The sequence below is a fragment of the Anomalospiza imberbis genome, chromosome 2, assembly GCF_031753505.1.
Source record: "Anomalospiza imberbis isolate Cuckoo-Finch-1a 21T00152 chromosome 2, ASM3175350v1, whole genome shotgun sequence".
NCBI classification, from domain to species: domain Eukaryota; kingdom Metazoa; phylum Chordata; class Aves; order Passeriformes; family Viduidae; genus Anomalospiza; species Anomalospiza imberbis.
Window position 1 is genome coordinate 603,303 of NC_089682.1, and position 279,140 is coordinate 882,442.

General features: G+C 53.4%; 8 protein-coding genes and 2 long non-coding RNA genes across 18 annotated transcripts in view; 8 read left to right on the plus strand and 2 right to left on the minus strand.

Moving 5' to 3' along the window:
- Positions 1-934, plus strand: part of RRM1 (ribonucleotide reductase catalytic subunit M1) — a 19,397-nt gene extending 18,463 nt beyond the window's left edge. The window contains 1 exon segment of the mRNA XM_068179292.1: positions 1-934. This exon segment is cut by the window's left edge and continues 206 nt beyond it. The gene's annotated coding sequence lies outside the window, so the exon portion shown is untranslated.
- Positions 935-62,071: 61,137 nt separating this feature from the next.
- Positions 62,072-168,984, plus strand: LOC137468105 (uncharacterized). The gene is made up of 2 exons (XR_010995760.1): positions 62,072-62,170; positions 168,727-168,984. It is a non-coding gene; the product is annotated as an uncharacterized lncRNA (long non-coding RNA).
- Positions 72,276-73,495, plus strand: LOC137465596 (oligodendrocyte transcription factor 2). Its single transcript, XM_068177662.1, has one exon. It carries the CDS (start codon positions 72,351-72,353, stop codon positions 73,236-73,238), a length of 888 nt encoding a protein of 295 aa, XP_068033763.1. The 5' UTR covers positions 72,276-72,350; the 3' UTR covers positions 73,239-73,495.
- IFNAR2 (interferon alpha and beta receptor subunit 2) lies at positions 156,365-168,604 on the plus strand. The gene is made up of 10 exons (XM_068179465.1): positions 156,365-156,494; positions 158,377-158,675; positions 159,866-159,962; positions 162,627-162,668; positions 162,968-163,097; positions 163,449-163,618; positions 164,859-165,031; positions 165,306-165,468; positions 166,135-166,253; positions 167,598-168,604. Exons 3-10 carry the CDS (start codon positions 159,920-159,922, stop codon positions 168,267-168,269), a joined length of 1,512 nt encoding a protein of 503 aa, XP_068035566.1. The 5' UTR covers positions 156,365-156,494; positions 158,377-158,675; positions 159,866-159,919; the 3' UTR covers positions 168,270-168,604.
- Positions 168,985-169,231: 247 nt separating the features above from the next.
- On the plus strand, positions 169,232-180,149 carry IL10RB (interleukin 10 receptor subunit beta). 5 transcript variants are annotated; one of them, XM_068179436.1, is made up of 7 exons: positions 169,238-169,349; positions 171,415-171,538; positions 172,822-172,991; positions 174,609-174,796; positions 176,733-176,883; positions 177,102-177,259; positions 179,198-180,149. In XM_068179436.1, exons 1-7 carry the CDS (start codon positions 169,301-169,303, stop codon positions 179,408-179,410), a joined length of 1,053 nt encoding a protein of 350 aa, XP_068035537.1. In that variant the 5' UTR covers positions 169,238-169,300; the 3' UTR covers positions 179,411-180,149. The 5 variants fall into 5 exon arrangements, with proteins under 5 accessions (XP_068035544.1, XP_068035537.1, XP_068035525.1 ...); XM_068179424.1 differs by lacking the exon at positions 179,198-180,149 and adding an exon at positions 177,567-178,262; XM_068179431.1 differs by lacking the exons at positions 169,238-169,349; positions 179,198-180,149 and adding exons at positions 169,897-170,038; positions 177,567-178,268.
- A 7,071-nt stretch (positions 180,150-187,220) lies between these two features.
- Positions 187,221-209,659, plus strand: IFNAR1 (interferon alpha and beta receptor subunit 1). Of its 2 annotated transcripts, XM_068179114.1 has the most exons (11): positions 187,223-187,486; positions 196,328-196,448; positions 200,554-200,738; positions 202,017-202,174; positions 203,220-203,367; positions 204,541-204,655; positions 205,901-206,100; positions 206,363-206,517; positions 207,321-207,474; positions 207,736-207,890; positions 208,964-209,659. In XM_068179114.1, the coding sequence occupies exons 1-11, from the start codon at positions 187,294-187,296 to the stop codon at positions 209,189-209,191; spliced, it is 1,812 nt and encodes a 603-aa protein (XP_068035215.1). In that variant the 5' UTR covers positions 187,223-187,293; the 3' UTR covers positions 209,192-209,659. The 2 variants fall into 2 exon arrangements, with proteins under 2 accessions (XP_068035210.1, XP_068035215.1); XM_068179109.1 differs by lacking the exon at positions 208,964-209,659 and having other exon boundaries at positions 187,221-187,486; positions 207,736-208,427.
- Positions 209,660-221,882: 12,223 nt separating this feature from the next.
- IFNGR2 (interferon gamma receptor 2) lies at positions 221,883-243,891 on the plus strand. Its single transcript, XM_068179457.1, is given in 8 exon segments — positions 221,883-222,074; positions 227,488-227,614; positions 230,571-230,746; positions 232,779-232,894; positions 232,896-232,928; positions 233,926-234,079; positions 234,766-234,920; positions 238,248-243,891. Coding segments are annotated over 8 exon segments (1,002 nt in total). The 5' UTR covers positions 221,883-221,986; the 3' UTR covers positions 238,401-243,891.
- LOC137468107 (uncharacterized) lies at positions 226,329-227,462 on the plus strand. Its single transcript, XR_010995761.1, has 3 exons — positions 226,329-226,743; positions 226,778-227,201; positions 227,296-227,462. It is a non-coding gene; the product is annotated as an uncharacterized lncRNA (long non-coding RNA).
- TMEM50B (transmembrane protein 50B) lies at positions 243,445-249,275 on the minus strand. Its single transcript, XM_068179463.1, has 6 exons — positions 249,062-249,275; positions 248,235-248,347; positions 247,600-247,667; positions 246,825-246,917; positions 245,310-245,367; positions 243,445-243,887 (listed from the first exon to the last, which is right to left on the minus strand). The coding sequence occupies exons 1-6, from the start codon at positions 249,158-249,160 to the stop codon at positions 243,842-243,844; spliced, it is 477 nt and encodes a 158-aa protein (XP_068035564.1). The 5' UTR covers positions 249,161-249,275; the 3' UTR covers positions 243,445-243,841.
- Positions 249,276-256,297: 7,022 nt separating this feature from the next.
- On the minus strand, positions 256,298-259,505 carry DNAJC28 (DnaJ heat shock protein family (Hsp40) member C28). 4 transcript variants are annotated; one of them, XM_068179119.1, is made up of 3 exons: positions 259,368-259,505; positions 258,350-258,500; positions 256,298-257,641 (listed from the first exon to the last, which is right to left on the minus strand). In XM_068179119.1, the coding sequence occupies exon 3, from the start codon at positions 257,589-257,591 to the stop codon at positions 256,494-256,496; it is 1,098 nt and encodes a 365-aa protein (XP_068035220.1). In that variant the 5' UTR covers positions 257,592-257,641; positions 258,350-258,500; positions 259,368-259,505; the 3' UTR covers positions 256,298-256,493. The 4 variants fall into 4 exon arrangements, with proteins under 4 accessions (XP_068035220.1, XP_068035225.1, XP_068035231.1 ...); XM_068179124.1 differs by having other exon boundaries at positions 258,294-258,500; XM_068179130.1 differs by having other exon boundaries at positions 258,290-258,500.
- Between the last annotated feature and the right edge of the window lie 19,635 nt (positions 259,506-279,140).

The window sequence follows — 279,140 nt, forward strand, 5'->3', positions numbered from 1 at the left end:
CTGGAGCTGCAGGGACAGGAGCATCTGGAAGAACGTGAGGATGCTGGGGCTGGGGCTGGGAGGGGTTGGTGTAGCTTCCCCATCCACAGGGATGGGGCACATGGATGGGGTGAGCGTTGCTTTAGTAGCTGGGCTTTCCAGGGATTTCAGCGCTCTGGCGTGGCCTTCCACGGAACCCTGCAGGTGGGACTGGGGACAGGGAGGTGCCGGTGCCACTCACAGGTCTGTCCTGGGCACTCCAGGCTGTGCCTTGCAGTCACCAAAGACTGCTCCTCGTGTGCCAGAGGGAGCAGCACAGGCTGCTCCCTTTTCCTTGGCTGGGAGCCCCCCGGGGTAGGTGTGTTCAGTGTCTGCCAGGGCACGGGGCAGCTGTGTCCTGCTGACACACCTGCAGTGTCCCCACCCTGCCAGAGCCTCCTCATCCCACCGCTGCTCCCTCTCCTTGTCCTCTCCTCTGGCCTCTCCAGAACGCCTTTGGAAGGAGCAGATGGGTGGAAGGGGTGTTGCTTCCTGTGCTCTTCTCCCTCAGCTGGCCAGGACAGCCTGGCACTGGCTGAGTGTCCTCCAGTGGGGCCAGGAAAGGCAGAGCTGCTGCCCTGCATTTTATTCTGCATTAAATTCACTGATTTGATCTAATTGCTCATGCAGTTTCCTGGCAGGGGGGCCGGTGCTGCCCTTGGCCACAGGTCAGGTGCCATTTTGTGAGGGCCACATGCCACTGGTGAAGGTCAGCTGCCATCTCTTTTCAGGGAGATCCATTTCTCCACCCCAGGTAGTTCTTAGATTTTTTAAACCTCTTACCAATTTACTGCTCCTGTACTCACTCCCTGCTCGAACTCAATGGGGTTTCAGGCAGTTCTGCAGTATTTATTGAACTCGTGAACCACACCCCACCCCGAGTCCAAACTCAATAAAACGTGGAATGTCGACGGAACGGGTGGTGCTGTTGGAACACTCCTTTTGGTGATGGAAGTGAGCGTCTGTGCTGACAGGTGCGTGCTGCTTCCCACAGGGACACGGAGACACTGTCCCTCTGCACAGCTCCCTGGCAGGAGGGACAGCCGGGGAATTGTCCCTGCTCCCAGGGACAGGGACGGGAGGAGAGGGAACGGCCTCAGGCTGGGCCTGGTTCTGTCCTGAGCTCACAAACCCTGCTCCGGTTCTGTCCCAGCGCTCGAACCCTGGTCCCGGTTCTGTCCCAGCGCTCGAACCCCGGTGCCGGTCCCGGTTCTTGTTCTGTCCCAGCACTCGAACCCCGGTCCCGGTGCCGGTTCTGTCCCAGTGCTCGAACCCCGGTGCCGGTTCTGTCCCAGCACTCGAACCCCGGTGCCAGTCCCGGTTCTGTCCCAGCGCTCAAACCCTGGTCCCAGTGCCGGTTCTGTCCCAGCGCTCGAACCCCGGTGCCGGTCCCGGTTCTGTGCCAGCGCTCGAACCCCGGTGCCGGTTCTGTCCCAGCACTCGAACCCCGGTGCCAGTCCCGGTTCTGTCCCAGCGCTCAAACCCTGGTCCCAGTGCCGGTTCTATCCCAGCGCTCGAACCCCGGTCCCGGTCCCGGTTCGGTCCCAGCACTCGATCCCCGGTGCCGGTCCCGGTTCGGTCCCAGCGCTCGAACCCCGGTGCCAGTCCCTGTTCTGTCCCAGCACTCGAACCCCGGTCCCGGTTCTATCCCAGCACTCGAACCCCGGTGCCGGTCCCGGTTCTGTCCCAGCACTCGAACCCCAGTGCCGGTCCCGGTTCTGTCCCAGCACTCGAACCCTGGTGCCGGTCCCGGTTTGGTCCCAGCACTCGAACCCCGGTGCCGGTTCTATCCCAGCGCTCGAACCCTGGTGCCGGTCCCGGTTCTGTCCCAGCACTCGAACCCCGGTGCCGGTTCTGTCCCAGCGCTCGAACCCCGGTGCCAGTCCTGGTTCTGTCCCAGCGCTCGAACCCCGGTGCCGGTTCTGTTCCAGCACTCGAACCCCGGTCCCGGTCCCGGTTCTGTCCCAGCGCTCGAACCCCGGTGCCGGTCCCGGTTCTATCCCAGCGCTCGAACCCCGGTGCCGGTCCCGGTTCTGTGCCAGCGCTCGAACCCCGGTCCCGGTCCCGGTTCTGTCCCAGCGCTCGATCCCCGGTGCCGGTCCCGGTTCGGTCCCAGCGCTCGAACCCCGGTGCCGGTCCCGGTTCGGTCCCAGCGCTCGAACCCCGGTGCCGGTCCCGGTTCAGTCCCAGCGCTCGAACCCCGGTGCCGGTCCCGGTTCTGTCCCAGCGCTCGAACCCCGGTCCCGGTTCTGTCCCAGCGCTCGAACCCCGGTCCCGGTGCCGGTTCGGTCCCAGCGCTCGAACCCCGGTGCCGGTCCCGGTTCTGTCCCAGCGCTCGAACCCCGGTGCCGGTGCCGGGGGTGGCGCGGGTCCTGCAGTTCCGGGCGGCGCCGCCGGGGGGCGGTGGCGGCGCGGGCGCAGCGGGAGCGGGGCCCTCGGGACCGCGCCCCCCCCGGGTGTCCCCAACGTCCCCGAACCTCCCCGAACGTCCCCAAACCTCCCCGAACGTCCCCAAACCTCCCCTGACCTCCCCGGACGTCCCCAAACCTCCCCAAACCTCCCCTGACCTCCCCGGACGTCCCCTGACTTCCCCGAACCTCCCCTGACATCCCCGGACGTCCCCAAACCTCCCCTGACCTCCCCGGACCTCCCCAAACCTCCCCTGACCTCCCCGAACGTCCCCAAACCTCCCCTGATCTTCCCAACGTCCCCTTACCTCCCCAAACCTCCCCTGACCTCCCCGGACGTCCCCTGACCTCCCCGAACCTCCCCAAACCTCCCCTGACCTCCCCGGACGTCCCCTGACCTCCCCGAACGTCCCCAAACCTCCCAAAACCTCCCCGGACGTCCCCAAACCTCTCCTGACTTCCCCGGACGTCTCCAAACTTCACCGAATTTCTCTTCAGCCCCCGCTGCCGGCCCCAGGCAGCTCCGGTTGCCCCCGGGGCACGGCTCTGTCGCCGCAAACTGGCGGGGACGGGCCCGGGGCAGCTGCTGGGCTACCGTGGCTGATCCTCGTCGGAGCTGCTTGACATGGGGAAATGGGGGAATGGGACAGCTCAGGACAGGGGGAATGCGACAGGGGCACTGGGGAAATAGCGCAGGACTGTGGGGACAGGACAGGGAGGAATGGGACGGGGCACTGAGGAAACAGGGCAGGGGGGACGGGATGGATCAGGGCAGTTTGGAACAGGACAGGGCACTGCGGGGACAAGACAAGGGTCCTGGGGTTCAGGACAGGGCACTGGGTCCTTGCTGGTGCGTTCCTGGGAGCTTTGTGCCCAGGCTCTGGAGCTGCTGGGGCTGTCCCAGCCCGGGCAGGGGTTCCTGGCATGGGATTCACTGTGCCTGGCTTGGGCTGCATGCTGAGGAGTTCCTGAGCCAGGAGCTCCTTGCAGGTTCCCCGGGTGCCCCCCAGGGACCCCTCTCCAGGTTGCCAGTGGCCATTCCAGCAGTGACTCCAGCTCTCAGCCTCCCAGGATGGGCATCGTGCTGGCCCCTAGGCTGCACTGCTGCTCACCAATCCACTCCTTCCCTCCGCTCTTTTTTTTTTTTTTTTTTTTTTTTTTCCTGATAAGGGGGTTTGGGAGGCTGGGAAGAGTTCACACCCAGGGCAAAGGGAATTTTTAACAGGGAGGCACGAAGGAGCAGAATGCTGCTGCCTGTCTCTCTGGCTGAGCCTTTGGAGTTACTGGCTCGGGAAGATGCTGGCTTGGGTTTGTATGCTTGGAAGGAACAGGGAATGAAAATAAAATTAAAATGAAAGCAGGATTTCATGGAGACATTTCTTCAATGTCTTCAGGAGAAACACTGAGGGGCTGGAGCGTGTCCAGGCAGGGAAGGGAGCTGGGAAGGGGCTGGAGAATTCCTGAGGGAGCTGGGAAGGGGCTGAGCCTGGAGCAAAGGAGACTCAGGGGGGACCTTGTGGCTCTGCACAGCTCCTGCCAGGAGGGGACAGCCGGGGGGGTCGGGCTGTGCTGCCAGGGAACAGGGACAGGAGGAGAGGGAACGGCCTCAGGCTGGGCCAGGGCAGGCTCAGCTTGGCCAGCAGCAGGAATTTCCCCATGGAAAGGCTGCTCAGGCCTGGGCAGGGGCTGCCCAGGGAGCTTTGGAGTGCCCATCCCTGCAGGTGTCCCCTGGAGGTGGCACTCAGAGCTCTGGGCTGGGGACAAGGTGGGACTGCATGGGCTGGGAGGGCTTTTCCAGCTCATGGGGATTTGGGGATCTGAGTCTGCTCCTGTGACATATCCAGCAGCAAACACTGGAATGAAAGGCTTGGAATAACTAGTTTAAGTGTAATTTTTTTTCTGGATGTGACCATTTTTAGGCATTTAGAAGAGCAGACTCTGGTTTATTGCACTTTATTGGATCTCAAATGTGCTTCCAGCAGCAATTCCCAACCAAAGAACAAACCCACCCACCAGGCTCCTGGTACAAATCCACCTGCCACAAAGAGTGAGGAGCTGAAATAGAGACTGAGAATGGGAAAATCTCCAAGTTTCAGGGAACAGGTGGATCTTCAGAGAGCAGGAATGTTCCCAGCTGGAATGGGCTCACCTCTGTGTGTCATTCTTGCAAGTCAGAGGGAACAGTTCTGGAGAAAATTCCTTCTGCAGAATGAATAAACCACTGTAAATGCATACAAACATGGGGGGGTTATTCACAGAGTCTGTCAGGAGGAAAATCACTCAAAAGCCCTGGGGAAAACCTCAGGACTGAACATGATCCTGACTTTCCTTCAGCTCCTGCACTGGTGTGGAAAAGACTCACATGGAGCCTGGTGCTGCTGCAATGCCTTCTCAGCTCCTTGGACCCCATCCAGCCTTTATCAGCTCAGCTGCTCATTTGGGCACAACTTCTCCATTTCATTCCTGCAGATTCGCTTGATGTTTTTTTGAAGACTTTTTCCTTTCTAAAATGAAATCTCATCTATTCCCTATTTGCTTGTCAGGGGTGGATCCCAATCCAGTAGTAGGGATTGGCTCAAAACCAGTGAATTGTGAGGATTTGGGAAGAAATGGGTGAGATTTGAGTCAGGATGATTTTCACATTTGTTACTCTTTCAAATTATTCCCTAGGATTAATACCCAGCCCATGGAGTGCCAGCTGTGCCCCATGCCCACCTTGTCCCCAGCCCAGAGCTCTGAGTGCCACCTCCAGGGGACACCTGCAGGGATGGGCACTCCAAAGCTCCCTGGGCAGCCCCTGCCCAGGCCTGAGCAGCCTTTCCATGGGGAAATTCCTGCTGCTGGCCAAGCTGAGCCTGCCCTGGCCCAGCCTGAGGCCGTTCCCTCTCCTCCTGTCCCTGTTCCCTGGCAGCAGAGCCCGACCCCCTGGCTGTCCCCTCCTGGCAGGAGCTGTGCAGAGCCACAAGGTCCCCCCTGAGCCTCCTTTGCTCCAGGCTCAGCCCCTTCCCAGCTCCCTCAGGAATTCTCCAGCCCCTTCCCAGCTCCCTTCCCTGCCTGGACACTCCCAGCACCCAGGAACTGTCCTGGTGCTTCCAGCCACTCCCATAACTGATAGTTACCATGAAGCCCCGCAATTATCCCGAATGCTGCCCTGAAAAATGAACATTTGGAGAGGTGCCAGGCTCTGAACTCTGATGTTTATGATCACACCACGCAGACGATGCTTCCTTTCACCAAGGGGGGACAATGAGAAGCAAATGACAAAAGCATTTGATTTTATGTGTGTGGTCTTCATCAAATTAGGAAAAAAAAAAAAAAAAAAAAAAAAAGAAGCTGGGTGGGCAGGGGGGAGTTTGCAGGAGCATTAAAGAAATGGATTTTTAAAGGACCTTGAAAGAGGCTCCGTGAATGGGGGAGCGCCTGACGGGGTTTGCAGCCAGGCCAGGGGAGTGAGGAGCAGCTGTTTTGGCTTTGGTAAGCAGCCCTAAACCTCTGGGAATCCCTGCAAAGGCTCCTGGCTGTGCAAACAGGATCTGTTTGGGAGTCCCAGAGGGGGAAGTGTCCCCACACGCTGCTGTTTACATGTGGAAATCTCTGACAGCATCCGGCCGCTGCCCTCTGAGGGGTTTGGGGTTTTTGCCTTTCTTTTACATGAAAAGTAGCTGGGATTGGCACGTGCAATAATTCCAACTTCTCCTCTTCCCCTGGGGTGGGAGTGATCTGGCACTGAGGCTGCTCAGTGCTGTGTTCATGGTACTCTTTAAAGTTTTCTGCTCAAGTGAAGAAGGTAAATACTGATGGATAATTTAGAAAAAAATGATGCTACAGGTGCTCTCTGTACAAGGTCCTGCACAGCATTTTCCTCTTAATGAACTCCACACATGCTAGGGCTTCTCTTTGTCAAAATTAAACCCAATTAGTTCCCTTATTCCTCATGCAGAAAATGTCTAATGAACGTGGGAGTGGCTCAGGTGCTGTAAACACAAACGAAAGGTCAGGGTAGAAGAGCTTCTGGTTGTGAAATCCTCGTTTAAAAGGAGTGATGTTCCCACTGATCTTTTCCTTGTCCTTCTGGAGATCAAATTCCCAAGCCAGGAGCAGCCAGTCAGACCTCCCAGTGGAGCAGGTGAAGTGTCAACCCCACCACTCGCTAAATAAAAATAAAATTAAACCAGATGATTTCTTCCACGGGCTCCAGCTAAAACATCTTGAGCAGCTCTCCAGAAAAAAAAAGATGGCAGAGGAGAGGAGGATTTTTCCAGATTCAAAGTACATGGAATATTTCACTGTTATCCCCTTTTGTCATCTCATTAGGAGAACCAAAGGCTTCCCCCTTTTCCAGTCTCCATTTGCATTTATAATAACGCGTTGCCATGGCAAAATCTGATAATCCCGGACTTCTTGGGTGGAATCACATCCTTACAGGAGTACCAGGAGGGGAAAAAGCCCAACCAAACCGGGTGCTCCGGGGGTGGCCCAGCTCCCTGCTGGGGCTCCGGGCTGCTGCAGCTCCAGGACATTCCAGGAGCACGTCCAGTGTGGAGCTGGAGCCTCCTCCCGGCAGGACAAGGGCAGGCTGGATGTGTCACAGGGAGTCAGGGCACAGGAAGCTGGAGGAGCTGCCCTTTGTCCCCAGCTCGTGCTATGAAATGTGGGATTAAGGAAAGAACAGCCCCCCCCGCGCTCGCTGGGGCCATTCAAGAGCAGTTTGCTCCCAAATTTTGAGACAAGGGGGCTTCAGCTGAGGGCCCCACTGGCAGCACCGGCCACACAAAGGGCTCCAGGGGTTAATTAAAACCAGGTGATGGGGAGGATCCAGTAGTGACACTTCCCCAAATGGCACCGTGGCAGGAAGAGCAGCGTCCCCACGGTCACCGAGTCCCTCAGCACCGGGGGATTTGTCAGGTGGCACCGACACCAGCAGCTGGTTCCCTTCCTTCTGCTGGGGAAGGTGAGCAGGATCCCTCCCCAGGCAGCCTGGCAGGGATCAGCCCCACAAAACCCCCGAGGGTCCCCCCAGATCGCTCTGTTCCTCCTCATTCATGCCCAGGGTGTCAAATCCAGCACTCAGGGATTGTCCCCTCCTCACTCCAGGCCAGAAGGAAAGCTTGTCCCTGGGTCCCTGGCAGTGCCCAAGGCCAGGCTGGACACTGGGGCTGGGAGCAGCCTGGCACAGTGGGAGGTGTCCCTGCCTGGCAGGGCTGGCACTGGGTGGGCTTTAGGGTCCCTCCACCCCAAACCTTTCCCTGTTTCTGTGATTTCACTGACAACAACAAACCATCCCCCAAAGAAGGCAGTGTTAGTATGGATAATTTGAAGGCTGGTGATAAAGCTGGGCAGGAGCCTCATCTCTTCATTTGTCATCCACCCCCCCTTGGCTCTGCTGGGTGTCAGGTCCTGCCCCAGCACCTGCAGAAGAGAGCTGGGATCCCCCTGTGACTCCAGCTGCCTCTGAGGGGTGGCCCCAAGTCCCAAACATTCCTGTGGGGGAGCTCTGGGCTCTCCTGGGCCACTGCAACTCTCTCTTGACACTCAGCTTGGCCAGCAGCAGGAATTTCCCCATGGAAAGGCTGCTCAGGCCTGGGCAGGGGCTGCCCAGGGAGCTTTGGAGTGCCCATCCCTGCAGGTGTCCCCTGGAGGTGGCACTCAGAGCTCTGGGCTGGGGACAAGGTGGGACTGCATGGGCTGGGAGGGCTTTTCCAGCCCCGGGGATTTGGGATCTGGGGTGACTGCAGGACACTGTGACTGTCCCACCGCAGCAATCCCTACCCCTCCTCCAGGAAGCTTTTCCCATCCACCCTCTCCCGTAGCCACGAGCCCACTGCAGGTGGCCACCCCACACATCCCCTCCCGCCACCCCTCCCATCTCCAAAATCCCCCAAGCCAAAATCCCACCTTTTCCCTGGACAAGTGTGCAAAGTCTGGCTCCTGCTTGGATGGGGAAATTGGGAATTGCAGCACGGGGAAAGGAAAGGGAAAGGCAAGGCCTTACCTTCGGTCCAGGGGAAAAATCATCTCCCCTGGTCTCTTTTTCCAGCGGGTTGGGAAGGGGAAAAGGGTCTTCTGGAAGCTCTTTTTCATCGGGGAGTGAGTCGGCAATTAAAGCTGACTCTGCTTATTCATTAGATCACATTAAAAACCGCAGCAAAAGTGGAGGGGGAACTCTCTAAACAAATTTGGGCCACTCTCCCCTCATTCATCGCCAGTTAGGAGCCGTCAATGTGCTCCATTTGTGCTCTAACTGCTTCTGAAGCACAACCATATGGTTGCGTTAAAACATCTTTTTCGTGCTTAATTTGAGGCACTGATGGCCCCTAATCAGCCGTGTGCGGATGAGCCCCCTAATTGATGACTAATGAGTCACGTGCATCCCGAATTAATCCCGTTAATCACCGGCGTTGGTTGTCGCTTCCAACGGCCGCGTCCCGGCGCTGCAGGTGGAGGGGCTGGGGCTGCTCCCGCTCCCGCTCCTGCTCCTGCTCCTGCTCCTGCTCCTGTTCCTCTCCTGCTCCTGTTCCCGCTCCCGCCCCTGCTCCTGCTCCTGTTCCTCTCCTGCTCCTGTTCCTCTCCTGCTCCTGTTCCCGCTCCCGCTCCCGCCCCTGCTCCTGCTCCTGTTCCTCTCCTGCTCCAGCTCCCGCTCCCGTTCCTGTTCCCGTTCCTGCCCCTGCTCCCGTTCCCGCTCCCGCTCCTCTCCCGTTCCTCTCGCGCTTTTCCTGGGCACGGACTTTGGAATGGGGCTGTAGCCGTGGTGGTACAAAGGATTCGTGTTCCCCCGGTGTCAGCTCGGCACTGTGATCCCTATCCCTGCTTATCGGGGAATGGTTTGGGTTGAAGGGACCCCAAATCCACCCAGTGCCACCCTGCCATGGCAGGGACACCTTCCACTGTCCCAGGCTGCTCCAGCCCCAGTGTCCAGCCTGGCCTTGGGCACTGCCAGGGATCCAGGGGCAGCCCCAGCTGCTCTGGGAATTCCATCCCAGCCCCTGCCCACCCTGCCAGGGAACAATTCCCAATTCCCAATCTCCCATCCAGCCCTGCCCTCTGGCAGTGGGAGCCATTCCCTGGCTCCTGTCCCTCCAGGCCTTGTCCCCAGTCCCTCTCCAGCTCTCCTGGAGCCCCTTCAGGCCCTGGCAGGGGCTCTGAGCTCTCCCTGGAGCTTCTCCTCTCCAGGTGAACACTCCAGCTGAAATGCTGGCACGAGGCTTTTCCTGATTCCACAGGGAAAGCAAAGCAGGGAAGAGATGTCCCTGATGGCATCCTGCACCTCAGGGCTCCTCGTTTCTCTCCCTGGATGTGGGGTTGCTGATCCCTGCTCTGGATTTGTTCTCCCCCTGGTGCCACGGCCAATTCCAGTGCCAAAGGCTGAAGGAATTTTGATGCACCCAGGTCTGGATGTTGCCCAGCAGGAGGAGAGCTGGGCTGCTGCCCTTCCCCTCCACAACAAACCAGGCTGGGATGCTTTCCTGGCGGTTCTCCTGGCAGTTCCCTGAGCAGACACTGCAGCTGCCACGGGGAGAATTTGCTGCATTCCCAAATTAATGTCCTCGCTTAGATCAGGACAGAAACTGAACTTCAGGCAAAATTCTAAAGTTCCATTTAATCAAAGCAGATACTTGTGCTCTGGCACTTAAAATAAGTAAAAACCAGTCAATAATGACTTGTCTGGTGTTCATTAGGGCACAGAAACATTGGCACTGTGTTATTTTTCCATTGCTACCTCCGAGCCTTTCATATGGAGGCTGGATTGATTATCCCTATCTGTCAGAAGCATCCAGCTCTGGCATTATTGACCTTATACCGTTAATTGCACAATTATCTTTCAACTCTGCAATGAAGTGCTGCTCATTCTTATGTTTTGAATTTTAAAAATCCTACTGTTGAAATCCTGTGCACAGACCTTTAGCTGCAGTGAACAAAAATCCCTATTTCCCTTCTTCCTCACACTAATAAACACCCCTGGCTGTGCTGCCTTTCTTTTTTTAATGGGAACAGGGTACCAGAGTGGTTTAGCAGCACAGAAACATTCCAGGTTCAGGTGCTGCTGCCTGGGGGTCTTGGAGAGCTACAAACAAGAAGGTAAATTTACATCAAGAGGGTTTGAATGCTTTAAATTAAAAGGTGAAAAGCGCAACAGCACTGGCATGGAAAATGGTTCCAAAATGTTGTGGTGACCAAGGCTGGACTTGTCCCCCTGTGCTGAGACCCCTCGAGGGCTGTGTCCAGTTCTGGTCCTGCAGGAGACCTGGAGGGTCTGGAGCGTGGCCAGGGCAGGGAAGGGAGCTGGGAAGGGGCTGGAGAATTCCTGAGGGAGCTGGGAAGGGGCTGAGCCTGGAGCAAAGGAGGCTCAGGGGGGACCTTGTGGCTCTGCACAGCTCCTGCCAGGAGGGGACAGCCGGGGGGTCGGGCTCTGCTGCCAGGGAACAGGGACAGGAGGAGAGGGAACGGCCTCAGGCTGGGCCAGGGCAGGCTCAGCTTGGCCAGCAGCAGGAATTTCCCCATGGAAAGGCTGCTCAGGCCTGGGCAGGGGCTGCCCAGGGAGCTTTGGAGTGCCCATCCCTGCAGGTGTCCCCTGGAGGTGGCACTCAGAGCTCTGGGCTGGGGACAAGGTGGGACTGCATGGGCTGAGAGGGCTGTTCCAGCCCCGGGGATTTGGGGATTCTGTGCAGTGTGGTCCCGTCACACTGCTGGGATTGCAGGGGAACAGGGACAGCTTTTCCAGCAGCCCTGGGAAATTGCTGTGAGATCCTGGAGGGGTTGGGACCAAACATCTCCACATCCCCCACAGCCGGGGGCTCTGCCCCACTCCCACCCAGCCTGCCCTGGTTGGGGTGTCAGGGCCACGTGCAGGACCTGCACCTCTCCAAGGGCTTTATTTGTGCTGGCTGTGAATTCCCTCCTCAGAAACTGAGGCCGTTCCCTCTCCTCCTGTCCCTGTTCCCTGGCAGCACAGCCCGACCCCCCGGCTGTCCCCTCCTGGCAGGAGCTGTGCAGAGCCACAAGGTCCCCCCTGAGCCTCCTTTGCTCCAGGCTCAGCCCCTTCCCAGCTCCCTCAGGAATTCTCCAGCCCCTTCCCAGCTCCCTTTGGGCTCTGATCAGGAGCAGCCAAGGCACTGCTCTCTCCACACCTCGAGCTCTCCCAGCTTTGAGGGAATGAGGAGCCGTGGTGGGAATTTGGATGGAATGTGAAGCCCTGGTGGGAATTTCCACGGAATGAGGAGCCGTGGTGGAGAAGCTGAGCACAAGGCCCACCCTTGTCTCTGCCCTTGTGTGGGGAAGGGGCTTTTCACCCCCTGTCCTTGGGACTCCAACCCGGCTCAGGTGGGGCTGGAGCTCACAAGTTATTTCAGACACGTCCCGGGATTATCCTTGTTTGTTACTTCCAAACCATATTCAGCTGCTATTTTGGGGCTTTGTGGAATGATGGTCATTATGTGATATTGCAGCCAGCCATTATTCCTGCTCTGGCTTTAATAAATGCCTGGCAGATTTAATAAAACTGATCCAGATTTAAAGTGTCCCTCTGGTGATAAATCACCTGGTAAAAATTTCCCAGCCCACTCCTGCTCTGGGATTTCTGCTCAGTTCAATTCATGAAGTGAAGTAAGTCACTCTGCCTTACGAAAATCAAGCTGTTTCCATCGAGTTTGTGCTTAGCTGCTGAACAAAGGAGTTCCTAAACCGAAATAATTACAGCTAATGATTAATGCAATTAAAAACGTAACAAAATATTGCAAACAGTTTTAATCAGCAGGTATTAAAAATCACGGAAATGAATGCTGCAAATCCCCAAGCTTTGGGAATTAACCCAATCAGGGTGTTTTAGGGGGGAGAGAGGGGAGAAGCGGCTCCGGGGTTCTGCCAAACCTCTGGGCAGCCTTTGCCAGTGGAGGTGCCTCCCCCTCCACCTTTTCCTTCGGGAGGAAACAGCCCTAAACCCAACTCGTTTTTGGTGCCTTTCCCCCTTCAGCAAACGGCTCGAAGCCGCTTTGTCCTCACAAATGCGGCCCATTAAGGGAGCCCCTAAATAGAAAACCCCTAAATCCCGCGGCACGCAGCAGTAACTGTTTGTGTGCCAGGCTGTCCCCGAGGCTGGCCCTTTGTCCCCGTCCCCTGGCCGGGCCTGGGCGCCGCTGTATAATGACCAGACTGTTTCATTAGGAGCACAATTCCCTCGCCAAACCCAGCCCAAACAACTTGTGGGAGCGTTTGTGAGCAGAATGCCACCGGGGGGGCTGAGTGGCACACAATGGGCACCGCCACAAGTGCCCCGGCCCGGCCGGCCGCGCATGCAGAGCGGGGATTAGGGGGTCCCACTCGGGGTCAAGTGTCTCGAGGGGAGCTGATAAACACCCCAAACCTGACAACAGCTTTTCCTTTCTCCCTGCCCCACTCGTTAAGTGCCAGAGCAAATCTCCTGAATGGCTCGGCGGTTTGCTCGGGGCCCTTTTCTCGCAGAAGACACTCTCTCCATTTTCTGAGCGCCGCTTCAGGCGCTCTCCGGAATAAATTTGCTCCGCATCCCGCACAAAAGCACCCCTGCCCTCCCCCTCTGCCTCTTTCCTGCAGCCTTTGTCTCAAGGTGTGTGAACAAGGGGGGAAAATCTGGGCTGAGAAAAGCAAGATCGAGTCCCCCCACGGATTAAGTCGAGCACTTTGAAGGTTGGCTGAATGACTGACTTTTCATCTTAAAAAAGAGGTGGTTTTGAGGAAAAAAAAAAAAAGTTGTTAGGTTTTTTTCCCCCTTGGTTCTACTTTCAAATAAATGTAACAAATATATTCTTTTCTGGTATTTTCACCAGCAGGGCCAGTTGCTGGGCTGGGAATCTGGTGGAGGATTCTCTGAGGGAGGGATTTGCTGACAGAAAGTACCTGAAGTGCCTTCAGCTGCCGTGTTCTGCTGATGATCCCAGCTCCCACTGAGGACAAAAGGAAGGGCATGAAATGGACCCAAAATATCAGCAAGCGAAGCCAGCGTGTGCCATAGGAAGGGCCCTGCAGCCCAGGGTTTGGGGGTGCTGGGGCAGCAGGAATTCTGCAGCCTCCCTGCTCTGGTGGGCACAGGAGAGCCGGGAATGTTGCTGGAATGAGATGATCTTCCTGCCCCTTCCAACCCCGGCCATCCCACGGCTCCAGGGTCACTCAGCTGGGGTGGGAGGGCTGGGGACAGCAGAGGGGACAGCAGAGGGGACAGCAGAGGGGACAGCAGGGGACAGCAGGGGACAGCAGGGGACAGCAGGGGACAGCAGCCTCCTTCTGCACTGCTGCTCCTTCAGCCTCTTTGCCCTCCCGGAGGCGCAGGCACGGCAGGATCCCAGGCTCTGGGATAACAGGGGTTACTCCCAGGCTCAGGTGACAGCCCTGTCACCTGTGGGGAACACTCCGGCTGGGAAGCACAGATCCCAGATCCCACAGATCCCAGATCCCACGCAGATCCCAGATCCCTGCTCTGCTTCCAGGGGCTCTGGCCTCAAGTCCTGAGGGGCTTTTTATCTTCAGCCCCCTCGTTCCCATGGACGGCAGCTTTGCCAGGCCTTTCTCCTCCTGGGCAGGGCCTGGCTCCTTCCTGCAGGTGCTGCTGCCTGCAGAGGCCCCCGAGGTGGCAATGGAGCTGGGAGCCCGTGGGAAGCTCCAGGGAAGCCCAAACCTCCCTGCACTGCTCAGCCAAGACTCCCTCGGGAGTGACTTTGGTTTGTCTCTGGTTGCAGATGACAAAATCGACACAGGCATCTCCCAAATGGGGGCAGAGACCGGCACAGCAAACTGTCCCTGCGTGAGGGGACGTGGCACTCAGAGCTCTGGGCTGGGGACAAGGTGGGCATGGGGCACAGCTGGCACTCCATGGGCTGGGAGGGCTTTTCCAGCCCCGGGGATTTGGGGATTCTGTGGATGTGCTGTGGTGTTGCTGCCACACATGCACTGGGGACACTGCTGTGCCACAGCTGGGGGTGCTGGGGGTGCTGTGAGGGGACAGTGGGTGCTGTGGGTGCTGTGGGTGCTGGGGGTGCTGTGAGGGGACAGTGGGTGCTGTGGGTGCTGTGCCAGAGCTGTGGACTCAGGGTCCGGGTGTCGGGATGACCCCGAGAGTGTAAAAGTCCTCGATTCCCAGCCCGTGCAGCCAAAGAAGGAGTCTGGATGCGCAGGATCAGCTTCTCCAGGTTGTTTATTTTCCCTTATCCAGAACATTCTCTCTCTGCCCTGCTGAGCTCTGTCCAGCAGGTCGGCCATGGCATTCTGTCTGTCCTCAGGGCGGTGTTCACATTTTATACCAAAAACTCCGTGTGCCACGTTTACAATAACGTGCCAATGTCTGTCATTTATGTTGGACAGTGTGTCTGTGCCTTAACCCAACAGAAAAGTGTCACCATCACAGCGAGAAAGGGAGGGCAAGGAGAAGGAGAAGAAGGCCAGGACACGCACAGATCCCTCCATCTTGTACCCCTGAACAACATTCTAAAAACCCAAAAATTCTGCTTTTCCACCCGGTGTCAATTCACCTACCACACTACTCAAACCCCTGTGGCTTGTAATTCCTCACATTGAGTTGGCAGCCTTTTCCACCGGCCAAAATGGAAGCCACAGGTGGTTTTGACTTGGTGCCAAGGTCTCCGATCCCCCTGCCAGGGTCTGGAGGCAGCCAGGGCAGCCAGAGGGATGTGCTGGGCCCCGACACTGTGGGTGCTGTGAGGGGACAGTGGGTGCTGTGCCAGAGCTGTGGGTGCTGTGGGTGCTGTGATCTGCTCCCCTGGAGCTGCCCCAGCCCTTCCCCCCGTGCCTCCTGCGGAGCTCCTTTGCCCCAGGAGCTCAGTCTTGGTCCCTGGAATGTGTTCCCAGCCCCAGCTCCCTGGGTGTGGTTCTCCTGCTCAGCAGCTTCCTTTTAGGATTGCGAGATTCCAGAACGGTTTGGGTTGGAGGGACCCCAGAGCCCACCCAGTGCCACCCCTGCCATGGCAGGGACACCTCCCACTGTGCCAGGCTGCTCCAGCCCCAGTGTCCAGCCTGGCCTGGGGCACTGCCAGGGATCCAGGGGCAGCCCCAGGGTGCCCAGAGCCGCTCTGTGCTGTGTCGTCCTTCCAACACAAACCTTCCACGACTGCACTCCATCCTCTGGATTTCAGCCCTGCCTCTGTCAGGCTCAGGGCGGCTTTGGGGCTGCAGGGTCAGGGGTGGCAGATGGGACCGGGGTGCCAGGGAAGTCTGGCACTGCCGCTGTGAGCATCCAGTCACGCCCAGGATCCGGGATAAGGCTGGGCCTTGCTCTTTTCAGTGTTCCCAGGGACAAAGGGAAGTGGGACCCCCAGTGTGCAGTGCCTGCCCAGGGCCTGGTGCGTAACCCACAGCTGTAGCAGAAGTTTCCAGAGTGAGATGCAGCTCCCTCTCCTCGTTATTGAATTAATTGTTTTCCCAAGGAGGGGATTATGAGCAGGTTGGTCTCACCCTGACTCCTCAAATTGTAAATCCTGTGAGGAGCAGCTGAGGGAGCTGGGAAGGGGCTGAGCCTGGAGCAAAGGAGGCTCAGGGGGGACCTTGTGGCTCTGCACAGCTCCTGCCAGGAGGGGACAGCCGGGGGGTCGGGCTCTGCTCCCAGGGAACAGGGACAGGAGGAGAGGGAACGGCCTCAGGCTGGGCCAGGGCAGGCTCAGCTTGGCCAGCAGCAGGAATTTCCCCATGGAAAGGCTGCTCAGGCCTGGGCAGGGGCTGCCCAGGGAGCTTTGGAGTGCCCATCCCTGCAGGTGTCCCCTGGAGGTGGCACTCAGAGCTCTGGGCTGGGGACAGGGTGGGCATGGGCACAGCTGGCACTCCATGGGCTGGGAGGGCTGTTCCAGCCCCGGGGATCCTGGGGCTCCTGTTTTGGTGCAAGACAAGCAGGGATGTTCTCCAGATCCACCAAACATCCCTGGGGGGGCACGGCGGGGCCCTGGCCCCTCGGCAGGAGCTGTCCTTCCCCGCTGCCCTGGCTCCTGTGAGCTGCTCCCGCAGGGCTGGGCAGGATTCCTGTGCCACAGCAGGTTTGTGCTCTGAGTGGCCTCACCTTTCCCACTGCAGCCAAGCAGAAGCGTTAGAAGAGCTCAGCCTTTGATGGGGAGTGTGAGCTGCACACAGGTCAGAGCTCATAATGAGATAAACTTTCACTTGAAACTAATTCTTGAGCTTATTATGCTGTAATAGCTTTGGGGAAATCACTTTCCACGGACATATTGCAGTCTCTGAGGTACAGCTAAGCCAAAGAGGTGATTTTCCTCTTTATTTCCAAATGCAGCAGCTTTAAAGGACGCTTTCATGGATTAGGAAAACATGTTTTGGGTAAATCGTGCTACCCACGTCGAGGCTGCAGGCAATTAAATCCTGCCATTGAGATTACCAATTATTAGATTATATATGGATTTTTTAAAGCAGCAAGCTCGTGTGACAAGGGGCTGCAGGAAGAAAACAGCGGAATGTGCAAAGAATTGTTAAATAACTGATAAATAGGCTTAAGTTCTTTAAACTGGCAGCACGAGTAGCTTAAGCAGTATGGTTTGGATCATCTAAATTTCCAAATACCTGGAGTATATTTGTAAACATGGCAATCTAACATTTTGCCGAGCAGCACATTCACATTCCAATTAGCATAAATGAGGATTTAACAGCTGATTGCACAGTGTGAATGATAGGGACTAATTGTCAGAGCGGGAGGGGTGGGAGATGATGGTCCCGAAGGGCTGGGACGGGGGACTTGGGATTGCTGCGTGCCTCGGGGAGGGGGTGCGGGAGCAGCCCGTGTGCCTGCATCCCCCCTGCATCCCCCTGCATCCCCCTGCATCCCTCTGCATCCCCCTGCATCCCCCTGCATCCCCCTGCATCCCTCTGCATCCCTCTGCATCCCCCTGCATCCTCCCCTGCATCCCCCCTGCATCTCCCTGCATCCCCCTGCATCCCCCTGCATCCCCCTGCATCCTCCCCTGCATCCTCCCTGCATCCTCCCTGCATCTCCCCTGTATCCTCCCTGCATCCCCCCTGTATCCTGCCTGCATCCCCCTGCATCCCCACCCAGGGCTGGCAGGGATTCCTTGGGGATGGGCTGGAGAGGCCGATCCTGCTGGGAAAATGCTGGAGCCCTGGCTGCTGGGAATTCCAGACTTTCTGTGCTGCCAGGCCCTGACCCCCAGGAGAACACCGCACTGACCTGAGGCCCTGGAGAAGCTTCCAAAATGGAATGACAGAACTGGGATTGTGGGGTGGAGTTTGAACAGAAGTGTGTGATATCACAGGGTGGGAAACTCAGAGTTTAAGGGTTTAGGATGCAGCAATAGATATAAAGCAAGAGGGAGGTTTTAGGGTGGAGGCTGCTCCTTCTCCTCCACCTCCTTCTCCATGGGTTTGGGTGGTTTTGTGGAATTGGATAAAAAAGTCCCCATTGCGGGCATGGGTGGTTGGGTATTGGGATAAAAGTGAAAATAATTGAGGTGTCATTTCTTAATTGGACAGCTGATCCTTAAAAGGCCTTGGAGAGAGAGAGATGGGCTCCATTTTTAGTTTGTTGGAGTGAAGTGCTGCAGAGCTCAGGGTTTGTGAGACTGTGACAGAGACAAGAACTGATAAACATCTGAGTCCCAACCAGAAATACTGTCCACACATTTAATCCTGACCCTGGCAAAAAGCAGCAAAAGAATCTGCAGGAAAAGCTCTCTGGGAGCTCGTGGCCACTCGTGCTGCCCCTCTCCAGGGCTGCTCCCCGCGTTTCCCACCCTCGTTCCCCAGGGATTCCCGTGGTGGGAGGCAGGAGGGGCTGTGGGGCAGCCCCACCTGGTTCTGCACGGGCACACCTGGCAGGAGCAGCTGGGTTACCTGCACAGGTGCCCTCAGAGGGAGGGGTCATTGTCCCCCGGGCAGCCCTGAAGCATTCCCTGAAGGATCCCCCCTCTCTCCACGAGCTGGGCATGGAGCTGAGTTCAGAGCACAGAATCCCCAAATCCCTGGGGCTGGAAAAGCCCTCCCAGCTCAGTTTCTTAAGGCATTTAAAATGTATTTCTACTTCCTTAAAACTGTAACTTACACTTCAACTTACTTAACACTTAAACCTACACTTCTACTTCATATCTATGTGTCTTAATAATCTTAATTTCTCTAAATGCTTTAATCCAACCCTGCATTTATTTCTCTCTCTGAAGGATTCAGAGAGGCTTCTGACTCACACACTCCCACCTCTCCCCCTGCTTGGGACTCGCCCAGGGAGTCCCAGCTGTGCCCCATGCCCACCTTGTCCCCAGCCCAGAGCTCTGAGTGCCAGCTCCAGGGGACACCTGCAGGGATGGGCACTCCAAACCCCCCGGGCAGCCCCTGCCAGCGGTGAAGCCCCACATGCTGCTGGATTTAATGTCCCTTTGGGTCCCAGTGCAGAGGGGTCACCCTTCAGCCTGAGGTGTTTGAGGATCCAGCACCATCCCTGAGTCCGCAACGGCCCCAGCCTCAGCCTCAGCCCCTCCCAGGAGGGAGGGGATCCCTGAGTGCTGCCTCAGGTTTGGCTTTTCTATTTTCCACATTCTGTGCTGCTTTCGTGTGCAGCTCTGAGCTTCACATCAGGGGATGCTGAGCTCTCTTCACAGAGCAGGGAGACAAAACAATTCCTGCTCCAGCTGGGCACCAAGGACAAATGATCCAAATCTCAGCCCAGGAGCACAAACAACGTGGGCTGGAGAGAGGAAAACAAGCAGGATGGGACTGCATGGGCTAAAGCTGGAATGGGACAATGAACTGCAATGTGCCAATGGAGCAGAGCTGATCACAGTGAGAGCCCCCGGGAGCGCTCGTGCATTTTGGGACCATTTGGGTTCATCTTGGGTGCAGCCCTGGCTGGGCTCTGGTGCTGCCCAAGGTGGATCCATGGAGGAGATCCTTTGAACAGATCCCTGCTTTATTCTGTGACTCAGCCCCTGCTCTAGGGCAGCCTTCCCAAGGCGTCGCTGCCCCTCCCTGCCTTGTCCCCAGTCCCTCTCCAGCTCTCCTGGAGCCCCCTCAGGCCCTGGCAGGGGCTCTGGCCAAAGGGTGGCTGCAGGGAGTGGACAAGAGGGTCCCAAACCCGAGCTGTGGGGACAATAAATGTCCCAGCTGTGGCACTGAAGAGCAGCCACAGAGGAACTTGGATTCACGTCATCCCCCCCGGGCTCATGGTGGGATTTCAGCCTCTGGAAACCTCTCTGTGCTCCCTCCCTCTGGAACAGCTCCAGATAATGAGGATCCCTGCAAGGGATCTCTCTCCTGGAGAGCTGGACGTGCCCGTGCTCCCCTCAGCAGCCCTGGTTTGGTGCTTTTATGGTTTTGGTGCCTTTATCCTCTGGTGGAACCCGCAATTCCAGCACCAGAGCCCCTTCCTAGGCCGGCTCAGCGAGGGAGGGAATTCTGGACACACTGCAGGTTTTCCTTTTTAATCAAGACCTCCCTGACAACCCTGTGATAATCAGCATTATTCAGTGCCATGGTGACTTTTACTGAGAATGATCCCTTTGGGACTTCTGGAGACCAAAACAAAATAAATTCCAGGGCCAAAAACCTTAAGGAGATCTCTGGTTTCTAATAAAGACATTTTACTGCACCCAAATTCAACCAAATGGGCAAAATCCTTCCCACAAAATGAAATGCTTCAATCAAAGGAACAGCAAAATTAGGTCAAAAATGACAAGAAAAGGAATTTTGAAGCAGGCCTGACTTCTTGTGTCACCAAACACTGGCAGTGCCAGCCTGGTGTGTTTCACCTGAAAACAAAGCACGTTTGGCTTCTTTTGGACCCCGAATCTTTCAATTCCACATCTGCCCTTGGGGTGTGGCCACGGGCACATCCAGGGTGAGCGGCCAGGGCAGCTCTGCTGGAGAGGGACTCCAAAACCTCAGCTCAGCTCTGCCACCAGGTTTAGGCTTCTCTTGGCAGAGCCCCAGCACAGCAGGACAGGGTTAATTGTTCTTGCAAGGAGCAGGGGCTGAGGCAGTGGTTCCAGCACAAAATTCCCTTCCGAGGGGGGGATCTTCAGGAATAACCAGTGTGTCCCACACAGGGGGGAGAGCTCTGAGCCCAAGCCTCTCCAAAGAGCTCAGAGTCCCGCTGGGGGCTGCAGCTGGACAGAACGGGAACAGCCAGGAGCCGGGGCTGTCCCAGATAGAGCTGCCCCCAGAGCTGGGCTGTGCAGGGACAGGGGCTGGGGGCTCCTGGGGACACCTGGGGACACAGCCTGGCCTCAAATCCCCATGGACGGGGATGCAGCACCCTGACCCAGGGAGGGGCAGCACTGCCCATGGCAGGGGTTGGGGGGGGTGAGCCTTAAGGGCCTTTCCAGCCCAAACCATTCCGGGTTTTGTAGGACACACCAACCCCATGGAACTGCCCAGGCTGGGCAGAGGGGCTGGGAGGCTGGAAACAGCCCTGGGGGAGCTGGTCACAGTGGCTGGATGTGCCCAGGTGTACCCAGGTGGGCAACAGGCTGATGGCACCTGGGCACTGTGTGACACCTCGAGGGCTGTGTCCAGTTCTGGTCCTGCAGGAGAGACCTGGAGGGGCTGGAGTGTGGCCAGGGCAGGGAAGGGAGCTGGGAAGGGGCTGGAGAATTCCTGAGGGAGCTGGGAAGGGGCTGAGCCTGGAGCAAAGGAGGCTCAGGGGGGACCTTGTGGCTCTGCACAGCTCCTGCCAGGAGGGGACAGCCGGGGGGTCGGGATCTGCTGCCAGGGAACAGGGACAGGAGGAGAGGGAACGGCCTCAGGCTGGGCTAGGGCAGGCTCAGCTTGGCCAGCAGCAGGAATTTCCCCATGGAAAGGCTGCTCAGGCCTGGGCAGGGGCTGCCCAGGGAGCTTTGGAGTGCCCATCCCTGCAGGTGTCCCCTGGAGGTGGCACTCAGAGCTCTGGGCTGGGGACAAGGTGGGCAGTGGGAGTCACAGATTGCTGCCCTTGCTTTCTTCCAAGTTGCATCCAAACACAGTGGAGCCTGTCTGTTCCTGCTCCCTGGGCACAGCAACTGGAAAAACAATCCCAGGCTGATAATTTCCTGAGAGGACTTTTGAGCAGGAGCTCGTGATGTGGAGCTGGGAGCAGGACAGGGCTCAAGGCCATCTGCCCTGGCTGCTCCAGCCATCTGCTGTCCCCGCTGGCCCCCGGAGCAGGACAGGCGCCGTTCATCGCTGCGGGGGCGCTTCCAGCCCTGCCCCCCTGCCCGGGGTCACCGCGGCTCCTTCCCAGCCAAACCCAAGTGCGTGACCCAGGCAAAGTTCAGAGCCCAGACCAGCCCTGGCCTGACCTCGGGAAGGGCCCAGCCTGCTCTGCAGGGCGGGAGGGCGTAGAGTTACCTTTTGGGATTCTCGGGATGACCCCGAGAGTGTAAAAGTCCTCGATTCCCAGCCCGTGCAGACAAAGAAGGAGTCTGGATGCGCAGGATCAGCTTCTCAAGGTTGTTTATTTTCCTTTATCCAGAACATTCTCTCTCTGCCCTGCTGAGCTCTGTCCAGCAGGTCGGCCATGGCATTCTGTCTGCCCTCAGGGCGGTGTTCACATTTTATACCAAAAACTCCATGTGCCATGTTTACAATAACGTGCCAATGTCTGTCATTTATGTGGGACAATGTGTCTGTGCCTTAACCCAACAGCAAAGTGTCACCATCACAGCGAGACATGGAGGGCAAGGAGAGGGAGAAGAAGGCCAGGACACGCCCAAATCCCTCCAACTTGTCCCCCTGAACCCCATTCTAAAAACCCCAAAATTCTGCTTTTCCACCCTCTGTCAATTCACCTACCACACTGCACAAATCCTTTTGGCTTGTAATTCCTCACACAGAGTTGGCAGCCTCTTCCACGGGCCAAAATGGAAGCCACAGGTGTTTTTGACTTCATGCCAAGGTCTCCGAGCCCCCGCCAGGGTCTGGAGCCAGCCAGGGCAGCCAGAGGGATGTGCTGAGTTCCCACAGGGATAAGGTCTGCCTGCCCAGGCGGGCTGTCCCTGTGGGGTGGCTCCTGTGGGAGAGCAGATTCCCGTGGAACTGTTGGGAATGAGGGATCTTCTCACCTGCAGGCAGCCCCAGGGCTCAGGGAGGCACAGTGGGATCGGGGGAAGGACTTCTGGGATGTGACCACCCCTGAGGGGGACAAGGCCCCAAATCGCGCCTGGGTTTTGGGAGTGGGGGCGAGGGAAGGGCTGGGCACAGGGGGACCCCCCTGCCTGGCCACCAGAACAGGGCACTGGGGCACACACAGCACCTGCCCGGCGGGGAGCGGCACTTCCAGGTGCTCACTGGGGCTGGTGAAATAAACAAACAGGGAGGGGAAGCCTGGGCTCCGTGTGAAATACCTTGGATTTTGTGTTAGAGCGAACATGGCGATCCAAATGTGGTTTAAAAGAGGTGGAACAGGACGGAGCAGATGGATTGGAAGGGCAGCACTTCGGGACACGTTTTTTCCAGTTTTGGCAATCCTCCCCAGGGGTGACTGAGGGGATGGTAGCCTGAAAGATCCCTTCCAGCTCAGGGCGTTCTGTGATTCCACAGCTGCACAAAGGGAGGAAGAGCTGGGAAGTGCCCAAGGGCTGCGGGAGGCCCCTGTGGAAGGAGAGAGAAGTTCCCTGTGGGAATGTGCTGGGCAAACGTCAGGTCACAGAAACAATGAATGGAACGGCAAGAGCAGAGCCTGGCTGTGTGTCCAGCCCTGGGGACAAAAGGGACAGCAGAGCCCCCAGACACACTGTCCCCCAAGGGAAGGAAGGGATTATTCTGAAATCAAGCAGGAAAGCCCTGGCATCGAAGAAAAGCTGCTCTTTGGTCTGGGAGAAGGATTTTCCCTTCAGCTCTGACTGCAGCAAGAATCAAACCCTGTCTGGAAGCACCATTTCCTATACCCCCATATCCTATATCCCCCAAATCCCATATCCCCCATATCAATGCCATATCTCATATCCCCCATATTCTATAACCCATATCCCCCATATCCCATGTCTCATATCCCATATCCCAAATCTCATATCCCATATCCCCCATATCCCACATCCCCCAAATGCTATATGCCATATGCCATATTCCATATCCCACATCCCCCATATCCCATATCCCATATCCCATATCTCCCACATCCCACATCCCCCAAATCCCCAATCCCATATCCGAAATCCCATCTCCCATATCCCAAATCCCATATCCCAAATCCCATATCCCATATCCCATATCCCATATCCCATATCCCATATCCCATATCCCATATCTCAAATCCCATATCCCATATCCCATATCCCATATCCCATATCCCATATCCCAAATCCCATATCCCAAATCCCATATCCCATATCCCATATCCCATATCCCATATCCCAAATCCCAAACCCCAAACTCCAAATCCCATATCCCAAATCCCAAACCCCAAATCCCATATCCCACATCCCATATCCCCTCTCTCCCACCCTGAGGAACAGCTGCTCCCGCGGGGAAGGGAGGCACCAGTTCCAGGCAGCGCTTCCCAGGGATTCCCTCGCTCCCGTCCCTCCTTCAGCCCCTTGGCCCAGCCCGGGCTCTGTCCCGCCAACGTTTCATTCTTTTGGAACGAACAAAATAAAATAAAAACCAATCTCACGCCTCACTGGCACCACCAGCACCTTGCAGCTGTGGCTTGTGTGAGGCTCTCGGTCACCCTTCACCACCCCAAAACTGTGTCCGGTTTTCGGGGGAGGGTGGCCCTGGGTGACCCCAGAGCTCTCTCCCAGCCTTGCTGGCTCTGGCACTGAGGGGCCGGGTGATGCATCCAGCAAATGGCAAATCCCAGCCTGCCTCCAGGAGCCAGTCAAGCGGATTTTTGCTGCGGTTTTGCTTCAGGAGGGAAAGTCGCAGCAGCGTTGGGTATTTGGGGCTTTTTGGAAAGGAACATTCCTGGGTTTTATTGGGTTCTCAGCAAGGCTCCGTGTGAAATACCTTGGATTCTGTGCTGTAGTGAACCTGCAATAAAAATGTGGGTAAAAGGAGGTGAAACAGGATGGAGCAGCTTGATCGGAATGCTCATTTTTATTTTATTTCCTCTATTAATTATTTTGTTTGTTTCTTTTAAGCGGCTTCAAAATCAAGGCTTCTTTGGATCCTTTATTTTAATGGAAGTGCCACTGTCTGTACAAAATCTCTAGGATGGAATGGAATGGAATGGAATGGAATGGAATGGAATGGAATGGAATGGAATGGAATGGAATGGAAGCTCTGTTTCTCCTGCTCCCAGCACGGTGATCTCCCTGATTTATTCAATTTTATTAAATTTACCATCTCCTGCTGTATCTGCAACCAACCCATGCCCTTCTCCTTTTCCTCCCCACAGGCAGGAACGAGGTGCCACATCCCCATTTCCTACGAGTCCTTCAGGACTGGGTTTTTCAAAGCAACAGAAATTATTCTTTTGCTGACGGCAAGCCTGACGATTTTAGTTCCAGTTTAAAACATTCCTGCCTGTGCAGGGCTGATCCCTCCCAGCCAGGCTCTGGGGGTGGGCAGGATCCACGTCACACTTTTTTGGGCACCAGTGCCAGGGAGGAGAAGGCAGATCCTGGTGGGAAACAGCGCGTGGGGCAAGGCAGGCTTGAGCTCAGGGTCCCGAGCTGCTGAAGGAGCTCTCGGCTGCTCCTGGCAGGAACAGTTCGGCTCAGGAGGGAGGTTTGGAAGAAGTCCCCATCCCTCTGTCTCCAGCAGCTCCACCACCCGCCCAGCTGCTGGAGCCAGGCAGGTTGGGAGCGTAGCTGCCTTTTTTGGGATAAGCTAGGCCTGGAACTCGGTTTTTCCCCTAAGTTCATTCATTCCCTTCATTCCTCTTCCACTGTCCTGATGCCTCAGGTTTGGCTTTTCTATTTTCCACGTTCTGTGCTGCTTTCGTGTGCAGTTCTGAGCTTCACATTAGGGGATGGTGAGCTCTCTTCAGAGAGCAGGGAGACAAAACAATTCCTTCTCCAGCTGGGCACCAAGGACAAATGATCCAAATCTCAGCCCAGGAGCACAAACAACGTGGGCTGGAGAGAGAAAAACAAGCAGGATGGGACTGCATGGGCTAAAGCTGGAATGGGACAATGAACTCCAATGTGCCCATGGAGCAGAGCTGATCCCAGTGAGAGCCCCCGGGAGCGCTCGTGCATTTTGGGACCATTTGGGTTCATCTTGGGTGCAGCCCTGGCTGGGCTCTGGTGCTGCCCAAGGTGGATCCAGAGGAGATCCTTTGGATAAATCCCTGCTTTATTCTGTGACTCTGCCCAGCCCCTGCTCTATGCAGCCTCACAAGGCATCATTCCTTGATCACCTTTCCACCCCTGCTCTCTCAGGAGTGCAGACTGCACACCTGCACCCAGGGGTGTCCTCGGGCTGTGCTTGGGCTCTCCAGCCAACCCAGCAGAACGTGGCTGTGCTCCGGGGGACAAAGGCTTGGGGTCCTTCTGATTCCAGCCAGAAATCAAGCAGATGCTGGAGAACCCATCAACACCTTTTGTTCTTTTTCCACAAATTGTCTGTTTGCAATGCCAGCAGAGCCAAATGGAGTTTTGTTTAGTTCAGCTGAAGAAGGGGAAATTTAGAGGAGATGTAGGGAAGGAATTGTTCCCTGGCAGGGTGGGCCGGGACTGGGATGGAATTCCCAGAGCAGCTGGGGCTGCCCCTGGATCCCTGGCAGTGCCCAAGGCCAGGTTGGACACTGGGGCTGGAGCAGCCTGGGACAGTGGGAGGTGTCCCTGCCCTGGCAGGGGTGGCACTGGGTGGGATTTAGGGCCCCTTGAACCCAAACCATTCAGTGATTCCCTGATTGTGAATTTGAGTGTCCATCACAAAACAAAGCTTTTTTTATCAACACCAACCCCAAACCCTTCACCCAAGCCATGGCAGGGCAGAGCCTTTGCCAGCGCATCCCTGAGCCCTCCACCCATGGCAGATCCTCTGCCTGGAGCTCCACAATGAAGAATTCCCAGCTCAGCAGTGCAGAATTCCCAGTGGCCCTGGGGGAGCAGGGAAGAACCTTCCTGTGCATTTGAAATGTCCATGGCACTCTGGGGAAGGATGGGAAGCCCTTTAGAATGAGGAAGTGCCATGAAGAAATGGGATTTTTCTTTAACTTCTTATTCCCAGGCTTTTCTTGTTCTCAACTCCACCCAGGTTCATCTGGAAATACCCCAAAGAGTCAGGAAATCCAGGCTTGTGCCCATCCCATCCTCGTGTGGGAATGTGTTCAGGGTGTTTGTGCTCTGTGGTGCCTCCTGGTTCTCTCTGACCCAGGGGATACAGAGGCTCAGCTGCAGCAAAATCCTTGGTTTTTTTCAGTGGAAAAGAGGCTGTGGAGCCGGGGCCACCATTTCCCAAAAGAAAGCACCCAGTGAAAAAGAGAAATGAGCTCCAGTAGGGGCTGACTTCCCTGAGGGGATGGTGACTCCTCAGATTCCCTTTGGGATCCAAAGGAAACAAACATTTCCTTTCCATGAGGGATTCTGAGAACTGTGAAATTTGAGTGTTTCATCCTAGAAACATCCCATCACCATGGCACCAGTGGGCCCTGGGTGCCCCTTTCTGAGGCTCAGTGGTGCTGCCAGTGCCTGCAGACTCCCTGCCCCAGGACACGGCACAGGGATCCCACAGGGTCCTCTGGGTTTGGGGCTCCTGTGAACACCTGTGCCAGGGCCTGCCTGCCCTGCCAGGGAACAATTCCCAATTCCCACTCTCCCATCCAGCCCTGCCCTCTGGCAGTGGGAGCCATTCCCTGGCTCCTGTTCCTCCAGGCCTTGTCCCCAGTCCCTCTCCAGCTCTCCTGGAGCCCCTTCAGGCCCTGGCAGGGGCTCTGAGCTCTCCCTGGAGCTTCTCCCCTCCAGCTGAGCACCCCCAGCTCTCCCAGCCTGGCTCCAGAGGGCTCCAGCCCTGGAGCAGCCCTGTGGCTCCTCTGGGCTCTCTCCAGCAGCTCCAGGTCCTGGCTGTGCCGGGACCCCAGACCTGGCCGCAGGAGTGGCCTCACCAGGGCACAGCAGAGGGGCAGGACCCCCCCTCCCCGGCTGCCCACACCAGTTAAACAGGTGTTTCACCGATAAATAACAGATATTTAAACAGGTGTTTCACCGATAAATAACTGATATTTAAACAAACAGGTGTTTGTGGTCGCACTCAGGTGCTGCTGGGGCTCAGGTGCTCCCCGAGCCCTTCTCCGTGGCGGTGGGACCCCTCTTTCCCCACAGGACCCTGCTCTCCCTGCCCCACATCCCAGCCCCTGGCAGGAAGCCACGGGGCGGTGCTGGGCAGGGCTGGCACCAGCCCTGCTGTGTTCCCTCCGTGCTGGGTGCTGCTGCCAGCTCAGGCTCCTGGGCAAGGTCCTGGTGCCCCCCTGTGACGTTCACATTCTCCGGACAGACAGACAGAATCCTGTCTCTCAGGATTTCTTGGAGAGGCACAGAGAGGAGAAGAGAAAACAGTCTTTATCTCTGCCCCTTTGCTCTCCCCATGTGGAATGTGGCGTGGAGATTGTTCACCTGCAGCGGTGGCTGGGTTGGATCCTGGTGAAGGTTGTTTGGGGTCAGTGACCAGTGGGATCCAGCTGTGGCTCGGGCTCTCAGCAGAGCCAGAGTCTGAGTGAGTTAGAGAGGTGAGTAAGAAGTAAGAATGTGGAGTAGGATAGTCTCTCTTTAAATGGTATATTACTGTAATATAGTATAGTTTTAATAAATAATAAATAGTTTTAATTAATAGCTTTACTAAAGCTATCCTTCAGCCTCCTGATCTGGAGCAGACATCATCATCTCTTCCCTGAGCCGGGTTGACTGATTTTTTACTACACCCAGCAGCAAGCTGCTCCTCGGGCTCCCTTTGCTCCGCTCCCCGGGGTCCTGGGAGCACCAGCTGTGCCCCACCAGCTCAAACCTTCCCTCCAGAACAACCCCCAGCACCCAAACCCAGGGCCCCAGAGCTGGCTTTGCTGCTGGGCTGCGCTTAGGGCCGCCCCATCTGGATGTGGGATCTCCGCAAAGCCGAGCTCAGCGCTGGCAGAAGGTGAGGCTGAAAACCCACCCCACAGCAACCAGCAGAAACAAGCAAAAACAAGTGTTTTTATTAAACTTGCATGCACTTAAGGCACTCCTTTGAACCTTTAGAGCCCAGCCCAGTGTTCAGTGGTGATGAATGTCCTCATCTGGCTTTAAAAGGTGGGGACAATGTCGTGCACTTAAATCCCTTCACTGGAAATTTCGTGCCTTTCATTTGTTTAGCCACAGTGGAGAAAAGCCCAGTCACAAAACTTTCCTGTGGGCTTAAGGAGATTTCTCCTTTGAAGCAGCCCCAACAATAATACTGTAATAGAAGTAAAGCCCGCTCCTCTTACCCCGAGCAGATTTTCCCCTCCACAAACGTGCTGCCAGCGATGACAAAGTGGCTCTGCCTGAGCAGGGCTGCTCCCCCCCACCCCGGCTACTTTGTGTTGAACTTTTCCGAGCCAGCCGTAAATACAGAGATACCAAAGAGTTAATTTGCGTTTTTAAACCTCCTTCCCAATATCCTCTCTCATTCCTGCATAAAATCCCCATGTCCAGACATCAAATCAGTAAACCCTGTTGCCTGTCAGCGAGGACAATGTCAGGCCATTAGTATGTTAATAAGTCCGGAGGGTGACAGGTGGCCTAGTAGACAGCTCAATTAAGCTGCTCATTAAACACACGCTAACGAACAGCCAAGGCAGGGCCTGAACAGCACCATTCTGTAATGACATGATGTCAGAGCGAACAAATGAGGAAAAATAACAAAAACATTACAGCAGTGACAGACGCCACTAATAGGGACCCCTTGCACTACATCAGCCCTCAAATCAATGAGCAACAGGGATCAAAAAACTCGACCCAACATTCTCAGGGGACTGAATGCAGCGAGATTTTTTTGGTTGGTTTTTTTCCTCTCTCTCTCTCTCTCTTTTTTTTTTTTTTTCCCTCTCCCCCTCGACTAAAATTATCACAAAATATCAGGAATTAATAACGGGCGGGAGGGAGGGCGATGAAGGGGCAGAGTTTGCTTCCTGTGGTTTTAACCATAAAAATGTGAACACTGCGGAAGGTGAGGCCTGGATGAAAATCATTCTTTAATGGGCTCATCATTTCAATTTGATTGGCATTTTTTTTGCCTTTATCCTGCCTTTCCCCCACCCCTTTTCCTGGAGGCTGCAGGTTCCATGATCTGCCGTACCTGCTCGGCCTCCTCGTTCACCACAGGTCACCCCACCAGTTAAGAACTTTGAAAGTGCAGATTTGTGGCTATTATTTTGAAAAAGGGGACTTCCAGCAGCTGGTGGAGAAGAAATCCTATCGTTTTCAAGTCAGGAGCTTCCCGGGTAATAAATTCAAGCATCCGACGGGTGCTGAAATGACATTTGAGCCCGGCTTTGCTGAACTAATAGGCTGGTTGGCCATTATAAGGTCACGACCCGAGCTCTCAGCGCCGCTGCAGAGCTGTGTTAAGTTAACAACTGACACCTCGCTGCCTTTCCTTAAAGGTCCAACTGGAGATTCCCGCTAATAACTGGGATAATCGAGTCCCTCCACGCAGCCACGTCCGGGGAGAGGGGAAAGGAAACAGAAGGAAAAGAAAACACAGCTAAAAGAAACAAAACTAGGAGAAACACAACTAAAAGGTGCCTTGGAGGCTGCTCCCGGCCAGGCGTGGGAGTGGCTGTCGGCAGGTTGTACAAGCAAAGCTGCCATAGTATTTTGGGAGCCACTAAAGCGCTCCCCCAGTTTAACTCCCTGGTTTGACTGGTCGATCTCAGCCCCCCATGTGCCAGCGGGCAGCAGCACCATCCCCACGCTGCTCCCGCTCGTGCCTGCCCGTGCAGAGTGGGTGCCAAGGGCTGCTGCAGCAGTAATTGATTTTCTCCAGCCCTTTTGGCCTCCCACAAACACGGCCCCGAGCGCTGGGAAATGAGAATTAAAGGGTGCAAGTGCGGTGGGTGTTGCTGGGCTGGATCCAGCTGTGCCAGGGACAATGATGCGAGGCAGACATCAGATGTCAGATTAGTGTGGAGTGACAAAACAGCCCGGCTTGCCCCAATATGGTGACAAAAAATGAGCACAGCTGAGGGCCAGCTCAAAGGGCCCAACGGCGCTGGCGCCGCGCGCCAGACTTCCACGGCTCTGCTTGACCTGCTCCAGCTCCAGCTCCAGCCTGCAGGGCTGCAATCAGGGTGGCAACCTGTGCCCAGGGCAGCTGGCACAGGCCGGGGGCTGAATGCAACGGGCACAGCTCAGAGCGGTGCCGGGGCAGCGGGGACAGGAGGCATGAGCAACCCCTCAACCCCTCCTGCCACGCTGGACACAGCAAGGGTGAGGGAGCTGCCCTGCCCCAGGGAACGTCACTTCAGCGCTCCTTACCTTTTCCAGGGAAAACCCCCCATGTCCCAGTGTCCCCACGCTGGCTGTGCACACGCAGAGCATTGGCTGCGTTGCTGCAGGTGGTCTCGGTCCTGCCCTGACGTGCAGAGGGACCTTTGTTTGTCACCCACCCCTGCCACTGACTCTGGAGAGCTGCTTTGGGTCTCCCAGCTCTTTGCTGCAGCTTGGTTTGAATTTAGGGCTGGGAAAAAATAAAAAGCATTTGTGCCCTGGAGTTTCTGTGGCGCTTCAATGCTGTGTCAGTTTTGGGTGCCAGGGTGTGAAAGACCTAAAACTCTCAGAGGGTGTCCAGAGGAGGGACACGGGGATGGGGAAGGGGCTGGAGGGGCTGGAGGGTGGGCAGGCCCTGGCACAGGGTGCCCAGAGCAGCTGGGGCTGCCCCTGGATCCCTAGCAGTGCCCAAGGCCAGGCTGGACACTGGGGCTGGAGCAGCCTGGGGCAGTGGGAGGTGTCCCTGCCATGGCAGGGCTGGCACTGGGTGGGCTCTGAGGTTTCTCCAACCCAAGCAAGTGAGAAAACCATACAAGGCTTGCAGTGAGCCCTGGAATTGCTCCCAAGCTGGCTCTGAGCTGAGCTTTGCCCATCCCAGCTGTTGAGTTTTATCTCCTTTTTGCCAGGGTCAGGATTAAATGTGTGGGCAGTATTTCTGGTTGGGACTCAGATGTTTATCAGTTCTTGTCTCTGTCACAGTCTCACAAACCCTGAGCTCTGCAGCACTTCACTCCAACAAACTAAAAATGGAGCCCATCTCTCTCTCTCCAAGGCCTTTTAAGGATCAACTGTCCAATTAAGAAATGACACCTCAATTATTTTCACTTTTAACCCAATACCCAACCACCCGTGCCCGCAATGGGGACTTTTTTATCCAATTCCACAAAACCACCCAAACCCATGGAGAAGGAGGTGGAGGAGAAGGAGCAGCCTCCACCCTAAAACCTCCCTCTTGCTTTATATCTATTGCTGCATCCTAAACCCTTAAACTCTGAGTTTCCCACCCTGTGATATCACACACTTCTGTTCAAACTCCACCCCACAATCCCAGTTCTGTCATTCCATTTTGGAAGCTTCTCCAGGGCCTCAGGTCAGTGCAGTGTTCTCCTGGGGGTCAGGGCCTGGCAGCACAGAAATCTGGAATTCCCAGCAGCCAGGGCTCCCATCCCCAGCCTGGGCCAGTCTGGAGCTGGAGCCATGGGCCCAGGAGTGGAGCAGCCCCCGGCTGGGGTGATCTGTGTCAGCTCAGGAGATGCCACCGCTCCAGTTCCACAGCCCTGCTGGGGACTGTCTGCCTGCTGAAATTAAATCAGCAGCCGAGGCTTTCCAGCTTGCTGCTCCGTAGTGGGTAAAATATTCCCTGTGATAGGAGCCTGGCAAATCAATATGACCTTTGCAGCATTATTAAAAGTGCTGGTCAAGGCAGTGCTGGGGGAGCTCCCTGGGCTCCAGGGACACCGTGTCACTTCTCCTACGTGGGAGGGACCCTGGGACAGCAGCTGCAGTGGCCTGGGGACCCTGAGAGGTCACTGCTGCCACTGCAGTCCCATCTGCAGGGGGGTGACTCCAAAGTGCTCTCTAGGGTTATGGGGACCCTTGCCCCTCTCCCCTCTGCTCTCTGTGCTGCCTCTGCCCAGGAATTGCTGGGACTGCAAGGGGCCCGTGGCCCCTGGGCTGTGCCAGCCCCAGGGTGGGCACAGCCCAGGGCAGGGAGTGTCCCCTGTGCTGGGCACTGTGTGACAGCTCGAGGGCTGTGTCCAGTTCTGGTCCTGCAGGAGAGACCTGGAGGGGCTGGAGCGTGTCCAGGGCAGGGGATGGAGCTGGGAAGGGGCTGGAGAATTCCTGAGGGAGCTGGGAAGGGGCTGAGCCTGGAGCAAAGGAGGCTCGGGGGGACCTTCCCAGGAAACAAGTGACAGGACAAGAGGAAACGGCCATAAGCTGTGCTTGGGGAGGTTCAGGTTGGACATCAGGAGGAATTTCCTCATGGAAAGGGCTGCCACGTCCTGGAAGGGGCTGACAGGGAGCTTTGGAGCGCCCATCCCTGCAGGTGTCCCCTGGAGGTGGCACTCAGAGCTCTGGGCTGGGGACAAGGTGGGACTGCATGGGCTGGGAGGGCTTTTCCAGCCCCAGGGATTTGGGATTCTGGGATTTCAGCTGGACCTGGAGAGCACTGTTGTTTCCTGGAAAAGCAGATGAGAGTTTTGCCAGGCACCTCGAACACAGGAAGTCCCTCAGCTGTACCAGGCAGATCCTGGGCTCTGGAATTCTTTCCTAAGGTTCAGGAGCTGAGCTTTGGAGAGTTTTACAGCAATTCACTTTTACAGGTTTGTGCAGCTCTGGGGACCCAGCAGGCTCCTGGTGGGAACAGAAGGGGAGATGTGAAGGCTCCAAGAACAATCCTTTTCCAGCCCCAGAACCGAGGATTCCAAGGCACTTCTCACTCTTCTGGGCTGTCTCCAGCAGAATTTACAATAAAGGTGCAAAGGTTTAACAGACTGCATTCTCCTGCGCCACAGGTGCCTTGGTTAAATTCGTCTTGTCCCTAAAAGAAAATAATCTCACAACTTAAAAAAGCATATTTAAATATCAAAGATATACTTGTTAAAGTACATGTGCACATATAGAGTCTATATTATATATATATTACCAAAACGTGCTTAAGAAAACTTAAAGATGACATTTATGACACTGAATAAAAAGTAATAAAAATGGAATAAAACATGAAATCTTAAAATGAGTAAGAATTAGACCTGACCCTGAATAAACTTAAGAGCAATCATCCTTAACAGAGATCAATCCTAACAGAAAAATGCTCTTAAATAACTCAATGGAACAATAAAACATAACATTACAATGAAAATAACAACATGATAAATTTACTGAACAAACTAAAAAGGGTATAAAAAGCTTATTATGGTTTTAGGAGATCTGGTTTTGCTTGGGGCTGCAGCTTCAGCCCCCAAAATGCAAACAACAGGGAACTGAGGAGAGCAATCTGGGAGGATGGGACTGCATCACCTGGAGCTAGAATTATAATTAACCCCAAGAGGGAAATGGACCAAAACCTATAAAAGTGTGAGAACTCGTGACTCTGAGTCCATCTTGGGTGGAGCCGCGGCCAGGCTCTTGTACTGCCCAAGGTGTATCCTTTAAAGCCCTTTTAATAAATCCCTGCTTTATTGCTTTAACTCTGCCCAGCCTCTGCTCCAGGTCTGCCTCTCAAGGCACCAAATGTGTCAGGCACAGCTTTCCTGGAGAAAGTAAAATAAACTAAAAACGCTCCCATTAAGACACTGTGATGGAGCAGCTCCTCCAAAACACCTCATGGCTGGCACGAGGCTCTTGGCTTCCTGCAGGCACGCACGGATTCTGGTTCCTCAGCTTCCACAGGTGGCCCTGCCTGGGGCACTGAGGGTGGCACCGCTCCCAGTCCCGTGCTGGAACCCTGGGGTGACTGGGAGGGTCTTTGTTGGCACTGGGGGCACAGAACAGCTCCGTGGCTGATGCCGGGGCTGGAGCCAAGTCCCCATGGTGGCCCTGGGAGGGTCTGTGTCACCTGCAGGGAGCGGGGGCAGTGATGCCCTGGGAAGGCTGCATAGAGCAGGGGCTGGGCAGAGTCACAGAATAAAGCAGGGATCTGTTCAAAGGATCTCCTCTGGATCCACCTTGGGCAGCACCAGAGCCCAGCCAGGCCTGCACCCAAGATGAACCCAAATGGTCCCAAAATGCACGAGCGCTCCCGGGGGCTCTCACTGGGATCAGCTCTGCTCCATTGGCACATTGGAGTTCATTGTCCCATTCCAGCTTTAGCCCATGCAGTCCCATCCTGCTTGTTTTCCTCTCTCCAGCCCACGTTGTTTGTGCTCCTGGGCTGAGATTTGGATCATTTGTCCTTGGTGCCCAGCTGGAGAAGGAATTGTTTTGTCTCCCTGCTCTGTGCAGAGAGCTCACCATCCCATAATGTGAAGCTCAGAACTGCACACTAAAGCAGCACAGAACGTGGAAAATAGAAAAGCCAAACCTGAGGCATCAGAAGGATAACACCCAGGAGTACACCATAAAAGTAAAATCCTGTTAAAGAAAATCCTTATAATGTCCTGGCTACTAATTCAACCAAGTACAGCTAACAGCTAATCTGTTTGTTCCCGTGAAAAAAATCATAAAAATAAAAATCAATTAACAATTTGTTCTTGTGAGAAAAATAAGTTTAAACCTACAAAAACAAGAAATTGATCCCATAAGAGTCAATAAAGAGGATATGTAAACAGTCCAAGAATAAAGAGTTTTAATAAACTTGTAAAATGCCACTTACTAGCCAATAAATTGAGTAACAAGGAAACTACTGGCCAATTAAACACGAAGTATGTAAAACCTTATGTGAAACAATGTATGAAAAGGAATTGTGTAAATAAAGAATAAACTTTTCTACATAAAAACGAATCTGCTTATTAATGCTAAAAATGAATCTACTTATTAATACAGCACAGGAGGAGCAGGCTGAGGACAAGCCCAGGGCCCTGTGGGTGGCACCTGCAGCCTCCAGTTTGGCTTTAGTGAAGAATTGTGACTTAACGAGCTGCCACTCGATTCTACGGGGGAAAAAAAAAATTCCCCTAAAAAATTCCAGGTGCACGTGTAGGGGAAACACAAATAAAACTGCAAAAATTGGAAAAGTACCTCCAGGACCAAACGCCCATAAATTCAGTGTTGCAGTGGCCTGAAATTGGGAAAAAAGCCTGAGCCCTCCCCTCCTCGGGAGGGATTATTGCACCTCCAGGAGTTTGGGTTGGGTTTGGCACAGGGGGAACGGCGCTGCTGGAATTTCTGCTCCGGTTCTACATTTTAAACCTGGATCCATGGGGAAAGAGGCAGAAATGAGCCTGACTGAAAGCTGGTTTAAACCAGCTGCAGGGCACGATGTGAGCTGGGCTGGCCCAGCTGGAATTTCTGCTCTTAATTTTAATTTTAATTTTCTGGTTCTAGATTTTAAATCCAAACCCACGTGAAAAGAGATAAAAAAGGAGCCATGTTTGGTGAGGTTGAAAGCAGTTGCAGCTCCTGGTGTGACTCCTCATGGAGGATGGGAAAAGGGGGTGAAATTAACTGGCAAAATTAGCTGGTGAAATTAACTGGTGAAACAAACTGGTGAAACAAACTGGTGAAACAAACTGGTAAAATTAACTGGTGAAACAAACTGGTGAAATTAACTGGTGAAATAAACTGGTGAAACAAACTGGTGAAATTAACTGGTGAAATGAACTGGTGAAACAAACTGGTGAAATAAACTGGTGAAATTAACTGGTGAAACAAACTGGTGAAACAAACTGGTGAAATAAACTGGTAAAATTAACTGGTGAAACAAACTGGTGAAACAAACTGGTGAAATTAACTGGTTTGCCTTACTCCGGCCGGTGATTTTGGTCAGTTTTTGGAAATTTTGTCAGAATGGTGAAATTTAGGTGTAAACATCAAATGTAGCGACTCCAGCCCAAGTACTGCAGCCACCACCCAAAGAGGACCCCCCTGGGTTTGGGGGTGAAATTTCTCAAGACCAAATTGGCACATTTTGACCTTCTGGCACTGAAGAATTGCAAGTAAAATTAAATTTTTATTTTGTTTTAAAAAGAGATAATTTCTTCACAGGACCGTATATTTAATGACATTGTTTAAGATATATTTAATTTTCTATTCAGTGACTAGAAAGGTTTCATTCAGCTTCTTAGAGGGATTAATCCTTAAAATCCTTTTGTGGAGAGGCAGGGACATATTTTTAAAAATATTAGTGGGATTTTTAAACCATTTTATTTTCTTTTCCATCAAAATGTACTGAACTCACACGGGAGGAGAATTTTTTCCTTATTTTTTAGGCTGCCAGTGTTTAACAGGGACAACTGAGAGCCGCCCATGTGCACAGGATGTGTCAGGATATCTTTGACGCCTGGCAGGAAGAATTGTTATTTATCCAGAGGTTTCCCTGCTCAGATTAATTCATTTTTATTTTTCGAATGGAGAACATTTATTCACTAAAATCTTAAAGGATTAAATTAAAAAAAAATTAAAAAAAAAAACAAACCAAAAAAAACCAAAAAAACACCATTAACAGAGGGAAAATTCAACTGGTGCCTTCCAGGCGTGAAGGGGTGGCTTTGGATCTGTGGGACACAGAAGGCGCTGAAGGATCCGTGGGACGCGGAAGTCACTAAAGGGAACTTTTAGCCCTGGGCAGCTCCGGGAATTCCCGGCTGCGCTCGGAGCCCAGACCCGCCTTGCCCGGCGGCAGAGGATGCGCTGCACACCGAGGAGAGGAGCGCAGCTGACCCGGGAGCCTCTGAAGTTGCAGCCCTTTGTGTTTATACTTTTGAAATATCTCCATTGTGATGCAAATGCTGATTTTCAATCCGAAAAAAAAAAAAAAAAAAAAAAAAAAGAGAGAGAGAAAAATATCTCTTTCTCCCCGCGCAAACTGTTGTAGGAAGTGAGCTTAAGTCCAAATGTTCCCAATGAGGGTCGGGGTTTCTCTCCCTCCTTGTTTTCTGCCGAACACTGGAAACGGCCGCTATCAAATGAGCTGCTTTTCTATTTATCCACGCCTTGACACTTGCAGCCTGAAGTGTCACAAACGCCTGAATTTTAAAAACATCTTTAACTCACCGTCGGGCCCGTTTGAGGGGAGCATTTGTGGGCAGAGGGGGAAAGGGAACTTCAGTCCTTTTATTCTCCTTTTAGAACTGAAATCCCTCTCCGAGTTGCATCAAAGGCTTCCTCATTAGTGGATATTCATGGAAATCGTATCTCGAGAGGAGGAATAACTGAATGAAATGCATAAATTCAGGGCTGATATTCCAGGCTCTCACCAAGCTGGGGGGTTTTATCTTTATTGTCCAAATTCTGCGGGGTCCTCCCCGAGAGCGCCCCAGGTTTGAGCAGCGTTTGGGGCGGCGCGGGCGTTGTGCTGCCTGACAATTTGATGCCTTTCATGTGGATCGGGTTAAAAGTGTTTTTACTGTATCCCTCTGGATGCAGTTTCTGAAGAAACATTTCTCCTGCCAAAATACACACACAGGCTGGGATTAAAAGGGCTGAAACCTACCACCAAGTTCTTACCGCCCTCCCACCATCATTAGACTAAATCCGCCGTCATTCCAGATTCATTTTTCCCTTATTCATCTGTCCAACTAATTCCTGCTGCATTCACCGGGCTTACATCTTAATCTTTTCTGTTACATAGAGAATACATAATGAAAAGCTGCATTTTCTGGGTACATGCACACATTTGGAGCGGATGAACCATATGTGAAGTGACATACAATGCTGAATGGGGGCTGAATGGTGTCCAGTGCTAAAAACAGTGCAAGTCCAGGAACAAAAAGCAGGAGAACAAGAGCCCTGTGCTGGGCTTGCCTCGCTCGAACACCAGGGGATTCGCCGCTAAAACATGGGTATAATTTCACTGTTTTCACTCACACAAGCTGTGGGAAAGGAGTCACCATCTGATGTTTGATTGTGCTGGATATGTTTTTGGCAGTAGCCTTGTAGCCCGCATTGAAGGAAGAAAAAGGGGGGGAAAAGAATGGAGCTGCATTTGCCGGCTTGGATTTGGCGTCTGGCGGGAGGCAGGGCTGGAGCAGCCACCTGAGAGCGCTGCCCTTTCCCCCTTTTTCCCCTTTCCCATTTCCCTTTCCCCCTTTCCCTCTTTCCCCCTTTCCCCTTTCCTTTGCCCCTGTCCCCCTTTCCCCTTTCCTTTCCTCCTTTCCTTTCCCCCTTTCCCCTTCCCCTTTCCCCTTTCCTCCTTTCTCCATTTCCTTTCCCCTTTTCCTTTCCCCCTTTCCCCCTTTCCTTTCCTCCTTTCCTTTCCCCCTTTCCCCTTCCCCCTTTCCCCTTTCCCCCTTTCTCCATTTCCTTTCCTCCTTTCCTTTCCCCTTTCCCCATTTCCTTTCCCCATTTCCTTTCCTCTTTTCCTCTCCACCTTTCCCCTTTCCTTTCCCCCTTTTCTTTCCCCCTTTCCCCTTTTCCCCCTTTCCCCCTTTCCCCCTTCCTTTCCCGTGGCTCTGCCACTCCTCGGGGGGATTTTCCCCCTCCTGGCAGTCCCTGGGGGGGGACACGAGCCAGAGGTGCCCTCGGCTCTTGTCCCTTGCCACCAACCCCTGGGCGGGCAGACAGGGGGCATTTCTGGGCACGGCTGGCACGGCGCTTGGCAATGATCCCATGGGGCTGGAGCTGGCCCCGGGGCCAGGGGAGTCTGTCCTGGGGGCTGCAGACCCTGGGATAGGGAAGGGAAGGGAAGGGAAGGGAAGGGAAGGGAAGGGAAGGGAAGGGAAGGGAAGGGAAGGAAGGGAAGGGAAGGGAAGGGAAGGAAGGGAAGGGAAGGGAAGGAAGGGAAGGGAAGGGAAGGAGGAAGGGAAGGGAAGGGAAGGGAAGGGAAGGGAAGGGAAGGGAAGGGAAGGGAAGGGAAAGGAGCGGCTCCCAAAGCTGCCCCTGCCCCTGGCAGCTCCACAGCCCTTCAGAGGGCTTAAGCCCTGGCTTAAGAGAGGGGCATCTGCTTAAATCCTCTCAACTTCAGACGGGCTTAGCTGAGTGCTCCCGAGCTGGGGATGCACTTAAAGGCTCTGCCTAAGGAGAAGAGGCTCCAGCAGCTGCTGGGCTGGGATCTGCGGTGATCTCCGCTGGCCGAGCGGACAGCAGCCCCAGCCCCGGCCTTCCATCCTGGCTGCGGGCTCAGGGAGAGCCAGGCCGCGCTGCGGTGCCCGGGGCGGCATTCCCGGAGCATCCCGGCGTTCTGGGCCGGGCTCAGCTCCAGCTGTGCTTTGGGACAGCGGCATTCCCCCTCCTGCAGCCTCAGGGCACCCCTCAGGGGAAGCACCAGCCCTCCTGGGGGGGTTCGGACAGAGGTGCTGGCTCCCAGATTTTCTCCTCTTAGAAATGGCATCGTTTGAGAATCCCAGAATCCCAGAATCCCGGAATCCCAGAATCCCAGAATCCCAGAATGACTTGGGCGGGAAGGGACCTTAAAGATCATCCAGCTCCAATCCTCCCTTGCCACTATCCCAGGTTTATCAGAGCAAGACAGTTGGGATGGTTCCCAAGAAGCTGCCAGAGCAGGAACATCGGCAGGTTCTCCAGTGACCTGGGGAGGGCTTGGGCCTCTCCTGCCCGGAGCAGCGCATCCCAGAGAGCCAAGGACCGATCTGGGAAGGGGGAGAGCTGCAGGTGGGACGGGTGGGACGGGTGGGAAGCGCCGCGTCCTGCCCGGCCGGAGCAGCTCTGCCGAGGAGCAGCAGGAGGAGGAGGAGGAGGAGGAGGAGGAGGAGGAGGAGGAGGAGGAGGAGGAGGAGGAGAAGCGGCTGTGGCCGCGGAGGAGCCGGGGTTTTCCCGGAGCTCCTTCCTGCGTGCAGGGATTTCTCCAGCAGGTGGAGATCTCAAAGCAGGGTTGTGCGCCCGAGGAAGCGCTTCCAAAACAAAGCCCAGACGGACAAATCCTGGCAATAAAAAGTTTAAAGAAAGTGGCTGGGAGGAAAACGCCCGGGGAAGGTGTCGCTTTTCCAGCTGCTGCCTGAGCTTCCATTCCAGGCGAGAAATCCATACCTTTGCTAGAGGAGAGATACATCGTGTGGAGGAATTAATCTTCTTTTTTCCCGTTTTTTTTCCTCCTTCCATAGGGTGTAGTGGGCTAATGGAAGCATATAATTACCGTGTTAGTATTAGGGAGCAATATAGGCGCAATAAATTAAGGCTGCTTTGCAATTAGAACGATGAACACAGCTGTGGAGACAAATGGCATATGTGCTAATTAAATAATTTGTCACTTGACTGTTAAGCAAACAATACGGGCTCTTTCCATCACAAACTCGGTCCCTGGCTGCGGGATGGGCCATTAACGGCCCGGAGGGAACAGATTGCGCTGCCTCCGCGGGCTGAGGGGGACAGAAACCAAGCCTGCGATGGGAATGATCCCGGGTTTTCACCTCGGAGAGAGCAGAGACCCCAGGATCCCTCAATCGGCACAGGCAGGGCTGGGAGGGTCTGGAGACCACCCAGGCCATCCCCTGCCCAGGCAGGGCCACCAGCAGCAGTGACACAGGAACGTGCCAGGGGGTTTGGGATGTCTCCAGAGAGGAAGACTCCAGCCCCTGCCTGGGCAGCTCTTCCAGGGCTCTGCCCCTCCAGGGAAGGAAGTTCTTCCTCAGGCTGGGCTGGAACTGTTGTGTTTTGGTTCCTGGCCATTGCTCCTTGTCCTGCCACCGGCACCACGGAGCAGAGTCTGGCACCATCCTGGCACCCTTGGAGAGATGTGTATGCATGGAGGGGGCATTTGTGTGGATTGATGGATCCTCACTCAGCCTTCCCTTCTCCAGACTGACCAGGCCCAGCTCCAGCAGCCTCTCCTCACCAGAGATGCTCCAGACCCCAAATCATCTCTGTGGCCTTCCCTGGACCTTCTCCAGTGGCTCCTGTCTTCCTTGAACTGTGAAGCCCAGAACTGAACAGGACACTCCAGATGAGCCTCCCTGGAGCTGAGCAGAGGGGCAGGATCCCCTCCCTGACCTGCTGGGAATGCCCTTCCCAATGCTCCCCTGGATCCCAGGGGCTCTCCTGGCCATCCCAGGACACTCTGCTGGCCCAGTTTATCCACCAAGAATCCCAGACCCTGCAAATAATCCTGTTAGTGCACACACGTAGGATACAATCATGTAAAAAATTAATTTAATAAATCAACATTAAAATACAGATTAAAACAATTAAATCAATAAATACTTGATGGCCAAAGTGACCAAAAAAAACCACACAAAAGCTCCCAGGAGTTCAGTATTGGCACCTTCCTCCTTTCAAGGAGAAATTCTTCTGCTGTGGAGATTTTGAGCTCTGCAATTTGGTCTTGTTTTAATGATTCACTGTAAATGCACCAGGTTGGGTCCAGGCCCACTGGGAAAAGGGACCCAAAATCAAGACTGAGAGAAGAAACAAGGAGGACACCAAGGTACCAGGAGAGCCAAATGCCCAAAGACAGACAATCAATCATGTTTAAAGACCTCTACAGGGGAAGAGTGATACCGAATTATTAGAGGATTCCAATAATTACATGGAGAACTGTTCCACAATAATCCACTGGTACCTTCTGGCACCTGAAAGGATTTTGTTCTGTCAGAAGGTCCAACCTTCAGAGTTTCAGGCATAAGAGCTCCCAAGTTCATCAAGTTTTTCCAGTTTGTCTGCTCCTCAGCTGGTGGCAGGAGCTGGGAGAGCCCTTGGGAACCAGATAATAAAAGTTTTGGGATTGTTGGGGTGTCTGTGCAGGGCTGGGGGTGGGCTGGATGATCCGTGGGGTGCTGCCAGCAGGGCACATTCCCTGGTTCCCTGATCCATGATGCCTGGGCTGGGGAATGCTCTGAGCTGGGCTCCTGCTGCCTCCTCTGGGGAGGGAAAAGGGAGAAAAGCAGAACAGAGGAGGATCCCCACCTGCAGGGGGTTTTAATACCATCCTGAGGCACAACATCACAGCTGTGCCACGGGGGAAATCATGCCTCAGGTTTGGCTTTTCTATTTTCAGGTTCTGTGCTGCTTCAGTGTGCAGTTCCGAGCTTCACATTATGGGATGGTGAGCTCTCTGCACAGAGCAGGGAGACAAAACAATTCCTGCTCCAGCTGGGCACCAAGGACAAATGATCCAAATCTCAGGCCCAAGAGCACAAACAACGTGGGCTGGAGAGAGGAAAACAAGCAGGATGGGACTGCATGGGCTAAAGCTGGAATGGGACAATGAACTCCAGTGTGCCAATGGAGCAGAGCTGATCCCAGTGAGAGCCCCCGGGAGCGCTCGTGCATTTTGGGACCATTTGGGTTCATCTTGGGTGCAGCCCTGGCTGGGCTCTGGTGCTGCCCAAGGTGGATCCAGAGGAGATCCTTTGGATAAATCCCTGCTTTATTCTGTGACTCTGCCCAGCCCCTGCTCTATGCAGCCTCACAAGGCATCACCACCACAGGGAAAACAAGGAAAAGAGGGAATCAGGAGCATTTCCAGATCCACTCCAGTGGATAATTGGCCCCTCTGCTGATCCCAGAGAATGACCAGGATTTGATCCTCCCAGAGCCCCCTGGGCAGCCCTGGATCCCTGGCACCAGGCAGGGACAGGGGAGCCGCCGCAGGGTGAAGCCGCTGGGGACAGTTTGGGAGAGCAGAGCTGTGACAGCAGCAGGAGCAGCAGCACAGGCTGGGCTGAGGTGCCAGGTTTAGTGATGGGCAGCTCTGGGGCTCTGCAGGACACTCAAACAGGGGCAAAGATCTCCCTGGGCCGGTGTTGACACTTTATGCATCAGTGCCCACAGCTGGTCACCTTTTAGCGGCATTAATTATCAATTAATTCTTGTCTGTAATCACCAAACCGTGTCTGTGCAGCCCCAGCCCCTCTGCCCCCTGCAGCCACCTCAGGCAGGTGAGGAAATCACCTGGAACTGTTCAATGAAGGCCTGGAGGTGGCACTCAGAGCTCTGGGCTGGGGACAAGGTGGGCATGGGGCCCAGCTGGGACTGCAATGGGCTGGGAGGGCTTTCTAGCCCCAGGGATTTGGGATTCGGGGGGGGTGGAGGGGGGGGCTGTGGAAATCCTGGCTACATCCCATGGGCTGAAGTCCCTCAGGGGGGACACTGGAGTGAAAGTGGTAGAATTCCAGAGAATCCCCAAATCCCCGGGGCTGGAGCAGCCCTCCCAGCCCATGCAGTCCCACCTTGTCCCCCAGCCCAGAGCTCTGAGTGCCACCTCCAGGGGACACCTGCAGGATGGGCACTCCAAAGCTCCCTGGGCAGCCCCCTGCCCAGGCCTGAGCAGCCTTTCCATGGGGAAATTCCTGCTGCTGGCCAAGCTGAGCCTGCCCCTGGCCCAGCCTGAGGCCGCTCCCCTCTCCTCCTGTCCCTGTTCCCTGGCAGCACAGCCCGACCCCCCGGCTGTCCCCTCCTGGCAGGAGCTGTGCAGAGCCACAAGGTCCCCCCTGAGCCTCCTTTGCTCCAGGCTCAGCCCCTTCCCAGCTCCCTCAGCCTCTTCTTTGCTCAAGAGGGGCTGATTCCAGCAGAAATGGAGCAATTAAATAGGGATGTGGAGAGAACACCACCCAGTTATGGCCCGAGCCCGCTCCTCCCCAGCTTCTCCAGGCCAGGCAGGGAGGGAAATCCTGGCTGTGGGGGCATCTGGGGCAAAATTCCTGCTGCCCTGCACAAAGCCATTTCCCCCCGCTGTTCCCGCTGGGAATCCCTGGGCCCATTCAGAGCGTGCCACAAGAGGAGCCCCGCGACCATCTGGGGACAGCGCGGGGCTGCCCCCCGAGCGGGGGCTGTGCCCAGCCGCGCCGGCAGAAGGAGCGAGGGGCCGGGCCGCGCAGGGGGAACGCAGCCCTTAGAAAGACATTTTCTGATGATTATTTTGGGAAACCTTCTGGTAATCCCCAGTCAATCTGCATGCTAATAGAGGTCATTTACCAAAGCGGAGTACCGGGGGAAGCTTTGCATAATAACGACGCGAGTTTGATTTGATACTAAAACTTTTCAACTGTTCCATCAAAGGCAGAGCTGAATTTCTGCGGGGAAAAAAATGGCATTGAATGCAGGAGTGAATCTGGACACAGTTAAAGGGAGCTCTTTTTGATCAATTAGACCTCTCTGTGATGTCATCTTTATTACTTATTCTAATGAGATGGGGGTTGTAAAAAGGATTGGGGAGTGAAATCCATTGATAATCTCCTTAGCACCGGGGATAATATCCGGGGTTTCTCCCCCACATCGAGAGCTCTAAGCTGCTCTAATATACTTTAAGACTTCTCGGTATCTCCCTATTCTTAAGGAAGATGATTTTCCCTCTCTCTCGGATGGGTGCAGGGCTGTTCCCGCTCTGAATCGCTCGCGGAGAGATTTCCAGCTGCACTTGTTTTTATTCAGCGCTGGTTTTTGTGCACAAAAGGCCGGGTTGAGCCCCAGCTCGGCGCTGTCTGCTGCGGGCGCTGCCGAGGCTGCTGCAGCAGGAGCCGCTGCAGCTGCGAGCCTCCCGCTGAAGCTCGGGGCTGCGCCGAAGTCATTCAAGCACCTCGGCAAGCACGGGATGTGCTCAGAGCCAGAACGAGCCCTGGTGGAGCATTTGCACAGCACTCGGCTCCAAACGGTGTCCAGGGACACAACCGGGCCGCTGGACACCCCTCGCCTCCAGCCTCGCTAAAAAGTGCACAGTGAAGTGATAAAATCCCTAAAAGGAGGAAATTCACGGCACTTGAGTTGGCATCTTTGTGCTCATATCTTCCTGAGTGTCAGCAGCAGAGAGAAAGCCGGCGGGTCCCAAACCCTCTGGAAAACGGCAAGCAGAAGGATCCGGGCTTGCATGGAATAAAGGGAAATGCAAAGTGCTGGGGTTCTTACAGGCACTGCTCGGCTGTGTCTGGCAGAGAGAGGCAAAGAGGTTAAAATAGAAAAAAAGGGAAAGAGAAAGAAAGGAAGGAAAGCGCAGAGATTAAAGACTCAAAAAAAACAGAGAAGGAAAGACTGAAAGAAAGAAGGAATGAAAGAAGGAGAGAAGGAAAGAGAGACAGGAAAAAGAAAGTGAGGAAGCAAGAGAAAAAATAAAGAGAAAAATGCAGAAAGAGGGGAAGGGAAGGGAAGGGAAGGGAAGGGAAGGGAAGGGAAGGGAAGGGAAGGGAAGGGAAGGGAAGGGAAGGGAAGGGAAGGGAAGGGAAGGGAAGGGAAGGGAAGGGAAGGGAAGGGAAGGGAAGGGAAGGGAAGGGAAGGGAAGGGAAGGGAAGGGAAGGGAAGGGAAGGGAAGGGAAGGGAAGGGAAGGGAAGGGAAGGGAAGGGAAGGGAAGGGAAGGGAAGGGAAGGGAAGGGAAGGGAAGGGAAGGGAAGGGGCCTTCGTGGACCAACGATGAGCAGAGGACAGTTTGGGATAAAGCACAGGGATCTGGGAGGAGCTGCAGAGGGAATTCCAATGGTTGGTCTGGAGGACAAGGACAAACATCCATCCGGATAAAGCCAGACCTGCCAGAGGGTCCCGGCAAGGAGGAGCCAAAAGCTGCACCTTGTTTGCGGTGAGAAGTCTTTAAGAATTCTCATTCCCAAGGCGGTGTCCTGAGGCTGCTCCTGCCCACAGCCTCCCCAGCCCAGCTGGGGACACTCGCTGCTGTCCCCTGGCCGCTGCTGCTGTCACGGCTCGGCCGGGAGGTGACTCTGCCCGGCCCCTCGCGGGGGGAGCTCTGGTGTGTCCCCCTGGAGAGGAGCCTGTCCCAGCTGACAGCTCCCACGTCTCCTGCAGACCTCGCCCCGGGAGCTCCTGCTCCTCCGTCCCCTGCCGTCCCCTGCCGTCCCCTGCGGTCCCTGGGCAGCCGGGCCAGGTGGGCTCTGCCGGGGGCTCCGTCCCGGCTCATTTGCATCGGCTGCTGGCAGCGAAGCCGCGGATGACGCGGTGTCCTGACCCTGTCTTACACAAATGTCAAGCTGTCCCCGTTTGTCCCCCCTGCGGCTTGACGGGACTCGCGCGTCCCCTCCGGAGGGGCGCACGGCAGCTCCGCAGCCTGCGGGGATCCGATCGGGGCAGCTCCCGGGCCAGCCGGGCTGCCCCAGCCTGGCTCTGCCTCCCTGCCTGTCCCTGCCGTCCCTCTGCACGTGCGGGGACAGCCCCAAGCGAGGCCGTGGGGACACCAGCCCTGGGTGACACAGCAGGGCCAGCACGGGGGCGGCACCTCCTGCAGCTGCCCGGGGGATCCCCAGGGTGGGCTCCTGGCAATGGATCCCCACAGGATCCCCAGGGTGGGGTCCTGGCAATGGATCCCCACAGGATCCCCGGGGTGGGGTCCTGGCAATGGATCCCCAGGGTGGGGTCCTGGCAATGGATCCCCAGGGTGGGGTCCTGGCAATGGATCCCCACAGGATCCCCAGGGTGGGGTCCTGGCAATGGATCCCCACAGGATCCCCCAGTGTAGGGTGACAGCCTCAGTTCCCCAGGGGATCCCCCGGTATGGAGTCAAGGCCCCAGATCCCCACAGGATCCCCCGGTGTGGGATCACAGCCCCTGATCCTCCCAGGATCCCCCGGTGTGGGGTCACGGCCCCAGCCCCCAGCCCCTAGGGGTTCCCCAGTGTGGCCCCAGCTCCCCAGGGATCCCATCTGGAGGCTCTGTAGTCCTCGCAGGGGGATGCTCGGGGCCATCCCAGCATTCCGCTCCTCGAGGCTCCTCAGGAGCAGCTCGAGCACTTGGCATCCCTGGCACTCGTCCTCCGGAGAGCCCGGGATAGCCCGGTGCCAGCGCTGGTGGCTGGGCAGTGCCAGGGCAGGGCCCAGCTGTCCCAGCAGCCCCTGTCCCTGTGCCTGCGGGCACGGCTCTGCCCCATCTGCCCGGCCCAGACAATGCTGCCACAGTCCCCCTCCAGCTCGTGCAAGGACAACAAAAGTGCCAATTAATGAGGAGTTGTCAGATGCTGCCAGGGCTCACGGGCCCAGGCGGGGACCCAACTGTCACCGTGGTGGGCAGGAGGACAAGGCAAGAGCTCTCAATCGGTTTAGGGGCTTAAAAGCAGTGACTCACCAACAGACAGCCATTGATTTTGTGGCTGGGCAATAATTATTGCATTGTTCGGGGGTGTCAATGCCACTCTGTTCCGTGACAGTGGCCTTGTCCCCTCACAAATGATTTCTATCGAATGAAGAAGACAAATCCGAGAGGGAGCGTTCCTGGTGATGGGTTTGCAGCGGGCGTGGGGCAGCTCCAGGGGAAAACCTGATTTCCAGAAAAGGAGCCAAATCCTGGGCCTTGCCCTCACTGAGTCCCCGTGGGTTTAACCCAAGACCCAAAGGGGCTGCAGTGGAGAGCATAAAAAACTCTGATATTCCCAGTGTTCCCTGGGCTGACACAGCCAGGATGGAATTTTGGCCGTGGGAATGGGCTCCCAAACCTGTAAAGCAGGGGGAGGAGTGATCCCCACACACCAGGAAGGAGCTCCAACCCCATCTCCATGGGAGCTCCAAGCCCCGCAGCCACAAGGAGCTTTACCTCTGTGGGGCTGAGCTCCCTGCGGCTGCTCCAGGGCTGCTTTGGAGGAGCAGGGCCCGGTGCTGCCCTTTGGGAAGCTGGCCGACAGCCCTGCCAGAGGTCCCATTGCACCCAGGATGAAGAATTCTGGGCAGGAAGCCTGGGGAGTCAGGTCCATTCCGGCGATTCCATGCCAGACAAGTGGGCACAGAGCAGTTTATTTCTCCAGTGAATCAGAGGTGGTGTCAGACCCGGTGGGGCGCGGTGGCTCCCTGAGATGTCCCCAGCAGGGAAGGACGGCTTGGGCACATCCCAACCCCTGAAACACCACAGAGAGGAGCAGCCCTCCCTCCTGGGGAGGCTGGGACAGCACCGGGGCTTTGTGTGCCCTTCCCAGAGCTGCCCTGTCGCCCTGGGCCATGGAAATCCCTGGCTGTGCCCAGCAGCTGCCCAGAGCCGCCCTGCCCGGGCAGCGCCGCCGCCTTCGGGCACCTCCAGAGCTGAAGGCCCTGCTCTGTGGCAGTCTCGGCTCTCCTGCATCTGCCAAAGCCAACACGTTCCCCCACCTCTGCCCGGCTCCCCTCCCGCTGCTGAGGACCCTGGTGGCTTTTTTCAATGGTTGTTTTCTTTCTGCTTAAGACAGCCCCGCTTCTCTGCGGGGAGAAAGGCCCCGTTTGTGGGGCGCAGCTGCATCTCAAAGGTACATTGTTGGCCAGTTATGAATTTGCATGCCTTTACTAATGTGTGGAAACAGGAGAATTCTTTTGCTTTTTTAATCGAAATTGATGTTATTCCTCTGCCAGTGGTACCCGAGGAACTGTTTTGTTCCATTTCCTCTCCTTTCATGCAGCCCTATTTATGTTTCGATCTGGTTTGCTGCCACCAAGAATCATTGTCATTGCCACCAGTGGCTCGGGCTGGCCAAGTCCAGCAGCTGTGTGTTTAATGCCTCCCCTCACTAAGGTTTATTTCCTTGACAACATGAGCTTGTTTGAAGCAACTTTCCTCCCTTTAAGAAGAAAGAAAGAAAGTAAGAAAGAAAGAAAGAAAGAAAAAGTCCCTTTCCAGTGTTGCTTTTTATTTTTTCCTATTTTCCTCCTTCTTTTTTCCTGGTTTTTTTTTTTTTTTCTTTCCTTTTTAGCTGGCAGACAGGACTGGGACTTTGGGCCGTGAATTCCGGGGCTACCCCCGGTTATTGCTCGCTGGTCCCCACTTCCCCCCGCCCCAGAAGCCGGGCCCGCTCCTCAGTCCCCTCCACAGCCCCAATGGAATACCTAGGTGGCCAAACGGGACCCGCTGACCTCTATATCCTGTTCCTTTCTCCGCGCTTTGCTGCCAGTTTCCCCGATAAAAGGCGAGAGTGAGAGATAATTAACAAAAAACATGGCCCTCGGACAATGAAACAACTGGCCTTGGCCAGCCAGAAATTTATCCTGGTTTTCTAGGTGAACTTTCTCCCATCAATCTTTCCTTTAACCTCCGTGTTAGTGGAAGCAATAGGAACACCCCCTCCCCTCCCCCGAGCAAATGCTTTCTTTTGAGGGGGAACAAAACCCGGGATCGGCGAGGGCCGAGGTAAAATCTGGGTGGTATCGCGCGGCCGCACAAAGCCCCCACTGTTCGCCGGGCCGGGGCTGGTGTTTTACAACAGGGGAGGGGAGAGCCTCAATGGGCCGATGATGTGAAACAATCCCCGCGATTCAGGCCGACAAACCCATCCTCTGTTCCGCCGGGCCGGACAAAAAGAACGGGACAGCGGGCAGGGAGGGATTGAGCCCAAAGCGCAGCGCCTCGGGAAAATCCTTCCAGCGCTGCTGGGGGATGCCTGGGATTTTACCCCGCCTTTCAAAGCGCTTCTGGGGGACGCCTGGGATTTTATCCCCCGGCTTTGGGGTGTCCCTGCGGCTCCGGGGCCGGAGGAAGGGCCGGGAATGCTTTGTCCGAGGCGAGAAGCACAATGGCCCGCGAGTGCCGGCATCCCTGCCTCCCGAACCCGTCAGTGGCACACAAAAATGATGGGCGGTGGGCTTGGGAGCAGGCGGACAATGCGGCCCCACTTCAGGTCCCCTCGAGAGGGTATTATGGGCAGGGAAAATATTTGTGCTCTGAAGATGACACTCTCCATTTGTTAATGGCTCTCACCCGGCGCTGATAATCACACCCCGCGCTCTCCTGTCAGTTGTCTGCTGCTTCCCAATTAATGGGCTTGCTCGGGAAAAGCATCCCTCTTTCTGCGGCCGAGACAATTCCATTGTGTGCACCTACTTGAGAAGAGGGAAAGGTGAATATGAGGGCATGGGGCATTGTAAATTCCCACTAAAACACGAGCTGAAAGAGCACCCCTCCAATAAATTAAGGAGGCTTTCCTCCCGTTGGGAGAGGCACGGTCAGGCTTGAGGGGGAGAATTTGGGGCAGAAATTTAGCACCACTTTTTTGTCCAGCCCTATTACCACTTTAAAAAAACCCCAAAAAAACCAAAAAAAAACCAACGAACCCCCCCCCCAAAAAAAAAACCACAACACCAAAAAAACTATAATTTCCTTTAAAAAGCCGGGTCGGTTGTAAGTTCTGTGCACTGGCACGAGAGCCCAGCCAGAAGCATTAACGGGCTGAAACAACAGCAAAAACCAACAACTCCGTGGTGTGTTAAATACTAAAAGCTTCCAGAAGTGGCTTTATAAAAAAACTCGTGTTTTGCTATGCAGGGACTGGTAAAAAGATGAGTAATTCCCTGACAAGACACAGCCAGGCCACTTTCATTCTTCAAGGACAAAAAAAAACCCCCAAAAAACACCCCAAAAAAACTAAAAAAAAAAAAAAACCTAAAAAAAACCCACACAAAAAACCAACCAACCAATCAACCCCCCGCAAAAAAAGCAAAAAAAAACCCCAAACCACAAAAAAACCACAAAAAACCCCAAACCAACCAACCAACCAAAACCAAAACAAACAAACAAACAAACAAACAACCCCAAAAAACCAAACAACCCAAAACCAAACAAACAAAAGTGCAAAAATTCTCTTTGTACCCAGATTTAAAGCTGAGCATCCTTGGTACAAATCCCTCTTGGTGAATGCACAATATTCCCAATGCACACAATATTCCCAGTACACACAATATTCCCAGTACACACAATATTCCCAATGCACACAATATTCCCAGTATACACACAATATTCCCAGTACACACAATATTCCCAATACACACAATATTCCCAGTATACACAAAGTATTCCCAGTATACACAACAATCCCAGTACACACAATATTCCCAATGCACACAATATTCCCAATATACACAATATTGCCAGTACATACAATATTCCCAGTGCACACAATATTCCCAGTACCCACAATATTCCCAGTATACACAACAATCCCAGTACACACAATATTCCCAGTATACACAAAGTATTCCCAGTATACACAACAATCCCAGTACACACAATATTCCCAATGCACACAATATTCCCAGTACACACAATATTCCCAATGCACACAATATTCCCATTGCACACAGTATTCCCAGTACACACAATATTCCCAGTACACACAATATTGCCAGTACATACAATATTCCCAGGGCACACAATATTCCCAGTACCCACAATATTCCCAGCATACACAACAATCCCAGTACACACAATATTCCCAGTATACACAAAGTATTCCCAGTATACACAACAATCCCAGTACACACAATATTCCCAGTACACACAATATTCCCAATGCACACAATATTCCCAGTACACACAATATTCCCAGTACACACAATATTCCCAGTGCACACAATATTCCCAATTCACACAATATTCCCAATGCACACAATATTCCCAACATACACAATATTCCCAGTACACGCAATATTCCTAGTACACACAGTATTCCCAGTGCACACATCATTCCCAGTACACACAATATTCCCAATGCACACAATATTCCCAGCATACACAATATTCCCAATGCACACAATATTCCCAGCATACACAATATTCCCAGTGCACACAATATTCCCAACATACACAATATTCCCAGTACACGCAATATTCCCAGTACACACAATATTCCCAGTGCACACAATATTCCCAACATACACAATATTCCCAGTACACACAGTGTTCCCAGTGCACACATCATTCCCAGTATTCCCGATATAAATACAAGGCCAAGACAGGGACATCCCCTCCCAGCAGCCCACCACTTTATTCTCCATTATTGCTCAGATCTACTTTCCATTCACTTTCTATTTGTTTTCCACTTACTTGGACAGGCTCCAACACTTTAACAAAACTTCTGGGAGTTTTTGCCTGGTCTTTACTTGGGTCACCCGAGCCAGAGAAACTTTTTGGGAAGACCATCTCTCCTTTGGCTCTGCAGCCTCGAAAATCCCCCTTTGGGGTGAACTCTCTGCCAAACTGGTGCCTGAGGGTGTGAGCTCCTCAGGAATAAACACGTGCCCAGAAGGTGCCAGGTTTCCTCCCTGAGGTGGGAACAAAGCTGAGGTTCCCCAGGGAAGTGCCACCACTGCAGGGCACTTCAGGAAGAGATTTTTTCTGGAAAACCTGTCCTGTAAGGTTGGCAAGATGGGAAAGGGGCGGCAGAGGAATTGCGGATGGCAGTGCCAGCAACGCTCCCAGAAGCCAGCCAGTGCACCCAGTGCCACCCCGTGCCATGGCAGGGACACCTCCCACAGTGCCAGGCTGCTCCAGCCCCAGTGTCCAACCTGGCCTGGGGCACTGCCAGGGCTGGGAAGAGCTGCCAAGACTGTGACAGAGAGCTGAGCCTTGTGTTCCTGAGGGAGCTGAGATGATGGCTCCAGCCGCTCGGGGTGTCCCTGCGGCCACTTGGGGTTTGTGGCCTGTCCCCAGTGTCCCCAGGGTGGAGTGGGCACCGTGCCATGGGGCAGATGGGCCTGGGCCATTCCAGCTGTGTGCCCATCACAGCTGCTTCTGCAGGGAAGGAGATCCAGGGAAGAAGGTCCATTAAAACTGAGATTCAGGATTGTGCCGGCCTGGTGACACCTTGGGAAGGCTGTCCTAGAACAGAGACTAGATGGAGCTAAAGAATACAGCAGGGATTTATTCAGAGGCTGCAGTGGATCCACCTTGGGCAGCACAACCCAAAATGGTCCCAAAATGCACGAGCGCTCCCGGGGGCTCTCACTGTGATCAGCTCTGCTCCATTGGCACACTGGAGTTCACTGTCCCATTCCAGCTTTAGCCCATGCAGTCCCATCCTGCTTGTTTTTCTCTCTCCAGCCCACGTTGTTTGTGCTCCTGGGCCTGAGATTTGGGTCATTTGTCCTTGGTGCCCAGCTGGAGCAGGAATTGTTTTGTCTCCCTGCTCTGTGCAGAGAGCTCACCATCCCCTGATGTGAAGCTCAGACCCACACACTAAAGCAGCACAGAATGTAGAAAATAGAAAAGCCAAACCTGAGGCAGCACTGGGAGCTCGGGAGCTGTGCTGGGTGCCCAGGGGGACAGCACTGCCAGCTTTGGGTGTCCTCTCCCTGGGGAAGCCACAGCTATGAGTCCTTCCATCCTTTTCTTGCTCCAGCAGTGAACTCCAGCACTGCAGAGGTGGAGCCCTGATCCCTGTGCCTCGAGGGACATCCCTGGGATGGATGAGAACCTGCAAACAGGGAGTCCTTCAGCCCTCTTTGCACCCCGTCACATCTTGTCCCATCTGTCCCCAGATGTCCCCAAGCACCACGGGCTGGAGGGGAGCACAGGGAGCCTTCAGCCAAGGGAGAAGGATGGGACAATCCTGAGGCGCTGCCCTCCAGCGAGATGTGGGGGACACCCTTGTGACACCCCTTGTGTCCCAGCTCCACACGTGTCACGCTGGTGTGGGCACCAGCAGGGCATTGTCCCACAGCTGTCCCCTGCCGTGCCCTGGCAGCACCTGGAGCTGCTGGGCTCGGATGTGCCAGGTGAGCCCCACCTGAGCCTCCCGGCCGGCTCCCCAAGATGCTGTAAGTGAATGTTATCATTGCCTTGAGTTTTTCTCTTTTAATGTCCAGCTTGCAGCAAATGCACGCATTTTAGGAGGCACTGCAGAAGGCAGGGGAGCTCCCAGGAGTGACAAACTCAGGTGGCAAAGCTGCCCCAGCTCACCAGAGTGTACAAAATGCACACGGGACATGAGCCAGGCTGAAGTGTCTGTCACTATTTGTGGGAGAGGTTTTACAGCGACTCCTGTGAGCAGAGAGAAGTCTGATCAGAGGATCCATGCTCACCCCTGAAAGAATTTTCTACCAAGGTCATTGACACAGAAACCAAGAAAGAAAGAAGGAGAAATAAGAGAAACCTGCAACTGCCTGTTCTAATAAACACGTGGTTTGTCTTTCCTGACCAGTGAGTAAAGTGTAAACCTCTGAGTTTTGTATGAATGTATAAAAAGCATGCATGATAGAATAAAAAAGTTTTGAAGGCTTCTGAGTGAGTTGCTTTGTATTGCCTCCATCTCAACTATGACAACTCTTTCACCTGAGCTGCAGAAAATGACACCAGGAGATTGTCCCAAGTATCAGAAATCACAGAATCCCATCATGGCTGGGGTTGGGAGGGACCTCTGAGACCACCCAGGCCATCCCCTGCCCAGGCAGGGCCACCGGCAGCAGTGACACAGGAATGTGCCAGGGGGTTTGGGATGTCTCCAGAGAGGAAGACTCCAGCCCCTGCCTGGGCAGCTCTTCCAGGGCTCTGCCCCTCCAGGGAAGGAAGTTCTTCCTCAGGCTGGGCTGGAACTGTTGTGTTTTGGTTCCTGGCCATTGCTCCTTGTCCTGCCACTGGCACCACGGAGCAGAGTCCTCTCATTTGGTGTCAGTGCAGATGAAAAAACTGAAATTCACCAAGCCTTTCCCTATTTCCCACTCTATTTTCCTACAGAGCTGCTGAAGGGATCTGGTTTATCCCTTCAGCAGTGCCAAGGCCCTCAGAAAAAGTCTTGTTTGATTCCAAACCAGATCCCAGCAGATCCTGAACCTTCCCTCTGCCTGCTTTCGCCTCCCTACCCAGGGACGCCCCTGCCTTGCCCTGGGATGGTTCTGTGGAGCTCAGGATTCTCTTTTATTTCCCTTTCCTTGGAAGCCACTCCTGCCCGGCTCTGCACATGTGCAAACACATCAAGCCCGAGCTCTCCTCTCGCTTCTCCCCCCTGCAGCATCTTCTGCCCAGATGGGACAGATAATCCCTTTTCAGAGCCGCTCATCTTCTGCTTTCAGCACCATTTCCTTGACATCCCAAATTACAACCAAATGGGGGAAAGCAGGAACGAGCCTGAAATCAATTTCGGACCACTCCAGAGAAACAGATTTATAGCAAAAATAAATCAGCCAAACCTTTGCGGCTGGATCCGCGAATTCTTGCCGCAGCCCCGGACGTGTTTGGGACCTGCGGGTGGAGGCTGAGCCAGCCCCAGCCACCCGGGGGGCTGGCTCCAAGGACAGAGGACACTTGGCCTCCACGCCCAGCACGAGCTTTGTGCCCCCCGAGAGGGGCTGGGAGCCGGGGGGTCCCTGCAGCCCCCAGGCCGCGCTGCATTTCAGTGCTTGAACTCCGGAGCCCCGGTGCCCTGCGGGGTTTTCAGCCCGGGCAGGGCTGCGAGAGCCGCAGCTGCCCTGCACCTCGGTGTAAGGCACGAGGAGGGCTTACTCCGCGGCTCTCTGGAGGTGGCACGGCTCTCCCCGGAGGGTGAGAAAGGGCAGAGGGGAGAGATAAACGGCTTTAATCTGCGCGATGGAGCGAGCCAGCAGCCCCCGGGGCAGGGCAGCAGTGACCTGGGGAGGGCAGGGCTTTGGAGCTCATAAAGTCAGGAGAGAAACTGGCCCCGGCTCAGGCTCAGCCCCGCGGGCATAGCCCTGACAGCCAGCCCCTGATCCCGGCCTAAATTTGGGCTCGAGTTTAAATGGGACAAGTTGGCTGTCAGAGCAGAGGGGGCCTGATCCCCTCACTGGGGGCTGAGGGCAAATCCCGGCTCAGGTGGGCTCCAACTGCTAAAAAGGGGAACACAGACTATAACTTTTTATATAAAATAAAATAAAATAAAATAAAATAAAATAAAATAAAATAAAATAAAATAAAATAAAATATTTAAAACACGGTTTCTCTCTTTCCAGAAACATGAAAGCCTTGCCCCTCATTAAAACTGAGGTTCAGATATTTTGTGAAAATGATACCTAAGGAAAAATAATAATCTCGCATTATCACATACTTACATCAAAGGTCCTGACTTTAACTCATTTACTGGGGAAAAATTAACAAATTACAGCACTGAGTGCCCAAGCAGATTGCTGGGTTTGTTCCTCTCCCTTTCAGGAGATTTTGTTTGGCTTTGAAATCCACAGGAATACTTCGGGAAGGAGGTGCTTTTCAGCTTGGGAAGGGTAATAAATCCTGCACTTTTGGTTTTCATTTATCTGCCTGTCTCATTTGTGTCCCTGTTGCAGTGAGCACCGAGGGCCCTCTAAGAGAGTCCCGGGGTGGAGAGGAGCAGGAGCCAGCGGGGAGCTCTCCTTTCCTGCTGGGAAGGGGCAGGGATCCCACTGCAATCAGGAGCACTGTGCTTGGGGTAGGGAACACGGACCAGTGCGGGATTCAAAAGGAAAATATTTCCTCATCTTGGAGAGCAGAGCCCCTGTTTGTGAGCCCTGGGCAGCGTTCAGGTCCTTGCCTTTTGGGGGATCATACCCAGGACCTGGCTGCCAGCAGAGACGTGAGGGTTGGAACCACAGAACCCCAGAATGGGCCGGGCTGGGAGGGACCTAAAGCTCATTTCATGGGCAGGGACCCCTCCACTGTGCCAGGCTGCTCCCAGGGTCCACCCTGGCCTTGGGCACTGCCAGGGATCCAGGGACAGCCCCAGCTGCTCTGGGCACCCTGTGCCAGGGCCTGCCCACCCTGCCAGGGGGAAATTCCTAATTCCCAGTGTCCAGCCTGGCCTCCCCTCTTTCAGTGGGAGCCATTCCCTGGGTCCTGGCACTCCTGTTCCTGCTGCACAGCCCGACCCCCCGGCTGTCCCCTCCTGGCAGGAGCTGTGCAGAGCCACAAGGTCCCCCCTGAGCCTCCTTTGCTCCAGGCTCAGCCCCTTCCCAGCTCCCTCAGGAATTCTCCAGCCCCTTCCCAGCTCCGTTCCCTGCCCTGGACACTCTCCAGCCCCTCCAGGTCTCTCCTGCAGGACCAGAACCGGACACAGCCCTCGGGTGTGGTCAGCGGCTCCTGCCTTGAGCTGCTTCCCTCTGGAGCAGGGACCCTCGGGCACGGCCAGGCGGCTCCAGGAGCTCCAGGAGCTCCCCAGCTCCTCAGGTGCCACCAGGGCACCCAAAGCCCAGGGATGGAATGGGTGTCCCCCTCCTCGGGCCGTTCCCAGATGGGGAAGCAGCCGTGGCGGCACTGCCGAGGTGGGAAGGAGATTTCCCTTGGGGTGCAGCCTGCGGGGGCCCGGCACGGCTGGGAACGGCCCCGTTTGCCACGGGACAGCGAGCAGGGCACGGCCTCGGGGCTGCTGCTGGCACCGGGGGCTCGGAGCCGATCCCCCGTCCCTGGTGCAGGCACGAGGTGCAGATCCAGCGCTCCTCGTGCCCTTCCCAGCTCCGGAGGGCTCCAGGCTCACCCCTGGCTGCGGTCTCTGACACCAGGGCTGCCTCTGGTCTCTGTCCCGAGGCTCCCGGGGGCTGTCCCAGGGCCGGGGCTACCAGGGAACCCCGGGGACAGCGGGAAGTGCCTGCTGGCACGGGGACACCGCTGTCCCCACAATGCCTCAGGTTTAACTTGTCTATTTTTCACGTTCTGTGCGGCTTTCGTGTGCAGTTCTGAGCTTCACATCAGGGGATGCTGAGCTCTCTGCACAGAGCAGGGAGACAAAACAATTCCTGCTCCAGCTGGGCACCAAGGACAAATGACCCAAACCTCAGGCCCATATGGAGGGGTTCGATAGTTGGTTTGCAAGCAAAGCTGAGTTAATAGAAGAAATAACAATTGATGATTTTCGAGTGTATCCATAGCAAGAGAGAAGACAAGGCCATCAGCATGGGAACACGTTAGAAAAAAGACATGAACATTTTTCTGAGTTAGACTAGGTGCATAAGTAAATGTGTTTATGTACCTTATTGCATTTCTGTACAACTTTTGGCAATTACATTGACGTTGATTGCTTTGCACCAATGAATATAATAAGTTGTTGTGATGGAGCTGATGACTTAAGATCACGCTTTGTTAAGAGCATACAAGCTAGAGAACAGACAGAATAAAAACTTTTTCTTCTTAGATCCTGATCACGTGTGGGTGTGGGTGTGTGTGTGTATCCCGTCCCACCGAAGGGTAACAGGCCCAGGAGCACAAACAACGTGGGCTGGAGAGAGAAAAATAAGCAGGATGGGACTGCATGGGCTAAAGCTGGAATGGGACAATGAACTCCAATGTGCCAATGGAGCAGAGCTGATCCCAGTGAGAGCCCCCGGGAGCGCTCGTGCATTTTGGGACCATTTGGGTTCATCCTGGGTGCAGCCCTGGCTGGGCTCTGGTGCTGCCCAAGGTGGATCCAGAGGAGATCCTTTGAACAGATCCCTGCTTTATTCCGTGACTCTGCCCAGCCCCTGCTCTATGCAGCCTCACAAGGCATCCCCGCGGTGCCCCGGGGCGAGCCCAGCCGCTCCCACCTCGGCAGTGACCGATCCCATCGGGGCTCCTTTCCCCTGCCGAGCCCTGGAGTGTCCCAGAGCCCTGGAAGGGTCCCAGCAGCCGCGTGCGGACACGAGCCGGAGCCAGCGCGGCTGAAGAGCCCACGGAGGAGCTGTCAGCTCATCCCTCCTCCCAGGGCTGCGGGAGCCGCCGCCTCCCCGGCCCGGGGCGGCCAAATCCCCGCAGGTCCCGGCGGCGGCGAGGGAGCGGCAGGAAACCATTCCCACCTCCGAGCGGAATCTGAAAATTGAAAGTAGCATCTATTGAGCTCCTCCGAGCAGTTTCAAAGGACTTGTAAGGCTGCGGTGGCCATTGTGCTGCGGGTAATTCTGTGTCACAACTAATTAGCGCCTAATAGCCGTGCTGGGGACAAAGTCCCCGCTTGACAAGAGAAGTCTCTTTGGGCTCGCATTCAGGCCTAATCTGACCCTGAATAGCGGAGATTACATGAGGTAATACAGCAGTTATTTCTACCTGCTGCAGTTCATAAGCTCCATCTCCAGCTGAGGCAGAGCCCCCCTCCCCCTTTACAAAGATTATTTGTCATTAAAATGCTCAGGAGCTTTTTTTTTTTTTTTTTTGCCTTTTTTTTTTCTTTTTTTTCCCTCTTTTTTTTTTCTTTTTTAAATCTGGATGTTGCCTCCACTTTCAGAAAGGTTTTTGAAGGAAGATTAGCAGGATTAGGAAAGGTTCACATATGTTCAGCTTCACTATTGGTATTCAAGACATCACAACTTCAGCACCACCCAGGAAGGCCAAGAAAACCGGGAAGAGAGAGGGAGAGGCAGAAAAAAAGAGGGAAAGGCGAGAGCTCTCCAGCAGGGAGAAGAGCCGAGTCAGTCCCGGGGACTGCCAGGCTGCAGGAATCCTTCATTCCAGCAAAAACCTGGTTCTGGTGAGGCTGCCCAAGAGCAGGGGCTGGACAGAGCTAAAGAATAAAGGAGGGATTTATGAAAAGGATCTCCTCCATGGATCCACCTTGGGCAGCACCAGAGCCCAGCCAGGGCTGCACCCAAGATGAACCCAAATGGTCCCAAAATGCACGAGCGCTCCCGGGGGCTCTCACTGGGATCAGCTCTGCTCCATGGGCACACTGGAGTTCATTGTCCCATTCCAGCTTTAGCCCATGCAGTCCCATCCTGCTTGTTTTTCTCTCTCCAGCCCACGTTGTTTGTGCTCCTGGGCTGAGATTTGGATCATTTGTCCTTGGTGCCCAGCTGGAGCAGGAATTGTTTTGTCTCCCTGCTCTGTGCAGAGAGCTCACCATCCCATAATGTGAAGCTAGACCCGCACACTAAAGCAGCACAGAACGTGGAAAATAGAAAATCCAAACTTGAGGCATCACCTGGGCCCTCTCACCTGCACCGGGCGCGCCCTGGGAACGGGGCTGGGACAGGGAACTGCAGCAGGAAGGGAGAACCCAGCCCCGGAATGGTGACAGTGCCCAGTGGCACCAGAGCGGGAGGGCAGCGCCGGCCCGGGCCAGGCACGGCTCCGGAGGGACACAGCCGGTGTCCCCGTGCCACTGGGCAGGCTCTGAAAGGAGAGCGGGGCCAAACTGGGCTAAACAGAGCCAAAATGGGCCAGACGCAGCCAAACTGCGCCAAACCAGGCCAAACTGAGCCAAACCAGACCAAACTGCACCAAACCAGGCCAAACACAGCCAAACTGCGCCAAACTGAGCCAAACTGCGCCAAACCAAGCCAAACACAGCCAAACTGCGCCAAACCAGGCCAAACCAAGGCAAACCAGGCCAAACACAGCCAAACACAGCCAAACTAAGTCAAACTGAGCCAAACTGAGCCAAACCAAGCCAAACACAGCCAAACTGAGCCAAACCAGGCCAAACCAAGGCAAACACAGCCAAACCAAGGCAAACCAGGCCAAACAAATCCAAACTGAGCCAAACCGAGCCAAACACAGCCAAACTGAGCCAAACCAGGCCAAACCAAGGCAAACCAGGCCAAACACAGCCAAAGTGAGCCAAACCAAGCCAAACACAGCCAAACCAAGGCAAACTGCACCAAACACAGACAAACTGAGCCAAACTGAGCCAAACCAGGCCAAACCAAGGCAAACCAGGCCAAACAAATCCAAACTGAGCCAAACCGAGCCAAACACAGCCAAACTGAGCCAAACCAGGCCAAACCAAGGCAAACCAGGCCAAACTGAGCCAAACTGCACCAAACCAAGCCAAACACAGCCAAACTGAGCTAAACTGAGCCAAACCAAGCCAAACACAGCCAAACTGTGCCAAACCAGGCCAAACTGTGCCAAACCAAGCCAAACACAGCCAAACTGCACCAAACCAAGCCAAGCTGCGCCAAACCAGGCCAAACACAGCCAAACTGAGCCAAACTGAGCAAAACCAGGCCAAACTGCGCCAAACTGCGCCAAACCAGGCCAAACCAAGGCAAACTGCGCCAAACACAGACAAACACAGCCAAACCAGGCCAAACTGAGCCAAACTGAGCCAAACACAGCCAAACTGAGCCAAACCAGGCCAAACCAAGGCAAACCAGGCCAAACACAGCCGAACTGCGCCAAACCAAGCCAAACACAGCCAAACTGAGCCAAACCAGGCCAAACAGAGCCAAACAGAGCCAAATAGAGACAAACAAATCCAAACTGAGCCAAACAGAGACAAACCAAGGAAAACCAAGCCAAATCAGGCCAAACAGAGACCAAACAACACAAAGCATGCCAAACCAGGCCAAACAAAGCCAAACAGAACCAAAACAAGCCCAAGGAAGACAAACCAGGCCAAACCAAGCCAAACCAGGCCAAACAGAGACCAACCAAGACAAACCGGGCCAAACCAAGCCAAACCAGGCCAAACAAAACCAAACAGAGCCAAACCGAGCCCAAGCAAGACAAACCAGGCCAAACCAAGGCAAACCAGGCCAAATCAAGCCAAACACAGCCAAACAGAGCCAAACCTAGCCAAACTGAGCCAAAGCAGGCCAAAGCAGGCCAAAGTGAGCCAGCTGCCCCTCGGACAGAGATCCCATCACCAGGACACGTCCCGTGCCTGGCACAACCTCAGCCAGAGCTGGATTTGCTCCGAGCTGTGGTGGGAGGAAGGACAGCTGGAAACCCCTGGGACAACCAGCACAACCCAGCCCTGGCTGGAGCAGCTCAAGGTGACAATGCCATGCTTTGTGTCTTTTGAGGAAACGGGATTTTTCTGGGGACCTCAAAGGGCCATTGCCACAGGTTTTTTGCATTTTTTGAGGAAATTAGATTTTTCTGGGTTCAAATCTACTGGTCCAGGTCAACACCTGTAGGTTCAGGCCAAAATTCACAGAGGTCTTGCTTCAGGTTGGTTTTTGTTTGGGTTGCAAAGAGCTGAGTGAGATTTAGATCCGTGCTCTGAGTAGAGGGATTTTTCCAAGTCCTGGAGAACAGCTTACCTGGGGTTTGGGAATTTTGTCCCTTTTTAGGCAACAGCTTTCCTCCTCCTTTGGGATTTCCCAAAACCCCCCAAGCAATTCTTAACAGTTTTTCTCCTGCATGGCCCTTCTTTCCCCTGACACCCCTGTGTCTCCTCCTCGCCCTGTGCTGGATCCTGGTGCTGCACCCACTGCTCCTTCCCCTTCCCTGTCCCAGGAATTGCATTTCCTCACCCTGCACAGGGTGCCCAGAGCAGCTGGGGCTGTCCCTGGATCCCTGGCAGTGCCCAAGGCCAGGTTGGACACTGGGGCTGGAGCAGCCTGGCACAGTGGAAGGTGTCCCTGCCATGGCAGGGGTGGCACTGGATGGGCTCTGACGTCCTTCCCAGCCCAAACCTGTCTGGGATTCTCTGATGATTCTGACTCCTTCCCACACTTTCCCCTCACAAGTCCCTCAGCCTGAGCCTCTCCTGTGACTCCTCCCCAAACCCTCCCGGTTTCGCTGCTCCAGCTCCCAGCTCCGTGCCAGGCACCTGACACAGAGGTGGCCACGAAGGGCAGAGCCTCGGCCGTGCCGAGGCTTTGGCAAGGGAACCCCTGCAGCTCCTCCGAGGCGGCTCTGGAGGTTGCTCAGCTCAGGGGCAGCACCAGGACCTCGCTCAGAGCCAGTGCCATGGAGGCTCCGTGTGGGATTTAAAAGAAGCCTTGCTATTCCAGGCATTTCCATTTTCACTTTCTTCCAGCGGTTCCAAAGCCAGATGTGCCGTAAGCCCGGCCCTCGGGGGCCAGGCACAAATCCCTGGGAAGGGCTCAGGGATGCTCCGGCCGGGAGAGCAGCTCCCAGCCGAGCCTCGCAGGGGAAACAGCACAAAGAACCCAGAGTAATAAATCCAGCATGTCCTAAACAGATCAAACTCTGCCAGAGCCCTGCCGAAAGGGAGGAATCTCTCCCCGTTTTATTCCATACAGCAAGCACATAAAGGCCCCTGCCAGGAGAAGAACGCCCTTCTGGAACTCCTCAGCTTGGGGGATCCTTTGGGGAATCTGGTGGGAAGGGGGGGCACTCCAGCACAGAACCCCCCCGGCACTGAGCTGTGGCACAAACAGATCCTCATCACATCGAGGGCCGAGAGGGACAGCCTGGAAAAAATCCTAAAAAACCCCTGAGCCTGCAGGAATATTGCCCCTCAGAGGAAGGGGGATGTGTGGAATGAAGTGGAGTGAGAGCAGCTCCTGGGAACATCAATCCCTTCGGGATGTTTGGGGAGGAGAGGGAGGCAGAACGCACAGAGCTGCAGATCCCAGCGCTCCGAACTTGTGCTGTGAGCCAGCCCTTGTCTGTCTGCTGGCTCTGGATCCAGCCTGGGAATCCAGCCTGGGAACCAGATCCAGCCTGGGAATCCAGCCTGGGAACCAGATCCAGCCTGGGAATCCTGCCTGGGAATCCTGCTGGATCCAGCCTGGGAATCCTGCTGGGTCAGGATCCAGCCTGGGAATCAGATCCAGCCTGGGAATCCTGCTGGGTCAGGATCCAGCCTGGGAATCCTGCTGGGTTGGGATCCAGCCTGGGAATCCTGCTGGGTTGGGATCCAGCCTGGGAATCCTGCTGGGTTGGGATCCAGCCTGGGAATCCTGCTGGGTTGGGATCCAGCCTGGGAATCCTGCTGGGTTGGGATCCAGCCTGGGAATCCTGCTGGGTTGGGATCCAGCCTGGGAATCCTGCTGGGTTGGGATCCAGCCTGGATCCTGCTGGGTGCAGCACTTCCACTGCAGCTCATCCTGGGGAATGCCTCTGGTTTTGCTGTTTCCTTGTGCCACACGGATTTTTCTCCCTCACACACACGATGGGCAGTTCCTGCTTGCACAGGAGCTGGTTTGGGATTCTATTTGATAAAACACGATCTGGTGCCTCCTCTAAAACAGATCTTCTCTCTGGAAAGGGAAATCGAACTTCCCTTCCAGGATAGGTTTGATTAAACCTCCCTTGGGGCAACGAAATTTCCTATAGGGCGGTTTTACCTCTTCCTGCAAAACTTCCTCCCACTGTGTGGCTGAAGGCAGGAAAAGAGGAAAATTCACCTGTTCCCTGTCCCACACCTGGGAGGGCCCCGAGACCACCCCAGCCAAACGTGGGAAATGGGAAACCCCGGCAAAGCCTGGCTGGTTTTTATATTCCATTTTCCTTCTGGTTCTTATAAAAAAAATACCAAAGGAGAAGGAGGGGGGACCCAAACCTCTGTGGAAACTCCGCTGCTCCAGCGTCTCCCGTGGGTGCCGGGGCGGGGGCCAGCCCTGAGCCCCCTCCCCACGCCCCGGGAAGGGGCAGGAGGGTGGGGGGGCTCGGGGAATATTCATGAGCATTCATGAGTGGGCTGGGCCCGGCCTGCACGGGTTGGGCCGGCTTTGCTGAGCCGCAGGGACAAGAGCGGCTCCGGTGCCTGCGCTCCGCCGCTCGCAGCGCCCAGCCCGGGGAGCTCAGTTCAGCTCAGCTCAGCCCAGCCCAGCCCGGGGAGCTCAGTTCAGCTCAGCTCAGCTCAGCTCAGCTCAGCCCAGCCCAGCCCAGCCCTGGGAGCTCAGCCCAGCCCAGCCCAGCCCTGGGAGCTCAGCCCAGCCCAGCCCAGCTCTGGGAGCTCAGCCCAGCCCAGCCCAGCCCAGCCCAGCCCAGCTCAGCCCAGCCCAGCCCGGGGAGCTCAGTTCAGCTCAGTTCAGCTCAGCCCAGCTCAGCCCAGCCCAGCCCGGGGAGCTCAGTTCAGCTCAGCTCAGCTCAGCCCAGCCCGGGGAGCTCAGCCCAGCCCGGGGAGCTCAGCCCAGCCCGGGGAGCCCAGCCCAGCGAGCTCAGTTCAGCTCAGCCCAGCCCAGCCCAGCCCTGGGAGCTCAGCCCAGCCCAGCCCAGCCCAGCTCAGCCCAGCCCAGCCCAGCCCAGCCCAGCTCAGCCCAGCCCAGCCCAGCCCAGCCCAGCTCAGCCCAGCCCAGCTCAGCCCAGCCCAGCCCAGCCCAGCTCAGCCCAGCCCAGCCCAGCCCGGGGAGCTCAGCCCAGCCCAGCCCAGCCCAGCCCAGCCCAGCCCAGCCCAGCCCAGCCCAGCTCAGCCCAGCCCAGCCCAGCCCAGCTCAGCCCAGCCCAGCCCAGCCCGGGGAGCTCAGCCCAGCCCAGCCCAGCCCAGCCCAGCCCAGCCCAGCCCAGCCCAGCCCGGCCCGGCCCCGCCCGGCCCTGCCCGTGCCCCTCCCAGCCGGAGCATGCCGCGTTTCCGCAGCGCTGCCAGGGATGCCCCGCGGGGTGAGGGCCTGAAAAGGTGGTGGCAAAGCCAAGCCCCATCCCGCTCCTCCTCCTCCTCAGGCCCGGCACGGCGCGGGAGCAGCGCTGGGGGCAGATCCCGCACGGCTGCGGGATCCCCTCCCTGCCGAGGGGCTGGCAGGAGCAGCGGCGACAATTCTGGCTCGGCTGGAGAAGCCGGGACCCCCAGGGCCAGTGGGCACCACCCTGCAAAGATCCGGGGGAGCCACATGAAAGCCAGAGTGGCACCTTCATGGAATCCCATCAGGGTTTGTGTTGGGAGGGACCTCACAGCCCACCCAGTGCCACCCCTGCCATGGCAGGGACACCTCCCACTGTCCCAGGCTGCTCCAGCCCCAGTGTCCAGCCTGGCCTTGGGCACTGCCAGGGATCCAGGGGCAGCCCCAGCTGCTCTGGGCATCTTCCCATGCCACATCCAGCCATCCCTGAGCAACCCCCCCATCCCCCAAAATCAGCTCCCGGGTGGAGCTGATGAACAGGGTGGCCGATGGCTTAAAACCAGCCCGGGCAGCCCAGGAAAGTTGGGAAGAGTCGAGGAGGGACATATGGTTCCAGCACTCCCTAAAAATCTAATTGCTGCCTTCAGGTGGCCGCACACCCTCTCCTTCTAATGAGAGAGATATTGAAAGACCTGAACTGTTTATGTGACATTTCAATAAATAATGCGGAGATTTGACAACATTTCCATATTCCTCCTTTAATGTCTGAATGTCTCTGACTTAATCCCAGTTCCTTGGCATTTATTACTGTTTGTTACACTAACAAGTGAGATTATGAGAATTCTAATGAAGGCTTCCCGTGAAAACCTCTGTGATTAAAATGCCATAATAACAGTTGCATGCATTTATGTGCCTGATTATCATAATCTATTTAGCACAAGTAAACACACAAACAGAAGGAGAAAAGCGAGCCCACTGCCACTTCAGCGAAAGGAGAATTGGAAATGAGGGAGAAACAATGTAAATATGTAAATGTCTTTGTGTATTCTTTTTATCTTTTTTTTCTCATCCTTGCTCCCCTCCCCAACCCCCCCGCCCCGTGTGCTAATGAGACATCCATGGTTCCTCACATGTGGTCCCTCTTTGCCGGCCGGGGTGCGGGTTTTGGGCCATCTGCTGGGGCCACCGTGCTGAACAAAGGCACCCCGAGGGCGGGGGGGACACTGCCGCAACCTTTGACATCACGGCCGACGGGGACTGGTGTCCTCCCGGCACGGGCTTTGATTTGTTCGCTCCCAACGCCTCCTTCAGCTGCTCCCCCGGGAACGCCGGGCCCGCCGAGGCTCCGGCCCCCCAAAACGCTCAGCACAGCGAGGAGAAATCTCACAACATTTCTAATAGAGACTTTGCTTTCCAGCCTTCTGGGGAGGATCCTTTTTCATATTAATAAACAAATCTAGTGACAGCCTCGCAGGAGGGATGGTCCCGCTCTGCTCTGGGCTGGGGCAGCCTCGCCTCCAGTGCTGGGGACAGTTCTGGCTGTCTCAGTAAAGCATCAGAAGCTGTTGGAAGGTGTCCAAAGGAGGGACACGAGGATGGAGAAGGTCTGGAGGGGCCCCCCGAGGTCCCGGGGTCAGCTCAGCCTGGAGCAGCCTGAGGTCAGAGCTCCCCGGGGCTGCAGCTCCTCCCGAGGGCAGCGCAGGGACAGCTCCGATCTCTGCTCTGGGACAGGGACAGCACCCAGGGAGCGCCGGGGGCTGGGCCAGGGCACCTCAGGCTGGAGAGCAGGGAAAGGTTCTTCCCCAGAGGGGGCTGGCACTGCCCAGGCTCCCCAGGGAATGGGCACGGCCCCGAGGCTGCCAGAGCTCCAGGAGCCTTTGGACAGCGCTGCCAGGGATGCCCAGGCTGGGGTTGTGGGGGTCTGGGCAGGGCTGGGTGGCACTGGGGGATCCCTGGGGGTCCCTTTCCACTCAGGATATTCTGCAATTCCAACTTCTCCAGTCCAAGGACCTCCCATAACACTGGCAGTGAAAAGCCCTCAGCCAGGGAGTGTTTCCACATGAGCCCAGCCCTTGTTACCTCCACATCAAACCCCCTCTGAAGGCACCAACACCTCTGGCTGAGGGATCACTGCCACAGCAACAAAATCCTCGGGGCTCGGTCAAACAGGTGCATTCACCTGTAGCATCAGGAATTTTGAGGAGTTTTCCTTATGATCACAGGGACTCGGGACAAAGGGATAACCTGAGGGAAAACTGATTTCCAGTGTGTTTGCAAGGGAAGCACAACACATCCATGGTTTGGGGCTCTCTTGGCACTAAAACTTTGCCAGGGCTGGCTCATTTTTGAGGAGCTTCCAGCCAAACTCAAGCCATGGAAGCGAAAAAGAAGGGGAGTACAAGAGTGACACAAGTGGCAAAGTGTGACAAAGGCTTCTGAGAACGCTGGTCAGGAAACTTAAATGAGAAGTGGACTCTTGTGCAGCATTTCACGGGAAGAAAGGCATGGGATGGGTTCAGGGGATGCTGTGATGTCCCAAGAGCTGGGGCCCCTCTGCTCTGGAGCCAGGCTGGGAGAGTTGGGGGGGCTCACCTGGAGAGGAGAAGGCTCCAGGGAGAGCTCAGAGCCCCTGCCAGGGCCTGAGGGGGCTCCAGGAGAGCTGGAGAGGGACTGGGGACAAGGCCTGGAGGGACAGGACCCAGGGCCTGCCCACCCTGCCAGGGAACAATTCCCAGTTCCCAGTCTCCCACCCAGCCCTGCCCTCTGGCAGTGGGAGCCATTCCCTGGCTCCTGTCCCTCCATGCCCTGGCAATTTTCTCTCTCCAGGTTTCCTGGGGCTCCTTCAGGCCCTGCAGGGCCACACTGAGATCACCCCAAAGCTTCTCCGCAGGTGGACAATCCCAAATCGTTCATCCCAGGGTGTGAGGCCGGTTCCAAGGATCCGCCGTGCCTGGGAGGGACCTGAGCCTGACAGACACAAGACCCGGAATCCGGCCTGCCTTTTAAATAGCAATTTAATTATTGTGTTCTCGCTGACAGCGGGCTCTTGAGTGTCAAAAGTTTATAAATAAAAAGGTTTTTTTCCTGCTGAATGAGAACAGGAGATGGCCAATTTCCTGCATGTTTTTAATCCTGCAGATATCACAAACATCAGCTCTGGTATTTCTGAGACTTCCCTCTGGGTGACTCCTGTGAAGATGAGAAGCTTTTCCAGTCTCCGATTGAATGGGAAGGCATGCTGAGATTTTGGCAAAGCGCGTGTGTCTCCAGCACTTCCACGGAACAAGTGTTAACACAAACAAACCCAGCGCTGGAAAAGAGGAGAGCCCCGAGGGAGTAACAGCCACTGCCCCGCTCAATGAGCTCGAGTTTCCTTCCCGGAGACCGCAGGTACCAGATGTGATAATTGGGCAGGTGGAGCCACGGAAACCACGGGCAGGGCTCCGCCTGGAAGTCCAAACAGCAAAATCCATCTGTACCTGATTGAGACGCAGCCAGAAGGAAATTCATGCAAAGAAAAAAGAAAGAAAACGAGGAAAAGGGGCCAAACCTGAGCGCTGGAGTTTTTCTCTCCGTGACTGTCCCCTCACACCCTCGATCAGCGGGCAGAGCTCCCTGAGCTCCTGTCCTCGCTGGCAGGTGCCGAGCTTTGTGCTCCTGAGGGCTTCGGGGTGGGGCAGTGGTGACCCCAGGGGATCCCTGGAGATCCCGGAATGAACGGGGAACTTTGAGAGGCTCTGGAGCCGCGCAGCCCAGCCTGGAGCCCAGATGGGAGGCAGACAGCTCTGACTTCCCGAGGCAGCGCCCAAACTGCTTTCAGCTGCGGGAGCTGCAGCCACACCCCGGCTCTCGGTCCCTCGGATGCCTCGGATTCCTCCCGGCCGGAGCGGGCAGCTCCAGCGGGGCCGAGGGTGTCCCTCGGGCTCGGGGGGAATACGGGCAATAAACCCCTCCAGCAATAACCTAATGACATTCCAAGTGATTTCCAGCATGAAAGCAATAGTCTGTTTTTTATTAAGTTATCACTTCATCATGTGCCGTGATTGCCTTCATTCATGCCTTAGTTGTCTACAGACGCTATTAAAAAAAAATAATACATATTCATAGCCCAGCAAATGGGCTCTGCTCCACATTTTAGTGTCAAAATCAAGTTCGGGTGAAGGGCTCCTCTGGGACCCCTCCGGGGCCGCTTCCCGGGATGCGCCAGCGAGGGGCGGTTGCGGTGCGGAGCCTGCCCGAGTCCAGGGAGGGGGAGGTGCGACATTTCATTTGTCATCTCACGGCAGAGATCGTCCCCTTCTTCCTCGCACCGCCCTGACAGGACGGCAGAGCAGCACCGGGCGGTCCCGGTCCCGATCCCGATCCCGATCCCGGTCCCGGTCCCGATCCCGATCCCGGCCCCGCGCGCTGCGGGCCGGGCAGAACTCGTGTCCAGACGGATGGACAGTGGTCACCAAGGACATTGCTCCCTTAGGGACTCAGATCCCGAGATGTCTGCTGCGGACTCGGAGAGGGGTTTCCTCTCCGGAGCGGGGAGAGGAAAAAAAAAATAAAAAAATAAAAAAAAAAAAAAGAGAAAAAAACAAGAAAAAAGAAGAAAAGGGAAAAGGGAAGACGAAAAAAAAGGGGAGGGAAAGGAAAAGGAGATAAGGGAAAGGAAAAGGAGAAAAGGAAGGGGAAGGAAAAGAGGAAAGGAAAAGGAAAAGAGGAAAGGAAAAGGAAAAGGAAAAGGAAAAGGAAAAGGAAAAGGAAAAGGAAAAGGAGCCAGTCCACTGCCCATTTCTCCCTCCCGAGCCCCCAGGGTGATGCCAGAACGGCCTCAGGACACAGCAGCCCCGATCTCTGGCTGCGCCCCGGCATTCCCACCCGCTGTCCATCCCCGCCCTCTGTCCATCCCTCTGTCCATCCCTCTGTCCATCCTTCTGTCCATCCCCGCTGTCCATCCCACTGTCCATCCCACTGTCCATCCTTCTGTCCATCCTTCTGTCCATCCCCTCTGTCCATCCTTCTGTCCATCCTTCTGTCCATCCCCGCTGTCCATCCCACTGTCCATCCCACTGTCCATCCTTCTGTCCATCCCCACTGTCCATCCCGCTATCCATCCCGCTGTCCATCCCTCTGTCCAGGCCATGGCCGGAGGCTGTTCCCCCTTTTCCCGCTGTCCATCCCCACTGTCCATCCCGCTATCCATCCCGCTGTCCATCCCGCTGTCCAGGCCATGGCCGGAGGCGGTTCCCGCTTTCCCCGCTGTCGCTCCCGGCAGGTGAAGCCCGGCTCTGCCCCAGCGCCCCTCTCCATCCCGCGGGGGTCCCGGGAGGTTCCTGCCCCGGCCCTGGCAGGGCTGCAGGGCCCGGCCCGCGCTGCTGCAGCCCAGCCGCTCCCCGGGGCTGAGCCGCGCCTGCCGCGGGCCCCACGGGGAGCTCGGGCCCCCCATCCGTTTGACGGCTTCTTCCTTGGAGGAGAGGTCCCAGCCTTTAGGAAGGAGAATTGCCGAGCCCTGGCAGACAGGAGGCTGCGGCGTTTTCTTCGTTCTCACGCCAGCGCCGCTGCCCTGGGGGCCATCCCCTCGCCCCGCCGCCCCTCCCGGCCTGGCCGGGGCCCGTTCCCCTGGAGCCGGGAGAGGCGCCGCGGTTGAATTCGTTGCGCTCGTTGTTGTCCTGTTTTCTCCAACGCCGCGGCGCTCGGAGCCGCCAGGCGAAGGCAGCGCCCGGCTCCGGCTGCCGCTTCCCGCAAAATCAAACAAACTTTGCACAGACAGGAGCTCCCCTCCCCGTCCCGTTCCGCACCTCCGGGGCTCAGCCCCAGCCCCGCCATGCTCGGAGTGTCCCTCCTGCCCGGCCGGAGCCCGGGCGCGTCCCCGGTGGCCGGGCCGGCGGCAGCGGGACACACGCCGGGCGGCGGGCCCGGCTGTCGCGGGGACAGATTTTCCTAATTGACCTGTTACGGATCATCCCCGCAACCGTTGGGAAACACATTTCCACGCTTCACTTCTTAACGTTTTAAATACATATTTAACGGATGGTTGAGGCTTGCCGGGCCAGCTGGGAAACACACGGGTGTAAAAATAATACAACAAAGGCAAAGGGGCCGGGGGGGCCGGCGGGGAGGGGGCGGCCGGGGGATTTACCCCAGTGCGAGGAAGCTCCGACCCTGTTGCGCGGAGCTGCCGGGGACTCGCCGGGAGCCGGGCGAGCAGCGCAGGAAGGCGGGAGGCATTTCCGAAGGTCATATTTTGTTCGTTTGTTAACGTCTTTTACTCTTTCTTTCTTTCTTTCTCTTCCCCTGTCCTGCTCCCTTCTCGCTGAAGTCTTTTTTGGGGGCAGATTTAAGCAGCCGCTTCAATAACTTCTCCAGGTCTCTGCGGGGCCGGAGCACGGGGGATGCTCGGGGCAATTCGCTCGTGGGGAACGGAGAGGCGGAAATCCCGCTTTTCTCCGCCTCTCTTTGCACCACTTGACGGGGGAATAACGCCCGGGCTCGGGGCAGGAGGGGGCACCGGGCGGGGGAAGCGCCGCCCGGTGAGTGCGGCGGGGCCGCGGCCGAGCGCTCCCGGGCGGCGGGGCGGCCGGGCCGGGCACCGGGGAACACCGACGTGCCGGGGGCTGTTTGGTCCCGTCCCCGTCCCCGTCCCCGTCCCCGTCCCGCCCCCCCAACAGCTGTTCCCGGCGCTGTCATTGTTGAGTTTTATTATGGATTTGACAAAAGTCCCTCCCCCCCGCCGCGCCCCCCCCGCCGGGCTCCCCGCGCCGCTCCGGCCGGCGCCCCCCCGCCCGCCCGCCCCATCGAGCCGGAGCGGCCCCGGTGACATCAGCCGTCCCCCCGCCGCCGCCGCGGATTGGCGCAGCCCCCCTCCCGCCCGGTGACATCGTTCCTCCCCGGCGCGGCTATAAAGCGGCGGCCGCTCCGCCGCAAGGTGCGCGCTGCTGCCGTGCTCGCCCGTCCCGGCGCGCCGCTTGCCACGGCCGCCCCGCGCACGGTGAGTGCCCCCCGCGCCCGCGTCCCCCGCGCGGACCCCGAGCCCCGGCCCGGCGGACAGGAGCGAGGGGAGGGACGGGACGGGACGGGACGGGACGGGAGCCGCCCCCGGAGAGGGGAGGGCGGGCAGCGGGGCCGGTCCCGCCGGGGCCATCGCTCCCCGGCCCGGCGGAGCGGGCTCGCCGACGGGGCGGGCGGGCGGGCGCGGTGCCCCGGCGAGCCGCGGCGGGCGCTGACGCGGGGCCGCCCGCGGGCTCTCTCCCCTCCCCGCAGGCTGCCCGGTGCGCGCCGCCGCCCCGCCCGCCGGGCCATGGACTCGGACGCCAGCCTGGTTTCCAGCCGCCCGTCCTCCCCGGAGCCCGATGACCTCTTCCTCACGGCCAGGAATAAAGGCAGCGGCGGGGGCTTCACGGGCGGCACCGTGTCCAGCTCCACGCAGAGCGACTCCCCGCCGGAGCTGAGCGCCGAGCTGCGCAGCGCCATGAGCGCTGCGGGGGTGGTGGTGGTGGACAAGCTGGGCTTCAAGTCCTCGTCGTCGTCCTCCTCGTCGTCCTCCTCTTCCTCCTCCAAGAAGGACAAGAAGCAGATGACGGAGCCGGAGCTGCAGCAGCTGCGGCTGAAGATCAACAGCCGGGAGCGCAAGCGGATGCACGACCTGAACATCGCCATGGACGGGCTGCGGGAGGTGATGCCCTACGCGCACGGCCCGTCGGTGCGCAAGCTCTCCAAGATCGCCACGCTCCTCCTGGCGCGCAACTACATCCTCATGCTCACCAACTCCCTGGAGGAGATGAAGCGCCTGGTCAGCGAGATCTACGGCGGCCACCACGCCGGCTTCCACCCCGCCGCCTGCCCCGGCGGAATGGGCGCGCACTCGGCGCCGCTGCCCGGCCACCCGGGCCACCCGGCCTCGCACCCCGTGCACCACCCCATCCTGCCCCCCGCCGCCGTCTCCAGCGCCTCCCTGCCCGGCTCCGGCCTCTCGGCCGTCAGCTCCATCCGGCCCCCGCACGGGCTCCTCAAGTCGCCCTCGGCCGCCGCCGCCGCCGCCGCCGCCGCCCCGCTGGGCAGCAGCTTCCAGCACTGGGGGGGGATGCCGTGCCCCTGCAGCATGTGCCAGGTGTCGGCCCCGCCGCACCACCACGTCTCCGGCATGGGCACCGCCAGCCTGCCCAGATTAGCCACCGACACCAAATGAGTTCCTCGGCGGGGCGGCCCCGCCGCGCCCCCGGCACCTCCAGGACCTACAAACGCTCCCCCCCGGCGGCAGCGGGACCGCCCCGCTCCGCTCCCGGGGCCGCCGGAGGGGCGGCGGGAGGGGATGGAGCCCGGCCCGGGGTCTGCCCTGCACCCCGAACGCCGGGGGAGCCCCCTCGGCACGAATAAAGCCCCGCGCACCTCCTGTAGGTTTAATTTTCCGACGTTGCCGAGGACTCCGGAGGAGGGGAGGGCGGCGGTGCCTGGGCTCGCCGCTAACGGAGGAACCAGAACTGCAGAGGGGCTTTGGCTCGTTCATTCGTTCGCTCGTTCGTTCGTTCCCTCCCCTCTCCCGGACTCGTTTCTACACGCAGAGCCTACCGAGCCGCTCCCGGCTCGCATGCCCCCGGACAGCCCGTCCCGGGGGGCTCCGGGGCCGCCAGGAGCGGCGGCGCTCCGCGGGGAGGTGCAGCCGGGAATGCCGGGCTCTTCCCCGCTCTCCCCGCTCCCGGCCCGCCGGGGCTTGTGTCGGTTTTCTCTCCGGTGCGGGATTTGTAAATAGACCGAAAACGACGCGAGTCCGCTCTGCCTGAGCTTTCCGTCCGTGCACTTGTTCTGTGTCAGCCTCATGAGTGAAAAAGGGGTCGGTTTGCCTTGATTTCCTTCCTTTGGGTTCTTGGGGTTTGTTGGGTTCTTTTACTTTTAAGCGTATAACACGTTTGTTTCGGTTTTGTTTTTTTTTTTTTTTTTTTTTTTTACGTTCCTGCCGCCTTTAACAAAGTTTGAATTCTTTAACGCTCTTTCTTGCGTAGGAACTTTCACCCTGTCCGTGTTGCAATACTGAGAACTTGGGCTTATTTCTGAAATAACAACTTTTCTTATCGCTGCCCCTTGCAGAGATTTTATCATCTGTTTATTTTTGTAAAAAAAAAAAACCAAAAAAAACCAAAAAAGAAAAAGAAAAAAAAGTTGCTAAATAATATTTATTACTTGTTTGGTTGCAAAAAAAAAAAAAAAAAAAAAAAAAAAAAAAAAAAAAGTGATCCACTGTTGAGATTTTAAAGAAATAAAAAAATTTAAAAAAAAAAGAAGCATTTTAAATAAATGCCCTTTTCCTCTTCCTCGCTGTTCTGGGGAGGCGGAGACATATGGGGAAGGGATGGGAATATTTTAGGCGCATCCTTGACTTTCGCGAAGTTTTTTGTCAGTTCGCTTCGCCGGCGAATCGGAACCGTTTGAGGCTTGGGTTTGGGGCTTTTTTTTTGTTGTTGTTTTTTTTTTTTTTTTTTCCCTTCCTCATTTCTTCCACTTAGAACCAGGGCGGCGAGAAAAACCGACCGGTACCTCGTCGGTAACGTGAAAATTTCTGTCTGTCGAACCCAGCGCTTGGCAAAAGCGAAATATTAATTAAATATTAATTCGGGGAGAGGAACCACTCAGCTTGGCGCTGGGGACTTCGCTCCCTGCGACGGCATCTGCGCATTTGACCTTCAACTAAAAACCCACCAAACGAAAATCCAGGCAAAAGAAAATTATCTGGGGACAAGCCCTAATTTTTTTCCCTCCCGAAGCCGCTCGTGTCCGTGGCCCGGGGAGATCTTGGCAGTTCTGGGCGCAAGTATCGGGGCAGGAAATATCCCGCACACCCCGAGGAAAGGGCTCCGGTGTGTCTGAGGAAAAGGAGGTCGGGGGGCTCCGGGACGGGCTGAGGTTCCCACGGTGAGGCTCCCGTCTCTCTCCAGCCCGAGGAACGGCAGCGCATTGATTTCAGACAACCATGGGGCTGCACCCGCAGAAAAACACAATTATTCATCATTCCCACGGCTCGGGGGGAGCCTGGGGCGCGCAGACACCGGCGGGGAATGAGAGCGGGGCCGGGCCCAGGGGAGCCTTGCTTGCTCGGGTTTTTCCCGGTAAACCGAGGCGGTCCCGGGTGGCCGGGCCGCGCTGGCCCCGCGGGCTGCGGGCGGCTCCCGGCGCCGCCGCCCCTCGGCGCTCCTGCGGGGCTGGGCCGGCTCCTTCCCGGCCGGCCCCTCCAGGAGAGGGAAGGGGGCTGCGAGGGAGCGTCCCCCACCCCGACACCCTCGCAGCGATGCTGGCGATGCCCCAGCCCCGCGGAGATTCCCCCGTCCGGCAGCCTGCGGCCAGCAGGGCCCGTGCGGGCTGGGGCAGACACAGCCCAGGGGACGCACGGCGAGCACGGCGCTGGTGGCCCAGGAGCCTTCCCCTGGCCCGGGGGGCTCCGGGGCTGCCGCCGGCTTTCGGGGCCGCCTCAGGTGCGGGTCCGGTGCCGCCCTGCGGCTCTTGAGGCGCAAGCCCCCCGCCTCTGCCTCCCCCCGCCGCGGGAGAAAGCCCAAAACAAGGAGCGGGCAGGTGTCCGCCAGCGCCTGGGGACGGTCCCCGGGACGGGGACCTTCTGCCAGGCTGCGCTGCCCGCCCAGGGCCGGGGGGCGCAGCGGCCAGCGCAGTCCCCGGCCCGGGGCTGCCGAGCCGAGCGCTCCGCGAGCAGGATGGGGAGCTGCCGTCAGGGACGATCCCCAGGGCCGGTTTGGCTCCTGGAGCCCCGGTAGCGGTGCCCGACACCCCCTGCACACCCCCATCCGCGGGGAGGCCGCAATAAGCAGAGCAGCTTTCCCAATTAGCGGAGCTCCGGCGAGGCAGCGCTGCTGCGGAGGAAGGGCAGGAGCAGGTGAGAATTAGAGGGAGCATCATTAGGAGCTGTTCTTTGTCTCTATTAAAGGCAATAATTAGCACCCTGACAGATGCAAAAGTCGGCAGTGGCCAGAAGCTGGTAAATCCTGCTCGTCTGCCTGCCCGGCTCGCCCCCGGAGGGGCCTGGCCCTGTCGCTAACAGGTGGCCCCGGGGAGCCCCGACGGGCGGGGGGGGACATCGGGAACGCGGCTCTTCTGCGGGGTTGTTTCGGCCACACCGGTGCCAAAAGCAGCTAGGGCAGCATCCCCCCAACCCCAAATGGCCCCTGCCCGCCAGGCCGAGGCCGCGCATCCTCCCCGGGAGCGGGGGAGAGCCGGTGCTGGTACCGGGGCTGGTACCGGGGCTGGGACCGGGCTGGTACCGGGGCCGGCACCGGGGCTGGTACCAAGCCGTGCCGGGCACCGCCTGTGCTCCCCGAACCCCCCCTCACGGACTACCTGCGGATGAGCTCGGCCGTCCTGCGGCCCCCCAGCACTCCCCATATGTTCCCCCGGTCCAGGGAGAGCCCCGCGGGCCCCGGCCCCGCCCGCAGCCGGGTAAGGTTACGGCGGGGGGTGGCCCATCTGCTCCGCGGGGCTCCTGCCACCGGGCACCTGCCGGGAGCCCCAGGGACCCGCACTGCTCCCGCACGGACCCCTCCCTCCACCCTCCTCCGCGGTTTTTAGGCGCTCTCGGGTTTATCGCGACATGTCGCGACAGGAGGAGGAAGGCCCTGCCCGCACATCCCGGCGTCTGAGCCGGCTCCCTCCTCACCCCCTCACTCCTTTCCTTCCTCTTGCCCCAACCTCCTCCCCACCTTCCCCTTTCGCTTTCATTTTTCTCCTTCTGTTCCCCACCGAGCCCCAGGCCCAGAAGGGGAGAGAGGGGCAGGCAGAGCTCACCAGGGACTGTGGTGACAGGACAGGGAGCAAGGGGGAAAAACCCAGACAGGGGAAATTCAGGTTCAATATTGGGCAGGAATTGTTCCCTGGCAGGGTGGGCAGGGGCTGGGATGGAATTCCCAGAGCAGCTGGGGCTGCCCCTGGATCCCTGGCAGTGCCCAAGGCCAGGCTGGACACTGGGGCTGGAGCAGCCTGGGACAGTGGGAGGTGTCCCTGCCATGGCAGGGTGGCACTGGGTGGGCTTTGGGGTCCCTCCCAACCCAAACCATTCCACGATTCGATCAGAACATTTCAGGCAGAGCCCAAAAGGCATCCAGGAAACCCAAGAGGAAGGGAAGGTTGTCCATATCTCACTTCAACAGGGGATTTCTTCAGCCTCTGCTTGGTACATTTGAAGCCAAGATGACCAAAATCTGCTGCAAATCCCTGAGTGAGGCATTTCTCTTCTGCAGGGCACCAGCTCTGCTTCCAGCCAGTGCAGTCCTGTGGGATGGGATGGGATGGGATGGGATGGGATGGGATGGGATGGGATGGGATGGGATGGGATGGGATGGGATGGGAGCTGCCAGAGCCCTTGCACGGGACTGCAGGATCCCTTTCATGGCAATGAGAGTTCAGAGTGAGCACCCACCGCCCCCTCAAGACCTTCCTAAAACCAATCCTCCACAGAAAAACGTGGCTCTGCTTTAGCTCTGAGCTCTGCCCAGGAGCACAGAGCAGCAGCCCCTGGCAGGGTGAGGTTCGCAGGTCCCACGCACCTCCTGACAGCCTCACCACGCTGATATTCCGGGGCCAAACTGCCCCTGGACATGCCTGCAGTGTCCCCAGGGCAGGGGCAGGGTGCTGGGTGGGACAGGGGCCGGTGTCACTCCAAAGACCAGGCGCATGGCACAGCCCTGGCAGGGACAATCCCGGGCTCCCGTTTCACTGCTCTTGTTTTTGCCCTTCCAGAGGGGAAGGGCTGATGTCCCGTGTGCTGTCTGATGGCCCAGGGGACACTGCTGTGACAGGCACCAAGCAGCCCCAGGTGATGCCAGCAGCTCCTGGTGTGGCAGGGCAGGGTGTGGAGCAGAGCTCTGCTGTCCCTGGCAGTGGCTTTTCCATCCTGTGTGGGACAGGGATCTCCAGGCCTGGGACTCGGCGTTACCCAGATCGTCCCAAATGCTCAGGTGCAGCTGAGGGCCGGATTTTCCACAGCTGCCAGGGGATCCCAGAAGTCTGGGGTTGGGAGGGACCTCTGAGACCACCCAGGCCATCCCCTGCCCAGGCAGGGCCACCGGCAGCAGTGACACAGGAACGTGCCAGGGGGTTTGGGATGTCTCCAGAGAGGGAGACTCCAGCCCCTGCCTGGGCAGCTCTTCCAGGGCTCTGCCCCTCCAGGGAAGGAAGTTCTTCCTCAGGCTGGGCTGGAACTGTTGTGTTTTGGTTCCTGGCCATTGCTCCTTGTCCTGCCACTGGCACCATCCTCTGGCACCAACATCCCCACGAGCTCCCAGCTCCCTCCAAACCCTGCAAACCTGGATTTCCATGGAAGGTTTAGGTGGGAAGGGAGGTTTTCCCAAAGCCTCAATCCTGAGAACCCTTTCCTACCTTACAGCCAGGCAGGTGCAGGGTGGGAGAGATCCCTGGGCCCTGCCAGCTCTCTGGGCATCACGGGTCACCCAAACTGAACTTTCCACTGCAGGCATTTAATATTCTAATATTTCTACCAAAATTTGTTAAGGGGAGACAGTGACTGCTGGTGGCAGTGGGGCCACGAGGCTCTGCCAGCCCCATCTCTGCAAAAGGGCACAAAGTGCTCGAGCCCTTCTGGGTCGGTATCAGAAGTCCCAAAGTTCATTCATTAGGAAGAACCCAGCTTTAAACGGTGGAGGAACAAGGATCTGCAGCATGACATGGATCAGTTGTTACAATGGACACATCTCAACACCTCTCTCACGTGAATGAGGTCCAAATACTCTGGGAAACACCTGTGGTAATTTGCCCGCTTTTTGAACTTGTAGAGATGTGGAGTTTACATCACTGAGCAACACAAAGTGTGAACACCCCGGCCCACACCAGGAAAAAAAAGACAAATTCTCTTCAGTGCTCAGAATTGAGGAGAATCTTCCATGGAATTTCATGAAGTGGCCATCAAATCAAGTTATTTTTTATCTTAAGTTATGATAAGGAAAAGCTCACTAAGAAAAATTAAATAAAAACATCTTGGCACTTTTGTCTGGAAAAGCATTCTCCTGGAAAATGCGCTGGAATCAGAAGACTCCACAGCAGATCCTTCTCTCAAGGGCTGTTTCCCGACACGAAAATGAGCACACGAATGCTGGTCCTGGTCAGCACAGCAGAGATCAGCTGAGTACAAACATGGATCATTAATTGATGCCAGGAATATTTTATTCATTCTGAAAATTGGGAACCCAGCTGGGCTTTAATCAGCATAAGGAAAATGCTCTCTTTTTAAAAAACCTCTCCAGAATTCCAGACTTGGCAGGGTCCAGGGGATGTCCTGTGCAGGGCTGGCCGTTGGAGTCTGGTGATCCTTGTGGGTTGGGGTGTTCCATAATTCCATGATTCTTCTGGCCTGCTTCAGCCTTTGGAAATCCAGCCAGGTGTGGAAACCCAGGGCACCGGGAATATTTCTCTGTCTGCTCTGGGCTGTCCTGACCCCAGCGGAGCACTGACTTTGACCCTCACTCATGGAGAAAACTTCCAAAGCCTCAAGGGAAACCAGAAACCACAAAAGTGAAATAGATTGTAGAGAGTGGTGTAGTGTGTGACTTGGGTGAGAAATTTGGGATTTAGGATTTTTAGTAGGTTCTAGATGGGTTCAAGATGGAGGGTACAGGGTGTTGTCTCGTTCCCTTCTTCTTCCTCTTTCTTCTTGGGTTTGGGTGGTATCTTGTAATTGGGTGGAAAAATCCGCATTGCGGGTCTGTAGGGGTCAGTTATTGGGGTAGAAAGGGAAATAATTTACGAGTCACTTTTTAATTGGGTAGCTCAGTTTTTGATTAGACTTAAAAGGCCTTAACGAGGTCATCAGTCATTTTTGTGCTGTTTTCCTGCACGCAGAGTCTGGTGCAGACGGCGTGCTGAAGTTTTGATAAGATAACAATAAACAGAAGCTGCAGACAGAAAAAGTCCAGTGTGTCTCTGGTTCCTGACACAGAACTGCTCCAGGAGAGTCTCCCCTGCCAGGGGAGCCCCAGGGAGTTGCCCAGATCGGGGCCCACAAACTCGCAGCCAGGCTCCCACCCCGCTGCTCTCCCTGCTTCCAGAGGGGTCTGTGCTGCTTCCGAGGGCAGCACAGCTGTCCCAGAAGCTTTGTGCAGACTCCCAGTCCATCCCGGGGGTGCTGCAGCCCTCGGGAGCTCCAGGCAGGGCAGGGCTGGGATCCTCGGGAAGCTCAGCCCCGTCCCGCGGCTTTCCCCCGGAAAGATGGATGTAAATGCAAAAGAGTGCTTCCCTTCGCCATTCAGGCCCATTCTTGGGATTGGCTTTAGAAGTTTTGTTCTGCCATTTATCTTCACTTGTTGGAGATGTCTTGACAAACTCCTGAGAATTAATTTCCCATCAGCTTTTCGCCTGCTCTCCTTGAACTGCCAGGTCAGCTCTCACCATATGCATTAGCAGGGGTTATCTGGACGGGCCACCCTGCTCCATTGTCCCCCGGCAGGGCTGTCCCCGTCCCTGTCCCGGCAGGGGAGCCGTGTCACACACATGGGGACGGCGCTGAGGGGATCGGGCTCCTCCCGCATTCCCCGCCTGTCATCAATCATCGTCCCGCTGCCAAACCCAACACAATTGGATCAGGCCCAGTACCGGGGGTGCTCCCTGCCAGCCAGGAGTGTGCCTTTTACTTTAATATATTCCCAATGTTGATCCTATTCGCAGGGAAAATCAATCAATCACTGTCAGCAAGCATCACCGGGCTGCAGATTGATCACAGTGCCAGGATTGTTGGAGGATCCTGCAGATGCAGCAGGCATTTGTTAAATGCTATTTGCAGAAAGACATATACATATATGCATAAGACACATTTATACACCTCTTTGTCTGCTTGGAAAAGGGGAAAAAAGCCCAGAAAAACACACACAGTTCTTTGGGGTTTTGGGGTGGGTTTTTTTTTGGTGTGGATCTTGTTGGGGTTTTTTTTCCCCCAAAAGCAGCCACAGAATTAATCACTCTCATGAAGAAAATCCTTTTTGAGTGAAAACTGAGCAGAGTTTTGGGTGGGGGGATCTTGTTTATTCCTCCCGAGGGAGTGGAGCAAGGTTTGGCCTGCTGTGCCTAAGGAGAGGAGGCTTGAGATGGCCACCAGGGACAGGGAGACCCCGAAGTCCTTCCAAAGACTGGAGCTGGGGCTTTTTCTTTGAGAGAGAAATCCCTCGAAGGTGGGAATTCAGCCCCCCTGCTGTGCTCAGCCCTCGTTTGGGGCCGTGCTGAACAGCCCATGAAGCTTCCCTCTCTCCTTTCCCCAGCAGAAATAATTCCATAGTAATTTCATGCTGCTTCAGTGACAGAGGAGGATTTCCCCTGATGGGAGTTGAGCACACCAGGACAGCAGGAACTGCTCCCCATCCCAAACCCATCCCAGAGCCCCAAAAGGGAGGGAGAGAATCCTTTTCCAAGTCAGAACTTCAAGCACAGAGGGCAAAAAAACATAGAAGGTGGATGGGGAAAGGAGCTGTGCTCAGAAAAATGGGGGATGGCTCTCGAGATGTCCCCGTCACCTGCCCAGAGCAGCTGGGGCTGCCCCTGGATCCCTGGCAGTGCCCAAGGCCAGGTTGGACACTGGGGCTGGAGCAGCCTGGGGCAGTGGGAGGTGTCCCTGCCATGGCAGGGTGACACTGGGTGGGCTCTGAGGTCCCTCCAACCCAGTCTGTGACAGATTTTATTTCAGATGCCAGAGCAGAGGCCGTGGAACTGCAGCCCCTTCCCCATGCTCACTGGGATCTGCTTTGGGGACAGCTTTCCCTGCAGGGTTTGTGGCTCTGCCAGGCACCAGCAGAGGAGCTGCTAGAAGGGATTTGCCCTTCCAGGACCCTCCCTGTCTGCTCCTCTCTTGCCAGGACGGGCAGTTCCAGCCACCGAGGCTGAGCTTGCAGGAGCTTTGTGCCAGCATTCCCTGGAATCCAGCCCCTGCTTGAGTGCCCTGTAAAACACCCTGGGAATCCTACAGGATCCCCGTGAAGCTGTTCCTGGAGAGCAGGGCAGGGAGCTGAACAGGGATCCCTGTGGATCCCTGCAGCTCGGGCTATCCTGAGAGTCCAGGATCCTGTGAGGGGCTCCTTGCCCCAACCAAGGCCTGGTGGAGGTCCCTGGGCAGCACCTCAAAGCCCACAGCTCTCCCCACCTGCAGACTTTGCTCTCGCAGCTGTTGCAAAAGTTGATTAGAAATTAAATTGGAGAAATGTAGGAAAAGTGAAAAAAAAAAAAGCCTTGGAGGGAAGGGAAGGGAAGGGAAGGGAAGGGAAGGGAAGGGAAGGGAAGGGAAGGGAAGGGAAGGGAAGGGAAGGGAAGGGAAGGGAAGGGAAGGGAAGGGAAGGGAAGGGAAGGGAAGGGAAGGGAAGGGAAGGGAAGGGAAGGGAAGGGAAGGGAAGGGAAGGGAAGGGAAGGGAAGGGAAGGGAAGGGGCTGCACTATCCCAGGAGCTTTCACAGGGCTTGAGGTGTTTGGAAGTGATGGGGAAGGGAGGAGGGAAGCATCAGCTCCGGGAGAAGCTGCACAGATCAGGATGCAGCCCTGGGCACACTCTGGCATTTGGCACCGACATTCCCGGTGCAGGAGCAGGACAGAGCCCCCGCAGCCCCCAGCCCCAGGTTCTGGCTCTTGACCACAGAAATGCCAAAAGCTGCTGAAGGAGAGGGGAGGTTGGAGAAAGGAGCCACAAACCCGCGGCTGACGGGTCCTGCAGAAGGGAGGAGTCGCTCCTGAGGTGGGGAACTGAAGAGTGGGATTCGGCTGAGACAACACAATAAACGCACAATTCGGATTTTGTTCCTTTTCCATGTCTATGGGGGAAAATCCTCTGCAGCTTCATTAACAAACCTGTCCTTAATCCTACCCAAACCTTCTGAAGAAAAGATGATATTAACCGAAATCCAGCCGGCCTTCCAGAGCCTGGGAGTAAATGAACTTTTAATGCATGGAGAACATATTCATTATAATGTATAAAGAGGCAATTTTCATTTTGTTTGTGTTCTTAAGAGTGTGACAGCGTCTTGTTTGCCACTGCCCCTGGGTATAAGCCAGCATTGTGTGCCTTAATTAGATATTCCCGTGCTAGTGTGAGGGACATATGTCTATTCACGGGAACAAACATCAAGAGTCTGCCACGGCCTTTCATGTCCTGCTACGTCGGAATAAAGGCAGAGCAAGTGCAAGCTCTCCCAAGGACCTGTGGCCCCAAACAGCTTGAACACAACGCGCCGGCATTCAGCGATTGGTTACAGTTTATTAACAGCCCATAAACTCCTCATCTGCTCCTGCTCTCGTTAGAGTTGTCACCTGCGGCTGCCGCCGGCGCGGTCGGATCGCTCTGGGAACGGGGCTCGGCGCTGCCCCGCTGGCCCTGCCGCCGCTCCCTGCTTCGGGCTCTGGCCTTGGCCCAGGTGGCCCCAAATGAAACAGAAATCCCGTCCTTGCAGCTCAGGAGGGGCAGTGACAGCCCAGGAGCTCGGCTTCCCAAATCCCAGCCCGGCGACCATCCCTGAGCTGGCATCACGTGTGCTCACCCCCCTCTTGCCTGCTGTGCTTCATCAGGAGGGGCAAAGCCTGAATCGGGCAGAATCCGGGATTTCAGGAGATCTGACAGTGAGAGAGGTGAGCCAGGTCAGATTTCTGACTGAGGCAGGGCCAGAGTCAGGCTTTGAGCAGAGAGCCGGGTGAGAGCGGTCCAGAGCAGCTGGGGCTGCCCCTGGATCCCTGGCAGTGCCCAAGACCAGGTTGGACACTGGGGCTGGAGCAGCCTGGCACAGTGGGAGGTGTCCCTGCCACGGCAGGGGTGGCACTGGATGGGCTGGGAGGGACTCCGTGCTTGTGTGACAATGACATTTCCTCACAGATGTCCGAGCAGCTGGACACCCACGATGCCATTAAATCCTTCAGGGAGAAAGGTCTTTGCCATCACCGTGGGGTCACCATGAGCAACACACCCAGAAGCCCCACGCGGCCCATCCGTGGCTGTGGGTGTAAAATCCCAGCCCTTCCAGCACCTCAGCAGCTTCACTTCCCCCTCAGCAGCCTCAGCCAGAAGCAGAACCGGCCAAAGCTTCCCGGCCGTGCTGCCCCCGCAGCAGCCCGGGCCGGGACCCGCTCACCGGAGAGGTGGCAGGGAGGGAGATCAGCCCTGCATCCACCAGGAGCCCGGCTGCGGTAATTGGCTGGGCTAATGAGCGCCATTAATGAGCTGCTGTCCTGCAGCAGAGCCTCAGGGTCCGGATGCAGCAGCTCAGAGCAGGCAGGAGCACACCCAGGCGTGCCCACCCCAGGGACACCTGTGTCCACTCCACTGCCACCTCTGTCCACCCCACAGACACCTCTGCCCGCTCCACGGGCACAGCAAGAGCTGCCACGGGCCACCAAAGGGACACTTGCCAGCCTGACTGTTGGCAGTAATTTGGATTTTTGCCATGCCAGCAGTGTTGGGCATGGAGAGAGGGAGAAAACCCTGCTGGAGTGACAATCCTGGAATACCAAACTGGATAAAAGCTTTCCAAGGTGGATGTTCAGCTGAATTTGTGGCAGGACTTTTAGTTTTATTGTTAAAATAATTCTTCTGTTTTCTTTTAAAGGGAATAAAATGTTCAGGCTTTGAAAGCCTTTCGAGCAGCACAGATTTACAACAGGGAGTGCAGCAATCCCAGAGTCCCGAGGAGCTTTGTCCGACCCCAGCGTGGATTCCAGTTTCACAAAACCATGGACAAACACCCACTGGGATGAGCCCCACACCTGGAGGGCAGGACAGGTGGGTTTTGTCACCAGAACTTCTCTTCTGGTGTCCCCTCTATGGCAGTGGCATTGGTTGGAGGGACTTTACAGCCCACCCAGTGCCACCCCTGCCATGGCAGGGACACCTCCCACTGTCCCAGGCTGCTCCAGCCCCAGTGTCCAGCCTGGCCTTGGGCACTGCCAGGGATCCAGGGGCAGCCCCAGCTGCTCTGGGAATTCCATCCCAGCCCCTGCCCACCCTGCCAGGGAACAATTCCCAATTCCCAATCTCCCATCCAGCCCTGCCCTCTGGCAGGGGGAGCCATTCCCTGGCTCCTGTCCCTGCAGGCCTTGTCCCCAGTCCCTCTCCCTCTTTCCTGTCAGCTCCTCCAGGTCCTGGAAGGCCACAGCTGGGTCACCCCAGAGCCTCCTCAGGTCCAGGAGCTCTGGGAAGTGGAGCGCTCCCGAGGCCAGTGAAGGATTTGCCACTGATGATTTCAGTGCCATTTCAGCACTGGGAGCCCAGGAGGAGCAGAGCAGAGCAGAAGCAGCACAAACAGGTCTCTGCTCCTGGGCTCTGCCTGTGTCAGCCTGGAGGGGTTTCGTTGTGGGTTTTATTCCCTGCTCACACCCCCAGAATCCCTAAAAAGGCCAAAAACGCTTCTTCCAGGTTTGCTCTTGGAGGAACAAAACTCTCCTGTTAATCCTGACAAAGGATAAACCAGACCGAGACTTAATCCGGGCCCATCCGGCCCGCCCTTGGCCGAGCATCCTTGGAGCGCCGGGAGGGAGAGACGGATCCTGCTGGGAACGGGCGGAGCGTGCGGGAAGCGGAGGGGGAGCGGAGCGGGAACGGGAACGGGAGCGGGAGCGGGAGCGGGAGCGGAGCAGGAACGGGAGTGGAGCGGGAACGGGAGTGGAGCGGGAACGGAGAGGGAACGGGAGTGGAGCGGGAACGGGAGCGAGGCTGGAGCGGGAACGGGAGTGGGAGTGGAGCGGGAACAGGAGCGGAGTGGGAGTGGGAGTGGAGCAGGAACGGGAGTGGAGCGGGAACGGGAGCGGGAGCGGGGCTGGAGCGGGAACTGGAGTGGGAGCGGGAGCGGAGCGGGAATGGGAACGGGAGCAGGAACGGGAGTGGAGCGGGAACGGAGAGGGAACGGGAGTGGAGTGGAGTGGAGTGGAGTGGGAGCGGGAACGGGAGTGGAGTGGAGCGGGAACGGGAGCGGGAGTGGAGTGGGAGCGGGAACGGGAGCGGGAGCGGGAGCGGGAGTGGAGTGGGAGCGGGAACGGGAGCGGGAGTGGAGCGGGAGCGGGGCTGGAGCGGGAACGGGAGAGAAGTGGGAGCGGGAGCGGGAACGGGAGCGGGAACGGGAGCGGGAGCGGGAACGGGAGCGGGAGCGGGAACGGGAGCGGGGCTGCAGCGCGCCGGGAGCGGAGCGGGGCGGGCGGGGCCCTGCTCTGTATGCAGGGGGAGCGGCCGTAGCGCTGCCGGCCTGGCCATTGTTCGCCGGCCGCGGCGACCATCTGGAAAAGGCAGGCGGGGAGAGCCCCCCCTGCTCCGGCCGCAGCCCGGCGCTTCCTGCGGGGACAAGGACAAGGACGGGCACGGCACGGCTCGTTCCCAAGTGCCACCGAGGGGCACACGCGGGGACAGGCTGGGTTTGGGAGCAGCGCTGCCCTGCGGCGCCTCCTCTGCCACAGCCCCGCCCAGGACCGGAGGGAATTTAACCATCCACAGCGGTTTTGGCTCGGTTTGGGGTGACAGTGGCAGGTAGGGGTGAGGGAAGTGTGTTTAGCACCCCGTCACCTGAACAGCTCCTGCTGGTGCCTCTGTTTGGGTTCTCCAAAGGCTGCTCTGGCAGGAGGGGCTTGGTGGGGACAGCTTTGGCCACACCACGATGGATGAGGAACTTTTCCAGCATCTCCCTGTCCAAACACTCCCTGTCCTAGCTGCTCACCCCCCCACCGTGAGCACGAACAGGTTGGGGATGGGAACAGGAGGAGGGGAATGGTTAACAGGGAACTCCAGCAGTGTCACTGGCTGGTCATTCCCAGTGCCCGATGTGTTTGCTTTCCCTGCTCTGCCCAATCTTCCCCACCAAACAGGACCCCACAGGCACAGGCATCGTTTCCATGACTGTTTTCCAGGGCAAAGGCTGTGCTGCCTGCACTGCTCCCCCACTTTATTCATCCCATGGATGGGGCTTCACTTCCTCACACCCCAGAAGGTCAGGTATGGGGGGGGGGGGGGGGGGTGTTATTCCACTCAGCAGCAAAACCTAAAAAACTCAGGGAACTAAATCCCATTGAACAAAGTGCCTGAGCTCTTCAGGTTCCTCATTGCTGCCTTGTCTCTCCTGGGCAGCCTCCCACAAAACCCGTCAGAGCTGCAGCCTGCAGTGATGGCACCAATCTGCAGGGAGAATTCCATACCCAGCACCAACTTCCCATAGCAGACATCCTTCAGATCCCACACGGGCAATCCCAGAATCCCTGGGGCTGGCAAAAGCCCTCCCAGCCCATGCGGTCCCAGCTGTGCCCCATGCCCACCTTGTCCCCAGCCCAGAGCTCTGAGTGCCACCTCCAGGGGACACCTGCAGGGATGGGCACTCCAAAGCTCCCTGGGCAGCCCCCTGCCCAGGCCTGAGCAGCCTTTCCATGGGGAAATTCCTGCTGCTGCCCACCCCTGAGCCTGCCCTGGCCCAGCCTGAGGCCGTTCCCTCTCCTCCTGTCCCTGTTCCCTGGCAGCACAGCCCGACCCCCCGGCTGTCCCCTCCTGGCAGGAGCTGTGCAGAGCCACAAGGGCCCCCCTGAGCCTCCTTTGCTCCGGGCTCAGCCCCTTCCAGCTCCCTCAGGAATTCTCCAACCCCTTCCCAGCTCCCTTCCCTGCCCTGGACCTGCTCCAGCCCCTCCAGGTCTCTCGTGCAGGACCAGAACTGGACACCAAACTCCTTTCCTTGCTCTCCACTGGGGCCACCTGAGCCACTGACCACCTCTAAGCCCTGGGAAAGCGGCACCTGTGCAGGGCATTTTCCAAACTTGCAGACAAAACCAGAGGGAGGAAGATGTTTCCATCCCAGTTTGGGAGTCACCAGGCACCACTCGCTCCGTGCCTACAACTGCCATTCCAGTTCAGTTCTCTGCACTCTGCTGGATCCAAGGGGCAGGCTGGGGTTTTCCAGGGTTCCCCGAGGGAGCCCGGCTGTGTTTCACTGCAGCGGGGGTCCGTGTCTGATTCTCCCCGGTTCCCCTGGCAATCCCAGCTCCTGCACCTCTGTGCAGCAGCCCCGAGCCCCTGCCAGGCTCCGTGGGGCGGCAGGATTTGGCACCTCAGCTCTGCATCCTCGATCCCAGGGCCGGATCCCAGAACCCCGTCACCTTCTGGCATGTGGGACGGCTCGCACTGCTTTCTGAGCGCACAGAGAGCGGGGCTCCGCTTCCTGCGAGCAGCCGTGCCAGCGGCCCGGCCCAGGTGAAGGCGAACAGAGGCGCTCTGTGCCCCCGGAAGCCGCGCCGCAGCCCTGGCCTCGCAGGTGCTCGAGGAACTTGGCCGCGGGACGCCGCCCCCCCGCACATCCAATACCTTTTTGGACGCCTCTAATGAATCATTCATCCCTTTCTGGGCAGGGGAGAATGGGAGCTTCGCCCGGCGCGGCCCCGGCCCCGGCTGCCTCCCCCCGGTTTGTTCCCTTTCAGCCGCGCTCTTCCTGCCGCTTTCTGCCCCCTCAATGGGCGAGGAGCGAAACCGGATGGCTGGATGGAGCGCTGGGAAATGACTTCAGAGCCACCTTTGTTCGTCGCCCGGTCTCCCTGCCCGCTCTTGGCCGTGTGTCGCGATGAAAGGAGGCGTTGGAAGGCGCTGGGCCGCCCCGGCAGCGCCGGGCCCCGGCCGGGAGCGCTCCCGTCTCTTTTGGAGCGGCAGAGGCCGGGCCGAGCTGGCAGCTCCGGGCAGCAGCGCTGCCCACGGCATCGCGCTTTTGTGCTCCAAATTAGGCACAGGCTTCCGAGCAAATTGTGCCTTTGAACGGCAGCGGTGTGAGCCCCACAGAGCGGCTGGCTCTGGCCGCTGACTCCAAGACGGGCTCCGAGGTATTCCCGGCTCTCGTGAGGAAAGCCAAGGCTCTCTGAGGGGCTTTGTGCGCCGGGCTTTGCGATTTCACAGCTCGCTGGCTCGGCTTGGCTGCTGAGAAGGCTAGAAATGATTTTGCACCGATTTTCTATCGTGTGTCATTGTTCAAGTGAGCGTTTGCCTGCTCATATCGAGGTGTTTGACAAACACTCTAACTTCTATGTCTTTGTCAATTTTCAGTGAGTTTAAACCTGTGGCCAACTGCCTTTTGCATTGAGCTGTGGTGGGGTAACAGAGTCCAGCCAGCTGCTACAAGGGGAGATATTTGCACTCAGTTTATTCTGGTGAGTTTTCTACTGAGGCTCCTGGTGTCAGCAGCAAAATATAGATCTTCACTCCACAGAATTATTTGCAAGTGCAAGTTTCAGGTTTGCTTTTTGAGTGGCTGCACTGAACAGAAACAATAACCGAGTTTGAGTTAGGAATGACTCAATCCAGCCTTTGCACAGCTCCGGGCCTGCAGTGGAAAATGGATTATTGATATGAAAACTGGGAAAAACGAGAATCCACCACAGCCACCACACACATCTAAAAACCCTCTAAAAACCTACAGAGCGGCAGCTCAGGGCTGTGCTCGTCCTGCTGAATTCCCACCTGTTCCCACACGGCACAAAGGATTTGGGCTCAGCTGGATGGGGGAGTTTGGGTGGCTCTGGTGAGGCACGAGGTGCAGCTGGGGGGACCCCGAGTCCCTTCAGCAGAGCTGGCAGTGAGCCCAGAGCAGCGGGGATGTCCCTCGGGGGGGCAGGAGGCCCGGGCTGGAACAGGAGCAGAGCTTTAGGAGCCCCCCAGAAAGCCCCAGGCAGAGCCGGGTCCTGGGCAGGAGCCGCCGGTGCCGCTCTCCCCTCTCCCCACGCCCCCATTTCCCTGCTTTTCCCCTATTTTCTCCCTCCTGCCTCTGTCTGCCGGGGTGGCCCGATGCGGTCACCCACCACGGACGCCTCTCCCCGCTGCCATCAGGAAGGTGACCGGGACACAAAGGCCCGGCCCGCGGTGCCAAGTCTGTGCCGGCAGCGGCGCGGCTCGGTGCCACGGGCGCGCCGTGCCAGGGCTCTGCCTGTCGGGAGGAGACCTGCTCCTTTCCAAGGGTTCTGCTGCCTTTCTTTTATTCATTGTGTCTTTTCCTCTCGGAGAGCTGGGAAATAAAAAGAAAGGGAAGGGATGGTGGCCACCAGGATTGAGCTCTTGCAACAATAACTAAACCTTTTAGGGTTTAATGCATTTTTTTTTTCTCCTCCAGGGATGAAAAATATCCTCCCAGGAGGAAAAAAAAAAAAAACAACAACAAAACAATCAATCCCCTGCAGTGCAGCAGGAGTTGGACTTCCAATGATCTTGTGGGTCCCTTCCAGCTCAGGATTTTCCGTGACTCTGTGAAGTCTAAGCAGTCATTTACAGCTTTGAGCCTGGTGCATTTTACTGAGCAGGAGAATCACAGAATCCCTCAAAGTTGGAAGAGATCTTTAAGATCTACAAGACCGACTGTCAGCCCAGCATTTCCGCTGTGAAATGCCGTGTATTTTACTCCTGCAATTCCCTTGGAGAAGGAAAAATGGTGTGTGAGTGCCCAGAGCTCCTCTGCCACAGCAGGAGACCCCAGTCCTGCCTGGGGCCCTCGGGGTGCTGTTGCTGGAGAAGAGGTTGTGAGCGTCTTTGTGAAACAGAGAATCAGGAAAAGAGGACCAGGAAAAAACTCGAATCTTCATCTTCTTCCTGGCTTCACTTTGGACAAGAAGGAAAAAGTCCCATCTCACCACGGGTCCTAGCACCCCTTCAGGAGCTCCCAAAGGGAAGTCTAGGCTCCCTACAGAATCCTCTCGTGTAGTTTAAAACTTTAAGCTTTAAGTTAAAACTTTAAGTTTTCTACTATGTGATATTACACGCCTTTACTAAAACTATATACTTACAACTTTAGTTTTATTATTTAATTTTGGAAGGTTTTTTTTATGGTTCAGGTCAAATGCAGTGGATTTTTGGGGGTTGGTGCCTGTCAGCACAGAAAGTCTAAAATTCTCTGTAACCAGGGTTCCAACACTCCCTCATCCCAATCCCTTCTTTTCCTGTCCAAGGGAGGTTTGTCCGTGTGATGGACGCTGCTTCCATGGGCACTTTGTTCCTGGGACAGTGGGAGGTGCCCTGCCCATGGCAGGGGTGGCACTGGATGGCTTTAAGGTCCCTCCCAACCCAACCCAAACTCATTCCACGATTCAAGGAAAAAGGCCATCCTTGGGAACTTCATTCGCAGCAGCTTCCCCAGGAGTGCCCCCTCATGTTTTGCCTCACCTGCACTCGGTTTTTCCTCTGTGCTGAGTTTCTGCAGAGGTTTTGTGAGGAGCCCCAGGAGAACGGGGAGTGTGTCCCAGTTTGCAAACCAAGCTCTGGACTCTGGAAGCACAAACCCCTGGAGTGGGAGGTTTGCTCTGCCTCTGCCTCCTCACAGTGTGAGGAGGATTCTCTTTTTTTCTTCAAGGGATCTGGGCATTTCAAACAACAGGAAAACGGCAGAAAGTGCTTCCAATTCAGCGCTCATATAGCACGGGGGATTTTGGCACAGGGAAGGGCTGCTGAAGGGTCCCCTGACATTCACTCACCCGTGGGGTTTTGGGAGTCATGCACAGCTCTGCCCTCAGCTGCACGGGCAGCACGTCTGCTCCCCAGCAGGATTCTGTGTCCTGAGCCCAGACACGGCTGGCCACGGACGGAAATCCCTCTGAGCTCCACGGGAGTCCTGCAGCTCCCACTCCTGCATTTCCCTCTGGAAACCCCTGCCACAAGGCGTGGGAATGGTCTGGGCTCCGTGAGAGTGGAGTGCTGAAACAGGGAGAGCCCTGAGTGCACCCCCTGACTCCCAGAGGAGAGGAATCCCTGGAGCCAGGAGGGACAGCCCTGTGCTGGGGACACCGGGGCCACCATCACTGCCCAGGGGAAGGGATGGTCTCGCTCTGCTCTGGGCTGGGGCAGCCTCGCCTCCAGTGCTGGGGGACAGTTCTGGCTGTCTCAGTAAAGGATCAGAAGCTGTTGGAAGGTGTCAAAGGAGGGACACGAGGATGGAGAAGGTCTGGAGGGGCCCCCCCGAGGTCCGGGGTCAGCTCAGCCTGGAGCAGCCTGGAGGTCAGAGCTCCCCGGGGCTGCAGCTCCTCCCGAGGGCAGCGCAGGGACAGCTCCGATCTCTGCTCTGGGACAGGGACAGCAACCCAGGGAGCGCCGGGGGCTGGGCCAGGGCACCTCAGGCTGGAGAGCAGGGAAAGGTTCTTCCCCAGAGGGGGCTGGCACTGCCCAGGCTCCCCAGGGAATGGGCACGGCCCCGAGGCTGCCAGAGCTCCAGGAGCCTTTGGACAGCGCTGCCAGGGATGCCCAGGTGGGGTTGTGGGGGTCTGGGCAGGGCTGGGTGGCACTGGGGGATCCCTGGGGGTCCCTCCCAGCTCAGGACGTTCCGTGATCCCGAGGAGAGGGGGGTGGGGTGAGTTTAATACCGGTGGGACGATTTTTCCTGCCGTCACTCTCCGCTTCCCCTGGGAGGTTCTCACGGGGTCCCCCCGAAAAGCAGCAGAGCCCCCGCGGCGCCCGGGAGCGGCCGAGGGGAGGCGGGAGCGCTGCGGGACCGAGCGGTGCGGGGCGGCCTGGGGGCTCCTCCCGCCGCTCTCTTCCCCGGCCCCCCCGGGTTTGGCTTTCCCGGTGTCTGTGGGGAGGGCAGCGCCGAGCTGTCGGCGCTCCCGGCATCCCGTCTGACAGGACGGGGACCTTTTCCTGGAAAAAGAGTTCCACCAAAATACTCGCCAAAAGCGGCAGCCAGGGTGAGAGACATCAGTGCATGGGTGACCTCTGCGTCATTGGATCCAAAATGTCCTGAGCTGGGAGGGACCCCCAGGGATCCCCCAGTGCCAGCCCTGCCCAGACCCCCACAACCCCAGCCTGGGCATCCCTGGCAGCGCTGTCCAAAGGCTCCTGGAGCTCTGGCAGCCTCGGGGCCGTGCCCATTCCCTGGGGAGCCTGGGCAGTGCCAGCCCCCTCTGGGAAGAACCTTTCCCTGCTCTCCAGCCTGAGGTGCCCTGGCCCAGCCCCCGGCGCTCCCTGGGTGCTGTCCCTGTCCCAGAGCAGAGATCGGAGCTGTCCCTGCGCTGCCCTCGGGAGGAGCTGCAGCCCCGGGGAGCTCTGACCTCAGGCTGCTCCAGCTGGACATTCCAGGTGTCCTAATCCACTCTTTCTCCTCCTCTTCCTCCTCCTTTTGTCAGCGCCTTGGCAGCCTGAAAGTTCTAATATTTAATAAATAGCTAATAAATATTAACTTCAGCTGCCGAAGGTGCCCTGCCCTGGCATTGCCAGCTGGGAGGGGACATCCCGTCACCGCCTTTGGCGCTTGGCGGGGAGAGCGTTGGGATAACCCAGCCAAAGCCTGCCAGGGCACAGCAGCAGGACGAGCGGGGTGCTGCTCTGCATTTGAATCCGTGAGGACAAACGGAGATGGTCGGGGAGCCCTGGAGAGAAAGGCCCATCCTCCAGGAACAGCCGGAGACCAAAGAATTCCGCCCGCCGGCCCCGCTGCTGGCGAGGCAGCGCCGATGGAAAAGAACCAGTGACTTTGTCCCGGGCGCTGAATGGAGCTGCGAGGCCGGTCCAGATGGTTATTGTACGACTTGGGTGGTGGCAGGATGCGAGATGCAGGTTGGGCAGCTTGAGCAGCTCCCGGGAAAGCCTTGCCAAGCATTCAGCGCCGGGCTGGCACCGTCGGTGCGGGCAGGACGTGGGCAGGCTCCGGGCGCTGCCGGGGCCGCGCACACATTTCAGAGCTTGCGGGAATAAAGGGCTTGCGAGAGGAGCTGGAGCCTTGTGCTGCACCGCGACACGGGCTCGGAATTCCAAATGCGAGGCAGCTCCTGCTAGGAAATGGATTTGTAGACAACTCTACAAGCGCTTGTAATGTACTGTAATTTGGAAACAGTTGGATTCTGATTGTGATGGCATTAATTGTAACATCTGTATTGTCCCACCCATCCCATGAGACTGAAAATGGAATAAAAGTTTTTGAAACGCCTCTCAGTTGCCCCATCTCTGGGTCAGAAAATCCAACAATCCTCAGAGCCCAGTCGGGGGAAGCCCCTCTCTGCTCCTTGCTCAGGTGATCCCCCCAGCTGCTGCGGTCACAGGTCCCCACAGGAAATCACAGGGGGCTTTTTAGGAAAACACTGCAAACTTCGGGTAATAACAGTGGCAGCAGGATGAAATTGCTGCATGCTTTGCCTGCAGGGATTTCCAGGTCCCTTTAAAGCTGGCACGGATTTGTTCCTGGTTTTTCACAGGACTTCAAGGAGACACCCAGAATTTCTGGGGTCTTGGTTTGGGAATGTCCCCCGCCCCCTGTTATAGCCAAGAACAAATCCAAAGCAGCTGCTGGGCAGCCTGGGAGAAGTTCAAAACTTAGACTGGTCTTTAACTACAGGGAGGGATAAATATGATTAATTTTAAATTTATTTGTGACTCTGCTACTTCCAGTTTTCTGCTGGGGCCACACTTCATTGGTCAGCAGCTTTGGAACCACTTTTTCTGGTGGTTTTCAAAGCAAATCTCTGCTTTCTGTGTGTGTTTCCCCAACCAGCAGCACCCACCCTGCTGACATCTAACCTGAGTTCTAATGAAAGATGAAAAACCAGCTCCAGAGCTCAGCCAGACTTCCCAAGGCTTGCCCCCAACGCTTTGTCTGACCCAAAGCAATGGAAATAAGTTTAAGGCTGTGGCAGAGTCCAGAGAAAATCCCCATAAAGTCAGATCATTATCTGGATGGGTGGATAACTTAATCAGATTATTGATTTATTAAACACCATTCAGCTTCTGGGGGGTTTGGGGAGCTCTGAAGGTTTTGTTGCAACACAAATCACCGCTCAGACAAACCCAGCAGATTTCTTTCCTGCTCCTTAATTAAAGCATTAATCTCATTCCCTACCAGTTTTCCTTAGAGTGGCCCTTGGAAACCACCACAGGACAAAATCCTTTTGCTCTCACGGAGTCTCCAGCCCCAAGATCAGAGAGTGCAGCAGGACAGGGGCAGCTTCTAAAGTAAAGTGACTTTTGTCCAGGCCAGTGTGAGGCCAGGTAACAGCGTTAATTAATTAATTAAAATGCCTCACAGGAGCCACAGATCTCCTCACAAAAAGGCTGAACCAGGCGAAAAAGAAGAAGAAAAGTGCAGTGTTTTAGGGACACTGCTTTGGAGGTGAATGTTGGGAATCACAGCTTTGGGAGCAGCACCTACATTTAAACAAAAAATAAAAAGAACCTCTTCTGTCTGTTCTTGGTGCTGGCAGAAACGGATGCTCACAGTGGCTTTGTCCTTTCCAGGAGGGCCTGATAAATCCCAAAGGTTCTGCTCGGATCCAGCCACACCCGGAGCCTCCAGAACAGACAACAAAATGGGAGGGAAAAAGTACCCAGAGCAAAGAAAGTGTTTGGTTGTGAACGGAAGGGCTGTGAGGGAGGAGAAAGGAAGGAAATCCAAAGATGAGGCTCAGATCACCTTCTACTCCTCAGGATTGTTGGACTTAAACCCCCCTTATATCGAGCTGGCATTTACTGGAATTCTTAAATAGCACTTCCATAAAGAACTGGTTATAAAAGGATTTCAAATCAGATTTTTCACATTAGAATGCTCAAAGATTGATGGAATTGATCAATAGCAGCTGAGATCTGGTTCTCTGGGCTCAGAGGGTGCTTTTCAAGTGACTCAAGTGTTAAAATCCTTCTCTTTTCTTCCAGCACACCTCAAACCAATTCCAGAATGTTGTCCCTGCTCAGCCCTTGGGGCAAACTCCTCCAGGTGGGACATTCCCCACATGGACCTGTCCCTTGTGCTGGCCCGGGTGACCCAGCCAGGAACACTGCCAGGATCCTGGGCTGAGCACAGCAAATCAGAGAAGTTCTTCCATGGAACTGGAGAATGCCAGACTGCTTTGGGATGGAGGGACCTCAGAGCCCACCCAGTGCCACCCTGCCACGGCAGGGACACCTCCCACTGTGCCAGGCTGCTCCAGCCCCAGTGTCCAGCCTGGCCTTGGGCACTGCCAGGGATCCAGGGGCAGCCCCAGCTGCTCTGGGCACTCTGTGCCAGGGCCTGCCCATTCCTTGGCAGCATTTTCCCTTAATCCATTCCAGGCCAGGCTGGGTGGGGCTCGGAACAACCTGGGATTGTGGAAGGTGTCCCTGCCCATGGAGCAAAGTGATCTTTAAGGTCCCTCCCCACCCAACACATTCTGGGATTCAATGATTTTGAGTCCACGTTGGTTAGGAGTTAACATCCGTGGGGATGCATTATGGATTTTAGGCTTCAAATCCCTGCGGAATTTAAAAAAATAAAAAAGAACAAAGGGCTGCCCAGGGAGCTTTGGAGTGCCCATCCCTGCAGGTGTCCCCTGGAGGTGGCACTCAGAGCTCTGGGCTGGGGACAAGGTGGGACTGCATGGGCTGGGAGGGCTTTTCCAGCCCCGGGGATTTGGGGATTCTGTGAACTGACACTCGTGCAGTCACATGGAATTGTAGTCCCTGCTCTGCAGCTGTGCAAGCTGTTGCAGCAAGGGTGACAAGCCCCCGTTTATTTGTGCTTTTTGAGACATCAGTTTTTTTTTTTTTTTTTTTTTTTTTTTTTTTTCTTTTTTTTTTTTTTTTCTGTGATTAGAAACCTCTGGGTCGTTTAAATGCAGGTTTTTGGTAAAGGAAAGGGACCCAAACGGTTGGTGTTTGTCCCTGCAGAGTCCGAGTGTCCCTTCCAATCCTCTCCCTGCAGGAATCTGCCATGAGTTGGGTTTTTGTATTGTATCTTTGAAAATGTAAAAATGACAGCCTGAGGCCCCATGGGCATAATTCAGTAAGTGGGAATTAGGCCTGTCTTCTGGGAGGGCAAAGGAAATAGGAAAAAAAGGAACCCCCAAAACCCAGCTCTCTCAATTGATTACACTTGGGAAAAAAATCTGCATGGTCTCCCAGACTGAAGCAAACTAAAGACATCTCCCAGCTCCTTGGTCTTTTTCCAGAGAAATTCCCTGCCTGACATATGTAGGATCAATGAAACAATACGATGGCAATAATTATGAGGACAGTAATGAAACTGGAAGGAGAAAGACAGCAGGCAGAAGACCTTGAAACAAAATATTCAATTTTATTTAGCCTGGTTTGGGTTTGGTTTTTTTTTTTTTGTTTTGTTTTTTTTAATGTCAGGGCTTTTTTTTTTTTTTTTTGAGTGGCAAAGTAGCCCCACTTGTCAATCAGCTACCTCACAGCTCTAATGGATTCTGGTGTTTAGGGGGTCAGCCCCGAATTTAATTTAACATCTTACAATACGCCCACATGGCCAGAAAATGTGGCCAGCTTGATAGGGTTCACTGAGCCAAAGGAGTGGGACCAAAACAGGGCATTAATGTATAGGGGAAGAATGGCTGCAATCAGTTCCCTTGTGAATTGGACAGAGAACTTGGAGCTGAGGCAATTATCAGCCATCGGGGATTAATAGGGAAGTGTGAATGCCAAGCTGTATATGTTAGGGGCAGAATATGTTGCCTATAGAAAACAACAAAGAGCGTTTCTTACTATTAAGTGAGATTAAACGTAATGGCCTGATTTAATCACAAAGGCAGAATTAAATTCAGATGGCAACTTCAAAGTGGACACATGCACAGAGCCCACTGCATACATTTACATATAGCTGGCATAGCTTGGCTCGCAGCACAATGGGAGAAACTTTCTTTGGCCACTTAAACAATTTTCTATTCTTGGCTTTTTGTGAGCACTCACTGTATTTAGCCCGAAATTGCTGTTGGTTAATAAGATGGAGCTAAGAGTTATATTTATTCATGGAAGCTGTACTTTTTAATTCTTTCACGGAAAAAAAAAATTCCACAAAAAACCCAACCAAACAAAAAAAAAAAAAAAAAAAAAAAAAAAAACCACCAAACCAAAAACCAAAAAAAACCCCCAACACACCAAACCCACGGCAAAGGGTCAGGGAGAACAGCCAGGCTGGGAACCCAGAGAGATGCTGGGCTGGGCTGGGCTGCCCTGCCCTGCCCAGGGAGGTGGCACAGCTCCCGTGCCCTGAGCTTCCCTGTCCCCTCTCCCAGGGCCCAGGGTCCCTCTGTCCGGCCACATCTGGGTGGGGCCACCAGTCCCCATTCCCCCATCCCCTCCTTCCCCAGGAATGGATGCCTGGAAGAGGAGCAGGGCCAGTGCCTGACCTGCTTTGCTCCTTTTGGTCCAGTTCTGCTGGGCCTGCCCCACCTGTGGGAGCCACCACGGAGCCTTCCAGGAACAGCAGGTCCTGCTGGACACGCTGGCCCTGGTGTGACAGTCCCAGTTTGGCTTGTGGCAGCCTTGTATGCTTGGAAGGAACAGGGAATGAAAATAAAATTAAAATGAAAGCAGGATTTCATGGAGACATTTCTTCAATGTCTTCAGGAGAAACACTGAGGGGCTGGAGCGTGTCCAGGCAGGGAAGGGAGCTGGGAAGGGGCTGGAGAATTCCTGAGGGAGCTGGGAAGGGGCTGAGCCTGGAGCAAAGGAGGCTCAGGGGGGACCTTGTGGCTCTGCACAGCTCCTGCCAGGAGGGGACAGCCGGGGGGTCGGGCTGTGCTGCCAGGGAACAGGGACAGGAGGAGAGGGAACGGCCTCAGGCTGGGCCAGGGCAGGCTCAGCTTGGCCAGCAGCAGGAATTTCCCCATGGAAAGGCTGCTCAGGCCTGGGCAGGGGCTGCCCAGGGAGCTTTGGAGTGCCCATCCCTGCAGGTGTCCCCTGGAGGTGGCACTCAGAGCTCTGGGCTGGGGACAAGGTGGAACTGCATGGGCTGGGAGGGCTTTTCCAGCCCCAGGGATCCTGGGATTGTGTGACCAGAGAAAGCAGAGGAGAAGCTCTGTTCCATCAGTTCCCAGCAGAACCTCGATGGGCAAGGACCATGGCCATGACCAGCCCCAGGGTGGCTCCCCTGGAGTCTCCTCCTCCCCAGCCCCTGAGGACCTGCCTGAGCCCCGCTCTGTGTCCTTGGCTGCTTCCCTTGTCCCAGACCACCCCACTCCCTTCTCCTGAGTGCTCCCACCCCCAGAGCCCCTGGATAAAACCCACCTGAGCTCCCGAGCCTGAGCTGACCAAACTTCCCCCCTGATCCCTCAAGTGCTGCAGTTCAGGAGATTTTACAGGGTCTGTTTGATATTCCTCCTGGAACAGCAGGAAAGGCACCAGAGCCTTAACATAAACCCTCTGTGAGGGGGGACCTGAAATGCCCGCTCCGGCTCCCATCAGCCTTCCAGCTCAAATCTGCCGAGGGACAGCTCAGGAGGGAGGAACAGAGCCTACAGCTCTGGCTGGCAGGGGAACACCGACTTTCCCCTTTTCTCTGTCAGTCACTGAAGTATCGAGGTGGTGACACTCGGGGGGGAGGTTTGGAAAATGCCCACGAATTTCTGGGCGTGGCAGAGCCCCTCACCCGCAGCCCTTGGGATGGGAACCTCGCCCTTCCGAGGAGGGGAAACATGCCAGCCCCGCCGGCGCTGCCGGGAATCAGCTTTGCCTCCTCGCTCCCTTCAGCCTGGCGGGCTGGGGGCTGCCGGCTCTGAGGACACGGCCCAAATCCTCTCAGCGCCACGAGAGGAAGGCCAATTCGGGACAAAAGGCTGGAGTGCCGCTGTGACAGGTCACTCCACACGAGCGTTTCCCGCTGAAGAGGGATCCCGTTAAGTAGGGACAGAGTACGGGACAAGGTCTTAACCCGGCGCGGCCCCGCAGCGGCACATGAAACATCCCGAGTGCCGGCGGGGCCGCGTCTCTGGCACGGCGGGGGAAGGGAACGTCCCCGCTATGGCAACAGCGCTCGGGAGGAAAGGCCAGGCTGTTCGTTCTTCACCGGCGATCCCCGAGGAGCCCCGGCCGTGACCGCGGTGCTGGTACCGGTACCGGTACCTGCCCGGTGCGGCGCGGCTCGGCCCGGCTGTGCTGAGCCCTCCTGAGCCCCCGCGGCTGCTCCGGCCCCGCAGCGCTGCCCGGGGCTCCCTGGGCACCCGCAGCGTCCTGCACAGCATCTCCATCCTCCCTGCATCTCCTTCCTCCCTGCACTGCATCCCCATCCTGCACTGCACCTCCTTCCTGCATCTCCTTCCTCCCTGGATCTGCTTCCTGCATCTCCATCCTCCCTGCATCTCCTTCCTCCCTGCACTGCATCTCCTTCCTTTCTGCATCTCCTTCCTCCCTGCACTGCATCTCCATCCTCCCTGCATCTCCTTCCTCCCTGCACTGCATCTCCATCCTCCCTGCATCTCCTTCCTTTCTGCACCTCCTTCCTCCCTGGATCTGCTTCCTGCATCTCCATCCTCCCTGCATCTCCTTCCTCCCTGCACTGCATCTCCATCCTCCCTGCATCTCCTTCCTCCCTGCACAGCATCTCCATCCTCCCTGCATCTCCTTCCTCCCCGCATCTTCCCCCACACCATACTGAAGGTTCTGTGCCCCCACACCTGAGGGTTCTGTGCCCCCACACCTGATTTAACCAGACCAGAATGAACTGCCTGGCTCAAACCGGCTGTGCTGAGCCACGTGGCACCTACAGGAGGTGCAAATGCAGCCACCCTCCCCTGCACCTGTCCCAGAGTGACCGAGGGGACACCGGAGCCCTGAGGGAGGTGAGGTAAATCCTGCACTGTGCTCCCCTCCTGGCTTAAGGTGTGCCTTCCCTCCAGCTCCCGACGCAGAAAACTTTCACTTTCCTTCGGCCCATCCAGGCTGGGATGTGAGGATGGGCAGGGTCCAACAAAAAAGTATCTCAGAGTCGAGTCCCTGACATGATTGCAAGCCCCCTTCTGCTGGTGCAGCTGGTTGCTGGGGTAGCTGGGGGAAAGCAGACCCCTGAAGCCTTCCCCATCCCAAAGCGGGGCCTCCCTCCTCCCCGGATAAACCCTGAGTGCAAACACCCACCCCTGGCAGCCAGGCAGGGCTCAGTGCCCCTCCTGTGCCAAGGCTGGCATGGATTCCCTCCTAAAGCTCCCCAGTTCCAGACAGACCAACCTGTGGGGCAGAGCCGGAGCTGGGGCAGCCGCGGTGCCCTCCCCGCTGTCCTGGGCTGCTCCTGCTGCAGCTTTCCCTCTCCTTTGCTTCTCCCCCTGAATTCCAGCTCCAGCGCTGCTCTGCCACGTCACAGAGCTCCTGGGAGCGCCAGGGTCACACCTGGGACAGGGAGGGCTGCTGGTCAATGTTTCCATCTTTGAGGAGCAGCAGCAACTCCGGGAGGAGCACAGGGATCTCTGGAGGCTCTTCCAGCCACAGTGTCCCGAGCTGGAATGGCTTCACTCCGCTGAAAAGGCACTCAAAAAACATTATATTTATATCCCACAAGCAAATAAACTTCCCACCTTTCCCAGGTGAGTCAGAGCACAGCCCTGATCCTCCATCCCTCCTCTCCTCGAGCGGCACCGAGGGCACAGCTGGGACAAATCCCAGCATTTGTCAGCAAGGTGGAGCAAGGGCTGGCCCTGTCCCAGGGTCTGGAACTGCCAGGAAGATCCAGCAGGGAGTTTTCTTCCTTTTTAACCAGGAATAAATGTTCTGCCAGCTCCTTAAATACTGCCAGGGGTTCAAGCAGCTCTGGATCAGGTTCATAATCATGCAGAGAGGGACGGTGCTGGAACTGGGGGAGTTCATTTTCCCCAGAGGTTCTGCTCTATGATGGATGAGTTTTATTTATCACTGTCAAACAGGCCTTGAAATTATCCCAGGGACATGAATATGCAGCAGAGAGAAGGGCACGGGAATATGGGATGCATAGAGGTGATCAAGGAAAACAACATCACTTAGAAGTTTAAAAGGGATATTTTAGCTTTCATTAAGAAATCGCTTTCAAATTATTTGAAAACCACTATGAATACTCATGAGACTCCAAAGATTTAGAGCACAGTGTTCAAAGGACCCTGTACAAGCTATTTGTGTAAATGATTCCTTTTAGCAGCTCTCATCTTGTCTGTTTGGAAACTGGGGATCAGGGATTCACTTGTTTTCAGGGAGGAATTATTTAAAAAGCAGTAAAACACTAAATACCAACTCCCTGTTACATTGGACCCCGAAGGACAGGGACAGTCTCAGGAATGCCCAGCTCTCAGCTGCACTTTTAATGTCCTCAGCCTGAATTGTCACACACGGGGCTCTGAGGGAGCAGGAGGGAGAGATCAGTGCCCTCCCTTGGCAGGAGGGAGGAGGCAGAGCTGGGGCTCTTCAGGGTGGGGGTGTCTCAGCAGTGCTTCCTCCTTCTCCTCCTCCTCCCTTCCCATTCCATTCCTGAACAAGAACTCCTTGGGCTCAGACTTCCCCCTTTCCTGGGGTTGATCCACCCCAGGCCTCTGCTCTGAGGTGTAAAACCAAAGAGCAGAACCCACAGGGGTGGAAGAGACCTCCAAGGTCACCGAGTCCAACCTTTGCCCAGGGCCTTTCTAGAACCAGATGGTCCAAAGGCTCCTGGCTGTCCCCTCCACTGCAGGGTGTCCTGGCTGCTGGCAGCAAACCAAATCCTGGCCCAGGCTCCCTCCAGAAGCTCGGCCAGCTCAGCAGAGCTCCTGCCCTGTCCTTCCCTCCCCGAGCACCCAACACCTCCCACATCCTCCCGCCCAAAAACCAGCGAGTGCTCAGCTACCACAGTGGCCAGGACTTGATTTTGTTTATCCCTAAGGTGTCCCTCTGGCTCTTCCAGCTGCTGGTTTTTGTGATTATCTCACGGTGGTGCAGTGCCCATCCCTGCAGGTGTCCCCTGGAGGTGGCACTCAGTGCTCTGGGCTGGGGACAAGGTGTGCATGGGGCACAGCTGGGACTCCACAGACTGGGAGGGCTTTTCCAGCCCCGAGGATCCTGGGATTTACACTGAGAAATTCATCCTGTCCATGGTAACTGGAACTGTCATCACAGGTGGAGATTTCCCTGCCCAAGCAGCAGAAAGAGCAGCACAGAAGGGTCCAGGCAGCAGCTCCCTGTTCCCAAAAACCAAACAGCCTCACCTCCCCCTGCTCCTCCCAGCACAGCTTTGTCCCCCCCACTGCTCCCCTCACCTGTGTGAGGCAAAGACAGTGGCAAGGAAAAAGGAAAAATCCCACACAAAAAAAAAAAAAAAAAAAACAAAACAAAAAAAAAAAAAAAACAAAAAAACAGCAAAACCCAATTGCAGCAGGTGCAGAGCCTGGGTTTAACGCCAGCATGGCTCAGCAGCCCATCCCACCCCATCCCATCCCGTTGATCCATCCATCCATCCATCCTTCCATCATCCGTCCATCCATCCATCCATCCATCCATCCATCATCCATCCATCCATCCATCCATCCATCATCCATCCATCCATCCATCCATCCATCCATCCATCATCCCTCCATCCATCCATCCATCCATCATCCATCCATCCATCCATCCATCCATCCATCCATCCCATCCCACCCCATTCCATCCCATTGATCCATCCATCCATCCATCCATCCATCCATCCATCCATCCATCCATCCATCCAACCATCCATCCATCCATCCATCCCATCCCACCCCATCCCATCCCATTGATCCATCCATCCATCCATCCATCCATCCATCCATCCATCCATCCATCATCTGTCCATCCATCCCATCCCATCCCATCCCATCCCACCCCATCCCATCCCATCCCATCCCATCCCATCCCATCCCATCCCATCCCATCCCATTGATCCATCCATCCATCCATCCATCCATCCATCCATCCATCCATCCCATCCCATCCCATCCCATCCCATCCCATCCGGCTTTGTTTCCGTAAGTAGGTGGGAAATGGATTTGCAGGGAATTCTCCAAGCCTGACGGAAGGCTCACACAGTGCATCTGTATCCAAACCCTGAGATCAGAAATGCTGACTTAGGAATGCCTTGGAATAGGACAGACATTGCTGAGAGGGAAACTATGGAACCAGGAACGAGTTTCAGAAGGTGGCCTTCCAAAAAAGACCAAACACTTTAGAGAAACAGAACCATGAAAGATGCCCTGCAGCGGGACCCACGAGGGCAGTTTTAGATGATCGGCTTTAAGGCATTTACAGCATGGTGTGGCTAAAGCTGACAGGCCAAGAAGCACTGATAACGTACTGTAATTAGGAAACAGTTGCCTTCTGATTGCGATGGCATAAATTACAACGTCTGTATCGTCTCACCCTTCCCATGAGACGGAAAATGGAATAAAAGTTTGTAAAACACCTCTCAGTTCCCCCCATCTCTAAATCAAAGAAAAACTTAATCCAGCAATCCCATCCCATCCCAGGCTCTCCGTGCATCCCATATGGCTTTGTTTCCAGAAGTACAGTCGGAGGGGAGCGGGAGGGGGAGCGAGGGGGGTCAGATCTGCCTGATTTCATATCGCAGAGGTTATTGCTGGGGCCGTGCCAGAGCCGTCAAGCCGAACCATCTGGGTTTGGGAAGGTTCCGCACTTCCCAGGGCCGGCTCCATATGGGCGGCGCGGCGGGCGGCCCTGCCCTCTCCCGGCCCGCCGTGAATCGCGCTGATTGTTATTCAGGTGGGATGGCCCGGTCATGAACTGCACTAATCAAAAAACAAACTGCACCAAAACACTGCGGCTCACACGCTGGCGCGGGCCTCCCCCTGACCTCTGTTCACCAGCCGCTTCCAAAGGATGTAATGCAGGTTGTTCTTCTGGATTTTTGCACCTTCCACAGTTACCAGACATCTGTGTAAATCCCCACCCCCTCGTGTTGGGCAGCAGGGTCAGTAATGTTCAACAATTCGACGTGGGAAGTCTCACTGAGGAAGTACCAGGCCATAAATTTCCTCCAACAAGAGCCACCTATCAAGCTAAGCCTTGTTAAGAAGCTTCCCAGATATTAATCACAAGAAAGGGCCGCTCCCGCACCCCTGTGCCGGGAGAATGGAGCAGGAGGAGGCTGCACCAGGAGGCTGCTCCCTGCGTTACCCTTTAACGCTGGAGCTCTGTCATTTCCCGGCGGTGCTGGGGTGCGGAGCAGCTGAGAACGCCCCGAAAGCCAGCCCAGCTCGCCCCGGGGCTGCTCTGCCTCCCGCGGGGAACAGCCCCGGCTCTCCGCTGGGAACAGTCCCCTCCTGGCTCTGCAGTGGGGTAAAATTACCCGGGGACCGCAGCCCAAAGGTGGTGGTGGCTGCTGCGACCCCGGCATCGGCCCCTCCCCGGCTCTTTGGGGTGTTTGAGTCCCAGAATCCCCAAATCCCTGGGGCTGGAAAAGCCCTCCCAGCCCATGGAGTCCCACCTTGTCCCCAGCCCAGAGCTCTGAGTGTCACCTCCAGGGGACACCTGCAGGGATGGGCACTCCAAAGCTCCCTGGGCAGCCCCTGCCCAGGCCTGAGCAGCCTTTCCATGGGGAAATTCCTCCTCCCAGGCGTTCTCCGTGTCTGTGTGTGTGATCACGCACGTGTGGAGCAGTTTGGGGAGTCTGAGGATGCCCACGGTGGCATTTGAGGCTGGTGCTGGTGCAGCCCCACATCCAGAGAGGGGCTTTGCCCCTTCAGACCCCCCCTCCTGCAATGTGCTGTGCTTGTTCCCACCTTGGAATTCCCAAGGGAACATCCTACCCCCATCCCAAGAGATCTCAGTCTTTGGGGATGTAACTTCTGCTGCCTGGCTTCCCTTACTCTTGAATAAAAGCGTTTATCAGCACTTGAAGGGCCCAAGAAAATACAGCCAAGCATTTTAGGGCCGGTTTGGCTCTGTTAATTTTCATTATTTCAAAATGTAACGGTCTGGTTTGGGGCTTGCAGGATTTCTAAGTGCCAGGGATAACCACAGGAAAGCACTGGCTGGGGTGGGAGAGGATAATGGCAAACCACTATTTTTTCTGTTTTTTTAGCTGAAAAGAACCCCCCAAGCCCCGCCGCCTCACAGCCCCCCATGTGTGCAGGGTGAACAGCCGGGCCATTGATCCGGGGCTGTGCAGGGCCTGACCCCTGCAGAACTGGAGCCCAAAATGAATTTATGCCCCTTTAATGGAGATAAAGCCAGAAGGGGAGAACATAACTCAGCCAGACAGTTCTGCTCCAGCCTCCCCTGCCTGGTTAAGAGCAACTTCTCCCCCTCGAGAAATAAAAAAGCCCTGAGAGCCCAGGCCCTTGAGGCACTCGTGGTGAGAGGCTCATCCCTTTCCTTGGACAGGGAGCAGCTGGAGCTGCCGGGCAGCCTGGGAAGGGCTGAGGGGCGTTTGTGTCTTTGTGTCCCAGAATCCCCAAATCCCCGGGGCTGGAAAAGCCCTCCCAGCCCATGGAGTGCCAGCTGTGCCCCATGCCCACCTTGTCCCCAGCCCAGAGCTCTGAGTGCCACCTCCAGGGGACACCTGCAGGGATGGGCACTCCAAAGCTCCCTGGGCAGCTCCCGGAGCAGGGCCGCGCTCCGAGGGAAGGAGAGGAGCCCTGTTCCCTCGGGGCAGCTCGGGAGTTGGGATGGAGGGAGGCTCTGGAATCAGCACAGCTCCCCGTGAGCACACATCCCGCGGATTCCCAGCAGCTCCGGAGGGCATGCAGGGCAATCTGGGAGCCTCCGGGCGGGGAGGATGAGCGGCTCCGTCCCCTAGAGGGAAAAAGCTGCTCCTCCTTTCATGAGGTTTGGGAAACTGCTTGAACCCACCTGGCTCGGCCAGGAATGGGCACTGGAGTGCCACCAACCCCTCCTGGCACCTGGGGACAAGCTCAACCGGGCTGGGGACAGGGTCCCTGGCGAGCCCTCCGAGGAATGCGGGGCTGGTGCCGCGTCCCCTCCTTACCCCCACAGCTCTGTTTTTGTGAGCCCGGCAGAAAGTGACACTTTTTCTTTTGCTTAATTAAGTTGTTCAGAAGAGGGCTGGGCAAACAGTTGCGTCTACGTGGGGAGTCCTGAAGGGCAGAGAAAGCGCTGGGCGTTGCCAACATAAAAAGGGGGATTCTGTTATTGTTTGGGTGTAGACGGGTCATTTTTTCAAAGTTACTGCTGCCTGAGTGACCACAACCCTGCCGCAGCGGCAAAGAAAGGACATAAAGCTTCTAAATGCAGCTACCTTGGGCTCCAAAGTGGGAAGAAAAAAAAAACCAAACAAAAAAGCCCGGACGGAGCAGCGCTGATTTTCCCCCTCCGGAGAAAGCGGGGGCTGATTTCCATACGGAGCAGGGGGAACTGGAGCAGCTCCCTCTGGGTGTGCTGCTCCAGGGGGGTGGGTGACAAAACTGCTGCCAGGGGAGCTCTGGAGATACCCTGCTGGCTGTGCGTCCCATCCCTGCCCAACAGCCCGGTTCTTACCCGTCCCCAGGCAGGGGAACAGCCCCAGGAGCAGCTTCCAGCCCCTCTGCATCCACCTGGCTCCCAGCAGCCGGCGCCGCATTTCCCAGACCTCTGCTACCCCAAGCCCGAGGGATGTTTCCCGTATTTTGTCAGGTCTCTGGCCCTCGGAGCTCGGCCTTCACCTGGCTGTGGTGTCCATGTGCTGCCTCACGCTCTGAAATCTTTCTGGGTGCTCTACCAGCTGCTTTTCAGCTTGGGTTTCAAGTCCAGCACGATCTGGCTTTTCCTACTGGGAGAGATGGAGGAAAGTGAGGATCCTGTCCCCACGGGCACAGCTGGAGAGCGGGGAAAGGTTCTTCCCCAGAGGGGGCTGGCACTGCCCAGGCTCCCCAGGGCATGGGCACTGCCCCGAGGCTGCCAGAGCTCCAGGAGCCTTTGGACAGCGCTGCCAGGGATGCCCAGGTGGGGTTGTGGGGGTCTGGGCAGGGCAGGGCTGGGTGGCACTGGGGGATCCCTGGGGGTCCCTTCCCACCCCGGACATTCCGTGATCCTGTGATTCTCTGCTTCCAGCTGAGGCCGTGGCTCAGGGGAGGGCACCCCTGCCCTGCCAGCCCCCAGGGAGGGCACTGCCAGGTGCCCCAGGCTGGGATCCAGCCCCCGGGGGCTCTCTGGAAGCCGAGTGCCACGTCCTGTGTGTGACCTCGGGGCAGTCACAGGGTCACCCCTGGCTGGGATGTTCAGCTGTGTGAAACTGAAGCTGCCACCGGGGATTTTGGCTGGAGGTTGGTGTGGGGTGCGTGTCTGACACATTCTCAAAACCCAGCTGCTCTTCCCATGCCAGGTCTGAACCCAAGGTGCCAAAGGCCCCTGAACTCTTCCCATGCCAGGTCTGAATTCAGGTGCCTGAGCTCGCAGCCCTTCTCTCCTTAAGGAGCTCTCAGTCGCCCCCCTGGCTCTCCTGGGGGCAGGAAATCCCCACTTCCCTGTGCCCTCCGGCCTTCCAGGGGCTGCTCCGGGGGGCACGGCAGTTTCTCTTTGGCTCCCTCGGGGTGCCTGTCCTTCCTCGGGCCCCGCTCCCGGCCTGGAGCCGCCGCAGCTCCGTGCGCATCCCGCTCCAGCTGCTGCCTTTTCGTCTGGCAGCGCCGCCGCCGCCGGCAGACAGAAGGCGTTCCTTGACACGGGAACCCCAAAAGGCTCGGGATGCTGCGGGGAAGGTCCGAGCGGGCGGAAAGGAGGATTCACAAGGGCTGGATGGGAGCCACGGCCGCGCTCCTGGCGCGGGGGCTGCGCCTCCGGCAGCACAAAGAGCGCGGCTCTGCCCGGGCCGGTTGTGCTGACGGCCGCAGAATCCTCTGGCACGGGGAGATGGAGCAGCATTCCAAAACCCCACGTGTGGAGCAGGCAGAGAGGGGCGGGAGAGGGGATGGACACTTTCCGCAGGTGCTCGGCCAGTGTCCCCTCATTTGCATACATTTGCATGCTGTCAAACAGTGCCTGACAGACTCTCTGAGAAGGTCTGGACTCGGCCCAAACCTGTCAGGGACTTTCTCCTTGCCAGTCAAGGTTGGCTTGGGTTGCAATTAGAGGGAGGAAAGGAACACTTCTGACATTGCCGTGGAGGCAAACTCTGGGTGGGGGGAGTTTAAAAGGAAAACGTGCGTTTTCTTTAGGGGGAAAAAGCCCTCTGAGCTGCCGTGTCAGCCCTGGGGGGAAAGAACGGGGCGGAAAAATGGAATTTGTTTCTTTGGCGTGGAGGAAAATCTCTTTTTCCCTACTCACTCACCATCGCTCCATGTGCTGCCAGCCCACGGGAGAGCCCCGGCCGAGGGGGAGCTCTGGGGGCTGTAAAACAATAAATCACGAGACACGGACTTGGCAAAGCCGGACCTGGGCAGGCACACACCTGCAGCAGGAGCCGCTGGGATGGGCTGGGACCTCAGAGCAGGGGGGGGCCCGGGCGAGAGCTGAAACACCCCCAGACAATGGCAGGGCATGGAAATACCTCATCTCTACCGAGGGGCAAAACAGAAGGGACAGTGAGGAAATGTTTTGGAAGCCCACACCCCTTTTGCTTGTTGTTTTACATATTCTTCCCTCAGCCGTGAAAATTTCATACTTCATCTTCGCCCGGCCGTGGCCACAAGAGTTTCACGAGCGGGGGACAATAGGTTCTGTTTATTCAGCCACAATAAAGAGCCTGTTTCACTCTGGACTGCAAGTGGCTGAGCCATCTGGCCCATATCTCCACAGTAAAACATTGTCCGTGGCACAAAAAATGATTGCATCCCCAGGACAAACTGATGTGACCTCGGAATAAAGGCTTCCTCTGAAGCTATGATATCATACTGCAGAGGGGACACCGGCACAATGGAATCTGCTCCCCCAGAGCACAAGTGAGATAGGACTATTTAAATCCAATTTTACAGGAGACTTTTTGTCCTCCGTGGCAAAGCACCCAGATCCGACGACAGCATTGAAACATCTTTTTTTATGCACTCTTAAGGCAACAGAGCGGTTCTGTCTGCCCTTGGCAGGCTCCGGGGCTCGCTGCGGGCCCAGGAAGCGTTGTCCAGCACCTGCAAGCTTTTCTTCCAACAACATTTCACTGATGGGGCAGCACCTGCAGCGGGCCCCGCTGCCGGCCCCCGCAGCCGCGCAAACAAGCGCCTCTTTCTGCTCCGTGCCAGTCGGAAAAGCCGAGTGTGCCACGGGCTGAGCTGGGACAGGGCGCCCTCAGCACGGCCCTACCTGAATGGGAATCCGTGGGAATCCGTGGGAATTCGCGGGGCACCGCCGGGAGCCGGGAAAGCCCCGGAGCGCATCCCAAAGGAGGCGATCGATCCGCGGGAGAAGCGCTCGTGGGAGGCCTGAGGGATGCCCTGGAAGGGGCTGGTGCTGGCCGGGACAGTCTGCCCGTGTGTGGAGACCCCCGGGCCGGGGAAATGCCCTGCTCGCCCCGGGGCTCGCGGCTGGAAGCGGCTCCCGGAGCTCCGGGTGCGCCCGCACCCCCGGCCCGGGGCAGGATCGCATCCCCGGGGTCACAGGCGCTGAGAGCGAGAGCTGAGCAGAGAGGGTGAACACGGAGATGATTTCGGTCTGCCGGTGAATTCATTCGTTGCACTAACTTGGGGAAATCTGGGATTCCCGGGATGGAAAGCACACCTTGTGCTGGGCAAAAAAAGGTTCCCTTTTTCCACCCCCCGGTGCAGCACCTGCTCCTCCCTCACAGCAGAGCATCAGAACCGTCCTGACTGTGGAATGAAAACAAAATCAGGAGCAAACCATCCTGCCCAGCTTTGCCTTGGCTCTTTGGAGCTGAATTCAGACCCATTCAAAACTCTCTTTTCCCTTTAGCAGAAATTCTCTTCGCCCACTTCTCCCCTCAGACACAAAGTGCCTTTTATGAGCAAACACCTGAACCCCAAACTCCGTCTTTCCTGATGAAAATACACTTTGCAAGCCCAAAAGATAAAACAAAGGTAAATAAATCCGTCCCCAACACGGAGTTTTCAGCGGCAGAGGCTCCTAATCCCCCGTGGAATTACAAATCTCCCACCCAAAGGATTAAACTTCCCCTACTCAGGTCATGGAATGGGGCTGTGCTTTTGGCCTGGCCCTCGTGTTACCCTCCCAGGTCTGCAGTGCCAGGCCTGAGCCACACACACCTGGCATTAAAAACCCCCAGACGCCCCCGAATCCCTGGAAAACACTGCAGGAGCTTGTCCTGGGCGTGGTGACAGCACCACTGCCCGGGGAGCAGCAGGGAGCTCCCACTGTTGCTTTTTTGGGGTTGGCTCATTGGTCTCTACAGGCAAGGACACAGATCCCACTAAAAGGGATCCCAAACTCAAGTACTTTCTAGATATGAATATGAACACCACCATCATGCTGGAAGAAGAAGACTTTGCAAGGCCAAGTGCTGGCTTCTCAGCAGAAGAATCCTTTAAATGTAAAACCCCATTTGCTGGAGAAATAACTATCAATAAAATAGACCAAGTTTTTTTTTTTGGTTTTTTTTTTTTTTTTTTTTTTTTCCCTCAAAGTAAGAGGTAGATTGTGTTTAGACAGAAGAAAAGGCACCTTTTCCTTTTGCTCTTTACTTTCTTGTTCCTTTTCCTGTCTTGAAGCAGGGATTTAAATACCTTGTGCCAGCATCTCAAAGATTATCTCCTTGGAAAACTCCCTGGAGGAAGGACAGAGCTCCCCAAAGACAACCTTTTTTTTTTTTTTTTTAGTTTGTTTGTTTCTTCAAACTTCTTTCATTTCAGCTCTTCCCTTTCTGTTTTTGTCTCATTTTAATCCCCCTGAGCTGCAGCAGGAGCTGAGTGGAGCCCTGGGCGTTCCCCAGACCCGCAGAATTCCCTCAGCACAACATCTGCTCACAGCCAGAGCTGGGCAGGGGGGATTTGCCGATCCTGGGAAGCAAAGGGCACCTGGGATGGGGTTGATTCCCTCCTGGACTGCAGCTCCAGCAGTTCCATGACCCAGGGTTCAGCACCTCTGGCTCCAGGTGCATCCCAGCACATCACAACTGGGACAGCAGGGACAGAACCAGGGAATGGTTTGGGTGGGAAGGAACCTTCAGTCCCACCCCATCCCATCCCATCCCATCCCATCCCATCCCGGCCTCGGGCGCTGCCAGGGAGGGCAGAGGCCGCTCACCCCACACCAGGCTCCCCAGAGAGGAGGGGGGTGTGGGAGCCCTAATTACTGAGAATTCCAGACTTTCTGTGCTGCCAGGCCCTGACCCCCAGGAGAACACTGCACTGACCTGAGGCCCTGGAGAAGCTTCCAAAATGGAATGACAGAACTGGGATTGTGGGGTGGAGTTTGAACAGAAGTGTGTGATATCACAGGGTGGGAAACTCAGAGTTTAAGGGTTTAGGATGCAGCAATAGATATAAAGCAGGATGGAGGTTTTAGGGTGGAGGCTGCTCCTTCTCCTTCACCTCCTTCTCCATGGGTTTGGGTGGTTTTGTGCAATTGGATAAAAAAGTCCCCATTGCGGGCACGGGTGGTTGGGTATTGGGATAAAAGTGAAAATAATTGAGGTGTCATTTCTTAATTGGACAGTTGATCCTTAAAAGGCCTTGGAGAGAGAGAGATGGGCTCCATTTTTAGTTTGTTGGAGTGAAGTGCTGCAGAGCTCAGGGTTTGTGAGACTGTGACAGAGACAAGAGCTGATAAACATCTGAGTCCCAACCAGAAATACTGCCCACACATTTAATCCTGACCCTGGCTGAAAAAAGAAGCCAAGAATCCACAGGGGGAAGCTGGGGGAGAGGAATTCCTTGGGAGGAATCCTTGCTGTCCATGAGTGTCACAGCTTCCCTCTGGGCAGGGACCCATGGGGAGGTTGGTGGAGCCACTGCAGAGGGCAGGGACGGGATTCAGCTCTGGCAAACCTGCCTGGGGCGTGCCCCCTCCTTCAAAGGCATTTAGGAGACTGGGTTTGTGTTCGGTGTTGTAAATCTGTCCTTTAATCTGTGGGGTTTTCTGGTCAGGATTAGAATGGAGGAATGGAATTTCAGTTTGCTCCTGTGGCACAGTGTAAAATACTGAATTGAATTTTAAAAGCTAAAGAGAGCTTTTTAATGAGGTCTCATTTTGTGACTTTTGGGCAAGGCTTGCAACAAGCAAAGCTACTTTAAAAACTTCCTTTGGATTTTCCCTTAGGGGATCTGGAGCAGGTAGGGCTTGACACAGTTTTGGAATCCCAGAACTCCAGACTGGGACCTCAGAGCCCACCCAGTGCCAGCCCTGCCATGGCAGGGACACCTTCCACTGCCCCAGGTGCTCCAGCCCCGGTGTCCAGCCTGGCCCCATCCCATGCCAGAGAGCAGAAATAAGGGAAAGCTGCTGGAGGTTTCCCTGCCTTTCCCACCCCCCAAACACGAGCTGGATCAGGCGGGAAAAGCACAAGGAAGACAGACTAAGGAAAAGGAGAGGGGGAAAGGTCACCTTGGAAGAAAACTGGTGAGATGTTGGCTGAAGCTTCCCACCCCCAGGTATTCCTCACTCACCTTTGGCACCCCTTTAAGTGTCTTTAATTTCACAGAATCCCAGAATCCCTGGGGCTGGAAAAGCCCTCCCAGCCCATGGAGTGCCAGCTGTGCCCCATGCCCACCTTGTCCCCAGCCCAGAGCTCTGAGTGCCACCTCCAGGGGACACCTGCAGGGATGGGCACTCCAAAGCTCCCTGGGCAGCCCCTGGCAGGGTCAGAGCAGCCTTTCCATGGGGAAACTGCTCCCATGAAATGGTCTTGGAGTATCTGACAGGAGGGGCAGTGAGGGGGATCAGGCTCTGCTGCCCCGTCCCGGGGGAAAGGAGGAGAGGAAATGGCCTCAAATTGCACCAGGGGAGGGGCAGAGCAGGAATTAGAAACAATTTCTGTTCCTCACAGCGTGGCCAGGCACTGGGATGAGCTGCCCAGCGAGGTTTGGAGTCGCTGTCTGGGAGTGTCCCAGAGGAGTCTGGATGTGGCCCCTGGGCACAGGGTTTGGGGTGCTGCTGGGGTGGGACTTCGAGGAATATTCCCCTTTACACCACCCCATTTATGTTCAGTTCACCCAAATCCTCCTTGTCCTTTATCCCAAACCAGAGCTGACAAATATTAAAGCTCCGTTTTCCTTTATTTACTGAGCTTTCTCTTCCCTTTAACGCCTCACCCTGACCCCATAAAACCCCTTCCCAGCTGATCTCCCCTCAGTAATTCCTGGTGGTTTCTGCTTCTTCCGCCCCAAAAAATCTGATTTCCCCTCAGTAATTCCTGGTGGTTTCTGCTTCTTCCACCTGAAAAATCCTCTGGCTTTCACTGCTCTGAATCTAAAACAGCATCCCTTGCCTCTGGATATGTCCATTTAATATATCCCATGCAAGCAGCCAACTGCTGTTCTCAAAGCCTATCTGACAGATCCTATTCACTTTCAAAGCAGCTCTCCATGGTTTGAATAATTATCTTTCATTTCCCCCTTTCTGACACTTTTCAATGATTTGTTGACATCTGAAGAGATATGTGCAATCTCACAAGAGGCAGCTGGACTTTCTCCCCAAAAGATACAAATACAAAAAGGATTCCCATACAGAATTGGAAATAACGATGTTCTTTGCAAATGGAAGCCTAAATCTGCATTTTAATGGGACATGTTTTTAAAAAGCGGAATTCATGAATAACCCTATGAGTTTTAACTTTTTCACTGCCAGGGATAAAGCAGAGCCACCCCTGGGAAGGAATCCTACCTTCCCTTTGTCCGGTTTGCTTTCCCAGCCCCTGCTGCTGCAGGGTTGGAGCTTTCCTGCAGCACCTTCCTGGCACAAAGCTGAGGATGCAGCTCCCCCCCTGGGATTCGGGACCCCCAGAGTGCCCCAGGCTGGAAAACAAGGAGCCAAAGTCACAGCAAGCCCCAGCTCAACACCACATCCATGAGCTCTCCACCCCCCACGCCCGGGGGTGTCCCAAGCCCAGCAGGGTTTATCCTCCCAGGCGCTCTGGGAATCCCCGTCAGCGTTTTGCAGATGGAAAAGAGAAGGTCAAAGACAGCAGGATCCAGTCCTCACCCAGGAGCACAGCCCAGGCAGGGTTTGGGGTCTGTCTGGGGACATCCATCTGGTGCTGGGCATTTCACCCCTTCCTGGAGCCCTCACCCACTGCCGGCCATGCTGTTCCTGCACAGCTCTTTTGTCACTTCCACTCCAGGTGTTAAGTGTCCCTGGGAGCCTTTAAAGGGCTTGATCCCCTCTTTATCCCCCCTGAGCAGTGCGTGGAAAAGAGAGAACTCAGCAACAAGTTCTGGGTTTGGTCCTCGAGTCAGAAAGGCTCGTGTCACTCTCTTTGGCTCATAAAATCATGGAATCACACAGGGTTTGGGTTGGAGGGACCCCAAAGCCCACCCAGTGTCACCCTGCCAGGGCAGGGACACCTCCCACTGTCCCAGGCTGCTCCAGCCCCAGTGTCCAGCCTGGCCTTGGGCACTGCCAGGGATCCAGGGGCAGCCCCAGCTGCTCTGGGAATTCCATCCCAGCCCCTGCCCACCCTGCCAGGGAACAATTCCCAATTCCCAATCTCCCATCCAGCCCTGCCCTCTGGCAGGGGGAGCCATTCCCTGGCTCCTGTCCCTCCAGGCCTTGTCCCAAGTCCCTCTCCAGCTCTCCTGGAGCCCCTTCAGGCCCTGGCAGGGGCTCTGAGCTCTCCCTGGAGCTTCTCCTCTCCAGGTGAGCCCCCCCAGCTCTCCCAGCTGTCCGGGCTCTGTCCCGGGATGCTGGACGGGCTCTCTCTGTGCCCCTTAGGAAGGTTTCTCTGTGTGCCGGGGGGTTTCACTGTGTCCCCTCTGTCCCTGTGTCCCTGTGTCCTTGTGTCCCTGGCCCCTGTGTCCCCTGTCCCCCTGTCCCCTCTGTCCCCCTGTCCCCCTGTCCCCCTGTCCCCCTGTCCCTCTGTCCCTCTGTCCCTCTGTCCCCCTGTCCCTCTGTCCCCCTGTCCCCCTGTCCCCCCTGTCCCTCTGTCCCTCTGTCCCTCTGTCCCTCTGTCCCCCTGTCCCTCTGTCCTTCTGTCCCTCTGTCCCTCTGTCCCTCTGTCCCCCTGTCCCTCTGTCCCTCTGTCCCCCTGTCCCCCTGTCCCCCCTGTCCCCTCTGTCCCCCTGTCCCTCTGTCCCCCTGTCCCTCTGTCCCTCTGTCCCTCTGTCCCCCTGTCCCTCTGTCCTTCTGTCCCTCTGTCCCTCTGTCCCTCTGTCCCCCTGTCCCTCTGTCCCTCTGTCCCCCTGTCCCCCTGTCCCTCTGTCCCTCTGTCCCCCTGTCCCCCTGTCCCCCCTGTCCCCTCTGTCCCCCTGTCCCTCTGTCCCTCTGTCCCTCTGTCCCTCTGTCCCTCTGTCCCCTCTGTCCCTCTGTCCCCCTGTCCCTCTGTCCCCTCTGTCCCTCTGTCCCCCTGTCCCTCTGTCCCTCTGTCCCCCTGTCCCTCTGTCCCTCTGTCCCTCTGTCCCCCTGTCCCCCTGTCCCCCCTGTCCCCTCTGTCCCCCTGTCCCTCTGTCCCCCTGTCCCTCTGTCCCTCTGTCCCTCTGTCCCCCTGTCCCTCTGTCCTTCTGTCCCTCTGTCCCTCTGTCCCTCTGTCCCCCTGTCCCTCTGTCCCTCTGTCCCTCTGTCCCTCTGTCCCTCTCTCTGTCCCTCTGTCCCTCTGTCCCTCTGTCCCCCTGTCCCTCTGTCCCCCTGTCCCTCTGTCCCTCTCTCTGTCCCTCTGTCCCTCTGTCCCTCTGTCCCCCTGTCCCTCTGTCCCCCTGTCCCTCTGTCCCTCTGTCCCTCTCTCCCGGCCCGGGGGTAGCGGAGGCGCGGCCGCTCCTCAGCGCCCCCTGCGGGCCCCTTAGCGCCACTGCAGGGCCGGGACCGGCCGGGACGAACCCGTTCGCAACCTCCCCCATCCCCCGGCTCCTTCCCCTTCCCTTCCCTCCTCCCCCATCCCCCGGCTCCTTCCCCTTCCCTTCCCTCCTCCCCCATCCCCCGGCTCCTTCCCCTTCCCTTCCCTTCCCTTCCCTCCTCCCCCATCCCCCGGCTCCTTCCCCTTCCCTTCCCTTCCCTTCCCTTCCCTTCCCTTCCCTTCCCTTCCCTTCCCTCCTCCCCCATCCCCCGGCTCCTTCCCCTTCCCTTCCCTTCCCTCCTCCCCCATCCCCCGGCTCCTTCCCCTTCCCTTCCCTTCCCTTCCCTTCCCTTCCCTTCCCTTCCCTTCCCTTCCCTTCCCTTCCCTTCCCTTCCCTTCCCTTCCCTTCCCTTCCCTTCCCTTCCCTTCCCTTCCCTTCCCTTCCCTTCCCTTCCCTTCCCTTCCCTTCCCTTCCCTTCCCTTCCCTTCCCTTCCCTTCCCTTCCCTTCCCTTCCCTTCCCTTCCCTTCCCTTCCCTCCTTCCCCTTCCCTCCGCTCCTTCCCTCCGCTCCTTCCCCTTCCCTCCGCTCCTTCCCCTTCCCTCCTTCCCCTTCCCACCGCTCCTTCCCCTTCCCTCCTTCCCCTTCCCTCCGCTCCTCTCCCTTCCCTCCTTCCTCTTCCCTCCGCTCCTCTCCCTTCCCTCCTTCCTCTTCCCTCGGCTCCTTCCCCTTCTCTCCGCTCCTTCTCCTTCTCTCCGCTCCTTCCCACCGCTCCTTTCCCTTCCACCGCTCCTTCACCTTCCCTCCGCTCCTTCGCCATCCCTCGGCTCCTTCACCTTCCCTCGGCTCCTTCCCCATCCCTCGGCTCCTTCCCCTTCCCTCCTGTCCCCTCCATTCCTTTCCCTTCCCTCTGTTCCTTCCCCTTCACTCCTTCCCGCCTCCCTCCGCTCCTTTTCGCTCCTTTCCCCTTCCCTCTGCTCCCCTCTGCTTCCTTCTCCTCTTTCTCTCTAGGCTGAACCTCTTTCCCCTTTTTCTCTTTCCCCTTTTTCTCTTTCCAGCTCCCTCAGGAAATCTCCAGCCCCTTCCCAGCTCGGTTCCCTGCCCTGGACACAGAAGATGCTTTTTGCTCCAGCAGACATTTGGCTTCTCCCTCTCTGCACTTGTGGCCTCGGGTCCATCAGGGATGGTCCAGGGCCAGCCCCAGGGCACCCTGGCACGGGGCACTTTAGCCCAAACTCCTGGGCCACAGGGATGTCACCGCCAGGATTCCTCGCTCCAATTGACCTTTGGAGCCATTGACCCATCCCAGCTCTAACGCGACTCTGGCCCTCCCTGCCACTTCCAGGCTTTTGCAAATTTTTGGGAACATGAGAAGCAGCAGCAGCAGCAGCAGCAGCAGTTCTGCCGGTGTTTTCTGCTGAGGGACAGGGGCAAAATCAGCCCCTGCCCGTGCCAGGGGGTGCCAGCTGGGCAGCACCTCCCACAGGAAGGACCCTGGGATGTGTCCAGAGGGGGCAGCGAGGCTGGAGAGGGGCTGAGAGCACAAACCCTGTGAGGAACCACTGAGGGAGCTGGGGGTGCTCAGTCTGGAGAAAAGGAGACTCAGGGGTGACCTCAGCGCTCTCCAGAGCTCCTGAAAGGTGGCTGTGGCCAGCTGGGGCTGGGCTCTTTCTCCAGGCAGCACTGACAGAGCCAGAGCACACAGCCTCGAGCTGCACCAAGGGAAATACAGGCTGGAGATCAGGAAAAGGTTTTCACAGAAAGGGTGATAAAGTTCTGGAGTGGCTGCCCGGGGAGGTGGTGCAGTCACCATCCCTGGGTGTGTTTAACAAAGCCTGGATGTGGCACTGGGTGCCAGGGTGGAGTTGAGGTGCTGGGGCTGGGTTGGACTCGATGGTCTTGGAGGTCTCTTCCAACCTGGTCATTCTGTGATTCTGTGAAATCCTGCCCTGCCCTTGCCCGAGGGCAAGAAGGGTCTGAGATGGGCTGGCTTGGGAAGTGTCCCTGTGCTGGAAGCGTCTGGATGTGGCCTTGGGGACAGGGTTTGGGTGTAGGGGTGCTGCTGGTGATGCTGGGGTGGCACTGGATGATCCTGAAGGCTCTTCCAGCCATGCTGATTCTGCGTTTCTGTAATTACCAAGGCCCACACTCCTTTTCCTTCCTGGGAATTAGAAAGAAACAAATCCCATTAAACCCCCCCGCAGTAAGTTTGGATCAGGTGAGCTTCACGTGCTGCTGTTCCAAACCCCCTGTCAAATTTTGCACCAACACCTCCAGAAGCTGGTGCTTGGCAGGGCCCGGCTTGGCCAAGGCTGGACTCGGGGATCTCAGAGGTTTTCCCAAGCCCAGCCATTCTGGGATCCCGTTCCTCGGGGGTCACTGCTCCCTGCTCCTGTAGCGCAAAGCACAATTCTGGCCGTGCCAACAGGAGCCTGAGCAGGGGAAACGCTTTTATTTCCCCCCCTGCTCCCTCTGGCTGTGCCTCATTACCGCCTGTACCTTGTTTCCAGAAAAACAAGCGGACCCGCGGTGTCTGCGCCGGGAGAATCCCACAGGGAGTCCCGGATCTCCCGTGGAGAGAGAGGTGGGTTCTTGTTAGGCTCTGGAAAGAGGCTGGAATGTAAATGTGTGCTCTCGCTGCAACGCGCCTAATTGCCCATAAATGTCATTAAGTCGAGAAATGTTTTCCACCAAATTAACTTTGGCTCGCGGTGTCTAATTAGCCGGAGATGCTGAAAGATAACAACTTATCAGTCACTGTTGAACAAACCATCCTTAATGGGGCCTGTTTGCGGAGCAGCCGCGGCCAGCCAGGTACCGCAGCTGTCGCAGCCCGGCCTTCCCGGGGCAATTAAGGACAAAGCCCGGTGCCGCTTCCCGCCGGGATAATTTGACAGCTCGTTCTCAGGCCAGGAGCGCGGCTGAGCCCGAACTTTGCGGGGATTGGTTTGAGACTGGGCAGAAGCAACGATGAATTTCACTTTTTTTAATTTTTTTATTCCTTTCCCGGTGTGTGCAAACGTCCCTCACTCCTTTCCCACTCACTCCAAAGCAAAACTTTTCCATCGAGGTTTTCCAATCCCCAAAGGAGAGGAATTAGCAGGGAAGGGATGGTTAAATCCTTGTGGTTTACTGTTTAAACGCGGGGATATTCAGCTCTCCACAGCAGAGGAAGCTGGGGAAGGGGTGATTACATCCCTCTGAAACCCTCGTGATTTGCTGTTTCAGTCTGGAGCTGAGAGCGTTTTCCCCTTTCCCAGAAGGAAGCTTTCCCTCGAGGAAGGGCAGCGCCTGCAGGGTGTGCGAGGGGATGGCACCGAGGGAGCTCCTGCTGCATCGCCCGGATTGTTTTTCACAAGGTTCTGCTGCAAGACGGAAGCTCACGAGCAGAAAAGTCACACCGAGCTCCCGGAATGGCTTTGTCTCGGATGCAGGATCTCGTCAGAGCTCTTGGACTCCCCTCTGCTGAGTTTATTTCATGCTGTCCTTGCACACAGGTGTTTATTCCAACTCTTGACACGATGCAAACCCCCTCCCATTCCTGTTTTTTCTGTCAAATAACTCCCCACCTTTCTGGCTCCTTGCTCAGCCCTGGTGTAAATCGGTGCAGCCAGTAAATCTGGAATTGCTTGTGCCCAACAAGCACCTGATTCCCAAAATGCAGCCATATTCTTCAGCATCCCCCTGATTCTCATCCCTATAATCTTCCACACTTTTATCCATTAGGAGATTTAACGTTCATTTCCCACTTTTTAGCCCCTCGTGCTGGTGGTACACATTTGTCTCCCTCCCCTTCCTCTCCTTTCCCAGAGTGTTGGAATCCATCCAGGTGGTAACAGCTCTGCAGTAAAAACTGTCCAATCTTCCCTCCAAAAAGGGATTTTAACCAAACACACCCTTTTCCCCCCTTAAATTGGAAGAGTGGCCTTGCTCAGTTTGATAACAGATCCACCAGGATGGAATAAGAACAGAAATCAACTCCGTGCAAGCAGAGAGGGGAATGCCTCGATAATCCCCACAGCCGGGCTGTAAATTAGGATAATAATCCTTGTGGCCTGGGAGGTCGTTTTAATCTGGACACTGAAAATTCCTCAGGGCCACTGCACCTGTGCCACCCACCAGGGCCATGGGATCGGTGTCCCAAAGCTGGAACCTCAGGAAAGCTCCCACAAGTCAAGTTTAGGAGCAGATGCCACCCCACGGAGCTGGGCTGGGACTTCCCACTGCTCCTGATTTCTGCCCGTGGGTTGCCTGCAGGAGATCGAAGGCCTGGGAGCTGCAGAGCAGTTCCTGGGAGGCAGCACCAGCCTGGCTGCGTCACAGGAGGGGATTGGTGACCCAGATTGGGATCTGGGATGCAGGGAGCAGGAGCACGGACGCTGCAGGGTGCAGCTCTGGCTCTGAGGCTGGGATTTACGGCAACTTCCCCTTCCTGTTCCTGCCTCTGCCCAGACTCCCTTGCAGTTGTGGTGTTGAAGATTTTTTCTGCCCACATCCATGATTTGTGCTGGCACAGGAGGCCACCCAGTGCCTCACCCCCCTCCGGCCTTTTTTCCTGTGAGGAGTGGAGCTGGATTAGCTGGCACTGCCTGCCCGGAGCCCTCTGCACTGCAGGACGTTCCTGCAGGAAGGAGAGGGATGTTCCTGCAGGAAGGAGAGGGATGTTCCTGCAGGAAGGACAGGGATGTTCCTGCAGGAAGGAGAGGGATGTTCCTGCAGGAAGGAGAGGGATGTTCCTGCAGGCAGGACAGGGATGTTCCTGCAGGCAGGACAGGGATGTTCCTGCAGGAAGGAGAGGGATTTGTTCCTGCAGGAAGGAGAGGGATTTGTACCTGCAGGAAGGAGAGGGATGTTCCTGCAGGAAGGAGAGGGATGTTCCTGCAGGAAGGAGAGGGATGTTCCTGCAGGAAGGAGAGGGATGTTCCTGCAGGAAGGACAGGGATGTTCCTGCAGGAAGGAGAGGGATGTTCCTGCAGGAAGGAGAGGGATTTGTTCCTGCAGGAAGGAGAGGGATTTGTTCCTGCAGGAAGGACAGGGATGTTCCTGCAGGCAGGGGAGGGATGTTCCTGCAGGAAGGACAGGGATGTTCCTGCAGGAAGGACAGGGATGTTCCTGCAGGAAGGAGAGGGATGTTCCTGCAGGAAGGACAGGGATGTTCCTGCAGGAAGGACAGGGATGTTCCTGCAGGAAGGAGAGGGATTTGTTCCTGCAGGAGAGGGATTTGTACCTGCAGGAAGGAGAGGGATGTTCCTGCAGGAAGGAGAGGGATTTGTTCCTGCAGGAAGGAGAGGGATGTTCCTGCAGGAAGGAGAGGGATGTTCCTGCAGGCAGGAGAGGGATCTGTTCCTCCAGGCAGGAGAGGGATTTGCTTCTCCAGGCAGGGGCAGGATGTTCCTGCAGGCAGGAGAGGGATCTGTTCCTCCAGGCAGGAGAGGGATTTGCTTCTCCAGGCAGGAGCAGGATGTTCCTGCAGGCAGGAGCAGGGAGTGGAGCAGCCATGGCCCCGGGCTCTGCCTCATCCCAGCACCACTTCCCAACGGCATCTCGGAGGTTTTCCCCATTTCTTTCTCCTCCTGGATCCCTACTCACCCCACTCACCCCAAAACCTCAGTTTAACGATTTGAGCCGCTTTTCCCTCCCGAGGCAGCCGCAGGGAGCAGCCCCTTCCCCCGCAGCCGGGGGCTCCCATCGCTGGCCGGGCCCCCAGGCCCTTCCCGGGAGCTTGGGATAAAGTTTCCACGGGGGAATTTTCCTTTCCGAGCCTCTCCCTCCACTCCCCCGGCCATTCCCTGCTCTCCCCACTGGCCGTTCTCCAGTGTTTTCCCTCAGCTGCTCCATTATTTTAATCCCACTGTGCCCCCAAACGCTCCCTTTGGTCCTGGCTGAGAGGCTGGGCAGGACACGTCAGTCCAGGAGCACCATTCCCTCCCAAAGCTGGGCCCGAAGTTTTTACTTTATCCTGGGATTATCGGAACCCCGGGGAGTCTTGAACCGGGGCTTTGATTTCAACTCTATCCCATATAATTCCATTTTATCCTATATAATTCCATTTTCCAAAGTCTCTGATGGTCTTTTTGCAACAGGTGGGTTGGGAAAATCTCCGTGTCACCTTTTTTTTTTTTTTTTGGGACAATCCTCTAAAACCCTCAGGCAAACAAAAGAGCTCAAGGGATTTTGAGCCAAAAATGCTCCCGAGTGGAGAATCCCCTGAAGATCTGAGGAAATATTCGGGTTTACACTGAGATAACTTAAAGGCATTCCAGGTAAAGAGTAACAGCCATTAACAAAGCGACATTCAAGCTTTGACTGTTATCTCCCAGGAAAAAATGTCCATGGTATTCAAAATAATAAAATACCTTTTATTTAAAAAAAAAAAAAAAAAAAAAAAAATTATTCTAGGGAAAACTAAAGATTGGCAGAAAATTCTCTACTGCAGAATTTTAAATACTCAACACATACAGAAATACCCTCAGCTGTAAATCAGCTGCAAAGCATCTTAAGATGAATGGTGAAATGAAAATTAAAAACAAAATTAAATTAAATAAAGGAAATTTAAAGAATATTAAAAGAGGTAAAATTTGGAAAATTGGATTGGAAGCGGCAGCTTCCACTGTAAGGTTCGTTCAAAGGAAAATGCTGATTTGTATTCTGCTAAAACTAAAAATCCTTTCTGGGGTTATCTTGGTCTCTTCTCTACCTGCAAACTTCTGAGTGACACAGAAAGAAAAAAAAATTACTTTCTAAAATGACGAGGGGTTTATGTAACACGTGTTTTGCATTCATTTAAAATGACCTAATTTGAAAAATTAGAATTATCTGTATTGTTTTTTTGAGCTTCACTGCTATCGGTGAATACTGCACAATCAGTATTTTGGAGAGCAGATATTTAGGTTTCTGTTGGGCTGATTGTCACCGCAGCTCTCCCTGCTCGGCAGGGAGGACACAGGGAAGGGAAAAGGTGTCAGGTTGTTTAGAGGAGAAGGAAATGAAATTCTTCATGGAATCATTTAGGCTGGAAGGACTTTTAAGATCACCGAGACCAACTGTAAGGCTGGATATGAGGGGTTTTAGAAGCCTCCACCTGAAAACTCCTGAAGTTGTTTTCACGGAGTTACTCATGAAGTCATGGGGTGGCTTGGGTTGGGAGGGACCGTAAAGATCCCCAAATCCCAGCCCCGGCCACCTCGCACTGTGCCAGGCTGCTCCAGCCCCAGTGTCAGCCTGGCCTTGGCCACTCCAGGGACGCAGGGCAGCCCCAGCTGCTCTGGGCACCCTGTGCCAGGGCCGGGGAGGGAACAAAATCTCCCGTGTTTCGCACCTAAACCCCTCTGTTCTTTGCGGGGAAAGATGGATTTGTCCCTGGGAAAAACCAACACACCTTCCATCTGCGCCGCGTCCGTCCCGGCCCTCCCCTCAGCCGCGCCCCTGAACCCGAGCTGGCGGGGCCGGACCGGCTGGGCCCGGACCTGTTGCTGCTGCTCCCGGTGCCGCTGCCGCTGCCGGTGCCGTGTCCGGCCCCTCCCGTGTCGCTGTCGCTGTCGCCGCCGCTCGCCCCCCGCGCGGCCGGGCTGGCCCAGCCTCATTAACGCGTGCTGTTAATTGAGCCCCGGCCCCGCCAGCTGCCCCTCGCCAGCCTCATCTGCGCGCTAAGGGCTCCGCATCGTCCCCGCCCGGACCGGGCAGCGCCGGCCCGGGGCTCCGGGCCCGAGGGATGGCAATTTCCAGCGCCGGCCCGGGGCTCCGGTCCCGAGGGATGGCAATTTCCAGCGCCGGCCCGGGGCTCCGGTCCCGAGGGATGGCAATTTCCAGCACCGGCCCGGGGCTCCGGTCCCTCGGTACCGGGCATTTCCAGCGCCGGCCCGGGGCTCCGGTCCCTCGGTACCGGGCATTTCCAGCGCCGGCCCGGGGCTCCGGTCCCTCGGTACCGGGCATTTCCAGCGCCGGCCCGGGGCTCCGGTCCCTCGGTACCGGGCATTTCCAGCGCCATCCCGGGGCTCCGGTCCCTCGGTACCGGGCATTTCCAGCGCCATCCCGGGGCTCCGGTCCCCCGGTACCGGGCATTTCCAGCGCCGGCCCGGGGCTCCGGTCCCTCGGTACCGGGCATTTCCAGCGCCATCCCGGAGCTCCGGTCCCTCGGTACCGGGCATTTCCAGCGCCGGCCCGGGGCTCCGGTCCCTCGGTACCGGGCATTTCCAGCGCCATCCCGGGGCTCCGGTCCCTCGGTACCGGGAGTTTCCAGCGCCATCCCGGGGCTCCGGTCCCCCGGTACCGGGCGTTTCCAGCGGGCAGCGCCGCGTTCCCGCAGGTGCCGGCGCGGTGACACTCGGCCCGTGTCGCGCCCGAGCAGCGGCCCCGGCGGGGACACTGATTCCAGCAGCTGGGAAGTTTCGCAGCTCGTTAATCCGCGGCGCAAATCCCCGAGCAGAGCCCCGTCCCCGGCAGGGCAGGGCTGGGCAGGACGCAGCCGGGGATGTCCCGCGGGGATGCTCGGACTGAGCCGGGCTGCCTTTGGCATCGCCGGGGTTTGGGAATCGCCCCGCTGCTGCCGGGGTTTGCTCCCAGCAAATCCGAAACGGATGCGCTCCTTAACCTGGGACCCGAAGGGGAAGTTCCCAGATTTCCGCATCTCTTAAATACGCAGCTTCTTCACGCACTGCAAAGCAGCTCCCTGTCCTGAGGACTGGAGGAATTAAAAGGGGATTCAGTTTTAGCTATTAAATTAAAGTGGGCCTCAAAAAAAACCAGATAAACACACAGATTAAAAAATAGCCAATAATGTCAGAGAAGAGCAGATCAGCTGTAACAATAAATGATAAAGAAATAAAGAAAAACAGGGCGAAATTTGGGCGTTTTTCTGTGCCCAGCACATCCGTGTCGTGATTGTAACAGAGCTTTCCTGGATCCCTTGATAAGAAATTCCCTGATACTCTGTGAATGTGTGCCGGGGGCTATTTTTAAAAATAATACACAGATATTGTAAAAAATGGGCAATTTCTGAGCTAAATCTCCCTCATCACGATCCCACGACGTCCCTCCACCCATCGGGATCAATTTCCTTCCACCAGCATCCCCCCATCGTGCCTGAGCTCAGGGTTTCCCTGCTCCAGAATTCTCCACGGAGACCCTGAGAATTGGAAAATGGGAATTCTCCCCCAAAACATCTGTTACAGCACTGCTGAGACAACGGTTCCTCAGGAATTCTCTTCCCCTGGGCTGCCATGCAGTTTTACCCCTCAGGCTCCTTTTCCCAAACCTGCTCCCTGCAGCTCCAGGTGCTGCCCACGGGCTCCAGGACACTCCACACCCCCATCACTCCCCCGCTCCTGCCCTTGGTCGCCTTTCCCTGGGTCAAACCATGCCCCAGTGAGCTCGTGCTGGATCCATCCTGGGTTTTCCAGCCCTTCCTGAGCAAAGCTTGGTCTGACCCCAGAGCTGGCCCTGCTGGAACCCTTCCAACCTGAATTCCGCCCCCTGGGCATTCCCAGGCTGGATTCCCTGTGTGGGAATTTAGTGCAGGATTCAGGGAAAAGGCTCCTGTGAGCTCTGATCCCCAGGGTCACCTGTCCCCTGGAGATGGGGACGTCCCACCTTTCTGCAGCCCCTGGAAGGTTCAGCATCTCCACTGACCAAGGTGGTCCCAAGAAATCAGGGGAAGACCTGGAGCATGAACCAGCCACACATCTCAGGCTCTGCCCCGGGCAGGAAAATCCCTCTCTGGCCGAGTGGATTTTTCCCAAGATTTCACCAGGCCATCCATGCACCCCAGCAGGGCAAAGCTGGAAGGGATTCAGGGATGTGCTTGGAGGCTCTCACAGGTTTTGCTTTTCTTTTCTTCTGCAATGGGAAAGTCATGGAATTATGGAATGGACTGGTTTGGGAAGGGACCTCAGAGCCCACCCAGTGTCACCCTGCCACGGCAGGGACACCTCCCACTGTCCCAGGCTGCTCCAGCCCCAGTGTCCAGCCTGGCCTTGGGCACTGCCAGGGATCCAGGGGCAGCCCCAGCTGCTCTGGGAATTCCATCCCAGCCCCTGCCCACCCTGCCAGGGAACAATTCCCAATTCCCAATCTCCCATCCAGCCCTGCCCTCTGGCAGTGGGAGCCATTCCCTGTGTCCTGTCCCTGCATCCCCTGGAAATTGTCTCTCTCCAGGTTTCCTGGGGCTCCTCCAGGCCCTGCAAGGCCACACTGAGCTCAGCCCAAAGCTTCTCCTGTGCAGGTGAACAATGCCAGCTGTGCCAGCCTTTCCTGCCAGCAGAGCTGCTCCATCCCTCTGCTCATCCTGGAGCCTCCTCTGGGCTCTCTGCAGCAGCTCCAGCTCCTCCCTGGGCTGGGACAGGGCTGGATGCAGACAAATTCTAAAAATCAGTTCTGGATCATTTTGCCAACAAGCCCCTGGCATTCCTGGGATGGTGTTCAGGAGGAAAGTGACAGGAATCAGGGATGTGATCTGCAGGGGCGGGTGGTGCTCCTCGGCCCCAGCTCCAGGGGATGAGCTGGTTTAAAGCACAGCAGTTAAATAAGAGTGAGCTGTGCTGGTGACTTCAACCACGGACCTCCAGGGGTGCTGAGGGGAAATGGAGGGTGGCTTTAAAAACCTGGAACACTCCGTTTTGTTCAGGGATGGAAACATTAGGAATTCCCGGGCTTCCCTTGGTGCACGCAGGGCTGGGAGGCGATCCCAGCACAGCTTCCCCAGCCCAGGCTTTCAGGAGGGGTCCGACAGGAGCACCTCGAGCGGGCAGGTCCTTGGAGTCCACTCCACACTGGCCTTTTTCCCTTCTCCCATCTGCTCCTACAGACCCCCCCGGCAGCAGCGAAGCAGTGCTTCAATCCCTGCTGATCCCCAGATCCCCGCTGATCCCTCGGTAAATAAAACCAGAGCCCCTTCAGTGCTGAGGATCTAAAGAAGTTGCCTTTTAATGCAGACCTAAAGCTGCCCCATCACAAAGCTCTTTCTTGTTGCCTCGCCAGGATTTATGTTTATTTCCCTTTTGTCGTTTTATTTACTCGGTTAAAGATTATCCTGACAAAGGAAAAGAAGGATATTTCATTTTAAAAACATTTTAATATTTTAGGATGGAATGGTGAAGAGTTTTGTGCCTGAGGATGTGCTCACCACCCTCTGGGCAGTGCCAAAAAGACTTCACTGGGAGGCTTTAAAGCCTCCTGATTAACTTCTGCGGGAGAAAATGGCCAAATGGTGAAGTCAAAAACTGGGTTTATCATTCCAAGCCTTTCCTAAATGCTTCACTCCGGTGCTTTGGTGCAGCAATGAGCAGCTAAAAGATCAGTGTGGGTAATTTCTACATACTGAAATAATAAATACTATATAAATATCACATAAATATTTACATATTATGTAAATAGTGCATGAATATTATATAAATTTTGTATAATAATATTGTATTGTGTAATATTGTAAAAATATTGTATTATATTGTAAAATATTATATTAATATAACATAAATATTATATAAATATTATGGCGTAAACCCCTGATTTTTGCCACATTACAGTGACGAGTTTCAGCTGCGTTTGGTGATGAGAGAAAGGAATTTAACACCACGGAGTGTCTCAGAGCTGGGCAGGGATCATCAGCATCACTGCCTGAGATTCTGGCAGGTTTTCCACAACACTAAAAGCTTTCTCTAAAATATTTTGATCGCCGTACAGAGTATAATTTTTTAAAAGCAAATGATAAAGCGATGCGCTGTTAGATTTAGAGACTCGGCTCTCCACGGATCCTCTGCTGCTGCATCACTCGCAGCAGCCGCACGAAGCCACGCTCTGCACGCACCAACTGCAGCGGAATTATCTTTCTTTTTTTTTTTTTTTTTTTTTTCAAAAAGAGCTTTAGAGTGAAGCCTTAAACTCCAAAAGTCGAACTGCCCGGAGCTGCCCAGCTCGGTGCAACCGCGGCATCCTTGACGTCCGTGACGGCCGCGTCCCCTGGCCCGCGGGCCGGGCTGGGGCCGGGCAAGTGGCAGCCAGCGGGACGAGAGTGGCAGTTTGACACGGCCCTGGCAGGCGGGCCCGGCTGCGGCGCTGACCCGGGCCCGGGGCCGCTGCTCTGCAGCCGGGAACAGCTGAAGCCGCAGCTGCCGCGGGCCGGGCGCGCCGCTCCATGCTGAGCCGCCAGCTGCCAGCCCGGCCCGCCTGCGCTCCGCGGCAGCGCCGGGGGGACGCCGGGCTAAGAGCCCTCTGAAATCACCTGGAAACGGCGTTTTTATTAAAAATGAATCATCGCTAGCGGTGCGGAGTGGTGAGATTCGTGCCGCACCGCGCACCGCGCGCGCAGTGCTCCGCGGATCCCGCACACCGCCGGAGCGGCTCCGCGGCAGCGCCGAGGGGAACACCGGCCTAAAAGCTCTTTAAACCGCCTGAAATTCGTTTTTTAATTAAAAATAAATCATCCGTAGCAGTGTGGAGTGATCAGATCCGCGCCGCACCGCGCCTTGCGTGCACAGTGCGCGGCTCTGCGGGGCCGCACACCGCCGGAGCGGCCCCGCGTCAGCGCCGGGGGGAACACCGGCCTTAAAGCCCTTTAAACCGCCTGAAAATAGTTTTTTTTAAATTAAAAATAAATCATCTGTAGCAGCGCGGTGTGATCGGATCCGCGGTGTGATCGGATCCGCGCCGCTCAGCGCATTGCGCAGGCGGCGCTCGGCGCCGCTCCGCGGCTCCCGCACACAGCCGGGGCGGCCCCGCGGCAGGGCACGGCAGAGACCAGGCTGAAAAGCCCCTCAGCCGCTTGGAAAAACGCTTTTTAATAAAAATAAATCGTCCCTAGCAGCGCGCGGCGATGGGATCCGCGGCGTTCAGCGCATCCCATGCGCGGCGATCGATGGCTGGGGTGTGCCCAGGGAACACGGAAACCCCTGGAGAGCAGGGCTAACACCTCCTGCCCGGCTCTCTGGAGAGAAAGGGGGAGAGCCCGATCCTGCAAACCGAGGAGAATTTGTGGGACCAGGCTGAGGTCACCCCCATCAGCTGAGGTCACCCCACAGCTCGTCGCTGTGACCCCGCACTCCCTGCCCACCGTCAAGGAGGGCCCGGGGACAGGCAGGAACCCTGGGACAGAAAAGAACGTTCCCTTCAACAGTGGGGGTCTCAAAGCTGCTCTAAAATGGGCACTGCAACAGGAGAGTGTGAGAGCCAAAGGCACAGGGTGAGCTTCCCGGGGCAGATCCCCAAATTTCCCAGCCTCCAGACCATCATCGATGTGTAACTGGTGCAGACCTGCCGGGAGAAATCCAGGGATGCTGGGGCTGCTCCCGAGCCTCTGCCTTTGAAGAAGGTGTAATTAGTCGTGATGAGTGCTTCTACCTAAATGGAAGCAAGAAAATCCCACAAAACACATCTGAGCTTCCTTCAAGCCTGCCCTGGCCACAGGTAATCCCCTGAGTAAAACAGTGTGAAGAATTTAAAGACTCTTTCTCTGAGAGTAATTTGAAAACACTTTTCCAAAATATAAATAATTTTTTTTACTATATAAAATGACTGCAGCCATTTTCTCAGCTTCTCCTGCTCCTCATTTCTCAGTCTCAGGGTTATTCTGGTGCTGAAGAATCCCAGCTGACAGGGGGCAGGATCAGGTGAGCTCTTGGACTTTGCTTCTGTCTCCTGCCAGATCACTGAGGACAGAGGTGTAAGAAACATCAAGGGGCACTGAGCTAAATTACTGTTCTCCCTATCCAGGCAAAGTGTACAAAGAAAAGACATCATGGGATCCCTGAGGCTGGAAAAGGGAGCTGAAAATGCTCCCTCCCAGCCCATGCAGTCCCACCTTGTCCCCAGCCCAGAGCTCTGAGTGCCACCTCCAGGGGACACCTGCAGGGATGGGCACTCCAAAGCTCCCTGGGCAGCCCCTGCCCAGGCCTGAGCAGCCTTTCCATGGGGAAATTCCTGCTGCTGTCCAAGCTGAGCCTGCCCTGGCCCAGCCTGAGGGTGTTTGCTCTTGTCCTGTCTAAAAGACCAGGCTTTGGCACATGTGCCACCAGAACATGGCAGTGGCTTGGGATGGCACTCAGTGGCCACAAGAGATGTGTCCTCATCCCTTTCCCTTGCAAAGGGAGTGGGGCAGAAGCTTCCACCTTAAACCTTGTGCTGGTGAACTACCAAGGATCAAGGTGCCTTTTCAGGAAGAATTTCTCTTACTCAGGTAAAATTTCCTTCATGGAAAGGGAGTTGGGCCTTGGCAGGGGCTGCCCAGGGAGCTTTGGAGTGCCCATCCCTGCAGGTGTCCCCTGGAGGTGGCACTCAGAGCTCTGGGCTGGGACAAGGTGGGACTGCATGGGCTGGGAGGGCTTTTCCAGCCCCAGGGATTTGGGGATTCTGTTTATATTTCTTTGACCAAACCTTACCTGAGCTCTTAGCACTGATTTGATCTCCAAAGGCAGCACCCTCTTTGCAATCAGATTAAAATCCTGGTTTGATTCCCGTTCCCAGAGCTCTGACATGTGGAAAGCTTCCCACAGTCCTGTCCTTCTCCCACACATTTGTGGATACAGAAGGAAGCATTATTTTAAACTCTTTCTTCCTAAAGGTTTCTAAAAAAGCTCCAGGTCTAAGAGGATTTAAAATGCTACAGTTCTAGGTAGTTTTATATTTTATTTTCTTATCTGGCACCTTGTGTGGAAAAATTAAACACCCCCCATAATATTGGACATTCTGCACCACAGAGACTTTTGTGCCAGGATCCTTCCACACCTTTTAAAATCATCATTTCCTCAAACATTTATGCTCCTGCCAGTTATTTCTTCTGACAAGGGAGGAAATATCAATACAGCCAGAAAAACCTTCTGTATTGATCCAGTCCCTCCACAAAATGCTGACCCCACTGAATCCAGCAGCAGAATTACCTGTGCCACACCCCGGGACAGGAGAGGCTCCACACGGCATTTCCTGCTCAGATTCTGAGGGATTCTACTGTAATTAAACCGAGACTTTAGGAATGACCTCTAAACTTCCCGAAAAATCAAGCCAGGCTGTCCTCCAGGCCAGCAATGACTTTCATCTGATGCTTCTCATCTCGTGTAATAAATTCACAGATGGACCATCCTTGTCCTTCCAACGCCTAAGAATAACTCCTAAGTACTGTTCCCAGGGGATTTGATCTGGTTTACACACATCTGCTGAGATACGTGTCTTTGAGCCCAGATTAAGTCTTTGTTTGACGATATTCGAGCGTTTGTGAAACTACTTGGCAAGAATGTCCTGATTTTATTCATTCAGAACATGTGCTGATTGTTGCCAGTGGGATCCCAACACCTCCCACAGAATCGTTTCATTCCCAACCTATTCACAGGGAAAGGGAAATGATGGCAGAGAATGGGCAACTGGAATACCCTGAAAAATCAATTGTTCTGTTTTTAGGCAAATAAATTTTGGACTCAAACCTTTTCCTAAGAGACTGGTCCTGTTTTGCTGCAGGAGCGCCGTGGTGCAAAACCTGCTCTGACACATCCAGGAGAGGCTTGCATTTCCCTTCTGCGGCAGAGGCAGGACAGGGAAAAGGCACAACCTGAACTTGTGATTTTATACTGAGCCCGGAGCAAAGGAGGCTCAGAGGGGACCTTGTGGCTCTGCACAGCTCCTGCCAGGAGGGGACAGCCGGGGGGTCGGGCTGTGCTGCCAGGGAACAGGGACAGGAGGAGAGGGAACGGCCTCAGGCTGGGCCAGGGCAGGCTCAGCTTGGCCAGCAGCAGGAATTTCCCCATGGAAAGGCTGCTCAGGCCTGGGCAGGGGCTGCCCAGGGAGCTTTGGAGTGCCCATCCCTGCAGGTGTCCCCTGGAGGTGGCACTCAGAGCTCTGGGCTGGGGACAAGGTGGGACTGCATGGGCTGGGAGGGCTTTGCCAGCCCCGGGGGTTTGGGGATTCTGTGAGGCCATGGCTCTTCCAAAAGCAAAACGTGTTTTACAAAGAACACGGGACCCCTCCAGCAGCATGCGACTTCCATGTGGCTTCTTCCAGCCCCTCCTGTGAGCCTGAAGCCCCGAGGGCTCCACACAAGAGCCACGGGGCTGGGAGCTCTGAGCCCGTGGGGACTCAGGCACCTCGGGGACAGGCTGGCAGAGCTTTGTGTGACACAAGGGCAGGAACTGCTCCACATGCTCCCAAGAAGTGTCACTGTCCCCACCCCCGAGAGCTCCCAGCTCCTGGCGCTCCATGGCTCGTGTTTATTCCAGCAGCAGCCCAGGAGCAGCAGCACCTCCACCTTTCACGGGTTGTGAGGCACCCGAGGAGTTGTGGCCTCCTTTGGGTGACCTCTCAGGTCACTGCAGGCCAGCCCAGTGACCCTGCTCATCCAAGGCCAGGATGGACACTGGGGCTGGAGCAGCCTGGCACAGTGGGAGGTGTCCCTGCCATGGCAGGGGTGGCACTGGGTGGGCTCTGAGGCCCAACTCAAACCATTCCCTAATTCCAATATGCATAACACATTATGTGTTCAAAATATGGATCTGTGGGAGAGGTTTTACAGCGACTCCTGTGAGCAGAGAGAAGTCTGATCACAGGATCCATGCTCACCCCTGAAAGAATTTTCTACCAAGGTCGTTGACACAGAAACCAAGGAAGAAAGAAGGAGAAATAAGAGAAACCTGCAACTGCCTGTTCCAATAAACACGTGGTTTGTCTTTCCTGACCAGTGAGTAAAGTGTAAACCTCTGACTTTTGTATGAATGCATAAAAAGCATGCATGCATTAATAAAAACAGTTTGAAGCCTTCTGAAAATGGAGTGTGGTGCTTTGTATTGCCTCCATCTCAGCCATGTCAGTAGGGTTTGTGTAGAAATTGGGTGTGTGTAGAAAAAGGGTTTATACAGAAATAGGGTTTATACAGAAATAGGGTTTATAGAGAAATAGGGTTTATACAGAAATAGGGTTTATAGAAAAATAGGGTTTATACAGAAATAGGGTTTACACAGAAATAGGGTTTATGTGGAAATAGGGTTTATGTGGAAATCAGGTTTGTGTGGAAGTAGGGTTTATTACAAATAGGGTTTATTTAGAAATAGGTGGTTTATGGCTGATGGTTTCTCAGTCATGCTGACGCCACAGGAAGCCCAGACAAGCCAAGTCAGACACTTTGGCCCCCGTGGGACTTGCCACACGTGGCCACAAGAGCAAGCCCAGGCAGGCTGGCGGCTCTCTCCCCACGGAAGGAAATGCAGCTCTGTGCTCGCTGCGTGGCTGTGCCCAAGGACCGTTCCTGGGACCCCTCCCTGCAGCTGATGGCTCCAGTGCAGCTGCCGCAGGTCCTGCCCTGCTCAGAGCCGTCCCAGGAGCTTTGGGAGGCATTGCCCACACAGATCAGGCCCTTTTCTGCCCCAGGGATGGGGCAGCTGAGAGGTGTTTTCAAAACTTTTATTCCATCTTCAGTCTCACGTGAAGGGCGAGACAGTACAGATGTTATATCCACGCCATCACAATCAGAAGCCAACTATTTTTTAATTACAATATATTATAAGTGTTTGGTGATTTATTCGTTTTTGACATACCATACTGCAAATGCTTTAAAGTTAATTATTTAAAGTTACTTTTTGTAATTTTACATTATAAAAAATAATGTATTTTTTACAGTTTTATTTTTCCAAAGTATTTTGGTTTTTTGTAAGGCTGTCTTTTGAAACTTGTTTCTATTTTCATTTCTCTCTTAACACTGCTTGTCTTATTCTATGGTATTTTTAAGGCAGCATTTCTTATCTCAAGGTTTGCATACAGATGTGTATTATGTGAGCCTTCTGCCAGGCTTTGAGAACTTTTTACAAATTTATTTCTCACACCTCCTCAGTACTACTTCAGATTTCAGAATGGAGACGTTTGCTTTGTTTGCTTCATACAAGTGCAGAACTCCATGTTTTAAGTTCCATGCAACATTTGTGCTGCATTTTCTTATGTTTGCAGCACTGCCTGCTGAGGAGTGTCAGTGGAGTCAGTCAGGAGTGGGACTTGGATGATCCTTGTGGGTCCCTTCCCCCTCAGATTTGAACTTCTTCCAGATTTGTTCCTTTGAGGTACCTGGTTTCAATCCTGACAAATAACAAGTGATCCCAGAATACCCTGAGCTGGGAGGGACCCCCAGGGATCCCCCAGTGCCAGACCCCCACAACCCCACCCTGGGCATCCCTGGCAGCGCTGTCCAAAGGCTCCTGGAGCTCCGGCAGCCTCGGGGCCGTGCCCATGCCCTGGGGAGCCTGGGCAGTGCCAGCCCCCTCTGGGGAAGAACCTTTCCCTAAAACCCAACCTAAACCTGCCCTGGCCCAGCCCCAGGTGTCCCCTGGGTGCTGTCCCTGTCCCAGAGCAGAGATCGGAGCTGTCCCTCAGGTGGGCACCCAACTCCTCCAGACCCTTCCCCACCTCACAGCTCTACCAAGCCCAAACAGCTGGGTGTGGATCACAGAGTCACATTTCAAACAAGGATTTGTTGCACTGAGGGGATTGTTCAGCATCCCAGAAGTACCAACCCCTCCTGTTCACTGGTGAGTGCTGCTCCCAGCAGGGACAGCAGGAAGGGCTCCAAGGGGGAGCAGGGAGATGCTGTGGGCTGGACAAGGATCTCCTAAAGTGCAGCTCACAAGGGCCTGGTTGTCCACGCAGGTTGTGATCTCCTCCCACGTCCTCAGCAAACCTTGGGGAGGTGGGTTTGGCCCTCAGGGACAGGGTGAAGGGGTGGTGATGGTGGTGCTGGGGTGACACTGGGACTGGAGGATCCTGAAGGGCTCTTCCAACCTCAGGGATTCTGGGATTCTGTGAGCAGAGCAACAGCAAAGGTGGAATTCAGGCATCCTGTAGGCTTTGGGAGGCTGCCTGCCAGGAGGGGACAGCCGGGGGGTCGGGCTGTGCTGCCAGGGAACAGGGACAGGAGGAGAGGGAACGGCCTCAGGCTGGGCCAGGGCAGGCTCAGCTTGGCCAGCAGCAGGAATTTCCCCATGGAAAGGCTGCTCAGGCCTGGGCAGGGGCTGCCCAGGGAGCTTTGGAGTGCCCATCCCTGCAGGTGTCCCCTGGAGGTGGCACTCAGAGCTCTGGGCTGGGGACAAGGTGGGACTGCATGGGCTGGGAGGGCTTTTCCAGCCCCAGGGATTTGGGATCTGTGGAGCTGCAGCAGAGGAGCCCCCAGGGAGAGCTCAGGGCAGGAGGTGCTGGGAGCAGGGCAGGAGAAGCAGCTGCTTGCAGGCTCCCTGTGCAGGGTGTTATTCCCCTGTGCAGGGCATTATCCCCCTGTGCAGGGTGTTATTCCCCTGTGCAGGGCGTTATTCCCCCTGAGCAGGGCATTATCCTTCTGTGCAGGGCGTTATCCCCCTAAGCAGGGCATTATCCCCCTGAGCAGGGCTTTATCCCCCTGTGCAGTGCGTTATTCCCCCTGTGCAGGGCATTATCCCCTGAGCAGGGAGTTATCCCCCTGAACAGGGCATTATCTCCCCATGCTGGGCAATATCTCCTGAGCAGGGCATTATCCCCCTGAGAAGGCATTGTCCACCTGAACAGGGCGTTACCCCCCTGAGCAGGGCATTATCCCCCTGAGCAGGGCATTATTGTCCCCCTGAGCAGGGCATTATCCCCCCATGCTGGGCATTATCCCCCCAAGCAGGGCATTATCCCCCCAAGCAGGGCATTGTCCCCCTGAACAGGGCATTATTCATCCTGAGCAGGGCATTATCCCCCCCGAGCAGGGCGTTATTCCCCCTGAGCAGGGCATTATCCCCCTGAGCAGGGCATTATCCCCCTGAACAGGGCATTATCCTTCTGTGCAGGGCGTTATCCCCCTTAGCAGGGCGTTATCCCCCTGAGCAGGGCGTTATCCCCCTTTTAGGGCATTATCCCCCCAAGCAGGGCATTATTCCCCCGAGCAGGGCGTTATCCCCCCGAGCAGGGCATTATCCCCCTGAACAGGGCATTATCCCCCTGTGCAGGGCATTATCCCCCTGAGCAGGGCATTATCCCCCTGTGCAGTGCATTATTCCCTCTGTGCAGGGCGTTATCCCCCTGTGCAGGGCATTATCCCCCTGAACAGGGCATTATCCCCCCTGTTAGGGCATTATCCCCCCGAGCAGGGCGTTATTCCCCCTGTGCAGGGCATTATCCCCTGAGCAGGGAGTTATCCCCCTGAACAGGGCATTATCCCCCCATGCTGGGCATTATCCCCTGAGCAGGGCATTATCCCCCTGAGCAGGGCATTATCCCCCTGAACAGGGCATTATCCCCCTGTGCAGGGCATTATCCCCCTGAACAGGGCATTATCCCCCTGAGCAGGGCATTGCCCCCCTGAGCAGGGCATTGCCCCCCTGAACAGGGCATTATCCCCCTGTGCAGGGCATTATTATCCCCCTGAACAGGGCATTATCCCTCTGTGCAGGGCATTATCCCCCTGAGCAGGGCGTTACCCCCCTGAACAGGGCATTGTCCCCCTGAACAGGGCATTATCCCTCTGTGCAGGGCATTATCCCCCTGAGCAGGGCATTATCCCCCTGTGCAGGGCATTATTATCCCCCTGAACAGGGCATTATCCCCCTGAGCAGGGCGTTACCCCCCTGAACAGGGCATTATTGTCCCCCTGAGCAGGGCATTATCCCCCTGTGCAGGGCATTATCCCCCTGAGCAGGGCATTATCCCCCTGTGCAGGGCATTATCCCCCCAAGCAGGGCATTATCCCCCCAAGCAGGGCATTATCCCCCTGAACAGGGCATTATCCCCCTGAGCAGGGCATTATCCCCCCAAGCAGGGCATTATCCCCCCTGTTAGGGCATTATCCCCCCGAGCAGGGCGTTATTCCCCCTGTGCCGGGCGTTTCCCGGTTTATTCCTGCCCACGGCAGTGTCGGGCGGCTCCAGGACAGCAGGGCAGGAACGGGAATGCCAGCCCTGGCACCGGGCACTGCCCGTCCATCCTCTGGAACAGCCCCTGGGAGCTCCCGTCCGCCTGCCAAGGGGAGGGGAGACTCACGGTGTCCCTGGAACAGATGGGCTTCCCGGGCTCGCTGCCTTCATCGCCCCACGGCACAGGGGCCTCTCTGGCCAGCAGCCCGGCCAGGAAAAGCCCCGGGCTCAGCACGGCAGTGGCCAGCCCGGGATGTCGCCTGTGCTCCGTCCCTGTGCCCCTCCCCATCACTGCTGACACCGCAGTGTCTCCCCACCCCAAAGGACAAGGGCAGGGGAAGCAGCAGGAGTGGCTCTGGACCTGAAATCCTGCCAGGAAAACGCTGCTCGGGAGGTGCCACCTGCGGTGGCTTCGCTGCGCGCCGTCCCTGCTTCAGCAGGAGTCAGGAGCTGCAAAGTGAATTCGGGAGCTCCGAGGCAGATGGGGAGGGATGGAGCCAAGGAGCACGCAGGGATTCACGGTGCGCTGGAGGGAGGCTCCTCACCTCAGCAGAGGACAATCTTCTCCTCATCTTCCAGCCCACAGACGCCAGAACCATCAGTGAGTCCCCATGTGCCCCTTTCACAGAATCCCCAATCCCCGGGGCTGGAAAAGCCCTCCCAGCCCATGCAGTCCCAGCTGTGCCCCATGCCCACCTTGCCCCCAGCCCAGAGCTCTGAGTGCCACCTCCAGGCCTTCCCTGGGCACCTCCAGGGACGGGCACTCCACCACAATCATCCCAAAATTGCAGGAGCTGTTGGTTGTCAGCCCTGGCTGGCAGTGCCCCCGTTTCACACTGAGCATCTGCCACCTTTCAGACTCACAGTCACCGCCTCACTTTTGTCCTTCACCTTTTTCTCAGCTTAAATAAAATCGTTTTAAGGAGAGTCTCAAAATCCCTCACACATCTGAATTCCTAAACAAGGAAACCAGCATGGGTTTGCCTTCAAAATAATGGCCCTCAGTCCCTTCCTGCACACACCTCACGCTGGCCCGCTTGGAAATCTTAAATTTACAAACTGGAAATGATAAAGGGATGACATGGATGTATGGGAGCAGTCAGGAGTTACACAGGGGGTTTCTCAGGAGGAATTTCCCCATGGAAAGGGTGCTCAGGCCTTGGCAGGGGCTGCCCAGGGAGGGTTGGGGTCCCCAGTGTCAGGCAAATTAATCCAAAAACACCAGAGGTTTATGTCCAGAAAGGAGACAGAGGAGTCCTTTCACTTTATTTGAATAAAGGGAGAGGCCGTGAGGCATTCCCTTGGGGTCTCTCCAGTTTTTGGAGGATGCAGCCTCCCTTTTATCCCAATTTCCCGGCCACATTTCCCTTCTCTCTTTCCCCATTGGCTGAGGTACTTGGGAGGTTCAGACTTCCCAATACGCCTGATACCAGAGATTTCCCCTAATGTACAACCCTTCCTTTTAATTGTTAATTCGTATGGAATTTAGGCTTTCCCCCCATTGTTTCTTTCATCTTTCAATGTCTAATTTCCTTTATCAGCAAACTTAAAGCTTATTTATAAAGGCAAATTCTCTTTTTCCATTCATCAACCAGTGGAATCCTTCCCATTGTTATTTTATCTCTCAGTGCTGGTTTTATCTACCAGCAGACCCACAGCTTGCTTGGAAAGAGAAATCTGCTATTCCTCTCACCATCCCTGGCAGTGCCCAAGGCCAGGCTGGACACTGGGGCTGGGAGCAGCCTGGGGCAGCGGAAGGTGTCCCTGCCATGGCAGGGCTGGCACTGATCAGCTTGAGGGTCCCTCTCAACCCAAGCCTTCAGTGACCCTCTGGCTCTCCTTTCTGGGATTCTGTATTACTCTGCACAATTTAGGAATATGATAGCTCTAGAGACTCCCTTAGGGATGGCTCAGAGGCACTGCACACTCATAACGGGCTCAAGATTTTGTTTTCCCTACAAAATCAGGCATTTGGGGGTTGAGCTGATCTTTGCTAAAGAGGAATTGCCAACTCCCTTTGAATGTCTGGGGTTTTCTGTTAAGGAAAATCAGGGGATTTCTGTTACGCTGAGTAAAAATTAATTAGTTGTTAATGCTTTATACAATTTAAAAGACGAGGAATCTTCCCTTTTTTCCTCTGTTAAATGCAGGTGAGCAGAGCAGCAGACAGCAGGGCAGGGTGGAGATCATTTCAATCTCAGCAAGTCTGGTCCTTGTGGGCCACAGCCACCGCAGGAGGTCACAGCCAGGCAACACCTGAAAAAAACTTCCTGAAAGGAGAAGAAAGGAGAAGAGAGGAGAAGAAAGGAGAAGAAAGGAGAAGAAAGGAGAAGAAAGGAGAAGGGAGAAGAGAAGAGAAGAAGGGAGACCTTTTCCTTCCCCCAGCTCTCTGTTGCTGGCTTTGCCTTTCAAATCAAAACCTTGTGGCACAAGGCTGTGGTTGGAGCCTTGGGAAGATCTCTGGATCTGGGAATGCAGGAGGGAGCCACATCCCCAGGGGGAGGAACTGTCCCCAGGGAGAGGAACCATCCCCAGGGAAAGGAACAATCCCCAGGGAGAGGAACTGTCCCCAGGGAGAGGAACCATCCCCAGGGAAAGGAACAATCCCCAGGGAGAGGAACTGTCCCCAGGGAAAGGAACCATCCCCAGGGAGAGGAACCATCCCCAGGGAGAGGAACCATCCCCAGGGAAAGGAACCGTCCCCAGGGAAAGGAACCGTCCCCAGGGAAAGGAACCATTCCCAGGGAGAGGAACCATCCCCAGGGAGAGGAACTGTCCCCAGGGAAAGGAACAATCCCCAGGGAAAGGAACAATTCCCAGGGAAAGGAACCATCCCCAGGGAAAGGAACAATTCCCAGGGAGAGGAACCATCCCCAGGGAAAGGAACCATTCCCAGGGAGAGGAACCATCCCCAGGGAGAGGAACTGTCCCCAGGGAAAGGAACAATCCCCAGGGAAAGGAACAATTCCCAGGGAAAGGAACCATCCCCAGGGAAAGGAACAATTCCCAGGGAGAGGAACCATCCCCAGGGAAAGGAACAATTCCCAGGGAGAGGAACTGTCCCCAGGGAAAGGGACCATCCCCAGGGAAAGGAACAATCCCCAGGGAAAGGAACAATTCCCAGGGAAAGGAACTGTCCCTAGGGAGAGGAACCATCCCCAGGGAGAGGAACCATCCCCAGGGAAAGGAACTGTCCCCAGAGAAAGGAACAATCCCCACGGAAAGGAACCGTCCCCAGGGAAAGGAACTGTCCCTAGGGAGAGGAACCATCCCCAGGGAGAGGAACCATCCCCAGGGAAAGGAACTGTCCCCAGAGAAAGGAACAATCCCCACGGAAAGGAACCGTCCCCAGGGAAAGGAACTGTCCCTAGGGAGAGGAACCATCCCCAGGGAGAGGAAAGGAACCATCCCCAGGGAAGGGAACCATCCCTCAGCGTCCCCACAGCCAGCCTGGTGTCCCCAGCCCGTGCAGGAGCTCCAGCCCTCCCCTCACCTCCCTCAGGCAGCTCCTCGGAGCAGCACAGGTCATTAATGATTCATTATCTGTCCCCCTCTCTGTCCCCTTTTGTCCCGACTGTCACAGTGTCGTTCTTTGTCTGTTTGCTGTGGATTATTGGTCAATAACACTTTGTAGGGCCTTTCAAAGGAGCTGTTTACTCCGAGTCAATAACACATTCACCCACGAGGAGTTAATGCTCTGCCATCCACTGAGGGGACAGCTCCAGAGGCTGCACAAATCCCACCCCATTGTTCCTGGGATTTGTGCTCCAGCTCCTGCTCAGCCCTCCTTGCAAATCCGCATTTAACGCCGGGCTGGATGGAAATGAGGGGCCAGGGACTGCCACTGCCATGGCTGGAAACCCAAACAGCTCCGTGGAACGTATCACAGAATCACGGAATCACAGAGTCACAGAATCACAGAATCAATCACAGAATCACGGAATCAATCACAGAGTCACAGAGTCACAGAGTCACAGAGTCAATCACAGAATCACAGAGTCACAGAATCACAGTCACAGAGTCACAGAATCACAGAATCACAGAGTCACAGAATCACAGAATCAATCACAGAATCACGGAATCAATCACAGAGTCACAGAGTCACAGAGTCACAGAGTCAATCACAGAATCACAGAGTCACAGAATCACAGTCACAGAGTCACAGAATCACAGAATCACAGAGTCACAGAGTCACAGAATCTCAGAATAACAGAGTCACAGAATCACAGAGTCACAGAATAACAGAATCACAGAATCACAGAGTCACAGAATCAATCACGGAATCACAGAATCACAGAATAACAGAATCACAGAGTCACAGAGTCACAGAGTCACAGAATCAATCACAGTCACAGAGTCACAGAGTCACAGAGTCACAGAGTCACAGAGTCACAGAATCAATCACAGTCACAGAGTCACAGAGTCACAGTGTCACAGAATCACAGTCACAGAGTCACAGAATCACAGAGTCACAGAGTCACAGAGTCACAGAGTCACAGAATCACAGAGTCACAGAGTCACAGAATCAATCACAGAGTCACAGAGTCACAGAATCACAGAATCAATCACAGTCACAGAGTCACAGAGTCACAGAATCACAGTCACAGAGTCACAGAGTCACAGAGTCACAGAATAACAGAATCACAGAATCACAGAGTCACAGAATCAATCACGGAATAACAGAATCACAGAGTCACAGAGTCACAGAGTCACAGAGTCACAGAATCACATAGTCACAGAGTCACAGAATCACAGAGTCACAGAATCACAGAGTCACAGAATCACAGAGTCACAGAGTCACAGAATCACAGAGTCACAGAGTCACAGAGTCACAGAATCAATCACAGAGTCACAGAATCACAGAGTCACAGAGTCACAGAGTCACAGAATCAATCACAGAATCACAGAGTCACAGAGTCACAGAATCACAGAGTCACAGAATCAATCACAGAGTCACAGAGTCACAGAATCACAGAGTCACAGAATCGCAGAGTCACAGAATGACGAGGTTGGAAGAGACCTCTAAGATCATCAAGTCCAAGCCGTGCCCCAACACCTCAACTAGACTACAGCACCAAGAGCCATGTCCAGTCTTTTTTTAAACACATCCAGAGATGGTGATTCCACCACCTTCCTGGGAAGACAATTCCAGTACTTTATTATTCTTTCAGTGAAAATTTTCTCCTAATATCCCACCTGTACCTTCCCTGCCGTAGCTGGAGGCTGTGTCCTCCTGTTCTGTCAGTGCTGCCCGGTGGAAGAGACCGACCCCACCTGTCCACAGCCTCCCTTCAGGGAGTTGTGGAGAGCAATAAGGTCACCCCTGAGCCTCCTCTTCTCCAGCCTAAACAACCGCAGTTCCTCACAGGATTTGTGTTCCCAGCCCCTCTCCAGCCTCGTTGCCTCCTCTGGACACTCTCAAGCATCTCAACGTCCTTCCCAAACTGAGGGCCCAGAGCTGGTGGCACTGCCAGCCTCGGAGGGGGCTGGCTGTGTTTGGCTCACAGGACAGAGGTGAAGGTCTGTCTGCAGCTGGAGAGTTCCTGCTCAGGAGAGCAGCTGCAGGAGACACAACCCGGCCACAAAATCCAGGACAATGCTCTGCCAAGGAGCAGGGACGGGCAGCCCCAGCAGCAGCCCCGTGTCTGGGGGCAAAGGGCAGCTCCCAGGAGTGAGGAAAGAGAGTGACAGGAGCCAGGGAATGGCTCCCCCTGCCAGAGGGCAGGGCTGGATGGGAGATTGGGAATTGGGAATTGTTCCCTGGCAGGGTGGGCAGGGGCTGGGATGGAATTCCCAGAGCAGCTGGGGCTGCCCCTGGATCCCTGGCAGTGCCCAGGGCCAGGTTGGACACTGGGGCTGGAGCAGCCTGGGACAGTGGGAGGTGTCCCTGCCATGGCAGGGGTGGCACTGGGTGGATTTGGGGTCCCTCCAACCCAAACCCTGTGTGATTCCATGATTTTATGAGCCAAAGAGAGTGACACGAGCCTTTCTGACTCGAGGACCAAACCCAGAACTTGTTGCTGAGTTCTCTCTTTTCCACGCACTGCTCAGGGGGGATAAAGAGGGGATCAAGCCCTTTAAAGGCTCCCAGGGACACTTAACACCTGGAGTGGAAGTGACAAAAGAGCTGTGCAGGAACAGCATGGCCAGCAGTGGGTGAGGGCTCCAGGAAGGGGTGAAATGCCCAGCACCAGATGGATGTCCCCAGACAGACCCCAAACCCTGCCTGGGCTGTGGATTGGCTCCTGCTCTCCTTCAGTCGAATGATTCAGGGCTCAGAGAAGGGAAATTGTTTCCTTTCTAGACTAAACACACAAGAAGTGCCTCAGTAAGGTGCCATTACACTGGGGAAAAATCAGACTAGCACCTTTATTTCCCACCTTCTCCCTTCATCCCTGGAAATCTGGGCTGCACCACAGGCACAGGGAAGGCAGAATTTAGCAAAGGCTAAATGTAGGAATTTCTCTTAGAGGATTCAAGGCTTTTTAGCCAAGGTTTGCAGCAGCAGGCTGGGTGTATCCCAGTAGGAAGAGGTGCTGAAAAGGAAAATCAAGGAGAAACACCCCCAGAAGAGATAGATCTGCGTATTAAATCGATTTTACCAAGGTTAATTGATTTAAGGAACATGAATCATGTCCCTACTGCTGTCAAACTAAACTCATCCAGGCAAAAGCTTGGAATGAAAGCTCTGAGACAGCAGAACTACTGGAGGCCCCTCTGCTAAGTCTCAAATCTCTGAGATTTAGCATTAAATGTTTGAGATCAGTTGCATCAAATCCCTCTGATAAATCCAAGCTAAGACAGAACGATCAGACTGATCCATGGAAAACAGAATAAAGGAACCAATAAAGGTGATTCTTGAAAAGAAACTGGATTTTAACAGACCTCCAGGTCAAAGCCAGGTAACTTTTGGAAGAAAACACAGACTCTGAGCATGATTTGTTCCAGTAGTTACAACAAGAAGTAATGCAACAAAAATGATTTCTTCTTTATCTTTTAATTAAAGTACATTTTCCCCCAGGAACAAAATCCAATCTCACAGCATAAAAAAGCCCAAAAATGAAATGCAAGTTTTCTCCCTCCAAAAAGAGCTTTTTTTCTTTAATCTTGTGAAATATTCCAAGTACAAAGCCATCCCAACCCATTTTCCCAAAAACCTGCTGTGGGTTGTTCTGAATCCACAATCTCACAATGTGTTGTGACAGTTGCAGTGATGAAAAAATTATTAATAATCTGAGATAAATTTTCTTTGGTTTGGGCAACACAAAAGGCCACAGTTATTTGAGCCACTTATAGATGTGGAGAGGATTAAAAATAAACAGATTTTAAATATAATGCCTTGATTACACATGCAGGGTAACTCTCCCACAGACTCTGAGAAATACTTTTATCCCATTTTTTAAATCCCATTTTTTATCCCATTTATTTCTGCCAATTTTTTTTTTATTTTTAGGCAGACCTAACTTGATGGAACAGCTGAAAAAGTTACTTACAAAGCAGAACTGGTATCAAACAAAGCTAAAGAGAGAAAAGTCCTTTTTGAAAGGCAGAAATGTTATTGTCGTATCCCAGAGAAGAATTTGGGGCACAGAGAAGGAGAGAAATTAGAGAGAAATTAGAGAGAAATTAGAGAGAATTTAGAGAGATTTTAGAGAGATTTTAGAGAGAAAGGACAGGCCCAAAGTCCCCCAAGTCCGAGGATGCAACACCAAATATAAATAGAAATTAGGGGAAAATTTATTTCCAAAGCAAAGAGAAGCTCTTAGGGTTACTCTAAAATAAAGATAAGAAATGGGGTTTTTTTAAGCTTTGTGAAGTCCAGGATCTGCACAGTTCTACCCTTTGGAAATGATCTGTCCCTTCATTAATTTTAATCCTCTTTGGGTTTCCCTGCATTACGGAGAAGTGTGAGGGGAGATGTTTGTGCAAACAAGGATCATGAGGTTTCCTGGTTTTATATGCAGGATCAGGAAATTCCACCACAGGGCAGCACCAGCTCAGGAACACTCTGCACTTGGAGAGGGGATTCCATACACAGAATTCCCGGTGCTCTGAAGGAATGGTCACGCTGGCCAGCCAAATTTATAGCATCAAAATCAGCTGTGAAAATACACGTCTGCGATATTTGACTGCACTAAATGGAATAAACTGCATTTAACAGGATGTGAACGCTTTATAATCATACCTGGCCCCAAACCTGCTGGTTTGGAATAAATACTCGATGTAAATCAACAAAAATTCCACAGGAGTTCCCTGCAGCTCCCACACGTTGCCACATGGGAAGCTGGTGTCCTAGGTTGGAAATGGGGGTGTGTATTAAATTTCCATCTGTCAGAGGTGGGGCAGTGTTGTTGGTGGACACGAAGCGAGTACACAGACGTTTGGCGAGTTGAAAAGAGAAAAAAGAGAAAGTTTTATTTGTGTTTCTAGTATTTATAGAATTCTAGAGGTGACTGTGGATTGGAGGATGGAATCACTACTTCTCTAACTACACTGGTCGAACTAACAGTCTATCATTTCTCTCTTCTCACAAAGAAGAGTGTAAAACAATCATTATTTACATGAACAGTGTGTGAGGACTCCAGTAGAAATGTATAAACATATAAACATATCATTGAAGAAGATTTATGAGAACTTTAAAGCTTTTAAAAGAACTATAAAGGAAAACGTAACACTTCTAAAAATCAGGGCAACAGGGCAGTTATCTTCTGTTAATTGGGCAGTTTTCTTTATCTCTTCCACAACCAGCCCTCCCCCCAGGAGATCTCTTCTGTTCATGGGCCATTAATTATTAATTATCTTCTGTCCATGGCCAGTGAGTGTCCCTGCATGGCTGAGAAAATTCCATCATCCCATGGGGAGATGCTCCGCCCAGGGGAGGAGCCAAGCATTCCTACCTGGATACAATCTGACTTTGGAACACCACAGCAGCCTTTGCCCACTGCATTCCCAGAGGAGCAGCTTTCTTCCCCACCCCATTCCCAGAGGAGCAGCTTTCTTCCCCACTGCATTCCCAGAGGAGCAGCTTTCTTCCCCACTGCATTCCCAGAGGAGCAGCTTTCTTCCCCACTGCATTCCCAGAGGAGCAGCTTTCTTCCCCACTGCATTCCCTGAGGAGCAGCTTTCTTCCCCACTGCATTCCCAGAGGAAGCCCAGGCCCATCTCCAGCAGCCCTGGAGCTTCAGAGGAAAACTCCAGCCTTGTCCAGGATCCCTGCTCCAGCAGAAGCACAGCTGGCACTGCAGGAGGGCTGAGCCACCATGGAATGGGACTGCTGCCACCACCCTGACCCACAGGGGGTCAGCTCTGTTCTGACTCTGGCAGTGGTTTGTTTTGTTTTTTGTACTATTGCATTTGTATTTTTAATTTTCTTTCTGTTACTCCTAGTCCCACATCTTTGCCTGACAGCCCCTTAATTTCAAAATTATAATAATTCGGCGGGGGGGGAGTTTGCATTTCCCATTTCAAAGGAGGCTCCTGCCTTCCTTAGCAGACACCTGGCTTTCAGACCAAGATAGTTGGGTACAACTTTCCAGCTGCTCCACAGAGCTCAGTGGATTGTGGAAAGAGAGATCACAATTAAGGGCTGTCTTGCTAAAGGCGTAAATCCCGGAATCCTGGAATTACTGGGGCTGGGAGAGCCCTCCAGGATCATCCAGTGCCACCTCAGAAATGGATTTTTTTTCTTAGCCTCCATCCTAAAACCTGCATCTTGCTTTATATCTGTTCCTGCATTCTAAACCCTTAAACTCTGAGTTTCCCACCCTGTGATATCACACACTTCTGTTCAAACTCCACCCTCACAATTCCAGTTCTGTCATTCCATTTTGGAAGCTTCTCCAGGGCCTGAGGCCAGTGCAGTATTCTCCTGGGGGTCAGGGCCTGGCAGCACAGAAAATCTGGAATTCCCAGCAGCCAGGGTTCCAGCAGTGCCCCAGCCCCACCAGCATCGCCCCAAGCCCTGTCCCCAAGGCCACATCCAGGCTCCTCCTGAGCACTCCCACAGGCAGTGACTCCAAACCTCCCTGGGCAGCTCATCCAAGGCCTGACCACTCTGCCAGGGAAATTTTCTTTCCCAGTCTCCAACCTGAGCCTCCCCTGGTGCCGTTTGAGGCCATTTCCTCTCGTTTTTTCCCTGCCCCTCCTGCCAGGAGCTGTGCAGAGCAGTGAGGTCCCTCCTGAGCCTCCTCTTCTCCAGGCTGAGCATCAGAGAGCTTTGACTTCTCCAGCCTGCCCTAAAGGTGGAGTTTAGAAAGTGCTGGATCTTCTCAGAATCCCAGAATCAAGGCTGGGAAAACCCTTCAGGATCACCCAGTGCCACCCCTGCCCCACCAGCATCACCCCAAACCCTGTCCCCAAGGTCACATCCAGACTCCTCTGGGACAATTCCAGTGACTCCAAACCTCCCTGGGCAGCTCTTCCCACGGCCTGACCACTCCTTCATGCCATTTTTTCTTTTCCAACCTGAGCCTCCCCTGGTGCCATTTGAGGCCATTTCCTCTCCTCCTTTCCTTGGGACAGGGCTGCAGAGCTGACCCCCCTCACTGCCCCTCCTGTCAGGAGCTGTGGCCCCCCTGAGCCCCCTTTTTCCAGACCAAACACCCCCAGGATCCCCAAAGCACCAGCAGTGCACTCCAGCCCCTCTTTCAGAAGAGAAGGGAAGAACAGAACGGGAGAATTTCTTCCATTAGAAAATCACGGATTATTTCACTTCTTGCACGTGTAAATCAAGACAATTACTCATGAGTTCTATTCTCACACAAAACACCAATTTGCTGGATAATACCCTTTTCTTGACCCAGAGATGGGGTAACTGAGAGGTGTTTTACAAACTTTTATTCCATTTTCCGTCTCATGGGAAGGGTGAGACGATACAGATGTTACAATTTATGCCATCACAATCAGAAGCCAACTATTTCCTAATTACAGTACGTTATCAGTGCTTCTTGGCCTGTCAGCTTTTGCCACACCATGCTGTAAATGCCTTAAAGTTAATAATCCAAAACTATCCCTCATGGACACCACTACAATGCATCTTTCATAGTTCTGTTTCTCCAAAGGATCCAGTCTTATTTGTAAGACCATCCTCTAAAACTGCTTTTTAAACTTCATTTCTCTCTCAACAATCTGCCCCATTCCATGGCATTTCTAAATCAACATTCCTTATCTCAAAATTTATGTACGAATACCTGCTGTGTGAACCCTCTATTAAACCCTGAAAACTCTCCACAAATCTGTTTCTCACAAACTGCCAGCAGCAAAAGGCTCCCAGGCACCCACCTGCTGCTCCCTGCAGCCCCAGCACCTCCTGTGCCACCCCCAGAGCCAGAGCAACTCCTGAAAGTTCCAATAATTCCCCACAAAGAGAGCCCATGCTCCTCTCGTCTAATTAGATAATCTGCCCACGTGTTTAGCACCAAGGCATCCACTCCTTAATTGGGAAAAGTCAAGGGCAGAAACTAATTAGCAGCATTAATCAAAAGCAGGGGTCTAATGATAATTAACAACACGTCCCCACTACAATAGATCCTTTTATTAGGAGGTGTTTCAAATTGTAAAATTAAAGGAGGAGTTTTATAATGAGTGTTTCCAATTGCCATCTTCTGGCAAAAGTCTGCACTATTTCCTCAAAATAAAGAGTGGGATCAGGCTAAACAATGATTTCCCACTCAAGGCCTGTAAGTATTCATCCTGTTCTGCTAAAAAAAGAGAAAGGTGAAGTTCCCAGGTCACTCTCCAGATTACTGCAGCCACTGAGTGCCACGGCCAGAGCAGTCTGGGTCCTGCTGTGGCCAAAATGCTCCCTCCCATCCTCACTGCAGCAAAAAAAAACCCACACAAGGGGAAGGGGAACCACCAAATCATGCCATAGTGGGGGTTTTGCTGCTCTCCACAATCATGGGAGGCTACAAGGCTTAAAAGGGTGGCAAAGACCTCACATTTTGGGGGGAATAAAGGGTTAACGATCTGCAGAAAAAACAAAACTAAACAAAAAAACCCAACAAACAACAACAAAAACAAATCCCAAAGTCACTGCAGAGGTCTCCAGGGAAAAGAGGGCCGGAGGGGAGATGCCCCCATCCCAGCTCACCCCTTCAGGGAAGTTTCCCAGGAGTGTGGACGTGGTCAGGCACACCCCAGAGATGAAACCCCTCTGCTCAGGGTCTGTGTGCTCAGCAGACTTGAACCCTGCTCCTGCCACCCCTGGGGCTCTTTCCACACTGCCACCTGTTCTCTCCTGGATTTCCCATTGCAGAGCTGACAGAAATGCATCCTCATGGCAAGGTGGAAATCCCCATCCCACGGAGAGACAAGGGCAGCAGTTGTTTGCTGCCAGCTGAGCTGCAAATGACGTTGTTAATGACATTATTAGAATATTAACAACCATTTCCTCAGGAAAAAAGGCTCTGCTGTGCCATTATCGGTTATTTAGGGCCAGGAAAGCATCGAGGGAGGGCAAGTCTCCTGTCACACCCCAGGAAGGAGATGCCCACCGAAATGAAATCTGTGCCCACAGCTGTGCAGCTCCTGCAGGGCACCACAGCACATCTCCTCTCCTGCACTGCCCCCGGGGACAGCACAAAGGAAAAGCCTGAAGCGGCACCAGGGAGGGGCAGATTTGACACTGGAAACATTTCTGTCCCTCACAGAGTGGCCAGGCCCTGGGCTGAGCTGCCCAGGGAGGTTTGGAGTCACTGGAATTGTCCCAGAGGAGTCTGGATGTGACCTTGGGGACAGGGTTTGGGGTGATGCTGGTGGGGCAGGGGTGGCACTGGGTGATCCTGAAGGGTTTTCCCAGCCTTGATTCTGGGATTCTGAGAAGATCCAGCACTTTCTAAACTCCACCTTTAGGGCAGGCTGGAGAAGTCAAAGCTCTCTGATGCTCAGCCTGGAGAAGAGGAGGCTCAGGAGGGACCTCACTGCTCTGCACAGCTCCTGGCAGGAGGGACAGTGAAAGGAGGAGAGGAAATGGCCTCAAACGGCACCAGGGGAGGCTCAGGTTGGAGACTGGAAAGAAAATTTCCCTGGCAGAATGGTCAGGCCTTGGATGAGCTGCCCAGGGAGGTTTGGAGTCACTGTCTGTGGGAGTGCTCAGGAGGAGTCTGGATGTGGCCCCTGGGGACAGGGCTTGGGGTGATGCTGGTGGCACTGGATGGTCCTGGAGGGCTCTTCCCACCTTGATTCTGGAATTCTGTGATCCTGACAGGACCCTGCTCACAGCTCATTTCCCATCTGCTCAAACTCCTGTGAGGCACAAAGCACAACCCAACCTCAAACTTTACGGGAGCAGCCAGAGACCAGGGAGAGCGGCAGAAATCCTTGTGCCTCCCCGTGTCCAGGGCTCAGCAGCTTTTGGAGGCTGAAATTCCCACTGGAAATTAAAGTTCTCCACCCCTTCTGCACCTTTCTCTACTCTTTCTCTACCATTCCAAGCCCCTCTACTCACACTCATTTAATCAGCTCATTTATTTCACTGAGACTATTCCTGTGAGTAAGATAAGTAAATGACTGCAGGGCTACAGGAGCACTGAAATTCTGAAAATCCATCCCCTTTGTTCAGTCTCCATGGGCGGGTTCATGTGCATTCCATGTTAGTCTGTCAAATCCTGAGCAAAAGCTTCCCAGGACTTCCAGAAGTTTACAGAAGGGAGAACATAAATAAAAGCCTCTGAGGTCCAGTCTTCACATGTCTCCCAAACCAAGGTGGTTGGGATTTTCCAACATCCTCCTCCCAAAGGACTCTGTCAGATTAAGTTCTTTTTTGACTTTCTACAATTTTTTCCCCTAATTTTCTACAAATTCATTTCCCACATCCTCTTATGGAACAAAATAAATCCAACTGCTCCACCACCACTGCTGTATCATTTTGCTGTTTCTGTGCTCCACCTTAGTGAGGAGGCAGAGCAAAGCAGGAGAAATAGAAATTGTTATTTCATCTGGTGCGTGCACTGACAACAATTGCCATCCATATTGATTAACCCGTGGGGATTTAAAGCCCACAGGCTGTGAAATCCCAGCTGAGGGTAACACTGATTGCATGTTCCTGTGTTTGTATTTGTCTGAGAGCACTGAAACCACAGGTGCCATGTCAAGTCTTAACTCCTTTTTGCCAGGGTCAGGATTAAATGTGTGGACAGTATTTCTGGTCGGGACTCAGATGTTTATCAGCTCTTGTCTCTGTCACAGTCTCACAAACCCTGAGCTCTGCAGCACTTCACTCCAACAAACTAAAAATGGAGCCCATCTCTCTCTCTCCAAGGCCTTTTAAGGATCAACTGTCCAATTAAGAAATGACACCTCAATTATTTTCACTTTTATCCCAATACCCAACCACCCGTGCCCGCAATGGGGACTTTTTTATCCAATTCCACAAAACCACCCAAACCCATGGAGAAGGAGGTGGAGGAGAAGGAGCAGCCTCCACCCTAAAACCTCCATCCTGCTTTATATCTATTGCTGCATCCTAAACCCTTAAACTCTGAGTTTCCCACCCTGTGATATCACACACTTCTGTTCAAACTCCACCCCACAATCCCAGTTCTGTCATTCCATTTTGGAAGCTTCTCCAGGGCCTCAGGTCAGTGCAGTGTTCTCCTGGGGGTCAGGGCCTGGCGGCACAGAAAGTCTGGAATTCTCAGCAGTCAGGGTTCCAACAGTGCCCCAGCTTGGGAGCCTCCAGGTGAGTGCTGGGCACTCAGTGTGGTGCTGCCAGGGTGGGGAGCAAACTTTTAAAGCAGGAACTAAAATTTCTGGGGTGTGAAAGGCAAGGAAGGGGCAGATTTTGCTTCATTTGTCCTGTGAAATGAATGGATGAGACACTGACATCTAGGACAACATGCTCCTGACCTCTCACTTCTTTAAAAATAATATTTATTATTACTGTTATTATATTGGGTGTTAAGAGGTGTGTGAATGAATGAGAAAAATCTTCTGGTATTAATGATTTTCCAGGAATGAGTTCATTTCATAGAGTCCCAGAATGGTTTGGGTTGGAAGGGATCTTCAAGATCCTCCAGTTCCAACCCTCTGCCATGGGCAGGGATAACATTCACCAGACCAGCTAGCAGCATCCAACCTGGCCTTTGACTTGTTAAAAGAAACACACCCTGGTTAACCCAAAAATCTCCCCTTTTCTCCCATTGCCAAACCTTGATAGGTTCAGCACAGAAACACTGGGCTGTTCTTTGCAAAGCTACAGAAGGTCTGATGCTGGAGGTTGGAAAGAGATTTGAATATGTCCTAGAGAGTTCTCCCAGTCCCAGTGTTAAACAACCTGTTAAATCAGCAAACTGGATCTTGGAAAACAGAGGGGATTTCTGTTCAGTCACCTCTGTGATGCCTCAGGTTTGGCTTTTCTATTTTCCACGTTCTGTGCTGCTTTCGTGTGCAGCTCTGAGCTTCACATTATGGGATGGTGAGCTCTCTGCACAGAGCAGGGAGACAAAACAATTCCTGCTCCAGCTGGGTACCAAGGACAAATGATCCAAATCTCAGCCCAGGAGCACAAACAACGTGGGCTGGAGAGAGGAAAACAAGCAGGATGGGACTGCATGGGCTAAAGCTGGAATGGGACAATGAACTGCAATGTGCCAATGGAGCAGAGCTGATCACAGTGAGAGCCCCCGGGAGCGCTCGTGCATTTTGGGACCAATTGGGTTCATCTTGGGTGCAGCCCTGGCTGGGCTCTGGTGCTGCCCAAGGTGGATCCATGGATGTCGTAGTTGAGACAATACAAAGCACCATACTCCATTTTTAGAAGGCTTCAAACTGTTTTTATTAATGCATGCATGCTTTTTATACATTCATACAAAACTCAGAGGTTTACACTTTACTCACTGGTCAGGAAAGACAAACCACGTGTTTATTGGAACAGGCAGTTGCAGGTTTCTCTTATTTCTCCTTCTTTCTTCCTTGGTTTCTGTGTCAATGACCTTGGTAGAAAATTCTTTCAGGGGTGAGCATGGATCCTCTGATCAGACTTCTCTCTGCTCACAGGAGTCGCTGTAAAACCTCTCCCACACATGGAGGTCTTTTAATAAATCCCTACTTTATTCTTTGACCCTGTCCACTCTCTGCTCCAGGTCAGCCTGCACAAGGCAGCACCCCAGTGTCCAGCCTGGCCTTGGGCACTTCCAGGGATCCAGGGGCAGCCCCAGCTGCTCTGGGCACCCTGTGCCAGGCCCTGCCCACCCTGCCAGGGAGGAACCTGAGCCTGGAAAGGGATTTCAAACAACCTTGCCCAAAACAAAAGGGTTCTCAGCACAAACGAGGCTCTCGCCAGGTTTCTAAGCCAGAAATGTGCCTGGGTGTCAGAACTGGAGACGAACCCCAGAGGTGGCAGAAAGGGACAGGAATGAGTCACTGAAGGAGCAGCAGAGAGCTGCTGTGGCTCTGGCCTTGCACAGGAAATCTCTCAAAACAAACAAGTAAAAGCAGCTTTTGTGGGGACAAGAACCACTGCTGTCCCACCTCAAACCTGGCAGCACGGCAGAGCACAGGGCCAGCACCACACGGGAAGGACCTGCATTAATAATAATAATAACAATAACAACAACAACAACAACAACAATAACAATAACAATAACAACAATAATTTTTAAAAAATTAATTACTGGCTTCTATATTGAGTGTGCTGATCCATGACATACTGGAAGGTTTAATAAACTGAGGTGGTGCTCAGACAGAACTCAATCTTCCAAAGGGTTGATGAAAACTTGCCAAGACAAAGAGCATAAATCGGTGTATATTGAATTTTAACACAGGTATCTCTCACCAGACTTCCCAATGGCTTTTCCAGTACTTTTTCCTAGAGAAACAGCATCACCTTCAGGCCAAAGAAAGACACATCCCAGTTTTTTTAATTGGGGAAAATGTAGAGAAATACTTCTCAAAATCTTGCACATTTTAAAATTCTTTCTGAGCCAAGACTGCAAAACATGAAAACATGAACATGCGGAAAAAAAAAAAAAAAAGGACAGTACACAAATTTTAAAAAATAGAAGGATGGAGCAGTCTTTCCTAGTTTTGGATACACTGAAGTTTCAGAAGAGCCCACACAGAAAAAATCAAGACTGCAAAAATATAAAGACATATTTTTTATTCTCCATTTCTTTGCAAAGGGCACAGTAGTTTTACCAACTACTGTGGCAATTATTCTGCAAGCTGAAACCGCCAGTGACAACAACACAGACAGAAGGCCCCTGTGGTACAGGAACAGTAGAAAACAGGATGTTTCAGGCTGTGCAAGATGACGTTCCCAGCAGAAATCAAGATTTCTGCTCCAAATTCACACATCAAACACTAAACCACGGAAGGAAATGCTTCTGCCAATGCCCTCCAGAAAGAGCAAACTGAGAGCAAAGTGAGCAGCCTGGGCTGCTGGGAGGCTCCCTGCTTGCGGCATGGAACCAGACGAGCTTTAAGGTCCATCCCAACCAACCCAATTCCAATTTGGTTTTAAATCAGGTTGGATTCTCTGTACCAGGGAAATCGCAGTGAACTCTCCAGGTTTCTTTTCTGTAACTTTGTTTTGCAACTGAGAAACAGAGGGCAGATGCTGCAGTGAACAGGAAATTCAGCATTTCAGCTGGTTCCTCAAACACCTCCTGCCCTGCCCAGGGCACTGCCATGGCCCGAGCTGCTCCTCACCCAGCCTGGCTGGGCAGGGAACAGCCCTGCGAGGGACTGACCCGCCAGGGACAGCACACCCTGGGCTATGGATCCACCCATGGAATGGTCTGGGGACAACGAGCCCTAAAGGGGCTCCAGGAGAGCTGCAGAGGGACTGGGGACAAGGCCTGGAGGGACAGGAGCCAGGGAATGGCTCCCACTGCCAGAGGGCAGGGCTGGATGGGAGATTGGGAATTGGGAATTGTTCCCTGGCAGGGTGGGCAGGGGCTGGCACAGGGTGGACAGTGAATCACAGAATCCCAGAATGTCCTGAGCTGGGAGGGACCCCCAGGGATCCCCCAGTGCCAGCCCTGCCCTGCCCAGACCCCCACAACCCCACCTGGGCATCCCTGGCAGCGCTGTCCAAAGGCTCCTGGAGCTCTGGCAGCCTCGGGGCCGTGCCCATTCCCTGGGGAGCCTGGGCAGTGCCAGCCCCCTCTGGGGAAGAACCTTTCCCTGCTCTCCAGCCTGAGGTGCCCTGGCCCAGCCCCCGGCGCTCCCTGGGTGCTGTCCCTGTCCCAGAGCAGAGATCGGAGCTGTCCCTGCGCTGCCCTCGGGAGGAGCTGCAGCCCCGGGGAGCTCTGACCTCAGGCTGCTCCAGGCTGAGCTGACCCCAGGACCTCGGGGGGCCCCTCCAGACCTTCTCCATCCTCGTGTCCCTCCTTTGGACACCTTCCAACAGCTTCTGATCCTTTATTGAGACAGCCAGAACTGTCCCCAGCACTGGAGGCGAGGCTGCCCCAGCCCAGAGCAGAGCGGGACCATCCCTTCCCCCTGGGCAGTGATGGTGGCCCCGGTGTCCCCAGCACAGGGCTGTCCCTCCTGGCTCCAGGGCACGGCTGACTCTGATCCTGCTGCCCATGGAGCAGGACCCGCAGGGCCCTTCCCTTCCCGCGGCACCGCAGGAACTGCGGCTGCCCCTGGATCCGCGGCCGTGCCCAAGGCCAGGCTGGACACTGGGGCTGGAGCAGCCTGGCACGGTGGGAGGTGTCCCTGCCCTGGCAGGGTGGCACTGGCTGGGATTCAGGGTCCCTCCAACCCAAACCTGCTGCGACTCTGATTCTGTCAACGTGGAAGGGGAGCAGCCACCGCTCCCGCAGCTTTTTCGCACAGCGCACACGGCAGAGCCGGGGGTGGAGCGGGCCCGGCCGAGTGAGAGAAACGGAAATAAAAGCAGAAACCGAAATAAAAGCAGCAAAGGCCTTTCCGCGAGTGCGGGCACAGACCGGCGCCGCCGAGGCAGCGCCGCCATGGCGCCGCTGGGCGGGGCCTGCGGCGAAGGGGCGGGGCTTAATGGATGGAGGCGTGGCATGAGGGCCTTGGGGCGTGGCTGGCCCGTGTGGGGGCGTGGTCCAGCCGCGCGTGGGCGTGGCCCATGCGGAGGGGCGGGTCCCTCTCGCCCCGTCCCCACCGCCATTTTCCGCTGGGCGCCGGCGTCCGCGGCAGCCGGGGGTCTGCGGGCGGCGGTGAGGGGCGATAAGGAGCGATAAGGAGCGATGAGGAGCCGGAGCGGACCCCGTGGGGCGTGCTCGCCGCGAGGTACGGCTGGAAGGTGGCGGTGTGTGCGCTGTCCTGTCCCCACGCTGCCCCTGGGCGCGGCCCTGCGGTGACAATGGAGCGGTTCCCTGAGGCGAGCGGGGCCGCGCTCCCTCGGCCGGGTGAGGGGAGCGGTCCGGTCCGCTGCCCGGCTGCTCCAGGCGATTCCTGGCGGGCTCCGCGGCTCCGGGAGTGCTGTGCTGGCGCCGTGAGGGGCCCGGGCCCGAGCGGCGCCCCCTGAACCGCACACGGAGCCCCAAAAACGCGCCGGGTTCGCCTTTGGCAGCGTCCCACTCTCGGCACTGCCCCCGGCCGTAGCCTGGGAGGTGCCTGGGGATGGGTTTGGTGAGGGAATCGCACCGAGGCCTGGTGTTTGTGAGGAGCAGCGGCTGCCGTGGGCTCTGCAGCGCCCCTTGTCTCAGGCCTGGTTCGCTGTGTCCCCCGCTCGGGGGCAGATCCCAGATCCCCGGGGCTGGAAAAGCCCTCCCAGCCCATGCAGTCCCACCTTGTCCCCAGCCCAGAGCTCTGAGTGCCACCTCCAGGGGACACCTGCAGGGATGGGCTCTCCAAAGCTCCCTGGGCAGCCCCTGCCCAGGCCTGAGCAGCCTTTCCATGGGGAAATTCCTGCTGCTGGCCAAGCTGAGCCTGCCCTGGCCCAGCCTGAGGCTGTCTCCTCCCCAGCACTGTGGCAGCCCATGGGTAAAGCGCTGTTGGTAATGGCCTTAGGTTATTGAGGTTAAGTGATTTCATATCTTTAGAAGTGGTTAATCCAAAGTCTCCCAGCAGTTGAGGGTGGGAATAATGCTACAGGCACAGCGTGGTTCCCTGGCTCGGCTGGATTCAGGATTTTATAGAGCTCCAAGGGTGCCAGGATGGTGCCAGACTCTGCTCCGTGGTGCCAGTGGCAGGACAAGGAGCAATGGCCAGGAACCAAAACACAACAGTTCCAGCCCAGCCTGAGGAAGAACTTCTTTCCCTGGAGGGGCAGAGCCCTGGAAGAGCTGCCCAGGCAGGGGCTGGAGTCTCCCTCTCTGGAGACATCCCAAACCCCCTGGCACGTTCCTGTGTCACTGCTGCCGGTGGCCCTGCCTGGGCAGTCTCAGAGGTTCCTCTGCAGACATCCCTGCTGGCCGTCAGTGTCTCTGCCTCTCTCAGTATTCCCATAAGCTGATTTGTGTAAATAAATAGACCATCTGCTTGTTTCAGAGAACTGGGGGAGAGTTTTTCTGAAATATGAGCCACTGACTTTCAAAACCTCAAAGCTGGTTTTTTTTTTTTCTTTTCTGATTGGAAGCAAGTATAACACCATCCAGCCTGAACCTGAGAGTCACTAGGCTGGAGCCCCTCTGGAGCCAGGCTGGGAGAGCTGGGGTGCTCAGCTGGAGAGGAGAAGCTCCAGGGAGAGCTCAGAGCCCCTGCCAGGGCCTGAAGGGGCTCCAGGAGAGCTGGAGAGGGACTGGGGACAAGGCCTGGAGGGACAGGAGCCAGGGAATGGCTCCCACTGCCAGAGGGCAGGGCTGGCTGGGAGATTGGGAATTGGGAATTGTTCCCTGGCAGGGTGGGCAGGGGCTGGGATGGAATTCCCAGAGCAGCTGGGGCTGCCCCTGGATCCCTGGCAGTGCCCAAGGCCAGGCTGGACACTGGGGCTGGAGCAGCCTGGGACAGTGGGAGGTGTCCCTGCCATGGCAAGGGTGGAATGGGATGAGGTTTAGAGTCCCTCCAGCTCCAGCCAGTGTGTGATTCCTTGAGCTCCAGCTGTGGCTGCTGTGCCTGTGTCCCCTGAGCCGTGGGAGCACTGGGGCTCCAGGCTGCTCCTGGGGTCTCCTGTGGCCACAGCCTGGCCTCAGGGCCTGCACTCACTGCTGTTTCCATGGCTTCTCCACAGGCACTGCTGCAGCTCTGAAGGGGAGGAGTAGCAAAAGCTCGTCACAGTTCTGACAGAAATGGTTTTCCCCTGGAATCTCCCTGCAGAGGACATCCAGCTTTAGACAGCTGTGGAATCCTGGAGATGAACCCATTTTATCACATTTTCTCAGGCATTGGAGGGTGCTGAACAAATAACTGGACTTTGAGTATGCCTCATGTAGGAGACTCCTTTGTTCAGCAGCCAGAGGCACACGGGAGCCTGGTGTGATTCCCAGAGTGGGACTGTGGTCCTGGCAGCATGGCCAGCAAGGATCCAAGGTACACACCACACATCCCTCTGGGCAGGGAGTGCTTTGGACAGGGCCTGGCGTGAGCTGCAAGGGTTAACAGGGAAAGGAAATTGTTTTACAAGTGAATCCAGCATCCCCAAGCTTTCTCCTGGAGGGAACACTTTGAACAACCTGGGAAATCCCAACTGCAGGTGCAGCTGCTCTTTGGAATGACTTTTGCTTGAATGAAGTAGTAAAGTGAGGGGAATAGAACATTCCCTGAGGCTGTGGAATTGTCAGTTGCACAGAGCCAAGTTCCTAACATTTATCCAGTGATTTCCTATTTCCTGCCAGAACTTTGAGCACAGGGAGATTGACTTCTCAGATAAGGGGTTTTAGTTCATCTGAATTTAACAGATGACTTCTGTCCTCTGTTAAGACATGAATATACAGGGTTATTTATTAGTATATTAATATATGAATATACAGAGTGTTCTCTGGCATGATTTTAAACTGGTTGTTTTGCAGAGAAGATAATTCCAGTTGTATTTGCAAATAATGTTAAGTTAAAAAGCAGTTAATTTTTGTTAAACCTGAGGGGAAGATTCTTTAGAAATAGATATACCTTTGCCCAGCTAACTCAAAACCAGGTCCTGTGGATATTAATATTATGGGGATGTTAAATAGAGTAAAAAAAAAACAGTGAAGAGAAGGATTATTTTAATAGATTTTATGCATTAAAAATTGTAACATAAACCTAATAACTTCTTTATAATTAATTTTTTCTAAGCTCCCTGTTCATCTTTTCTCTTTCTGGAAATGTTTCTTACAATGGTGATGAGTATATTTCAAACAAAGCCAAGCAAGGCTTGTTTCCATTGTATTAATGAAGTTAGAGTGAGTGGCATTGAATTTTCAGATACTATCTTAATGCAAAGTTAATATAAATAATCATACAGAGGCTTCTGCTTTATTTGAAGTGGTAGGAGCCCATTCCCCGTGGAAAAAGGGAAGTGCTGTTGCCATGAAAATGGACAAAAATTGCCATAAAATGATAAAGATCAGTGCCCCCCCCCAGTAACTCTTCCAGTTACTCCCCCAGTAGCCACTGTCCTCCCTCAGACACTGGAGAGTGTAAAACAGCTCATTACAGAAACGTTGGGTTACTTAAAAATTATTTACTAAGGTAATTGACTGTGATAATTTAGTAAATTGTGCTTGTTTTTCACGTATTTGTAGGAAGCGAAGCAAAATGTTCCTTTTGCAAGCAGAGAGGTTTGTTTGTTAATCTCCATGAGAACCCCAATGGATGTGCCAGTGCCTCTCTGTCAGCTTGGTAAGTACCTTAGCCTTTGGGCTAAAGAGCAGCACTGCAGGGAGCTCACGAATTCATTAATAATCCTGCTGAGTTAATGAAGTAAGAACATCTCAGGGTCTGGGTGTCGGGATGACCCCAAGAGTGTAAAAGTCTTTTTCCTCCCAGCCTGAGCAGCCAAAGAAGAAGTCTGGAATGCGTAGGGTCGGCTTCTCAAGGGTGTTCCTTTTCCCTTATCCATAAGATTCTTTCTCCGACCTGCTGAGCTCTGTCCAGCAGGTCGGCCGTGGCATTCTGTCCTGGACTCCAACAAGAAACCATCATGGTTATTGTAGAACTCTCCCTGGAGTAATTCCCAGAGTCGGGATCTGTTGTGTTACCCCTGCATGCTCCGTTCTGTGCATAAACCATGAGCAGGGCTGGAGCCCCTCTGGAGCCAGGCTGGGAGAGCTGGGGGTGCTCACCTGGAGAGGAGAAGCTCCAGGGAGAGCTCAGAGCCCCTGCCAGGGCCTGAAGGGGCTCCAGGAGAGCTGGAGAGGGGCTGGGGACAAGGCCTGGAGGAACAGGAGCCAGGGAATGGCTCCCCCTGCCAGAGGGCAGGGCTGGATGGGAGATTGGGAATTGGGAATTGTTCCCTGGCAGGGTGGGCAGGGGCTGGGATGGAATTCCCAGAGCAGCTGGGGCTGCCCCTGGATCCCTGGCAGTGCCCAAGGCCAGGCTGGACACTGGGGCTGGAGCAGCCTGGGACAGTGGGAGGTGTCCCTGCCATGGCAGGGCTGGCACTGGGTGGGCTTTAACATCCCTGCCAGTTCAGACCATGCCATTCCATGGTTCTGCCTCCCTGCACGTCCAGGAACTCTCAGTTACATGTGAGAGTTTTTACTTTTTATTCTGAGTTTTCCCAGCACTCCTCAGTTTCTGGATTAGCAGGTGAAACAAGCACAGTTTGGCTGAGCTGTACTTGTGAGAAGGGGGTTTGTTAGGATCCTTTAATTCTGTAAAAAGGGTCAGATCGTCATCCCACAACCCCACACTGGTTTGGGTTGGGAGGGACCTCAGAGCCCACCCAGTGCCACCCCTGCCATGGCAGGGACACCTCCCACTGTCCCAGGCTGCTCCAAGCTCAGTGTCCAGCCTGGCCTGGGACACTGCCAGGGCTGGTAGAAACTCCTGATAGGCCAAGATGCTGTAGAAGATTCCCCACACAGTTTCCAGACCATCTGTATTTCCCCAGGCTTAATCTTCCCAGTTGCTTGTTCTAAGATATTTGTCTTGGCTGTGTCTCCTTTGTTTGAGTGTGTCACAAACAGTTTTGCAACTGTTTGACTTCCTTTGCTAAACTTGTTTGTTGAAACAAAGTTCAGAGGCAGTGGGAGCTCTGAACTGAAAGGAATTTGGTTTGGCTAGAGAAGAGGCATTGAAACATCAAATAATGCTAAATGGAATAGAGCAGCAATTCAGCAGACACAATTTATTTCAAATCTGAGCTTGTGTTCTGATAATAATTATTATAGTTTAAATATTGCTTTATTTATCCCCACTGGATGTTTTCTTTTCCAATTGGGTGATTTTCTTCTCCATTGTTCTACATTTAGTTACAGTTAAACCCATTATTTGTGGATCCCATAAAGATTGTTTAAATTTTCTGATTCAAGGCCCAGCTTTCTCTTTTCACAGTCATGGTGACTGTGGTACATCTTTTTAACAAAACAGGTCAAGGCAAAAGAGAGTTTTATAGAAGATAAGGAAGGAACTCTCCAGATTTTCCCATGGAAATTGTGTAAAACAGAGAAGAAATGTGTTTGGAATTAAAGTAGTGACTGCTTTGGCCAACTGAGTGTGGGAATCGGCATCTGAGTCAGAGGCATGACCACAAAATGCCTTAAAACAAGAACAGGAAGTTTCTCCTTGTTGCACTCAAAGCAGAAGGGAGGCTGAAGGGTCTTGAGAAAAAAAATAGAAGAGTCAGAACAAAAACTTCAAGTGTTTTGAAGCACTGTGAAAAGATGGGAATAATGAGAAGCTGGGTTGGTCACGGAAAAGAAGCCTGGATGCAGAGAGACCCTGGGTGGATCAAAGTCCTCCTAGGGAGGTTTTACAGGAAGATGTAGGAACCTCTGGAGTGGCAGGATTGCCCAGGGAAGCTGTGGCTGCCCCTGGATCCCTGGCAGTGCCCAAGGCCAGCTTGGAGCAGCCTGGGACAGTGGGAGGTGTCCCTGCCCATGGCAGGGGTGCAATTAGGTGTTCTTTAAGGTCCCTTCCAACCCAAACCATTCTGAGATCCATGAGGGCGAGTCAAGCAATAATGGAATCTTTTCCCAGATCAGTTCTAAAATTCTTGGGATGGCTTGAAAAGGTGTTTGAAATACAGTCAGAGTCCTCTGAGTCATGATTTGATGAGAACATCATGGGTGTTTTTGCTGACACTGAGTCTTGAACCTCACATGGAGGGAACAGCGTCTGGATCCAGGAGCCAGCTCCTTCTCAGAACCCCAGGTTCATGGACACTTCTCCCAGGCTCTGGAGAAGGAGGGAAGTGTATGGAAGTCTGGCAAGATGTGAAAGAAAGTAACATTTCCACCTGGGAGTACTGTGTATGAATCCAATTGTTGCAAATGAATATTTGAAATAAAAGGCAGGTCCTGTGGATTCACCAATGCATTAATACAGAGTTTCACTTTCCAGTGTGCCTCACCTTTCTGTCTACAGCTGTTTGCAGCCTGCCTGGTAAGAGTGTTACCATGTTTAAAATGCTTTTCCTAACACATTTCATGGCTTGCACATCCTCACCAATCATCATTTTGGAACTTCATGCTTTTTGGAGAAAGAGAAATATACTCCATGTGCACAGTGCTTTGCATTCCTGTGTCTGTTGTGCTGAGCTCTCCCATGTGGCTGCTTTCTGGGGCAAATCCTGAGCTGCTCTGAATGGGTTTATTTATTAGAATTGTTGCAAAGCTCAGAATTGTTTGTTGGTTTTTTTTTTTTTTTTGTTTGTTTGTTTTTTTGTTATTTTTCCTCTCTAGAAAGAATTTTGGAGGGGCTTCCCTACAACCTCCAGATGGACTCCCACAATTTCCAGCACATTTTGACCTGGCAGGCAGAACATGACCCCGCTGTGCCGGCATCCTACAACGTGCTGTACAGAGACCACAGGCAAGTCACACAAAATAAGGCAAAATTCTGCTTTTAATGTTTATTGACTCAAAGAGGAGGGAGCTTTGGAGTGCCCATCCCTGCAGGTGTCCCCTGGAGGTGGCACTCAGTGCTCTGGGCTGGGGACAAGGTGGGCACGGGGCACAGCTGGGACTGCATGGGCTGGGAGGGCTTTTCCAGCCTCAGATATCCTGGATTCTGTGAAAATAGTAAGGCTGAGGTTTTCTCTGTTTTTCTTGGTGTTTTCTTAGTTTTTCTGTTTGTTGTTTTTTTTCCCCGGAGAAATGCCCTCCTCACACTCCTGTGCCTTCTCACATCAGAGAATTGAGACTCTTCTGCTCTTTTCTGCAGGAGCCAGAGCTGGATGAGTGCTCGGCAGTGTTCAGGCATTGCCCTGCTCTCCTGTGAGCTGACAGAGGAGTTCAAGGACACATCCACTGAGTATTCTGCACTTGTTCAGAGCATTGGAGGAGCTCAGGTGCTCAATTCGTCTGTGCTGCGCTTTGTGCCGCTCACTGAGAGTAAGATCTCTCTCTGCGTTTCTTTTTGTAGTTTTCATTAGCAGCTGATGCCTGAGTTATGTTCTGCTGCCTTTGCTGTAAGACTCCACACTGGCTGGGTTGGTGGCTATTTGTATATAGTGTTTCATATATCTGTTACAAAGCCTAAAGATAGGTTTCTAAAATGAGTAGTTCTGATAAATGAGCGAGGCTCTGGTTTTGAAATAAATACATTATAAATATAAAGGAAATACAGTTGTGCATTGACAAACACCAGGTAAAAATCTCCTGACTGTGTAAGGTACATAACTTAAAAAACAGCATTATTTTTGTGTGTTCAAATAGTGAATGTTGAGTTAAAAAATGCCAAGTCTGCACCAGGTGTAGGGAAGAGATTGATTGTTTGTGCATCAGTCTGCCCTTTTCCTTGCTGAAGATACTTGTCTTTATTATTCACCTTTGGCTCTGCTTAAAATGGAGTTTTCAGCTAACAGAGGCAGATACTGAGGAGCAGCTGGAGAGCTGTGGAGGATGAACTGATGATGTTTCCCCTGAGCTCAGCAGAGGCAGCTGCTGTGTCCCCTTCCAGAGTCAGAAATGAGGGAACACTGTAGGGAATGAGGGGAGTGGGACAAGGAGAACATCCTGAGGAGGAGCCCTGCAGTCTCTCAGCAGCTGGTTTAAGAAAAAGGACAGGACAAGGGGGAGTGGCTTTCAGCTGAAGGAAGGCAGGGCTGGGTGGGAGATTGGGAATTGGGAATTGTTCCCTGGCAGGGTGGGCAGGGGCTGGGATGGAATTCCCAGAGCAGATGGGGCTGCCCCTGGATCCCTGGCAGTGCCCAAGGCCAGGCTGGACACTGGGAGCAGCCTGGGGCAGTGGGAGGTGTCCCTGCCATGGCAGGGGTGGCACTGGATAGGCTGTGAGGTCCTTCCCAACCCAACCCATTCCAGGATTCTATTCTGTACTTTAACCTCACCTTCAGTCTCAGGTAGATACAGAGATCACATTTCTGTGAAGCTGGAGCAAAGCCTCTGTCCCCTTTCTGCTTCTTCCTTCCACTCCTTTCCCTTTAAAATCTGGCCAAGTGGGAAATGATGATTTGGCTGTGGAAGTTAAATGTTGCAAGGCCTTGTGGATTTACAGCAGTGACCTCTCTGGAGTGTGCTGAGCCAGCTCTGTGTGCATCACAGAAATGGCATTGGTGCTGGATAAAGTGTGTATGTTTTCCATCATTTTTTCCTCTTTCTTGTTTTCCAACAGCAATTCTGGGACCACCAGAAGTGAATATCACTTCCTGTCCAAACTGCATCAATGTCACCATAAAGCTGCCAGCCTCTCACTTCAGAGCCAAGGGGAAGCTGCTGTCTTTAATTGATATCTATGAAGAGCTGGATTATGACATCACACTGAAATCACAGGATGGAGAGCATAAGGTAGGCAAATTTGGGAATAGTTGTGCTTTAGGGGGGGAACACAGAGGGCATAAAATGGCTCTGATGGTTAACAGGTTCCCAAAACCAAGTATGTGACTAGAAGCAAAAGAAAACATAAAAATAGATTGCTTAGAAGAAAAGAGAGAGCATGGCCAGCAGAATGTTTCACATGGCCAGCAGAGTTTGCTTTCACTGCAGGGGGGCAGGTCTGGAGGAGTGAGCAGGGGCTCTTTTCAGCCAATAACTGACTCCAAAACACTGTTCTTCATGGCAGAGGCCACGGCAGAGAACCACTGAAGAGCTGTTCAGTACTGTCATTGAGGAATTGTATCCCAGCAGAAATTACTGTGTGTCCGTGGGGGTCACTGCATCCCTGAACAAGAATTCTGTCCCCTCCCCATGGAAATGTGTCACCACAGACTCGGAGGCTCGGCAAGGTAAGGGAGCTGTGGGGCAGGGGGCTGGTCTTGGTGTAGGGACACTTACAGTTCAGTCCTAAAAAACAAGTGATCACAGAATCCCAGAATATCCTGAGCTGGGAGGGACCCCCAGGGATCCCCCAGTGCCAGCCCTGCCCTGCCCAGACCCCCACAACCCCAGCCTGGGCATCCCTGGCAGCGCTGTCCAAAGGCTCCTGGAGCTCTGTCAGCCTCGGGGCCGTGCCCATTCCCTGGGGAGCCTGGGCAGTGCCAGCCCCCTCTGGGGAAGAACCTTTCCCTAAAATCCAACCTAAACCCTCCTGGCCCAGCTCCAGCTGATCCCTGGTGCTGTCCCTTGGAACCTCACTCGTAGAGATAAACATTCCAAGAGAGAACCATTGTGGGTCTTGAGGAGTGAAATATAAAACCCCACTGACTTTGGGGCAACAAATCTCTTGGCAATCCCCTGAGCCATACAGGTCTCCACAAACTCTGCAGAAAGATGGAGTCACTTCTTTTGTAACTCCTGATGCTAATTTGGGATTTGGTCGTGTTTTGAATTTGACTTTCACGGGTCCCTTCTAACCAAAATTATTGGTGATTCCTAATAGCTGTTGTGACTGGGAGATCTGGAATGTGGTGGTGGGACACTTCCTCCATGTGTGTTTGATTTTTTCACTCCAGGGTATCATGAAGCTGCAGTGGCAGGTGCTCTCTGTGTTTCACTGATCATTGCTGCAGTCCTCAAGTGTGTGCATGCAGCAGGTTTCATTTTCCCGAAGTTTTCCCTTCCTCAGACCTTGGTATGTAACAGCTCTCGGATCTGCCCTTTCTGCCTGGCAGCAGCTGGAATTTGCAATCTTGTGCTTTAGGTTCAAGTTCTGTAAGAGCACAGAATGTTTGCATTTGCAGTTTACCTCAGTCAAAGATGATCTCTGGGCTGCTAAGTTTTGTCTGATCTTCAGAACAAATATTCAAAACCATTTCTCGCTATTTCTGTGACAAGATACTAACAGAGAGGATCATCCCACCCTGCTCAGGGGGAACATCCAGGAATATTCCACCCAGTTCTGGTCCCCACGGGGCACAGAATATGTGGACAGGCTGGAGTGGGTCCAGAGCAGGGCAGGGGTGAGCAGAGGACTGGAGAAGCTGTCTCCCCTGTGAGGAGAGACTGGAGGAGAAGTTGTTCCACTGTTTAATAATAATAAAATAATCTCTCTTGGACTTCTTCTGTGATTAAGCACAGAGGGAGCCAGTCCAGAGCCAGCTAATTTATTTCCATAGATTGAATTGCCACTAAATTTCAAGCAAAAAACCTAAGATTTCTTGTTTCTATATTTTATCTTTTCTTGCTTGTTCTATTTTTTACAGTCTCTGACTTCTTTTACATTCAGTTCTGTAGAGCTTTTTAGCATAAATATTTTTCATTTTCTACAAACATACCCAGAGCAGATGGGTATCACTTTTTTCTAAGACTTTTTCCACGTTTCTGTCCTTTGCTATGTCATCACTCACATCCCAACAGTTGCTGAACACGTTACTAAGGACTGTCTAAGGTTTATTTATTTTTTTATTGTCAACATGATGAATGCTTCAAATATTAAATAATCCTGTGAAGTGCAGAGGGAAGACAGGGCATGGCATGTTAAAATGGCGACGATCGCTTCAAAAGATAATTTCTAAAGGATGTGAAAATTGCTCAGCTGTGATAGAGGTGACTGCAAGAGTTGAGTGAGTGACAAGACTCAGCTCACCCTGTGAGGGTGGGCAGGCCCTGGCACAGGGTGGGCAGAGCAGCTGGGGCTGCCCCTGGATCCCTGGCAGTGCCCAAGGCCAGGCTGGACACTGGGGCTGGAGCAGCCTGGCACAGTGGGAGGTGTCCCTGCCATGGCAGGGGATTGGAATGTGATGATCTTTTAAGATCCCTTCCCACTCAAGCCATTCAGGGGTTCTGTGATGTTCAGGAATGGAAAAGAAGGAATGATCCTAGATACCCTGAACTCTCCAGAAAAAGCCCAAACTGTGGCACATGAGGGACCATTTGTTTGACAGCTTCATGGCTGGAGGTTATTTGGGATTTTTTTTTCCATGGTGTTGTGTGCATATGTGCGAAAGTGGCTGAGTTGATTTAATTCCTCTTCCAGGCATGCATCAGGAAGTTGGCCTACTCACCTTGGGTGTCTGAGTCAGAAACGCTGGCCTCTGTGGAGATCATCCCCAGAGAGGTGAAAAGCAAGGCCAGGGGCTGCAGAGGCAGTGCCAGTGACGACAGTGACAGCAGTGACAGTGACAGCGACGCCAGTGACAGCAGTGCCCTGTGTGACCACAACTACGCGAGGCGGGAGAGGCTGGGCAGGGGCAGTGTCCCCCAGGGCTGGGACACCTCCAGCAGCCTGAGGCAGTACTCAGTGAGCAGCCGGGCTGGGGACACGCCAGCTGCTGAGCCACAGGAGCACCAGGGGCACCCTGAAGGGGACAGAGACACCAGGAACGAGTCCCTGAGCCCTCTCCCTGGGGACAGCTGTCAGCCCCAGGGGAGCAGCGAGTGCTTCACCATCAGCCTGCACACGGTGCTGCTGGGAACCCTGGAGCAGGACGGGCACGGCTCTGCAGCTGCTGCCCCGGCCCAGCAGGATGCCGGTGACTGGCACTGTGCTCATGCTGTGCAGGAAAAGCTGCTGGAGGATGCGGGAAGTGGGCAGGGAGCACCTTGTTCTAATGACTTCCATGAGTGGCAAAACGCCTCCTCTTCCTCTGAGGGAAGCGATTCTTCGGACTCAGACGCAGAGCAAGTGACGGGGTACATGAAGAGATGAAGAAGGGAGAACTGCTTTTACTTTATAACATAGGGACCAGTGTTGTCCAGCTTTTATTTCTGGACTGAACACACAGATGTTGTCCTTTCATTAGCATTGTGTGAGTGTGGGCTCCTACAGAAAGAGCTGGGGCTGTTTGTCTCGAGAAGGATCCAAAGAGCCCTTGGAGCCCCTTGCTGTGCCTAGAGGGGCTCCAAAAGAGGGGCTTTGGGCAAGGGATGGAAGCAGAGGACAAGAGGGAATGGCTTCAAACTGACAAGAGGGCAGTTTTGGATTAGAAACTTCCCTGTGAAGGTGGGTAGAAACAGTTTTCAAGGCCTGGAGGGACAGGAGCCAGGGAATGGCTCCCACTGCCAGAGGGCAGGGCTGGCTGGGAGATTGGGAATTGGGAATTGTTCCCTGGCAGGGTGGGCAGGGGCTGGGATGGAATTCCCAGAACAGCCTGGGACAGTGGAAGGCTGGTCTCCCAACCACACCACTTTTACAATTTTTTTATTCTTTATCTCTGTCACTGGATTTCTGTGAAACCTGTTCTGCTGGCTGGGTGCTGTATTTGTGCAGAGAACGCTGATCAAGTGGAATGATGGGGGCAGAGACAGGAACGCTCAGCTGACAAGAGAGTGGATCAAGGCATTAATACACTTCTCCAATTTATTTTTATATAAATTTTGTACTATTAGTGATTCATATTAAAATATTTTTATGACATTTAAAATCCCCGCTCTGAGCAGGCACGGGGTGTGAGGGGGAACAGAGCCGGCGTGTGAGGCGGCCGGGGCTGCCCGTGCCCGCTCGGCCCCGTGGGGAAGCGGAAAGGTTCGGGCCGCCGGGGCTGCCCGTGCCCGCTCCGCCCCGTGGGGAAGCGGAAAGGTTCGGGCCGCCGGGGCTGCCCGTGCCCGCTCCGCCCCGTGGGGAAGCGGAAAGGTTCGGGCCGCCGGGGCTGCCCGTGCCCGCTCCGCCCCGTGCCGGGGCGGCCCCGCTCCCGCTGCCATGGCGCGGCCGCCCCGCCGCGGCTGAGGGAGCCGCCCGCCATGGCCGCGGCGCTGCGGGCCGCGCTCTGCAGCGGGCTGCTGCTCTGCGGTGAGTCCGCCGGGGAGGGACGGAGGGACGGAGGGACGGAGCGAGCTCCCGGTGCCGCCGGGCCGCGGGCAGGGCGGGCGGTGGTGCCCTCACGGGGGAGCGGCAGCGAGGGGCGCCTGAGGCGGCGGCGCCTCCGCGCTGCTCCGAGCCCGGCGCGGCTCCTCGGGGGCGGTGAGGAACCGAGCGGCCCCGGGAGTGCCGTGTGGGGACAGCGGGGACAGCCCGCCCGGCCGCCCGCGGGCGTTGTTGAGCCGCGGCTCAGTCTGTGCCGGGAAACGGGGACGGTCCTGGCGGGAGCGGGACACTGCAGGTCCCGAGGAAAGGCGGGCGTGGGGCAGAGCCGCGGCCCGAGAGCTCCGTGTCACTGTCTGCAGAGGGGACAGCCGGGGAACGGGGACAGGAGGAGAGGGAACGGCCTCAGGCTGGGCCAGGGCAGGCTCAGCTTGGCCAGCAGCAGGAATTTCCCCATGGAAAGGCTGCTCAGGCCTGGGCAGGGGCTGCCCAGGGAGCTTTGGAGTGCCCATCCCTGCAGGTGTCCCCTGGAGGTGGCACTCAGAGCTCTGGGCTGGGGACAAGGTGGGACTGCATGGGCTGGGAGGGCTGGGCACAAACCTGAAACCCCAGAAGTATTTGCTCATCTCTTTGGATCCACAGTGCCCAATGCAGCAATTTACCTGGAGGCTCCTCAGGCTGGCAGCACTGTGAGGGAAGTGAGCCTGGCAAGGAAATGGGGTTTTTCCTGGGAATTTGCATGCCTGCCTCAGACCTCATCCACAGAGCAGGGACAGTGCTCCAAGGGAAATGACAGGGACTTTGGACAAGGGATGGAACGCCGGGATAAACGGGAGTGGCTCCCACTGCCAGAGGGCAGGGCTGGATGGGAGATTGGGAACTGGGAATTGTTCCCTGGCAGGGTGGGCAGGGGCTGGGATGGAATTCCCAGAGCAGCTGGGGCTGCCCCTGGATCCCTGGCAGTGCCCAGGGCCAGGCTGGACCCTGGGGCTGGAGCAGCCTGGGGCAGTGGGAGGTGTCCCTGCCGTGGCAGGGTGGCACTGGGTGGGCTCTGAGGTCCTTCCCAGCCCAAGCCAGTGTGGGGTTTGAACTGCGTTTGTGATGTGCGCTGTGTTTGATTTATTTGTTGGGTGCAAGGGTAACACTGTAGGACCAGAGCCTGGAACAGGTTTTGTTTAAGCCAGGTTCAGAGTTTAAACTGTTTGCTAGAGGAGGGTGAGTGACGCAGGAATTTCATTCCTTTCTGCATCAGCTGGGGCACAGCTCAGGGGTGATTAGGGGCTGCTGGGGTGACACAGGGTGACCTTAAAGGTCTCTTCCAGCCCTGATGATTCTGTGAACCACAGGCATGGAAAATGTGCTATTTCTCTTAGAGCCTGTCATCAGGTGTGACTCCTGTGACATTTAAGTGCTGCTCTGCTCTGGCAGGGTTTGTTTGCTTTGCTCATTTGTGGTGCAGTAATGGGCTGTAATCTTTGCTATTTTAGTCTCAATGCCTTCAATTATGTAAGAATAATTAAATCATAGCAGTAATGGGCTTTTCATTGATACTTTACACTAGCTTAGGGTTTCTTTGATTCAGTTCCAAGGAAGGAGAATAACTGGGGTTTTGTCCCTTGTGAATAATGCTGACTAATAATAGTTAATTACATTTAATTACATGTAGTAGCTCTCTTACCTTCAGAGTTGCTTCTGGTTTATCTCTGTTTATCAGTCCCCACGCCCTTGTTATTCCCACAGTGCTGCTGGAGCACTGCTTAGGAGAACTGGGGTTTGACAATCTCGGGGAGAGTTCATGCCCTGAGTGCTGGGCAGCACCAGCTCAGTCATGCACAAGAAACGCTGGTGTCACAAGCACTTACTGGAAGTCACTGGTGCCAGTGATTTGTTTTGTTGCATAAGGAGGCAGGAGAGGCATCAGGGTTTTAATTAATTTAATTGGGCTCTGTTTCTGAATAAGCACCTAAGGCAAGGCAGAGGCTGCATTCAAATTTTGGATGAGTGACAAGTGCTGGAGCAAACACTGATGTGTTGGTTCTGCTTCCTCCCGCAGTTTCTGGAATGGTCCCAGAGCCCCGGAACGTGAGAATTACTTCAGTCAATCTTCAGAGCACCTTGCAGTGGGATGCACCAAGGTTCCCCAGAGGGAACATCACCTACACTGTCCAGTCCAAGAGGTGGGGCTGGGCTGGGCTGGCTTTCATTCACCTCCTACAGCTCTGTGTGCTTGGGATTTGTGTCCTTTGCAGAGCACAGTCTGTCCCTTTGTTTCAGGGACTTTGCTGTCCCAGGAGCTGTCCCTTTATTTCAGCTTGTGAGAGGCTTCTCTGCTGAGCTGAAGGACAGGGCAGAGGCAGTTCCTGGGCATTCACACCCAAGGCAGCTTTGCCCTGTTTGTTTTGGAGCCACAAACACATTCTGACACTGGGCGTTAGTGGCTGTGTGTGTGGTTTTTCTCTTCTGTGATTGAAGAGACCTGGTTGTGCTGAGTGTTTGCCCTTCCCTGATCTCTCAGATGCTCCCATCCCATCCCAGGGCAGGGACACCTCCCACTGTGCCAGGCTGCTCCAGCCCCAGTGTCCAGCCTGGCCTTGGGCACTGCCAGGGATCCAGGGGCAGCCCCAGCTGCTCTGGGAATTCCATCCCAGCCCCTGCCCACCCTGCCAGGGAACAATTCCCAGTTCCCAGTCTCCCATCCAGCCCTGCCCTCTGGCAGTGGGAGCCATTCCCTGGGTCCTGGCATTCTCTGCCCATATGAAAGTTCTCCCTTTTCTGTAGAAGCCCCTCCAGGCACTGGAAGGAGCTCTAAGCCTTGCCCAGAGCCTTCTCTTCATGCTTAGTTGAGAGAAGACTTTTCTGGGTTCTGTAGCCATGGTCCCTTGATCAGCACATTTGTGGGCAGGCTTTTGATGCAAAGCAGAAAGAATAAAATATATTAAATATCATCCATTAAATCATGTCTTGATCAAGGCCAGGCTGGACACTGGGGCTGGAGCAGCCTGGGACAGTGAGAGGTGTCCCTGTCATGGCAGGGGTGGCGCTGGGTGGGCTCTGAGGTCCCTCCAACCCACACCTTCTGTGGTTCTGTTCCATAAGCAGTTCCTGGTCACTTCCCAGCCCTGTTTGTCTCTGGCTTTTCCTCGTGTGCAGATCCTGGGGACAGCTCTGAGCAGAGTCCCCGTGGCACTGGCTGAGTGCTTGCTGGCTTCTCTGAACTCCTGCCTGCTGAATGCAGTCCTGTGACCCTACCAGGAAAGGGGCATTTTTTACAGAGTTAGGATTTTAACCCCTAAGTTTATCACGGATCTATAGGTGGGTGTAAAGTCCCGAGTGCGAGTCTTACACACACTGGGCACACTGGTTCTTGTGTCCATTAATGCTGACTGCTCCCACTCACAGCTTTGCTGCCTTAAAGCCATTTAGCCAGTTGGAATTACCCATCTGTTTCTGTTCCCTGCAGCATCTACTACCCTGGGGACACCTATGAGACGCTGAGGACAGACCTGAGGCTGCCCTGGTGTGACGTGTCCTCGCTGTCGCCCTACGGCAGCTACGTGCTGCGGCTGCGGGCCGAGGCAGGGCAGCTGCGCTCCCCCTGGGTCACCCTCACCTTCAAGCCCATGGATGACAGTGAGCCTTTCCCCGTTCTTCCCAAAAAATACTGCCTGCTCTGGGAGAGAAGCTAGGGCATGCAGAGTGTTTTGTCATTTAATTATGTTGGGCTGGTTCCTGGCTTCCTTTTCCTGCCTCTGTCGAGGCCGGGATTGAAGGCACTCAAGAGGGTGTTTCACATTCAGGCTTAGATGTTTGTTATTTTTTATCCGTGTTACAGTCTGACAAGCACTGAGTTCTGCAGTATTTCACTGACAGGGTACAAAATGGCTCACTATCTCTCTCTCCAAGGTATTTTAAGGATAAACTGTCCAATTAAGAAATGACACCTCAATTATTTTCACTTTTAACCCAATACCCAAACACCTGTGCCCGCAATGGGGACTTTTTTATCCAATTCCACAAAACCACCCAAACCCATGGGGAAGGAGGTGGAGGAGAAGGAGCAGCCTCCACCCTAAAACCTCCATCCTGCTTTATATCTATTGCTGCATCCTAAACCCTTAAACTCTGAGTTTCCCACCCTGTGATATCACACACTTCTGTTCAAACTCCACCCCCACAATCCCAGTTCTGTCATTCCATTTTGGAAGCTTCTCCAGGGCCTCAGGTCAGTGCAGTGTTCTCCTGGGGGTCAGGGCCTGGCAGCACAGAAAGTCTGGAATTCCCAGCAGCCAGGGCTCCATAAATGTTGAACTATAAAATCTTAGTTGTAACGCTGGCAGAAAGCAGAGTAGATTCACTGTCATGGTATTGATCACCTCTTTGGAGGAGATTTTCAAACAAAACATCATTTTGTCTTAAAATAAGGCACATTTCTATTTTCTGTTTTATAATTTAATAACATTTTATCATTAACTACATAATTTAATACATTTAATTACATTGAACTATGAAATCTTAGTTGTAACAGACAGAAAGCAGTTAGGTTCACTGTCATAGTATTGATCACCTCTTTGGAGGAGATTTTTCAAACAAAGCATAATTTTCTCTTAAAATAAGGAACATTTCTATTTTCCAGCTAGGGAGAAGTTGTCTTCAAGGAGCCAGACTTCCTGTATATCTAAATAAATCCAGTTGCTTCCTTATTCATTCCTTTGCTAGACAAAAAGCTTAATTTCTATTTTTTTCTTACTTAAAAAAATAAAAACTCCACTCTCACAGAGCAAGGTTAATTTTCAGCCAAGAAACCTTGATTGCACAAGGCAGAAATAATTCAAATGTTTTCATTTTTCAAGCTGATCATAATCAAAGCCCCCCAATAAAACACTTTTCTAGAGGGTCTGCTCGGGACAGACAGATGCTGTGGCAGTTTGGCCCAGAAGCAGAAGCGAGTGATAGCCATGGAAATGGTCCTTCCTCTCCTGGAGTCACCACAGCTGGCAAAAGGGAACTGAGTGCATTTCGAGGGTGTGGGAATGGAGCCTGCGTTGGTACCTGGTGTTTAACTGCAAAGACAAAACCAATTTCCAGAGCAGTCCTGTGAGGAAAGCGCTAATTTATGCCTGACCCAGGGAAAAGAAATGGCTTCCTTCTGACTTGTGATTTAAAAGGTGACTTCTGGGCTGTGTGGAAATGTCCGGCTGAGCCGGCTGAAGCTGAATTCCCTCCTCTCCTGTTCTGTCCCTTGTGCAGCCATCATTGGCCCCCCCGAGGTGAGGCTGAAGTCGGAGTCCGGGGCCCTGCACGTGGATGTGTCGGGGCCCTTTGCAGAGCACGAGCAGGACAGGTGGCCCCTGAGGCTGTACTACGGCTCCTGGAGGTACAGGATCCTCTACTGGGAGAAGGGCAGCAGGGACACAGAGCCAGCCTCTGCTTCCTGGGTATGCTGCTTCCCTGGCCTTCGTGCTTGTGCTGGGAACGTCCTGGGAGCTCCTGGAGGGTCTGGCACAGGCTGCAGAGCTCTGGAGCCAGGCTGGGAGAGCTGGGGGTGCTCACCTGGAGGGGAGAAGCTCCAGGGAGAGCTCAGAGCCCCTGGCAGGGCCTGAAGGGGCTCCAGGAGAGCTGGAGAGGGACTGGGGACAAGGCCTGGGGGGACAGGAGCCAGGGAATGGCTCCCACTGCCAGAGGGCAGGGCTGGATGGGAGATTGGGAATTGGGAATTGTTCCCTGGCAGGGTGGGCAGGGGCTGGGATGGAATTCCCAGAGCAGCTGGGGCTGCCCCTGGATCCCTGGGGCTGGAGCAGCCTGGGACAGTGGGAGGTGTCCCTGCCATGGCAGGGTGGCACTGGGTGGGATTTAAGGTCCCTCCAGCCCAACCCAGTGTGGGATTCTGTGATTCTGAGAGTTAAAATGGATCTCCACTAATTGCAGTTAATCAAGTCTGTTCACTACAGCTGGGACTCGGTGTAAATGCAGTTACACAGCAGCATGGAGAGAATTTTCTCTTTCCATAATGATCAATAACCCTCTGTTTTTTCCCCCTCAGTGGGACTTTGGGCTTTCTACCCCCAAAATATCTAAAAATGGGTAAAGATTTTATTCACTGTGGCCACCTGCAGCTCTGCAGTTTGTATCCACTGCAGTTCCTTTTCTCCCTCTCAGGGCCAGCCTCTTCCACAGGCAGTTGTGCTCCTCCATGCACAGTGCATGGAGAAAGATCATTAATAATGTGTTAATTAGAGCATTTTGGCCTCTGTTTCAGGCAAACAGGAAGCCTCTGAGCAGCAGACCCAGTGCCAGATAATGAGTGCTTTGTGTAATTCTGATTTGTATCTGTTACCTGCACTGTGCTTTGCCGCTCAGTTGCAGAAATCAGGGGTCACCATTTCCCACCCTGCAGCCTGCTTTGCCCCTCCCAGGCTCCTGAGGGATGCAGGTATTCCTGCACCTGGGCTGCACTCTGGATTCACCAGAGGAGCAGAGCTGCACTTGGAGTCCGTGCCTGCAGGTGCAAGTCTGGGACATTCCCCAGGGATCAAAGAGGCAGCAGGCAGAGCCTGGCTAAGTCCTCTGCTTATTTGGGAGGTGGCTGCTTGCTCCAGGACTGAAACCTGCCTGGAGAGTGTCCTGTTCCTCTTGAGGGATGCTCTGCAGTTACAGGGACATAACTGATCCTGAACAGCAAATTCATCTGCTCAGCTACCTCACAGCTCCCAGAAATATTTTCTTTCTTTCTTTCTTTTTTTTTTTTTTTTTTGGTTTGGTTTTGTCTAGATGAGAGATCACAGAATCACAGAGTTGGGAAGGTTGGAAGAGCCCTCTTCTCTGTGGTCATCAGTTCCAGCCCTTAACCCAGCAGCCCGTGTTCACCACTAACCCATGTCCCCAAGTGCCACATCTACACATTTTTAACCCTCCCAGGCGTGGGGACTGCACCGTTTCTCTGGGCAGCCTATTCCAGGGCTCAACAGCTTTTTCAGTGAAAATCTTTTCCTAATGTCCAGTCTAAAACTCCCCTGGCACAGCCTGAGGCCTTTTCCTCTTGTGCTGTTCCTCCATCCCACCTGCTCCCTCTGCAGTTAGATGGTGTTTGTGTGTAACTGTGCTCCTAGCTGATCTCATTTGCTTGGGTGACAGTTTCTGTCTGCCACTAGATCTCATTTATCATCCCTCATTAGCCTAAAACTTCGTTAGTTCCGCTGGAAGCAGCCCAGAGGTCAGTGTGTGGATGGTTGTACAGTTGTACAGTAAGTAATTGTGATTGTAATTCAGTGCAGTTGTGACTGTGATTGTAGTTCCTTGGCTATTCCTTAGCTGATTGCACAGCTGAGTCACCGGTCTCACACGCTTCCCTTGTCTGTGTTTTTGTGTTTCCAGGTGGCTCGGGTGGACACCAGGCACAGCTCTGAGATCCTGGCCCAGCTGGAGCCATGGACAGTTTATTGTGTCCGAGTGCAGGCGCTGATTCCCGAGTGGAACAAGACAGGGCAGCTGAGCAGGGAGCTCTGTGAGCAGACAACCCACAATGGTAACCTGGCAGCTGGGAGATCATGGAACCACACGGGGAGGGACCTCAGAGCCCACCCAGTGCCAGGGCAGGGACACCTCCCACTGTGCCAGGCTGCTCCCAGCCCCAGTGTCCAGCCTGGCCTCGGGCACATTCCACAGAGACAGTGATCATTTGAAAATAATCCCTCAGAAGTGAATAATGACAGATTTAATTGGTTTTTTCCTTGTCTCTGGCAGGTGTAACCCCTGTGTGGATAATTGTGACTGCTCTGGTGGGGTCCATGCTGGTCGTGGGCACAGCTGTCACCGTTTGTTTCTTCTCCAGTTTTTATCTGTACAGACTCTCCAAACATGTTTTCTGCCCATCCTACATTTTCCCACAACACTTGAAAGAGGTTTGTTTCCTGACTAACACGTGAAAATTGGCCTTTCCAGCAGAGCCACTTGTTTTTCAAGGCTCTCAGTGCCAAAACATTTAGAGCTTCTTTTATTTTGCCTCCTTTCACTGGCACCTGATGGTCAGTGACCTGTAATTTGTAATCACCAGCTTTTTATGGCTCAGAAACAGGATGGGTTTGTTGATTTTGAAGTGAGAGAGTACCAGGTGTCAACTTCAGTTCCTCATTTAGCCAGTAAGCAACAGAAATCTCTGTCTCTCCTGCCTCCTTTTAGACTTAAACCAGCTCCTTTTTTCTCCTGCAGCAAAGTCCTGTCACAAGTGTAATCACGAGTTTTAACTTCAGGAAAGTGTCTGAGGAAGAAAACTGGCCTAGATCAGCTGTACCAGAGCAGCCTGGGCTATGGAAGGTGTCCCTGGCCATGGCAGGGACAGGATGGGAAGAGCTTTGGAGTCTCATCCAACCCAAACCATTCTGGGAATCTGTGATTCTGTGGAGTCTGAAAATTCCAGCTAAAAGGAGAGCAGGGACAGCAGCCATTGCTGATGGGGACCCACTGCCCCTGTCACACAGCCAGAAGACAAAGGCTGCAGCAGGATCCCTTCCCAGAAACAAGGGTGTACACAATGCTCCTGTACCAGCCTGTGCTCTCCTGAGTCCCTGCAGTTCCTCTGGGGCTTCCATTTTCACTCACTCAGAGCTCAGCACCCCCAGGTTTGCAGCTGATTTTGGCTCCTGATTTAGGTTGAACACGTGCTCAGCACGAGAAGTGTCGTGGAATCACAGAATCCCAACTGGGTTGGGATGGGAGGGACCCTAAATCCCACCCAGTGTCACCCCTGCCTCCCACTGTGCCAGGCTGCTCCAGCCCCAGTGTCCAGCCTGGCCTTGGGCACTGCCAGGGATCCAGGGGCAGCCCCAGCTGCTCTGGGAATTCCATCCCAGCCCCTGCCCACCCTGCCAGGGAACAATTCCCAATTCCCAATCTCCCCTCCAGCCCTGTCCTCTGGCAGTGGGAGCCATTCCCTGTGCCTGTCCCTGCATCCCTTGCTTTGCAGACCCTGGAGCTCAGCGGCCAGGCAGGCAGCACCAGATCCCCACAGGACGTGCTCGGGGCTCCTTTGCTCCAGGGGTCTCTGAGGACAGGGAGAGCTTTGGGCTGGTGCTGTCCCAGAAAAGGGCAGCTGTGCCTGCCTAAAATGTGCTTTGGCCCAAGGCAGTGCTTTCACTAGGGGAATGTTTCAATGGCAGGTTTGGGCCACAACATTCCCAATGCCAGTTTGGTAGAAGAGGGTCTGATAGTGAGGATATTTGTGCTGATTTTTGTATCTGCAGTGCCCAGCACTCCTGACAGAGCAGCTGGTTTCTCATTCAGATTCAGTTCAGAATTGTTTCATCTGAGGGCACCAGGATGAGCAGAGGGATGGAGCGGCTCTGTTAGAAGGGCTGGGAGAGCTGGGATTGCTCAGCCTGGGGAAGGAAAGGCTCTGGGGAGACCTCAGTGTGGCCTTGCAGGGCCTGGAGGGTTCCAGGAGAGCTGGAGAGGGACTGGGGACAAGGGATGGAGGGACAGGACACAGGGAACGGCTCCCGCTGCCAGAGGGGAGGGTTCTTGATAATCTCTCTTCCCCAGAGCCCAGTTACCATTTAGTGTTTGTTCCCAATCAAAACTTTGATTTTTTTCAAGTTTCTGTCCTAAACAAGACTCCGAGCCCTGGGGTTATTCTTGAAAGGCACTTCCCTCTTGCAGCCAAGCCTGGAACAGGATTTTAGGGAGGTTATGACACTGTTGGCCCTGTGGGACGTGCAAGGCCTGAGAAATCCACTTGATGTGTGCAGAACAATCCCAATGTAGTTTAATAATCCCAGCGTTTCTGAGCAAACAGGATGGGACAGCTGGAGAGACCTAATCCTCACTTCCTCTTTGTTTCCCAGTTTCTGAGCAAACCTCCCAGTGCTCCACAGCCTTTCCCTCCACTTCCACGAGAAGAGCTCCTGGTTTGTGACAAGCTGACAGTGGTTTCAGAGCAATCCCAAGCCCTCAGTGAAGGGAGTGGGGACGAGGCCCGCAGGACACCAGAGCTCCCTCAGGACTCTGCACCAGGAGACTCCGACTCAGGAGTGGGAGCAGCCTCAGGAAAAGCCTAAATATCCTCCTCATTCTTCCCTGGAAAAGGAGAAGCAAATGGACTTTTGGGTTTATCTCATTGCTGTTCTCCACCAGGAAAAATCCACAGACAAACACGGGGTCACAGACTTTTGACAGAATAATTTTATTTTTTTAAGTACAAGAAACTTGGCTCTAAATGAGGAATTAAAAGATCCATAACTTTTGCCACTGTTGGTTGTGACTCCCTGAGGAGTTGTAGCAATTCTGGCACTGATTATGACACTAAAAAGGAAATGTCACATTTATATATAATACTAATTAATTTAACTTTGAGCTATTTATTGCAAAAACTAATCAAAATCTTTATAAAAGAAAATAGTATTTTGTAAGGAAAGACCTGATCTGGTTTATTTTTTCTAATGAGAAATTATGTGTTTTTAAGGATATCCCCGTTGGCATCATCTTTATATGGAATTTATTCTTCCCTGATGCAAAGTTGTGAAGTTTTTAGGATGGGATGAACTGATGGCTGTGGGAAACTTGGCAGCTGAAGTGGGAGTTAAATTAGGTTCATTTTAATTAACTGCTGATGTGTATTCTTAATTTAAAAAATCCAGGGAGCTGTGACTCCCTGTTCCCAGCCCACCTCACCTGCACAGGTGGGTAAAGGCTGTACCCAGCACTGGGGCAGAAGTGGGACCTTTGCACGGGCATTGACTGGGTTTGTGTTATTGCATCAAAGTGGGAGTGAGAAATTAAATTCTGTCACCCAAAGGAGCCTTCCAGGAGTGAAGTTGTGTCATCTGAGCCGTATGTGGGAGGGAATTGCAGAGTTCTGGGGGTTGGTGTTTGTTACCCGAGGTGTCAATGTCTCCTTTTTGGGAGTGGTTGCAGGCAGAAATCAGGAATTGATGCCATCAGTTTTCATCTCCTAGCTCCCCTCAGAGGAGGCTCGGGGGGACCTTCCCAGTGTCCCCAACTCCTGCCAGGAGGGGACAGCCGGGGGGTCGGGCTCTGCTCCAGGGAACAGGGACAGGAGGAGAGGGAACGGCCTCAGGCTGGGCCAGGGCAGGCTCAGCTTGGCCAGCAGCAAGAATTTCCCCATGGAAAGGCTGCTCAGGCCTGGGCAGGGGCTGCCCAGGGAGCTTTGGAGTGCCCATCCCTGCAGGTGTCCCCTGGAGGTGGCACTCAGAGCTCTGGGCTGGGGACAAGGTGGGCATGGGGCACAGCTGGCACTCCATGGGCTGGGAGGGCTTTTCCAGCCCCCGGGATTTGGGGATTCTGGGATTCTATGGAATCTGTATCTGGCTTTTCTGCACTTATTAACTTTGGTCATATTCTGCTTTCATGGGGAATATGGAATTTGTTGAATTGATTCTTTTCAAGGTATTTTGTTTAACTGGCGCTTTTCTGCACCTCTCCCCAAGGCTGCTCTGGGAATGCGGATCCTGTGTCTGGATCACCACTCCAGGGATCAAGCCCAGCTCCCTGTGTGTTCCCTGTCCCTCCTCCCACAGCATCAGCTTCTTTCTAAATTTTGTTTCCCCCTTGTTTTTCCCCTTTTATTTTGGCTTTTAGAGTGGCAAAATGGCCACTGCACATGGAGCTGAGGAGGGGCTGGAGGTCCCTGCCTTTCCCTCAGTGCTGCTGGAGCCGCTTTCCCCTGCCCAGCAGCTGCTGTGCACAGAGGCCAGCGAGTTCCTGTCAGCGGCAGGAATCCATCTGCAGCTCCGAGGCTCTGCTGGGGGCTGATAAGGCAGAGAGAGATAAGGCCGTGCCACTTCAGTGCAGCCTCATTGCCGAGGCAAACCGGGGCAGAACAGAAACAACTTGGGCTGCTCAGGGATATTGGGAGTTTGGATGGAAGCAGGACAAGTGTCTGCAAGGACATCATGGCACAGGGTGCCCAGAGCAGCCGGGGCTATCCCTGGCAGTGCCCGGGGCCAGGTTGGACACCGGGGCTGGGAGCAGCCTGGCACAGTGGGAGGGAGCGCTGGTGCCCGGGACGGTCGGGACGGATGGAGACGAGGGATCTCTGCAGTCAGGTCTCGGGACACACGGTGTATTGTGGGGCCCTGCTCGGAGCTGCCAGCTGCAGCTCGGGGCAGGGAGAGATAGCGAGAGAGGGAGAGGATGCCAAGAGAGGGTCCAAGAGAGCAGGAAGGGAAGGAAAATGGGGTACACCTTAGCCAGGGGGCTTCAGAGTGGGCACGGGATAAGACTTTGGGCCAATGGGATTGCAGATACATGACGCTTCAGGGGGTCACAGGTGTGGGACAAATGATACATTTTTGAGGGATGAGACAGAACGCTTTATCTGACCCTTGGACCTGTCTGTGGGCCAAAAAGGGGAGTTACCTTCCGCTGGCTACACCACTGTTCTCCAGCTGCTTAGCAGCCAAGGTCTGACATCTCAGAGCTCGTTCTCATCTCAATCTCACTATTTTCTAAATCTTTTTGCCTTATATTTATAAGGTTTTCCCATTTCACCTTCCCCAGCAACAGTGGAAGGTGTCCCTGCCCCACAGCCTTGGACACGTCCAGGATTTAGGGGCTGCTATAATCAACCCAGATGTGGTTTTTTCAGGCTGATGTGCACTTTGGCCTCGCTGCAGAAATCTTCCTGCCCTACACCCAGGAAGGCTTTTGTAGGTGAGAGGCCTCTTCCTCTGCCACAGCTTCCGCGAGAGTTACAACATGAGCCAGGCCTGGGGACAAGGGGCGGCCCCTGCCTGTCCCCACATGGGCTGTATGCCCCACAGGGAAGAAATAATTTAGAGCAGGAGCAATAATTTAGAGGGAAGCAGCAATTCACAGGAGAGTTCATCTTGAGCTGAGCTTGTGGACATTACAGTGACAAGTCAATAAACCAGGTGAACTTTAACCATGTGCTGATGTCAGCTGAAAGTGCAGAGGGATGCTGGAGGCTGCTCACTCTGGTACTGCGTGTTCTGGCAAAGCCAGAAAGAAAACAGACCCCTTGAAGGCCTGAGAGTGCTTGGAAAAAGATTTCAGACCTGAAATGCAAAGAAAAGTGGAATGATTAAGGAATATGGAAGTGGGGAAAACTGAAGGAGAAGAGTCTGAGCTTGTGGTCAGCAAAACAGATTCCAGGAGAGGGCAATGAGGGAAGGCAGAAAGGAACAGTTCAGAGAATTCCAGTCATGGGAGTGGAGGGAGAAAGAGGAACCAGAGCCCAGGACCACCCAAGGGGTCAGGGACACAGTCAGCCCCCAGCTCCACATTTTTGTCTCTCCCTTTTTCCTATTAGGAACTTTGGGGTCTTCCCTGCCCAGCAGGTTCCCCCCAGTCCAGAAGGAGTCCAACTGAACAGCAGAGCCAGAGAGGCTTTCAGAAGAATCCATCCCAAGCTCTAGAAAAGCTTTTAAATTGATTCTTAACCAGAAACACTTGTGCTTGTACCTTCATGCCTTTTTTTTTCTGACGCAGACTGGGAAAGACCCATTAGCACCTGGCAAAATGTCATTTGCTACGATTCGTCATCCTAGAAAAGTATTATTGAATAAGTGGGATGCAGAGCAAGGCTCTTCCCTTGAGATTGTGCTGCTGTGAAAAACAGGGCTGCAAAGAGCTGCTTTACAGGAAGAACTGTGAATAACCCACAGGACCACTTGTGAGCAATGTACTGGAAATATCCCTTCCTTAGGGACTGGAGTTCCTGAAATTCGCGGCGCATTCCCTCAAGCCATTACTGCAGACACTGAGGGCATGGAACGACAATGGCATCACAAAGACAGAAGAGAAGCCCCTGGGGAAGCCTGAGAGAGGAAATCCTCGCTCCAGCATCACTGATGAGCATCACCATCCCCAGGATTCCCCACCGGAGAAAGCACCAAAGAATCTGATTAACAACTTCCAGTTTTTCCATTTTCCCATCAACTCTGCCAGCAGTCACTCAACTCTCTTCTCTAATTCCCACTCCCTCCTCTCTGCTCCTCTGGTTCTGTGGCAGTTTTTGAAACCACGTTACAGTTCCTCAGAGAGTGACCTGGTTTACCCCCCTGGGAGAGTGTCGTGACAAGAGGATTTGCAGTGGGTTGGATTTTCAGCCGTGCTGACCCAAGGGTGATACCGGGGTCTGGAACTCCCCTGAGCAGGGCAGAACTCACTGATCACTGTGAAATTCCAGCCTGGCGAGGAGAAGCTCCAGGGAGAGCTCAGAGCCCCTGCCAGGGCCTGGAGGGGCTCCAGGAGAGCTGGAGAGGGACTGGGGACAAGGCCTGGAGGGACAGGAGCCAGGGAATGGCTCCCACTGCCAGAGGGCAGGGCTGGATGGGAGAGTGGGAACTGGGAATTGTTCCCTGGCAGAGTGGGCAGGGGCTGGGATGGAATTCCCAGAGCAGCTGGGGCTGCCCCTGGATCCCTGGCAGTGCCCAAGGCCAGGCTGGACACTGGGGCTGGAGCAGCCTGGGGCAGTGGGAGGTGTCCCTGCCATGGCAGGGGTGGCACTGGGTGGGCTCTGAGGTCTCTCCCAACACATCTGTCTGGGATGCTAAATATTCTCCATGAAGGTGGAACTTGCAGATGTGTTCAAAACTGCACATTTTGAAGGCACCACGGGCTGTAAAAAGAGGTTTATGCCAGGCTTTCCTCATTCTTCCAGCCTGGTTGATGCCACCTAGGACGCTTCTGTCCTTCCAAACCTAATCCTAGGACTATCAGGGCTGGCAGAGCCCTTTGGGATCATCCAGTCCCACCTCAGCACCAGCATCACCCCAAGCCCCGTCCCCAAGAGCCACATCCAGACCTCTGGGACACTTCCAGAGACAGTGACTCCAAACCTCCCTGGGCAAACCATTCCAATACCTGACCCAAAAGAACATGCTTCCTGCTCTTCAGCACTGCTGAGGCCTTGTGGAGAGCTGTAAGCAGGGCTGGGGGGTCAGGAGGAGGACAAAGAACAGAGAGGAGATGTCGTTATGTGGTCTGGGGAAAGAAGTCTGGTGGCAGGGTAATGAGAGTGTAAAAAAATGGGAAAGGCTTCTGAGGGCAGGGAATGACTCACCTGTGCTCTGTGTCCCTGGGGGAGCTGAAAGCAGTTACAGGACTGCAATAAAACAGAGACAAGGAACGGTTTCTAATGCTGAAACAAAAATAAACCCCACAGGTGATATTGCCTGAGAAGGGGGATATATTACAAAAATCTGTTGGGAAGGGGTAGATAGATCCGATCCCTCCCTGGGGTCCTTCCTTCCTGGACCACTGTTCCTACACTTTTCACACAAGATGAAATGCTGTATTTGCCCCTTTCATCCTGTTCCAGAGCTGACATGAGAAGAAACCACCAAACTGTGTCTCCTTTGTCTGTCAGCCAACAGAAATAAACCCAGCAGAGCCCAGACTCCAGCAGGCCTCGTTTCCTCCGTCACAGCAGTGGTTTGGGACAGACATCAATGGCCACAGGGACACACAGTGTCCTCCCCTGGCTGCCTGTGCTCTGCAGATAGCACTGCTCTCCTACAGGCTGGGCAACACCAGCTTCTGCTCCTTTCTTCTATTGCATCAGTGAGGAAATTGCATTCAAACTCAGCAGAAGATAAACTGCAAATATTTACTAGGTTATCAAATGTTTCTAGCAGTGCCAGACTGGTTCAGCAGTTTCCGTTCAAAATGGTTACCCTGAGGTGTGGATACATAAAGAAACGCCACAATCATGTTTCCTTAGCAGCTGTTGGGGCAGGAGGCATCAACCCTCACAGGCTGAGCCTGGCTCAGGCTCAGCAGTGCCCTGTCGCCAGAGGACACAGGGAAAAACGACGCACCACAGCTATGGTCACCATGAACAGACTAATTTATTTCCTCTGACTCCAATCATTTGTAGTTCTCAAAAGGTGCCAGTGGATTGGAGGGTGAACGTGCCACCTCTCCAACGACACTGGACAAACTACCAGTCTGTCAAATTTCTCCGCCTCTATGAAAGAATGCAGAACAATAGCTTGTTTACAGAAAGTTGCGTGAGAAAGTTCTCTACAAGAATGTAAACTCAGAAGAAAATCCTAAGAAATCAGGGCGACAATGCCCCTCACACGCTGCTCTAGCCAAGGATTCATCTCTACAGGCTCAGCAGTCCTGGGGCCTGGAGCAGCTCCGTGCCCAGGAGAGGCTGAGGGAGCTGGGGCTGCTCAGCCTGGAGAGGAGCCCCAGTGAGAGGGGCCTGAGCCCTGGCTGTCAGTCCCTGGCTGTCTGTCTGTCCCTGTCTGTCCCTGTGTGTCAGTCCCTGGCTGTCTGTCTGTCCCTGTGTGTCAGTCCCTGGCTGTCTGTCTGTCCCTGTCTGTCCCTGTGTGTCAGTCCCTGGCTGTCCCTGTGTGTCCCTGTGTGTCTGTCCCTGTCTGTCCCTGTCTGTCCCTGTCTGTCAGTCCCTGGCTGTCCCTGTCTGTCCCTGTCTGTCCCTGTGTGTCAGTCCCTGGCTCTCTGTCTGTCCCTGTCTGTCCCTGTCTGTCCCTGTGTGTCAGTCCCTGGCTGTCCCTGTGTGTCAGTCCCTGGCTGTCTGTCTGTCCCTGTCAGTCCCTGGCTGTCCCTGTGTGTCAGTCCCTGGCTGTCTGTCAGTCTCTGTCTGTGCCTGTCTGTCTGTCCTTGTGTGCAGGAGGTCAGAGCCGGCCCAGGCTCTGCTCCAGGCCCAGCAATGGCCCCAGAGCCACGGGCAGGGGCTGAGCCCAGCAATTCCCCTGCCCAGGAGGCACAACTTCTGCCCTGGGCAGGGACCGAGCTGGAACAGAGCCCGGAGAGGGGCTGCAGTCTCCTCCCTGGGACATTCCAGAGCCACCTGCACACAGCCCTGTGCCCTGTGCCCTGTGCTGGCCCTGCTGGAGCAGGGAGGTGGCACCAGTGACCCACTGTGGTCCCTCCCAACCTCACCCATCCTGGGATTCCAGGACCTGAGACCAGCAGACGTGCTCGGAGTACGTGCAGCACCCCATGGCACAAGAGGCAGCAGCAGCCAGGAACATTTTTATCCAAAAGTCAGTCTGTGCTCTCCCCGAGAAGCAAAGCCTGTCCTGTTTATGACAGCCAGGACGTTGAGGGCACAGACCTTTGCCCACCAGAGTTTCAAATCCTCCTCTCTGAAAACAGTGGTCAGCCCACTGAGGAGCCTGGGCTTGAGGGGGTGGGAAGTGAAAGGCGAACACCTGACTTTACCTCCGCAAGCCTGCAGCTGGGCAGGCCCATGGAAAACGTGAAACACACAAAAAAAAAAAAAAAAAAAAAAAAGAAAAAAAGAAAAAGAGGAGCTCTTTAATCTTGTGATCAGAACTTGTGGCTGGCAAAAGGGAGCTGAACCCAAGCCCCAGTTCAGGGGCTGTAACACTCACACTGCATTTAATGCTCACTGCAGCATTCAACCCCACATTTGAGACACGGACAAACTGCAGCTAGAGAGAGAGAGAGGTTCTCCCTCCCCAGACAATCACAGAACCACGGAACGGTTTGGGTTGGGAGGGACCCTAAATCCCACCCCGTGCCAGCCCTGCCATGGCAGGGACACCTCCCACTGTGCCAGGCTGCTCCCAGCCCCAGTGTCCAGCCTGGCCTTGGGCCCTCACACCGCCCTCGCACAGCTCGGACACCGCCCTCACATCCCTCACACCGCCCTCGCACCGCCCTCGCACAGCTCGGATACCGCCCTCACACAGCCCCGGCACCGCCCTCACATCCCTCACATCCCTCACACCCCTCACACCGCCCTCACACAGCCCCGACACCGCCCTCACATCCCTCACACCGCCCTCACATCCCTCACACCGCCCTCACACCGCCCTCACATCCCTCACACCGCCCTCACATCCCTCACACCGCCCTCACACCGCCCTCACATCCCTCACGCAGCCCTCACCGCCCCTCGGAGCGCCCGGGCCGCGCCGCGCAGGCGCCGCCGCCGCCGCTTCCGGCAGCGCTGCCCTGGATGGCGGAGCCCGGGGCTGGAACGGCGGCGGAGCCCGGGGAGGGATGGCCGGAGGAGCCCGAGGAGCCCGGGGAGGGATGGCCGGAGGAGCCGAGGGGCAGATGGACGGCGGCGTGGCGGCGGCTGTGGGTGCCGGGCGGGCTCTGCCTGGCGGCCGTGCTGCCCCTGCTCCTGGTCCCGCTGCCCTGCGCAGGTGGGTCCCGGGAGCCCTCAGGGAGCGGGGCCGGTGCGGGGCCCCCTCCCCGGGGCCGAGGGGGAGCGGGGCGCGGGTCCCGCTGCGGTCCCGGAGCTCTGCGGGGATGCGGGGCGGGATAACGGTGTCGGTGAGGATGTGTGGTGTTTGCAGGGCTGCCATGGAATCACGGCGGGGTTTGGGTCGGAGGGATCACAGCTCACCCAGTGCCACCCTGCCATGGCAGGGACACCTCCCACTACCCCAGGCTGCTCCAGCCCCAGTGTCCAGCCTGGCCTTGGGCACTGCCAGGGATCCAGGGGCAGCCCCAGCTGCTCTGGCAATTCCATCCCAGCCCCTGCCCACCCTGCCAGGGAACAATTCCCAGTTCCCAATCTCCCCTCCAGCCCTGCCCTCTGGCAGGGAGCCATTCCCTGGCTCCTGTCCCCCGTGTCCCTCTGGACTGTCCCTCTCCTCCATGCCGGTCCCACCTGTTCCCAGTGAATTGCAGTGGCTGCAGCCGCGGCGTGGGAAAAACAGCTTTGGATTCCCATTCTTTGGCTTGGAAGTCACAGTCTGGCAGAGCCTAAAGGATAAATGAGGAAACGAGAGGTAGAATGGCAGGATGGGGGTTTTGGCTCGCAGGGCAGGAGCTTGTGCCTTGTCTTTTTTCCTTACTCAGCAAAAAAAACTACTATTGCCCAAAACCTGTTGCTGGAAGAGGAAAGATTGTGAAGCGTAACAAGGGAGGGCAGAGAGACTGTTTATACAGGCAGAGAGTGACAGGACCAGGGACAGTGGTTTTAGACTGCCAGAGGGCAGGGCTGGATGGGAGATTGGGGATTGGGAATTGTTCCCTGGCAGGGTGGGCAGGGGCTGGGATGGAATTCCCAGAGCAGCTGGGGCTGCCCCTGGATCCCTGGCAGTGCCCAGGGCCAGGCTGGACACTGGGGCTGGAGCAGCCTGGGACTGGGTGGGCTCTGAGATCCCAACCAGTGGGTGATCCTAACTCCGGAATTCCTATAGCTCTGCTTCAGTGACCTCTCCTTTCGACTGTGCCAAGCCCAGCTGTTCCCTGTGCTGCTGCTCCAGGGTAAAGCTCTGGCTCTGGGTTTCTTTGCATATCAAGGTCCCTCAGAGCCTTTCCTGGTGTCAAATGTGAGGGGCCTCCTCTTCCTCCTTCTGCTGAAATGTTGACTGAAATTTTCCACTGGCTCCTGCACCCAGGGATGTCGTAAGCATCGAGCATCATGTGCTCTTCCTGGGGTTTCCCCCAGCCGTGGGGATTGCTGTGTTGCCAATTCTTGCTTTCTTCTGTTGCTGAATAGATTTTGTTAGATCATCATTATTATTTTCAGCCGTCGTTTACTGACAATATTGCTGAGCATCTCCCGAGCAAAGCAGTCATTTTTCTGTATTAGAACAGTTTGGGCTGGTTTAATTTATTGGAATTTGACAGGGGATGGAAATAGGCGGATGTGCTAAAAGCATTTCTGGATTTTAATCTCTTCTTTCCACAGAAGTCTAATCCCTTATAAGGGTTTCTCAGAACCAAAGTGTCATCATGCTCAAGTGGACAAACACAAATTAGTTTTAAATGTCTGGCTTTTAATCATTAATAAAATAAGCCAGGAAGAAATGTTGTTTTTTAGGTTTTTCTTTGCATATCAAGTTACTACCTAAATCACACAATTTCTCTGCTGGTTAAGCATCATCTCCTTCCTTCCTGCATAGCTGTTCATTGGGAAAATGATGATTTGTGGAATTAATTTAGGGAGGCAAGCACAAAACTCATTGGAAATGGGGAAATAGGTGAAAGGGTGGATGGCTGGACCACATATTCCTGTCTGTAGGGTGGAGCCTCCAGAAGTATCCTGAGAAAGTGGATCAGTACTCCAGGAAACAAGTGCAGTGGTATTGGAACAGGAGAATGTGCAGGGCAAAGAGAGGAGGGTTAAAATATCACACCTGCAAAAAAAAAAAAAAAATTATACGCATAAATTACACAGCATTGTTTTGTTGGGTGATTTTAGAAACCCCAAAAGTATCAGGGCACAGCAGTGCTAATTAGAAGGAAAATAAGGAAAATATTAGGTCATGTCTCATATAAATTAGACCTCCGTTAATTGACCTCATCCAGTTCATTGTGATTTTTTTTTTTTACACTGCTGCAAGCAAGTTGAACCGTTTGGAGGGGATACAGAAGAGAACAATAAAACTGCCCCAGGAAGCTGGAAATTTGGCTTAAAAGGAAAACTTCAAGAATTGCTGCTGCCATTCAGCTTTCTCTGGGTGGGGAGTTGTGTTGAAAATAACCTTCCTGGGCTATTTCCCAGCTGTACAAAACACAGGCTGGGTTAAAACACAGAAAATACTAAAAATCTTTAAAATCAGAGGTTTTAGATCTCTGCTAAGAACATGGATCTGGACAGGCTCTTCTTCCTGCTCCCACTCCTCCTTTTTCCCATCTGACCTGCTGAGGTCTAACAGGGACTACTGGAAAGCCTCATGCTCTATAAATTAAGGATTTGAAAAGATGGGAAAGATACACTAAATATTTGAATTTCTACCCAAGGCAAACAAAAATACTCCAATAATTGGAATTTAGTATTGTTTTTATCAGTGGGAGTCTGTGGGGCCCTTGTTGTCACAAGGGTTTTGGCTGAATTGTAGCCATCTGTTGGATAAATATCTGGGGAAAAAATCTGCTTTTTCCTTTGTTTTCTTATTTTCCAAGCAAACATCCTTTGGCATTCTCTGGGTTTGTCTTACTCTGTCAGAAGAGCAACAAATTCCTGCCTTGTGGGAATAAATTCTGTAGTGGGAGCCACAAGGTTTTACTGAGTTATTTGGCTTTCACGGTTTTGTGCTTTCGGGAGTTATTTCCCAAAATCATGTGGATCCCACTCAGTTCTCCAAAAGGACTTTGCAGAATTCCGTCACTCTGCTTTTCCAAACATTCCCTTTGTAGACAGGGAGCTCGTGTAGAAGAAGAAATGGGATTTGCAGTGGGGAGCCTCTCCCAGATCAGGTTCAGGATAAACCATCAAGGGGGATTTGTGGGATTTCAGGGATTTCTGGGTTCAGGATAAGCCATCATGGGCCAGCTGAAGGGGGATTTGTGGGATTTCAGGGATTTCTGGGTTCAGGATAAGCCATCATGGGCCAGCTGAAGGGGCATTTGTGGGATTTCAGGGATTTCTGGGTTCAGGATAAGCCATCATGGGCCAGCTGAAGGGGGATTTGTGGGATTTCAGGGATTTCTGGGTTCAGGATAAGCCATCATGGGCCAGCTGAAGGGGGATTTGTGGGATTTCAGGGATTTCTGGGTTCAGGATAAGCCATCATGGGCCAGCTGAAGGGGGATTTGTGGGATTTCAGGGATTTCTGGGTTCAGGATAAGCCATCATGGGCCAGCTGAAGGGGGATTTGTGGGATTTCAGGGATTTCTGGGTTCAGGATAAGCCATCATGGGCCAGCTGAAGGGGGATTTGTGGGATTTCAGGGATTTCTGGGTTCAGGATAAGCCATCATGGGCCAGCTGAAGGGGGATGTGTGGGATTTCAGGGATTTCTGGGTTCAGGATAAGCCATCATGGGCCAGCTGAAGGGGGATTTGTGGGATTTCAGGGATTTCTGGGTTCAGGATAAGCCATCATGGGCCAGCTGAAGGGGGATTTGTGGGATTTCAGGGATTTCTGGGTTCAGGATAAGCCATCATGGGCCAGCTGAAGGGGGATTTGTGGGATTTCAGGGATTTCTGGGTTCAGGATAAGCCATCATGGGCCAGCTGAAGGGGGATTTGTGGGATTTCAGGGATTTCTGGGTTCAGGATAAGCCATCGTGGGCCAGCTGAAGGGGCATTTGTGGGATTTCAGGGATTTCTGGGTCCTGCTCTGCTCTTTGTGCCATCAAACCTCAGCCTGATCCCAAACACCTTCAGCTGTGCCTTAGAAAGGGCAGCCCCTGGGAATCAGGAGGAAATGACTGCAGATGAACTAGAAACAGACAAACTCCAGTGGCGAGGTCAAGAGGGCTATTTTATTTTATTGTATTTTGGTTTGTTAGTGTGCTTTCTTTCATTTGTATTGATTTAATTGGTATTGATTTTTCTTTCATTTTATTTAAATTTGATTGTATTTTATTTTAATTTTTATTCTATCTAAAATTTTGATTGTAATTACATATTTTATGCCATTTTTATTTTCATTAATTTTTTTTCTATGTTAATTATATATATATATTGTTTTTATTTTAGTCATTTTAATTTTTTATTTTGATTATTATAATATTTTCTTGTATTTTATTGTGTTTTACATATTTTATGCCATTTTTATTTTCATTAATTTTTTTTCTATGTTAATGATATATATATTTTGTTTTTATTTTAGTCATTTTAATTTTTTATTTTGATTATTATAATATTTTATTTATTTTAGATTTTATTTTATTGTAATATTTTACTTTTATTTTATCTTAATATTTGCTTTTCTTTTCCTTGTAATATTTTATTTTCATTTTATCCTAATATTTTCTTTGCTTTTTATCATAATAATTGAACATTTTGTTAAAATTTTATCTTAATATTTCATTTTATTTTAATATTTTATTTTCTTTGTATCCTAATATTTTCTTTGCCTTTTATTGTAATACTTTTTCATCTTACCCTAATATTTTTTTGCTCATTATTGTAATACTTTAATTTTAATTTTAACCTAATATTTTCTTTTCTTTTATTGTGCTATTTTATCTTCATTTTATCCTAATATTTTCTTTGCTTTTTATCGTAACACTTTATTTTATTTTAATATTTTATTTTAGTTATATCCTAATATTTTCTTTGCCTTTTATCATATTACTTTATTTAATTTTAATATTTTATTTTAGTTTTATCTTAATATTTCCTTTGCTTTTTATGGTAATACTTTATTTTATTTTCATTTTATCGAATATTTTCTTTACTTTTTATGGTAATACTTTATTTTATTTTCATTTTATCCTAATATTTCCTTTGCTTTTTATGGTAATACTTTATTTTATTGTCATTTTATCCTAATATTTCCTTTGCTTTTTATTGTAATACTTTATTTTCATTTTATCCTAATATTTCCTTTGCTTTTTATGGTAATACTTTATTTTCTTTTAGTTTTATCTTAATATTTCCTTTGCTTTTTATCGTAATACTTTATTTTATTTTCATTTTATCCTAATATTTTCTTTGCTTTTTATCGTAATACTTTATTTTCAGTTTATCCTAATATTTTCTTTGCTTTTTATCGTAATACTTTATTTTATTGTCATTTTATCCTAATATTTCCTTTGCTTTTTATCGTAATACTATATTTTATTTTCATTTTATCCTAATATTTCCTTTGCTTTTTATCGTAATACTTTATTTTATTTTCATTTTATTTTAATATTTTCTTTGCTTTTTATCGTAATACTTTATTTTATTTTCATTTTATCCTAATATTTCCTTTGCTTTTTATCGTAATACTATATTTTATTTTCATTTTATCCTAATATTTCCTTTGCTTTTCATGGTCATACTTTATTTTATTTTCATTTTATCCTAATATTTTCTTTGCTGTTTATGGTAATACTTTATTTTATTGTCATTTTATCCCTAATATTTCCTTTGCTTTTTATGGTAATACTTTATTTTATTTTCATTTTATCCTAATATTTTCTTTGCTTTTTATCGAAATACTTTATTTTCATTTTATCCTAATATTTTCTTTGCTTTTCATGGTAATACTTTATTTTATTGTCATTTTATCCTAATATTTTCTTTGCTTTTCATGGTAATACTTTATTTTATTTTCATTTTATCCTAATATTTTCTTTGCTTTTTATGGTAATACTTTATTTTATTTTCATTTTATCCTAATATTTTCTTTGCTTTTCATGGTAATACTTTATTTTATTGTCATTTTATCCTAATATTTCCTTTGCTTTTTATGGTAATACTTTATTTTATTGTCATTTAATCCTAATATTTCCTTTGCTTTTCATGGTAATACTTTATTTTATTGTCATTTAATCCTAATATTTCCTTTGCTTTTCATGGTAATACTTTATTTTATTTTCATTTTATCCTAATATTTTCTTTGCTTTTCATGGTAATACTTTATTTTATTGTCATTTTATCCTAATATTTTCTTTGCTTTCCATGGTAATACTTTATTTTATTTTCATTTTATCCTAATATTTTCTTTGCTTTTTATGGTAATACTTTATTTTATTTTCAATTTATCCCTAATATTTTCTTTGCTTTTTATGGTAATACTTTATTTTATTGTCATTTTATCCTAATATTTTCTTTGCTTTTTATGGTAATACTTTATTTTATTGTCATTTTATACTAATATTTTCTTTGCTTTTTATGGTAATACTTTATTTTATTGTCATTTTATCCTAATATTTTCTTTGCTTTTCATGGTAATACTTTATTTTATTTTCATTTTATCCTAATGATTATTTATTGCTTTTTGTTGTAATACTTTATTTTATTTTCATTTTATCCTAATATTTTCTTTGCTTTTTATGGTAATACTTTATTTTATTGTCATTTTATCCTAATATTTCCTTTGCTTTTTATGGTAATACTTTATTTTATTGTCATTTTATCCTAATATTTTCTTTGCTTTTTATCGAAATACTTTATTTTCATTTTATCCTAATATTTTCTTTGCTTTTCATGGTAATACTTTATTTTATTGTCATTTTATCCTAATATTTTCTTTGCTTTTCATGGTAATACTTTATTTTATTTTCATTTTATCCTAATATTTTCTTTGCTTTTTATGGTAATACTTTATTTTATTTTCATTTTATCCTAATATTTTCTTTGCTTTTCATGGTAATACTTTATTTTATTGTCATTTTATCCTAATATTTTCTTTGCTTTTTATGGTAATACTTTATTTTATTGTCATTTAATCCTAATATTTCCTTTGCTTTTCATGGTAATACTTTATTTTATTGTCATTTAATCCTAATATTTCCTTTGCTTTTCATGGTAATACTTTATTTTATTTTCATTTTATCCTAATATTTTCTTTGCTTTTCATGGTAATACTTTATTTTATTGTCATTTTATCCTAATATTTTCTTTGCTTTCCATGGTAATACTTTATTTTATTTTCATTTTATCCTAATATTTTCTTTGCTTTTTATGGTAATACTTTATTTTATTGTCATTTTATCCTAATATTTTCTTTGCTTTTTATGGTAATACTTTATTTTATTTTCAATTTATCCCTAATATTTTCTTTGCTTTTTATGGTAATACTTTATTTTATTGTCATTTTATCCTAATATTTTCTTTGCTTTTCATGGTAATACTTTATTTTATTTTCATTTTATCCTAATGATTATTTATTGCTTTTTGTTGTAATACTTTATTTTATTTTCATTTTATCCTAATATTTTCTTTGCTTTTTATGGTAATACTTTATTTTATTGTCATTTTATCCTAATATTTCCTTTGCTTTTTATGGTAATACTTTATTTTATTGTCATTTTATCCTAATATTTTCTTTGCTTTTCATGGTAATACTTTATTTTATTTTCATTTTATCCTAATATTTTCTTTGCTTTTCATGGTAATACTTTATTTTATTGTCATTTTATCCTAATATTTCCTTTGCTTTTTATCGAAATACTTTATTTTATTTTCATTTTATCCTAATATTTCCTTTGCTTTTCATGGTAATACTTTATTGTCATTTTATCCTAATATTTCCTTTGCTTTTTATTGTAATACTATATTTTATTTTCATTTTATCCCTAATATTTCCTTTGCTTTTTATGGTAATACTTTATTTTATTTTCATTTTATCCTAATATTTTCTTTGCTTTTTATGGTAATACTTTATTTTATTGTCATTTTATCCTAATATTTCCTTTGCTTTTTATGGTAATACTTTATTTTATTTTCATTTTATCCTAATATTTTCTTTGCTTTTTATGGTAATACTTTATTTTATTTTCATTTTATCCTAATATTTTCTTTGCTTTTTATGGTAATACTTTATTTTATTTTCATTTTATCCTAATATTTTCTTTGCTTTTCATGGTAATACTTTATTTTATTGTCATTTTATCCTAATATTTTCTTTGCTTTTCATGGTAATACTTTATTTTATTGTCATTTTATCCTAATATTTCCTTTGCTTTTTATGGTAATACTTTATTTTATTGTCATTTTATCCTAATATTTTCTTTGCTTTTTATGGTAATACTTTATTTTATTTTCATTTTATCCTAATATTTTCTTTGCTTTTCATGGTAATACTTTATTTTATTTTCATTTTATCCTAATATTTTCTTTGCTTTTTATGGTAATACTTTATTTTATTTTCATTTTATCCTAATATTTTCTTTGCTTTTTATGGTAATACTTTATTTTATTGTCATTTTATCCTAATATTTTCTTTGCTTTTCATGGTAATACTTTATTTTATTTTCATTTTATCCTAATATTTTCTTTGCTTTTTATGGTAATACTTTATTTTATTGTCATTTTATCCTAATATTTTCTTTGCTTTTTATCGAAATACTTTATTTTCATTTTATCCTAATATTTCCTTAGCTTTTCATGGTAATACTTTATTTTATTGTCATTTTATCCTAATGATTATTTATTGCTTTTTGTTGTAATACTTTCTTTTAACATTTTATTTAAATGTTATCCTAGCATTTTCTTTGCCTCTTCTCGCGATACTTTGTTTTATTTTCATTTCACCCTAACAGCCCCTTTGCTCTTTGCGCTCGTACTCGAGCGTTCTGTTGGAATCTTTTCCCGGCCCTGCGTTCCCTTTCCTCTGGCGTTGATGCGTGTGCGTGCCTGTTTCCCCAGGCCAGAGCCGCCTGCCGAGCCCGGGGCAGGTGCGGGTGCACGCGGTGAACACCAACTTCTCCCTGAGCTGGGACTACGGGGGCAGCGAGCGCGGGCTCACCTTCTCTGCTCAGTTCCAGTGGTGAGTGCGTCCCCGGGCCCAGCTTGTCCCGCTGCTCTGGGAGATCAGGGCTGTGTCGCACCACGAGTGCCGGGGTCCAGCGCATCCCCCTGGCTGCCTCCAGAGCCTGGCAGGGGGCTCGGACACCCGGGCACCGAGTCAGAGCCACCTGTGGCTTCCGCTTTAGCCCGTGGAAGAGGCTGCCAAGTCTGCGTGAGGAATTGCAGACCACAAGGGTTTGAGTGGTGTGATAGTTGAGCTAACACAGGGTGGAAAAGCAGAATTTTGGGGTTTTTAGAATGGGTACAAGGTGGAGGAATCTGAACATGTCCTAGACTTTTTCTCCTTCTTCTTGTCCTCCATGTCTTGGTGTGATGGTGACACTTTGCTGTTGGTTTAAGGTAGAGAAACTGACATAGGTCATAGTTATTGGCACCTTATTGTAAACATACTACACGTAGTTTTGAGTATATAATGTAAACTCCACCCGAGGCTCGAGGCAGACCGCCATGGCTTCTGTACTAGACAGACCTCGGCAGGTCAGAGAGAGAATTTTATAGATAAGGACAAATAAACAGCCTTGAAAACTCGACCTCATGCATTCACAGAATCACAGAATAATGAGGTTGGAAGAGACCTCTGAGTCCAGACTTCTCCTTCGGCTGCACGGGCTGGGGAGCAAGGACTTTTACAATTTCAGGGTCATTCCAAAGCAAAGCAGACCCGTCACAGGAGAGCTGCTGCTGAACCATCAGCAGGGTCCTTGCAGAAGTGGAATTCAGGTTTATTTTGTCTCTGGTTTGTTTGGTTTCTCTAGCTGTGGCCACACAGAGGATTTGAGGGAATTTTCAGTGTAATTTTCAACTGATTTCTAAGAGTTCATCAACCCAACTTTCTCAGCTGCAAGTTTAATGCCCAGATGAAACAATTTAAGGTTTGTTCTTAAATATTTCCTTGGTTTCCTTCAGTTGTTCCATACCCCAATTATTTTGCACACATTAGCACAGACATTCTGTGGCACTTTCGTGACAAGTAAATATTGAAAAACATTTCTGAGATAAAATTACTGAAATTCTGAGCAACCTGGGATTGTGGAATGTTCCCTGCCTGTGGCAGGGGTGGAACAGGATGGGCTTTAAGGTCCATCCCAACCCAAGCCATTCTGGGATTTGGGATTTTAAAAAACCCAGTTCTTATTTTCCAAAATGTAGATAAGAACAGCTGCTTTGAAAATAGATTCATTTTTAAAAATGTCAGACTGGTCTGAAAGACAAGGTAGGAGTTGAGGATAAACAATTACTGCTTTAGGTTTGTGCCTCCTTTTTTTGGCCAGGACATTTTAAATGTCTCCATAAATCTCTTTCTTTACTGAGGTGTAGATGTGTATTGATTTAAAGAGAGCTGCTGAAAACCTGATTATTGCTGAACTCCACTTTTCACCTTTGTGTTTTTGTTTTCCCTTAATTTCCATTCCTGGCTCATGTTATAATTAATGGAGTTCTGTTGGTTTTATGCTCCTTTAACCACTTTTGTCAGGACTTTAAAATTTCTTCCCATGAATTATAAAACCTTTGCCAGGCTAGGAAATATAATAATCCTGAGGGTGTAATTCTGTGTTCTGGCAGTTGGAGGATAATTTACAAGGAGGTAACACTGATTGCACTGATGATAAAGCAGCATGAAAAGGGCTGATGTTTATTAAAGTTAAGAAGAAAATAAGAATAATTTCAGTGGTTGTGGGTTGGATTTATCCCAGGCTATTTATCCTAGAGGTGTGTTATAAATAACTATGTCATTATTGTATTTTGCTATTATTGGCTTTTGTAAATTACTTTGATAGAGTACAGTTTGTAATCTCTTTTTAACTGCTCTTGATTTAGTATAATTTGTCAGCCTTTTATAGTTAATACTCTAATCCCTGTGTGGATTGTATATCTTAGTGTGCTAAATATATATTATAGTTTAGGCTTTTGCAAAACATTATGCACTGTGTATTATAACATTAGCTTTTGCAGAAGTAATTGTAGTTGTGAAATAATAATGATGAATAGAACAACTTATTAATATGTATACTATATTAATTAATATTAATAATTAATAAAATTAAATTTAAAATTAAAACAAAAATTAAAGAAAATAATTAATAATAATTGTAGTTGTGAGATAATAACTAATGCCTTTCTTTTTGTAACTAACTGATAATAGTGAAATGTCTATTCAAATAGTGAAATATTTATTCAATATCTATTCAATAGTGAAATAGCTAATGTTGATTGAAAGCACTTGTAAAAATGGCTAGAATGTCTGTATGATAAGAAAACATTGAAAAGAACCAGACAAATAGCACCAAAGAAAAATCTACCACTGCCCCTTGGGCTATCAATAACTGTCAAACACAGAGCAGGGGGCCTCGTGAGGAAATAAAAGACAAAACTCTCAAAATCCCATCAGTGAGGAAATAAAAGACAAAACTCTCAAAATCCCATTGCACTGTGCTCTAAGAAGATGAGGCCAGGGTTTGAACTAAGATAAAGAATTCCTGGAGCATGTAAGCTCAGGGGAACGTTGAATATGTATAACCTTCATGGACATGCATTTGGCCAAGGCAGTGAGAGAGTCGCTGAGAGTTGTTCGAGTTAACCTGTGCTTCGGGCAGTTTGCCCGGCACCCGTGCCGGGCACTGTCCCTTCTGTCCCCTATTGAACTTCTCCAAGTTTTAGAGTGAGCCTTGTTTCTCACTGGGTGTGTGTCCCGGGGTGTTGTGTGTCCTGGGGTGTTGTTTAATCTAGGCTGTTTGTCCCTGGGGTGTTGTTTATCCCAGGGGTGTTGTGTGTCCTGGGGTGTTGTTTAATCTAGGCTGTTTGTCCCAGGGGTGTTGTGTGTCCCGGGGTGTTGTGTGTCCTGGGGTGTTGTTTAATCTAGGCTGTTTGTCCCGGGGTGTGGTGTGTCCCAGGGGTGTTGTTTAATCTAGGCTGTGTATCCCGGGGTGTTGTGTGTCCCGGGGTGTTGTGTGTCCCGGGGTGTTGTTTAATCTAGGCTGTTTGTCCCAGGGGTGTTGTTTATCCCAGGGGTATTGTTTGATCTAGGTTGTTTGTCCTGGGGGTGTTGTTTATTCCAGGGTGTTTGTCCTGGGGGTGGTGTTTATTCCAGGCTGTTTCTCTCAGGGTGTTGTTTGTCCTGGGGGTGTTGTTTATCCTGGGGCATTGTTTGTCCTGGGGGTGTTGTTTATTCCAGGGTGTTTGTCTTGGGGGTGTTTTTTATTCTGGGCTGTTTGTCCCAGGGTGTTGTTTGTCCCGGGGGTGTTGTTTATCCCGGGGGTATTGTTTAATCTAGGCTGTTTGTCCTGGGGGTGTTGTTTGTCCTGGGGTGTGAGTTTGTGGGCCCCAAGTTGGGCAACTCCCTGGGGCTCCCCTGGCAGGGGAGACCCTCCTGGAGCAGTTCTGTGTCAGGAACCAGAGATGCACTGGACTTTTTCTGTCTGCAGCTTCTGTTTATTGTTATCTTATCAAAACTTCAGCACGCCGTCTGCACCAGACTCTGCGTGCAGGAAAACAGCACAAAAATGGCCAACGACCTCGTGTTGCAAGGCCTTTTAAGTCTAATCAAAAACTGAGCTACCCAATTAAGGAGTGACTCCTAAATTATTTCCCTTTCTACCCCAATAACTGACCCCTACAGACCCACAATGCAGATTTTTCCACCCAATTACAAGACACCACCCAAACCCAAGAAGAAAGAGGAAAGAAGAAGGGAACTCGGGCCAACACCCTGTACCCTCCATCTTGAACCCATCTAGAACCTACTAAAAATCCTAAATCCTAAATTTCTCACCCAAGTCACACACTACACCACTCTCTACAATCTATTTCACACTTTTGTGGTTTCTGGTTTCCCTTGAGGCTTTGGAAGTTTTCTCCATGAGTGAGGGTCAAAGTCAGTGCTCCCCTGGGGGTCAGGACAGCCCAGAGCAGACAGAGAAATATTCCCGGGGCCCTGGGTTTCCACACTGGAGGTGTTGTTTATCCCAGGCTGTTCCTCTCAGGGTGTTGTTTATCCCGGGGTGTTGTTTATCCCAGGCTGTTCCTCTCAGGGTGTTGTTTATCCTGGGCTGTTCTCTGTCCCGCAGGCCGGAGCTGGAGGACACGGGCTGGCAGGAGCTGCCGGGGTGCCAGGCTGTGGCTGGCACAGGCTGTGACTTCTCCTCGGCCATCTCCGAGTACTACGATGCCCACTACGTGCGCGTGAGGGCCCAGGCTGGGCCCCTGGTGTCCCCGTGGTCCGAGGTGCTGGAGATGGTGCCGGAACACGTCGGTACGAGCCTGGGGCTGCTGGGGACACTTTGCTTCCTTTAGCACCTCAGGGGAGGATTCTGCTCCCCTGCCCTGCTCAGGTGGGATCGCACCTGCAGAGCCTCCAGCCCTGGGATCCAGCAGCAGGAGGAGCTGGAGCTGCTGGAGAGAGCCCAGAGGAGCCACGGGGCTGGAGCCAGGCTGGGAGAGCTGGGGGTGCTCAGCTGGAGAGGAGAAGCTCCAGGGAGAGCTCAGAGCCCCTGCCAGGGCCTGAAGGGGCTCCAGGAGAGCTGGAGAGGGACTGGGAACAAGGCCTGGAGGGACAGGAGACAGGGAATGGCTCCCACTGCCAGAGGGCAGGGCTGGATGGGAGATTGGGAATTGGGAATTGTTCCCTGGCAGGGTGGGCAGGGGCTGGGATGGAATTCCCAGAGCAGCTGGGGCTGCCCCTGGATCCCTGGCAGTGCCCAAGGCCAGGCTGGACACTGGGGCTGGAGCAGCCTGGGGCAGTGGGAGGTGTCCCTGCCCTGGCAGGGCTGGGATGAGATGAGGTTTAAGGTCCTTCCCAACCCAAAGCAGTCTGGAATGAGGGATTGTGAAAATCCACGTGTGGTTTCCTCTGCTGGTAACAGCAGGACAGGGTGAGTTTCCCAAGAGTAACGTAAGACCAGGCATCTGCAGGTCATGGCATGCTGCAATTCTGTCTTTTCTGGAAAGGGAAAACTATTCCAAGTGCTGCTGGTTTCCTGGCTGAATTTCCTGTCACTGTGTATTTTCCCAGATTGTTTCTTGGAAAAGTCCTTTTTGACAGTAGATTTTTGTAGAATCCCAGACTGGTCTGGATTGGGAGGGACCTTAAAGCCCATCCCATCAGGCAGGGACACCTTCCGTAGACCAGGTTGCTCCCAGAACCCTTTTTTTGGGAAGTTTGTGGCTTTTCAGAAGTTCCAGTGATACTGAAGCCCTCCTTTGATGTTGGATTTATTGAACTGAGCTAAGTCTCTTGCCTTGCAGGAGGTTTTAGAATAATTTATACTGATTTTTTTTTGGAAAACATTTGCTGGTAATATTTCATTTTAACTGTTTTTAGAACCAGGTGATGGTAGTTGGTTGTTAGGTTAAATTTCTTTTAGAAACTGCCTGAGTCATGAAAATTTAAGATCCTGTGGGTGATTATTCAAAAGAATTAAAAATAAGATACCACAGGCAGGTACTATAGATTTATTATTGTATACTGCTTTTGGAGTGTATTTTCTCAAAGTAGACATGTTTAACTTCTTTTTTCTTTCCATATTTGCAGCTCAGATTGGTCCACCAGGACTGGAATTGCAGTCCACAAATGGGGCCATAAAAGTTATGGTTTCTCCTCCAGAAGCAAATCAGAGGAAAAAAATGTGGATCAATGATCTGAGTTTTAAATATAACCTGGTCTTCTGGGAAAACTCATCACATGCCCAGGTATGAACACTTCTTTTTTGTTATTTAACCTTTCCAGAACTGTCAGAGATGGACTTTAATTCGTGCTCTGAAATGGAATTATTTGGTTCTGTCACTGTGTAACTGCTCCTGTGTGGTTTGAAAGTTGGGAGAGGTGGTTTTTTCTTGGTGGGATGATTTTGTTCTTACCATAGGATTGTTTTATTTGGATTGCCCTGACCCAGGGACTTTTTTTGAGGTGTTGCCATTGTGAACTGGTTTCCAAGGGAGCATGTGTGTCCTGCAGAGCACCCAGAGCTCTCCTGTGAAGAGCAGGGGAGAAACTCTTCCTCTTTTATCTTTTTTAGGGAAGTGAGAGTCATCTAAATTAGGGCAGGGATCGAAGGGCAATCTGTGTTCTTTTGGGAGATCAGATCAAAATCATCACTTCAGAAAGGACCTGGAGGGGCTGGAGCGTGCCCAGGGCTGGGAAGGGGCTGGGGAATTCCTGAGGGAGCTGGGAAGGGGCTGGAGAATTCCTGAGGGAGCTGGGAAGGGGCTGAGCCTGGGGAAAAGGAGGCTCAGGGGGGACCTTGTGGCTCTGCACAGCTCCTGCCAGGAGGGGACAGCCGGGGGGAAGCACAGGAGAGGACAAGAGGAAATGGCCTCAAGGAGCACCAGGGGAGGATCAGATTAAAGACAGAATTAAATTTCCCTGGCAGAGTGGTCAGGCCTTGGGCTGAGCTGCCCAGGGAGGTTTGGAGTCACTGGAATTGTCCCAGAGGAGTCTGGATGTGGCCTTGGGGACAGGGTTTGGGGTGATGCTGGGGTGGCACTGGGTGATCCTGGAGGGTTCTTCCCATCTCTGGGATTTTGGGATTGCACACCAAAGGAGCAAAAGGCCCAGAAGTACAGTTGTGTTTGGTCAGTCACCACCAAGTCTGGGAAACCAAAAGCAGAGGAGAGAGGAGTGTTTGGGTGATGTACAAATGATACAGATGGGCTGAAACCCTGCAAAATGATCATTTAATGATGGTCCCGGGGAAGCACAGTTCCCCTCACAGCTCTTCGTGTTTGTTTCTTCCAGCTCCAGAGTAAAACCATTTTCCCTGTTGACACCATTCATGACCTTGCCCCAGACAGCACCTATTGCTTCAAAGTCCAAGCAAATCTCCCCAGGGAGGGAAAGGAAGGCTTGTTCAGCCCCATCAGCTGTGTGAAAACCACCCAGAAAGGTACCCAGGAAATCAGGTTCTCTGCAAACGATGACTTCTGTTAAACTGGCACACAGCCAGTTGTTCTGCAGCAACAGAAATAGGCAGAAAGCCCAAATTCCTCCTCATTTTGGTGTTAAAAAATAAATATATATATGGGAGATATGTATATGTGTGTATATATATATTCTTATATGTATTATATGCATTTATCCTTCTCAATCAACATAAAACATGTCAAGGGTAGAGTTTTGACAATACAGAAATGTTTTTGCCGTGAGCTGAATTTTGACATTAATTTGGATCAAAAACTTCTTTGTGTGCTTTGGAAAACTCTTGTTTTTCAATCAGTGGCTGAATCAGGAGGTAAAAAACCCAGAAGCCTCTGGGATACTTGGCGCTCAATGAATACACAGAAAGTTGAGCTGAGCTTAAAAAAAATGCTGGTTTTATGTAATCCTTGGTGAATTGATTGTTACAGCTGCTGAAGAAAGCCTTTGAGGGGGGCCGTTTGCCACCCTGTTATGTAAAATTAAATTCTTTTCTGTGCTGTGCTGTTGCTTTTAGATGTTTATTTTAGGAAAAGATAACTGCAGAAAGTCAAATATTAGATTGGACAGGGGTGGTACATCATAATGAGTTGATGGTACATCAAAATGTAAGCAACTGATGGTAAATGAAAATTTCTTTATACACAAAATACATTAATTGATACGCATCTGTGTCTTTAAAAAATATTAAAAGAATACACGTGTATTTTTAAAATATTAAAATAATACACGTGTATCTTAATAAAATATTGCAATAACTGATGCATGCAAGTTTAAATTATTTTAATAAAATATTAAGTAATTGTCACATTCATATTTTATTAAAATATTAAAATAAAAAATCAAAATGTGCAATAAATGCAGGCGTGTATTTTACACATTTTTCTCCTCATGTTATTCCCAAACCAGTTTCTTTCTGCTCCTCTCAATATTTATGTACTTTGATTTTTTTTTTCGGAATTGATTTTTAGCTGATTTTTTTAATCAAAGGCTTGATAGGATGCTTTGCATATCACAGCCTGTGACTGACAATCTGTGTAATGAATAATCTTTATGTTTTCATTATTGACACGAGAAATGTCCATTCCCTGTCCATGACATGAAGGTTTTTGGTAACTTTGGGTTTCCTTTTCCCCCTGAGCAGTGAACGACCTCCTGTGTGCAACCAACCTGAGTGTCCTGGCTTTGAACATGAAATTCCACCTGCTTTGGACTGCCCATGAAAATCAGGATGTGAACTACAACGTGCAGTACCTCCTGTGAGTTCAGCCATTCCCACCCCTGCCATCTGAAATGCCCTTCATGGTGTCTGCAGGTGTTTCCTCGGGGTGGAAGTGCAATGTTTGCAGGCTTTGTGTGTTAATGGGAACGTGAATGGCTCATTGCTGTTGAAAGAGTTCCATGTAACACCTGAGCCTGGAATTTCAGGGGATTGGGCTGCTTCTGGGGGTGTCAGGCTCCTGATGGAAGGGACTCCTAAATGCTGAGGGACATCTTGAAAGCTGGGAAACTTGAATTGCTTGGTGGCTTTTTGAATGTGAAGAAATGAGATGAGTAGAAGTGAGCAAAAATACAGGTGTTGGAGGTTTCAGTTGTCAGCAGCTTGGATTTCTTCTGGGCAGACCCAAGTAGGGGAGAAAACCCAAGGCAGCACATTGTGTCACATAAAAGAAATGTGTCACATAAAATAAATGTTGTGCCACATAAAATAAATGTTGTGTCACATTAAAAGGAATGTTGTGTCACATTAAAAGGCATGTTGTGTCACATTGAAAGGCATGTTGTGTCACATTAAAAGAAATGTTGTGCCACATTAAAAGAAATGTTGTGTCACATTAAAAGGAATGTTGTGTCACATTAAAAGGCATGTTGTGTCACATAAAAAAACCTTTCGAGTCATATAAAAGCCCCCTCATGTCACTGGAATAACCCTTGTATCACATCAAACCCCATCATATCACACACAAAACCACCGTATCACATAAAGAAAACCAGACAAAAATCATATTGCATCAAAAAACAAGGAATGCCATAAACCCCCCATCATATCCCATAAAACCCCATTGAATCACATCCATAAAATCCCATGAAGAAGCAGCTCTATAAACCTGTATCTCAATCTCCAGCTGTTGCATAAATATTGTGGCCAGCACCTAACTGAAGAGGAGGGATCCCCTGGCCTTCCTTGGGAATTCTTTGGCATGACAGGAAAGCAATGGACTGCACAGAGCTACGTGAGAACTTCTCATTTGGGTTTTCAGAACCTGTCCACCCCACATTTCATTTCTCTGCTGAGGCTTGGTTAAAACCCTGATTTGTATTTCCTGGCCCTTTTATCTTAATTGTTCCTCTCAGAAATGTCTCATATTAAAATGCTGAATTTTTTTTTTATTATTACTAGAGGCCTCTTTGCCCAAAACTGAGCCAAGCGCAGCGCAAACAAATATGATTTTCTTGAGGAGTTCAGGGAGCTGGCATCAAAACTCTTGAATTCTCTCTTGCAGTGGGTTCTGGAAGAAGCTCAATGATGATTACTCAGACAAGTGGCTCAGTGTCCCCAGGTGTGAGAACATCACCAGCACCTGGTGCAACTTCTCCTCCATCATCACCCCCTCTGGATTTTATTACCTGCGAGTGCAGGCCAGGGAGGGACACAACAAATCCTGCTTCTCCAGGGAAGTCAGAGTGGATCCTCTGAAAACAAGTAAGGAAATGGTTTCCTGAAATGCTCATTGCTCAGCAAAATCGTGCCAAATGTCTTGATGAGCTGACAGGAGCCTGGAGAGGGGATCTCACAAGAACATAGTGAAATTAATTGAAATGTTTCTCAGGACCTGATATTCTGAATAAAACTATGAAATTACACTTCTAACTGTATGGTTCTTCAAAATTATAATGGATTTCACTGACAGTCTTTGAAGCAATATTTTTAGATGGATTTTAATTATTTATTTTATTGTTTTCAGATGGAATTGGCCCTCCTGGTGTAAGGCTGGACCTCAGTGACACTTTGCTCCACATCGTTATTTCTCCTCCAGGAGGAGCTGAGGAGGAAGTAATGAGGGACCATTATGACTTGTCCTACAGGATCCTGTACTGGAAGAATTCCTCAGATATGGAGGTGTGAACTAATTACATACAGTATAAAATTGATTCTGACTTAAATCCTGAGCTTCTGTTCTCCCTGACGAGCTCCTTTCCAAAAGAGGCACATTTGTAGTATATCAGGCTTTAAAAAGTCAGTTTATTGAGTTTTTTAATGAAAGATTCTATCAAAAACCTGATCACTGTGACCTTTATTACCCAGTGGTCAAGATTTTGATGTAACTTTTAGAAATCTGATCACTGTGATTTTTATATCCCAGTGATGGGGTAAAACCTCCATTTCCATGGGTGTGGCTGTGTGCAATGTGATGGAAAATGCTCCTCAAACACTGAAGTCCTGCATCCTTTTAGCTCACATTTTAATGGATCTTTCCGTGTTCTTTAAATACTTCTTAGGGTAAATATTTCACAGGAATCGGTAAGAGGGGAACAGAAGAGAAGGAAGCAAACTGCAGCAGGAAGGAGTTTCCAGGAAACTTGGAATTGTGACATTTCAGAATGGGGGAAGCACTTGGTTCTTGCCCAGGAAGCGTTTGCTGAGTTTTGCGTAGGAGCTAAGGGGGTGGTTTATTTATTTTACTGAATCTGGGTGCCCAGGGAGGTGGTGGAGTTCCTGGAAATGTTCCAGAGGCATCTGGATGTGGGACTGGATGAGCTGGAAAGTCTCTCCAGCCCTGCAGATTCTGGGGTTGCAGCAATGCCTGACATTTCACAGAATCACTTCTCCATCAGAGGCTGCAGCTCTCACTCACCTGTTTGAGATTGCTGTGCTGCCCACGGGATCTGATCCCTCCTTTTTCCCTCTTTTGCTTTTGCCAGGAGGAGGTGAAGCAGAAGGAGGTGAAGCAGACCATAGCCACAGTCCCTGATGTGTCCCCCTCCACCCTGTACTGTGTCAAAGTCCAGGCCTTCTCTGAGCCCTACAACAAAAGCAGTGCCTACAGCCAGCAGGAATGCATCCACACCCCTGCAGGTGGGCACAGCCTGGCAGCAGTTCCCCCTCTGGAGCTGGGATTCTTACCCCTTCACTGGGAACTCAAAACTCCTGCCAACGCTGGGAGCACCTGGCACAGCATCACTTTTCCCTGCTGCCCATGGCTGTGGAAATGTGGAATGTTTCCATGATGTGGAAATGTTGAATCATTTGATAAATTCTGCAGCATATTTGGAGCTGTGCTTTCATTTCTCCTGGTTCTGAATACCTTGACTGAATGTTTTTTATTCCCAATTTTAGGTACACCTTTACCTCTGATCATTTTTGGGATTTTCATGGGTGCCCTGCTGCTTGTCCTGCTGGTGGCCACTCCTCTTGTTTTTGTGCTCTACCAAGCCTACAACAAAATCAAATACGTGTTCTTCCCCTCCTGCCAGCCCCCCCTGAACATCGAGGTGAGCTCTGACTTCTCGGTCATCACACAGCTTCTTTGTGGGAAAATGAACTTTAAATATCATGAAAAAAAGATGTTCGTCTGTTATGGGTCAGCCAGGGTTCATTTTAGAGGTTTTAGCAGTGGTCTCCAGAGCTTTGTCCAATCTCCAGCTTGGCACAGGTGCTGCCTAGCATGGATCCTGTTCTGGAATGGAAAGGGCAACACTCAAGTGTGTCCTGAAACCTCTATACTTGGATTTTCTTTTAATTCTTGAGTGGCCTCCTCAGGCTCTAATCCATGAAATGTTGCAATTCTGTGGTGACTGACAGCTGAGAGCAGGAAAAGGGCTGAGATAAAATGTTGGAGTCACCCTTTAGTGCTGGATTCTGTGAATGCAGCTGGGAGGTGGGAGGTGGGATCTGTCCCAGGGAACAGGGACAGGAGGAGAGGGAACGGCCTCAGGCTGGGCCAGGGCAGGCTCAGCTTGGCCAGCAGCAGGAATTTCCCCATGGAAAGGCTGCTCAGGCCTGGGCAGGGGCTGCCCAGGGAGCTTTGGAGTGCCCATCCCTGCAGGTGTCCCCTGGAGGTGGCACTCAGAGCTCTGGGCTGGGGACAAGGTGGGCATGGAGCACAGCTGGGACTCCATGGGCTGGGAGGGCTGCTCCAGCCCCGGGGACTCTGGGATTCTGTGAACTAAACTTCATCCTAAATCTGAGTTGGTGGCCTTAGGGAACCAAGTGGTGTGTTAGGGGTAGGAAACCACACCTTGCTGCTCATCATGAGCATGGAACCCCAGAGTGGTTTGGGTTTGGAGGGACCTCAGAGCCCATCCAGTGCCACCCCTGCAGGGCAGGGACACCTCCCACTGTCCCAGGCTGCTCCAGCCCCAGTGTCCAGCCTGGCCTTGGGCACTGCCAGGGATCCAGCTGCTCTGGGAACCCTGTGCCAGGGCCTGCCCACCCTCATGGTAAAGAATCTGCTAAATCACATTTGTGTGACTGTGGTGATAAGCAGAATTGGTATTTAATTATCTAAATCAGTATATAATTATTTATGGATGTTCGTCTCTTCCCCTTCTGCCTCTGTCCTCAGGGATTTGGAGCACAGCCCTTCAGCAGCCCTTACCTGTCAGCTGCAGAGGAATCTGTGGAAAATTGCTGTGTGATTGAATCCATGGTCACAGAAGAGGGAAATCAGATTGTTTTCACAGACTACAAACATTCCAAACAGAGCAGCCGAGACTCAGGGAATTATTCCAACGACGACAACACTTCCGGCAGCAAAGGATCCAAAGAAACCCTGGAAAAGGAAATGGTGTAACTTTGGGAAATCAGAATTCCTTTTCGGGATTGTCAGCTTCACAAACACTTCAGACTTCTTTGTGATGGAAGTCCCAGCATGAGGGGGACACTGTGACCTTTGGGATCCTCGGGGGGACACTGTGACCTTTGGGATTGCTGGGTTTGGGTTCCCAGAGCTGCCCTTGCTGGGGGAACTCCTCAGCCCTGGCTGGAAATGACCCTGATGTCCTCACCCCACCCAGGGCTGTCCCTCTGCACCGGGAGCAGCTTTGGGCACTTCTCTACTTGAAGCTGTGAGCTGAGCAAAACCTGCGTGCTCCAGCAGAGTTCCATGTGGAGTTACTCCCACAGTGTTTACAGAGCCAAAGGCAATCCACACTGGACACAAACCTGTGGAATTTTCACTTGCTCTTCCAGCCCCTGGGCAGGGCTTGGCTCAGCAGGTCCAGAGCTAAAGGTGATAGGGGAGGGTTCCTCACAGGGTTCCTCAGGAGGTTCCTCACAGGGATTCCTCAGGGGATTCCTCACGGGATTCCTCACAGGGATTCCTCACAGGGTTCCTCGGGAGGTTCCTCACAGGGATTCCTCACGGGATTCCTCACAGGGTTCCTCCGGAGGTTCCTCACAGGGATTCCTCAGGGGATTCCTCACAGGGATTCCTCACAGGGATTCCTCACAGGGTTCCTCGGGAGGTTCCTCACAGGGATTCCTCACGGGATTCCTCACAGGGTTCCTCAGGAGGTTCCTCACAGGGATTCCTCAGGGGATTCCTCACAGGGATTCCTCACAGGGTTCCTCAGGGGATTCCTCACAGGGTTCCTCAGGAGGTTCCTCACAGGGATTCCTCACAGGGATTCCTCACAGGGATTCGTCACAGGGATTCCTCACAGGGTTCCTCAGGAGGTTCCTCACAGGGATTCCTCACAGGGTTCCTCGGGAGGTTCCTCACAGGGATTCCTCACAGGGTTCCTCAGGAGGTTCCTCACAGGGATTCCTCAGGGGATTCCTCACAGGGTTCCTCACAGGGTTCCTCACAGGGATTCCTCACGGGATTCCTCAGGGGATTCCTCGCAGGGTTCCTCAGGAGGTTCCTCACAGGGATTCCTCACAGGAATTCCTCACGGGATTCCTCACAGGGTTCCTCAGGAGGTTCCTCACAGGGATTCCTCAGGGGATTCCTCACAGGGATTCCTCACAGGGATTCCTCACAGGGTTCCTCAGGAGGTTCCTCACAGGGATTCCTCACAGGGTTCCTCGGGAGGTTCCTCACAGGGATTCCTCACAGGGTTCCTCAGGAGGTTCCTCACAGGGATTCCTCAGGGGATTCCTCACAGGGTTCCTCACAGGGTTCCTCACAGGGATTCCTCACGGGATTCCTCACAGGGATTCCTCAGGGGATTCCTCACAGGGTTCCTCACAGGGATTCCTCACAGGGTTCCTCACAGGATTCCTCATGGATTTGGCTGGGAATGCTCCCAGTGCTTGTTCCATGTCTCACTCCTGTCCCGGCAGTGCCCAAGGCCAGGCTGGACACTGGGGCTGGAGCAGCCTGGGGCAGTGGAAGGTGTCCCTGCCATGGCAGGGTGGCACTGGCTGGGCTTTGGGGTCTCTCCAGACTCATTCTGGAACTAGCAGGACCCTGGTGGAATTGAGGAAATGCCTTTAGCAGGGGCCTGAGCTTGGCACTCAGAGCTTTCCCTCTTTTGCCAACAGACTTTTCTTTGGACAAACAATCAGGTTGTGCTGCAGAAACATTTCAGTTTTCATATTCCGTGTTTTCCATGCTGCCTCCACTGCTTCTGGAGCCTTTTTTTTTTTAAGTACCTTATTTTTTTATGAAGAAACTGCTTTGGAGTCAGCTGAGTTTGAGCATCCCATGGGCTGCTGTAATTTGTTCTATCCAGGAACTCTTGGTGTTTATGTAACTTTTTTTTTGGAAGATATTTCCTAATTTTATAAATTTCCTATCCCTGTGTTCATTGAAGAACATAATAAATTTTGCACATTTGCTTCTTATCCCTCTCTTGGTTTTGTGTGTTTTTGGAAGCTGCCCTGTGGGTACTTGGGAAGTTCCCATGAGGAGCTGTCCTTCCTGAAAAACCCAGTGTGAAGGGTAGAATGGAATATCCCATCTAAATTAAATAGAAATTGAATTAATGGCATGATTTGGACAAAAGTTAATTCATGGGAAGCATTTCACTGCCAGATTTTAAGCAAAGCACCCAGTGAATGTTCCTGAAAGAGGCAGGATAATTCACAGGCAATCCCCATTTTCCTCTGGAATGCAGAGCCACAGGGATCATAATGAATGGATATTTATTGTTATTATTATTGTATTTTATGCTCTAAGTGTGCTTATAGAAAATCTTGTACCAGCTCTTTCCAGTGGGGCCAGAAGCAGCAAAACCAGGACAGTGAGATGGAAAAAATTCCTCGATTCAATAGGTATTTAAATAGCTAATATGAATATTTTAATAATAATATAGAAAAAGAATTTGTTTGCTTGTGTATCAAATATTTAAACTGGAAAATTAAGTTCTGAAATGCCCAAGCCAGCCTCATTCTGATTTTTCAGATGTATCCAGAAATACTGGGAAAAGGATTTGACCAGAATTTGACAGTTCACAGAACTCTTCACCTCAGAGTATAAAGGAAGCGTAATAAAATGGATTTGTTCAGTTCCAAGGTATTTCTGGGGAATGTGGCCCTTGGGGTGGTTTCCTTTTCCTTTTCCTTGGTCAGGATATTCCCAATAGGATGAGCTGGGAGCTCTTTCCCAGCCCGAGCGATTCCATCGCTCTGTGATTCTCTTCTCTGAACTGATGCTGGAGATGATGGAATCCTGTCAAATGCCCCGGGGAAAGCTGGATTTCTCTGCGTGGACGTTGAAATAACCTGGAAATGCCTCAGACTGCGTGTTTGTGGTGCCAGAGCCGCTCCATCCCTGTTGGTTTTGTGGGATAAATTCAGAATCAGCTGCCAGCCCCAGGGAGGGGAGGCTGATGGGGCAGCAGAAGCTTCGTGTCCTGGGATTGAGCTTGTGAGAGCAAGGCTCACTCTAACATTTTTAGAAGTTTAGTAAGGGATGAAAGGGACTTGTGCAGCGCAGGCTGCTGGGCAGAGGCACATCACTCAGCTCAAAATAATTTCCTCCTGTACTTCTCCAGCGCACCGGTGACGTGCATGTTGATGAAGAGTATGCATATTGAGACGTGGCTTTGAGCTTTCTGCTTCCTGACCCATCTTCTGACAGCACCGCAGGGGAAATCGACCTGCCCCGTGTTCCCACAAGGCCCCTGCTCCGTGGTTCGGCGGTTCTTGATAAGCAGAGGCCAGTGCTAAATCCTTCCTTGTACTCTTGTTTCCTTTCTGCTCAGTGTTGTTTTACACAGACAGGATTCTCCACAGGGCCACGAGACCAGCGTTGGCTGTTCCCCAGATTTTCTGAGTTGTTCTCACCACTGTCAGTGGGTTACACAAATAAAAGCATTTGGCACCACGCTGCCCAGCGCACAGGCTCTGTTTAGTGAAAGCCTAAATGTGGAGCTTTTAGGGGTTTTTTTTTGTTAGGGTTGGGATTAAATCCATGAGATGGTATTTTTGTTTGGATTTAGATGTTTATTAGTTTTTATTTATATTATAGTTTTATAAACTGTGAGTTTTATACTACTTTATTTTAATAAACTAAAAATGGAGTTGTATCTCTCTCCCTATAAGATCTTTTAAGGATAAACTGTCTAATTAAGAAATGACATTAAATTATTTTTAACTGTTAGCTAACTACTTGTGGTCTGCAATGCGGACTTTTTTATTTAACGAAATACAACCCAAACCCATGGAGAAGAACGTGAAGAAGGACTAGTCTCTGCTCTGAAACTTCTCTCTTGTTTTATATATATTATAATATTCTAAAACTTTAAACTCTAAGTTTTCCCCTATGTGATGTTACACACTTCTATTTAAAGTGCACACTTGTAATCTTAATTCTTTATTTCAGTTTTGGAGGCCTTCTCCGCGGCCTCAGGTCAAATGCAGTGGGTTTTTTTGGGAGCTCAGAGTCCGTCGGCACAGAAAGCCTGAGATTCTCAGCAGCCGGGGTTCCCACATCTGAGCTGTAATGTGTGTGCTTGTCACATGCCAACGTAATAAATGTGTTACTCACAGTGAAATGTGCAATCTGCACGGGGCCAGGCGATCAATTGCACTGTGTTAAAGCGTGGTCGCAAACTGGACTGCGCCCCAGTGGCTATAATTCGTATACAAATGACAGCATTCTTATTGGAAACGAGAATTCGCCGGAGCCAGCGTAGAACAGGGCGAGGCAGCAAGCCCGCAGCTCTTCAGAAGGAGCTGAGGGGCTCCAGCAGCTGCGGAGCATTTGCCGTCGTTGGTCCCCGTGCTGGGACTCGCCTTGGAATGGATCCTGGGACGGGCCTGAATTATTGCTGGGGGTTCCTTGCTCAGTTACTTAGACTTCATTAGGGTTCCTTTCTTTATTATTAGGGTTTATTTATTTCTTATTAGGTTTTGTTTATTTATTTAGAATTTATCAGGTTTTACTTATTTTTTGGGTTTTATGTATTTATAACTGATTAGGCTTGATTTATTAATTATTAGGATTTATTTATTTGTAATTGATTCATTTTTTTGGTCGGGGATTATTTATTTCTTTGTGATTTATTAGGTTTTATTTATTACTAGGTTTTTCTTGTTTGTTTTTATAATTGATTAGGGCTTGTTTACTTATTATGAGGATTGATTTATTTATAATTTATTAGCATTTATTTATTATTACCCTTTACTTATTTAGAATTAAATTTCATTTACTATTAGATTTTATTTATTTAGAATTGATTAGGGTTTGTTCATTTCTTTATTAGGTTTAATTTGCTTATAATTGGTTAGGGGTTTTTTTATTTATTTATTATTAGGTTTTACTTATTTAGAATTGATAAGGATTTATTTATTGTTAGCTTTTTAAAATTTATGTCTTTATAATTGATTTGGGTTGATTTATTTATTATTAGGTTTTATTTATTTATAATTGGTTTTGTTTTGTTTGTTTTTAGTAGGTTTCATTTATTTATTTAGAATTTATTACATTTTGTTTCATATATTATTAATTTTTTTTATTTAGAATTGACTAGGTTTTATTCCTCTATTATTACAGTTTTTTTTATTAGTTCAGAGCCATATCCTTGATGGGGAGTACCAGGTGAGAAAAAGACAAATTTAAAAATAGATAAACAATGGGTAAAGAGATAATAAATAGATAAACAAAATTGTAGCAGAGAACTTGGTGGGTGGTGAATCCAGGCAGGATTTGGGAGGTGAATCCATGCAGGATTTGGGAGGTGAATCCAGGCAGGATTTGGGAGGTGAATCCATGCAGGATCTGGGAGGTGAATCCAGGCAGGATCTGGGAGGTGAATCCAGGTGGGATCCGGGAGGTGAATCCAGGCAGGATTTGGGAGGTGAATCCAGGTGGGATTTGGGAGGTGAATCCATGCAGGATCTGGGAGGTGAATCCATGCAGGATCTGGGAGGTGAATCCATGCAGGATCTGGGAGGTGAATCCAGGCAGGATTTGGGAGGTGAATCCAGGCGGGATTTGGGAGGTGAATCCATGCAGGATCTGGGAGGTGAATCCAGGCAGGATTTGGGAGGTGAATCCAGGTGGGATTTGGGAGGTGAATCCAGGTGGGATTTGGGAGGTGAATCCATGCAGGATCTGGGAGGTGAATCCAGGCAGGATCTGGGAGGTGAATCCAGGTGGGATCTGGGAGGTGAATCCAGGTGGGATCTGGGAGGTGAATCCATGCAGGATTTGGGAGGTGAATCCATGCAGGATTTGGGAGGTGAATCCATGCAGGATCTGGGAGGTGAATCCAGGTGGGATCTGGGAGGTGAATCCAGGTGGGATCTGGGAGGTGAATCCATGCAGGATTTGGGAGGTGAATCCAGGCAGGATTTGGGAGGTGAATCCATGCAGGATTTGGGAGGTGAATCCATGCAGGATCTGGGAGGTGAATCCAGGTGGGATCTGGGAGGTGAATCCAGGTGGGATCTGGGAGGTGAATCCATGCAGGATTTGGGAGGTGAATCCAGGTGGGATTTGGGAGGTGAATCCATGCAGGATTTGGGAGGTGAATCCATGCAGGATTTGGGAGGTGAATCCAGGTGGGATCTGGGTGGTGAATATAGGCAGGATTTGGGAGGTGAATCCATGCAGGATTTGGGAGGTGAATCCTGGTGGGATCTGGGAGGTGAATCCATGCGGGATTGGGGATGGGTAATTCCATGGGAATGGGGATGGAGAATCCCATGGAAATGGGGATGGATAATTCCAGGGGAATGGGGAATGCAGGGATTCTGGGCCACGTTCACCTCCCCTCAATGCCCCCCTTCTCTCCTGGTTTTATGTACTGTTTACTCACGTTGTGTAATGGGCTGTGTATAACACCGAGCCATTCTCCACTGGAACAGGAGACCACCTCAGCAAACTCTGGAAGTTGTAGGAATAAACCTCCACATTTTTTTGGTGCTGGTAAATCAGGAGAAGTAGCTAAAGGAAGAAGAGGAATAAAAATAATTATTGAAACATTCAGGTGCACGGTAACCAAATGTTGGTCTCCAAATTCCATCACCATATATTAAATTTTCACTGCTTTGCAGGTAAAACCATTTCCCCTCCTTCTCCTTCTGTTTCCAGGGGCTCTGGCACGTTCCGGTGGGCAGGCCCTGGCACAGGGTGCCCCTGGATCCCTGGCAGTGCCCAAGGCCAGGCTGGACACTGGGGCTTGGAACATCAGTTGGCTTCTTTTGTTTTTCTTCTTTCCTTTGCACAGGAAAAACTGGAATACCAGGAAATCCTTAACAGAGCAAGGCAGATGCTGTGGCTGTTTCTTCAGTGGTTTTGAACCATCCCAGCACCACAATACGTGCAAAATTCCTGTAATTGGTGGTTAGACCTCAACAAAAGCAAAAACACACGGTGAGCTTAGTGTCAGAGAACTAAAGAAACTTGGGCTGGACCATGACTTTTTTCATGGAGGCTCTTTGAAAACCATTTTTAACTTTTAAATTTTTAAAATACTTTTTAATTAAAAAAAAAAATTAGTTCTATTGTTATTGTTCTTGGTTTTCTATTTCCTGCAGCTCCTGGGAGAAGTCCCAGAAATCCCATCATTAGTACCAAATCCAGCCCTTTTGCCTTGGGGATGCCTTTTCCCTGAGGCAGCAAAACAAAACATTTTCTCAACAAAAAGGTCTCAGTGGCAGCTCTGCTTGGCTTTAGGAGCTTTATTTCCCTTCCCTTCAGTGGTGAATTCATTTCCCTCCAGGTATTTTTTGGGAAAGGTGAGGAGGCTCCTGGCACACCTGTGTTGGTACCTGAGGCTTTGAGCTCTGTCTCCTGACCTGGTAAGAGCAAATTAAAAATCAGATCCATTAAAGTGTCTGAAAAAGTGATTCCACTGCATCTCTGGAGATAAAACACACCCAGGAAACCTCCTGCCTGGAAAGCTGAGCAATCTGGAGCACTTTGGCATTTTAAGGGCATTTTGGGGATACATTTAGAGCCTCTTTTAGCTTGTGCTGGCATTAGGGCTGTGAATGTATAAATGGGATATAATCCCAACTGCCCCTCCCACAGCCCAGAACCCCAGCCCCAGCTGGGGCTGGCACATCCCTGCAGTGCTGGGTTGGCTCCTTCCCCTGGAAAATCTCTTCCTTTCCCTAGAAAATCTCTTCTTTCCCCTGCCTGCCTCCCTCACTATGTCTGGACTTGTTTATAAAAGCAGGAGTGTTCACCTCCTCTCACTTCTGCAGAGCTCCTTCACTGAGTCACAGAGAATTTCTTTTCACTCTTTCCCAGCAAAATGCCCTTTTTTGGGGTGTTGGGGTTTTCCACAAAGCCCTTGGAGGCCTCCTGGAAGCTCTTTCACTTCCCTGCTGTGCCCACCTTTCCCCAGTCCCTGACTTTCTCATAGGGGAGGTTCACATCAGAGACTGGCAATAATTTTTCCCTCCCAGAGTGGTGAGGCACTGGAATGAGTTTCCCAGGGTCTGGTGGAGTTTCTGGGAGTGTCCCAGAGGTGTCTGGATGTGTCCTTGGGGACAGGGTTTGGGGTGACTCTGGGGCTGTGAGTTTTCTGTTACCAGAACCAAAGTTACATCAGAGGAGGTGCCTTAGGGTGCCTTAAATTCACACTTTAATTTCCCACACATCACCTTGAAAACTCCTCCACCAAAAACTGGTCCACGAGAGATCCTCCTCCAGGGGGGACCACGGGGCTGCTCCAGGGCTGGAACCCCTCTGGAGCCAGGCTGGGAGAGCTGGGGGTGCTCACCTGGAGAGGAGAAGCTCCAGGGAGAGCTCAGAGCCCCTGCCAGGGCCTGAAGGGGCTCCAGGAGAGCTGGAGAGGGACTGGGGACAAGGCCTGGAGGGACAGGAGCCAGGGAATGGCTCCCACTGCCAGAGGGCAGGGCTGGATGGGAGATTGGGAACTGGGAATTGTTCCCTGGCAGGGTGGGCAGGGGCTGGGATGGAATTCCCAGAGCAGCTGGGGCTGCCCCTGGATCCCTGGCAGTGCCCAAGGCCAGGCTGGACACTGGGGCTGGAGCAGCCTGGGGCAGTGGGAGGTGTCCCTGCCGTGGCAGGGTGACACTGGGTGGGATTCAGGGTCCCTCCAACCCAAACCAGCCTGGGATTCTGTGATTCCCCCTAAATGTCACCATTTGAGGAACTGACTTTCCTTGGCCCCTGTGATCTTTTTGTTCCCACAGCTATTTACCACCCTCAGTGTCATGCCCAGACACCCAAAATTCGGGATGAGTTTCATACCCCAAGACAAGCCTCTTCTCAGAAAGGCCAGGCAGACAAGTTCATTCCTGGCAGAATGGGGTGTTTATCTCTCACATGAGTAGAGCTCTGTTTACTCTGCTCAAGGAAACTGCTCTGATCAGACACTGCCTGACTGCACTTCCTCTGTCTCCCAGACTCGATTTCATCACAGATTTACTGTAAGTGAATCACTAAACCCATTTTTTTTTAACTTGAACACAATTTTTTTTTTTTATTTTTAACACAATTTTTTTTTAACTTTGAGCCTCACAACGTGGTGAAATGCATGCACAGAATGGGCCCAAAGGCTCTGGGAGAGCCTGACCCAGCTCTGAATGCACCAGCAAACCCAAATTCCTGCGCTAGGTCAGAACACAGAACATCCAACACAACCCAGGGAGGGAGGAGTTGCTTTTTTCTTCCTTATCTCTTTGTGACCTCTCCCTTTTACAGGCACAGGCTGTGTCACCTGAGCCTGGTGAAATCACAGGATCCCAGGCTGGCTTGCGCTGGAAGGGACCTTTCAAAATCATCCATTAAAACTCAAATCTCTTCCCGGGGTGATGTAATTTCCTTTAACCCTCTGTAGGTGTGGCACCAAAAGGGGCTCCAGGAGAGGGGCTGGAGGCACAGGACACAGGGAATGGCCCCCACTGCCAGAGGGCAGGGTAGGACTGGAAATTGAGATCAAAATTTAATTGGAGATGCCTCTTTATTATCTAAATAATTTTCCATCTACCACCAAGAGTTCCCAGCCGGCACATGAGGGTCCAGATCATCCCCAAACACCAGCAGAGCCCCCACCGCAGTGGGAGGGTTTGTGGCTGACCAGACCAATGTGAGTTTTCTCTTAAGAATTTTTTTCCTTTTCATGTCAGGCCACTATAAAACAACTCAATTCTGTCTCTCTTCCAGGAAGAAGGTTAAAAATCCAAGCAGCAGACACCAGGAGTGGCAAGGAATGAGGTCAGAGTTTGAAGAACTTTTGGCATAATAAGTCTGGAATTTGTTTAAGGCTTTCTGAAGTGTAATTTGAATTGGACAGGGGATCCCACATGCTTTCCTTTCTTGTTTCAGTTTCCTGACGGAGTTACCTGTGGTTCTTGAACAGAGGGACAATTGAGGAACACAAGGCTGGGGCTGATTTCTCTCCCAGACCACTGTGGTCCTAAAATTGCTCACATCCTGATCACTGCCTGATGTGGAACTGCCTCTGGGACTGGCAATGGATTTATTTCCCCTCTCTCTGTGTTCGTTATTTTTGGTCACCTTCCTTATCTTTTTGTAGATTCTTTTTTTTTTCCCAAGATTCTGTGCCAGAAATTTGGCTGCAGGAAAATCACGGGCTCATTTATCCCTCACTGTCTGATTTGACATGGATTTTGCTTCCCTCTCCCTAGGCTCAAAGACAAGAAAGCCAATACACAGAATTATCCCTGGACTCCTGTAGCTTCTGCAGATTTCCTGGATCATTGGTATTATTTTCTTTTTGATTGGATGTCACATTAAACCCAGCTCCCTCTTCCCTCTGTGTTCATCAAATCACTTTATTCTCCATTCTCCCCATTCTCCTTCAGCTTCAGTTTTAATAAATCATCCCTCGTCATCTGATGGTGGAAACCACATCTTCCCTTAACCTTTCCTCACTTTGACCTGCCTCCTACCAGAGAGGACTCCAGGAGAGTCATTTCTTGGGCTGTGATTTATCAGGAAGCTCCAGATAAGACAGAGCTGGGCCAAAAGCTCTGCCTGGGCTGAAACCAAAACCCTGCCCGAGTTCCCCCTCTGCTTTGGCAAAGGGCAAACAGGCATGACAAGTTCTGGGATTTCTGTCATCAAACGCGTCCTTTAGCAGAAGGGAGGAGGGGAACCCCACTGCATAAGTCACAAGTCGAGTTTCTTTAATTTCGAGTTCCTCCACGCTTCTTTCATCAATCAAAGCCTCATTAATGAAGGCGCCCTCAAATTAAAGTGCCCTCTGCGGGCTCTGTTTTGCTGTTCGGTGATCCTATTTAGAAACGGCGGCGCTGCCACAGCCTGTCCCTGTCCCCGAGCCACCCTGGCCGCTGGGACTGCTGCCCTGCCCTGGGGCCGGGCATTGCGGGACCTCAGTGCCAGCACGGGCGGCTCCAGGGAATGCCGCAGCCCGAGGGGCTCGGCAGAGCCCTGGGGAGGTGTCGCCTTCCCCGCAGGGTCCGGGCCAGCTTGGGGCCGGTTGTTTTTGTGCTCCTTTCTGGCGTTCATCCTTCGCGTCGGGGTTAAAGGCTGTTAAAGGAGATTCTCACCCGTTTTATTGCTGCCCCGCCCTGCAAACGCCCCGAGAGCCCGGGGCCAGGGACAGGCAGAAATCTCCCCCTGGATGGAGAAAGAGCTGAACTGCAGCGAAAGCCAGTGATTCATCCCGCCGGGAGGCAGAGCTGCCCAGCCCTGCCCCGGTGCTCGGAACGTGAGCGCCTGCCGCTTTTCCCTGCTCGGAAATCCCGCGGCAGCGGTGCGGGCGCTGCCCAGGGACCCCGCAGGCAGCCGAGCATCGTCTGCGCTCATTCGGGGTGTCTGAAGCGCCCTAAGCTTGCTCGGATTCCTCTCTTGGCAGTCCTGCCAGCCACAGTGCTGCTGACACAACAGTGCTACTGCTGGTGATGGTAATGATATTGATGATAATGACAATAATAGTATGTCCTCTCTGAAGTGTTTAAGTGTTTCGATTGTGCTCAGGAGACACACTAAATACCCCTCTGCTTCAGCTGCTTCTAACCAAAGCAGTGCTTTCAGTCACAATCTGCTGTCACTGGCATCAGCTGCAGGTGTGCAGCCAGTGTCACCAGGGGCTGCAGGTGTGGTCAGTGTCACCAGGGGCTGCAGGTGTGGTCACTGTCACCAGGGGCTGCAGGTGTGTATTAGTGTCACCAGGGGCTGCAGGTGTGGTCAGTGTCACCAGGGGCTGCAGGTGTGCAGCCAGTGTCACCAGGGGCTGCAGGTGTGCAGCCAGTGTCACCAGGGGCTGCAGGTGTGGGTCAGTGTCACCAGGGGCTGCAGGTGTGGTCACTGTCACCAGGGGCTGCAGGTGTGGTCAGTGTCACCAGAGGCTGCAGGTGTGGTCACTGTCACCAGGGGCTGCAGGTGTGGTCAGTGTCACCAGAGGCTGCAGGTGTGGTCAGTGTCACCAGAGGCTGCAGGTGTGTATTAGTGTCACCAGGGGCTGCAGGTGTGGTCAGTGTCACCAGGGGCTGCAGGTGTGTATTAGTGTCACCAGGGGCTGCAGGTGTGGTCAGTGTCACCAGAGGCTGCAGGTGTGGTCAGTGTCACCAGGGGCTGCAGGTGTGGTTAGTGTCACCAGGGGCTGCAGGTGTGGTCACTGTCACCAGGGGCTGCAGGTGTGTATTAGTGTCACCAGGGGCTGCAGGTGTGTATTAGTGTCACCAGAGGCTGCAGGTGTGGTCAGTGTCACCAGGGGCTGCTGCCGTGCCCAGTGCAGCCGGACAAACCCAGGGCAAGATGTCCTCACATCAGCCATAGGGACAGGGACAGGGGCTGTGGTAGGGACAAGAACAGCGATAGGGAATGGATAGGGATGAGGATGGGGATAGGGATGAGGATGAGGATGGGGGTAGGGGTAGAGATAGGGGCTGGGGAGGAAGACAGAGGCGGGAAAGGACGGGGCAGGTACTGGGACAGGGCAGGAGAAGGGGCAGGGCAGGGCCAGGGGACGGCGGCACAGCCCTGCCCTCCCCGGCTCTGCCCTCCCGCGGCCGGCAGGACCGTCGGGCGGGGCCGGGCCGGGCTCAGCCCCGGGGGCGGTGACAGCAGCGGTGGCGGGGGCGGTGACAGCAGCGGTGGCGGGGGCGGTGACAGCAGCGGTGGCGCTGGCCGTGGCGCTGCGGGGTCGGAGCGTGCGGCCGGCCCAGCCCAGCCCAGCCCGGCCCGGCCCGGCCCGGCCGCGCTCGGGGGGAGCCGCGGCCGAGCGGAGCCATGCGGGGCCGGGCTCCGCTGCGCTCCCTCCCGCTCCGGCTGCTGCTGCTGCTGCTGCTGCTGGGCTCGTTGCGGGCCGCGGCCGCAGGTGGGTGCGAGGTTCGTGGGGTGCGGCGTTCGGCTTTTGCGGGGTTCGGCGTTTGCGGGTTCGGGGGGATGCAGGGTTCGTGGGGTGCGGCGTTCGGCTTTTGTGGGGTTCGGGGGGTGCGGCGTTCGGCTTTTGTGGGGTTCGGCTTTTGCGGGGTTCGGGGGGTGCGGGGTTCAGCGTTTGCGGGGTTCGGGGGGTGCGGGGTTCGGCTTTTGCGGGGTTCGGGGGGTGCGGCGTTCGGCTTTTGCGGGGTTCGGCGTTTGCGGGTTCGGCGTTTGCGGGGTTCGGCGTTTGCGGGGTTCGGCTTTTGCGGGGTTCGGGGGGTGCGGCGTTCGGCTTTTGCGGGGTTCGGCTTTTGCGGGGTTCGGGGGGTGCGGGGTTCGGCGTTTGCGGGTTCGGGGGGATGCCGGGTTCGGGGGGATGCGGGGTTCGGCGTTTGCGGGTTCGGAAGAATGCGGGGTTCGGGGCGATGCGGAGTTCAGCGTTTGCGGGTTCGGGGGGATGCGGGGTTCGGGGAGTGCGGCGTTCGGCGTTTGCGGGTTCGGAGGGATGCGGGGTTCGGGGAGTGCGGCGTTCGGCGTTTGCGGGGTTCGGTGCCCGCGGGCTCTGGGTGGCCGCGGGCGCGGTCTCTGTCGCCGTGCTGGGCCGGGGCCGGTGTCCCCTGTGCCTCCCCCGCGGCTCTCCGTGAGTCCAGCACGTCCCATGTCCCATGTCGCATGTCGCATGTCGCATGTCCCATGTCGCATGTCCCATGTCGCATGTCCCATGTCGCATGTCCCATGTCCCATGTCGCATGTCGCATGTCCCATGTCGCATGTCCCGGTGGTGGCCACGGCCTGGCTGACCAGCCTGACCCTGCTGAGCCCTGCGGGGCTCTCTGGTTGTTCCAGACCTGCTGGCAAACCAGGGCAGGGCCTCCTGCAGTCAGCATTGCCCAGCTTCATCCCATCAGCAGCCGAGGGAGCTCTGGGAATCCCAGAATCCCAGGATAGGTTGGATCGGGAAGCGCCTTGTAGCTGGTCTCCTTCCACCCCGTGCCATGGGTAGGAATCTTACACTATCCCCGAGAGGCCACTTTGGTGCACTGGAACAGCAAAAGTCACAGAAAATCCCCCAAAGCCCAGCTTGCTGCTTTGCCAGGCTGGCAGGATGGCTGCTGGGGGCTGATGTAGGGCGAGGGATCGGGAATCCCTGAGGAGCAGCAGGAGCTGGGACACGGGTGGGCCACCCGAGCCAAGCTGCTTTCACTGGCTGTGACTGTGGCTTCACACTCTGCCGGGTGAAAGTTCTGACTCGTGGTTTGAAAATACCATTAATTCTCTGCACAGCAGGAAAAAACCAATCTGAGCCTTCCTAGGCTGCTGCTCTGAAAGAACCATCCCCAGTGCAAAACCTCTGCCAGGTGGGAAGGAAGGATGGGACCTCTCTGTCAGTCCCTGGCTGAGGGAGTTTGGGGTTTTGAGGGTGCTTGGACCCGTGGGTGCTGTGTTTGAAGTGTTCATTTTGTTATTTTAGGCCGTACAAACTGGAGATGAGTGGGAAGTTGAGGGTGTGATTTCAGCAGTTGCAGTCCCTGCCCTGTGAGGGAGGGATCTGACAGAAATTCCCGTTTCCCTGGGTGCTGAGAAAGCAGCTCCGCAGCCTCGTGGCACCCTCGTGGCAGCCCTCAGAGGGCTGATGAGCCCTGGGGTGGCTTTGATAAGCTCTGCAGTGTCTTTGGTGAGCTCTGCAGTGTCTTTGGTGAGCTCTGCAGTGTTTTTGGGGCCGGCAGGGGAAGTGACTCATTTCTAAATGCAAAAGAAACGGTGTGCAGTCATGGGATCCCGGACTGGGCTGGAGGGACCTTAAATCCCACCCTGCCTTGGCAGGGACACCTCCCACTGTGCCAGGCTGCTCCCAGTGTCCAGCCTGGCCTTGGGCACTGCCAGGGATCCAGGGGCAGCCCCAGCTGCTCTGGGCACCCTGTGCCAGGGCCTGCCCACCCTGCCAGGGAGAAATTCCTGCCCAAAATCCCATCTCCCCCCTGTCCTTCCTTGCTCTTTTCTTGGTTTACTTTTAAGGTGTGCTGGGAGTTGCTGGCTGTGGTGTTTCGTTCTCAGAGCTTCCTGGGATTCTGTAGAAGGGTGTGTGGCAGAGGTCTGAGGGCACAGATGGTGTGAGATACCTCACCACGTGCCAGACCGGCAGCGAGAGTGCAAGAAAGGATCCGTGGGACTGGAGAGTGAAAATTTCTCACCAGTTCAGAGAAGCCTCCTTGGGGGCCTTCCAAACACTCGAGAGGTGGATGGTTTGGGAAGCTGTGAGGAATCTCCCAGAGGTTTGCAAAGCTGAACCAGGCACGTGCGGCCCAAGGCAGTGCGTGTGTTCTGAGAGCTGAGGCTGAGAAATTAATGTGACAGGTGTTATAAACGCCAATCGCTTGTTTCAAAAATTTAGAAAAGTTTAATAAAAATAAAATGGTTATAAAAATAATACAAGTGTAGTAATAAAGGCTACACAATTAAGAGTTAGGACAATTAATGAGACAATAACAGCAAAGAGTTACAGCCCGGGCTGGGTACCCCTCTCTGGACAAAAGTGAGCCAGGAAAAGGACCCCGTTAAAAGAAAATTTACTCCTTAAGAAGGGTAATCTGTTGCATATACAAAACACTTTATGAATATTCATATATTTTATTTAAAACAAGAAATCCATCTGGTACTTGTCAAAAATTTTCTATAATCCCCAGGCGCCTTCCAGTCTATGTCCAGCTTGAAGAAGTTCGTTTCTGTTGATAAGGAAAACCATAAACTCCTCTCCTCTGGAAAATTGATGGGTTTCTGTAATTGTTATCCCTGTGCGAAGAATTTTTTTTATTATCTTCTCCTTTTCTTGAGCTAATTAAAAGAATACACACACAATTTCTATTTTAACAACTAAAGCTTACAAAACTACATTTACTATATTATTAAAATGTTAATACAACATAACTTTCCAACCTAGCGTAATACATATAGTAAATACCTGCGTAGAGCCATGTAATATGCATTTTTCACACAGGCTTGTGAGATATTAATGACGGGCCTGATTAAAGCTTTGAGAGAAGCACAGCCTGGGCTGGGAGGGACGTTTAGGGTCACACACAGGGGCAGCGATACCTTCCCCTGTCCCAGATTGCTTCAGCCTGGCCTTTGGGCACTTCCAGGAATGGGCCAGCCACAGCTTTTCTTGGAAAGCTAAAGCTCAGCTCATTATTTGGTGTTTTGGACTTAGGGTTGAACGCAGCTTGATGTAGAAATCGAAAAGACCCAAAGAAATCGAAAGACCAAGTTGAGGGTGTGATTTCAGCAGTCCCTGCCCTGTGAGGGAGGGATCTGACAGAAATTTTTACCATGGATCCGAATTCCCGGGGAAGCGTGGGCCAGAATTTGGCTCAAGTGCTTGATGTTCTGATGTCGTTGGTGTAAAAACGGACAGACTGTGTCTTGGGAGTTCCTCAGAGTAAGAGATCGCCTGCTGTGCTGTGGGGTATTTTGTCGCGGTCTTTGTCGGGCCGGGCCGGGCGGCGGGCGGTGTCCCTGCCCGTGGCAGGGGGTGGCACTGGGTGACCCGTGAAGTCCCTTCCATCCCCTGATTATTCCGTGCCTCTCGTGGTGGGAGGGCGTCACTCCGGAAAAGCACAAGTGCAGAAGGAAAGCCTTTCTCCCTGCTGGTCCCTGCAGGCTCCCCGGAGAGATCGCTGAGCAGCCAGGGCTGCCGGGGCTGGCGCTGGAGCCCCGGCCGTGCCCTGCAGGGCTCTCGGCTCTGCCGTTCTGCCCGGCTCCCTCCCTTCTCCTCAGCCCTTCCTCCTCTCCACCGCCCCCGTTTCCCTCCTCCTCGCCCCGGCTGCCCTCCCGGCCCCGCCCGTCTCTGTCCCTCTTTGCCCGTGTTTTTGGCATCTCGCTCCTCCCGCTGCTGGGCCGTGTGTCTGTCTGTCCCTCTGTCCCTCAGACACGGCTCTTCCCCGTGCTTTGCCCTTCCTGGCCAGCAGCTGGAGGCCGACGGTGGCCCCAGTGCCGCGGCTGCCGCGGCGCTGGCCGGGCTTGGGGCCCTCCCCAGCCGCGGAGCTCCTGCCCGTTCCTGCCTCGGGAAATCGCCTCCAGGCCTGGCAGGGCCAGGGCTCCTCCAGGGCCGACACCTCTTCCTCAAGGGGTTTTTTCCCAGCTGGTTCCACCGGAATGGCCTCAGGGTTAGCAGGAGGCGGATGGGGGAGAGAAAGAGAGGAGAAGCTCCAGGGAGAGCTCAGAGCCCCTGCCAGGGCCTGGAGGGGCTCCAGGAGAGCTGGAGAGGGACTGGGGACAAGGCCTGGAGGGACAGGAGCCAGGGAATGGCTCCCACTGCCAGAGGGCAGGGCTGGATGGGAGATTGGGAACTGGGAATTGTTCCCTGGCAGGGCGGGCAGGCCCTGGCACAGGCACGGTGCCCACCTGGGTTGTGCAGGGAGGCAAACGTGAGCTGCAGGCAGAACAGATCAGCTGCTGTGGTCACCAGTGGGCAGAGGAGGGGCAGGAAAAACTTGGAAGGGCTGGAAAACCTTCCAGAAAAAAAAAAAAATAGAATGTGCTGTGAAGAGCAGAAAGGGGCTCAGCCTGGAGAGAAGGAGGCTCAGGGGGAACCTCACTGCTCTGCACAGTCCCTGACAGGAGGGGCAGTGAGGGGGATCAGGCTCTGCTGACATGTCCCAGGGGAAAGGAGGAGAGGAAATGGCCTCAAATTGCACCAGGGGAGGGGCAGAGCAGGAATTAGAAATAATTTTTCCCTGACAAGAGTGGCCAGGCCTTGGGATGAGCTGCCCAGGGAGGTTTGAAGTTGCTGTCTGGGAGTGCTCAGGAGGAGTCTGGATGTGGCCTTGGGGACAGGCTTTGGGGTGATGCTGGTGCTGCTGGGGTGGCACTGGGTGATCCCAAAGGGCTCTTCCAGCCTTGGTGATCCTGGGACCTTCATTTATGGCTTCATGGGGGACTGGGTGGGGTTTATGGTTTTGTGCTGGGCTTGGTTACTTTCAGCTTTATGCTCTTTATGGAATGAATGAAAACCAGGGAGTTGGAATTCATGGATACAGAAAATTCCACACTGGTTGGGCTTGGAAGGGACCTTAAAGCCCATCCAGTGCCACCCCTGCCATGGCAGGGACACCTCCCACTGCCCCAGGCTGCTCCAGCCCCAGTGTCCAGCCTGGCCTTGGGCACTGCCAGGGATCCAGGGGCACCCTGTGCCAGGGCCTGCCCACCGGAACGTGCCAGAGCCCCTGGAAACAGAAGGAGAAGGAGGGGAAATGGCTTTACCTGCAAAGCAGTGAAAATTTAATATATGGTGATGGAATTTGGAGACCAACATTTGGTTACCGTGCACCTGAATGTTTCAATAATTATTTTTATTCCTCTTCTTCCTTTAGATACTTCTCCTGATTTACCAGCACCAAAAAATGTGGAGGTTTATTCCTACAACTTCCAGAGTTTGCTGAGGTGGTCTCCTGTTCCAGTGGAGAATGGCTCGGTGTTATACACAGCCCATTACACAACGTGAGTAAACAGTACATAAAACCAACTCATTTTGTTCTAATGCAGGATAACAGCTGGTTTTAAAAGCCCCAGAAACCCTGAAAATGAATAAGCACAGACTGCAAGAGTGGTTTTTATCACAGATGTTTTCATGTATCTCCCAGAGCAGCTCCTGGTGACTGACAGGCCCTTGGCCCAGGACGTGTCCTCTGAGCTGAGGAGAGATTGAAGCCCTGAGGACACCCAGAAATGCGGCACAGAATTTTATTTTAGCCTTTCCTGATTCTCTCTGGCCAATTTAAATGTCCCCAGATCCCGAGGGGCTGGGTGGGCCTGGGGTTAGTTTAACCCTTGTGAAGCCACAGCTGTGTGACACGTTCTTGTCTCACCAGAGCTGGCTGGGTGGGGGGTGGTGTTCCAGGTGGCTGCGCTGCTGTGCTCATGGTTTATTGTTGTCTGGGTTTGAAAAGCCAGGTGTCTGCTAAGGAGGGCAGGAGCCTCCCTTGAAATGGGAAATGCAAACTCCCCCCTCTTAATTATTATAATTTTGAAATTAAGGGGCTCTCAGGCAAAGATGTGGGAGCAGGAATAACAGTTCTTTAGTAGGAAAATTAAAACACAAATGCAATAATACAAAACAAACCAGTGCCAGAGTCAGAGCAGGCCCTGGCAGCCTGTGGGTCAGGGTGGTGGCAGCAGTCCCATCCCATGGTGGCTCAGCCCTCCTGCAGTGCCAGCTGTGCTTCTGCTGGAGCAGGGATCCTGGACAAGGCTGGAGTTTTCCTCTGAAGCTCCAGGGCTGCTGGAGATGGGCCTGGGCTTCCTCTGGGAATGCAGTGGGGAAGAAAGCTGCTCCTCAGGGAATGCAGTGGGGAAGAAAGCTGCTCCTCTGGGAATGCAGTGGGGAAGAAAGCTGCTCCTCTGGGAATGCAGTGGGGAAGAAAGCTGCTCCTCAGGGAATGCAGTGGGGAAGAAAGCTGCTCCTCTGGGAATGCAGTGGGGAAGAAAGCTGCTCCTCTGGGAATGCAGTGGGCAAAGGCTGCTGTGGTGTTCCCAAGGTCAGATTGTATCCAGGTAGGAATGCTTGGCTCCTCCCCTGGGCAGAGCCTCTCCCCATGGGATGATGGAATTTTCTCAGCCATGCAGGGACACTCAGTGGCCATGAACAGAAGATAATTAATAATTAATGGCCCATGAACAGAAGATATTCCCCCAGAGTTGTGCGGAATGGCTCGTGGAGGAGATAAAGAAAACTGCCCCACCTGGTTTTAACAGCTGGCCCATAACAGAGGCTATCCCCCTGGACTTATGAGGGACATCTCTAACTACTGCTGCTAATTTGACAATCTGAGGAGAACCCTTGACTGTTTGAATGTCTGATTCCCAGGTTTTAGTTGTTTGGTCATGCCGTGTTAAGTCTGATTTGTGTGTTTCCCCAGAGCTATCATTAAATACTGTTACAGCATTTAAAGGCACTTCACTTAACGTGGCTTTTCCTCTGAGGCTCAGTTTTGCTTGCAGCAGCCTGGAAATTGAATAGAACAAACACCTGAGAAGTTCAATAATGCAATTTGCAAATCCTCTGATTTTTGCCATGCCCAATCCAAATATCCCTTTTTCAAGGCAGGTAAATCACCTTAAAATCTTTGCCTGCCATTGATAATAATCACAGGTGAGATGAAGAACTCTGCCCCATCTGGTTTCAACAGCAGGTGATATGTTGTAGTTGAGATGGAGGCAAGACAAAGCACCACGCTCCATTTTCACAAGGCTTCAAACGGTTCCTCCTAATGCATGCACGCTTTTTATACATTCTTACAAAACTCCTGAGTTTACATTTACTCATTGGTCACCAGAGACAAACCAAGTCTTTATTGGAACAGGCAGGTACAGGTTTCTCTTATTTACCTTTCTTCCTTTCTTGGTTTCTGTCGCTGAGGGACACAAAATGAGTACACAGAAGCTTGGTAAGTTCAAAAGAGAAAAAGAGCCAGTTTTATCCAAACATCTGGTATTTATAGAATTCCAAAGGTGACCGTGGATTGGAGGGTGGAATTACCACCTCTCCAACCACGCTGGTCCAAAGATCAATCAATCACTTCTCTCCAGCCACAGAGAAATATGGAAACTATTCCATTTATACATGAAATTGTGTAGGGACTTTGACTCTCAAATATGTCAACATTATCAGAAGGATAAAGAAGTTTTAGGAGAACTTTAAAACTTTCAAAAGAACTATAAATAAAACTTAACACTTTTAAAAAATCAGGGCAACAGGTTTCTGTGCCAACAGCCTTGGTAGAGTGCTGTGTCCGGTCCTGGCCCCTCCGTTTGGGAAGGACCTTGGGACACTGAGCACACCCAGAGGAGGCAACGAGGCTGGAGAGGGGCTGGGAGCACAAACCCTGTGAGGAACCACTGAGGGAGCTGGGGGTGCTCAGCCTGGAGAAAAGGAGACTCAGGGGTGACCTCAGCGCTCTCCAGAGCTCCTGAAAGGTGGCTGTGGCCAGCTGGGGCTGGGCTCTTTCTCCAGGCAGCACTGACAGAGCCAGAGCACACAGCCTCGAGCTGCACCAAGGGAAATACAGGCTGGATATCAGGAAAAGGTTTTCACAGAAAGGGTGATAAAGTTCTGGAGTGGCTGCCCAGGGAGGTGGTGCAGTCACCATCCCTGGGTGTGTTTAACAAAGCCTGGATGTGGCACTGGGTGCCAGGGTGGAGTTGAGGTGCTGGGGCTGGGTTGGACTCGATGGTCTTGGAGGTCTCTTCCAAGCCGGTGGTTCTGTGAACTCTGTGAATTCTGTGGAAATTCTTTCAGGGCTAAGCATGGATGCTCTTACCAGCCTTCTCTCTGGCTCACAGCAGTGGCTGTAAAACCTCTCCCACAGTGGCAGAGCCCACACTGGTGCCAGAACACACAGCTGTGCTCACCCCTTGCCCCGCAGCCTAAGGGAATGTTTTTTGCTGTGCTCTGCAGACAGTTCTACAGCACCTGGAGCGGGATGGGCTGTGCACACACCCCCCTGACGTGGTGCAGCTTCCCCCCCGAGCTGCGGCGGCGGCGCTGGACGATCCTGCTGCGGCTGCGGGCCGAGCTGGGCCCGCGGGCCTCGGCCTGGGTGTACACCCCTCCCTTCGTGGCTGAGAGAAACAGTGAGTGCTGGGGGCCCTGCCTCGCTCGGGGGCTCTGGGGAGAGCTGGGCTGCCTCCCTGGGGGTCCTGGGCTCTGCTGGGGGAGCGGTGCCCTGAGCAGCAGGAGCAGAGGCGGCACGAGCTGAGAGGAATGAGGGGATATTTACTGAAGGGCCTTCTGAGTGGTTTTGAGGCTGGCAGGGGGAATGACTAATTTCTAAATGCAAAATAAACACTGTGTGGTCATGGGATCCCAGACTGGGCTGGAGGGACCCTAAAGCCCACCCAGTGCCACCCCTGCCATGGCAGGGACACCTCCCACTGTGCCAGGCTGCTCCAGCCCCAGTGTCCAGCCTGGCCTTGGGCACTGCCAGGGATCCAGGGGCAGCCCCAGCTGCTCTGGGAATTCCAACCTGGCCTTGGGCACTGCCAGGGATCCAGGGCAGCACTGGACCCACAGTCTTGGCTCTGCCCAGATGGCTCCAAGATGGGAGCAAAAGAGGGCTTGGTCATGAAATCTCACATTTTTATAAGCTTTAGTCCATTTGCATACAGGAGTTACCTGTCCAATTAACAGCTTCAAATGATGAAGTTTCATCCTCCTTGCTCGCTTGCCCACCCTCCTCTTTTCACGTTTTTTGAGCTTTGGGCCTGAAGTTTGGAGAGATTGTCCTTGAGTCTCCAGCTGGACTAGGATTGTTTTGTCTTCCCCACCGTGTGAAAAGATCCTAGTGACGCTTAATATAAAGCTAAAAGCTGCACATCAAAACAGAACAGAGAATCTTAAAACCCAAGGTATGAAGAGGATTGAGCTGTTATTGCCCACAAAGGCTCTTAGGCCTCCCCAGGGTTTGGTTCTGCTCTGCTCTCTCAGGTGTCACCAAATAAACCCCTGAGCCTGGGGTAAAGCCCACCCAGTGCCACCCTGCCATGGCAGGGACACCTCCCACTGTGCCAGGCTGCTCCAGACCCAGTGTCCAACCTGGCCTTGGGCACTGCCAGGGATCCAGGGGCAGCCCCAGCTGCTCTGGTGTGAACGTGTGGCGCTGCTGTTCTAAGATCTGCTTACATTCTGGGCTTGTTGTGTCACTGCCCTGGAGATCAGTTCCCACAAACCAAATCCATGGCTTCTCCTTCAGTGCCTGGATCAGAGTCGCTGGATTGGAGGGTAACGAGGAGCTGGTGCATGCAAGGAGTGATTTTTGCTGTTAATGAGAACTTCTGACAGCACTCTATTGGTATTTTTCTTGATTTACACCTTGGAGCACTGGAGGTCACCATGATTATCGTAATGGAGACATCAAAGCAAGGAGGAGAAAACTCATTATTCCTCTTCCCATCTAGGGCCCAAACAGTTTTGGGGTTTTGGGGAACATGGAAGGTGTGACAGGCTGATCAAAGGAAAAGAAAAGATAATGATTTTATGGCAGGTAACTACAGATTAACTGAGACACTTCAGAGCATCAGCTATTGGTTAATATTTCCTGAATTTCTGGGAAAAGTCGAGCAAATATTGTAAATGCATCAAATAGGTGAGGAGATGCTTGCCCTTTCCTGAGCAAAAGCTGTCAATATTTGGGTGTTTGCTGAGAGTGTCCAGGGCAGGGAAGGGAGCTGGGAAGGGGCTGGAGAATTCCTGAGGGAGCTGGGAAGGGGCTGAGCCTGGAGCAAAGGAGGCTCAGGGGGGACCTTGTGGCTCTGCACAGCTCCTGCCAGGAGGGGACAGCCGGGGGGTCGGGCTGTGCTGCCAGGGAACAGGGACAGGAGGAGAGGGAACGGCCTCAGGCTGGGCCAGGGCAGGCTCAGCTTGGCCAGCAGCAGGAATTTCCCCATGGAAAGGCTGCTCAGGCCTGGGCAGGGGCTGCCCAGGGAGCTTTGGAGTGCCCATCCCTGCAGGTGTCCCCTGGAGGTGGCACTCAGAGCTCTGGGCTGGGGACAAGGTGGGGCTGCATGGGCTGGGAGGGCTTTGCCAGCCCCGGGGATGTGGGGATTGTGTGGAGCTGGAGGCAGCTGTGCACCCCAGGCTCCCCCTGCTCTCTCTGTTTGTTTTCAGCCACTCTGGGCCCCCCCAGGGTGAACAATGTCAGTGCCAGCCCCGACTCTCTGCTCGTCAGCGTCAGGCCCCCCTTCACCCCTGAGCCTGGGGACCTCCTCCAGTACCTCGTGTCCCTACTGGGAGAACACCACCAGCCCCACGGAAAAAGTAAGAATTCTCTCCCGTTTGCTCCTGGTGCCTGGGGACTGAGGGCTGGGAGCCAGCGTCCCTTGGCAGGGCAGCAGTGGGGGCAGAAAATCAGGGTATTTTGTGTCCAGCGAGGGTCACCACGGGCGCTCTGGGGAAAAGGTTCTGGCCTTGGCACAGGGATTGCTGCACTTCCAAACTTGGGAATTCCCTCCCTCTGTTTGGAAAGGGATTAAATGCCTCTGCACATCCGGGGACAGAACTGGTGCCAGAGGTGACTTTTGATTCCGCAGTTTTCTCCGGCGATTTGGGAAACTCTGGAAAGTCCCTGCTCCTTTGCTGGGCTGGGAGCTGCAGGAGCAGCTGCTGGGCCTGGTCCCAGGGCAGGAGAGGAGGAGATGGCAGGATCATGCTGGGATGAGCTGGGATGAGCCGGGCCTGTTCATCCTGAGGCTCAGAGCTTTGGGGATCATCGTGTGCTCCTCCTGCTGCCTGGGAATTGTGTTTGGACAGGCCAGAGGCTCAGGGGAGGGTGTTAAGTCAGGCTTAAAAAAAAAATTAAAAAAGGGGAAGCTTCCAAATGACATCAATCTGAAATCAAACATTTAAAAAACAGAAGCAAAAAAAATTATTTACAGCCCCCTTCTGCTTCAAAGTCCTTGGTAAATCACCTCCACTTCCTTCCTGCCTTGCACCAGGGTGTGTTTTTCTCACACACAGAGCACCTCCAGCTGAGAGCCAGGAAAGGAGTCAGTGTGGTTTCGTGGTTTCATTTTCCCCTCCATTTCTCTGTGTTTTGCTCCCTGCCTGAGCTGCTGCAGAAGCTGCAGAAGCTGCATCAGAACTCCCAGAAAAACTGAAATATTCCACTGTTTCTGTTGTTTGGGAAAGCTGAGTGAGAAAAAATAAAAATTTGGTTTCTTGAATGAGAAATTTCAATGGGGGAGGGATATTTGTGTTGAAAACTGGTCTGGCTTTTACAGCAACACCTCTTTTGTTGTGTATGTCTTTCCAACAGAAGCTAAGTGAAAGCAAGACACTATTCCAAATTGGAAGTCTGAAGGAGTCAACACTTTATTGCTTCAGCATTCAAGTGCAGTTGAAGATCTACTCAGGTCACTTGTTAGAGGGGCAGCAAAGTGCCCCAGAGTGTCACAGAACTGCCCTCAGTGGTATGGAATGGGAATGGGGTTTTGTGTGGAGGGGGATGGGGTGGAACACGAGTCCTGGGCCACCTGAACTGGTCCCTGCCACACCCAGGCTGTCAGGAATGCTGAGAGCACCATGGGGACTTCACACTTGGCGTTAGTGGCAAAAGAATCAGGAATTTTCAGCCAGGGATGGAGGGGCTGTGTGGCACCTTCTCCTTTTCCCTCCTAATCCTGCTGTAAAATGGGATAATGGAGTTGATCCCAGGGCTGGAACCAGGCTGGGAGAGCTGGGGTGCTCACCTGGAGAGGAGAAGCTCCAGGGAGAGCTCAGAGCCCCTGCCAGGGCCTGAAGGGGCTCCAGGAGAGCTGGAGAGGGACTGGGGACAAGGCCTGGAGGGACAGGAGCCAGGGAATGGCTCCCACTGCCAGAGGGCAGGGCTGGATGGGAGATTGGGAATTGGGAATTGTTCCCTGGCAGGGTGGGCAGGGGCTGGGATGGAATTCCCAGAGCAGCTGGGCTGCCCCTGGATCCCTGGCAGTGCCCAAGGCCAGGCTGGACACTGGGGCTGGAGCAGCCTGGGACAGTGGGAGGTGTCCCTGCCATGGCAGGGGTGGGGTTTAAGGTCCCTCCCAACCCAGACCATTCCATGATTCCATAAATGTAAACCTGCTGTATTGTATTTTGGATTTTTTTCCTTCTTTTCCAGAGGCAACCCAAGCTGGGTACATCATCCTCCTGTTTTTCTTGGGGTTCGTGGTTGTAAATCTGGTGGTGGCTGCTTCCCTGTTCCTATGGAAACACCACCAAAAAGTCAAATACTGGGCTCAGCCACCTCTGGAAATCCCATCACACTTCAAGGAGGTACGTGGGGACCTGTGGGGTTTCTCCTGCAGAAGAGAACTCGGGGGAACATCCCCAGAGCAGCTGCTGAACAGAAATAGAGAGAAACAATGATGTCTCAAAACGTGCCTTTTCTGGTTGTGATCTCCCACTCCTTTCCTGTTTGGCTGAGCTGAAAGCTCTTTCCTGTGCCCTGGGGCACAGCCCTGGCTGGGCTTTCCTGGAAAACCTGAGCCTGGCTGATCCTGGCTCCTTCTCCTCTTCCTTCGCTGCTCTTGGCCTCCAGCTGGGGCTCACTGGGCCAGAGAGGTTTTGTGGAGCAAGGGCTGGAGCAGGGATAGGATCTGCAAAAGCAAACCCAGTTAATTTTCCATTTTTTTTTAAATTTTTGTGATTGTTTTGATGCCTCAGGATGATGTCAAGGGGCTCCTCCTGGGCATTTCCTCTTTTTTTTTTTTTTTTTTTTAGCAGGACTCAGATGGAAAACTCACCCTGGGGCATTCTCCTGCTGGTAGCTCAGACATTTCTGGGCTAAACCTCATGGTTTCAGCCCTGCTCTTCTTCCTCTTTTATCCTTGCACAAGGAGCAGCCCTTAAGCAGAGCTTTGGTGTAACAGTTCTTACTCAGCATGAAATGCTGGCTTTTTAGAGCTTTTATTTGTGTGCAGCTTGGAGGTGAGTATTTTGTCCCTGTCAGGGCCCTGTGGCACTCCTGTGGTTCTGGAAGAGAATTCCCAGCTTTCTGTAGCCATGGGGTGAAGGAACCCAGAGTGAATCCTTTTCTGCCCTCGTGCTGCCTCAGCTGGCATTTCATAGGGTCACTGGTCTAGGAAGTGCGTCTCATTTAGGGGAAAAAATCCATGTGCCTTGTGTTAAAATGGCAAAAAATTCCTTGTGCAGGGTCTGAAAATAATGAAAAAAATCCTTGTACAATGATTAAAATAATAATAATAATAAAATCCCTGTAATTATATTAAAATAGTAAAAAAATACTTGTACAGGGTATGAAAAGAATAGTAAAAAAAAAACCTTGTACAGAATATTAAAATGGTAAAAAAATCCTCTTACAGAGTATCAAAACAGTAAAAAAATTGTGTAGGGTATTAAAATAATTAAAAACTCTTTGTAGAAGATATTAAAATCATTAATAAACAATTGTGCAGGGCATAAAGAGTAAAAAACCCCTGTAAGTATATTAAAATGGTAAAAAATCCTTATACAGGGTATTAAAATAATAACTTAAAAATCCTTGTACAGGGTATGAAAATAGTAAATAATCTTTGTACAGAGTATTAATATAGTAAAAAAAAATCCTTCTACAGGGTATAAATAATAATAATAAAATAATCATTGTACAGGGTACTAAAATAAAATAATAATAATAAAAAATCCTTTTAGAGGGTAATAAAACAGCAAGAAAGTCCTTGTACAGGGTATTAAAATAGTTTTAAAATAATTGTCCTGGGTTTTAAAATAATTTTAAAAATAACTGTACAGGGTCTTAATAATAAAAAAGTGGTTCTGAGTGTTAAAATAATAATTAAAAAATAATTGTGCGGGGTATTCAAACAGTGCAGCCTGGCATGCAAAGGACCTGCAGGGACTGAGGCTCCTCCTGTGTTCTGGAGGATGAATTTTCCAGATTCATGAGCAGCAATAGTGGAACCCCTGCACAGCTGGGGCCTGGCATGGGGCAGGACAGGGAGGGAAGGAAGGGAGCTGGCAGGGTGTTTAAAATGTGAATTAATAAAAGGGACCAGCCTGGCATGGGGCAGGACAGGGAGGGAAAGAAGGGAGCTGGCAGGGTGTTTAAAATGTGAATTAATAAAAGGGACCAGCCTGGCATGGGGCAGGACAGGGAGGGAAAGAAGGGAGCTGGCAGGGTGTTTAAAATGTGAATTAATAAAAGGGACCAGCCTGGCATGGGGCAGGACAGGGAGGGAAAGAAGGGAGCTGGCAGGGTGTTTAAAATGTGAATTAATAAAAGGGACCAGCCTGGCATGGGGCAGGACAGGGAGGGAAAGAAGGGAGCTGGCAGGGTGTTTAAAATGTGAATTAATAAAAGGGACCAGCCTGGCATGGGGCAGGACAGGGAGGGAAAGAAGGGAGCTGGCAGGGTGTTTAAAATGTGAATTAATAAAAGGGACCAGCCTGGCATGGGGCAGGACAGGGAGGGAAAGAAGGGAGCTGGCAGAGTGTTTAAAATGTGAATTAATAAAAGGGACCAGCCTGGCATGGGGCAGGACAGGGAGGGAAGGAAGGGAGCTGGCAGGGTGTTTAAAATGTGAATTAATAAAAGGGACCAGCCTGGCATGGGGCAGGACAGGGAGGGAAAGAAGGGAGCTGGCAGGGTGTTTAAAATGTGAATTAATGAATAAAAGGGACCAGCCTGGCATGGGGCAGGACAGGGAGGGAAAGAAGGGAGCTGGCAGGGTGTTTAAAATGTGAATTAATGAATAAAAGGGACCAGCCTGGCATGGGGCAGGACAGGGAGGGAAAGAAGGGAGCTGGCAGGGTGTTTAAAATGTGAATTAATGAATAAAAGGGACCAGCCTGGGGCCTCTCTGACCCACGAGTGGGGGATGCTGAGGCACTGCAGGCAGTTCTGTGGGGGCTCCTGAGGGTTTGCAGGACACTCCTGGATCTCCCTCATTGCCAGCAGGATCTGAGTCCCAGGGAGCAGGAAAGCCAAGCTGAGCTTTGCTCCTGCCTGGAATTGGCTGCAGGGGATCTGTTTGGGTTTTTGCAGAAGCAATCCCGTGGCTTTGTTGTGACTGCAAAGAAAGTGGGGCCTGAATTGAAGCCTGATGTCCTTTGTCCCGCTTTTCTAGAGCTGCTTGCTTTGGTGACCAGCCTTTACTTGATTTATTCCTGGGAAAGCTGCTGGGTTGGGTTTGGAGGGAAGGGCAGCAGAGGGGGCTGCTGGTGGCAGGAGAAGCTGCTGCTCCCACTGGTCTGGCACTGACCAGAGCAGCACCTGGGGTCCCCCTTGCTGCAGTTGCTGCATTCCTGCAGCTGAGCATCTCCCAGCTGGAAGTGGTTTGTCCCTAACTCAAAGGAATTTGAACTGACATGGAAAGATTGGCCAAAATTTATTAAAATACCCCCAAACAGCCAACGAGGAACTGCAGCTGCTTTAACTCACTTGAAGGGATATTGGAGGGATAATTTGTTTCTTTTCCCCACAGAAATAAGGTTTTTTAACATTCTCCTTGTTTAGTGTAGTTTCAAGGAAGCCCAGGATGGGATGTCCAGGTCGCAGCTCCTGCTGTGGATTCTGGGCTGAAGCAATTTGTTGGCTCTGGGATTTCTAACAGGACCTAACCTGGAATTCTGTGGTTTTTCCAGTTCCTGAGGGACCCTGGCTTGGAGGAGCTGTACAGTCCTGCTGAGGAGGAGCCGCAGGCTCTTGTGCTTGGAGAAGAAAGTGGCCAGGAGAGTGAGGATCCTTCACCCAACACCTCCAGGGCCAGGGCGGCCACTGAAGGGCCACCCCAGTGAGTGTCACCTGCCCCAGCACTGTCCAGAGACTGCTGGCAGAACAGTCCTGAACACAGAGCCTGGGATCACAGGAGAATCCTGAACACAGAGCCTGGGGTCACAGGAGAATCCTGAACACAGAGCCTGGGGTCACAGGAGAATCCTGAACATGGGCCCTGGGATCACAGGAGAATCCTGAACACAGAGCCTGGGGTCACAGGAGAATCCTGAACACAGAGCCTGGGGCCACAGGAGAATCCTGAACACAGAGCCTGGGATCACAGGAGAATCCTGAACACAGAGCCTGGGGTCACAGGAGAATCCTGAACATGGGCCCTGGGATCACAGGAGAATCCTGAACACAGAGCCTGGGGTCACAGGAGAATCCTGAACACAGAGCCTGGGGCCACAGGAGAATCCTGAACACAGAGCCTGGGATCCCAGGAGAATCCTGAACACAGAGCCTGGGATCACAGGAGAATCCTCAACACAGAGCCTGGGGTCACAGGAGAATCCTGAACACAGAGCCTGGGGTCACAGGAGAATCCTGAACATGGGCCCTGGGATCACAGGAGAATCCTGAACATGGGCCCTGGGATCACAGGAGAATCCTGAACACAGAGCCTGGGGTCACAGGAGAATCCTGAACACAGAGCCTGGGATCACAGGAGAATCCTGAACACAGAGCCTGGGGTCACAGGAGAATCCTGAACACAGAGCCTGGGGTCCCAGGAGAATCCTGAACACAGAGCCTGGGATCACAGGAGAATCCTGAACACAGAGCCTGGGATCACAGGAGAATCCTGAACACAGAATCCTGAACACAGAGCCTGGGATCACAGGAGAATCCTGAACACAGAGCCTGGGGTCCCAGGAGAATCCTGAACACAGAGCCTGGGGCCACAGGAGAATCCTGAACATGGGCCCTGGGATCACAGGAGAATCCTGAACACAGAGCCTGGGGTCACAGGAGAATCCTGAACATGGGCCCTGGGATCACAGGAGAATCCTGAACACAGAGCCTGGGGTCACAGGAGAATCCTGAACACAGAGCCTGGGGCCACAGGAGAATCCTGAACACAGAGCCTGGGATCCCAGGAGAATCCTGAACACAGAGCCTGGGATCACAGGAGAATCCTCAACACAGAGCCTGGGGTCACAGGAGAATCCTGAACACAGAGCCTGGGGTCACAGGAGAATCCTGAACACAGAGCCTGGGGTCACAGGAGAATCCTGAACACAGAGCCTGGGGTCCCAGGAGAATCCTGAACACAGAGCCTGGGATCACAGGAGAATCCTGAACACAGAGCCTGGGATCACAGGAGAATCCTGAACACAGAGCCTGGGGTCACAGGAGAATCCTGAACACAGAGCCTGGGGTCCCAGGAGAATCCTGAACACAGAGCCTGGGATCACAGGAGAATCCTGAACACAGAGCCTGGGATCACAGGAGAATCCTGAACACAGAATCCTGAACACAGAGCCTGGGATCACAGGAGAATCCTGAACACAGAGCCTGGGGTCCCAGGAGAATCCTGAACACAGAGCCTGGGATCACAGGAGAATCCTGAACACAGAGCCTGGGATCACAGGAGAATCCTGAACACAGAATCCTGAACACAGAGCCTGGGATCACAGGAGAATCCTGAACACAGAGCCTGGGGTCCCAGGAGAATCCTGAACACAGAGCCTGGGGCCACAGGAGAATCCTGAACATGGGCCCTGGGATCACAGGAGAATCCTGAACACAGAGCCTGGGGTCACAGGAGAATCCTGAACATGGGCCCTGGGATCACAGGAGAATCCTGAACACAGAGCCTGGGGTCACAGGAGAATCCTGAACACAGAGCCTGGGGCCACAGGAGAATCCTGAACACAGAGCCTGGGATCCCAGGAGAATCCTGAACACAGAGCCTGGGATCACAGGAGAATCCTCAACACAGAGCCTGGGGTCACAGGAGAATCCTGAACACAGAGCCTGGGGTCACAGGAGAATCCTGAACACAGAGCCTGGGGTCACAGGAGAATCCTGAACACAGAGCCTGGGGTCCCAGGAGAATCCTGAACACAGAGCCTGGGATCACAGGAGAATCCTGAACACAGAGCCTGGGATCACAGGAGAATCCTGAACACAGAGCCTGGGGTCACAGGAGAATCCTGAACACAGAGCCTGGGGTCCCAGGAGAATCCTGAACACAGAGCCTGGGATCACAGGAGAATCCTGAACACAGAGCCTGGGATCACAGGAGAATCCTGAACACAGAATCCTGAACACAGAGCCTGGGATCACAGGAGAATCCTGAACACAGAGCCTGGGGTCCCAGGAGAATCCTGAACACAGAGCCTGGGGCCACAGGACATTCCCTGGGGTCACAGGACATTCCCTGGGGTCACAGGACCATTCTGAACACAGACTCTGGGATCACAGGACATTCCCTGGGGTCACAGGACATTCCCTGGGGTCACAGGACATTCCCTGGGGTCACAGGACCATCCTGAACACAGACTCTGGGATCACAGGATGTTCCCTGGGGTCACAGGACCATCCTGAACACACACCCTGATGCTCCAGGGGCCTCTGCCCAGCTCCCCCAGCTCCTCGCTCTGCCAAAAGCGCTGGGAAGAGGGAACGTGGAAGGGGAAGGAAAGGAACACTAAATTGCCTGGAGACAGGTGGATAAAAAGGGTGAATCCCCAGCCCAGCTTGGAGGAATAACTGCACTTTATTGACGTGGGATAACCTGGGATCTTTCCGGGAGTGAAGAGCTGCAATTCCATTTATACTGGTTTTGTTTCTGTTGGCAATAACACTCCCATTATACCCACCCCAGTCTGCTTTCCTGATTCATTTTAAGTGCAGGACGAACTAAAAAGAAATGTGTGGGCACTTTGCTCGGGATGAACCTGTGCCAGGAGCCCCTCCCAGAGAGGTCTGCTCTTATCTGCCTCCTCCCGCCCTCCTGGAAGCATTAATCTGCTGCTGCAGCCAGGCCAGGGCCCTGCACACCACAAAGGACCCGAAAGGAATTTTGCTCCGGGATTTTCCAACGTGTATCAGCCACTGTCAGACACTAAAACCTCTTGCTGAGCACCAGCAGAAGAGAAGGTGACTGAGAGATCTGGTTTTGGTGCCTTAAAGCAGAAGAGCCCAGGTTAAACCCCACATCAGCCCCTGTGGGGTCTGGAGTGTCCAATAAAGCACAAAGAACAAGCGAACCTCTTCTGTACTAAAAAAATGGGGCTATTTAATTTTTTTCCCCCTGGGTTTGATACAAATTGTTTAAAAAAAAACAATAAAAAATGTGGGGTTTTTTTGGAAGTGCCTGGTTGGAGGGCCCTGGCAGAGCTGAGGTGCCACTGCCCCAGCCTTTCCAGAACAGCCCAGGCCAGCAGCTGCCAAAAGCTTCATCAGGTGTTTCCTTGCAGAACAGATCTAATCCCTTGGGATTAGGCTGCTGACAAGGGAGCTCCAGGGAAGCCTGTCTCATGTAGGAATTGCCAGGTCAGCAGCAGGTCTGCTTGAATCACCCACACCCACAGCTCACAAAAAGGAACCCCCAAACTCAGCCAGAGGACAGAAATAAGGTTAAAACCCCCTGGGAATATGTGTGTGTATTCCTGAATAAACCCTGTACTGGACTTGCATCAGGAAGTGTGGTGTTCAATATTTTTATACAAACAATTGAAAAGCACTTACTGGGAGTAACTCCAGCGTTGTTGTCACTGAGCCCTCCCTGTCCCCTTGGCTGGTGAGGTGTAAAAGTGCCCTGTGGCAGCGGGAGCCATTCCCTGGCTCCTGTCCCTCCAGGCCTTGTCCCCAGTCCCTCTCCAGCTCTCCTGGAGCCCCTTCAGGCCCTGGCAGGGGCTCTGAGCTCTCCCTGGAGCTTCTCCTCTCCAGGTGAGCCCCCCCAGCTCTCCCAGCTTTGCTTCCAGTTCAAGTTGCAAGTCCATGCTCAAGCTCCTGGCACTGGGAGTAGTTCCAGGGATTAGTTCCAGGCCACGCTCCTTCCTGACTTCCTAAAGAACCCAACAAACATTCCCAAGCTCCTGGGCAAGCAACCTGACAGGCCTGGACCAAAGCCTGGCTTTGCTGTGTGGGGCAGGCCTTGTGCAAAGGTGAGCTGCTGTACAAAATTCACTCTTTGGAGCGCCCAAGTTCACTTTTACTGCAGCTTTCTGGAATTCCAAGCAGTGGGATGGGCTTCCTGCAGCCAGGGCACAGGGGCAGCTCCAAACTGGCCCCAGCTCCTGCCCCCGCAGCAATTCCCACCCAGAGCAGGTGACAAACAGTTCCCAGCTCCCAGCACAGCATTTCCACTCAGCTCCTGACACCACTGAGGCAGCAGCGTGGATATGGGGAAGCTGTAAAAGCCTCGGGAGCCAGGGGAGAGGCAAATGCTGTAAAAAACCACAGAGAACTCGTGAGAAGGACTCACCCCAGCAAATGGATCTACAGGGACACTCCAGGGACATCAAACATCCTCAGCCTCACTTTCTGTTTCACTCCACTGAGATGAAACTGGATCTCAATAATTGGAAACAGCCATCAAATGTAAGAGAGAAATACATTTTAACTGGGGCAACAGCCGCCCTAAAACTGGGTGTGAGTCACTGCTAGAATTTACTGAAATTTGAAATTATTACAAGGTTGGACTGAGCAATAAATCCATCCATATCCCACTTCCTTTTAAGCAGAGAGGGAACAAGTCAGGAAAACTCATTTATCAGCAAAGAGCCTCCCCTGGAGACAGTGAGACTTGCGCAAATAGCAAGATTGCTACGTTGCTCTGACTCATTTATTCTTTGTATCAAGTACAACTGGCAGCAGTTTGTTGGAGTTTTTTTATTCTATTATCAGGAAATACATTAAATACCAACTGGTATCTCTTACACTGAGCAGCATGAAATTAATTCCAAGGACTGTGGTGCCAGCAAATGTCCTTTGTGCCAGAGCCATCACGAGTCAGGAATACTTTGCTTTGCCATGCACAACCTGCTGAGTGTAGGGACTTGCTTAAAAACCCATAACCTTTTACCAAAAGAAGAAAAAAAAATCTATTTGATATTTACCTGAACAGCCATATAAAATGTTTAAAATCAGCTCTTATCCCAGCAGGGCCCCTGCTCTGGGATGGGCTCTGTCCTGTTTGCTCACTAAGTGTTCCCTGAAGCCCCGGACACGGGTGGAGCTTTGGAAGAGGAAGCTGATGGAAAGGCATGGATGTGAAGGAGAAAGCCTGGAGCTTGCAGCAGGAAAGCCTGGCAGCCTGCCATTCCCTTTGAAATGATGGGTGCTGTCCTATGTACAAATCCACAAGTGTGTCCTGGCCAAGGAGGAGCTTCGGACAGAGCCTGCAATTGTCTCACTTCCACCAGTCTGGGAAGCAAACCAAGGACAAAGGACCGTGAATTATCTACAGACAAGAACCACATGGCAACTATGGACCAAGCCAGCAGGGAGCTCAGCCCCACAGCTCTTCTGTTCTCCCAAACTTGTAGATCAGGGTGCTGAGGGGAAAAAAAGAAAAGAAGTGAAAATCAGACCACACATAGGGTAATTTTAACAGTATCCTTCAATCTTACCCTGTGCAAATCAACAGCCCAGCCCTGAAGTTTTAGTCAGATCAGGATTTGGTGTTTGTATTTGGTTTCCTGTGCATGGCTGGAACTGTGGGAGCCAGCTGAAGCGCAAACAGAAAAACACCCATTTCCACAGCCCTTCTGAAGGAAAAGCCTGGCAGTTCTGAAGTTCAAGGAGTCCAGAGTAGCAGGTATCACTCTGGCACCTGGGAATCAGCTCAACATGACAGGATGTGCTGGGATAAAACCTAAACAATTCCATTTTTATGAACAAATCAGAAAGGGTATTAAGCCTGTGGCAGAGAATCAGATCCACATCCCAGTTCAATTTCCAAAATGCCACATGGTGTGGCTGCCCCATGCCTAGCAGTGTCCCAGGCCAGGCTGGACAGGGTTTGGAGCCACCTGGGACAGGGGAAGGTCTCCCTGCCCAGGTGGGACTGGATGGGATTTAAGGTCCCTTCAAACCCAACCTTCTGGGATTCTAATTAAGACTAAAAACTCCAGGCACAAAATCTGCCTTCAGCAGTTTCCCTTTTCAATCCCAGAGGGGATTTAGGAGCTGCTTTTTCCTGCAGGAACATCCCTCATTTCCCAGAGCCCATCCATCCAGGTCACTGCAGAGCATCTGCTGTGGGGCTGGAAGGAAAAGGATCAGCCAGGAATTGAAGAAGAAAGGAGGTGAGATGAAACTTTCAGTGACTGATCTTGGAACTGACACTGTTTAACACTTTCAGTGCCTTTTATTAATAAAATCCGTGGATTGCAAAATGCATTCCACAGCTAAAAGGAGTTATTAGAGACTCCAAATCGATTTGCAACTGTTACATGTTAGATTTAATAATATTATTTGAAATAAATCCAGTGTGCTGTTACAAAACACACCAGCATGCTCTTACAAAAAGGAATCCTCACTCTTTGTAACTGCAAGCTCAGCCAGTGAAAGGAAATACAGGGAATATCAAGTACCAGAGACCTGAGCCATTGGTGAGAAATAGTCTGGAAAAGGGGAATGGAATCCCCCAGCTGGCTCTGCTGGGAGCGGAGCCAAGGGATTGTAGGACAGAGGTGAATGGTTGCCATTTTCCAAAGACACTGGCAATCCCTCATCCAGAAAACTCTGTGCATCCCTGGCCACCCACATTCCAGAGCTGCACATCCAGAGGGAGCAGAGACAGCTGGACCAACAGGAGTGGGAGGGAGCAAAGAGCCTGGGCAGGGGCAAATCCAACCTTGTCTCTCAGCTCTGCAGCAAAGGGAGTAGAAAACAGAGCTGCTTTTCCAGGAGTATCAATGTATGGGAGCAGGAAAGTCCCTTTGGAAAGAGGGGAATTTGCCCGAGTAACTTACCTGAAAAATATTAATGCATTCTGGAAAAACACTGCTAATCCAGGGTACACATTAGTGTCTGCAGAGGAGGAACAGAGGAAACACTCAGTTCTTTAGTTCTGGCAGGTGGGTTTAACAGGACATTCCAGCTGCTGGGAGCTGGGTTTAACAGGATAGTCCAGCTGCTGGGAGCTGGGTTTAACAGGATAGTCCAGCTACTGGGAGCTGGGTTTAACAGGACATTCCAGCTGCTGGGAGCTGGGTTTAACAGGACATTCCAGCTACTGGGAGCTGGGTTTAACAGGATAGTCCAGTTACTGGGAGCTGGGTTTAACAGGATAGTCCAGTTACTGGGAGCTGGGTTTAACAGGACAGTCCAGCTACTGGGAGCTGGGTTTAACAGGACAGTCCAGCTGCTGGGAGCTGGGTTTAACAGGATAGTCCAATTGCTGGGAGCTGGGTTTAACAGGATAGTCCAATTGCTGGGAGCTGGGTTTAACAGGATAGTCCAGCTGCTGGGAGCTGGGTTTAACAGGACAGTCCAGCTACTGGGAGCTGGGTTTAACAGGATAGTCCAGCTGCTGGGAGCTGGGTTTAACAGGACAGTCCAGCTGCTGGGAGCTGGGTTTAACAGGACAGTCCAGCTACTGGGAGCTGGGTTTAACAGGATAGTCCAGTTACTGGGAGCTGGGTTTAACAGGATATTCCAGCTACTGGGAGCTGGGTTTAACAGGATACTCCAGCTGCTGGGAGCTGGGTTTAACAGGACAGTCCAGCTGCTGGGAGCTGGGTTTAACAGGATAGTCCAGCTGCTGGGAGCTGGGTTTAACAGGACAGTCCAGCTGCTGGGAGCTGGGTTTAACAGGACATTCCAGCTACTGGGAGCTGGGTTTAACAGGATAGTCCAGCTACTGGGAGCTGGGTTTAACAGGACAGTCCAGCTGCTGGGAGCTGGGTTTAACAGGATAGTCCAGCTGCTGGGAGCTGGGTTTAACAGGATAGTCCAGCTGCTGGGAGCTGGGTTTAACAGGATAGTCCAGTTACTGGGAGCTGGGTTTAACAGGACAGTCCAGCTGCTGGGAGCTGGGTTTAACAGGATAGTCCAGTTACTGGGAGCTGGGTTTAACAGGACATTCCAGCTACTGGGAGCTGGGTTTAACAGGATATTCCAGTTACTGGGAGCTGTGTTTAACAGGACATTCCAGCTGCTGGGAGCTGGGTTTAACAGGACAGTCCAGCTGCTGGGAGCTGGGTTTAACAGGACATTCCAGGTACTGGGAGCTGGGTTTAACAGGATAGTCCAATTACTGGGAGCTGAGTTTAACAGGATATTCCAGTTACTGGGAGCTGGGTTTAACAGGATATTCCAGCTACTGGGAGCTGGGTTTAACAGGACATTCCAGTGTCAAACTCAGACTAAAACCTGGATTCTGTGGCTCGGATTTTCCAGAGACCACAGGCTTCCATCCCTGTGGATTTCCTGCCAAAAGCTGGCAAGAAAAGCACTTTCCTAGAGGAGCAAATACCCAAACTTACTCTGTGTAACATATGCTCCAAAGAGAATCCACATGGAAGCAATGAGTGATCCAAACATCAACATGAAGCCGATGAAGAGCCAGATCCGAGCCCCTGCAGGGAAGAGTGAAATGTGGATTTTTATCCCCAGGGACAGGCAATGCAGCTGCTCCTCTGGGAGGATGGAACACATGATCTCACTAAAGGCACAAATGGAAAGGGTTAAACCCAAGGATCAAGGACAAAATCCACCTGCTCAATCATTGGGAAGGAAAGATATTCCTGTGCTAAAGTTCTCTGGAGCTGGAACATGAATGATACACAAAAAAGCACCACAGGCCACTTCAAATAGCAGCAAATCCCTCCAAATTTACAAATCCCATGGAAAAGGCTGCTGGGATCCACGGGGGAAATAGAAAGGGAATTATGAATGGAAGCAGAGAGGACAGGGACACCCACAGCAGGGACACAGGGGAAATGGAAATGTTTGTGACACATCCCTAGGGAACGCCTGCTCCAGAGCCACCCCAGGCAGGAAGTCATTTCTCCCAGCAGCTATCCAGGATTTGCAGGGAAAGTTTAGGAAGCCAAGACATCCAGAAATTGAATTTCACCATGTTCCCTTTCTAACAAAGCCAGCACTTATCTCCAGGGGTTAATTCTGTAAAGAAATTAATTCACAAAGTTCTCTCCTACTCCTTATCTTCTGATTATTTCTTTCACCACCACTTGGAAAAAAACCCAGCAGGTAAATGATCAGTCCTTCACCTGAGCAGGATTTGTAGAGCTAATTTACCTGTTCTTCCTAAGCATCCATCGCTGTAGCTGTCTCCTCTCACCTGTGCATTTGATACAGCATTGATCCTGGGGGCAAAAAAAGGAGATACACTTCAGATTACAGAAAATCAATTCCGAGTTCTAAGTAAAACCCCGGCTTTTTAACTTTTTTTTTATTTTATTTTTAAGATGTGACAAATTCTGGGAAAATTCCCTGGCGTTCTGTGTAGTCACAGATCCCAAGTCATCCTTCTTTCTTGCCAATATTGAATGATTCAATGGAAGTTGTTCCTTGTATTTACATCTCCAAGACAAGAGCCAGGCTATTGTTATCCCTCCGGTCTGAGGAAGTTTTGGGCAAGGAACAGCTGTAAAAATTGTAAAAATTGAGGGAAATGCAGCCAATTGTTTCATAGTGAGGTACCTGAGTATTGATTTCTCCATCCCTGGCAGTGCCAAGGCCAGGCTGGACACTGGGGCTGGAGCAGCCTGGCACAGTGGGAGGTGTCCCTGCCTGGCAGGGCTGGCACTGGGTGGGCTTTGGGGTCCCTCCAACCCAACCCATTCCCTGATTTATCCATGCTGGACACACTGTCACTAAGCCTGGTTTAGTTTCTGGTGGTTATGTGATGAGTCCCTGTGCCCAGCACTCACATGAAGAAGGCCAGCGTGGAGAAGACCCCGCAGGTGTGGAAGGCGTGGTTCAGCTGCTCCGGCTTGGGATAAACCACGGCGGCGTCGATCATGATCCACCAGCCTGTGAAAAACTGGCCACAGACACAGGGGGTGAGCCTGGGGGGCACGGGGCAGCCAGGGAAAGCAGGCCAGTGGTCTGGACAGCACTGCCTTAACTGGCTTCTAACAAGCACCAGTTCTTCTGGACGGCGATTTAAATGTGTTCGATGGGCAATGCCTGCACAAATCCCGGTGTTCCTGCTTTCAGAGGAGTGCTTGGGAATCAGCCACACTTTCTGTGCAAATTAAGGAGTGGGGTATGGATAAATCTATGCCCAGAGCAGCTGGGGCTTTCCCTGGATCCCTGATAGTGCCCCAGGCCAGGTTGGACATTGGGGCTTGGAGCAGCCTGGGACAGTGGGAGGTGTCCCTGCCTGTGGATGGGCTTTCAGGTCCCTCCCAACCCAAACCCTTCTGGGATTCTATGAAATTCCCTGTGCAATTTCTGTGAAATGCCCTGTTCCTTCCTCCCCTTAAGAACAAGAATCCAGACTCTAAACACACATGAGATGGAGACGGTGCAGAACAGAGCAGTTCTAACAGATCCAATTCTGCAGGAAATCCACGAGGAATTTCTTTTCAAGAAGAGAGTGCAGAAATGGCCCATCATCAGCAACGTCACAGGACTCCTGAAAACGCTGCTGACGACCCCCCAGTGAGCCCTGGAAGGAACAGGCTGGCTTTGGGGAAGTTAAAAGGGAGAACTGGCAGAACCTGAGGCACAAGTGTGACTGTTTGTGGCTCACCAGCACCCCGGCCACGATGGAGGCGACGGCGTTGCGGCGCTCGCTCCAGTCGATGCACTCGCACTCTGGCCAGCGGAAGTTGTCCAGGAACCCTGCCATGGCCACGGCTCACAGTGCCCTGGCCACGGCCCGCGCTGCCCTGGCCACGGCTCACAGTGCCCTGGGCACGGCTCTTGCTGCCCCGCTGGCCCGGCACTCTCTCCTGGACTCTTCCATCAACAGTTCCTGAGTGCCTGGAACACAGCCAAGGGTGAGGTCAGGACTGATGCCTTCAGCTGGAGCTTTCATAGCTTCCAGATTCTCTGGTGCTTTATGCAGTTACACACTGCATTAGCGCGCACCTCTGAACTCCACACAGTGCCAGCAGCTCTCCTCACAGCTCAGGCACACACAGCAATCCTTCTCCAGCCCCAGAACCAAGGACACCGCTGCAGCTTCAACCCCAAAAAGTGCGAAGAGCAGGGAACTGAGGAGAGCAATCTGGGAGGATGGGACCTCATAACCTGGAGCTGGAATTGGGCAATGAACCCCAATAAGGAAATGGAAAACCTATAAAAGTGTGAGAACTCCGGACTCGGAGTCCATCTTGGGTGGAGCCATGGCCGGGCTCTTGCATTGCCCAAGGAGTATCCTGTGAAGGCTTTTAATAAATCCCTGCTTTATTGCTCTAACTCTGCCCAGCCTCTGCTCCAGGCAGACTCTCAGAATCAATCAGCAACATCTCGAGGTGTTGGACAGCTCTGGCGAGTTACAGTCTGGGGGTTTTTACAGAATTCAGGTTTTTGTATAGAACCTTCCAGTGGAATTTGCCCCCCACCATGGCAGGGGAGGGAACGAGACTGTTTTCAAGCCCTCCCAACCCAAACCATTCCATGATAAACTCTATCGATGCTGTATTGAGCTACATTCACAAAACAACCTCCCTTACACAGAACTACAAAAGAAAATCACCACACAACCCAAAAGCTTATGGCAGAACTTGGTCCTTAAGTCACGTCAAGGAGTCTCAATTAAACACTAGTATTTCCAGTCTCCAATCTAACAGACAATATGATTTAGTGCCTTTTTAACACAGAGAAAAAGAGCCCAACTCAGCAAATCAAACCCTGATTCTGAGGGTAAAGAAGGTCTCTCGCACATAACCTTAAGTATGGGAAGAGGAAAACAAAGTTAATTAACTGACTCACAACTGCTCTCAGCTCCATTCTAATTTGGTTTAGTATTGTCAACTTCTGCATTTCCCAACCTGCCATAATTCATTTCCAGCCATTTGGTAAAGACTAACAAAGATGTCCTTCACGACTGTGACAGCACAGACTGATGGAGAACATTTTCTGCTTAATAACAGCAGTGAGAAGAAGTGGAATAAAAATCAATCAATAAACAGTCTGTCAATGCTACAAACACAGGTCACCTCCTGGAACACGATCCAAAAGTTTGCCCTCCAGAAACCCACCCTTGTGAGGCTGCTTCAAATTCCAAAGCTATTTTAATTTGTGCAGCATCTGGGCTCAGCCACCTGGCTATTCTCCTCAATAATTCTCCTCTCACCTTTCCCTGGCAATGGTCAGATCCCTGCTCATCCCACAGCTTTCACAGGGAATTGCTGTGCTTCTAGAGAATTCCAGGATCATCAGGGTGGGAACAGCCCTTTGAGACCATCCGGTCCCAACCAGCACCACCCCTAAACCCTGTCCCCAGGGGCCACATCCAGACCCCTGCTGAACACTCCCCGAGACAGGGACTCCAGACCTCCCTGGGCAGCTCCTGCCAAGGCCTGACCACTCTGGCAGGGAAATTTCCTTTTTAATCTCTAATCTGAGCCTGCCCTGGCCCAGCCTGAGGCCGTTCCCTCTCCTCCTGTCCCCGTTCCCTGGGAGCAGAGCCCGACCCCCCGGCTGTCCCCTCCTGGCAGGAGCTGTGCAGAGCCACAAGGTCCCCCCTGAGCCTCCTTTGCTCCAGGCTCAGCCCCTTCCCAGCTCCCTCAGCTGATTTACAACTGCTCCTGAAGCCCTTCCTCATTTTCCACCCTTAAATGGCTCCCCTTTCTTTGTTCCTCTTCAGAGCTGTGTCCATCCCTCTCCCGCAGCAATTCCTGCTTTCCCCTCCCAGTTCCTCACCCGCCCACACTGGAACTCTCACGGTTCCTGCTGCTGTCCCCACTGTGGAGCTGAGGGGCCTCGCCTGGGAGTGGCTGCAGGGAAACAGGGAATTATGGAATGCTTTGGGTTGGGAAGGACCCGAAATCCCACCCAGTGCCACCCCTGCCAGGGCAGGGACACCTCCCACTGTGCCAGGCTGCTCCAGCCCCAGTGTCCAGCCTGGCCTTGGGCACTGCCAGGGATCCAGGGGCAGCCCCAGCTGCTCTGGTACAGGGACAACCCAAAAGGGGTGGGCCACTCCTCAAAAGGTGTTCAGGAAATCCAGCTAAAATATCCTGGGTTTAATAGGGCAGAGAAGAGGAATGCACTGATACAGGGCAGGGGAGAGATCCTCCCAAGGGACCTCAAGAGAAGGTCCCTCTTTGAGATGGGACCTCAAGATCCCATCCCCGTGGGAAAAAAGGGCCATGAAGCAAGTCAGAGAGGCAGACGTGTCCTGGGCTGGGGAACAAGAAGTGGGATAGGGATTGGGATTGGGATTGTGCCCCAGTGCCCCCACAGGTGAGAGCCCACCTGCAGAGCTGCCCCAGCCCTGTCCCAGCCCAGGGAGGAGCTGGAGCTGCTGCAGAGAGCCCAGAGGAGGCTCCAGGATGAGCAGAGGGATGGAGCAGCTCTGCTGGCAGGAAAGGCTGGCACAGCTGGCATTGTTCACCTGCACAGGAGAAGCTTTGGGCTGAGCTCAGTGTGGCCTTGCAGGGCCTGGAGGAGCCCCAGGAGACCTGGAGAGAGACAATTTCCAGGGAATGCAGGGACAGGACACAGGGAATGGCTCCCACTGCCAGAGGGCAGGGCTGGATGGGAGACTGGGAATTGTTCCCTGGCAGGGTGGGCAGGGGCTGGGATGGAATTCCCAGAGCAGCTGGGGCTGCCCCTGGATCCCTGGCAGTGCCCAAGGCCAGGTTGGACACTGGGGCTGGAGCAGCCTGGCACAGTGGGAGGTGTCCCTGCCCTGGCAGGGTGGCACTGGGTGGGCTCTGAGGCCCCTCCCTACCCAAACATTCCATGACCCGTAATTTTCCATAATTCCTTAGAAAAAGAGGAAGAAAACAATAAACTGCATTTAAAATCCCAGCCCCACAGCGAAGCTGAGGCTCCACAGACAGCACAAGAGGCAGGCTGAGGTTTGTCCCCAGGAGGATTAGCAGGGACACAGGGACAGCTGCCAGCCCAGGGACCTCCCTGCACACAGCCCTCGGGTGGAGGCAGATGCCTTCAGCTGGAATTTCCCACCTGGGCAATGCAGGACTCACTCTCTGCTTTAAACTCTTCCACCCACACACTTCCCAGGGAGGAAGCAGGTAAAGCCCTTGGCATTCCTGTCCTTCAGCGCCCTTCCCTCCAGCAGCCTCCTCCCCTCTCAAGGGCAGACAGGAACGTTCCTCACCCCGTCCGGCACACAAAAACACATCTGCAGGAACAACCTGGAGCCTCTGAGCAAGGTGAGCACAGCTGGAGCTGCAAAAACCACCCCTGGCAGACGCCAGCATTGAGACCAAACCCACCGGTGTGTTATGCCGACAGAAAACACAACGGCAGCTCCACACTTGCACCTGGAATCCAGCTCTTCTCTGCCCACGTGAGCTGATTTCACTCGAGCAAAATACTGAAAGCAGTTGCAAGGAAATACAAAAAGTCTGCAGGAAGAAAAATGCCTTGATGTGGGGCTGGTAAAGAACAGAACCCCCTGCTTCCAAAGAGAGGAAAAGACAGAAGGAGAAAGGGAAGAAACTTAAAGGCATGAAGAATATTCAGGTTTTCCTTGAAGAAGATGTACCTTCCACAAGCAACTCATCAGAATATCCTTCAGGTCACACACTTCCCCACATGCACAGAGGAAGAAAAGTATATCAAGGGCTTGTGTGAACATTTCTGCTACAGCCACTGTCGTTTTCCCACTTATTTCAGTAATTTCCTGCAGTTTCGCTTTCACTTCTCCCTGTTCCACAGCACTGAGCTCTGCTGTCTAATTTTTAAGTATTACAGAAAGACAAGAGCAAAAAAAGAGGAAGTTTTACATGAATTTCTACAAAAACAAGGCTGTGCAGGAAACTCATTAAAAAGTGATATTAATTATATTTACATCCCTTACAAGGCCCCATCCCCGGCAGTGCCCAGGGCCAGGCTGGACACTGGGAGCAGCCTGGGGCAGAGGGAGGTGTCCCTGCCATGGCAGGGGTGGCACCGGGTGGGATTTAGGGTCATCCCATCCCATCCCATCCCATCCCATCGCATCCCATCCCATCCCATCCCATCCCATCCCATCCCATCCCATCCCATCGCATCCCATCCCATCGCATCCCATCCCATCCCATCCCAGATTTCTCCCTCCACAGCAACGTGCTGCTCAGCCCAGAACTGCCCGCAGCGGGGGCTCTTTAAGAGCGCCGTTAAAGCTGGGAGACTTGAGGAGGCAGAGGAAGAAAATCCCCTCGATTTCGCAATTCTCCAGAGGCCGACTGTGACTCAAGGCCGACGCTGTGCCTGCCGTGGGACCGCGCCGGGCCGAGCCCCGCCAGGAGCCCCTACGGCCCGACCAAAGACGCTGTGCTTTACACAAAACGAGACATTTCCTCCGTTAACTTCCCCTGCACACCCCAGCTCCCCGCGGAGCACCGGGCAGTCCGTGACACACCGGGACGCGCCCGGGTCCCGCTGTCCCTCTCGCCCCCCATCCCGCTCTCTGTCCCTGTCCCTGTCCCGCTCTCTGTCCCGGTCCCTGTCTCTGTCCCTGTCCCTGTCCCGGTCCCGGTCCCGGTCCCGGCCCGGCCCGGCCCGGCCCGGCCGCACGTACCCGCTCCCGGGCGAGACGCTTCCGCCTGAGGGCACCGAGCCCCCTGACTGACGCGCCCTCTGGCCAATCAGAACCGAGCGCTGCGCGTCAGCCAGGGGCCGGGGAAGGAGAGAGCGGCGTGATTGGTCCATGCGGCGCCACGCGCCGCAAGCACCGCCCCTTTCCGCTCGGGCGGGGCGGGAAGAGGCGGGGCCAGCGCGCTCCCGCCTTTCCCCGCAGGCCACGCCCCCTCCCTCACGGCTGGAGCCCCTCCGCCATGGCCGCCCCCTCACGGCGCCCGCAGGCCCCGGGGCCGCGATTTTCCTCCGCTGCTGTGAAAAATGCATGGCTTGCGACTGGCCTTTCGCAGATATTACCATGAACATTATGTGTGTGGTGCTAGAAAGCTACGGTGTATTCGTTTCCTTAAGTAGTGTTAAATAAATTTTTTAGGTTATAACACGAAGTTAGAATAGAGACTGTGCTGTGTGAGGTGCTTTTTAGCTAGCTCAAGAAAGAGATGAGATAATCAAGAAGTTCTTCGCGCAGAGATAACAGCGAAAGGGCCCATAAAGAGTTACTGCCTCCTTTTCAGAAAAGACAAACATTCTTCCACCTTCTCTCCTATTTATGGAACCACCAGGATCAAGGGGAAGAAGTTGACAAAAACCAGGAAAATTCTTACTTTGCAAGGAATTCCTGCATCATGTATGAGATGTATGAATATGCAACAGGCTGCTGCTTTTGAGGGTCATTCCTTTGTTCACAAGGTATGTTTTTGGCAGCTTGGTGTCCAAAAACATCCGGACATCAGAAAAACTGATACCTCAAATATTGTATCTTCATAATATATAGAATTATACATGTATATAATCTTTTCTCTTCATGTCAAGACGTCACTTAAGCCTTTCAAGCCACAAGGCATGTGGCCATTAGACCCACAAACAGGAAGTTCTGGGAATAAACAACGTGGTTTTGGATCTGGGCTCAGCAGTGACTGCACCCTTTTTCACAATCACAAAGCTAACATTTATCAAGTTCGAATTAACAGCCCGGTGTCACCCAGAAAAACTCATTCTCAAGGCCATTCTCTCCTGGATTTTCTGTGTGCAGTAGTTGGTATTCCTTAGGATTGACTAAACACTGCTCTTAAAGCTTTGTGAGCTCAGAGCAACACAATTATAGACAAGCCCTGAGACACTGGCCCCTACACACCTGGGGAAAATTGAGGTGGAAGTTACTTTTTCCATCGTCACTGTAAACGTGGCAGAAGTGGGTTTTTGTGCCTGGCAGGTTTTGATGACATCAGTGCAAGGCTGATTCAAAGTGCCTCGGTCGGGTCACGCCTGCCCCGTTGAAACCCAAGTGGTTTTATTATGAACTTAAAAATCCCTCACTCTGCTGATTCGCCCTTCATGGCACCTCCGGTATTGAAGGTGCTGGTGCTTCCTCCTGAGCCAAAGTGGGTCCCATTTCCTGCAAACTGGCTTCCATTTACCCTTGTGCCATCAATTCAATTTGCTCTTGAAATCTCCCACTGGAATTGTCAGCAATTCTGATCCAAACCCTGCAGATCCTAATGCGAATCAAAATGTGGGGTTTTCGAGAGTACTACGTCAAAGGACCTTCAGAAAAGTATCTTTAATTCACAGTTTTCATTATAAACAGGAGTAAATGATGGAAATAAACATTCATACACAGAGCTGGAAGATGTCCCTGCCCGTGGCAGGGGGTGTTCACCAATAAATAAATTTCCAAGACCTCTTTCTGTGTTAAAGATGCAAAAATGGACTTGTGCATGTGTACATTCCAAGCCAAGACATCCAGAACCCTCCCTTCACAGCCACTGAATTTAACCTTAAAGAGGTGAATGTACTTTTAAAAGATATGCAGAGAACCTGCCAAAAATTCATGAGTTGTAAGTACTGAAATGAGAGTGCAAAGGTCAAACAGGGCACAGCAAGACGTTTGCCTCCACTTTAATGTGTTTTTATTCTTATGCCTGTTTCCCCTTTGAAGTGATAAGAGCCTGTAAAAGTGATTATGGCCTGTGCTGAAGTGAAGCATTAATTTGGATTTCAGCAGAAGGAAAATGGCTTGCAAGAGAAGAACTGATTTGTTGCTGCTGTGGTTTAACCCAGCCAGCAGCTGCTCAGGGGTGGGGAGGTGTGAAGGGCACAAAAGGTGCTGTGCAAGCCCTGCCCAGCAATAAAAACACCCTGGAATGGTCAGCACTGCCTCCAGCCCAAACCCAACACGCAGCCCCAGACTAATGATGAGAAAAATTAACTCTACCACAACCCAAACTGGCACATTTCATTTAATAATATTTAAAAATAACTCAATTATTTATAATGCAAATGCTCATCACACAACCAAATTTCCTTCAAGTAGGGTAACAGTGCAGACTTGACATTTTCAGTGAACCTGAAATTTCTCTAGCGCTACATTTCATTAATAAAGTGCATTCAAAACCTTGACAAGAGGAATTATTATGAAATTACTTCGGTGTAAGTTTTAACCACTTCAAGAGAGAAGACTTCCACCCAAACCTTTTGCCCTCTTTCCCCTCGTTTTCCTTCCTGTCTGAATCAGAAACCTTTTCCACGACAGCCTCGTAAGTCTTTCGCGCTCGGAGGATTTCCTTGTCGGTGCTGAAATGCACCATCTGCCTGCTCAGGATGGGCACCACCAGGTTGAAGTTGTCAACTCTCTTGTTTAATTTCCTGATGTCTTCTGCGAACTGCTCGCAAATCCGACCCCACTGCTTCTGCTCCGACAGCGTCATCGTCTCCCCGAGCTTCCTCCTGGAGGCCACGATGCTCTTCCTCAGCCGCTCGATGGTCTCCCGGATCTCCTTCTGCAGCAGGATCCACTCGGGCTGGTAGCCGTTGTCGATGAGGATCCTGTTCAGGTTGTGGGTCATGGGGTCGATGTGGGGGCTGTCCGAGAACTTCTGCAAAGGCTTCCCTTTGCCGCTGAGGTTGTCGAAGTCTCCTTTGGCCATGGACTCCTGGATGAGGTCCTCCACCAGCCGTTCCACCGCCTGAGTTATCTTCACCTTCTTGCTCTGCCGCACGTCCTTGGCCCTGCTGAGGTCGCTGCCGGCGTAGCGGCTCTCCAGCCGCTGCTGCCGGTACTCCAGCACCTGCTCGGTGGCGCGGTCCACGCGGAACTGCATGTACTGCTTCTCCCGCTGGCTCGGCGTGCCGATGCCCACGCCCTCGAAGCTCAGGTAGTGTCTGTGCTGCAGGGACTTGGATTTGAACTGGTCTTCCTCCTCCTCGCCGGGGTCTGATTTCTGTTTGCCTGCCAGGTCGCTGAGCACAACCCTGTAGGCCTCCTCCACCCTTATGAAGGCCCTGGAATCGGCCATGCCGGAGCTGCTGTCCGGGTGGTATTTTTTGGCAAGATTGCAATAGGAGTTTCTGACGTCATCGAGGGAACATCCTTCCTCCAGCTCCAGAATTTTGTAAGAGTCCTTGACATCGTTTTTGGGTTTGTAACCCGACAACATCCTGCAGAGAAACGGCTTCAGCTTCCTTGGAATCATGGCTCCCCGTCCCATGAAACAATGTCCCATGTTGTTACTCAGCATGACAATAAGCTACGGGGGATTTCTTCAGATGCAGCTACATTATAAAGAACCTAGACACATTTGGACAAAAATCATGGTAAATATCCTTTTTTTTATAAGAACTTCCACGGCATTAGTCTTATCTTTAGCCTGATATATAAAAGAAATCCCTTCTAAAATTCAGTAGTATTATTTTCTTTTACAGACTAATATTGAAATCACAGAATCCCAGAGTGGTTTGGGTTTGGAGGGACCTCAGAGCCCACCCAGTGCCACCCCTGCCATGGCAGGGACACCTCCCACTGTGCCAGGCTGCTCCAGCCCCAGTGTCCAGCCTGGCCTTGGGCACTGCCAGGGATCCAGGGGCAGCCCCAGCTGCTCTGGGAATTCCATCCCAGCCCCTGCCCACCCTGCCAGGGAACAATTCCTTCCATATATCCCATCTAACCCTGCCCTCCTTAAGCTTGAAGTCATTCATTTACATTTCTAATTAATTACTATTGAAGTTCACAATTTACTTTTTTCCTGGTATCACAACAGGAACACAGGTTTGTTTTGCACTGCAGAATTCCCTGGAAGCATTTTTATCGCCTTTGTTCTTCTATTATTTATTTTATTGCCTATATTGCCTTTCAGCAAACTCATGCCAGTGTAAACTGGAAATAAGCTTGATGCCGAGCAATAACTGCTGAAACAAATCCCTTCCTTCTCCTCTGCACCTATATTCAGCAACAGCTCAATGTCCTACTCCCTTGGATCAATGCCTCAAGACCTATGACCTGGTATGTTGGCAAAGGAGGTCATCACAGCACAATTTTGGTATTTCACAGCGACATCTGGATCAGCACTCAGGTTATAGATTCACTAGGTCAGCCTTTCTGTCCCAGCAGTGGCCAACCTCCTTCGCTGGTGCCAGGCAGGGGCATAAACCTGGAATTAGAACTGATCGATAGCAGAGAGTCACTCTGTCAGCAATTCCAGTGATTCTGGGTTATCTGGGGACACAGCCAGGGCAAGACCTCAGCAGGTGACAAAGTCAGTCCTTATGTAAAATCAAAGTAGAAGTATATAACACTAACTGGACACACCAGTTACACATCAGGCAAATCCTCTTTATTCATGGAAGTCCTTAGGGAAATGCTGGATCAGTGGAGCTAAAGACACAGAGAGGGAAACATCTCCTTTGCTCACTCAATTTTCAAACAAAAAACTAGGTCAAATCAACTCCTCAAGGTTAATCAAAGAATAAGAAGCGTTTACATCTTCTGCACAAACCAAACTGTCCTTCTGCCCTAACCCAGAGAAGGAAAAGGACAAGTACTTGGGACTGGATCAATCCTCAATGTTTTCAGCTGGCTTTGATCCATGTAAGGCATTAAATCATCAGCTTGTGATAACGGAGCTCAGTAACACCTTTTATTTATGATCCAGTGATTTCACTCCTCTGGGTGGCAGACAAAGATAACAACTGATTTTCATACGGCCATAAAACCCCATAAAAACACTTAAAGAGAATTATCAATAAACACACTCTTAAAATTCAATTAATGCTCCGAAAGTGACTTTCTCGTAAGTCGGTAGCCCCGATTTCAATAAACCTGGTCTTAAAGAACCGTGTATAGAACCCTCAACCCCCCGAGGGGCCGGCTGGGAAATGAAGGGCTGCTCCCTGGCAGGGGGAACCGAGCGATCCCCGCTGGGATTTGGGAAGGGGGGACGGATTGGGAGCCCCAGGAGCCGGCCCCGCTGCCGCCCTCCCCGCTCCGTGGGGTCCCGCACCTGGAGCCCCCGCCTCACCTGGTGCCGCCGGGCGGCCCGCGGGAACGGGCCGGGAACGGCCGCGGCAGGAAAAGGAGGAGCCGGCAGGAAGAGGAGGGGACGGGCCGCGGCTGTGACCCCGCGCTCAAGGACAGAGAGGAGGAGAGAGAGGGGAGGGGACGGGCAGGGAGGGGAAGAAAGGGGGCGAGAGAGAGACAGGAGAGACAGGAGAGGCAGGAGAGAGAGACAGGAGAGACAGGAGAGGCAGGAGAGGGAGACAGGAGAGACAGGAGAGGCAGGAGAGAGAGAGAGAGACAGGAGAGACAGGAGAGAGAGAGGCAGGAGAGACAGGAGAGACAGGAGAGACAGGAGAGGGAGAGGAGAGACAGGAGAGGAGGGAGAGGAGAGACAGGAGAGGAGAGACAGGAGAGAGAGAGAGACAGGAGAGGGAGAGGAGAGACAGGAGAGGGAGACAGGAGAGACAGGAGAGGGAGAGGAGAGACAGGAGAGAGAGAGAGACAGGAGAGAGAGAGGGGAGAGAGAGAGACAGGAGAGAGAGAGAGACAGGAGAGAGAGGGAGAGACAGGAGAGAGAGGAGAGAGAGAGAGACAGGAGAGAGAGAGAGAGACAGGAGAGAGAGAGGAGAGACAGGAGAGACAGGAGAGACAGGAGAGAGAGGAGAGGAGAGACAGGAGAGAGAGAGAGACAGGAGAGAGAGGGAGAGACAGGAGAGAGAGGAGAGACAGGAGAGACAGGAGAGGAGAGACAGGAGAGAGAGAGAGACAGGAGAGAGAGGGAGAGACAGGAGAGAGAGGAGAGACAGGAGAGACAGGAGAGACAGGAGAGACAGGAGAGGAGAGACAGGAGAGAGAGAGAGACAGGAGAGAGAGGGAGAGACAGGAGAGAGAGGAGAGACAGGAGAGACAGGAGAGACAGGAGAGACAGGAGAGAGAGACAGGAGAGGCAGGAGAGGGAGACAGGAGAGACAGGAGAGACAGGAGAGGCAGGAGAGAGAGAGAGACAGAGACAGGAGAGAGAGAGGCAGGAGAGACAGGAGAGACAGGAGAGAGAGAGAGAGAGAGGAGAGACAGGAGAGACAGGAGAGGGAGACAGGAGAGGGAGAGGAGAGACAGGAGAGAGAGAGAGACAGGAGAGAGAGAGAGACAGGAGAGAGAGACAGGAGAGAGAGAGACAGGAGAGAGGGAGAGACAGGAGAGACAGGAGAGGGAGAGGAGAGAGAGAGGAGAGACAGGAGAGACAGGAGAGACAGGAGAGGGAGAGGAGAGACAGGAGAGGAGAGACAGGAGAGAGAGAGACAGGAGAGGGAGAGGAGAGACAGGAGAGGGAGACAGGAGAGACAGGAGAGGGAGAGGAGAGACAGGAGAGAGAGAGACAGGAGAGGGAGAGGAGAGACAGGAGAGAGAGAGACAGGAGAGAGACAGGAGAGAGAGAGGAGAGAGAGAGACAGGAGAGAGAGAGACAGGAGAGAGCGGGAGAGAGAGAGAGACAGGAGAGAGAGAGAGACAGGAGAGAGAGAGAGACAGGAGAGAGAGGAGAGAGAGAGAGACAGGAGAGAGAGAGAGACAGGAGAGACAGGAGAGGGAGAGGAGAGACAGGAGAGGGAGAGGAGAGACAGGAGAGGAGAGGAGAGACCGGAGAGAGAGAGAGACAGGAGAGAGAGAGGAGAGACAGGAGAGAGAGGAGAGACAGGAGAGGGAGAGGAGAGACAGGAGAGAGAGAGACAGGAGAGAGAGAGGAGAGACAGGAGAGACAGGAGTGAGAGGAGAGACAGGAGGGACAGGAGAGGGAGAGGAGAGACAGGAGAGGAGGGAGAGGAGAGACAGGAGAGGAGAGACAGGAGAGAGAGAGAGACAGGAGAGGGAGAGGAGAGACAGGAGAGAGAGAGGAGAGACAGGAGAGAGAGTGAGGAGAGACAGGAGAGAGAGAGACAGGAGAGAGAGAGACGGGAGAGAGGGAGACAGGAGAGGGGGAAAAGTGGGGAAGGAAGGGAGCAGCGGGGGAGAGGGTCCCGCCTGTCTCCGCTCTCCGCCAGGGGGCGCGCGAGCGGCGCCGCGGCCGTGAGGGGAGAGGTGCCATGGTGGAGCTGTGAGGGGAGAGGTGCCATGGTGGAGCTGTGAGGGGAGAGGTGCCATGGTGGGGCTGTGAGGGGAGAGGTGCCATGGTGGAGCTGTGAGGGGAGAGGTGCCATGGTGGGGCTGTGAGGGGATGTGCCATGGTGGGGCTGTGAGGGGCCAGGTGCCATGGTGGGGCTGTGAGGGGAGAGGTGCCATGGTGGGGCTGTGAGGGCAGAGGTGCCATGGTGGAGCTGTGAGGGGAGAGGTGCCATGGTGGGGCTGTGAGGGGAGAGGTGCCATGGTGGGGCTGTGAGGGGAGAGGTGCCATGGTGGGGCTGTGAGGGGATGTGCCATGGTGGGGCTGTGAGGGGCCAGGTGCCATGGTGGGGCTGTGAGGGGAGAGGTGCCATGGTGGGGCTGTGAGGGCAGAGGTGCCATGGTGGAGCTGTGAGGGGAGAGGTGCCATGGTGGGGCTGTGAGGGGAGAGGTGCCATGGTGGAGCTGTGAGGGGAGAGGTGCCATGGTGGAGCTGTGAGGGGATGTGCCATGGTGGGGCTGTGAGGGGCCAGGTGCCATGGTGGGGCTGTGAGGGGAGAGGTGCCATGGTGGGGCTGTGAGAGGATGTGCCATGGTGGAGCTGTGAGGGGAGAGGTGCCATGGTGGGGCTGTGAGAGGATGTGCCATGGTGGGGCTGTGAGGGGCCAGGTGCCATGGTGGGGCTGTGAGGGGAGAGGTGCCATGGTGGGGCTGTGAGGGGAGAGGTGCCATGGTGGGGCTGTGAGGGGATGTGCCATGGTGGGGCTGTGAGGGGAGAGGTGCCATGGTGGGGCTGTGAGGGCAGAGGTGCCATGGTGGGGCTGTGAGGGGCCAGGTGCCATGGTGGGGCTGTGAGGGGAGAGGTGCCATGGTGGGGCTGTGAGGGCAGAGGTGCCATGGTGGAGCTGTGAGGGGAGAGGTGCCATGGTGGAGCTGTGAGGGGAGAGGTGCCATGGTGGGGCTGTGAGGGGAGAGGTGCCATGGTGGGGCTGTGAGAGGATGTGCCATGGTGGGGCTGTGAGGGCAGAGGTGCCATGGTGGGGCTGTGAGGGGAGAGGTGCCATGGTGGGGCTGTGAGGGCAGAGGTGCCATGGTGAAGCTGTGAGGGGAGAGGTGCCATGGTGAAGCTGTGAGGGGAGAGGTGCCATGGTGGGGCTGTGAGGGGAGAGGTGCCATGGTGGGGCTGTGAGGGGATGTGCCATGGTGGGGCTGTGAGGGGCCAGGTGCCATGGTGGAGCTGTGAGGGGAGAGGTGCCATGGTGGGGCCGTGAGGGGAGAGGTGCCATGGTGGGGCTGTGAGGGGATGTGCCATGGTGGGGCTGTGAGGGGAGAGGTGCCATGGTGGGGCTGTGAGGGGCCAGGTGCCATGGTGGAGCTGTGAGGGGAGAGGTGCCATGGTGGAGCTGTGAGGGGAGAGGTGCCATGGTGGAGCTGTGAGGGGAGAGGTGCCATGGTGGGGCTGTGAGAGGATGTGCCATGGTGGGGCTGTGAGGGGAGAGGTGCCATGGTGGGGCTGTGAGGGGAGAGGTGCCATGGTGGGGCTGTGAGGGGAGAGGTGCCATGGTGGGGCTGTCAGGGGGTTGTGAGGGGATGTGCCATGGTGGGGCTGTGAGGGGATGTGCCATGGTGGAACCGTGCACGGTCACCACGGCTCAGGTGGGCTGCGGAGCTCTGGGTCCAGGCAGCAGGGAGTGGGAGAAAAGACAAACCTCTCCTGGTTAAGGCTGCGCTCTGAGATTGAAGCACTTGCTGTGAGAGCAGGGAGGACATGTCTCACCTCTGCCAGGCTGAACAAATTGCTGCAAAGAGAGGGCTGATATCCAGCAGTTCCTGTTCCAAAATGAAAACTCTTCATCCCATTGCAGCTCAGCAGCTCAGGGTTTTCCTTGCTGTGTGTGAACCCAGGGGCTGACAAAAGTCAGGCTGGTCTGCACGTAGAGCTGCCCCTGTTCTTTTTTCTAACACGAAAGTGGTTCGTGCAATCAGGAGAGCACAAAGTGGTTGTTGTTCCTGTGCTGTCCTTGGGTTATCCCTGTTCCAGAACACTGCTGTGTGCATCTTCATGCTGGAGGTGTCTCTCTTTAATTTCCCAGTGGGAAGAGAACAAATAGTGGGAAGATGAACTAAAGAAACAGGTGTCCCCAGGACAGATGTCACGAGCTCTCCCCAGGGGATAACAAGAGTGCCTTGGAGCTGTCCCAAAGGGAAAATGCCACCAAGCTGTTGCTAACTACCTGTTTATGACATTTGACCCTCATGAACCTCTAATTATACCAGTTTAGGATTTATTATGTCTTTTAAAACCACTGTATAATATAACAGTGCAATCAAAAGTGGTTTTCTATGCCAAGGAGAGAGAAACATTAATTTCTTTCTCCCAGATAGACCAAACCCTGTCCCTGTGGGTTTAGTGCCACATCTCACACAACTTGGCCCTGGGGCGACGCTGCCGCGGCCGAGCCCAGCTCTTCGGGCCGCTGTCCGGGTGCATTTGGAAGGGCACGGACACAATTTCAGCGGCGTCTGTCTCTGCGCTCCAGGTTTGTGCCGCCGGTGCGGGCGGAGCGGGGCTGGCGGGAGCCGCGCTGCCCTCAGAGCCGCTGAGGGCGGCAGCGATGGCGGCGCCGCTCCCTCAGCGCCCGGCCCCGGCCCCGGCGGGCGGGGAGCCCTCGGCAGCGCCCTGCTGGCAGCAGGGAGCGAGCCCCGGCCCGGCCTCGGTGCCCGTGGCGCCGCAGAGGCGAGCGGAGCCCCGCAGGAGCGGCTGCCTCGGGCACTGCCCCGGGCCGGGGGCAGCGGCCGGGCCCTGGCCCTGCGGCAGCGCATGGGGCTCTGGCGGTGCCGCTCCTCCAGCTCGGCCCGGTGCCCGCGCATGGCCCCGGCCTTGCGTGCCGCCCCTGCCCCGCTCGGCTTCCCGTGCCCTGCGAAGGCGCCCAGGCCGCGCTCGGTGCCCCTGGCTGTCGCTGCCACCGGCAGGGACGAGCCCCGGTGCCCAGGCAGAGCCCTGAGGGACAGCCCTGCTCCCCGGGCTCCCGCGGCTCCTGGAGCCGCTGCCCGCAGGTCCCGGCACGTCCGTGCGGCCAATTCCTCGTGCCCTGGGCAGCGCAGCCGGCAAAGCCAGGGCTCTGCAGCGCGGGGCTGGGGCTGTCGTGGGCAGCGGGGCCAAAGCCTCTCAGGGCTCGGGGCACAGCAGGGCCACAAGACCACCAGGCCGGGGGCTGCTCCGAGCCAGTTCCTGCCTGCCCCACTGCTGTTGGGGTGCCGGGGGTGGCCCTTGGTGACACAAAAGGCACATGGTGTCACAGCCCTTTGTGATGTGGGACGTGGTGGTGGCCAGAGAGCCTTGTGACATCAGGGAGCCTCGCCCTGGCTGAGGGTGTCCAAGGGGCGCAGAGCCCTGGGGTGCCCAGTCCCAGGAGAGCCGCTCTCTGAGGAGGAAGCAGCTCCCTGGCTCTGTCTGCCCCAGACGCCCATAGCGATAGCGGCCGTCAGCGGCAGACAACAACTGCGACAAGGACAAAGCCAACTCCAACTCCTGGTCCCACAGCCCCTTGCCCAGCTGGCTGGAAGCCCCCAGCGGGCAGTGGTCAGGGGCGGTGGGCAGCTCAGTCCTGCCACTGTCACAGGCTGAGGAGGAGGAGAGGCCCTTCGCTGGCATGGACCGCGAGCTTTCCCAGTGGGACGATACGCAAGAGACATCCCAGAGGGAAGTGCCAGGAGCCCCAGAAATGTCCCAGCGGGGAGCCAGGAACAGCCAAGAGCTGTACCAAGGCCAGGTACGTGTGAGAGTTTGGGAAGTTTCCCTGTACAGAGGTGGGGCACACCAAGGGCTCTGTGAACGGGAACAAACCGTCAGAGCCCAGGAGCTGTCCCAGTGGGAAGAGGACAGTGAGATGTACCAAGAGGTGTGCGAGTGGGAAGAACGTGTGACAGCCCAAGAGATTTCCCAATGGGAAATAGAGGGGAGTGGGCAGCAGGGGATGGGATGGGGAGAAGATGAGAGATGCTACGAGCTGTCCCTGCAGAGAGATGTGAGTGTCCCAGAGGATTCCCAATGGGACGATGCCCAAGAGCATTCCCAGAGGGAAGGTGAGAGGTACCAAGACCTCTCAGCATGGGGACAAGATGTGCACTCCCACATGTCCCAGTGGGAAGACAGGAGAGAAGCAGGATTGTCCCAAGTGTGAGACAGCAGCGGCAAGGAGCTGTCCCAAGGACCAGACGCTGCAGCCCAAGAGCTGCCCTGGTGGGACGATGTGGGTGAGCGAAAGCTGTCCCCAGGGAGGAACATGTGAGCAGGCAGGATCTGTCCCAATGGGGACATCACATCAGCTCTGGGATCTGGGACAGACCCTTGAGCCCAGTGAGGGACGAGGAGCCTCAGCCTTGTCCCCCAGAGGGGCCCAGCTCTGCCAGCCCCGTGGGCACAGAGGTGGCAGCAGAGGCCGTGCCTGCCCTAACCAGCGCCCCTCCTTCCCTGCAGAGCCCCACGGAGGCCGAGCCGGCAGCTGCTGCCCCGGCTGGAGCTGCCGAGGAGGAGGAGCCCCCCGAGACTCTCCTGTCCCAAGGGGAAGATTTGGGAGACCAAGAGCTGTTCCCGGGGCAGGATGATGTGAGCTCCAGTTCTGAGGAGAAGCCTCTGGGCTCAGTGAAGGAGGACGAGCACACCCAGACTTGTCCCTCATCCAGTGACGAGGAGCTGACCCAGGTTGAAGAGGCCATTGAGCTCTCTCCAGCGGACAGCAACACTGAGGCAGAGCTGTCCGAAGGGGAAGAGGCAATCGAGGACATTCCATGGGATAGCACAAGTGACCAGGAGCTGTCTCCAGTGGAAGATGACATTGAGGTCACTTCAGGAGACAACACAATTGAGCTGGAGCTGTCCTCAGTGGAAGATGACATTGAGGTCACTTCAGGAGACAACGCAAGTGAGCTGGAGCTGTCCTCAGTGGAAGAGGACATTGAGGGCATTCCAGAGGATGGCACAAGGGACCAGGAGCTGTCCTCAGTGGAAGAGGACATTGAGGGCATTCCAGAGGACAGCACGCATGACAAGGAGCTGTTCTCAGTGGAACAGGACATCGAGGTAGATCCAGACGATGGCACGAGTGACAAGGAGCTGTCCTCAGTGGAACAGGACATCGAGGTAGATCCAGATGATGGCACGAGTGACAAGGAGCTGTCCTCAGTGGAACAGGACATTGAGGGCATTCCAGAGGATGGCACAAGTGACCAGGAGCTGTCCTCAGTGGAAGAGGCCATCAAGGGCATTCCAGAGGACAGCACGGGTGACAAGGAGCTGTTCTCAGTGGAACAGGACATTGAGGGCATTCCAGAGGATGGCACGAGTGACAAGGAGCTGTCCTCAGTGGAACAGGACATCGAGGCTGCTTCATGGGACAGCACAAGTGACCAGGAGCTGTCCTCAGTGGAAGAGGCCATGGAGGGCATTCCAGAGGACAGTACGAGTGTCCTGGAGCTGTCCCCAGAGGAAGAGGACTCTCCATGGGACAGCACAAGTGACCAGGAGCTGTCCTCAGGGGAAGAGGACATTGAGGGCATTCCAGAGGACGGCACAAGTGACCAGGAGCTGGCTTTAGTGGAAGAGGCCATGGAGGGCATTCCAGAGGACAGCACGAGTGTCCTGGAGCTGTCCCCAGAGGAAAAGGACTCTCCATGGGACAGCAAAAGGGACCAGGAGCTGTTCCCTGTGGAAGAGAACATCATGGTGGTTGCAGGGGACAGCCCGACCGAGGAGGAGCTGTCCAAAGTGGACGTGGCCATTGAGCTTCGTCCAGAGGACAGCATGGCTCTTCCCCCAGAGGGGCCCAGCTCTGCCAGCCCCGTGGGCTCAGAGGTGGCAGCAGAGGCAGCCCCTGCCCTGCCCAGCGCCTCTCCTGCCCCAGGCAGTCCCACGGAGGCCGAGCCGGCAGCTGCTGCCCCGTCCGGAGCTGCTGAGGAGGCAGCAGCGGGGTCAGTGCTGGCACTGCAGGAGAGGATGCACGACTCCAAAGAGGAAATGAAATTCTGTCAATTCTTGGATGATGTGGAGCCTTTCCTGGCTGGAGACCCAGAGCTGTCCCAGGAACCATCTGACTGTGAAGACTGCACAGAGGAAGATCTGTCCCACGGGGAAGTCAGGAGTGACCACCAACTCTTTGACTGGGAAAAGTGTTTGGAGCAAGACCTGTCCCAGGGAGAAGTCAGCAGCTTCCAAGACGCCTTGGACTGGGAAGAATGCATCAAGCGAGTCCTGTCTGGAGAAGATGTCATTCAGATGTCATCAGAAATGAAATTCTGTCAATTCTTGGGTGACGTGGAGCCTTTCCTGGCTGGAGACCCAGAGCTGTCCCAGGAACCATCTGACAGTGAAGACTGCACAGAGGAAGATCTGTCCCATGGGGAAGTCAGGAGTGACCACCAACTCTTTGACTGGGAAAAGTGTTTGGAGCAAGACCTGTCCCAGGGAGAAGTCAGCAGCTTCCAAGACGCCTTGGACTGGGAAGAATGCATCAAGCGAGTCCTGTCTGGAGAAGATGTCATCAGAAGTGCAGAACTTCCATACAGGGAAGAATGCTGTGGCCAAGATCTTTCCCCAGGAGAAGTCTGCATTGGCCAAGACATGTCCAGAGGGAATGGCAGCAGATCCTCAGGACACTCCAATTGGGAAAACGACAGTGACACAGGGCTCGTGCAGGAGTACTGGGAAAACAAGACCGAGCACGGCATCAGGACCAAGCCCTTGTGCCAGGAGGACGATGAGGGGGACAGTGATGTGAGCCTCCTGGAGCTGCCCCCAGAACTGAACAAAGACCCGAAATGGGAAGTTTTTGCGGCAGACGGGCTCCCAGTGCCCGTCCCTCGGGAGGCCTGGCAGCCAGCTGCCCCCAGGAAACGTCCCTCCCGCTTCAGGCGGGCGCTGCGGGCGCTGCGGGGCCTGTTCCGCTGTCCTTGCCTCAGGCCACGGACTGAGGAGTAAAACAGACGAGGAAGAAGATGAAGGCAAAGAAGGTGAAGAAGAGGAAGAAGAGGAAGAAGAGGAAGACGACCGCTCCTGCCGGTGCCGCCCCTCTGGTGTCGGAGCAGCAGCTGTTCGGTTCAGCTCGAGGGGCTGAAGGATTGCTGCTGCAGCTCCTCCAAGCCAGGGAAGGGAAAAGCTTTTGGTTGGGCCAACAAAGCCAAGCAAGCCAAGCAAAACCAAACCAGGCAGAGCCACGAACACCTGGGCAGTGAGGCTTGGAAAAAGGGAGGCTTTGGCCCTTCCAACGAACTCAAAGCTCCTCCCTTCCCTGCCCCGCACACACCCGGCCCCGGGCCCTGAAGGTGCAGCGACCATTTCTTGGGCACAAAGCAGAGGCTCCTGGAACAGACTCTCAGCACAAACCACTCCAAGACAACGGCAGAGAAGACAAAGACAAAGAAGATGAAGACAAAGACACAGAAGAAAATGAAGAAGACGAAGACGACATAGCAGATGAAGAAGAGAGACAGTGAAGAAAATGAAAACAAGTAAGACAAAGAAGATGAAGCAGAAGATGACAAAAAAGAAGAAGGCAAAGATGACGACTAAGAAGACAAGACGGAGAAGGCTTATTTAAGAATAGATAGAAAAAGAATAGTAATAAGAATTCAGAAATACGTAGAAGAAGAAAAGTTCCAGGAATAGGACTAAGAATTTAAAAATATGTAGAAGAAGAAGAAAAAGAAGAATAGGAGTAGGAGTAGTACTAGGAATAGGAATAAGAATATAAAAAGTACATAGAAGTAGCAAAGAAGAAGAGTAGTAATAATAATAAGAAGAAGAACCATAAGAAGAATAAGAATCAAAAAATGAAGAGAAAATTGAAGGAATAAATAAAACTAGTAAATAATTTCATTTTATTACATATTGTTTATTTCTATTACAGTCTATGATATAGAAACAATCCTCTATCATATGTTGTGATTACAATACATTTTAATGTCCCCACACTGTTCCCGTTATTGAAGAATCTGTGCCTTTTCTAGTAAAGTTTGTAAGGCACAAGAGCAGAGTGCCCAGATTCCATGTGCTGTCTCTCAGAGGTGCCGGGGTATTTTCTCAGCCCGTGCCACGGAGTGCCCTGTGAGCAGTGAGTGCTCAGCCCCAGCGGCAGCGGGAGAGTTCCCGGCCGGGCCGGCAGGGCAGGGCTGTCGCTGCTCTCTGCAGGCAAACTGAAGGCGCAGGTTGAGCCCGGCCGGGAGAGAGCTGTGCTGGGAAGCCCTTTGCAGCAGGGCTGCGCAGCCGCCGCAGCGAAGCCACCAGAGCCCCGCTCTGTTTGGGCATCACATCAGCTCTGGGATCTGGGACAGACCCTTGAGCCCAGTGAGGGACGAGGAGCCTCAGCCTTGTCCCCCAGAGGGGCCCAGCTCTGCCAGCCCCGTGGGCACAGAGGTGGCAGCAGAGGCCGTGCCTGCCCTGACCAGCGCCTCTCCTTCCCTGCAGAGTCCCACGGAGGCTGAGCCGGCAGCTGCTGGCCCGGCAGGAGCTGCTGAGGGGCAGGAGTCCCCCGAGCCTTTGGCTCCTGAGGCAGAACAGGCAGCAGAGCCTCCTGCCCCTCTCGGGCCGCCCCGGGATCCGGTCCAGCGGGGTAGCCCCACAACTGGGTAATCCACAGGTGCCCAGATAGATATAGATAGCTCCACCAAAAAGACGAGAGGACGCTCTGGCTGCTGTAATCCAGGAGGGTCTATTGAAGGAAAGGCAGTCGGTGAGGGCAGGAGAGAGGGTGCAGGGAGACAACCACCCTGGAGGGAAGCAAGCTCTGAGAGCGCCGCCCCAGAGGAGGGGTCGGGATTATAACCAAGGGAGGAAAGGTGGGATCAGGGTCCAAAGAACCAGTAGGATAAGTTGGGGTGATCGGGGGAAAACCAATGGGAGAGAGAGCTGTGGCTTCAGCCAGAGAACCAGTACCAAAAGAGAACAGAGAACTCTCCAGAACTGGGGATGGTACAACGGGGTGGTGGACATTAACAGGGGAGGATCCAACCAATGATAGACATGAGGAAAGGCAGGAACCCTAAGGCAATTAACACTACTGCAGTATCCCAGGGCACCCCTGTCGGATCTTTCCCTGGGCCGCCTCCCACATGCACCCAGGGAGGAGCTGCCATCCGCAGGGACACAGAGCCCAGCCAGTGTCACCCTCAACACCCTGGCCAGCAGCCAGCCTTCACCGGACTGGGACCACAACATCTCCAGGGTGATCAGGAGCCAGGCACTGCTGGAAAGCCAGGAGCTGAGGCAGCAGCTGGAAGAAGCAAATTCCCTCCAACAGGGGGTGGCTGTAGAAGTAGAAGCAGTTCCAGCTGAAAGGGAAGGGAGCTCCGTGCCTGCCCTGCACAGCCCCGCCAGCCCCGGGACTGCCCGGCTGGGAGCCCAGAGCCCCTGGGAGGAGCAGCAGGAGGAAAGAGCAGCAGCATCAGTGCGAGCAGGGCAAGAGAGCAAGGAGGGGACCTTGGCTGGAGATGACAATGAGGGGCAAGGCAACATGGAGCCAGAGCTTTCCCAGTGGGAAGGTGAGGAAGTCACAAGTTACCACCAGCTCTCCAAATGGGAAGAATACTTGGAGCAAGACCTGTCCCAGGGAGAAGTCAGCAGCTCCCAAGACCCCTCCGACTGGGAAGAATGCATCGAGCAAGTGGTGTCCGCAGGAAATGTCAGCAGATGTGCAGAACTTCCAGACAGAGAAGAATGCATTGGCCAAGACCAATTGGACAGCTTTAAGCAGGGCACGACTTAGGGACAAACCAACTTGGGGAAAAGGTGGGGCGATAACAGCATGAACCATTTAACAATAATTTAATGAAATAAACACAAACTGTGACAGGTCCCTGCCTGCCCCACTGCTGTTGGGGTGCCTGGGGTGGCCCTTTGTGACACAAAGGGCACATGGTGTCACAGCCCTTTGTGATGTGGGACGTGGTGGTGGCCAGAGAGCCTTGTGACATCAGGGAGCCCCGCCCTGGCTGAGGGTGTCCAAGGGGCGCAGAGCCCTGGGGTGGCCAGTCCCAGGAGAGCCGCTCTCTGAGGAGGAAGCAGCTCCCTGGCTCTGTCTGCGCCAGATGCCAATAGCGATAGCGGCCGAAGGCGGCAGACAACAACTGCGACAAGGACAAAGCCAACTCCAACTCCCGGTCCCACAGCCCCTTGCCCAGCTGGCTGGAAGCCCCCAGCGGGCAGTGGTCAGGGGCGGTGGGCAGCTCAGTCCTGCCACGGTCACAGGCTGAGGAGGAGGAGAGGTCCTTCACTGGCATGGACCGCGAGCTTTCCCAGTGGGAAGATGTGAACGAGACATCCCAGAGGGAAGTGCCAGGAGCCCCAGAAATGTCCCAGCGGGGAGCCAGGAGCAGCCAAGAGCTGTACCAAGGCCAGGTACGTGTGAGAGTTTGGGAAGTTTCCCTGTACAGAGGTGGGGCACACCAAGGGCTCTGTGAACGGGAACAAACCGTCAGAGCCCAGGAGCTGTCCCAGTGGGAAGAGGACAGTGAGATGTACCAAGAGGTGTGCGAGTGGGAAGAACGTGTGACAGCCCAAGAGATTTCCCAATGGGAAATAGAGGGGAGTGGGCAGCAGGGGATGGGATGGGGAGAAGACGAGAGATGCCACGAGCTGTCCCTGCAGAGAGATGTGAGTGTCCCAGAGGATTCCCAATGGGACGATGCCCAAGAGCATTCCCAGAGGGAAGGTGAGAGGTACCAAGACCTCTCAGCATGGGGACAAGATGTGCACTCCCACATGTCCCAGTGGGAAGACAGGAGAGAAGCAGGATTGTCCCAAGTGCGAGACAGCAGCGGCAAGGAGCTGTCCCAAGGACCAGACGCTGCAGCCCAAGAGCTGCCCTGGTGGGACGATGTGGGTGAGCGAAAGCTGTCCCAAGGGAGGAACATGTGAGCAGGCAGGAGCCCTCCCAATGGGGACATCACATCAGCTCTGGGATCTGGGACAGACCCTTGAGCCCAGTGAGGGACGAGGAGCCTCAGCCTTGTCCCCCAGAGGGGCCCAGCTCTGCCAGCCCCGTGGGCACAGAGGTGGCAGCAGAGGCCGTGCCTGCCCTAACCAGCGCCTCTCCTTCCCTGCAGAGTCCCACGGAGGCCGAGCCGGCAGCTGCTGCCCCGGCTGGAGCTGCCGAGGAGGAGGAGCCCCCTGAGCCTTTGGCTTCTGAGATAGAAAAGGCAGCAGAGCCTCCTGCTCCCAGGGAGGAGCTGCCATCAGCAGGGACACAGAGCCCAGTCCCTGCCCCTCCCAGCGCCCCAGGCTGCAGCCAGGCTCTGCTGGACTTTGCATGGAGCATCAGCTGTGAGATCCTGAACCAGGCACTGCTGCACATCCAGGGATGCGGCCATCAGCCGGAGGAACAGAGGCACCTGGGAGAAAGTGAGGATGCAGCAGTGTTAGCAACAGGCACAGCAGAGAGGGAAGAGAGCCCGGTGCCTGCCCTGCACAGCCCCCCCGGCCCCTCATCTGCCCAGCTGGGAGCCACGGCCCCCAGGGAGGAGCCAGAGTGGGCAGTGGCAGAGGTGATAGAGCCAGTGCTGGCACAGCAAGACAGCCAGGAGGCCTTGGCTTGGGAGGATGACTGGGAATCCTACAGTGAGGAACAGGAAGAGGAGGAGGAGGAGGAAGAGGAAGAGGAAGAGGAAGTAGAGTCAGAGCTGTCCCAAGGGACAGACTCTGTTGTCCAAGAGCTGTCCCAGGTTGAGGATGATGTGAGCTCCAGTTCTGGGGAGAAGCCTGTGGGCCCAGTGAAGGAGGAGGACACCCAGCCTTGTCCCCCCAGAGGGGCCCAGCTCTGCCAGCCCCGTGGGCTCAGAGGTGGCAGCAGAGGCAGCCCCTGCCCTGCCCAGCGCCTCTCCTGCCCCAGGCAGTCCCACGGAGGCCGAGCCGGCAGCTGCTGCCCCGTCCAGAGCTGCTGAGGAGGCAGCAGCGGGGTCAGTGCTGGCACTGCAGGAGAGGATGCACGACTCCAAAGAGGAAATGAAATTCTGTCAGTTCTTGGATGACGTGGAGCCTTTCCTGGCTGGAGACCCAGAGCTGTCCCAGGAACCATCTGACTGTGAACAGCGCATGGGAGAAGATCTGCCTCACGGGGAAGTTGAGGAAGTAATGAGCTACCACCAACTCTCTGACCAGGAAGAATATTTAGAGCAAGACCTGTCCCAGGGAGAAGACAGCAGCTCCCAAGATCCCTCGGAATGGGACGAATACATCAAGCAAATGCTGCCTGGAGGAGCTGCCTTCATCTGTGCAGAACTTCCAGACAGGGAAGACTACGTTGGCCAAAACGTGTCCAGAGGGAATGGCAGCAGACCCTCAGGACACTCCAACGGGGAAAATGATAGTGACACGGGGCTCCTGCAGGAGAACTGGCCGGAGCAGGGCATCTCAACCAAATCCTTGTGCCCAGAAGACAGTGAGGGGGACAGTGATGTGAGCCTCCTGGAGCTGCCCCCAGAACTGGACAAAGTCCCGAAATGGGAAGTTTTTGCGGCAGACGGGCTCCCAGTGCCCGTCCCTCGGGAGGCCTGGCAGCCAGCTGCCCCCAGGAAACGTCCCTCCCGCTTCAGGCGGGCGCTGCGGGCGCTGCGGGGGCTGTTCCGCTGTCCTTGCCTCAGGCCACGGACGGAGGAGTAAAACAGACAAGGAAGAAGATGAAGGCAAAGAAGGTGAAGAAGAGGAAGAAGAGGAAGAAGATGAAGACGACCGCTCCTGCCGGTGCCGCCTCTCTGGTGTCAGAGCAGCAGCTGTTCGGTTCAGCTCGAGGGGCTGAAGGATTGCTGCTGCAGCTCCTCCAAGCCAGGGAAGGGAAAAGCTTTTGCATGGGTCAGCAAAGCCAAGCAAGCCAAGCAAAACCAAACCAGGCAGAGCCACGAACACCTGGGCAGTGAGGCTTGGAAAAAGGGAGGCTTTAGCCCTTCCAACGAACCCAAAGCTCCTCCCTTCCCTGCCCCGCACACACCCGGCCCCGGGCCCTGAAGGTGCAGCGACCATTTCTTGGGCACAAAGCAGAGGCTCCTGGAACAGACGCTCAGCACAAACCACTCCAAGACAACGGCAGAGAAGACAAAGACAAAGAAGATGAAGACAAAGACACAGAAGAAAATGAAGAAGACGAAGACGACATAGCAGATGAAGAAGAGAGACAGTGAAGAAAAGGAAACAAGTAAGATGAAGAAGATAAAGCAGAAGATGACAAAAAAGAAGAAGGCAAAGATGACGACTAAGAAGACAAGACGGAGAAGGCTTATTTAAGAATAGATAGGAAAAGAATAGTAATAAGAATTCAGAAATACTTAGAAGAAGAAAAGTTCTAGGAATAGGAGTAAGAATTTAAAAATATGTAGAAGAAGAAGAAGAAGAAGAAAAAGAAGAATAGGAGTAGGAGTAGTACTAGGAATAGGAATAAGAAAAAAGTACATAGAAGTAGCAAAGAAGAAGAGTAGTAATAAGAAGAAGAAGAAGAACCATAAGAAGAATAGGAATAGAAAAATGAAGAGAAAATTTATGGAATAAATAAAACTAGCAAATAATTTCATTTTATTACATATTGTTTGTTTCTGTTACAGTCTATGATGCAGAAACATTGCTATACCATATGTTGTAATTACAGTACATTTTAATGTCCCCACACTGTTCCCGTTACTGAAGAATCTGTGCCTTTTCCAATAAAGTTTGTAAGGCACAAGAGCCTAGTGCCCAGATTCCATGTGCTGTCTCTCAGAGGTGCCGGGGTATTTTCACAGCCCATGCCACGGAGTGCCCTGTGAGCAGTGAGTGCTCAGCCCCAGCGGCAGCGGGAGAGTTCCCGGCCGGGCCGGCAGGGCAGGGCTGTCGCTGCTCTCTGCAGGCAAACTGAAGGCGCAGGTTGAGCCCGGCCGGGAGAGAGCTGTGCTGGGAAGCCCTTTGCAGCAGGGCTGCGCAGCCGCCGCAGCGAAGCCACCAGAGCCCCGCTCTGTTTGGGCATCACATCAGCTCTGGGATCTGGGACAGACCCTTGAGCCCAGTGAGGGACGAGGAGCCTCAGCCTTGTCCCCCAGAGGGGCCCAGCTCTGCCAGCCCCGTGGGCACAGAGGTGGCAGCAGAGGCAGTGCCTGCCCTGACCAGCGCCTCTCCTTCCCTGCAGAGTCCCACGGAGGCCGAGCCGGCAGCTGCTGCCCCGGCTGGAGCTGCTGAGGGGCAGGAGTCCCCCGAGCCTTTGGCTCCTGAGGCAGAACAGGCAGCAGAGCCTCCTGCCCCTGTCGGGCCGCCCCGGGATCCGGTCCAGCGGGGTAGCCCCACAACTGGGTAATCCACAGGTGCCCAGATAGATATAGATAGCTCCACCAAAAAGACGAGAGGACGCTCTGGCTGCTGTAATCCAGGAGGGTCTATTGAAGGAAAGGCAGTCGGTGAGGGCAGGAGAGAGGGTGCAGGGAGACAACCACCCTGGAGGGAAGCAAGCTCTGAGAGCGCCGCCCCAGAGGAGGGGTCGGGATTATAACCAAGGGAGGAAAGGTGGGATCAGGGTCCAAAGAACCAGTAGGATAAGTTGGGGTGATCGGGGGAAAACCAATGGGAGAGAGAGCTGTGGCTTCAGCCAGAGAACCAGTACCAAAAGAGAACAGAGAACTCTCCAGAACTGGGGATGGTACAACGGGGTGGTGGACATTAACAGGGGAGGATCCAACCAATGATAGACATGAGGAAAGGCAGGAACCCTAAGGCAATTAACACTACTGCAGTATCCCAGGGCACCCCTGTCGGATCTTTCCCTGGGCCGCCTCCCACATGCACCCAGGGAGGAGCTGCCATCCGCAGGGACACAGAGCCCAGCCAGTGTCACCCTCAACACCCTGGCCAGCAGCCAGCCTTCACCGGACTGGGACCACAACATCTCCAGGGTGATCAGGAGCCAGGCACTGCTGGAGAGCCAGAAGCTGAGGCAGCAGCTGGAAGAAGCAAATTCCCTCCAACAGGGGGTGGCTGTAGAAGTAGAAGCAGTTCCAGCTGAAAGGGAAGGGAGCTCCGTGCCTGCCCTGCACAGCCCCGCCAGCCCCGGGACTGCCCGGCTGGGAGCCCAGAGCCCCTGGGAGGAGCAGCAGGAGGAAAGAGCAGCAGCATCAGTGCGAGCAGGGCAAGAGAGCAAGGAGGGGACCTTGGCTGGAGATGACAATGAGGGGCAAGGCAACATGGAGCCAGAGCTTTCCCAGTGGGAGGGTGAGGAAGTCACAAGTTACCACCAGCTCTCCACATGGGAAGAATACTTGGAGCAAGAGCTGTCCCAGGGAGAAGTCAGCCGCTCCCAAGACCCCTCCGACTGGGAAGAATGCATCGAGCAAGTGCTGTCCGCAGGAAATGTCAGCAGATGTGCAGAACTTCCAGACAGAGAAGAATGCATTGGCCAAGACCAATTGGACAGCTTTAAGCAGGGCACGACTTAGGGACAAACCAACTTGGGGAAAACGTGGGGCGATAACAGCATGAACCATTTAACAATAATTTAATGAAATAAACACAAACTGTGACAGGTTCCTGCCTGCCCCACTGCTGTTGGGGTGCCGGGGGTGGCCCTTTGTGACACAAAAGGCACATGGTGTCACAGCCCTTTGTGATGTGGGACGTGGTGGTGGCCAGAGAGCCTTGTGACATCAGGGAGCCTCGCCCTGGCTGAGGGTGTCCAAGGGGCGCAGAGCCCTGGGGTGCCCAGTCCCAGGAGAGCCGCTCTCTGAGAAGGAAGCAGCTCCCTGGCTCTGTCTGCGCCAGACGCCCATAGCGATAGCGGCCGACAGCGGCAGACAACGTCAGCGACGAGGACAAAGCCAACTCCAACTCCTGGTGCCACAGCCCCTTGCCCAGCTGGCTGGAAGCCCCCAGCGGGCAGTGGTCAGGGGCGGTGGGCAGCTCAGTCCTGCCACTGTCACAGGCTGAGGAGGAGGAGAGGCCCTTCGCTGGCATGGACCGCGAGCTTTCCCAGTGGGAGGATACGCAAGAGACATCCCAGAGGGAAGTACCAGGAGCCCCAGAAATGTCCCAGTGGACACCCAGGAGCAGCCAAGAGCTGTACCAAGGCCAGGTACGTGTGAGAGTTTGGGAAGTTTCCCTGTACAGAGGTGGGGCACACCAAGGGCTCTGTGAACGGGAACAAACCGTCAGAGCCCAGGAGCTGTCCCAGTGGGAAGAGGACAGTGAGATGTACCAAGAGGTGTGCGAGTGGGAAGAACGTGTGACAGCCCAAGAGATTTCCCAATGGGAAATAGAGGGGAGTGGGCAGCAGGGGATGGGATGGGGAGAAGACGAGAGATGCCACGAGCTGTCCCTGCAGAGAGATGTGAGTGTCCCAGAGGATTCCCAATGGGACGATGCCCAAGAGCATTCCCAGAGGGAAGGTGAGAGGTACCAAGACCTCTCAGCATGGGGACAAGATGTGCACTCCCACATGTCCCAGTGGGAAGACAGGAGAGAAGCAGGATTGTCCCAAGTGCGAGACAGCAGCGGCAAGGAGCTGTCCCAAGGACCAGACGCTGCAGCCCAAGAGCTGCCCTGGTGGGACGATGTGGGTGAGCGAAAGCTGTCCCCAGGGAGGAACATGTGAGCAGGCAGGATCTGTCCCAATGGGGACATCACATCAGCTCTGGGATCTGGGACAGACCCTTGAGCCCAGTGAGGGACGAGGAGCCTCAGCCTTGTCCCCCAGAGGGGCCCAGCTCTGCCAGCCCCGTGGGCGCAGAGGTGGCAGCAGAGGCCGTGCCTGCCCTAACCAGCGCCTCTCCTTCCCTGCAGAGTCCCACGGAGGCCGAGCCGGCAGCTGCTGCCCCGGCTGGAGCTGCCGAGGAGGAGGAGCCCCCTGAGCCTTTGGCTTCTGAGATAGAAAAGGCAGCAGAGCCTCCTGCTCCCAGGGAGGAGCTGCCATCAGCAGGGACACAGAGCCCAGTCCCTGCCCCTCCCAGCGCCCCAGGCTGCAGCCAGGCTCTGCTGGACTTTGCATGGAGCATCAGCTGTGAGATCCTGAACCAGGCACTGCTGCACATCCAGGGATGCGGCCATCAGCCGGAGGAACAGAGGCACCTGGGAGAAAGTGAGGATGCAGCAGTGTTAGCAACAGGCACAGCAGAGAGGGAAGAGAGCCCGGTGCCTGCCCTGCACAGCCCCCCCGGCCCCTCATCTGCCCAGCTGGGAGCCACGGCCCCCAGGGAGGAGCCAGAGTGGGCAGTGGCAGAGGTGATAGAGCCAGTGCTGGCACAGCAAGACAGCCAGGAGGCCTTGGCTTGGGAGGATGACTGGGAATCCTACAGTGAGGAACAGGAAGAGGAGGAGGAGGAGGAAGAGGAAGAGGAAGAGGAAGTAGAGTCAGAGCTGTCCCAAGGGACAGACTCTGTTGTCCAAGAGCTGTCCCAGGTTGAGGATGATGTGAGCTCCAGTTCTGGGGAGAAGCCTGTGGGCCCAGTGAAGGAGGAGGACACCCAGCCTTGTCCCCCAGAGGGGCCCAGCTCTGCCAGCCCCGTGGGCTCAGAGGTGGCAGCAGAGGCAGCCCCTGCCCTGCCCAGCGCCTCTCCTGCCCCAGGCAGTCCCACGGAGGCCGAGCCGGCAGCTGCTGCCCCGTCCAGAGCTGCTGAGGAGGCAGCAGCGGGGTCAGTGCTGGCACTGCAGGAGAGGATGCACGACTCCAACGAGGAAATGAAATTCTGTCAGTTCTTGGATGACGTGGAG

Bases quoted from the DNA above. Each gene is read 5' to 3' on its own strand.
- IL10RB (XM_068179424.1), top strand. From the start codon at position 169,301: ATGGCCGCGGCGCTGCGGGCCGCGCTCTGCAGCGGGCTGCTGCTCTGC. The intron at 171,539-172,821 runs GTGGGGCTGGGC...TGTTCCCTGCAG, and splicing joins TACACTGTCCAGTCCAAGAG to CATCTACTACCCTGGGGACA. The intron at 172,992-174,608 runs GTGAGCCTTTCC...TCCCTTGTGCAG, and splicing joins CTTCAAGCCCATGGATGACA to CCATCATTGGCCCCCCCGAG.
- IFNAR2 (XM_068179465.1), top strand. From the start codon at position 159,920: ATGAGAACCCCAATGGATGTGCCAGTGCCTCTCTGTCAGCTTG. The intron at 162,669-162,967 runs GTAAGAGTGTTA...TTTCCTCTCTAG, and splicing joins AGCTGTTTGCAGCCTGCCTG to AAAGAATTTTGGAGGGGCTT. The intron at 165,469-166,134 runs GTAAGGGAGCTG...TTTTCACTCCAG, and splicing joins AGACTCGGAGGCTCGGCAAG to GGTATCATGAAGCTGCAGTG.
- DNAJC28 (XM_068179119.1), bottom strand. From the start codon at position 257,591: ATGCTGAGTAACAACATGGGACATTGTTTCATGGGACGGGGAGCCATG.
- LOC137465596 (XM_068177662.1), top strand. From the start codon at position 72,351: ATGGACTCGGACGCCAGCCTGGTTTCCAGCCGCCCGTCCTCCCCGGAG.
- TMEM50B (XM_068179463.1), bottom strand. From the start codon at position 249,160: ATGGCAGGGTTCCTGGACAACTTCCGCTGGCCAGAGTGCGAGTGCATC. The intron at 248,348-249,061 runs GTGAGCCACAAA...GTCTGTGGCCAG, and splicing joins CCATCGTGGCCGGGGTGCTG to TTTTTCACAGGCTGGTGGAT. The intron at 243,888-245,309 runs GTAAGTTACTCG...TTTTCCCCTCAG, and splicing joins AATGCATTAATATTTTTCAG to CACCCTGATCTACAAGTTTG.
- IFNAR1 (XM_068179109.1), top strand. From the start codon at position 187,294: ATGGCGGAGCCCGGGGCTGGAACGGCGGCGGAGCCCGGGGAGGGATGG. The intron at 203,368-204,540 runs GTACCCAGGAAA...CCCCCTGAGCAG, and splicing joins TGTGAAAACCACCCAGAAAG to TGAACGACCTCCTGTGTGCA. The intron at 207,475-207,735 runs GTGGGCACAGCC...TCCCAATTTTAG, and splicing joins ATGCATCCACACCCCTGCAG to GTACACCTTTACCTCTGATC.